Here is a 260,388-nt window from a genome sequence, read left to right on the forward strand (position 1 = left end):
AGGGAAAAGCAAGGTCAGCCCTATGCATGTGTCTACTGAGTCCCCATGATTGGCAGTGCAATCTGTGTTCAAATAAAAACAATTACAAAGGCTGTTTTTAAATAAAACACTTCAGGAATAGTAGCTACAGTTACAAAAAGAGAACGCTGTAGAAATGGTATTTTTAAAAGCCACAGTGTTCTCCTCTCTTGAGCAATCATTATAGAGCAGAATATCATCTATTCATGTTTAGAAATGTCCTGGGCTGCAGCTGTGAGCATTATGCCAAGGAGCATCAAAGCCCCATCTTCTTAGCTCTGGCAGCTGCTGGCCCAGAAATTTTTCAGTTTGTTGTTTCTTTTGTGGAAGGCCGTGCCCATAGCGTGGCATTTCCAAGCGAGCACAGAACACCAGGAGCTTTTTATTTGGCAGTGGACTCTTCAAATAACCTCTGTGTAGAGCGCAAGCCCCTGTGCAGCACCCAGAGTCACCGCTGCTGTCAGAGCTCAGGTAAAGCCCTTCACTGCATTTTTCTTCATCATGCCGTGACTTCAAACAGACCATTTATTCTGCAGCTATTTATAACCCCTGAGCTTCAAAGCAATCTCACCTCCGTTTCTGACTAAACTTTTAATGAGCAATGTTATCCAAAAGACCAGAGCAATCTTTGCAGGAACTGGCAGCATCTGGAAGTTGGAAACACAGTCTCGGTCACAGTCCAGTCACTGAAGGTCTCTGTATTCATGGCACAGGATCTCCACTTCGCAAGGCTGTAACAAGCCAAGCCAAGGTGGGAGTGTTCAATCTGGTGACAAGTGTTCTGTTTCAAGAACCTCATGGAACTTTGATTATTTATTGAAATGTAAAGGAGTGACAATACCGTACTCACCCATATGTTAGCACTTAACTGGAGACATGTCCGTCAACACTATACTTTATGATTTTCTTGTGTAAGCCTCTTTCATACCTGCAATGTAACCAGGATGCTGGTGGCAATTCTTTCTGCATTTGAACAGTCACACCAATCAGGGAAACAAAATCCTTGCAGATCCTGGGCTTACTCATGAAGATGATTGCATTTCGTTTTTTAGAAGGGGCCACCTCATGCTGGAAGGAATTATCTTTGGACCAGTGTTTCCTGAGCAGCTACTGTGGGGAAGACTGCAATGGCACAGAGCATCGCTTTGGTGCCAAACAAGCTGTTGCCGTGTGAACTCTTGAATAGCTGAGACAAAACTACAGAATCCTCTCTCCCAACTTGTGGCAAGCTTGTTCCCATAAAACTGCACTGTGTATTTCAAACAAAAAGATAGCAATTTCTTTCCTATACATGCTCAGGAACACCAGTGGCCATCCTGTTCCCCGCTAATGGCCTACGGTCTGTCTGCATCAATACACTCACTGTGAAGCCCACCATCTCCTCATGGTATTGAGGACCATCTGTGACACCACCATCTGTGACCATCTGCCCCCAAATTTACTGGTTACGCAAAAGCAAGTTTAACTTTTGACTGCATCATGAATCACAGGCCAACATTTATGTGGGAATACCCTAACTTCAATTCTCAAGATCTGATTCTTAAGAAAGAACAAATATTGAGGCTTCAGTCAGCCAGTAGACCGGCAGTTACCATCAGAAGATCTTACCTCTCTTAGTACTACTGTATGGCCTGTTATGCCAACCACAGCCAACCATCAGCCTCAGAGCCATCTGGCTGTTCTTTCCGCAGAGCTTGTTCTCTGGCAACTAGTGGCAGTAGCGATCCTTTGCAGAGCAGCTCCTTTCTTTGCAAGTGATGCTGGAACCAGCATGGAAGGTGTTCCTTGGGAGCACAGCACTGACATCACCTGAAAGCAGCGTGTAACGTCCCAAAAGTCCTTCCAGAAAAACTTAGTGGCCATTGCATTGTCCCTGCGACATGCTCCAGTGATCCAAGGATCTTGCTAGTACAGCAGCTTGCAAAACTCAGTTCACCATCTCACAAAGCTTCTCCTATAAGCCTTCTGGTGCCAGTTCAGTTGTCTTTATTCAGTATATTATTGAATGGCCATGTGTTTGCAAGCATTTGGTGGCTTTTTCCACTGGAAATAAACCATAGACCTAGGAGCCCTATGCCCAAAACACAACAATGCACACTGGAAGCTAAAGTTGAAAAAGGATTCTCAGACATACAAAATAACAATTAAGAGAGCTGGGGGAGAGGAAGGCGGAGAGGATAGATAAATGCAAGTATTGTAGATGTAACTCTGATATCATGCAGGTGTAAAACAGAAATCCATAACAGTAATGGAGTAATGACAAAGTAAATATGGCGTTACAAAAAAATCAGGCCCTACATGTGAAAGATCTACATACAATAGCCCTAAATCCTGGTACAAATAAAGGAGCACTGAGATTAATAGGGAGGAAGGTTTTATGCAGACACCTCTCCAATGTCTGTTTTCCCCATAAGACATTTAAACAGAACAGTAGCACTGGGAAAATCCCCTGCCATGACAACTCAGTTCTACACTGTTAAGATTTAGCACACAGGTATGTTATCAATACATATGACCGTAGCATAGCTTCAGACATTCAGTGTGCCCCAGCACATGAATCCACACCATAGACAGTTCAAAATGACAGGTGATTCATCCACCACCCCACATTAGGGTGTAGCATCTGCCCAGCCCATCTGCAAAATGGAAGAGGACTGACTCAAGAGGGTAAACCCTTAGATAAAAATCAAGTAAATTAGTCTATGAGAAGTTATAAGGTGATTTCTGAGAAGCATCACTGAAGACATGCATCTTTGTGCCATTCCCTCTCTGGTAACAGGGCTTATCTGCTCCACATTAACTGTTCAGAGCTTGGCTCAGACGCATCCCGGGTGCAGGACGGAATCCCTGTGTGCATAGGGTTCAAGGGCAACATGTCAGTGGTGCTGCTGGAGATAGGCTGCTGCTTCCAAAGGCAAAACTGCTCTTAAAATAAACCAAAAACTCAGTGACAAGGACATCAGCAAAAACACAGCCAAACAAAAAAATCCCAGCTGATAACAGTGTAAGTCAAAAAAAGGTGCCTAATTGCTACTGAGCATTCTTCTCCCCAAGATCACCAAAAGCAGCATATTATCCTATTTTCAAAACCTTTGTCTTTTATCACAGTTAGAAAGTCAGCAAAAAAAAAAGGAATCTGACACTGAATGCTGAATTTCAATTCTTATTTTTTTTGCAATATATTTCTACCCTTTTATACTTTCCAAAATTCCCTAGAATACTGTCCAGTCTTGATTTTGCTGCTAATTTACATCCTCTTTGCCAGGGAAGGTGCCAACCAGCTGTGTATTTGTAAAATATTTTAATTAAGTTAATGACTTTAAACTCAATGCAATTTTAGCACCATTATTTCCAGAGGTCGGTCTTCTCCACAGCTGGTGTATCAAAGGTAGGGAACAATGAAACCAGTAATGTTAAAAAAAAAATAAATGCAAGCAACCTACATACTGCAGAAAGTTAAGTATTGTTTCCACAATACGCAGACTCCATCTGTACATTCAGCTATACTGAACTCTGTACTCACCAGGTTTATACAACTTGACACAAACACAAAGGAAAAAAAAATCACAGCAAAGACTGAACTAATCCAGCTGGAGAACTGAATGTAAAGGAAACTGATTTCAGCATCACACATTTATTTAAGTTTTATATAATATACATATGAGGTGCATTACACATTTGTTTATGGCCTGTGCTAGAAAATGCAGAAAAAAAGATGCCCAACTAGGTTAAATTATCACAAGGAGAGAAGTATATTATTTGTCTCTCCTGTACATCGAGGCTAACAAGTAGCTTCCACTGTTGAAAATAAATTTCCCTCATCTTGATGCATGTAGCCAAGGACAGATTAAAATAAAAGGAAATCCCACAATAGTCCAGAAAAGGAAAATCAATGTGTACCAAAAGAGTTAAACTATACATCTTTATCTTAGAAAGGTAAATCTCCTAAGCTGCAAGAACTAATATACCAAAGTCTCAACCTAAAGCATTCATCTAAATAAGAGACTGATATGGAACTGCTGCAGAAAAAGTATTTTCCAAGGCAATGACATTTGAAATCAAGCCCTCTGTGAATAAAAACACACAGATGAAGAACATACATAAATCACACTCTTGCAAAAAATGTAGTCACCTCATTACCAACCCTGGACCTCACATCAGTTGTGCAGATTTATAAGTAATGTGTATTTCTGAAGTTCCGTTTCACTAGGAATGGTAAACAACTGTCCAGCACCCGCATTTTGTTTACAGAAATTGGCTCCAAAAAGGTCAGATGCTGAGAAGAAATGTCTGAAAGAAGAGAGAAATCTTGCAATACTCCTCGAGAAAGACATTCTCTATCAGATTGCTCAGCTGTTGAGGACACTGTTGAGGAACTCCTCTCCAAAATGACTGCACTGGATGCTGCTGCATCAGAGTATGTAGTGGAGAACAGCCTTTGAGAGAGAAATTCTCTGGACAACTGTGGCTTTTCAAATGAAATTCAAGACTATGATTTAGATGCAGAATCCAAGAAACTATCAAAGCAGAGTGCAAAGTGACAACATGGTATGATCAGCATTTTTGCACTTAGCAAAACATAAATCGTGCCAGTCTTAACTTCTAGATAGTCCTTTCCTTTAACGTAGCACATTGTAAATCTAGCTCAGGCACAAGAGGATGGAAATCCATGGGACTGAGAGAATCTTCTACAAGTCAGTACTGGACACAACTGACAAAGGAGATGATGGAGAAATATTTATCACTGAAGGTCACTGAAGGTTTCATCAGTTCCGCACACTGACCCAAAGCCAAACAGTCACTTCTGGTTTTACTGAGGTAAATCTAGCTTTTTAGTCAGATTCTTATTTTGCTCCAAGTTCATCTTCGAGTAGGAGGTACAGATGCGCACTGTTAGCACACTACCAGCAATGCAGCATACTCACCATGTTAGTGTCTCTCCCCAACAGATTTGTAGATAAATTGCTTTAAAGGGTATTGGAATAATTCTTCTCAAGCTACACCTGAAACATACGTACTGCAATGAGGCTGTAACAGACAGGCTTCTAAGTAAAAATGAGGAAGTTTATACCCCAGTTTACTTCAGGGCCATCCCTTCAGCCTTACAGCAGATTCTCTCTGCCTGCTGGGAGAAGGGAAAGGAGATACAAATCATTATATTCCTAATAAAGGAATATGTAGATTGTAAACTCCTTGGAAAAGGGTATTCACATTCCTCCTTAACTATAAAGTACCTACTGCAAAACATGCAGTAATCATATCATACATTCCGTAAACCTGTTCGAATCGTTCACATTAGAGCTTCAAGTACATTTCTTTGTAAGAGATCTCGGTAGTGTCTCTGATCAAGCTGAAGTTCTGAGATTTCTTTGCCAGAGTGGGTTCTTCTATCAGAAGTATCTTTAGTGTTTTGGTTTGGATATTTATCCTTATTTTTTATCATTCCAAGAGGAAAAAAAGTGAAAGATTCAATCAGAAACCTTGGAAGGTTTCAGAATTACTTCTTGCTACAATATATTTAAAGACTCTACAATCCAAAAGCAGCTTCTACCAAATTAAATCCCATTTTCCATTAGATGTCAGCAGTTGTCAAGCTTTTTAGGAGGATATAAAAAGACCATTTAATTTTGAAGCCTCTCCTTAAGGCAGAAGAAAGATCTTGTTCCATAATTATGCAGCACATAGGTTCAATGGAGCGCAAAATCTTGACTGTGGACTGCAAGTGATACTCCACACAATAGTGCAATGTTAATCCACTGAATTTTTTTCCACAGAAAAGTGGCGACTTTTTCTTTCATGAAGAAGTTAATGGTTTAAAACTGTATTGGGCAATATGAAACCACATAAGTTTAATTATAGTGGAAACAATTTCAAGCTTTTGGGTTTTTTTTCCTCCAATTTAATCTTAACATGAAATCAAAGCTTTAGTGCCACCTGGTTGTCATTACCTGAAAAATCTTGATTTCTGTGTGACTCTAACTGAAGAGTACAATAAGATCTGCTACAGACAAGTTAATCTGCCTACGGCTTCTTCAAAAGAAAAGGATTTGGCAACTTCAGTTCAAAGGAAATGGAAAAACAAACACCTCAAAAAATAGCCGTAAAGACTCATCGCTTGCACAAGAGTTCTGAGTATCCACAGATGAGTAAGTTGAAACAGTGTAAGTGTTTGTTGGTAAAGCTGTGTTTTCTGTGCTTCAAACAGTAATACAGTATTCTCAAAACCCAGAAGCTACATGTACAAAAGCTAGTACCTGGATCAGCAACAGTGGCCAAACAAAACTTTTATTACTATCTGCATCAGACTTAACAAAACAGAATAAAAAGGTAATTTTTAAAATGCTGCTTAAGATACCTTGTCATCCATGTATGGTGTAGTGCCAAATTAAAGTAATTGTCTGTATTACCTACCTGTCAAAACAAATATTTAGGTTTTTGCATTTTAAGGCAATTTACACTCTGAAGCAGGGAAGAACTGCAGCTCTGTTCCCTTTCTGCGCTAATCCCCAGAGAAGAAAAGTAACATCCTACAAGAGTTAAACAGAAGAAATCTTAGTTTTTGAAAGATGCTTCTATTTTCTGGGGGGCAATGTTTCAGCTTACATGTAAATCTGTTAATGGCTTGTGCTTTTAAAGAGAATGAAAAAGTACTTTCAAATCACCCTTAACAGGCTTTTTCAAGACAAACTGCTTTCTAAATCAGCTTGCTCAACTATACTTTTGACCTGCAGACAAAAAATTGTGGGAATTAATTTCAGATTCTCCTCCACAAATATATATGCAGCCAGTTGCTAAAGCAGACACCTCAGACAGTGGAGTTGCTAGCACATTCTATCCACACAAGACAGATTCCAGCTCAGATAATTACAGTATAACTAACTGTATTACCATTTTTCTTTTTTGTTTGTTTGTTTTTTTCTTCATTTAGATGGAGAATATTCACTTCTGTTTTGGGGTTGGCTTTTTTTGCAACGAGCACTGCAGTTATAGTTTCTCTCCAAAGACCAGCAACATCACAGGAATTGGTGAAGTGATAACAACCTTGCAGCCTTCCATGTATTCCCCTGAGATTACTAACTGTTCAAACACAGCAAATTCATGTATGAATATACTGGTCACAGCAGACAGTTCAGATGCCTTCCTAATAAAAAGCATCAGGAATTTCTTGTGTAAAGCTGAACATCCATTCATACATGTGTATCTTGATCAGTTAAGGAAACAAACTTTGTGCCTGTACACACATACAAGGGAAGCAGTATGGAGAAATATTTGAATGACTGACACTCCAGAGCACAAGTCCTAGGGAAAGGCCTCCCCTCCCAAAGAGATTCCATCTGAGAGTTTTGCAAGTCAGAAAAATATTAGAAAAAAAAAGAAACTGTGCCATTTCCACCCAGGCAGCTTTAAGGTTTTGCATATTCAAATCTTCAATCCTACAATTCAAAGAGACCAGAGCCTCCTGACTAGAAACCTAACACAGAATGGAAGACATGCCACTTCAAAACACTTTTTTCTTTCCATTTCCAGCAACTTGCTGTACTTTTTGTTTGGTAACAGTACTTGCGCTTACCTGGTTTAAGGAAAACCATGAATAAAAGAGCACATTCTGCTTCCAAACAGTATTTATCAGCTAGAAAGTGGTAATCCACTTGAATGAAACATTGTCATTACCAATTTTCCAATGCATAAGGAAGATTTAAGGCTTCAGATCCAGGGTGCAGATCCAGTACCATGCAAATTTGGAAGCGGTAGAAAGAGACATCGCAATTGCTGGAACACTCCACTGGTAAGAATGAAACAAAATAGTTTCACCGTGACAAGGAAACTGATTAATCTTGAGCAGAAATCAGAATAGTCACTCAGTGTTCCTTTAGTTTCTCAAAGGATTCTGACTCAAACCTGTAGGAATGGATGAGCAGGAGAAGAGAAAACAACTTTGATTCAAGTTTTATGAGAGAATAAAGAAGACTGCCCTAGACACTCAAAACAGAAAGATAATTAGGCCATTCATATTTAAAATTCTAGGAAATTGCCTTCTCTTCTCATTTCTACTATGGTAAGAAACCCAAGTAAAATCAGTCCTACACCACCATGCTGTAAGAACTTGAATTTCTTTTTACCCACTTATAGTTTATGCTGCAAATGTGCAGATCTCAACTGAGATGGCCACCTCTGCTCCTCAATACATTATCTCATAGTACGCAGGTTGTCCTGGTGCAGTTTGATCCCAAATGGTCAGTAAACCTCAAGTTCAGTATTGCGACCTCACTTCCCAGAAATAATCTGGGAAATGTTAAATAACGAAGAGAGGCATAATAAAAAGGAACCATGTACCCATCAGTATTTGGCTTCCTGAGGATGCAGACCATGTGAATGTTCCACAGGCAAAGAAAACTCTCAGTACTGCTTCCCCTTTCCAGTCCACATACGCTGAGTTACAATACTCCAAGGGAGTTCCTGGGTTTCAGGTCAGTCAATTCACAGTTAGCTAGCTGCATGCTAGCAGAGATATTAGGAACTTCATAGCAAAATGCACAATTTGCCTCCAACCCAGATCAACCACGTTTTCTTCAAGTCCCAAGGTCTGCCCAATATTGTGTGGGTTTCCAAAATTTCATGGCAGCAATGCTAATAATAAAATGGCACAATCTGCTGAGGGAAATTGTGTCTGAAGGGCATTAAACAATTCACCACGACAGCTGCATTAAATAAATGGGCAAAGAATATTTTTTTCTTCTGGTAACAATAAATTTGTTTAGGTGGCAACAAGCTGTCCCACAGGGTGAATTACTTCATTCCTTCGAAAAGGATTCTCAGAGTGTTCCAATGATGTTGAAATCTCAAATTGGGAAAAAACTGATCTTGGCCTGCGAGGTCATGTTCTTCCCTCTGATTTAAAAGCACACTAATGACAGACTATTCTTCTGCAGGAAGCATACTTTCTAATGTGACTTGCAAATCACAATTCTTCATAATTTTTAACTATTCAACTGGATTAGATGTGGGCTTTTTGGGGACAGGTTAATATATTTGTTTCAGTGTAATATTACAACTCTGCTTTTCCAATTAAATCCTTTCATAAGAGCCACTAGTGAAATCCTCCTCCGGATCGCCATGGGATCTAAATGGTTGTTCAGAGATTAAAAGGCTTCAGAAAATAGTTAAAACAATGCCTTACAGACAGACAATAACAGCAATGTATTTTGTTTACAAACAGACAGGCAAGGAACAATTAATGGACAGGGTTCGCAAAGATGATGGAAGCAAAGTCCAAAAAATACCAAACCCAACCTGATGGGTGAAAAGTGAAACTCTAACTTGTACCAACACCAGTTCTTCCCTTCTAAAGACTGGGAACTAATAATGCAAGGTAAGTTCTTTATCCATGTTGATGTAAACATTTAAGAAAACCACAACATTTCCAGAACTGATATAATACTCTAGACTATATTGTCACTCTTTCACACCATAGTTGTATCATGCTTAATGAGCAATCCTGCAGTAAACCACAAGGTGACTGAAGATGACAACTAAGCTCTATTCACACAGCAGCAGCATGTCTTAGGTTGCACATTCTCTTGCAAAAAGCTCATGTATTTCTACCGTAAGACAGGTAGTTTCAATATTCTTAAAGCAGACAGTCTTGAGAAAAACTGAAGTGCTGTAAGAAATTGTAATTCACAGAAAATACTGTCTTAACAATCAACTTTGCTCAAGGGGTAGCAGCTCCATTCTGCAGCAGCTGATTTTTTCAGTTGTATTTTTAAATGTGATGCACTGCACAGAAACAGTCCAACTTAGAGTTAGCACAACTGCATGCATGGTCAAAGATGGATCATTATGCGAGAGCGCTGGATGCCTATTTTCCTATTTGGCCATCAATGAAAGTGGGTATTCTTTCTGTTCAGTGCTGTGAAAGATGCTACTGTCAGTATCAGTGAGCAGATGATGAGTAAGAACTAAATCAGTATCAAAACTTACTGGATTCTGTAGCAAAGGATTTTCCAGACAAAAGCGAAATCACTAATCACCAACCTCTGACTACGAGTCAAGCACGAGACTACCTAGCTATTCTCAGTTCTGTCAGCAACAATAATGAATTTTTCCTATTTGCTTGATTTCTTCATTCACTGAAGGACTAGTGTATGTAGAATCTGTTACAGGTTGCAGAGTTCTGGCATAAGTTATTTTCTTTAACAGCCACTTCCCATCAAGCAGATGAAGACTGACCTGCTAAACATTCAAGCCAACTGAAACAAATGGCAACGATTATGGAATGGTATTTCTGTACTACAGAAACGGAAAAAGTTCTGAACTTCAGGGAACCAGGAAAACAACAGCAACAACCCCCCCCCCCCCCGCCAGCCCTTCAGCTTGTTCTGATCAAACAGTCTGACAAACAGTCTGCAACAGTATGTTTTCATAACTGATATTTTGCCCTAAACTTGAAGACTGATACATTTTCTTTCCATTCTGAGACCAAAGTAAAACTTTATGTGTATTCTCTGCTCATCTCTCTTTAATTCTACATGCACCACAGAATAAACAGTGTGACCCCCCTGGGTGTTACGTGCTAAAGTAATTTTCAAAATTTTTAAAAGTGGTAAACAATGATTGGTTCTGTCACATGCTATCCATTTGCATGCTCCAGAAGTATTATTTAGCCTGGAAAGGAAAACATTAGAAAAGGATCTGGTTCATGTGTATTATCAAAAATACAGACAAAAACCATTATCAGTTCTTAAAAGTCCAGAAACAGCATCAACTCCTAACAATGGTGTGCCACAAGAACTCCAGTTTCATTATGGACAACTGAGGATAGACTGAAACCCATTTTACACATACCTGAGAGAGTAACTTCTCCAAAGCGAAGCTTGCCTGATTTCCACAGCTATACACAATACTGATTTATTTTTAACTATTAGTTTCTGTTTGTCAACAATTCTCAGTCAGAATTCAAAGAGCACTTAGCAACATTTAAAAAAGATAGTATATATGCTACATAATAATATGTGTACACGGAAAATGCATACTTATTACCTTCCATTTTAAAAACATTGCATTCAGGGAGCTTGATTTTCTTGTATTAAACACATTCAGGGCATAACACAAGTTCAGCTACTCCCCTCATTTACCAAAGAGCTTTCAATCATGCACCGCAGACAAGTCTGAGAAACATCCCATAAACCAAAACATTAGAATTGCAACCAAACCCATCTATTAGCATCATGGCTCTCCTTTAACAGCATGAACTACCACCACACCAGAACTAGTTATTTACCAATCTAGATGCAAACTGCATTGTAATCACTCAGCAGAGCAACAAAGAATAGCAAAGAAGGAAATTCAGGACTTCATTTTCTTCCCTTAGAAAGATCAGAAGAAAGAAGTTCAATTCACCAATAAGAAGTTATTATTTTCAGATTTAAACACCTTGCCTGGTTACAACTTTGTCAACACAAGGCATTTGCTTCAAAACCTAAGGACAAAAGAAAGTTTTCATCAGTAAACCTGATGCTGTGCAGAAGCGATATACCAGCATCTATGAAGAATTTGTACCACTTTTAATAGTGCGGAATGGTATTCATTTATCTATTTTAGCAACCTAAACACACTTATTAAAGGAATAGAAGGGTGTAACTTCTGGTCTTTGTTGCTTCTTTTAATGATGTTTCTCTATGAGACAGTAGACTTATGAATGGAATGAAGTACCCTGATAGAGATCATTGTTGACTAAAAGACATAGTAAGACCAAAACGAAATTTTCTAGGCTGCCCTCCAGAGAACTCCGTAGTACCTGTTCTCAAGCTGAGCATTAAAGAAATGTTTTTCATACATTACTACCTTGAGTATTTCAGAGCCATCCAACCGAATTTATACTCACGTAGTAATGGAAATTTGACATAATGGAGAAACTAGGATCCAAAACATAACAATCATTCCTGCTCTCCAGGAAGAATGAGAAATGGTATGACTCCTAAAGGCCAGCAAAACCTGGGGCCTTAATGGCGCTGTCTATAAGAGCAGGTGATAAACCTAGAAGACAGGACACATTCCAGAATATGAGCACAGCACCTCTTCCAGGTAAGGACAGTTCTGAGCACTGTCAACATGTGAACACAGACCACATTTAAAATGTCAAACAAAAAACATGCTATATGGTTCACCAAGAACACCGAGTTTATAGTGAAATTTATTGTTCTGCTTCCTAATACAATAAGCTACAAGGTACATACAGTATAAAACGAGAACGGCCACAAAGCAAAAGTGATAAACATTCTGTGACAGTACAGTGAAGATAACGTCTGTCTAATCCTTCCACTTTATCCCACAAACAGCAGCTAAAACTACTGGCCCTCCCCCTCCCTCCCCTCCAAAAATATTAAAAAGTAAACTGTCTCTCTCACTTAGGAGCAGCGGGATTCGCTGGTTTTTTTGAGGGCACTGGTTATCTGCCAATATCTCAAGAAAATTGCTGAAACTAAAGTAACAAAGAAAAACTGTGAAGGTGGGAGTGACATGACCCATGCAAGATGCTCATGACACCTTGGTTCACTTCTCCTCAGAGCAAATGGCCTGTAAAGAAAGGAAAAGTTTGTTACATGAAGTAAAACAGCAATTAACACGGTCAGAGTTAAGATAGAGTAAGCAAATCTGAACTAGACAGGACTAGGCACACAGCTAAACTACGCTTTTAATGAAAACGTAATCTTCCTGTTAATAAGTTTTGGGAGATTGATAGCTGACAATCCTTCTCCTTTTATTTTTAGATGCTGTACAGCAGGGTGCAGATTGACATGGGCACAGCTGACATCTATTATACAAGGCTCCAAATCAAACAATGTTGCCTGGGAGAACTCTAACAGTGACATGAACTGCAACCTCAACTCTTAAAAAACCTAAAAAACCATCAAGGCTATAAACATGCAGGAAGACTGAATACTTACCTTAAAGGCACAAAATTCCATTTAACCACTTTTTCATATATACTTGGTGCGGTTGAGGGCTCTCTCAGCAAGATGACCACTTTCATCTGTTATCTTCTCCCAATCTGTTTGTCCAACAACAAAACCAATGGCCCTTTTCCTGTCTGCATCTTTTTTTTCTTCTAGATCCGCCCACCGCACCTACGGAGAACATACTATCAGTAGGACAATCTCTTAAGAAATCCTGAGACAAGTCTAGGCTTTCCACTGCAGATAAGAGTACAAGAATTCTAATTTGTACTTTTTCATTCAAACAGGTAAGTATTAATTTGTTTTCCAACGGTAAAAATGGAAACTACACCAGTTACATTCTTTTTAATTGAATATCCCAGGTGTTCCACAGAGTAGAAGAAAGGTATAGATGATTAGCCTTTTCCATTTCAATGCTATAACTCTGAGAGCTGAAGTGCAATTACTATAATTATTTCTCTGTTCAAAGCAATGCTTTCTGCAGGAAGAATTATCAAAAGATTCATTTAGTGTCTTCATTTTCTGTACAAGTTGTCTTTCAATTGCACAATGGAAACATATAGAAGACGACTGTGAAACTACAGAAAAAAGCATTAAAGAGTAACTCGGGAGCGAATGAGTGGAAGTTTTCTTCTCTATCTTCTGTGGTACATTTCTCTTTAAATCTTTCCACTATTTCTTTACATTAAGTAACTTCTTCATGCATTTATCTCCCATCTTTACAGCTGCAGCCATCTCCTCTGTGGCTCTTCATGGTCATCATGCAGATCACTTGCATTCATCCTGTTCAAACATACACAGTCACTCCCTCACCCACAAACCCAGACACCAATGGGAGGGAGTGCAGGGAGGTAGGAGTGAGGGAGGTGATGATGAAGGGCTACAGTCCAGAACTCAGCTGGAACACACCTTTGCAGGACAAGAAAAAACAGTAAGTGAAGGAGCTCTTCCTTGACATTCTAACTGGTTAGTTCCATTCAGGCTGGTTTGTTACTTGGGGACATAGCCTTATCACCTTTCTGCCAGCACCCCCCTATTCCACTTTCTACCTGGATTTCCCCACATATTTCTGCTGATAAGCAATGTCTGCTTTCTTCCACCATCACTTCCTCTGTCAGTGCCTTAGTATCTCCACTTCTCTCATGCACATTGTCCAGTACTACCCATGTTTTCTATTTGACATTATGGAACAAAAAAGCGCCCAAACACCAACAGTTAACTCAAATTACTTTTAGTGGCAAAAGCTGGTCTTTCTATGTAGGAAAAAAAAAAAAAGTATTACCTCTTCCTATTTCCTCTCTTTCATCTTCCTCTATGACTTTTTGTCCTTTTTTTCCACAATGGTATTTGAAGATGTAGCATTTTGTGTTCAGAACAGAACTACATATAAAGTGGCTGAAGCCAACTTCTTATACACCATCTCCCAAACTTTACGCAAGGTATATGCAGGAGGTAAAGTCTACAAGACTTGATATAAAACCTACACAGCTGACACTTTCCTCAGCTGAACCTTTTTGAACATAAGAACAGTGTACTGTTTCTCTGCCTACCTATTACAAAACCTAACAAAAAAAAAGCTTAATAAAATCATCATCTTGTCTTGGAATCTGCACTGTATATCGCACTATCTCATCACAAAACATAAAGCATAAGAAAAGGACTCTACAGGTTGCTCTGAAACAAAGTGCTCTCCCCCAGCAAGAAATGGGACATGATTCCATTCTCAATCTCAAAAGCCATGCCATGCATAGTTAATCTTTATTATCTACAATTCCTCACTTCATTATAATGAATCTGTTTACCACTGGAAGATCCTACTCTCAAGAATATTCTCTTACAGAATCTAAAGGAACAGCAAAATGAAAAGTGAGTCAGTGAAACTGCCATATTCATAGACACTGAATGATTTGATATGAACTCTTTTTTCACAGAAACCGTTAAATGGTCATATACAGACAGTAAGTCATTTGAAAATTTATTACCCTTTTCTTTCCCGGTTCAGAAGCACGTGTATCATAGTCATCTGGAAGCTGTAGATAATCTTCCATTCTGCTGGCAATTGCTTCCCAGTCACGTTTCCTTTTAGTGCCAGTCCGCAAACCATCCAGCTTGTCTGAGAACAAACACAGAGCCTCAGAGTTAAAGGAGAATTTTTTTCTATTATTCACACAAACAAGACGAGAGTGGAAAAATTTTCAAAAGCATGAGCAGCAGAACTTGTACATCCAGCTTGTCTTGACAGGTGGAACGATGAGAGTTGAAATAAACTAGAGAAGACTCAACACCATTTTGAAGTTTTATTGATCTTTCACATTAACTGTGTGGCAATAACACTCAGTCTTGTTATTTGTATGAGGGAGAAAAGCTTGCTCTTCTGGATGTTCACACTATATGGAGTCTGTCCTTACAGGTACAACATAGCCACCAATAGCTAGGAACCACAGATCCACCTTTCTGTATTTGAACACAATACTAAAGCTGTAGCGTTTTTCCCAAATTTGGGGTGTAATACTGTGTCAAACATGGCATACATGCAGTATCAGGGAACAAGTGACGATCATATAATTTAACGCATCAAAGACAAGTTTTTGAGATACTGTTTCTGCTAAACAAAAAGCTCCTTGGCAACCCTGATCCCCCTCTTTCTTTTTCTCTCCCCACAAGGAAAACACACTCAAAAAAATCCTCCAGGACTGGAAAAAAATATCTCAGAATCTTTTGTTTCATGGTATAAGAGGTCAGTCATGAATATTTGAGCAGTGCATTTGTCCAACAGTCATCATTTTCTTCTTTCTCTTATTGAACCAATAGGGCATGAGGAGAAACAATTCCGTTCCTAGGTACTAAAATTTTGTTCCTCTTGGACACTTATTTTCAGTGAAAAAACAACACCTTCTTGAAATTATGTGGCAAACTGCTTTTGGAAAGGAGATTAAGTATTCATTGTAAGATTACGAACAACAAAGCATGAAAATGAAAAACGGCTTTACAAGTCAAAGGAAATCCTAGTACTTCTGTTGATGTATGCTACCATTTTATAAGCCAACAATTCAAGCATATGCAGAAGGAATACTAAGCTTGGCAGTTATATTCTGTAAACCATTTCCAGTGATGTCAGTAACATTGTTTCAGAAGTCACTGATGTAATTAAATTCACCCACAAAAGGCCTCAGAAATCAACCAAATACCAGGCAGCATATTTTCTGGATAGCAGAAAAGGATGTTCAAAGGTATGTATTTAAAGAAGCTCAGTTCAGAGATGAGGGTTTTTTTACTTAATATGGGAGAGAAAAGAGCAACAACGGAGATAATGTGAGGCAATGGTGATGTAGACATGCTAGTATAATTTAAATGCCATAAAATAATGAAGTAATTTCTCCCTCATACAACTCTAAAATTTGTAGACTCCACCTTTGCCCCATTTCCCTGGAACAGATACAGAATTTCATCTAAGAAAACACTTTAATCCCCCTCTGCCTTTTAAAAAAGCCAACACTTAAGAAAACTGTGCAGAACATTTGTATCTGTTACATGATATCTTGTTACACGATTCAGTTAAGGTTCTTCTTTTGCTCTAAGTTAAATCTGCCAAATTTGAAGCTCAATCTCCACAGAAAGACGGCACTCCCTCTAGAAGACAAAATTGATTTATACAATATTCCTCTGTTACTCCAGCACATAACATACTTGCACTATTCCTCAGTATTACTCTCAGCATAGATCATTCATAGCACAAAGGTTTCCAGAAAAAAAATAACATTGAAAAGGAGAGCAACAAATGCATTGAGGAGCATTTAGGAACATGAAGAACTAAAAATTCAGGAGCTCTCTGTTGGCAAGTATCTGTACACAGACATATTCCTCTTGGAAGGCAACACGCTACGATGCAAGCTCATCTCATTACCAACGTGGAAGAAAGACTTCAGTCTCCCACTCCCTGCTGCACACAGACCAATTGAAAACATTGCCGAGAAATGTGTAACCCTCAAACATCAATAGAGGAGTTCAGGAAGTGTTCAGAGTATGAGGTTCCCCTCTGTCCCTTTTTGTTACTGCTACACAGAATTTATTTTAAAATGTTATCTCCTTCCATGTTTGAAGTTGGATTGCCTTTCTGCTTCCATCCATACTATTGTGGTTCAAGGTACATGTGCCATGGAGTAGACATACTAGAGAAATGTTGAAAGCCTACCACAAAGCATTATTTCAGAATATTCTTTAAAAGAAAATGAGACAAGGTGTCATTTTGTAATAATGGTCTTCATGAATATTTATGGCAGATGATTATTCAGTGTTAAACTATCAAACATAATTTTACCATTTCAATTTTAAAAACAATGAAGCAGCAGCATTTCTGAAAACCCGCAGAACTTAAAAACTCACCTTTAGAATTTTGATAATAAAGCATCTGAAAGTAACTGACTTAATTAGCTCCTTCAAAACCTAAATGAATCAATCAGCTAAATTTTTGCCTCTTATACAAAAGCCACAAAGTTTTATGTAAAATGTTATTTGCGTTCTAGAGCAAATTTTACAGCGGCGTCAAAACTTCAGCTATGCCAGAGCACATTTCTCCTTTCCTGAAAGTCTGTAGAACTCACCACTAAGCCACACTTTGAAACAGAGTATTGCACTAAACACTTCAACTATAGTCAAATTTTAAACATGTGAGTCCATTTCTGTAAATTTAAATACAAGAACCCAGGTGCACTACGCACTGAGACAGACCAGTGATTAGACTTTAGAATAAAAATATGGCTGTGCATGCAGAACACAAAGAAATTATATACCACACACATACCCAAGAGGAATGCATCATCCCTGCCAAAGCAAATCTGAACTAAAGCAAGAGTTCTGGGGTGTATGGTATGGTGATTGTCACAAGTCAATGTTGCAGCTAAAGAACTCAAACTTTTCAGAACTTTTCTGAGGCTTATTACAAACGGTAAGATCTTATTGTGCTTTCCTGTAACAACATCTACTCAGAAAGAAAACAAAAAAGCAAAACAAGACTTACAGTGTTGTTTTTGGATTCTGCACTTATATCACTTTTGCAAACGTGTGCCCTCTGGGACTAATGCAATAAACGTAATAGGCAGGCCAGCTCCCAGGAAATAACTTAACTTTGGAATAACAAAAGCATACCACAGTTTACATGCCTTTCAGGAAATAATTTTAATTGGTCATCTACAACGAAGTCTTATTGTGAATTAAATATAATAATTCTTACTCACAGACTGCAAGTGCTTATAACATATACCTTGAGCTGAAAGTTGTCTGCCCTTGCAGAGCAATTTTTCAAAGCAGCAGCATTCATTACATAGGAATGCCTGGCTTTTTAAAAATGTATGTTCTGTCAGAATTTACTTTTAATCCATAGTTCTATATATTTATAAAAATGAATCTAGAGGGTAGTTATAAAAGTAAAATCGTGAATACAGATTTAATAGAAAGACCTTCTCAGCACCTGTATCTGTGTCTTGCAGCATGCTAACATCCAGTTTGTTAATGGAGTTTGATTGTTAAAGGATTATTGCAACAGCCTTGCAAGTAACTTACTTTAGCACAAGATTGACTCTGCTGCTTTCTCCCCATTTTACATTTAAGTGGAGACCATATAAAAATCCTGCATTTTATATTATGGAGTTTTCATATGGAAAGAAATGCAACACAGTTCTTTGTTTCTGTTTGTTAGCAGTATTTGATCATGAGAGAGGTAAATTTTGAAAGCTATCTGTAAATTTCTGTTGCACAGTCTCCACATTGCTAGAAACTATACATAAAGCTTAAATATTCTTAGAACACACCCTTGGACTCCTGTTATATTTCTAAAATGCACAGGATGACTTAAGGTTCACCATATGCAGTGCAATACATCTGTTCTTACTACTCAGTATTCAGAGAAGTCTATGGTATTTGGAATACAACACAATGTATCAGAGCATTCTTCAACAATGCAGTTTTCCAGTACTATGATTTCATATGCTATTGGGAAAAAATCGTTATAAACTTAAGAAATAATGTTAAGATATTAAACAAATCGACTCTTATAACAAACATGCAGAGCAATCCTGAATTAATTCTGTCTAACTGCCTAGCTGTTTGATATGCCGGAATCATTGAGTACAAAGCTCCTCTAGGTTGTACTGCAGGTGCCACAACGTCAATATATTCCACAAATATTTAAATTACTTAAAAGAGAGCAGAGCAGCAGAAGAGATGGTGCAGCTAAGCAGTTAACAGCAAAAGATGAAAGGCTGCTTTATGTAAGTCAGAATTTCTAATGCTGTTTCTATGATGCAATTGTGATTTTGGTTATTGGAAAGTAATGATACACAGGGCTGTACCACCCATGCAGAAGCAAACCTCAAAATGTTAAGACATGCTGCATCCCATGTAGATATTTGTTACTTCTCATAGATGTGACAGAAAATAGCAGTTTTATGCAGACTGCATTGATAAAATCTTCACTTAAAACCATTACTGTTCAGTAAAAAACCCCCACAAAACTGATCATAATGACTAGGAACCCTTTTCCACGTGTACGCCTTCCACCATAGCTGTGGTGCATACCCTTCAGCCTGAAAGTTGCTTTTGACTTTGGCAGAGTCCCAATATTAGCACTTAACATCTAACACAACCAGCAGCATCAACCAGAACAAAAAGTGCAGCAAAAATAGTGTCCTTGTGCTCCTGGAAAATCCATTTTGCATCCTACCAAGAAAAATTCTAGTACTCTCCTGGACCTGAAAAGCATAACGAACTTTAACTTTTCAACACCTTAGTTGTTGAAAAGATACACCACAGCCTAATCATTCAGAACCAACTTCAAAGCAAGGCACTACTTTGTCCTCACACATGTTAATTTTGGAGAACAAGAAACATCTTTGATACAGTTAGCTACTAGGCACATCTCCAAGAAAGTAAGAAGCTATTGACAACATTTAGGCTTGAAAAAAAAGTATGCAGTATGAACAATAATGCAGTGCAATGTAAATTGACTCTTTGCTTTTTATAATATGGAAGAGATGAATAAAGAATAGACATACTGCTTTTTTAAAAATTTTAAGACGAAGTACTTTCCTTGAACAGATGAAAGAACAATTAATGAGAATATAAAACAGTGATGGTTATAAAATCATAACTCCCTTGCCTCTGGCAGAAGACAAATTCCTTTTCTGTATAGATGTTTTTGCAGTTTCAGACACATGTATAAGATCAATACATTTATTTGTCTTTGGTAAGGAGGCACAGTAAAAATGAAAATTCACGTTTTGCAAACATCATCAGATACCAACTATAAGAAACAGGAAAAAATAAATACCCACCTAGCTTTGCCTCAGAAGTGTCCATCTCCCATTTGCTTTTCGGAATGTAACCCTAAATCATACACAGAGAGAAGCTCGCAGGATTAGAGAGAGACACACATGCATATCACTTTTGAACTGGAAACAGCATTATAATGGGAGCTTAAGGTATTTCTTTTTGTAAGGCACAATTCTTGTTATCAGATGAAGGAAACAAATTACTCAGTATTTCAGAACTTCTGCATCCACTTCCCATTCAGTGATTTTAGCAACCCTTGCAAATCATTGCAAGAGTGCTGCCCTCTGCAAACACAGAACTCCAGAATGAGTCTAACAGACAGCAATGGCGCTGTGTACACAGTTACTATATTATATTATCCCAGGTGGCAAAGTTATTGCAACACAACTTATCAAGCATAAAGAATATTCAAAGCTTTACAAATACAAATGAAAAAGTTACCATAGTCATAAGCTTTTAAGAATATATTCTCAGATTTACTACACACAAACTTCACTTAATAATCCTTTCAAAGGGACATACTAAATTCTTGTACGAGTGGTTAGTCCACAACTAAACAACGTTCTTTTTTTTAAATGAGAGTATCTGCTGAATCACTAAGATTTAAGTATTATTTTTCATTTTAAAATAACCCTCTTAGTTCAATGATTCTCTTAAAACACTGTTTCCCTACAAATAATGTCATCATACGTTTTACATGTAATGATCTTTAGCCAGTTTATTCCTTGTAAATGAGCATAATGGTATTAAATTTGGCAAAAAGGTATTTATTTTTAGATATCTTCTTGTCATCTTTTCATTTTATACTCTTGGACAAGTAAATCCTTACTAAGCAACCCCTTATAACTCCTTTCAGCTGTTCACATTTGGTGTAAAACTACTTATGTTTCTCTGCAATCACATAAAAAGCTCTATGTAGTGAAATGGAACCCCTGTGAGAATGATTTTTAATAGAGAGGGAAAAGAACTACTCTAGAAGATTTCAACAAGAAAACAAACAATCCACAGACCAGTTTTATTACGCTAACTTCTTTCCTGCTCTATTTATAGGTTGCCTCCACTGTGGTAAACATACACGTGTATTTGTTAATGCTAAGGGTTACTAAATCAGAGTGTACTATTCCAGAGAGCTACACTGCTTTTGATTATGTTCAGCATTGCTCTTCCAAAATCCTTGAAAGACCTTTTTTCTATCAAGCATATATCAATGACTTGAGATTATCAGATCTCTGTATTTTATTGTTTTTAATCAAGTCTGTAATTAATACAAACTAAGACATTTGTGCTACAATATTTCCTTGTAACAAAAAACCAAACTTCATGTATATATGTATATTTATACTTTTAAACCAAGTTGCACATTAAAATTTGCTCAGAAAGTTTACACCACAGCTAGAAGCCTGTATTGAACAAAGTGATGTGTGATACACTGGCGAGAACACTAAGTTAAATGCATCAGTAATTCAAACCATCAAGCACAGAAAAGCAAGAATTGTCTGAATGCTACAAACAACCCTATGGGAGTTGATAATAGCAACAAAAGAGTGACTTTGATGGTATGAAATGGCCTACTGTGTGCTGAATCTGTACAATATCCTGGTCCTCAGAGAGGATAAGAAAAGATTCAAACTTCATCCTTTGGTACAAGACAGTTGGGTATTTCAAGGACATCTGCCAGATGGCAGGAGCTTCAGACCTCTCTTTTTCCACAGCATTAAATGCAGCAAAATGAATGGAAGAACCCTTACCAACTGCTCTCAAGAAGGTAACAGATACCAAATACAGCGTACTGTTGCACCTTTCTGTCTGACATACCTCTCTGAGATTAGCCATGTGACTGAATAGCAGAGATTATATACAGCAGATAATTCTTTACTTTTTTTCATCTCTTGTGAATCTGAATAGAAAACATCCTTGTATGTAGATTACTAGTAGTTATTAATAATTTGCATAGTTTTCACCACCAAGCTTTCTCCTTGTCTCATAAAGGCCTATTGTTATATGTGCTGTACATTAGGACACTCCCCAGAGCCCATAAACACACACATACACACACACATTTATGCACAGATGTCTCAAAAGCTAAAGACAACTTTCTTTACTAGATATAGCTCATTTCCAAGAAATGAGACTAGCAGCCATATTCTTGTAAACATGGATGCATCTTTGAAATGTTCTAACCACACTTTATGTAGTTTCATACTCTGTGCCAAAGAATAATTTAGTAAAGAGAATAAATGAGTCATGTTGCAAAAAACAGATGTTTATTAAAATCCACCCTTCCTAAGCTTTTTTTTTATTATTCTGTATTTCAACTGCTTTCTAAACTGCCACTCCTGAAGAATAGTAAATTTCCATCAAGAAAAAGGACTTTGCTCATCTCAGACATTTTCGGTTACTTCCTGTTTATTGGAGTTAACTGCTTGGTTGTGGGAACCAGGGTTTGACACATTCAACTCATCAAGCACTGACCAGTTGCAGCTCCAACACATACCAAGAAGTTATATTAGGAAGCCTTCTGTAGCCTTTTACATACATACCTAAAAACGCCAGCCCTCAGGGCAATTCTCTAACCTTCATTTATCCAAGAGACCTAATCCCTCATCTTGGAAATACTTCCTGACAAACAAAGTCAGCAAGCCTTGGCAGAGAAAGCATTCTTCTTCATTAACTGTTGTCATATACTGTGAGAGTCGAGAAGAGTTCTTTAGACACGTGAAAGGAAATAAGCTAAATTAACCTTTGCCCATTCTTCCCATCTCTCCACTTAATGTAATTCTTGGATAATCTGGAAGACAGTGCTACAGTGTACTGCAATTTATAAATGTCTGTAAGAGGCATGTTGCCACGCTCCACTGATAATGCTGTTTGTGGCATATACTCACAGATTCTTAAAAAAAATCAGTTAGGAATAATATGATTTAACATTAAATTTCTCCTAGAAATGTTTAAGGAACGAACGACTAGAAATGTGTATTAAGATTGCACTGCTAAGAATGGCAATGTATTGGCATTTATAAGACTGAGATTCTCCCTCAGACACATTAACAAACATTTTGTTAGAGATGGCTGATGTGTCTCCTACCAGTTCACTTTCCTCCTCCTCTGCTGTATCCTTCTTGACGTCTTCTTTCTGGTCTTCAATATTTGCATCAAAATCCTCCATCTCCACCTGTTCCAAAGTACAAGCACAGACTTACAAGGCACTGCTTGACTTCTAAAGTATTATCTTTTTAGCAGAGTAAGTAGAAGATTCCAAGTTCAAATAGAAAAGGAAAGAAAGGATTTATCTTGGAAAGTATGATGACGCAATACATATGAATACTGGCTCCATTTTGGCTTCCCTTAGAAGAAGGTTCCCTTCTAGCTACAGAGTGATAAACTGTGTGGGAAAGTAGCAATCGTTTATTCTCTTCCTTTATATGCATTATTTGTGCTACCAGTATCTGTAACAGTAACATACTTCTTCCCACACAATCACATTTCAAAACTTGAAATCTCAGAAAAAGATCTTAAACTTGCCATTTACACATCACTGGAACGGTGCGCTCTGCACAGAACATCTCTACCAAGCTTTTATCTTTTATATATTTAATAATCACAGTGAAGAATAACCACAGAGGTTAACATAATAAAGAAAATGAATGCTTTAAAACATACATCTAATTCTGCCCATCTAATGGATTACTTTCTGGGGTCCACATGTTTAATGGGGATTCAGGCATATACTGTGGAATACCTAAAACTCTCCAAGTATGTACAGTTCTTCATACTATTAGTAAAACCTCGGTACACACAGAATAAATCCTGAATTTGCCCTTCTTGGAGTCTACTTGAGAGCTGAGCCTTTTGCTGTCCTCTTAAAAGATTAATATTTTCCGATACAAAGCATATGGAGACTCAAAAATAACCTGCTGACCTCGTGACAAACTGCAAAGAGTAAACTCTCTTCCTACTTCAGCAGTTCACCAGTTTATACAGCCATGGCAAGAGCTGTTCTGACAGCAACATGCAGCTACATTCGCAATGACCATATGATTAACATACTAATTTATTCCCAGAGCTCCTGAAAAATCTGCCAAAGAAGAATGCAACAATACAGAAAGCTGACACACCAAAGATGCATGTCATGGCAAACTGCAAATGGAATAAAAAGGTAGCATACTTCTACAGCAAGTGTATTGCTGTAGACTGCTGTGTTTTATTTCTTTCTTCATTCTCTGCTACATTTCTGTATTTCTTAAAGCAGGGACTGAGAGAAGTTCAAATCTGGTGTTTTACTTATTTATTTTATTAAACTACTTCTCCAAATTATGATCCAATTAATCCAGTAACCTGAAAGAGTGCCGAGTTTCACCTGAGAGAGCAAAGATCCTATTTAATTGGTACTCAACAGTTGCTAAGAGCAAAGTGGCTTCAACTCTTGCTCAAAGATGCCTAAGTTTGGGCTCCAAGAAGGTGATAAAAAGCAACATGTATGTTCATGTTTGGGTAATTGATAAGAAAAATGGAATACATTTGTCTGACACAGTGATTCTGGCTTTCTACAGTGCCAAGTATACCTGCCCTGTTATGACTATACTTTTCTCTGCTTTGTATTTTCAGTATAGTCACATCTACATAATTTGTGATTTTAACAAGCACAGAGATTCTCACCTCTTCAATAGCAGCATCCTGCAATAGAGAACGAATGTCCAGGCGCATCATATGACGTGGTGCTGCCTCCCAGTGATCAGACATCTAACAAAAAACAAACAAAAATGAAGCACCTCTGAAAATGTAACAGATTCCACGGAAAATTGGGTTTCTGATCATGAACAAGATGTATCTGTACTTAAGAAAAGTAATTTCAATCAATCCCATGAAATAACTACAAGCTCTTCTTAGAGGAAAAGTGTAATCATTATGTAGTCTAAAAGAGGTCAATTGTTCTCCAACAACAGCAGGCCTGAAAGCACAATGGAACTTATAATTAATCCTATGACTCCAGATGTATACAGTTACCCTGCTGATTTCCTTTAGCTTGCGTCCATGAATATTCCTCTTGGAACATGTTTGGTTATCTGCACTCATTTCAGCTAAGTACACCTAGAAAGAGAAAGACAATATTAAATATTGTAAATCAACATTCAGAGCTCTTTTTCTACCTGGTGATACACTCTGCAGTTGTACATTCTAAGAAAAGTAAATTTATAACTGTAGCATTCTTCCCGAACGTGGGAGGGATTTTGTATTCAGAAGTTTAGAAATACCAGCATATGGGTGCTAGCAAGTTCAAATGCTTTTTAGGCTCCATTACCTCAAAACCCTTGGTTTTTGCAGCACTCCAAAACTGTTCAAAATGTCGCACTCTATCATTGATAGCATCAAGGATAATGAAGGGGAAGAAGCCATCATCCAAGGTCTTTTTGAAAGTTTTAAACATGCTGGTACGATAGGTCTCTTCCATATCAGCTTCATATTCATACTCCATCACCTTTATCAAGGACAAAAGCATTTAAGAAAGAGGACACCTATTAAATTGCTGATGTTCAACTGCTGAATGCTATGACCACAGAGTACAGTGTTATGAGAAAAACATCTTCCAGGTCAACTTTTAAGAATTTGCCCATTCTGCCCTTAAGTTACATTGACTTGTTTTGAAAAACAGCCCACAGACCTTTGCACTCTTCCAAAGTCACAGACTGAAATCTGATTGCCACTGTGTTGTTCCAGAATGTCTCGTTTCTTTGTCAAGATAAACAACTGAATTAAAAGTACCTTCTTTTTCACTTTTTTCCCTGTATCTGGGTCTCTCTCTTCTTTTTCCACTTCAGTGATAAAATAGTCATCCAGGCTGAGCACTCTTGGTGCAGGTCCTCCACACTCTACTTCCTTATCCTGGGAAGAAAGCAAAAAGAAAACATATAGTCTTGCTGTAAAAATTCCGTTCTGCTACAGAGGATCTTCAAAACACTTCTGGCAGACACAGACACCCTGCTCTATATTCAAAACAAGAAGAGAGCAGTATCCCTCATGCTTGCTAATAGCAGAGGGGATTTACATGCCATATGAAGACATGGAACATGAAATAACAACAGGCTGAAATTCCAGAAAAACAGAAAGAAAACAGCAGAGGAAGCACACGTAAAAGACAAACAGCACTACACAGGGAGCAGTTGTTTACATACCCTGATGAGTTTTGCTACATGTGTCTTTCCACTGCCGGGCAACCCTCTCATTATGATTACAATCTGAAACAAATATCATGTAAGAAGACAGGATACTGTACTACATTTAACAGAATCTCTTTTGCAAAAGTTTTCTTCTAGAAAATTATGTGCTCTGGGCTCACACTTTTGCATACCATCAAGCAAAGCCAGTACCATCCCTTACTGCCTATTTTACAAACCAGGTTGTGAGGAATGGTAGTAGTTCCACAGAATAAGAGCATATGATGCTAATCATCTCAGCAGCTTATACTGCATAAGATGTTACAAATCTGGTTCAGGCACAATTAACTGAATTAAACTTGTCTAAATGTTTTATAGCCTGTTCGTTCTTATTTTATATGGTGCGTTGCCCAATCTCTGACTCTGTGTAAAGCCAAGTCTCTCCTCTGATACATCGAAAACCCAAGTGAAGATCTCAGAAGTGTCTAAAATACATTAATGTTACCCACTAACAGGAATTTAATCTTAGCATTCCCAGGAAGTTTACATCTCCTGTGGACTCCTAATAGCTATACTACAACACTCTAGGCATGTGCAAAGAAACCAAGAGAAATTTCCAGAGCTTCCTCAAATGTAGGCTTGTTCCCAACATACTACACTCACGAGCATTTTATCTGAATACAGACCTCATAGAAACTGATTGTTGCTTTCAGAATGCATACTCACCCTCTCTGGCCTGCTATCCCGTCCTGGTGGCTTCAAAATATCATCTACATTTTTAGATTCTGGTTTTCTTTCCACTCGTGGAGCAGGTGGTGGCTGACGGGGCATTGACGGAGCAGAAATAGGAATCCTTTCCTCAGGGTAATTTCTACGATCACCTTCAAATTCCAGTGTTTGGACAGAAGAATTTTCTTAGTTCAGTAAAATAAAAAAATTAAGATGTTCATACTCAGCTGAGCTGATTTAAACAGACCTGCATTATTTTAGAATAAATTCACAGATTTGTCCCCCATATAATTCAAATTTCTAATCTTGAGCCTATTGCAAAGACATTTTTTAGCAGAGTATGTAACTGTTGCATTCCTAATCTCATCACCACTGAGAAACAAAACTACATGACACCACCCAAATAAATTTTCCTGAATTATATATTCTGAACAAAGAAATACTGCAAATCAATTAATCTTCACCCAATTAATCTTCACCTCTGCAAGGCTGTATTTCTTGTAATATTCTATCATGGCTTCAAGATTGAGAAACTGTACCTCCAAACATGGAAGGCCCATGATCATATGCTGGGCGATCTGTCTTTCGTTCATATGGTGGTCTTTCAAAACCACCCCGCCTGGAAGAGGGATGGTCCTTTTTATCACGGTAAGACTGAGTCCTTGAAGGTGTAGTAGGAAGAACCCTGTGAAAAGAGTATGTTGCATATTTCTAGAATTTCTACTATGGATTCCAGAAAGAAATGAACACGCACCTCACAGGCAAAATGGACAGCCTAATACTCAATACAGCCTGAATTGCATTGATTTCAATAGTCTTCCAAAACCACGTACCTATCATCTCGGGGATGCCGCTCTTTCTCAAATCTCTCTCGTTCATAGTCCACAGAACCACGGTCTCTGTGCAATTCCCGCTCTCTCTTGAAATCCCGATGATCTGTGTTGGAATTACCCTGACGCTCAAAATAAGGCTCACGATCTCTTTCTCTGTTGTAACGACCAGGGTGCTCTGAAAGGAGAAACCCATGGAAATCCAAACCACTAAAAGATACTCTGAATTTTTTATTATTTTTGAAGAAAAAGCAACAAACAAGAGTACAAGAAAAGTATACAGAAACATATGAGGTGAGGGCTAGAATGGATTTAATCAGCCACTGAATCTCTTTTCCAAACTGTAACAGACAACCGTACCATGCAATGCTACTTAAAGCTAGAAAACTGAATTTTTAAAGTGGCTAGGTCATTGACTGAATTACTTCTCTTGACAATATAAACTGTTATTCTTATGGGCCTCTGAAGAAAATAAAGTGGTTGTAGCTTAAACAAGAGTTACTTAGTTTAAAATACACTTTTAGTGCCTTAAAACTTTTCTTAAGGACTAACTAACTGTCTGAGAGCTAGCCAAGTGCTCCCTACCTTTTTGAAATGTTTGCCTCTCTGGTAGAGGTTCTGGACGCAGGGTTACTCTCTCCCCATATGGAATCTGTTCCACTTTACTGGTAGTTATATCTGGTTAAAAATAACAACAAAAAAATTAAGGTCTTAAAATACCCTTCCTCCATTTCCTTTCCTCTATCATGAAAAGCAATCAGTCAATGGCATTAAAAGTGTCTGGAATAACTTACCAAATTTCTTGTAATGGATAATGCAAAAAGAGATATACATAAATATGTAACACCATAGTTTTTAAAGTCTGAAGCTTTAGTGTGTGTGTGTGTGTAAGTACGCATACCACTTTATCTTAAGAATGGGAATTCTGCCTTTGCAGATGAGTTCAAGTAGCATGCACAGTCAGAAGATTATAAATGCTAAAATGTTCTGAAAGTTTCAATAACTCAGAGAACTACTGTAATGTCAAGTCTATTAACTGAAATGCTCACTTTAGATTCATAACAGTGAAAATTTTTCTAACAGCTTTTAGTAAAACATCTACTTAATGGAATTGATATGGCTTCAATTCATGTTATGGCACCTTAGAGAGAGAAAAAAATGCTCTTTAAGTGACAATGCACAATTGAAGAACTTCTTTACAACATGATTTCACTGTTAAAAACTAAGAATGAGGGAAATTAATTCTATTAAAAAACTAGTGTTGAATTTTAGCTTTGATAAGCTCAATACTAAATGTCAGAGCCCATCACTGTTTACGTATTAAATGACTGTTTAGGGTGCACACCCTTCAGACCTAGGACTTTGTCTCCCTCCCTATCTAGAGGGTACTTCACACCCATTAAGCAGTATATAAATAATGCAAACACCAGTCACATTCTGTTTTAAGTTAGTAAATCACACCTAAGAACTGTAACAATCCAAAGTACATTCTAGCACAGTTATTTCCATACTCAGCCACAAAGGGATTAAGGGAAGTATCAATATCAATCTAAACATATCACATTAATGTGATCACATCAGTTGGTGTTTATTAGAAGCAGACATGGCTATACACCATTCAGTTCACACAAAATAGCTCATAATCACAGCACTGAAGAAAACATTAAACTCAAGGCTGGAGGTTACAGACTCCTTAGAACTGAATTGCTTAGCATTAGATCGCAATGTAAGCAGCCTACAGGTCAGCTGCAGAACATCTACGGCATGCTTTGCATGGCACACTCCTTTAGAAAGAAGCTAGGAGGACTAATTAGCTCTCTGTTACAGACCAAAAAAATACACTGTAGTACCCACCTCGCCCGTGGCCATAATCCACAGTTTGCTGAATTACAGGTGCTTTAGGAACCGGAGGAATAACTGGAGGAAGGGACACTGGTACAGCTGACGGAACAGAGGTGTGAACGGCAGGTACTTTCACAGGTGAGGAGATGGTTGGAGGCATCATTGACTCCTGTTTACACAACTCGTACTCCATATTTGCTCCTTTATCCTCATTTGTGTCCCAGAGTCCATGGAAAGAATCCTCATCCCAGCGTTCCTGTTCCACAGTAGAAGGTGATGGTTTTAAAGACTGACCATGACTTGGGGTTGTAGTTGGAGTAGAAACTGGAGCATGTGGCCTTGTCATAGGTGTAGCAGGCCTTGTCAGTGGGGCACTTGGTCTTGTCACAGGGGTGGGCTGTCTGAACAACACGGGAGGCTTTATAATAACAGCAGGAGAAGCTTTAATAGCTTGGGCTTCTACTGGTGCCTCTGAAGATAGCTGAGAAGAGACCTAGATGCAGAAAGCACTTTTAATGTAGATCTGTAAACTAACCTTCTCTCATCCTCTGTAAGTCAGTAAGCACAATGGCAATCGGTAATCAAATCATAAGCATTTTCTAGTACCTCCATCAAGATGCTACAGGTAGGAGGACAATATTTCAAGAACTGGTGGCCTGAATTAATTTGGTGTTTGTTCACTATGTGAAGACTTAAATACTATTTATTTTCTGCTTCAAAATAACCTTACCAATTTAAGCTCCAGTAGGCCTATCTCAGTTCAAAAGTGTCTATGGTTTTATTCCCGAACACTCCTGCTGTCTGCAAAGATTCCTGCTGTCTGTGAGGAGGCTGAAAAAGTCTGAAAGTAGGGCAGCTTGGTGAGGCACAAAAGGATTGATAAGGCCAGCTTCTTTCTGGATGTCACTGGAAAAATTCCCAGAAAGCAGAAACACCTGGAAACCCCATAATGAAATCAACATGAGATAAACGTAAGAAATGGGGAGGTCTTGCCCAGTGGAAAAAAACAAAATAAAACAGAACCCCCTTCATGAACCAAACATCCCTATGGAACCTCAAGTGCTGTGTCTCAAGAGTATTTTCAGCATCACACCAGATGCCAAGTTACAGGCAGCCTTATTAGCAACATGCAACAAAACTTGCAGAATGGTTGTAGATACAGAGCTGAACTTTGTAATAGCGGTTCAAAGTCACAGCAGAAATCTGAAGGCAGGAATCCCAAGAAAGACAAGAGTTGTTTGAATACCTCTAGGCAGAGGGGTGTAGTCTGAGATACTTTGTATCAAAGTTGAGTAAAGTCACTTCCTAAAGGCATCAACATACCTGCAGCTCTGGGTGGCAAAACTGTTCCATTATTTTACTTTATAGACACTGTAAACAAGGAAGAGGTCACCTAGGCAAAAAGAAAACTTGAAGTGCCTTATTCACTGCATAACACTTCTCTGGAGGGTGGGACAAACAAAGCTTGGTCTGGCTAAATGTCAGACCCAGAAGTCATTAGGGCTAAATTTATTGGTACCAGTAACTTTTGGGTTAAAATGTGATGAAGAATAAAGACTGTGCATCCACTCAGGTATCTCCTCCAACATACATTTAACTAAACTGTTTATTCATTCTAGGAAGGATTTATAAACCTGAGTTAACATGACTGCAGAAGTTCAGTTGGTTTCTGACTGGGTACAAATTATAAAAAAACCCAAATATAAGCAGCTGAGAATTGTTTCCAGAACCAACCAGGAGATTAAGCAGCAGAGGAATGACTTGCATCACAACAGGAGATGAAGTCATGGAGGTACACAAATGTGAGTTTCCATATACCTTATGATATTCCAGAGGGTAATGAGAATTCCCAATAAAGACAGCAAACAGAAAGCCAATGCCCACTCTACACTGAAATATCTCAGTTTCTGATGGACCTATCCTCAAATTTCTCTAACTTCAAAGAGGAGAGAGCTCTTAAAGTAGGAAAAGCAGAGCAAGATGTCAGAACTTAGGCAAGGAACAGGAGCCTTATGCCCCTGTTTTGGAAGAGCTCACCTATTCTTGCACATCATCCCACAGCAATGTAGGCTGTTGAACTTCATGCACTACTGTCCCTAATGGGTCATGCTCAGAAAATATGGTGGACTGAATGAGTAGAAAAGGCTTTGAAAAATCTCAAGAAACTAAGAAGTTGCTTTGCCTCAACAGAGATTTGATGAAGTTGTAAGGGCTGCTGGGGAGGCATTCCACAGAGAAGTTTGACCATTAGAGTGTAGAACTGATCTGACATACACATTAATAGTAATTACTACCAGCATATTACTAAGTTAATACAAGATGAATTTACCTGAAAGGCACCCGGCCTTGTGCTTGTGTTCTGTGATCTCGGAGAGTCCTGTGTGGAAATGTCAGGTTTAAACTCTTTCAACTTCTGTAGCTGTTCCTTTTGCTCTCTGCACATGAATCACAAGAAAGTGTTATCAGTCTGTAGCTTAAATGAAAAATTAAAGGAATCAATACTCACAGTGAAAACCACGTATTACACTAACATCAGGGGCCGAGTCCAAAGAAAAGGACACAGCAGGCTTTATATAGTCAATGCTGCGATTCAGAAATCCATTTCACATCCACCTAACCATAGAGGTATTTAGTGCATTAGCTCTATCCTTTTTTGATCACAAGTTTCCCCTGAGACATGCAGTTATGCTTTTGTGCTTAGCCAGAGCCACTCCACTTTGACAGTAAAGAGCAAAGCTGGATTTTTAGCTTCTGCCAACACCTTCTGCCAACAAGAAGTCCATTGGAAATGAGTGCATAAGTGCTCTGGTTCACATGCTAACAGGATTAAGGCCAAAGCACAACAGAGATTCCAATACTTAAAAACCAAACAATGATTTTAACTTTTGTTTCCTTGTTTTTTGTATCAAAATGCTATTTAATATACAACCAGTACATAAGCTATGGGAGCAGAGACCAGGACTAGCAGTGAATACTACAACCACTGGATTACAAAGTTCTATTGAATATGATTTCCTTTCCTTTCAGTTTTTGTTAGCATTTTTTTAACTAGGTTTTTTTATTGCTAATAACTCTTTGTTCATATTAATTGTGTGTATTAAAGTAGTTCCCAAAGAAAAACTAAGAATGGGATTCCTCTGTACTAGACACAACAGAGACCATCCTGACTAACAATGCATCTGTCCAGTGTCCAGCACAAGGGGAACTTGGCTTACAGGAAGGGATCCCAAATGTTGCATTACTACAAAGAATAAACTGAGCAATTGCCAGCACTTATGTCTTCTTTACACCTGGCTTAGGAAAAATACAGCAGATGACAAATATAGAACAGCATGCAGCTCAGAGTATGCTGTTTTATACACAATAAAAGCAAAGCCAGATGAAGGCTTTACCTTTGAGATGAAAGCAGTTATGTACCACACTACTGGTATAACTCTTTGTTCAATGAAAGAAAAAAAAATCATAAGCAGTCTCCCTTAAAGTTGTTCCTACTGTTCAGACTGGGGTCATCTGCATATAAGAACCTGATGAGAAGTACCAGTGTAACTAATTTTAAAATTACCCCCATATTCAATTAAAAATCAGTATCAGCAGTATCATGTTTATATTTCCCCTTTCTACTGGATTAGAAAGAGGTATATGTATCTACTTTCTTACAAAAACCATTTTAGTTCCTATGTTTAAGTATTTCAGCCCTAATAAATTACTCACTTAAGTAGTGATTCACAAACTATGGTCCTTAGCTTAAGTCCACTGGCTTGCAGCTAGTCACATTAAACAGCAAAGCATATACCTGGCAACCTGAGGCAATGGGAAAGTCAGGAAGCTGAAAACGATCTGTTGCTCCAAACTCTTGGATTAATCTAATTGCAGTGAAAGATTAAATTATTCAGAAAAAAAGTTCTCCCTTTTTTAAAATCATTTTTCTTGCATTTTGGCATGCAACTAAGGCCGTCCATATGGGACAGATGCTTAGCAATCTTATGAGTCTGAAAACAAAACAGCTTCAAGAAAAGTTCAAAATGTCTCTGTTATCTTTCAGCATGGTTTAAAGTGTAATAATGATAACAAAACATTCATTTTAATTGCCCATTATTTTAGCATATGTATTAGGTTTGTGTGGCAACTTTTGGTACCTGGGGGGTTACGGGGTGGCTTCTGTGAGAAACTGCTAGAAGCTTTCCCTATGTCTGACAGAGCCAATGTCAGCCAGCTCCAAGACAGACCCACCACTGGCCAAGGCCGAGCCCATCAGCGATGGTGGCAGCGCCTGTGTGATAACGTATTTAAGAAGGGAAAAAAAGTTGCTGCACCACAGAAACTGCAGCTGGAGAGAGGAGTGAGAACATGTAAGAGAAACAGCCCTGCAGACACCAAGGTCAGTGAAGAAGGAGGGGGAGGAGGTGCTCCAGGTGCTGGAGCAGAGATTCCCCTGCTCCCATGGGGGAGAGCATGGTGAGGCAGGCTGTCCCCCTGCAGCCCAGGGAGGTCCACGGTGGAGCAGATATCCACCTGCAGCCCAGGGAGGACCCCACGCTGGAGCAGGTGGATACCCGAAGGAGGCTGTGACCCTGTGGGAAGCCCACGCTGAAGCAGGCTCCTGGCAGGACCCATGGATCTGTGGAGAGAGGAGCCCACGCTGGAGCAGGTTTCTGGCAGGACTTGTGACCCTACGGGGGACCCACACTGGAGCAGTCTGTGCCTGAAGGACTGCACCCCGTGGAAGGGACCCATGCCGGAGCAGTTCATGAAGAACGGCAGCCTGTGGAAGGACCCACGTTGGAGAAGTTTGTTGAGGACTGTCTCCCATGGGAGGGACCTCATGCTGGAGCAGGGAAAGAGTGTGAGGAGTCCTGCCCCCGAAGAGGAAGAAGCGGCAGAGACAGCCTGTGATGAACTGACTGTAACCCCCATTCCCTGTCCCCCTGCACTGCTCAGGGGGGTAGGTAGAGAATTCAGGAGTGAAGCGGTGCCCAGGAAGAAGGGAGGCATGGGAGGAAGGTGTTTTAAGATTTGGTTTTATTTCTCATTACTGTACTCTGGTTTGATTGGTAATAAATTAAGTTAATTTTCCCTAAGTTGAATCTGTTTTGCCCATGACAGTAACTGGTTGAGTGATCTCTCCCTGTCCTTATCTCGACCCATGAGCCTTTTGTTATATTTTCTCTTCCCTGTCCAGTTGAGGAGAGGGAGTAATAGAGCAGCTTTGGTGGGCACCTGGCATGCAGTCAGGGTCAACCCACCACAGTATAATATCTTGTTTATGAAATTAAACCCCTGTCTTTACTAGGCACCAATCCTTAGCTGTCTCTCAGAAACTCATGAATAGGATGAACCACATGAACCTCTGTCTCCAAGATGCTTCCTCTCTTCTCTACAATCTCCTCTGAAAAATCTCATTCACTGAAATAGTCAAAGAAACTCATCTTTCCTTTTTTTTTTAAAAAAAAAAAACAACAAAACATTTAATGCACCTAAACCCATGCACCAAATTGTAAAGATAGCATTTGGACAGATGATATGTGCTCCATTCATTCTACTATTACTAAATTTACTGAGCCCTAGGATGTTTCTGATGTTTAAGAGGATTATTACTTATTTCGAAATAAATACCTATTAAAGCCTTAGGGAGTCTAATAGTTGCTTTCTCAAATGTGGTCTTGGTGAACTCTTGCATTCATATCCTCCTGATTGTTATCACTGCTGTTATGCTGATCCTCAGAACTAAGATCAACCAAACTTGACAAAATTATTCACTGATGATGCTGGATTTCAAAGGAGGGAGCATTGTAAAAAGAAAAAAGAAAAAACCCACATATGCTTTAATTGAAAAGTAAGCCGTATCAAAAATCAAACAGGTCCCACTGTGTGAATTAAGAACCACATTAATGTAGATCTTGACATACAAGTATTAAAAAGCAGTTATCAACAAGCTCATTTGAGGATAACAAAAAGATTGGTCAGGTGATGTGGACAGATATCTTCCTGGAAAGTAACAAACAGGGGATACCATACCAATGGGGAAAGGGACAATCATCTGTTTAAGAAAAAAGTCAATCCACAAAAGCTGTGATGGAGGTACTCCAAATAACTTGTTCCACATGAGCTTCTACTATCATGCTGTGGTGAAAAGAAATGAAACCATTACTGCATAAATCAAGGAACGAATTAGGAAAGGAGCACCATCTCCACAGAATGGAATTCCCACCCAAAGTGACAGAACCAGGCAACTCACCTAAGCATTTTGAGCTCCTGGGCAGCCTTCAGAATTATCTCATGCTGTCTTTGGCTAAGGACCATCACTCCTCCCAAGGACTGGTCAGAGTCCAGGTTTGAATCCACTCCCAGCATATCAGAGGAATGTGAAGGTGGAGGAAGGGATGAATCTGAATGATCATCTAAAGACCGCAGTCTGTCTCCATCATCTGGATACCACCTATCTGACAACCGTTCCCTCTCCCAGTCAGTCCTTTCGGGAAGGTAGTCTTGCTTCTCCCGCCATGTGTCATATCTCTCTGGATACTCTCGAATCCTCAGCTCCCCCCTGTCTCGGAGGTCTCTGTCATAATGATCTCTGTTCCTGTCCTCCCTCCACCTATCTTCACGGTATCTGTCCAGAGGTGGAAGAGGTGGTAATGGTGGTAGAGGGGGGATATCCAGGTCACGATTCCCCATTTCTCTGTCATCCATAGGTCTCATATCCCAGTCTCTATCCCATTCTCTGTCTAAATCTTGATCATAAATATCTGAGGATCTTCCAGTCCTATCTAGATCTCTCTCGAGTTCCCTCTCTCTTGGTCTTTTCCAGTCATCCCACCATGAATCTCGTCTGTCGTGATCAGATGATAAAGGAGGTAGCGGTGGCAAGGGAGATAATGGAGGCAATGAATGGTGGGGTTGCAACCTGTCATCTCTGTCATAAGCATCTACAGAATCATCCTGATAATCAGAGTTGTGATCTCTCCAGTATCGTTCTCTTTCCCAGTCATCCAATCGCTCATGCTCCAAAGAAGGGTCATCTTGACTATCTAAAGGAAATTCCTCCTGCATTCTATCATCTTCGTGACCCCAAGAACCCCTGAGTGTCTCATCTCGATGGTATGGAGGCAATTTGTCAGTATCATCTCCTAGGTGAATGGGTTTATCTATATTGCCTGTTTCAGATCTTCCTGCTTCCCTCTCCCGGCTACCTGCCCTCCTGATGGGACCCCTCTCCCGGCTACCTGCCCGCCTGACTGGGCCCCTCTCGCGGCTACCTGCCCGCCTGACGGGAACCCTCTCCCGGCTACCTGCCCGCCTCATGGGGACCCTCTCCCGGCTACCTGCCCGCCGCATGGGTTCCCTCTCCCGGCTACCCGCCCGCCGCATGGGCTCCCTCTCCCGGCTACCCGCCCGCCTCACTGGGCCTCTCTCCCGGCTCCCTGCCCGTCCCCTGTCCCGGCTGCCTGTCCGCCCAGCTAGCTCTCTGTCTCGGCTAGAGAATACCCTCTCGTGGCTATCTGACCGTCCACCCAGTCCCCTCTCTCGGCTGCCAGACCGTCCATCTGGCATCCTCTCCCGGCTGCCTGACCGCCTATCTGGCATCCTCTCCCTGCTGCCTGCTCTCCTGAACATACCCCTGCCACGGATGGATGCCTGCCTAGCCTGCCCTCTGCCTCTGTAGACATATCCTCTGCCACGGCCATCATCCATCCTGCCCATTCCCCGGCCATGGCCATCGTCCATTCTGCCCATTCCCCAACCACCATCCATCCTTCCCATACCCCGACCACCATCCATCCTCCCCATCCCTCGGCCACCATCCATCCTTCCCATCCCTCGGCCACGGCCCATTCCCCAGCCACGGCCATCCCCCTGCCCTCTGCCACGGCCATCATCCAGTCTGCCCTGGCCCCTTCCTCTGCTTACTGGTCCCTTGCCTCTATCTTCATGCATAAATGACCCTTTCCCTCTGCTTTCTGGTCCAGGTAGGCCCTGGGTGCTATCTGAAGCAATCAACTGGCTGTCTGGTGAATCCAAATCCTGATTTCCTGTTACAGGGGTTACTGCACCACCTGTTCTTGCAATACCTGACTGCAAAGCTACAGGGTTACTAGAAAGGCATGTTGATTTCTGGTTCTGAATAGGCGGAGTAGGGGCTTTGGACTCTTCTACTTGCTGGTTAGGATCATGTGAACTCCACGTCCACTTTTTGGGAGGGTCTGAAATAGTTTCTTTGACTTCAGGTTTCGATGGTTCCTGTGGAGTGTTAGTCAGGTCCTCATTTGGCTCAACGGGACCTGCACTCTGTGCATCAGGAGTAGACTGTGTTCTGCTTACAGTCTGCTGATTGCCAGCTACGTCTGTAAAAGGTTCTTTGTTTTCTGACTGTGAATCTGTCTGTGACTGCTGCTGTCCCAAATGAGGCCTGGGCCCCCTCCACCGTGGACCACCAGGTCGGGAACCATGTCCATGTGATGCATTTGTCGAAGTATAAAATTGTGCTGCTGGTCCTCGTGGGATAGTCCCCCATCTACTTGAAGACTGTCCATCTGTATTCTGTCGGTCAAAACGTGACCTGTATCCTTCTGAGCGCTGGGAGTCAAAACGAGGCCCTCTCTGTCTCGAGCCTTCAAATTTGTCATATCCTCTTCCTCGAGGTCCATCAAATCTATAGATGACATAATGGCAATTTTATTCAAATGAACAAGTCAAGTTAAAATCCTCTAGGAGTTCCCCCCCACCCCCCAAAGTCACTTCTAACTGATGAATCCTAGTATGCCTTAGGATCAATCCCTACTGAACCAGTGCAGAAGCACAGACATGTTCTTCAATTCAATATTGTCCACGGAAGACCAGTTTAAGCCACTTGCAGGTTATGTAACCCTAAAAGGAAATTTGGCTTAAGTTTCTCAGGACTGAAACCTGACTGACACAGAAAGCTGGCATCTATTTGAAAAAAGCTTTCAACGTTTGTTAACAGAAGTTTTGTTGCAAACAACAACTCTTGCTGAACTTTTGTTTTGATAATATGCAACAAGCCTACTTAACTATGGTGATGAGTGCTATCTAGATAAATCTTGAAATACAGATCCTTTCAGAATGTGCAACAAACTGTGATACTGCCCAGTTCCACGCAAGATAATATGCCTAAAACAAATATATTTTTATTGCATCACTTTTTAAATTATTTTTGAGAGCAATTAGAACTATTATTGAACATGAGGAAATGGGTCAGGCAAACTAATTCATGCAATCATATTTATCTAGAACAAATTAAATTCATTTTACACAAAATAGAGAACTCATGTCTGAAGTTAAGCTGCTTGGATGGTTGGGATTCACAGTTGCGTCTCACTGGATGAGGTCAGGAAGGCCAAAGTGCAGCTGGAGCTGAACAGGGCAAGGGATGCAAAGAGTAACAAGAAGGGCTTCTATAGGTATGTCAGCCAGAAAAGGAAGATCAAAGAAAGCGTACCCCCCCAATGAACATGACTGGCAAACTGGTAACAGCGGACGAGGAGAAGGATGAGGTATTCAACAACTTTTTTGCCTCAGTCTTCACTGCCAACCTCTCTTTCCACACCTCTTGGGTGGATGGACTACAAGACAGGGACTGGGGGAGCAAAGTCCCTCACACCGTAAGAAAAGATCAGGTTCATGACCACCTGAGGAACCTGAACATACATAAGTCTATGGGACCTCACAAGATGCATTCCAGAGTCCTGAGGGAATTGGCTGATGTAGTTGCCAAGCCACTCTCCATAATATTTGAAAAGTCATGGCAGTCAGGTGAAGTCCCCAGTGACCGGGAAAAGGGAAACATTGCACCCATTTTTGAAAAGGGTAGAAAGGAAGACCCTGGGAACTACCAATCTGTCAGCCTCACCTCTGTGCCTGGGAAGATCATGGAACAGATCCTCCTAGAAGCTATGCTAAGGCACATAGAGGACAGGGAGGTGATTTGAGACAGCCAGCATGGCTTCACCAAGAGCAAGTCTTGCCTGACCAACCTAGTGGCCTTCTATCATGGAGTGACTACATCAGTGGACAAGGGAAGAGCTACAGATGTCATCTATCTGGACTTCTGTAAGACCTTTGACATGGTCCCCCAGAACATCCTTCTCTCTAAATTGGAGACATACGGATTTCACGGATGGGACTGTTCAGTGCATGAGGAATTGGCTGGATGGTTGCATCCAGAGGGTAGTGGTCAACAGATCAATGTCCAGATGTAGATCAGTGTCCCTCAGGGGTCCGTATTGGGACCAGTACTGTTTAATATCTTCAACAATGACATAGACAGTAGGATCAAGTGCACCCTCAGCAGGTTTGCAGACAACACCAAGCTGAGTGGTGCAGTTGACACACCTGAGGGATGGGACACCATCCAGAGGGACCTGGACAAGCTCGAGAAGTGGGCCCATGTGAACCTTGAGTATGCAAGGATAGACACAACTGAACAGAACAACATTGTTCTTTGATTCACATCACATCAACCCATCTTGAACTAATGACCAGACAGAACAGATATTGTTTTTGCAACTTGATACCATGTCAAGTATGAAAGAAAAATATTCCAAACCCAAGATCTTGGATTACGCCATTAGCAGGTATAAAACCACATAAAAGACACGGAACACTGACTTTTAGAGTAGCTTTACATTAAGGCAGCAGGTCATCCACCTGATAAAATGAAGTTTTAAATTTGAACAAAACTGTACCTTACCAAAAGATAAAGACAGCAACCTTCAAAACCAAGACCATCATGACGTAATGCAAAAGAAAAAGTGGCAAAGAATCCTAATGCTCAGATCCTAAGGCTCGAATCTTCATTTCTTTCCTTCTCTCTTGTTTATAACTGTTTGAATGCTAAGTAATGCTACACGTGTAGAAAACCATTGACGTGTACTTAAGACGAGCACTACCTCTCTCATCAAACTGCCATTTTGAAAAGTGCACTGAATAGGACAATCATATGGCTGCAGAACTCTCACACTAGAAGGTAAAGTACTGGTGAACAGCTTTGAATTCTCATATCTTTCTGTAATACATGTTGGATTACAAACTTTATTGTTTCTAAAAAATAAATAGCATCTAAATTGCCAGTAATTAGCTACGTTAGTATATTCAGCTGAATATCTGAATACTTTCCTCAATCCCTTTCAGAATGCCTACATTAAATTGCTACCACATAGAGCAACACCTGAAAAACAACCCTTCAACATTTTTGCTTTAGATTATCCTAAACCATGTTGCAAGTACCACAGACAAAATGCTGGGAATTTAAATCACTTTTCATATAGGATCACTCTTTCAAGTGTGAGTTATCATCTTCAAACTAAGGACAGCAAAGACATATCAAATATTTACAACAGCTTTCCTGTTTTCCCCAAAGGGAGATCATGTCTCCAGGAAAGAAAAGGGTGCAGTGTGGCCAAGCATTTTACTAGAAAAAAAAGTAAATTCTATTCTAGATAATGCTCAGGTGAAAGGCATCTATCTATTCTTGCTTTAATAAAATAAACACAGAGCACGGTGTACATACATCAAAAACAAAACCCCCACCAAACAAGCACACTTCACACGACCTCAGGAAGATTTAAGAATAAGATACATATTTCATTTCTTAATATATCACTGAAAGTCTTGTAGCCTGGAACACGTATAAATCAAAAACATGCTTACCTAGGGCCTCTGGGGCCTTCAAAACGTGCTGATCTGGGAGGATCGGGAAGCAATCCACCTGACCTCACTGGTTTATCCTGCATGGTAGGTGCATGAGTTGAAGACACTGCAGAAGTGGCTTTCAGTTCCCCACATCCTTGCTCAGATGAAATAGGGACAGTTTGTTTACTAAGATGACCTTGAGACTTTCCATGGTCTGAAGAGCCAAAGGATGAACTTACTTGAGAATGATAAGGTGAATAGACAGTTGAACTAGCTATTTTTGATGCATAGGTACCAGGGGTGGGAAGCAGAGCTGGCCTTGGTGTCTCAGTAGATTGACTGCTTTGAGAACTGGATCCTGAAGGGACAGAGGAATTAGATAACTGAGAAACAGAAGACAGAGGTGGGGGGACCAGTGGAGGCGTAGTTGAAGGTAAAGTTGGAGGCATAATAGGAATGCCACCTTGAGTGGTTTGAGAATATGGAACAAATGGAGGTGGCAGTGAAACATTTGCAGGGTACTGATTCTTCAGATTTTGGAGTGAGCTCACTTTCTCCTGCAGATGGGACTGAGTAACCTTCATCTGTTCATCCCATGCCTTCCACTGTTTCTCATACTCTTGAAGCTGGTCTTTGTGAGGGTAGGTTTGAAGCTGATGCTGCCACTGTTGGTTCATTGATCGCTCCCAATCCTTATGAAGCTGCTGGAACTGTTTTTGCTGTGCCTCATAATGTCGCAGCTGCATGTCCACTGACATTGTCTGCAATGAGAACACAAGAATAGCTTCAAAATACCGTCTTAGTTATTTTCAGAGCCACGTATTTCAGTATCACTCGTAACATCACAATTTCTGACTTGGGCAGAAGGTTGAGGAAAAACTACATTGAAACAAAAGCAAACATGAACTGTGATGTCTAAAGTCATTGTGACAACTTACACATTTTATAACTAGAGGACATTTACGTATAAAAGGGTTTTTTTTGTGTGTGTGTGTTCGTTTTTTTTTAAACAGGACAGCTGAAGAGAGCTATAATAAAAGGGCTCCAAGCTGTATTATTACTGGATGCTAACAACAGCTAAAGCCGAGATCAATCTTCATGCTTTCAATACATACAGTACATGGCTATTTCTCAAGGCTTCAGTTGCTGTTATTAACCTGCTCAGCGTTGCTTCAGCTGTCAGCACTTATTTTTCTCTAAGCCTGTGCAAATAAGAAGATCTGACAAAATGAGGCTTCTTTCAAGGCTGTCTTTCATTATGTGTAGATACAGGTCCTAATATCCACGGCTTGATCTTGTCTGAGATTTTCAGGGTTCACACTTAAGAGATTTTTTTTAAACAAGCAAACAGCCCAAGCTACAAAGAAATGCTTAATGTACAAACTCCACCAACCTAGAAAAAGCTGACTCACCTCTCTAATACAGTAATCAAATTCTACTTAAAAGCTTAAAGGTTGCAACTGATATAATTATCCAAAGTTGTTATTAAGACTTTTTATTTTATTTCACTGATCATTTGAGTAAAAAATAATGTGAGACTGATTTTCTTAATTACTTTAACTGTGTATTTTTGGCATCTATGTTTACTTCATCATTGTACATATTTATTTTTGTACTACACAACATTGTAAAAAAGAGCAGCTACCAAATTACTCCACGCAATCATCTGTTTACTTGACCTTTCTTCTGAACTGTTTCTCCAGCAGTAAAACATTCAAAGCCAAGTAAATTCAATATTGTGTTCAGCTTTGCTCCTGTATCACCCAAGTATGTCTGAAAAATCTTAAGACAAGTGTAAAGTCCTGTATTTCTCATCCTGCTGAAGCTTCATCACCATCTGTCAATTCTTTTTTCATTCTGAAGTTGAGTGACAGTAGGAAAAGGGGATATAGACTTCCACCCAAGCAGAAAAAGTAGCTATATGATCCAACCATGACAAATTATTCAACTACTTGTTTTTCAGCAGACCATGAGTGCTGGGTCACCCAGGAAGTATATCAAACACATCTCCTTAGTGTTTCACCTGTAAGTGTGGAGGCTGTTGCATGATCTGTTGATACTGCTGTACTATCTGCTGCAGCTGGGCATGCTTCTGCATTATTCTCTGATATTGAAATCCAACCCGGTGATGGGGATGCTGCTGCCATTGAGCTGCTGCTGCTTGCAACTGCTGCAATCTCAAATCTTCCTCGGGGTCATCAGGTGGTTCAATATTGAGCTAGAGACAAAGGCAAATGCTATAAATAAAGGAAAGCTCCTTCTGTCAGAAGAAAAACCACACTCGGTCACTAACCAGTCTACAGGAACTTTCTCAGTGTTCGCTATCTTATCACTCTATATTTCAGTGTTCTGGCCACCCACAGCTTCTGGAAGGCTGATTTTTATTTAATTTATTCTTAATGTGAACAGCCTGATCTAAAGGTTAGGCTGGTAGCAATTACAGTATTCATATATACAGAAACTACCTACAGGAAAGAGATTAATGTAGATCTCTTATCTGTTGCTCACAGCAAATATAATGAGACAACAGTGGTTTTTCACGGTGAGGTAAAGTAACTCAGAGTGCAATATTTTTGCCACTTGATAGGAATGCACACACTGTAAGCTGAAGCGGAGCACATGCTGCAGGGTAATCTACTACCCTACAGTAATCTGTTCAAACATCAATCATGACCTCCATCCATTATGTAGTAACTGTTACTAAGCATGCTGACAAAAATACTCTGTGCAAAGTTCCTGGCTTTCAGGCAAGCTATAACACACATAGAGAAGGGGAGCCAGAATTGGCAAACTGCCAGAAAGGAATAAAGAACTAGTGTCTTGAAGATAGCATTCCTCATCTATCGAGTACTTGGATTTTGCGCCAAGGTATCACAAAATGTTTCTGATAGACAAAGACGACAATGTTGGGGAAGGTGTGAGTCAAGCTTGGACTCGCTTGGTGCATGTGTGGGTGACCATTTAAGTCTATATACAAGGTGTGTATTCTTATTTTTTAAATTGGTGCAGCCTTAGCAAACGTTCTTTTAAGATTGCTTTACCATATTTAGTTATTGTTACACGGTATATACAAGAACTTGATGGCATTGTTTTCCTGTTTCTTTGTCCTATCTAGCACAACAAAAGGAGTGGCATCACTTTACAAAGCCTACCTGAGTTTCAGTGGATGGAAGAGAAGACTCATCTTCTTTGGAAGCTGGAGGCAGGGATTCATTAAGTGGAGGAGGTTCAGATTGCTGAGTTGAAGCACTCATTTTCCCTTCTTCAGACTTTGCTCTCTGCTCAGTTGCATCCTTCACTACTGGACCTTTCATTTGCTGCTGTCCCTGAGCATGGGCTTTTGCCCTTTGCTGGAGGCTAAGCAGGTGCTGCTGGTACCAGTATTGCTGCTGTTCCTACAACAGACAGAAATTTTCTAAGACACCTTTCATAGGAAAAAAAACATGAAAATGAATTCATGACAGTCACTAGAATCATACTGTGGAATTTGAGGGAAAACTCACTTCATCATCAACAGTATTGCAATGGATGTCAGAAAATTGAATCAAAATTCAGAAACCACTATGTGAGGCATAGTGCCTGCAGCAGAATTTATTTCCTACCTCAAAGACCTTACAACTAAAGAGCACAATAACAAAAAGCAAAAAGGTGGCCAATAAAAAGCCAAATTAGTACAGGCATGTGATAAGTACCACATTTATTTTTAGTGCTTTTTATTCCTAACAGCTATAATTATGAGACTAACTCAGGTAAAATGAAGGGAAAATGGAGGACTCGTATGAGTAAGGGACCAGTAAAGAGAAAAAGGAGGAAACGTACAAAAAAGATGAAGAGGACACACAGAGAACACAGACATCAAGCAGAGTGAAAATGACAGCTGAGAAATTGTGGTGGAGACATTTGAATAAAGGCTGTGGAAAGGAAAAAGAACAATCAGAACCAGCATATAGTGGGTATTATTTATCATCTGAATTCTCATTAATTCTGATTCATTCAACAGCTGAAGAGGTAAAGAGACATGGTTGCACCTAAAAAATTATCCATTTAAGAAGTGATCAACCTTTCAGCTTTAAACATTTCAGGCTAGAATTAGAGTACTCGGGACAGATGACTAGCTTCAAAGCACTGTAAGCTGACACCAACATAAAGAACAAAAGACTAAAGATAAGTATCTCAACACTTAAGTAGTGGTGCATCTTAAAGAGTCCTGAATAGGAACCCACAGTTCTGTACCTCCTCCAATACAAGAAGTATCAGGCATCAAATCAGACTAGCAGGACACAGATTTAAAACACATAAGAAGCAGCTCTTCACCTGACATGGCCTTGGGCTACTGAAGTCCCTGCCAGAGACCACTGCAAGGGCTAAAATTTTGTGGATTCAATACACAGCTCCATAAGCTCATAGAAGAAAAATCTACAGATTTTAAAGATAAAGACACCAGTTGCAGCTAAGGCGGGAGTATACTTAGGGAAGTATCGCTATACACTTGATTTTTAAGTTATTCTCTTAGCATTTGCTTTTAGTCATTGTCAAAGACAGAATGATAAAATACTGTACATTTGGTCTGACCTAGTGCAACCATTCTTGTGCTCTCATGTCAACTTCACACCACCTCTTAGAATCTGTGACTGCTCTACATCTTTCATATCCTCTGTTCTTCCCTTCCATCCCAGCACACACATTTAAGAAAAGACATGTATATAAAGCCCACTCAGAAACAGAAAAGAATCCAAAAGATGCAGGTATTTTAAAATATAACTGCGACAACAACAAAGCGGTAGGTGCTGTCTGATGAGATTTCTCAAAACTGAACCATTCTGCCTATCTTAAAACAGGTTTAAACGAAGTGCAAGCTTCCTCCAAAAGCCTACGTCACGCTCAGATCAGGAATGATGTTTTCTACTGGTAGCAATCTAGCAGACACAATTAAACATGGAGCTGTATTTTTTAAAAAACACTTCTGTAAAGCTGTAACTTGGAGATGCGGTCAATGAAAGGAGAGGCTATGCTTCTTGGATTTCATGTTGATCCTGCAATAACTCCTGCCAAGAATCTTTTTAACAAGAATATGACTCAGAAGAGCTGTTATGGCTTTGGGTGGAAGACGTGCATTTATGCTCCAGCATGGACTCTCTCAAAAACCTTCAACAACATGCTGTAGTAAGTGCAACTTTCAACACCAGGGAGGAGCATACATCCTCAGCTATACAAAAGCTGATTCAATTATCCCTCTCAAAAGGCATTACAAGGTGATTTACCATGATGGTGCTGGATGCTATGCTTGGTGAGCACATGTTCTACTGCCACAAAACGGTTGTTTCCATGGATCCATTTTGTTTCCTCCTCATTCTACCAATTGGACAAAGGGCTAAAACTCATAATATGACCAGGGGTTCACACAAAGAGCTACAATAATACCCTGTCACCTATTTTTTACAGCAGATGAAGTCAGTGACACACGTATTGCATGTTCTATCTGCAAAGCACGAGAAAAGCAGAAAGGTAGATTTCTACAGCTTAGTCTGAGTAAAACAGAAGTGCTAGCGTAGAAAATTCCTGATGGCAGAAAGTTCAGTTATTTGAGTGCTTATCTCCTCATGATGACTGTCATTATTCAAGTCCAGTTACAATCCTTAAGCCCAAGGAACACACCAGCATCAACATATGCCTTTTTCCATCTTTGGCTGACCAGCAGACTATGCCTGTTGCATTTTACAGGGAACACTGAAAGCGGCACTATCAGCTCCTGACCACAGGACATACCATCAAAAACATTAATGTAGAGCCCACGCCAAAAGACTACTTCAAAATGAATTTAGGCGACCGTAGGCCATAACACAATGCCTATTTTGGGGCACACTTGGTCCTTTTCTGGTAAGGATAGCAAAAGAATGGTTTAGCACCCTTTATAAAACAAAAGGGGGATTGTAAAGAGTGCAGCAATCTGCTGAAAGGTGACATGGTAAAGCTAAGGTAGCTTTAACAGATGTAGATAAATGCATATTTATGGGTACAGATGCACCCACAAATATTTGTTTACTACTGTAAATAAATAGCAGCATACAGTACCCAAATATCAGATGGACCATTAAAGAAATAGAACAGGTATTTTAACAGGACTTGACAAAAGATGCATCTAATTGTAAAGAAACACAAGAATCCAGTAATTTAATCCAACTGTATACTCATGTAATAAACTACTATAAACTCACAATATTGTCAAGGCAAAGAGCAGTATCTTGGTTTTAGACAGAAAAGGGAAATAAAACACTAAGTCATGGCAAATTGTGTATTTTCTATGTTAAGAGAAAAACGCTGATCTATTTGGCTGCAGCCACTGTTACTGTGGGATAAGAACAAAAAGAATTGTTTTCAATTACCAGTTTAAACAAAGGCTTAATAGGATCTTATAAATTACAAATTACAGCATTTCTCTACTTGGCTTTTAATATCATCAGGAAGAAAGCATCACCACACTTTGTCTTTCCTATTCCTGTTGTGTAAGGACTTGTTGCTCCAAATACTGTCTCATTTTACAGCCCAAGATAGCCAAAATCATATCAACCTGTTATAACAAATTTATGACCAGCAAAGTACCAGATTCCTTTTGAATTAACACTGAATTGTGCATGAGAGTAAACAAACTACTCAAGATAGAAGTTGTTTGTACAAACACTCATAAACCAGACAATGTAAACTTCAGCAGTATTCTGCCACTTCTATGTGTGCACCACAATAATGCACTACTTGCTACTCTTCCGGAAAGGACAGAGTAGTTGAGGAACAATTAAATAACATTAATGAAGTTTCAGGCTACATAAGGGGGGAGGAATTACAGTTTACTGTTCAATCTCAAGTTCAATAATTTAAGAAGTCATCAAGCAGCCTCAATACCGAATTAACATCACTTTTTACACCTGATTTTTCAAGGTTTTGGTTTTGTCATTAAAAAAATTTAATGAGTCCCATTGCTCTCACTGTAAAAGATCAACTAGTACTGTCCAAAACCTTTGTAAAATTAAATTCATGAACTGAAATCACCACTTTGCTAGGCAGTGATTAGTTATATGGTGCAAACTTAAAAAATGATACATTCCCAAACATATTCAGATATTGGTAGGAAATTAAAAAGGTGTCCCAACGATTAACAAATTTAAAGTGTCAGTGACTTCAATATGGCACAACAGGATTTTTGTGAACTTAAGTTCAAATCAGAATCCTAAGACCAATTTGCCAAAAATAGATAACTTTTAAAGATAAATAAAGTCAATTTAAAGCATGCACTTCAGCTTTGTCGTTACAGCTGGATCTCTACAAGCTGACCCTAAAACCATGCAAAAGCCTCAGCGAATCTGACTGACCTGTATACATAGTGGAGGACCTCAACATGCCTGTCTCTTTGTGCATGCTTAACCTTAAGCAACTGGATTGTCCCTAACTTAATGCATTTGAATGGTCACGCCGAGTTCACTGGAACTGCTCACATTTAGGAAGTGAAGCACGTGAACATTTTGCAGGCATTTCGGCCCTAACGTACGCATAAAAAGCACACAGCATTAACAACATTTTTCACCTCAAAAGCATTTCAGAGCATTTCCCTCCAACGCCCCACACAATCTTGTACTGGAAGATCAGGCACGTGTAGCACACAACACGCAAGTCAAAGCAAAGGGCAACTATGTACTACAACAGAAACACTTTTGCAGCTTTAACTATGTGCGGTAAGATTAAAATAGTCATAATTCTACACCAATCGGGCAGACAACTGAAACACGACCCCATGAGAAAACTAAATGAAGGAATCGCCAAAGACAAGAGGCACTCATCCTGCAACGTGCACTAAGCAAACAGTCTGTTGCATCTCAGAACATGCCGGACGAAGTCATCAGAGGTTCGCTGCAGGTCGCCCACACACTGTACTTCGGAAAACAATTCTCCAGAGACCAACAACCCCCCCCCCCCCAGGAAAATTAAATTCAGCCAGGAGTTAGACTTTTCCATAAACAACTCACTGGCTCCTGAAAAATGATGACTTGTTACGTCCCAACAAGCACCCCTGGATAAAGAAGCGATTACAGAGACTCGCCCGAGCCGCGCCATTGCCGGACTTCCACGGGTTGCGTCCAAACCCTTCAAGTATTATGCAAACACGGCGTGTTTACTAACTGCCCTCGCTCGCAGACCTATCCGCCAGCAGCGGTTAATCGCCACCGCTGCCCCGGCGGCTGCCCCTGCCAGCCGGGGCCGCGGGAGCGAGCGCGGAGGAGGCGGCGTTGCCTTACCTGGGGAGTCATGGTGGAGGGGTCCGGCTGCTCGGTGCCACCGGCCTCCTTGCTGGCACCCTGCGCGGCCTCCGGCTGGGCAGCGGCGGGCAGGGGCAAGGACGGCTGGGGCGGGGGGAAATGGGCCTGCGATGGCTTGGCCGGGGGAGGGATGGAGGGCGCCAGGCCGGGCTGCGCCGGCTGGGAAGGGGAGGCCTGGGAGGAGAGCAGGTAGGGCTGGGGGTGCGCCATGTAGCCCTGGGCGGGAGGCGGCAGGTAGGGCTGGGAGGCGGTGGCCGGCGGGGGCTCCAGGTAGGGGGGCGGTGGCTCGGAGAAGGAGGGGGGCGGCTGGGAGGCCTGCGCCCGCGGCAGGTAGGGCTGGAGCGGCGGGGACTGGGCCGGGGGCGGCTGGGCGGGGGGCAGGTAGGGCTCCGCCTGCGGGGGCGGCAGGTAGGCCTGGGCCGGGGGCAGGTAGGCCTGGGCGGCGGGCTGCGGGGACTGCGGCGGCGAGGACAGCTCCATGTCCATGGGCACCGGCGAGGAGGGCACCGGCTCGCCCCAGTCGCCGTGCCCGCCGGGCGGCTCCTGGCCGTCGCGCTCCCGGGCGGCGGCGGGCGGCTTGCGGGTCGGCGGCGGCGGCTCGCGGTGGGCGAACTGCTTCTGGTAGCTGCGGACCGGCGGCGGCACGGGCGGCGGCGGCTGCTGCTGCCAGTCGGTGAAGGAGCCGGGCAGCGGCGGCGGCGGCAGCCCCGGGGGGGGCGGCCCCGGCGGCGGCGGCGGCCCCAGCAGCACGGACTGCAGCTGCTTCTGGTGCATCTGCTGGAGCTGCTGCAGCTGCGCCAGGTGCTGCTCCTGCAGGCTCAGGAACCCCGAGGTACCGGCGGGAGGAGGCGGCGGCGGGGCGGCGGCGGCGGCGGCGGGGGGCGCGGGGCCCGGCGGCGGGTAGCTGGGCAGCGGCATCGGCGGGACGGCGGGAGGCGGCACGCTGGGGGGAGGGATGGGCAGCGGCGGGGGCGGGATGGAGGTGGGCGGCGGCGGGTAGTGCCCCGCCGCCCCGTACAAGCCCCAGGCCGGGTACATGGCGGGGCTGCTGCGGCGGCGGCGGGAGCGGAGCGCGGCCCCTTCCACAGGCCGCGGCGGCGGCGCGTGCGGCCCACGGCGCCTGCGCGGGCAGGCGCACCGCCCTCCCGGGCCGTAGAGCGCCAGCGGCGCGCTAGAGCGTCGAGCGGCGCCCCTCGTCGGGGGGGTGGCGCCGCCTAGCGGGCGGTCGCCGTCACTGCTGGAGGGAGGACGCTAAGGCCGCGGCAGGGCGCATAGAGAGGGGCGGAGGCGAGTCCAGAGCGCCGCTTCCCGCCCGCCGCCGGTCGGCCCGGGCAAGAGCGAGGCAGGCGACGGAAGGGAGCTAGAGGGGGCCGGGGCGCGGGGCGGGGGCTCCGTTTTGTGCAGGGGCGGGGGGCGACGAGCAGGCGGGTGCTGCCGCCGGCCCGCAAGCAAGGCTGTGTATGGCCGGCCCGGCCCCCGGCGGCCTCCCGCAGGCCGTGGCGCTACGGGGGCGGGGGCGCCGGTGACCTGGGTTACCCCGGGGCGGCGGCGGCGGCCATGTTTCCGCGTCTGCCCGCCGCTCCCGTCGGGGGCTGTGCCGCCACCGGCAACGGTTCTGGCGCGCCGCGGGCGGCACCGTGCTTCGGCCCCTACGCGGCTAGGGCAAACCCGGTGTCGGCGACCCGAGGTGCGATGGCAGAGATAATTAATGGCTGTAGCGGTTGAAGGGTGAAAGGAGCACGGCCAGCTGAGCTAGGCCTTGGGAAAGGGCAAACGCAAAGGGCTTCTGCGGCCTCGCGAATGACGGCCCAGAGCCCCCGCGTGGGGATGGGGGCCATGCCGGGTCCTCCCACCGCTAGAAACAACGTGAACGATTCGGGTTTTTTTCAGTCAAGATGCTGGTGATAAACCTGAGAGGCAAAAACGTGAACGGAGCAGCTGATGTGTGAAATTGCCTCATCCATTACAGAAGCAACTGCACTGAGGAGCAGGAAAGAATTTTTTTGTGTGTTTCTCGCTTCCCACGCTGAAGTATGAGTTAAACATACAAATACGTTCTGTAGCCAGTTAGCAAAGACCTAGGCAAAGTGCTGAACTCCCATTATTGAGAAAAGACACAAGGGCTTGCGCGTATGAATTCTACTAGCTGGGCAGTGAAGCCTAGTGGCTACTGTTTTGGTCACCAGTGCACTAGTGTTGTGGTGTCTCACTGCTTGCCCTCGTTCCCAAATACAGAAAACCTGAGCAATTTTTCTCATGTTCAGTCTCTAGTTCATGGCTGGCGAATCAAGGATCCCTGGCCAGTGGGAAAAGGCAGGTGTTGGAGGAAAAGTCCAAAGACCTTTCAGTCAAAAGAAAAATCAGGAAAACCAGATTGTTAGGCAGAGAAAAGCTTTGACCTCTCTGCTGGAAAAGCTGGTCTTTGTGTTCATCTGTTGTTAAATTCCAGGGAATCCACAGAGGTGATACTCCATGAATCTTCAAGAAAAGCTTCAGGTAGTGTGGACTCAAGTTATGAGATGCAAATCTTTAAGAAAACTATCTTAATTAATTTAATACACATAAAACTGTCTTTTCTATACTTTAGTATCCTTTCCTTTCACCTAGAGGTGATTATTGATCCTTTTCCATCTAGGGTGGTGCTCCTCTAAGATTTCTCTTGTAGTGAATATGACTTGTAGATAGCACTGGTACTTTTAGCCCTCACCTCCTCTGCATCGTACATGTAGTTAACATTTATATCCCTGAGCTCTTTGGGCCAGTTTACTCACTAACTAAGTCTGTCCTTTCAAAATAGGGAAATCCTGTTGCTAACATCCTTTGATCTATTCTCCCGATTGATTCACTCAAAGTAAGTTCTCTTTTGATCAGTTTACTCAAGGTTATTTCCTGCAGGCAGGTCCCTCCCAATATTTTTGCTGTTTGTTGTGGTTACTCAATATTGTGAAGAAACCTGTTAACTTCCCTTACGGAGAAATACATGTACTGAACCATTTTCAGTAGCAATTGTTTTCCAGCCTATGTTGAAGAGGCCAATGTTGAAGAGGCCAAAGTGTAACTTCCAAATAACTTGACAGGTGCTTTTGTCAATACCCAAATCTGGTTTGGGCAGCCATAGAGTTGACTCCTGCCACCCAAGATACATTTGCTTTACCCAACATTACCTTGTCCTAAAGCAACACTGTTAAGCCCACATTATGCCCTCTTTTACAGTCTGTAACATTAATGTATGTCATCATGCTGCTTTTAGTTCATTTTTTAAATAGCTCATGCTCTTCCTGCTTCTAAATGTTATTCTACCAGGTTTCAGTTATCCCTCAACTAACTGGTGTCACATCTTCGATCAGCAGCTTAAGTTTCTTCACTTCATCTGGTGGTAACGCTGCAGCAATCTTGGGCCTTCTGGCCTGAAAGGAGTAGAAATTATTTTCTCCCATTCTTTGCATAAATTAAGACCTTCTTCTTTTTGTGGCTTTTCTGATTATTCTCTGTCTTCTGAAGCTATGGAAACTGGCTACAGCAAAAGACAAGATGTTAGGGGGGAGGCCAGATTACCTAGAGTTACTTGAGAAACATTGCAGGCATCTGCTTGATATCTAACTTGTGTGCAGGTTTAAACCAACTGGGTCAGGAAGGAATTTCTCTTCTGGTTTGGACTGGCAGAGTTCTGCATTCATAGGAACATCAAAGCATTCTTGCTTACCAAACTCCTTCCTGTTACAATGATCTTTCCTCCTCTGACATACTCTAAGTTGGATCTGAGGTTGGGATGCCATGGTGTACATGGAATAAATATTTTCCTCTGAACCAAGTGTCTGGTACACAGGTTCCCTGGGACTGCAGGGGAAGCAGCTGATGACTCAGGCAGTCCTCTACTGTCCTGTTTCTCTTCTGACTAGGCTCTTTAAATTAATACTCAAGTTTTTTCTGTCTTGCCGATTATACTCAACTAATGAAAATTTCCTGATGGGTTCACTCACTGCTAATACTTTCTCCTTGCTGTTCATTCTCCAACCCTCTTAACGCTTCTTTAGCAATTACCTTATGCCTATTCTAGGTTCCTTCTCCTGTTACTAAAACAAAGTAGATCATAAGGAACATTAATTTAAGGAGTAAAAGACTGAAGTAAATGGGCACATTTGCTTTAATTCCTACCCACAGTTCATACTAAATACATGTATTTTCATGAAGTCCCTCCAATAGGCATTCTGCTGGCAGGCAGACATTCCCCAAATTCATCAGGTTGCTGTGCCTTTGACCTCTTCTCCAGCACCAGAAAGACTTCTATCAAATATTACCATGAGTGTCCATTCCTTTCTTCTGCAGTCTCCTTCCATTTTGGTTAATTCAAGTGAAGTTGTTTGTACAGGAACAATTCTAGTTAACTCTGTACTTGAAGAAGTCTGTCAAAACTAGAATTATTCTGAAAACCAAGTTACACAGATCTAATCCTACAACTGTTTCTCAGTTCTCATTTGACTAAACATGGTCTTCAAGTGTTCATGACAATACTTAAACATTTAGCTTAAAGAAACATGACTTGGATTGAGAGAACAAAACTAAGCATATTATTTTTGAAATGTACAATTATACACTGAGCGTAAAATCTCAGGGTTGTTGGCTATCCTCTTCCTGGCTGGAGGTGAAGATAAACTTCAATTGTGATAGCTTGGAAGGGGCTATGTTTTGAAAGTGTCAGTATGCTGTTATTTCAGGGATGAGTTTAGTAGCTGTCCTGGTTTCAGCTGAGATAGAGTTAATTGTCTTCCTAGTAGCTGGTATAGCATTATGTTTTGGGTTCAGTATGAGAAGAATGTTGATAACACACTGATGTTTTCAGTTATTGCTAAGTAATGTTTAGACTAAGCAAGGATTATTCAGCTTTTCATGCCCAGCCAGCAAGGAGGGGCACAAGAATTTGGGAGGGGACATAGCCAGGACAGCTGACCCAAACTGGCCAAAGGCATATTCCATACCATGTGATGTCATGTCTAGGATGTAAACTGGGGGGAGTGGGGCTGGGAGGAATCAACACTTGGGTACTAACTGGGTGTCAATTGGGGGTGGGGGGGAGCGAGAGAGCAGCTGCATGGTGCTTAGTTGCTGGCTGGGGTTAAACCACAACGGTAGGTGAGCCTGCAGCAAGCAAGAGATAATAGGAGGGGTAAGTCTGATGTGTTCCCAAAATTTCCTGCACTATCTGTAGAGGCAGGGTGCTAGCAAGAAAGTTATTAGCATGTCAGGGCATTTCCCAAGGACAGGAAATGATTAGCATATGAGAGGTACTATCTTCACTGTATGCTGTCCAACATACAGACAGCTGAGTTCAGCTATTCTCTGCAGCCAAACCAGTGTAAGGCACCACAGGATAAAAGCTCTATTAAAGTTTGGAAATTTTCCTAATTATACCAAGAATATAACTTTTCAGTCTCCCTCTTTACTATACCTCAACTATAGCATTTTGGCCAGGAAGCACACTTCGGCACATTGGCCCCTGGTGACCCTCATACTGTCTGTCATCTCGCAGTCTTAAGACAATTCTCAGAAGAGCAAATTATATTGCTAAAAATTAAAGAGTAATTGAGAAGATAGGAGTATACAAGGTTATGGCTTTGAAATATTTTTTCCGCTGCACTTCTCCATGTGGCTTAACCATCTCTTTTCCCTCCCTCCTCTGACCACTTCCTTCCCTGCAGCAAATGCTGCAGGTCTCTGTGAGACTCTTTTGATCTGCAGCCATTGCTCCGACTCCCCCCCACTGACTCTGCTCCCAGCCCACATTAATAGCTTACCCAGTTCGACACCTTCCTGCCACAGTTTGATACCTTCCTCCTCCTCCCTGACACCTAACGAAAGGGATAAGGCTTTGAGGTGCACAGATGCCAAGCACACAAGAGGGAGAGATCTGTCCTGACCCAGTCCTGCCCTCCCGCCACCACTCTGTATATAAGCAAAAGGACTAGGCTGCCAGCTAACCCAGTACAGACACAAGAATCTGAGCAGGACGCTTAACCAAACTTCATTCATTGTACAGTTGAATAAAAGCCCATCAATTCTGAATTAAAATCTTCCAGACCACTGGTCCAGAGAAGGCATGCCAACCGGTGCAGGTTTGACAGCTTTTCTCCAGAACGCAGGTTCCAATTTGCTCGTAGGACAGGTGTGAGGGATTTTCCAGAGGAATAGCTGTCCTGCTGCAGGTGCAGCAATAAGAAACTTCTAAAATTTCTGTGGCTTCTTTCTCAGCCAGAGTTGCATCACCAATATTTAATTTGGAATGCTGAAATCACTTTTTCCAATGATCCCAGTGAAGAGGGAGTTAGGCATGTTCCGGGCACTGCTGTCCCCTCTTTCCCATACGCTTCTCCCAGCTATAGGTAATCAGGCCAAGTCAGAACAAGGATGAATAAAAACAGACTCTTCCAAGTAGCTTTTTCTTAGAAGATCAAGGCTATGAAGTTAGTCCAATGTCACCCACAGTCCTACGAGCAGCGTCCCAGCAAAAAAGAAAGCAGGAGGGTTGGAACCAGAAGGACCCTTATCCTGGCTCAGAGTCCTGTCATTGATGGCTTGGCTGGACAGGTTAGAATCGAGGAGCTCCGTAATCATCTGGCATCCTCTCAATATTGTATCTGAGAAAGAAAGAGGGAAAACCTATGAGGACAACCTGCTCCACATTGCTCCCCTCCCCACGCAGCAACAGGCTTGCAGGCAGACTGAACAGCAAAAAGCTTTGTTGCATTTATATCTGCAGCTCAGATCCCCAGGAAGAAAAATATTACTCCTGAAAGTGAAAAGCCTTCATAAGGTTGCTGTTATCCTTCACCTCAAATTCAGAAATTGGGCAGCTCAAAAACTCACCATCACCAGAGAAGGAAAAAAATGGTGGTTTTGTAAGATCTGACTTGGGATTGAAGAGCAGACCACCACAAAGAATAAAACTTTGGCCATTCAACTTATGATTCATGGCCACAGTGAATAAGGGGAAAAGATGTTTTGAGAGAAAAATGTCCTGAGTCATGTTCTAATTACAGATCAGTTAAGACTTTACATATTTATAGCAATCAACCTTCTAATTTCTGATATATTGCTCTGTCTGCATGTTACTAGACTCATTGTCTCCACTGCTAGCACAATTGCCTCCTTCCCAGTATCTCTCCCATCCCATCTGATGACTTTGGCCCTTTTCTCTCCACATCCTGACTTCTCTCCTTACAATGCTACCAAACATATCTACCATACTGTGAAACAATTTGGCATAGGTTTGATGCAAGATAAATCTGGGCTGTACATTATGTATATATGACAAACAAAGGTGAGTAAAGTCTTCTTAGTCTAGGCTTTATGAGTACTTTGGAAGGAACAGGAAATGGTTTTAAGCAAATGTTTTTACAGTAGATCACTGGTCCTATTGAATATAAAAAAATAAATATATAACGTGAGCCAGTACTTGCAGATACTGGAAAAATCTGCTGCATTGAAATTGCTGCATAAGTGTCCGTCCGAGTTGGTTTGGTTTTTAGCTAAGAAGCAAATTCAATCTCTTAGCTGAGGTTACATAAAGCGACCAAACAGAATATGGAACAAGAATGGTTCTTTTCCTCAAGAACCTGTAGAATGCACTTGCCTGGTAGTCCTGCTGCTGCTGCTGGTAAGCAAAACCGATCTATGGTAACACTGGCCTCAAGGAAACTAGTTTTCTGGGTAAAAGCAAGTAAATATGTAGACTGCAGTAAAAGTGGGTCTGTGACCAGTCTCTTTCCAGCAGCAGCTGTACTTCTACTTTTGTGTGAACACTAGGCCCTTTACTGCAACCTGCACTATAGACAATGCAGGAGAGAAATACATGGTGATAGAGTCCCTGTCAGACAAGGATTGTACCAGGCAGTGTTCCTCCTTGTGGGAGGGTCCCTTACCTGTGCCTGGAAATATACATTATAGGCACTCCTGGGATTTTTCGTATTCTCCGCTTGAGCTCTTTATCCACTGTGGCCACAATGTAACATTTGTGCTGCAAAAAAAGAGGCTCAGATCAAACACCAGTGAACCCGCAGAAAAGAAACAAAGCTGAGCAAAAGCTTCTATTCTGTGAGCTCATTTAACACAAGAGGTCTACGAGTCATTAGCAAGGCATTACTACAACTTGTACAGAATTCCGCAGCAGTCTAGTAACATCATTCTGCTCATCAAAACAGACTCACAGAAATATCCAAAACCTGTCCAGCCTTCCCAGCTGACAGCTTTCTCATCCTAAGTGCTTCTTGATGCTGACCTACACGAGAAGAATGCTCAGGGAAGACTATACCTTGCTTCAAATAAAGTTGTGCTAGGGACTGAAACAGCCCCTTAGTGAGATTTTACAGTCACTTTGTGGGAAATGTAAGTCATCAGTAACTAGGAATGTTCAGGAATTTTTAGTATGTTAGCACAGTATTGAAAATTTCAGAAACAGAAATACCTGAGTGACCCTCTGTACCAAGCAGTCGTCTGCATAGGTTCCTTTGTGCATACATGGCAAGCGTTCAAAACGAGGGTCCTTGGCAATTCTGTGGGGACATAGAAGGCAGCATCACAGCAACCAGACCAGAGTGTACAGTAACACAGGACAGGGGAACAGGAATGCCCCTTTCTGTGATACACAGCACGTTATTCTCAAAACAAGGGCTGAATGGATGGAGTGAATGGTACACAACAGTCAATTGTAATGAGGAGCAAAAAAAGAATGCCATTTATCTGGCTAGTTATTATAGGTTAAGTATTTCTTAGTACTTGTTAGTTGGATTCAAGATCCCTACAATGTTAGGCTCTTGCCTAACAAAGTCATTTGAAACAAGTTATCTGTGGGAAGAACTAGAATTTCTGGTATCTGAATGTTCATACCATGCACATCGGAAAACTTCTCCTCCCTGAAGGGGAACATCAAAGCTGTTTAGGGGATGCACTCAGATACTTTACAACACAACAGGCCAAAATAAAGAGTAAAGAACAATACATCTGACGGTACACCTGCAGCAAAGTACATTGGACTAGTTTTGTACAGATCACAAAATAACCTGGCTCTAGATTATCAGCACATGCTACCTACTCCTACAGGAATAACATGAGGCAAGAGTGAAAGGTTCGATAAGACTTGGGTCACTTCTTTATTTATTTTCAGAAAATTCTGTAATTCTGTAATTTAAAAAGAAATCTACATATATTTTGAGAAACAGGAGGAACCATTATTTTGAAAGTCTTAGGGGAAAAAAAAGATTAACAGATCGATATTAGGCACTCATACCTACCATTTAGTTTTTAAAAAAATCATCTACAACTCGAGCCATCGTACTGATCTCATACAGCCAGAGAAATAAAACCCAGTTCAGGAATCTGCAACAACCTATCTACTCTCTAGTCCACAAGCACCATCATGGAAAGTGCTTTTCATTTATTTATATTAAAACGTTAAGTTCTAGAAACAGAGAAGAACACCCTGCACCTACCTTAACGCCACACGGTACTTCTGTCCTAACTTTTCAATTTCACCCATTACACAGTCTGTGATACATGGAATACCTACATGCAAAAAAAGCCTGTATTAAACCCAAGCAGTATTTCTTCACAGACCCCTACATATTGCCCACATGCCCAGGAACTATCATGGAACTCTACAACATATTACAGTTTTAAACTTATGAGAACTGATAAAGTTGCAAAGTGATGAAACGTAGAGCCACTGAATTTGACCATACCATGGTAATTTTAGATTTTTAAGTTACTAATCCTTTACCTTTGCTGAGATTAACATTTAAGACCATTGTTTGACTGAAACCAGAGACAGTTCCAGGGTTACCATAGCCACGAACAATGAGCTCGATGATTATAGCACACATCCTTTTTTCAAGATTTCTGTTATCCTCAGCTAGTGGTACGAGGCTGATAAAGCACATCACAAGCACACCGTGGCACTACATGGTCCAAAAGAAGATGCGAGTGATGCAGACACTCACACTTGGCATAGAGACAGTCCATCATTGACTGTACTAGGTCCAGCTTGGCCTTGATCGAGAAGTTGATGAAGTTAGTGTCAACCAGGATGTGATAAGGGGGGCCCAACTGTGTATTATACTGGAAGAACAAGCAAGAGGGATGCTGGGGGCTGCCAGGAAGACAAAGAATTCAAATCAGTTAATTGCAGTTAACAACATATCCAATCATACAACTTGCACAGAATGAAAGAAGGGTAATCATAGAATCATTTATGTTGGAAAAGACCTTTAAGATCATTGAGTGCAACCGTCAACCATGCCCACTAAACCGTGTCCTGAAGCGCCTTGTCTATGTGCTTTTTGAATACCTTCAGGGATGGTGACACCACCAGTTCCCTGGGCAGCCTGTTCCAATGCCCGACAACCCTTTCAGTAAAGAAGTTTTTCCGAACATCCTATCTAAAACTCCCCTGGCGCAACTTGAGGCCATTTCCTCTCATCCTACGCACAGAAACAACACAAGGCAGCACAGGATGGTGGCCTGCCAGGCCTCCCGCCGCCTCCTAAACCCAATCCCTTGGTTTGGGGCACCACTTACTACTCCGAAACGCCCTCAGTCGAAGCCTGCAGCGTGGCTGGCCGGCCCTCCCTCCCTCTCTCCCTCCCTCCTCAAAGCGCCGGCAGCACTTACACCTCCCGCTCCTTAATGGCACTCGGGTCCTCTTTCTTCTTCACGGGGGCTTTCACCCGGTCCTTCTCGTTACTGCAAGGAAACGCAGGCATCCTGGCGGGGTGGGGACGGGGAAGGGCGGCCAGCGGCGGAGAGGCCTGGGCCAGGATCCCCTCCCGCCCCTCCCGAGCAGGACGCGGGGACGGCCAGCCCCGCGCAGCCGGCTCCGGAGCCCCGCCTGGGCCCGGGCCCAGCCGCAGCCACACTCACATGCGCTGGTCCCGGAGGCTGATCATGCGCTTCATGACCGCGTACTTTCTCGCCTTCTTCTGCTTCCCCTGCAAGCAGAGGGACACACAGCCGCGATGAGCTGGGGAGAGACCACGGCACCGCACGGCCCCCCCGCCCGCGCCCCGCTCACCATCCTGCCGCCGCCGCTACTACTGCGGCTGCTGCCGCCGCCGCCGCTACTTCCGGTGCCGCCACGACGCGTCACCGCGTCCCGCCTCGCCGAGAAGGTCCGGGCGTGGCGTCATTTCCGGCCGCCGGCACGGGGCAGTGGGAGCCCGCGCCGGTCGCGCGCAGGAGCGGGCCCGACGCCGCGGCCGCCGCCGGAGCCCTCGGTAACGGCGCTCCCCGCCCCCTCCCGCGCCTGGGGGGAGGGGACGGGAGGGGAGGGCGGGCTCCGGCGGGGGGAGCGGGGCTCCCGGGGCGAGGGAGCTGCGACTCAGTCGCCCCGCCGTGCTCGGGCGTCCCGCCGGGGTGGTGGCCCGGCCGGGCCCGGCCCGGTCGCGGGTGGCGGCGGGAGGGGCGCGGGCGGCCCCGCTGCCGGCCCCGGGCGCCCGTGCTGGGGGCCGCCCCGCCGCTGCCCCTGGCAGGCCTGGAGCTACCGCGGCGGAGGTCCCCGCTCTGCCGGCGGCGGGGGCGGGCGGGAGCGGGGCTCCCGGTGAGCGGGAGGAGCTGGCTCCGCCTGCCCCGCGCCGGCCTCCGGCTTTCTCTTCAGGTTTAGCCGTGCCGTTTGCACGGCGCTGCCGGTGGCACGGGGGGTAGGTTGGGGGGGGCTGGCGCCTGTGGCAAGGCCGCGGGGTTTGGTGGCCCCGCCGAGCCACAGCTGGTGCGGGCTGGAGGGGGAACCGCAGCGCAGCCGTCGCCCTCCTTCCCCCCTTTGCGGAGCTGGGAGGGCACGGAGGTCTTCAGCCCGCTTCCTTAAGCTCGCCGGGCTGGCGCGTTTTGAAGACTTCAAGTCAAGCTGGCTGTGCTGCACTCTAGCTCGTGAACTTCTTCATGAAGAGCAGCAGGTTGTCAGGATCCGTAGATCCTGCCAACAGCTGTGACCTGAAATCCTGGCAAATGAGCATAATTGCAGCTGTGCTTTCTGCAGCCGTAATGGTGTAGTCTGACCTGAAGTATCTCTTCTGCACACATAAGGAAACGTTCTCCGTGTTCTCAGACTAGTCCCAGGCACTTGGTTTGTAGTGCCCTGTGCAGGGAAGGGTGAGAGAGGCCTCCTTGTTATTATCTTTCTCATGTAAGCTTTTGGGATTAGTGAGAACTGGCAGCTGTTGGTATCTTCCAAATGCAACCGGTTTTATCTGGTGTGCTGGTCAGAAAAAGCAGATATGCAGCCGGTGAGGTACTATGCAGGAGTTTTTTCCTGAAGCGCTGGCCTCAGTAGAACCATGACTGAGGCTCTGACAACGAGGAAGAAAATTAGGCTGAAAGGAGAACTCGGTTTGTTAGGGAAACCGTGGCTAAGCTTTCCACCTGGGTGATTGTACCAGACGAGACTGGCCTGGAAGTTGCCATCTGGCTGGCTTGCTGTGTTTGAGGAAGGCGGGAGGAGCTGACAGCCCTGGTGGTGGTTCAGTTGTGATGAAAAGTCTTTAGACTTAGGCAGTTGGCAAAAGTCTCCCATGTTATTTTTTTTTTTCCTGTTGTCACTATTTTATTTGGCTTGCGTGTAAACGTGTATGACAAATCCCAGCCCTGATGAGAGAATGACTGTTTTGTATGGACACTGGCCATTGATGTGGCTTTTGTCCTTGACAGCTGATACTGGAGCCTGCTCAGTGCCTTTTGCGCTGACTCTTCAGTCTTCTGTGGGTGTATTTTAAAGTTAGGTTCCCATGGGCATTCCTGTTTGTTAGTTTGTGCATGCTCTACTTAATGTGCGAAAATACTGTGCCTTTTTACTCAGAAGAGAATTGTCGTCTTGTGCGTGGCATGAGACACACGTGCCATTGGTGGTGGACATTTGTGCATATGTGGATCAAGAGGATGTTTTGCACAGAGATGAAGGGTTCTCTCTTCTTGGTTGGATGAGGTAGTATCAACCTGCAGAAAGGTTTTAAGTCCATCTTCTTAGTTTTGGAACTTGTCAAGGGAGACAAGAGAGGAAGTTAAATTTATCAGTGCACCAAAAAAAAATAAGAGGCACAACAGATTTCCTAGGACCTCAGTAAATCAGTTCTGTATAGCATGCCCCCAACTGGCATCATAGCAGTAGCCACACGAATGTGCCATTACTGTGTTACAGTTCTTTTTGTATGTGCAGCTACACTTGTGCTTTCTTCTGGAGCTTTGTTCTGTGTTCTTCTGGCTTCACAGCAGCAGTAATACAAACAAAATGTTTTCCCATTACTGACCTTCCTTTCCTTGCTGACTTAAGAGAAGCAATAGCACTAATGTGGTTTATTTTATGATTCCATACTGTCTATGCTGATTCTGCCAGTACTTCTCCTGGAGTCAAACCAAGGTGAAGCTTTCCAAATACCCATTTTCCCTGCAGATGGCAGGAGACCGTTGCTTGCTCTGTCCTTGGATCACTAAGACCTGTCGGACAATTCAGCATTTTTTTTCCAGCCTAGCTACGATGGCACCTTATATTGCTGATTTTCAGAGTTCATTTCCCAGATTGTTAGCTGGCAGTTCTTAGCACAGATACTATTTTAATTTAGACCTACATTCTGGTAAGTGAGTGGCAACATATCTTGGATACCAGATACTCACAACTTGGTTCTTTACCCCAATGTATCCTAGCTGCAAGAGCCTCCTTAAGGCTGATGGCAGTGTGTATGCTAGAGGGAAGTTGATTGTATGGCAGCCACTTCATCTCTGGTGGCCACCTGACTTGGTGTCTTGTTTACCACTTCATGTAGAGATAATAAAATGAGAAGTTGCTGCGCTGATTGAGGGAGATAATTAATTCCCTGTGTCCAGTGAGCTCTGAAATTCTGCAACCCAGATCAAGATACTCAGGCTTCAATTGACTTAAAAATCTTGTTGAAGTGATGGGTCTTTCTCTTTTTATGTTTTCAAGAGAGAGTCTGTGTCACTTGTGGTATGCTTTACAGAAGGGAAAGAGTTATGGACTGAGGCAGAAATGGCTTGGGTAGATGAACCCACAGGGCCAATTTTGTGTTGTTTTTTCAGTGACATGAAGAGAGTGGTTCTGTAAGATGCTGGAGGGAGATGTCATAGATTCCCAAATATTGATAAGTTTCTGTGGAATTCCTCAGCTGTGTGGGGAGGAACCACACACCTTCCACAGCCAGGCCAAGCTGGAGCAGAGTTTCAACCAGCCATTTGTAGCACATCTTGGATATGTACTGTGAAAGAACTCAAATACCAATGAAATTGCTAAGTCTGTGATTCTTAATACACAGAGATATGAGTTTAGAAACCTTCATCTAGGAAGAGAATGAGACCTTATGCCTTGGGGACTGCAACACTGTTTGCTCAAGCAGAGGAAAGAAGAAAATAGCTGAGTGGGTGGGATTTTCCTTGAGATGTGGGGGAGGAAAAGAGAGTGAGAGTCTGGCTGCTTCTGCAGCACAATCAAAGAGCTCTGCACAGACTTACCTGTCGGTTTTCATATGCATTACAAAGCTTAGTGGACGTATGCAAAGGCAGCCGGATCTGTATGATTATTGGGATGGAGGGAAATAAGAGACATCTGAAGAGGAAGGTAGATGAGGCGAGAGTAAGGAGGAAGTGGCAGCTGAGGCGGTGATATGGCAGGCAGAAGGAGTGCATCACTTATATCCCTGGAAGAGCTGACTCTCTTTACAGAGAGTTGCTGTGGTGAGTGTGGGTTTGTTCATTTCATTCTCACTCCTTTATATAATCTGTGTTCTGAATGAGTAGATACTGACTGTGTAGGTTCTGTGGCTTTTCTTCTGGCATATGTCCTGGGTTTTGTGGGCTGCATCAATCCTTGCTGTTAGATTTTTTTTTGATTTTTTTTTTTTTAATCTCAATCTTGACAGTAGACTGTAATTTAGTGGATAGTGCTGCTGAAACTGAAATGCCTTATGAGGATACTAGTTTCCTGAATACCTAAAACAAGAGCAACAAAAGAAATTATCTAGTTTGCTTTGAGATCCAAGAACTTTCAAAGATTTATTTATTTAATTATTTTTAGGCTTGTCTATAAATAGCCCTCTAGATTTGGGCAAAATCAGTCTGAGAATAGTACGTGACATTTTGTGGGTTGTGAAGGCTTGAAGTGGTACCTGCTCCTTAGCACTCCTCATAAATAGCATGCAGGTTCTTAGCTGCACCATCCTTTATAGCTCATCTCCTATGCATTTGACATCTAGTGATATTCTTGCATCTTACACCTCTCATGTGTTTCTACTTGCTAGATTTGCCCACAACAGTGGAGACATCTAACCTTTCTCTCTCGTTTTTTTTCTTTTCCAGGGAAGCTAGCAAACAGCAGGCTATAGGGAGCAATATTGCAGGACAACCCTTTTCCACAAAGAGGAGGAAATTGCTGTGCTCACCTTTCAGCGGTGATTCTGTGATGCAAGTTCCAGGAGTTTCTCCCTCTGTGATAATCTTCTCTATGGCCTCTTCTTGCTGACATTAGCCCCAGTGTTGGGCACAAAGAGGAAGGATGCTGAAGAATGGGTACCCCCCTTTTGGCTTTTAGAACATGGACACTTGTGTAAAGGTATGTGATTGCTCTTTGGTTGGAGGGTTGGAGTATCTGTGGAGGCCAGCAAACGGTATTTGCTAGGTTGGAAAGTCATGGCTATTGTTGGGAGGAAATACCTCATTTAAGCTTTCTGCATGCTGCTGTCCATTGCTGCTGCTGTTGAGGTGACTGATAAATAACTCCCCTTTTGTGTTTGTTTAAAAAAAAGAAATAGAAAAAGCAGCTTGAATGCACAATGTAGCTTCTCACTAACTGAATGGTGACATGGCGAGCTATATTGTATGCATTAGTGTATGCCAAATTGTTTGTCTACTTGTCGTGTTCCTTGCTGCTGCTCTTCCATCTGTCAGCTATGTCTTATCAACCAAACAGCATGTTGTTGTTCTGGGTGTGGTCTTTTTACTACATGTTTGTTTAGCAGTCCCCTCAGTGAGAAATTGATTCTAGATTGGTGTCTCTAAAAATTGCTGTAATCTTAATAGCGTACAAAACCAAGGTTTTAGCTTGTATGTTGATCAGTGAGAGTTTCAGCGGAGAGGCTCTGCTTTGCAGAAGTGAGCAGAAAAATACAGATGGACTGTTTTCCAGTTGCATTCGTACTTTCTGTAGTAGAGTTACAGGGCAAAAAATGGATTCAGCTCTGCCCTAGAAGGATTTTGTTTGTTCTGAACAAATGGGGATGGTCTTGTCTGCAACCCTTTTATTCCATAGCTTTTTCTTCTAAGGTTGCTGGTTGAGGGTCATCTTCTGTCCATTTTGGTGGCGGCTCTGTGATGTGCTTTCATGGCAGACTAGAAGTTAACTTTGTGACTTGCAGTAGCAAGCAGGTATGAGAGTTTGGATGAGTGGCTTTTGGCTGGTGCTGTCAAACTTAGTGATCCTGCAAAAAGTAGCTCCTTCTTGGAGCAGCCAGAGCCTGCTTTCACTGGTTTCTGAGGATAATATGTTGTCCTTATAGATCCCTGAATCTGAATGGGAATCTGTGATGGAGGGAGAACTGTTCATTGTAGCATGCTGTGCTGTTTGCATAAATCACAGTCTTACGGAATAATGCTTTAGGGATGTCCTTGGAGAGGAAGATAGATGATCGATAGGTATTTGTCTGAGGAATCATAGATTAAGTTTAGGCCAGTGTGTGTGAGGAAGAGTCATTGGATTGGACTTGGCCTATTTTGTGTTCTAGATGCAGCTGTGATCTTCGGCTGTGTGTCTCACCGAAGGGACCTGATGTTTTACATTATTGGTAAGTGAAGGAAAGGCTGCCACTGTCTTTGTTGACCTCTCCATAGGCTTTAGAAGGATTTCTTGAAAGCTTCTGCTTTCATGTTAGTTCAGAGTCTACCTAACAAACATGAAGTTACTGTCACCCCACACTGTGCCCTCCACCTGGCAGACTTGCCTCTCCACTATTCTTGCTTCTAAAGTCCTTCCATTGTCCTCATTCCTAAGCCACTCCCTTATTTTTTTCTTTCAGGAACTAGTGCAGGGTTGTTGCCTCCATGATGCTTCTTAATCCAGCCTTAATGTGATGTGCAGGGGTTGTGTGGTTATACAACTGTTTTCCTTAAAGGAATCTCTGTAGTTCTAATTTGCAGCTCAAAGGGAATTCCATGCTTCTGTTGGGATGTCTGCTAGCCATACCGGAGACTCTGTACCACCTTTACATATTTTTCTCTGTTTGCAGTCATTTGCAGAGTTTTAAGGGACTTGTTATTTTCTAACCTTACTTGTAGCATAACACAAACCATAAACGTTCACACAATAGCTTCTGCCTTAAACACCTAATTTGCAGTTGAGTAGAATGTCATTAATAAAAGGCATCTTGGGCTCACACAGAGGAGATTTTGGTGCCTGACTCAGCCATGCTGCTGCAACCACCCTCTCTTCTCTCCTTGCTGCAGGTGGGATCACAGTATCTGTGGTAGTTTTCTTCTTCACCATTAAGTTCCTCTTTGAGCTTGCCGCACGTATAGTCAGCTTCCTTCAGCATGAGGACCGGGAACGCCGAGGGGAGCGAACTATTTATGACTACGTGCGAGGCAACTACCTGGATCCCCGGTCCTGCAAAATCTCCTGGGATTGGAAGGACCCCTATGAGGTGGGCCATAGCATGGCCTTCCGAGTGCATGTAAGGGAATATTTCTGTTTCCATGCAGCTTTGGGGGCAGGAACAGAGGTCTGAGTTAGGGATGGGCTCTTCAAATGTTTTTTATTGGGGCCAAGGTGGATGTAACTTAGGAGTAGGAAAACTATCTGTTTATGTCTTCTGCCACCCATAATTGTGTTGCAGAACTCTGTAAGTGCATAGCTGAGGTTTGCGCTCCTTAAAATCTTATCTCCCTCTCTTTAGAATCCTCTGAAGAACCGGAGGAGACCAGGCTTGTCCTATCTACTGCTTCCTTTACTGGGAAGTGAGTGGGCTGAGCCTTGGCTTCAGCAGACTTGGTGCTATCTTTTGGTTGTGCAGCTGAAGTTGGGAGCATGGGAATGGGCGTTTTAACAACTCAAGAATTGTAAAGCTTCATGGCTGCTCCCCATTCCTCCAAAATTGAGTGTTATTCTGTCTGACCTGGAAAAGCCTGCCAAGGATTCTTTTTTCTCTCCAATACCAAAAGGCCAAGTCTAGGGGAATGAGACAAGTATACAAATAAGATAGGTGAGGGGCCTGAATACTGAGAGTTTGAAACTAAGTGGAGAAAGTTTGAACAGATTTGCTGGGCTCATGCCCACCTTTCTGCCCCACCTTCCCTACCAAGAAGGGTATTGAAATAAGAAGAAAGGTTCAGCTAGGTTGCCATACCCATACCTCCTGGTAAGGCAAGGAAAACCCTTCTGCTTGAAGGTGAATAAGGTGTTCTAACTCCAGGGCAGGCAGTGAAAAAGAGCTGAGGGGAAAGGGACTTGTTCTGTTCCTGCTGTTTAAATTTATTCCCTTCACCTTACTGACTCTCACTTATGGCAGCTCCAGCAATGTGCCCTTCCACTTCATGCTTGTCTCCCATTTGCTTAGCCCTTTATTCATCAACAGTAGCTGTTGCATGCACTGTTTTCTCTCACTGACAGTCAAGATACGTACTACTTCAGGCCCCACGACCTCCCTTATTTAGAAACGGAATAATAGTAACCTCTTGCTGATTGCAGGCTGATTGCAGATGGCAGGCAGGGTCTGGCCACAAGCTGCAGCTCTTGAAGAGCCATGCGCATAGGGTTTCAAGGTGTAATTCTTTCCTTGTAAGGAAGTACTGGTTGAGGTATGTTACCCTCTGAAATTGTCCAGCAGATCACTTCTGTGATTGAGCTGCCTGTGATTTTATCTAACACGTCGTTTTCAAGCTGATGCTTCTTATCAGCACAGACTGGGTCAGCTCCATAGGTCAGCATCTTCTCCAAACTGTTTTCTATAATAAATTGGTGAGAGCTTTTCCAGAGCTTAGCTGTACAAATGGACAAGATCTGCTTGTTTCTCTGAAAGGATGTGGCTTTGCTTTTTTCCTTTTGGTAGTGGGTTCTCTTGGCTTCTGCTCTGATATTGCACTAACAGTGCAGAGAAGAAATGCCTAGTGGCACGTTCTTTTCAGGGCACTCATTTGAACCCCAGCACAAAAGAGATGAGGCTGTTCAATGCCCACTTGTGCCCTGTTTGCTTTGGAGAACACAGCCTGTGTGACAGAGCTGGCTCTTAATTTTTTTTCCTTTGCTGAGCTGGGGTTCTTGCCCTTGTTTCCTCAAGGCGACTTGCTTTCTCTTCCTCTGTGCACTGCATATTTTTGCTGACCTGGACTTCTCCATTTCCCATGCAGTTATTCTATAAAAATGGGCAACCCTTCCCTGCTCACCGGCCTGTGGGGCTGCGAGTTCACATCTGCCATGTGGAGCTAGCAATTGATATTCCTGTAACCCAGGAAGTTCTTCAGGAGCCTAATTCCAATGTGGTGAAAGTGGCCTTCACTGTGCGCAGGGCTGGGAGATACGAGATCACTGTAAAACTCGGTGGCTTGAATGTGGCTTACAGCCCGTACTACAAGGTGTTCCAGCCAGGTAAGATCTAACTGGCCCTCTAATGATTCAAAGTGGATTTGGAGGTATTGGAGGCAGTTAGGTAAATGTGTTTCCAGCTAAAATAGGTAGGTGACAGGGAAAGGGTTACCCTTTACCATTTTCCTCTTGCCATGTGTAGATCCCAGCAATAGACCCATGACTAAAACATACTTGTGACTACCAGTATGTGGCAAAATAGAAACTGCCTTACAGAATAAGTCATTAGTGCTGCTTAAACTCCCTAACCACTTATGTCATGTTCTCCGTTTTGTAGTAACTTCTTCGTGATCCATCCAGTAGTCAGAGAATGCCTTTTGTAAAAGTACTGAGTTATTTGCATCTGAATTGGAAATGCTGTCATGATTTGACTCTTCCTCTTTTGAATACCCTACTCTATTCCTTTAAGCTCCTGGAGCAGTTGATACCTTTGATTATATGCTTCTTTAAAAACTTTTTTATCCATTTTAAATTGGTTTCCTTCTACTCTTGTTTTTTGACCCCAATCAGCATCTTTTATATTTCATGTACATGTTCATTGAAAGTACCTCTATTCCATTGCATTGTGAATAGATACAAAGCTTGCTAATGTACCTCGTCAAAAAGGGGAAGCTCAGGTTTAATTTGGATACCCTTCAGGCTAAAGTTTTTTTGGTAAGCTGAATTTGCATGTTTCCTTGGATGTCAGCTGACTTGTATTTTGTATGTGCAGTGGGAGCAAGTCTTGAGCTGAAGGTTAGAATGGTGGAAAAAACATTCTTTAGAAGGCTAGTAACTGGGTTTGCTATATCAGTATTAAGTTTCTGACCCAAGGCAAACTCTGTGCACCACATCATGTATTTCAGTGCTCAGATACTTTATTTTTTTAATGTAGGGTTGTAGAATGTGTTTAGATTTGATCCATTTTCAAGGGTATTGTGCCCCAGTTGCTTTTCCTTTGCTCTTGGTAGCTTCAGCTTGGAATTTGTTTGACTCTAAACTGATATTGTCTTCAGGGATGGTGGTTCCCTCCAAAACCAAAATCGTCTGCCATTTCTCCACTCTGGTGCTGACTTGTGGACAGCAGCACACTCTGCAGATAGTTCCCAGAGATGAGTATGACAATCCCACCAGCAATTCTGTGTCCCTGATAGATGAGCACAATTACAGCCTCTCCATCCATGAGGTGAGTGCAACCTCATCACTTGCTGCTTGACTTCAGGTGAGCCAGAGAGCCCCCTTCATTAATTTGTTTTCTGTTTAGCTGGGTCCTCAAGAAGAAGAGAGCTCTGACGTTGTGTTTGAGAAGTCTGTGGTGTCCAACCGGCAGACTTGCGAAGTGTTCTTCCGACTCACCTTGCACTGTAGGGGGTGTTTCCATGCCTGCATCTCCTACCAGAACCAGCCCATAAGCAATGGTGATTTTGACATCATTGTTCTAAGCGGTGAGTCGAGACCTACTCAGTATTCATTCTCCAGGTGTCCTCTTACAAGATGCTCTGCACACTTGTGTGGCAGAGCTAAATGTGGCTTCCCTGCAGGCTAGCCATGCTTAATTGCTCAAGGAATGCCTATTCATTTAAAAATGCTAAGGTAAATGAATTTGCTCCTGACAAGGGATGTCTCTGAAGGCTGATACTCTGTTTCATCAGCTGATAAAAGCACATGTATTTTTCCCCATCTCAGGAGGTTTACCTCTGAAATTAGGCAATTTTTATTGCTTGCTAGTACTTAGCATCTGGGCCATACTGGGAGTGAGCCAGTCATGTATTGTATGTTATGCTATATAGATGAATGACAGTGCATGTGACCTATGTGCTTTTTTACAATTTTATAATTCCTGGTTTCTTCATGAGTAAGCCAGTCTGCAATACGGCTGTCAAGTGGCTATGCCTTCAAGCTGGTGCTCTGAGATGGACGTTCTGTATGCCTTTTTCCTTTTTTCTTCAACCGGTCACTGAAGCCAGGACAGACAAACTGCTGTCTTGAAATCTTTTTTTATCCCACTCCTGGGTTCTCTTCATCAGTTTCACTTGACCGGATTTTCCTTTGGATGTGTAGCCTTTTCTTTAAAATCATAGCAACTAATTTGCTGGTGGTCTGTGGATTCTTTACTTTTTTATTCTGGTCTCCGTTAAGATTTACACAACTCTCTTATCTGTTTCACTCAGAGAATGAAAAGAACATTGTAGAACGCAATGTGTCCACCTCGGGTGTCAGTATTTACTTTGAAGCCTACCTTTATGATGCTCCTAGTTATACCAACACTCAGTGGCAACTTCCACCAACGCACCTGAGCTCCTCCCAGCGCCGTCCTTCTACTGCAACTGAGGATGAAGATGAAGATTCTCCCTCTGACAGCCAAACACCTGAGAAAGTGAAGAAACCTAAAAAAGTGTACTGCTATGTGTCACCTAAGGTAGATATCACAAGGTTACCACTCTTGAGTGCACGTTTAAAGTACACTGCGACTGACGAGCTTCCTTGTGCCCTGTATCTTCGCTCCAGATTTAGGTGCCTCAGATTTGGTTAAAAAAGGTTTGCCTAAGGCTAGGCGGTAAAATGTCTCAGTAGACTGAGAATAATGTTAAAATGCTCCTTGAAGTTTTAGGACTCCATGAGTCTTTCTAGGTCTGACCCAAAGCCTACTGGGAATTTTCTTACTGATTGTTCAATAGATAGTCTGTTTGCCTTGCCTTAGCTCTGTTCAAGTCAGACCTGCAATTCCCTTTGTCAGTTTCTGATACCTGTAGATTGGAACATAGAGGAAGAGACTTCTCAGATTTTATGTCTTTGTCCTGTTTCATGAATGTTTCAGGGCAAAGAAAAGGAAAAAAAAAATGGGCAGAGGACAAAAGGTAAATGTATAAACAGAAGAAACAGGATTCAAGCAAGTCAAGAGAAACAGGATTCTCTTATAGTAAGAATATGTTAACAGAAACTATTACCCCTTATTATTGCCTACAAGCATCAGGGAAACTAGAAAGAAAATTATGCTAAATCTACTAATAAACTTAAATTCACTTTGCTAATCTAGCGATCTGAATGCATTCTGAAAAATGCAGTGATAGACATCAAAGTGAAAGACTAATTAAGGTATCGCTTTCCTGACAAAGAGAGAAAGAGGGCTGTGAAACAGTTACAGGATAGAGAGTGTCACTAGAGAGTTCTAAATCTCTGCTGCGTGCAGCTCTAAGAACTGCTTTGGGAATGAGTGCTGGGTCCTTGTGAGCTCAGCATCCTTTCATCCTTGGGGTATCGTTCTGGACTTTTGTACTCTTTTTTCTATCATGTTACCTGGTAAAGGAGATCAACAGAAGTGGGTACCGTTGCAGGTTTCCTTTGGGTGCCAAAGTTGTTAATGCAATTCTGATGCCTGCGTAATTGTATCCCTGGATAAGTCTCTATATAATCTAGAGCATCTGTCCTGCACAGCAGATAACTTACTATGCTGTTATTTCTTTAACGGGTTGCTGTTCATATTTGCTTTGTTTCTGGAGAAATGCTGCTTGTCATTTTTTCCAGTCATTGCAGCTAGAACAGGCTTGTGCAGGAAATGGTTGTGTTTTCTTTAAAGATGCTAAAATTTCATCTTAGCTTGTGCTCCAGAAGATGACAGTTCCACAGTTAGTGATTTGTTCTGGCAGAAATACACTGAGAAGAAATTTCTGCAAACCTCCTGGACTCAGCAATTGCAAGTGCTTTTTAAAAGTTGTTTGAAATGTTTGTGAAAATTAGGGAGTAGTAGCAATAGTGCTGTTAGTGTGACTTTTTCCAAACCCTTTTTGTTAATGCATTACAGACTTGTCCTGAATTCAGCTTGTCAAGTGTACTTAACATTACCTTCCAATTAGACTGGTGATGTTCTACTGAACACAATGGCTTATTGCTGTAAAACATGTCATGCTGGGATCCCGCATCCATCGTAAATGCATGCAGTAAAATCTTACTGACAAGTTGCTTACAGTTCTGTACAGCTTTAAGGGGTTTTTTGTATTGTGCCAGAAGAAGATTTCACCAAATACTGCAGAAACCTGTCCTTGGGGTTGAAGGGAGGCCTGGCCTTATGGATTTGTCCTGTGCCTCATGTGTTTCAGGGACAGCCTTTAACAGATGAGTGACCTTTAACATTTTCTTTTCCTTGTGGTTGCTCAGCAATTCTCAGTGAAAGAATTTTACCTGAAGATTATTCCATGGCGCCTTTTCACCTTTAGAGTATGTCCTGGCACAAAGGTGAGTCTCTTTCCATGCAGCTGTCACTGCACCTCCGTGTTGTTATCTTGTGGTCCTTGTGATGAATCACAGTTTGATTTTTCCTTTTGGAGAGAAGGGCTTCCACCCACAACAACATTTTGTTGCATAAGATTCAACTGTGGAATTCCCTCTCATTGCCTGAATTCTGCTAATATTTATGAATAGGAGCCAGTTGTATCACTCCTTCCTGTCCTTTGTCCCAATGCTAGGCAAAAATCTTGATTCCTTTTGCATTTCCCATGTTTATTTTCCTCACAACCTTGCTAAAATGCTGTGGTGGTGTCTACTGAAGCCCCTAGGCTAGGGTGTGAAGTTTGAAGCAGCCTCCTAACTGGAGTCTGGATGCTTGAAATAGTGTTCCTGTTAACTGCATCTACATAAGAGAGCAGAGAAAGTTTTAGAGCACAGGTGGTGTTGCTCTGTCTACTGAACATACTGTGCCTTCTACATGATGGGTTTACCCGTTCTTGCATCTTTTTGCTGCTAGTTTTCATACCTTGGTCCTGACCCTGTGCACAAATTACTGACACTGGTGGTGGATGATGGGATCCAACCCCCTGTGGAGCTCAGCTGCAAGGAGAGGAACATCTTGGCAGCCACTTTCATTCGCTCTCTGCATAAAAACATAGGTAAAGGGGTGGTGAGGTGGGTACAATAGTCAGAAAGTTAGCACTTGAGTCTGCTGGTTTCCCCAGGGAATGAGGATTGCTAGCACTGAATGACCTCTAATGAGGACTCTGATTCCCAGAGTCTCATGTTCTGTTCCTGTTGGTGCTTCAAGTGAATGTATTTCATCATGCCAGCTGTTTCTTTTCAGTTTGGCTTTTCTGTCAGGCTCTTTGAAAGCACACCTGTGAGTATCTGAATGTCAGCAAGACTAACTGCAAACTGCCTTTAGAGTTCTGTCTCCAAACCTTGCTGTAAAAAAATCATCCTTGGGCTGTAAAGCTGACCTGTTGTCATGGTTTAACCACAGCCAGCAACTAAGCACCGTGCAGCTGCTCACTCACTCCCTGCCCCACAGTGGGATGGGGGAGAGAATCGGAAAGAAAAAGATAAAACTTATGGGTTGAGATAAGAACAGTTTAATAGAACAGAAAGGAAGAAACTAATGATGGTAGTAATAACAATAATAAAATGACAGTAATAATTAAAGGATTGGAATATAGAAAACAAGTGATGCACAATGCAATTGCTCACCACTTGCTGACCAATGCCATTAGTTTCTGAGCAGTGATCCCCCCAGGCCAACTCCCCCCAGTTCATATACTGGGCATGATGTCATGTGGTATGGAATACCCCGTTGGCCACTTTGGGTCAGCTGCCCTGGCTGTGTCCCCTCCCAACTTCTTGTGCCCCTCCAGCCTTCTTGCTGGCTGGGCATGAGAAGCTGAAAAATCATTGACTTGGTATAAACACCAGTTAACACACTGATGTTTTTCATTGTTGCTATCAACATTCTTCTCATACTGAACCCAAAACATAACACTATACCAGCTACTAGAAAGAAAGTTAACTCTTTCCCAGCCAAAAACAGGACACCTAGATGTTTGAGATGTTGACAGCTGAGGCCTGACCCAAATTGTCACTATTCTCAGGGGGCTCAGAGACCTTCCAGGACAAAGTGAACTTCTTTCAGCGAGAGCTACGTCAGGTGCATATGAAAAGACCTCATTCGAAGGTCACGCTGAAGGTCAGCCGTCACTGTCTGCTGGAGTCGGTGAGTGTATTGGTCACTTCACTTAAGTCCAGTGCTTCCTCCATTCTTTTTTTTTCTGCTCAGTGCCTAAAGAAATCCAAACTGGCATGTGCTGGGGCAACCACATTAAAATAATTAGTCCTTCTGTTTCAAGGCAGATGCCAGTAGACAGCTTGAGATGGAAAAAAGAAAAATAATCTCAAGGTAGCTCTTCTGTGTTCAGGTTTGGCATTGTCTGGGATGCTATGTTCCTTCTCTACAGCCAGTAAGATCAGATCAGTTTCTTAAGTAATGAGGAAACTTCAGCTCTGATAAATTTTTAAGGAACTCGTCGCAGAGTAAATCAAGCCCTGAGAGATGTCTAGGGTAAATGCATGCATAGCCTGGAAAAGCAGGAAATCTACTGGTGCTATTCTGTTCCCACTTTACATTGGAACCTGAGGCCCAGAGCGAGAATGTCTGCTTAGATCAGATTTGGGAGCAGAACCTAGAGCTCCTTAGTCTTCATCTACTGTTTTTCTGGTACAGAGCCATTCAGTGAGATAAGCTGTCAAGTCAGGTGTTACTGAGGTGCATGGATGAAACTCTTGCATCAACAGGCTTCTAGTAGTGGTTCAGTGTGATGATAAAATATTCTTTAGAGTCCTGGAGTTAAGTCTTCACTGATACTGACTTGACCTGATGTGCTTCTAAAATTGAATTTAAAAAAGCATCATTCATATAATACAGTTCTTAACTGACATTCTAAATACTGTGTCCACAGCGCAGGCAGCTATCCTGACTTATTGTTTCCACATGTGTCTCACAACAGTAATGTTACAAAGATGGAAAAGAACATTTCTGGGGAAAGCAGGAGTGGCTGGGATTTCCCTTGACTTACACGCAGTAAATCTGTGTTTTAGAATATTTTCTGCACGTACAAGCTTGCAGTGTTTATGAGATTATGTTTCGGTTAATAGCTTGCTACAAAATGACTTCACTTCTAAACAGCATTTCCATGACTATTTTTCCTGCTATTTTGGAAATTCCTGCGCTGTCATGAGCACTGGTGTTACAGCCTGGTAAGACAAAATAAATTAAGGGCCATAACAATAATAAATGTAAGCTTTAGTGTCCAAGGTTGACAGGCACAATGAATGTGACCAAGGTGTTTAACTCAGAGGTATGACTAGCATGATGCTCTAACCTATTTGAAGATAAGCTAAGCCAAAGCTACCTGTATGACTGAGGACTGCTGTGTAGCTTTTTAAATTTTCTTTAATTGGAATCCAGAATCGGGACACAGCAAGTTCTAGACACTGGAAATATTTTGCTACTTTTTTGCATCGTGACTTGCTTTGAGTATGCACTCAGTGAACCCTTGAAGCTGTTTTCTAATGCTCTCTGAAATGTTCCTTTTTTAATTCTAATTCGTGGGCTGAGAGTGCTTTACAGAAATTGCTCCTTCCCACAGGCATTTTAATACTTTAAACAATACCGTACTGCAGCCTTGAGAGGGATACATCTGTGCTGTGCTAAGACCTCACACTGGTTTTAAGACGAGCTGTATGTGGATAATGTACCTTATAATAGAAAATGAGGAATGGGCTTCTGTGGCTTTGGACAAATAAGAATTAGACCTTAGGAGTTCCTAATTCTCACTTTTATACTTTAGAGTACTAGACTGTTTCTTGGTTTTTGTGTTGCTTAAATTGCCTATCCACATGTGCAGGATTGCGTATTGGCTATGGGGTGCCAAGCAGTAATGGCTGCTGCTTTTTTTTTTTTTTTTTTGCAGTCTTTTAAAGCAACACGAAATTTTTCTGTTTCTGACTGGAGCAAAAACTTTGAAGTGATTTTTCAGGATGAAGAAGGTGAGTTATCTTGTGAATATGTTTAAGGAGGAAGTGAAAGGAATGATGGTGAAGTAGTTTTAGTCTGAAATTCTTGTTTCTTGTAATATGTCTATCCTTTGTGGCTTTCCAGTACTATCACTTTCTCACAGATGTTAGCAACTTATCCTGCCAGTGCTATTCTATCCCTACTTTACATAGGGACCTGAGGCCCAAATAAAAAATATCAGGACTAGGTTTGGGAGCAGAACCTAGAGTTCTAGAGTCCCTGTCTACTGCTTTTTTGCTATAGAGCTGTTCACGGTGATGAGCTGTCATGTCAGGTAATAGTGAGCAGCATTCATGAAACTCTTGAATTGATGACCCATGGATGACCAGGCTTGTTTTATCTTGTAGCTCTGGACTGGGGAGGTCCACGCAGAGAGTGGTTTGAGCTCATCTGTAAGGCGTTATTTGATACCACCAATCAACTCTTTACCCGCTTTAGTGATAACAACCAGGCCTTGGTGAGTGCAGTTTCTATGCTGAATGCACAGAAATGTGTGCATTGACATGCTGATGGTTAAGTAATGTTGCTGCTATTAAGTGGTGTGCAACCTTACCCATTCTTTAGCTTGCCTGCACAGTCACTTCCAGTGCCTTTCTCAAAGCTTTGCTTAATGATCTTAACCCATTGAAGTGTCAAAGAACTGGCTGGATGAACAGCAGAGGGTGGCCAGTCAGCAGGGAAGGCTGGATTTCTGAGCAAGAGGAGGTGGCATCAGAGTGTCTAGAGGTTTTGTTGGATCTGAATGTTTCAGAATACTTTTCTGCTCTTGTACAGCTTCTGGCCTGTGCATGTGAAACATTTTGTATTCTTCCTAGGCAGGCTCAGGCATTTTACTTCTATTGCTTGGCTTTGAGAATATTACACTAAAGCTTCTGGGGTAGCCTGAGAGATGCAGTGACTTGAACTAGTCCCATACTTGTTTTTTATTAGTCTTGTCTGGTACTTGGATATTTCATTTTGCTTCGTCTTCACAGGTGCATCCAAATCCAGGGCGTCCCACATATTTACGACTCAAAGTATATGAATTTGCAGGCCGCCTAGTAGGAAAGTGTCTTTATGAATCATCTCTGGGAGGTGCTTACAAACAACTGGTTCGAGCTCGCTTCACCAGATCATTCCTGGCTCAGATCATAGGACTTCGTATGCATTACAAGGTAAAGCTTCCCAGCCTTGTCTGAAGCCTGTATTGGTGTGGGGAGAGGTTGAGCATTGGTGTAGTAGAAGCAGATCCAGAGTCCTGGTTAACAATGTATGTTTTTCTTTCTTCCCTCCATGTCCCTGCCTTCTTTTTCTTTCACACAGTATTTTGAAACGGATGACCCAGAATTCTATAAATCCAAAGTTTGTTTCATACTGAACAATGATGTGAGCGAGATGGATCTGGTCTTTGCTGAAGAGAAGTATAGCAAAACAGGACAGCTGGAGAAGGTGAGGGAGGCAGTTCCTGAAGGTGAGACAGTTTAACCCCTTCTGCCTGTAGCAGGAGTGGCTGAGAACTCTGCTTTGTGCCCCAGAAAATTGAGCTTACTCTGGGCAGTAGCTCCTTGCTTGGCTTTATTCTGGTTGGGAGTTCAGGTTTGGGGAATGCTGCTGGTCACACTCAAGATCAAGTGTTCTCCTGTTTTCAGGTGGTGGAACTGGTGACAGGAGGGGCTCAAATACCAGTGACCAATGAAAACAAAATCTTGTATCTAAATCTGCTTGCGCAATACAGGCTGGCCAATCAGGTTAGAGAGGAAGTGGATCACTTCCTGAAAGGTAACAGGCTGTCTCCTCTCCGCTCCTTTCTGCCTTTATGTCCCAGAGGATAGCTCTTGCTGCATTTCTCTCCTCTTCTCTTCCAGGTCTTAACGAGTTAGTTCCTGAGAACCTCCTGGCTATTTTTGATGAGAATGAGCTTGAGGTAATTGCTGCCTCCATAAGCATCTCTACCCTTACTTCCCCTCCTCTCTGACAAATGGAAGTGCTTTCTGGATCTGGAATAAAGCCAAAATGTTTATTCTCTAAGCATTTTAAGTGTTTGTAATCGGCACAGTAACTGTTGCCTTGTTTCCTGAGCTCCTGACTTTCTGACTGCAGTCTCTTACCTTTCAGTTGCTTATGTGCGGTACTGGAGATATCAGTGTCTGTGACTTCAAGGCACATGCTGTAGTGGTAGGAGGGTCTTGGCACTTCCGTGAGAAGGTAAGTGAAAGGGTTTCTCCTTCCTCCTTGCTGAAACCAGTTATCCCAGCTACAGCAGAAGACAACTTAAAACTGGGAACAGATTTCTTTGTTGGAAATTAGCTTGCAGAAGGACGAACTGGAAGATTCGGGGGTCAGGAGTAGGACTGCACGCATTATGAAATAATGTTTCACCCTAGAGAAATCCTTCAGCCTGGCTGACTAGAGGTGATACTTAATTAGTTACCAGCAGGTAAAAATCAGCAGCAATGTTCTTTTTAAGAAAATCCAACAACACTAATTAAGAACAGTTCAGCAGGGAATTGGGAGGAATTGGTGGGAATTATTGCTACTGAAGATGTTCGTGGTGATACACTTATCTCTAAGGGATGCTTGAAGATCATGATTGCAGCCAACATGGAGTGTTTGGAATTCAGTGCTGTTGTAAAGACTACTGATGTAGTAGCCTAAATTTGTACCCTGTAATTGTTCCCATCCCTCCCTGCAATTCCCAGTGGGAGGGGTATGGGAATGGTAGCAGCTTCAGTTAGAAAAATAATGGAAGCTGCCAAAACACCCAAGATGAAAAGAGATTGGGACTATGAGCTTCTAGCTGTAAACACTGGGATGGTTCCACCTTCCTGCAAAATTACCGGAGGATGTGAAAAAGTAAAAGATGAGCATAGTGCAAGAAGCAAATGAGCTTCTGCATTGTAAGCCTACCTCATTGCCTATGCAGGTATTTCTAAAATTAAAATCTCTGTGGGGAGAGCATAAGCTTTCTCCTTTAAGGGAAAGGACTGGTGGGAGGTAGTAGCGTGGGACATCTCTTAACTGATAAGAAGAAACTATGTAATACTTGCCTCTATGTGTCACCCTGGTAAAACAAAAAAATTCTGACTATTAGTAGAGCACTCGCTTGCAAGGGCAGTTGACTGATCTTCTTGCAACTTGCTTATATGCCTACTTGATTTGCTTGGCTGAACTGGCTTTACCTTTCCTATTTCCTAACAGGTCATGAGGTGGTTTTGGACTGTGGTCTCTAGTTTCACGCAGGAAGAGCTGGCCAGGCTCTTGCAGTTCACAACTGGTTCCTCCCAGCTGCCCCCAGGAGGGTTTGCTGCACTCTGTCCATCTTTCCAGATCATTGCAGCTCCAACTCACAGTACTTTGCCGACAGCCCACACTTGGCAAGTATCCTGGGGTGGTAGGACTTTCTGCATTGTGCTTTTGGGAATGACACCAGCTAGTTGTGGTGAGCAAGCAGTGTATAACATGTAATGTGTGTGACGCTCGTGTCAACCCATCTAAAAGCAGTGATGGGGATGGTCCCCTGTCAGATCTAGTCTGAATGAAATTTTTCTTTTGTTTTGCAGTTTTAACCAGCTGTGCCTCCCTACTTATGACTCCTATGAAGAAGTGCACAAGATGCTGCAGCTAGCTATCAGCGAGGGTTGTGAGGGCTTTGGCATGCTGTGATTTCCCCTTTCCGGGAGACAACTTAGCCTCCTGGCTCTTCATGGCAAGACCCAGGTTCAGTCCTCTGCTTGTTCTCCTTCCCTTCACATGGGCAATGGACACAGAGCAAAGACTCCATGTAAAGGAACTTGTCATCCAGAAGATGTCACGTGGCCTTTCCGTATCCCAAATATGTCATCAAGAGTTCATCTTTTCCCTTTCCCTCATTTTCCCTTTTGGTTCAACATGAAACAGCAAAAGGACTGTGGTGCATTCATCAAGGAGATACTGCACTTGATTTCCCTGCACCCCCATCCTTCTGTGAGAAGATAAAGTTCATAAGCAAAAGTTAGTGATGTGCAGAACATCTGATGAGCTGCCTTTATTGTAGCTCTCTGGGAGGAAGGGGGAAGACCAGCATGGAGCTCTGCTGGAAAGCTGGCTCATGGGAAGCCTTAGTAACTTTCCATGTCTTGGCTCAACTCCCACAGTAATGCTACCCTGATAACTCATCTAACTATGACTCATGAAGAGTATAGGGTTGTCCATCCTTTCAGCACCTGACCCAGAAGGGTTTCTGATTCTCCTTCTCCATCTTGCTCTGGATGCTGCTGTCGCCTGTGCCACAGAGAAAAATAGGCAGTATCCACTGGAGGGAGTAACCCAAAGGGGAGAACAATCTCATCGGAGCACAAGTGCTGGCCCTGACAGTGATCCTGTACTACCTCCGCCAGGGTCCAGCAGCAGAAGCGTCCTTCTCCAGCAGTGGCTGGTAATGAGCCTCTGCAAATGAACTGGAAGAGGAGTTTCTCCTCCATTGAATGTTTCTGACAGTTGATGTTGCACAGGAAGCTGTCCCATGCCCTTGCCTTCTTTTCCCTTCCTCAGGAGAGAGAGTATGGGCATGAGTGTGATCCCTCAATGCTGAGCACCAATGCCTATCCCACATTCACGTTCAGGGTATGTATATTATGTAGTAACAGTGACAGGTCAGTAAGCAGCTACAGTGTGCACTGGGCTTGCATTTGTTGTTGGGGTGATGGTACTGGGCAGAGCGTGGTACCTCCATGCTGGCATCCCACAGGGTCTTGGCTTCTACCTCTATCATGCAGCAGCCTGAGGCTTCTTTTTCTCTACTGCATTTCAGGCAGAGTTTCCAGAGGGGTGCTGGTGCCTGGAGAGCAGCTGGCTTTCTGTCCTCCCAATCTTCCTACCTTCTTTCTTCAGCTCTGCTTTCCTCCTTTTCCATTCAGTGCTGCTGGCTTTCCAGCACAAAATGTAAACAAGAACTTCACTCAAGTGATCACTCAGCAGCCTGCACTCACAGTTGTCTGGCTTGTGGGGAGAGGACTGGGCAGACCAGCATGAGAAGTAAGCTTATGATTGTGGTGTGTTGTTGCTGGCAGTCCATTCAGCCCTTCCCAGGGAAATAAAGGGAAGGGGAATCTGGGAATCTTCATGAGTTCTTCAGTGAAGCAAAATTCAAGATCTTTAAGTTCTCAACACTCCCTTAAACAGTTCAGGTCAGGAGTCAAAGGCATGCAGGAGTCAAAGTGTGAGAAACCTGCATTGCTACTACCTGCAGTGTAAGCTTTCACTGGATTATGGAATTACTGGGTTTCTTCCAGAATGGAGTCTCAGACTGGCAACCCTGAGCTAATTTTAGAACACTGTATTAGATAAAAAGTCACATCATCCTCTTCAGTCCCTTTCTGCTGTCCTCAGGCTGATCAGGGCAGATTTCTGCACAGTATGGATATTCTAAGATAACTGTGTGTGCTTTTCCAGTATACCTTAGTTGAATTGGCTGGGAATTTGGGGGAAACATTCTACATCTAGAAAATGTTTTTAAGGCAGCATCTTAACCATTCTTGGGCTGAGTGTGTTACTTCTGTACAGAAAAAAAAAATAAGCCATTTTGGTGCCAAAAAGCAGCCAGCTGAACATTGAGACTACTCAGGGGGATTTCTTTGCCTTGTGAATTCATTCTCTCACTGGCACCACGGTGCTGGGAGGCTGCCAGCTTGAGAGTTGCCACTGTTGCGCTCTGACAGATCACTTTAGTAGTGGCTGTTCTCCCTTTTTTAGTGCAGGCTCCATTCTGCAAGGTCCTGACCTCCTTTGGGTGGAGAGTATGGTACCATTTTATTTACACTGCAGATGGCTTCCATGGTCAGTAGAGTTATAGCTCCTGTGTTCTCCATGCCACCACTTCACTGCTGTTTCCAGGGACCGAGAGGAGGTGGGTGACTGTTTGTTGGGAGCTGTTCCCATGTTGCAGCCTTGTCTTGCAGTCTCACCTGGTGAGGATGTTTCCAGCCTTGTAGCTATGGGCCAGCTCTACCAGTGACATCTTCCTCAGGAATCTTCTCCCTTCTTCTCTTGAGCTGGACTTTTTTATTCTGAGGACGAAGTAGCTGGACATTGGGCAGTCTTCCTCTGCTGGAAAGAACTCCTAAATTCTTTTTACTGCATTGCAGCCCACACCCCACACTTCCCAGCAGCTGTGCAGATGCCAAGGACTTTCTTAACACAAGTGCAAGTCAGAACTGTGATGGGTGCTCTTAGTCAACTAAACCCATCCCCATTGTTTCCACAGGCCCCTAGCTGGTCCCATGTTCCTGAGATACGTCACAATGTTTCTAAACTTGTCTCTAGCTTTATACTCTCCCAGTACAGTCACTTTTTATGCTGCCCTTAACACTGGCAATGGGGATGTGCTTTGGTCACCTATACTGTATGTTACTTCTGGCAGAGGCTCGTTACTTTTCTTTTTACCGTTTATTTATTCCCACTTAATAGAGGCCCTTCTGTAGAAATCCTTAGGATCCTGGTATCATCTCGGACAGGTTCTGTGTTTCCTGAAGCTGCTTTGAGGTGCATAGGGCCCGGCTTCAGGCTGCACCTGCAGGCCATGTTGCATGTTTTTAGAAACCAGGAGCTGTGGATGATACAAGTCAAATCCTAGTTCCCTCTGGTGAATTTCTGGCAGAGTTCAGCCAAAATTTGGAAGCCTGTGGTTGTAGTAGCTGATTTTGTAAATAGTTTGTATAATAAATAAAATATTTTAAAAATGCTGCCTTCTCAGCTCAGTGTTCTTTCGGGGCTGTACAGAGGGAGTCAAACTGGTTAGTGCTGTCCATGGGTGAGGGGCTTCTCCAGGTCTTTGGGTGTCTCGCTGAGGTGTGCTGCAGAGGGGAAAGGACAGTTCTCCACCTGTAGCCTTTCAGGATGCCTGACTGAACCTCTCTGGGAAGAGGCAGGGCTCGGCTGGGGCTCGCAGGCTACAGTGAGGCCTCTCTGCAGCGGGCTGGAAAATAGGCTGAAGCAGCTAGTAATGCCAGAAAGTATTTTAAAGACTCTTTTATGTAAATTAATAATGCAGTTGGTGCAATTACTTTTTCATCTCACTGTATTACCTAACTCTTTGAGCTGCAGGTATTTGTACTGCTTGTGCTTCACTGTACTTTCAAGAGGGTTAGATGAAGCCAGGAGAAGAGGGGGTATTTGAGACCTTTGCCCCTTTTAAAGTTGTACAAAATACTTTCAGATTGCAGGGTGGAAACAGTGTACCTGCAAGTGTCTGCTAAGGAACAACGGCATTACTAGTAAGTGGACAGCTTGTTGCCTTCAGGGGCAATACCCAATTTCTGTGATTCTCTGAGCTTGAGCTGTTCCCAGCTCTGACAAAAAGCATTCAATTTATCACTGGTTTTCATGGACTTTTTTTTTTTTTTGTAGCTTGAGGATTAAAATCATAACTTTAAAACTTGAGAAGATTCTGCAACATGATTCTGTACCCATTAACATTGCTGCCTGTATAACAATGAAAACAGTTTCCTGGGCTGTACAAAGATTTAGCCCATCTTCAGCCAGCATAGCATTGGCTGGCTGTGTGTTTTCCACCCTATAACTAGGCAGATGTTCTCATATATTACGAAACCAGCCTCTAGCCTTGATTCTGGCTTTTAAGCCATGAGTGCTGGCTAAAGAAGAGAGTGAGCAGTGCATGTGAGTCTCAGGGATTGCCTCTGTAGCATTGTGCGGGGTCATGGTATTATTTAGAAGCTACTTGTGGGAACAAAGTTGTCTTATGCTGGACTCAGAGAAGGCAGAGGTTAGATAAAGCAGTGGTGAGCATTATGAAGAATCCAGAAACAAGTTCCACTGTCCCCTGGAAATCACAGAGATTGTGAGTCGAGAGCTGTTGGCGTTGGGGTCAGGTGGGGTGACTTTGCAAACCTGGCATGAAAAAAATGATACATAGCAAACCATGTGGACATGTCTTTACATGCCATGACCAGTATTACTCATGGGAAGGGGGCCAAGTTGAGGCTGGAGTTTTCAGAAACTCTTATCTGTTTAGGTGTGAAGGAAAAGTGCTCAGCATGCTGGATTACTTTAGGACGAAGTAGGATCTAAAGTTTCTGCCTGTCTTTGCAGGATGTGTGATATCATCTGGCTGCCCACATTGTCCATCCTGATCACCAGTTTCTTGTGGTGTCTTAGAGAGGGAGTGGTGACAGTGACCTGTTGCTGACTCCACAATGTCCATTTATCCTGGCACCTGGCATGGACTTGGGGCTGGGAGAGAAATCATGCCTATGCACTTCATGCTGGAATTCTACACGCCCCAGCTTGTGTCTCCAGCAATAGCAAGGAGTTGGCCGATGTCTTAGGATCCTTGATTCTATACATGGCCACTTGACCTGAGGTGTGTCAGGATGTGCTTCTTGGGAAACTGGACTTTTGTGCATTCGGTTCCTCTGCTCAGCATTCTGTTTGCCTCAGTTGTAGAGGTACGGAGAAGGATACTTCAGATACCTGAATGAGAAAATGGGGAAATGATGCTTGATTTGGATAAGATCCCTTTTTGCTTTCAAAGTGTTATGGCTGAGTTGGTCAGTTGAACCAGGCTGTAACTCCTGGTTCCATAACTCCTGGTTCCTGTAGTGAATTACTATGTTTTATATGGTTTTGGCTACCATCTTGTGTCTGACTGACCTGGCATATGACAGCAAAAAGAGTTTGAACATGTGATTATAGGAACTATAGAAGGAAAACACTTACGGGAAACAGGAAAGTACACCAGAACCTCAGCCTGTCTCGGCATCAGCTGTATGGTGCAGAATCTGAGATTTTAGAATCTTCCTTTTAAACTCTTTCCTTGGTTTTGGGCAGGGTTTTTTGGTTTTTCTTTTGTTGTTTTTTTTTCATTGAATGCGTGAGAAACCCTAATCTTTGCTCTCCAGAGCATGAAACTTGATTGTAGGAGGGAGGTGTTACTGCATGAATGTGTTCATTTTTAGACATAATTTGCTATAACTTCTTTTGCAGTAAAACAAAACAGCTGTAGCTGAAGTTCACCCAAAATTCCCAATCAGTCTTTTCCAGCTACCCTTCTGCAGGGATGGTGTGCTACAAAGTATGCTGAGGCGTGGGCAATTGCACATGAGGTTGGAAGTGGGGAGTGAGGCTGAGAGCCAAGCCTCTCAGCCGTGGTATAAAGCTGCAACGAATACAGACAAAGGAAGCAGAGCTCTTGCACCACATGAGGGATGGAGAAACTGGAATTGGCCTAAGGCTGCTCCAGAGTTTTCTCTGAGGCATGTGAAGGCCAGAGTGAGTTTGGGTGTTTTTTGGGGGAGTGACTCTGTAGTAGCCAAAACCAAATTCTTCTCTCCCTCTTGAGGCAATTCTCTGATAAGCTGCGAGAAGTGTGTTGGCCCATACCCACCCCTTAATTTAGGGATTGAGGCTAACATAATTCTGAAAGCCTGTAAAGTCATGCAATTTTCTGAGTAATCTTAGCAATCTCATCTCTTACCAGAAGGCACAGCTGCTTGGGCCTCTCTTGTGCTTCAGTAGCTGAAGTGTGAGGTTGCCTCGAGATGAGATAGTGCTGCTTACGGCAGTGGGTGAAGAAATGCAGGGAAATACAATTCGCTGCAGTCCTCTTGGAGGATGATGAAACCAGCTCCAGGGGTTTCAGATTTGTCTGGAGAAGTGGTTTGCTGTGTAGAGACTAGGTCAGATTTGCAGAGGCCTTTATTGCTGGTGTGGAACAGACAGACTCCTACTCAGGGAAAACTGGCAGCCACTTCTTGTCTGTGACTAGAGCAGTCAGCAGCAGTATGGAGCCTTCCTTCTCCTAGGCCCTTTTATATCGGGAACAACATGCAATACACTGGTAGCAACTGTAGTCATTGTTGAAACTAAAAATTATAGTACAAAAATGTCGCCTTGGTGTCTTCTAGTCAGACATTGAACTGTTGTCTTTGTGCTGCATGTTCTCACCTATTGAGAGATCTCACTGACTACTATCTCTTGTGCTGACCGGTGTTGTCTTGTTTGCCTTCTGCTTGCTCTCATCCTGGTCTCTTTCTCATCTGTCCTTTCTATATCTCATTCCTCATCCTAAGCAGCAGACAGTCTCTCTGTGTCTGGATGTTGTATAGCTCCTTGCACAAGGGGGTCCTGTTTCAAGATGGGGGCTCCTAGTGCTAAACAGTATTGCTATTAAAAATCGAGGGCCTAGTTGTACATAGCCCTAAGGCTGTCAAACTGGAGGGACTGGGCAGATGCTGGCTGTTCTGGTAATGAATCTTTTTCTTCTTAGAAGACTTTCATGACATCTGTCCTGGTGCTGAGGTCTGCCACGCTCCTTGACTCAGCTCGATGCTCTGAAGTCGTGCTGCCGCTCCGAGCAGAGCCGCGCTGCCCCGGGCTCGGGGATGCTCCAGGTGCCTCGGTGCAGGGACAGGTAGCAATGTGGCAGCCCTATTCTGCCAACAGAAGGTGACTGCGGCTGGTTGGCCACCAGAGGGGGACCGATAGTCAACTTGAGCTGGTCAGGTTTAAGAGTGGCCAACTTCAGCTCTCTTGAAACCCTGCAGTTTGGATTACTGTTGTATCGGGTTTGGGTTTTTTTTTTTTTGTTCAGCACTACCTCTTAGTCTAGCAAACGAGTTGGCTGGCAGATTCTGTTGTTGTGCTTCTAATCCCCAAACTGAAGAGTATAAGAAGTGAGCATCTAGGAAGCATCCCCTGGTTCTACACAAGTCCCTGTTGCACAGCTTCCCCTTGCCCTTTTGTTTTCCAACAGGCAACACATTTAAAATGCATGAAAGGAAGTTGGATTTACATATGTATGATTAACCTGCAGCACTGTCTCTCAGGAGACTCAGGACAAATAGCTTAGTAAGAATAATGTGCTTAATATGAACAAACAGCAGTAACACTAACCAGATTAGATGTATTCCCTCAGGCTTTGAGACACAGATTAGTCATCGGTTTGCAAGGGGAGAGAGAGTTTTAACGCACGGACCAGGAAAGCAGAATTGAGCTGATATTGTCCTTTTAGGACTCATTATAACAAAATGGACTTTTTTTATTAACTGCAGGTACCACTAGCCTTTCCAGAGAGCCTGGGGGAGTGGAAGCTGACACGAGCTTGGATGAGATGCAGTAGGTGACTGGAGCAGTACAGCAGCTCCAGGGACAGGAGGGAAAAAGGACCCTGTTACCACCCTCAGGGGGCAACTGTCCTGAAGTGGTCTCTCTACAGGCAGTGCCTGCCTTGGATACTCTGCATCAGGTTGTTTTTGAGTAGAGGTGGCTTGGCCCAGCTAACCTCGCGCTTTGCAGTCAGCAGTGTCAGTAGCCTGTTGGAAGTTGCTTTGGAAGGTGCTCTGGGAATGTCTTTCTAGGAGTTGGCTCTGCTGTGCCTCAGCCCCTCTGGTTCCTCCTCCTGAGCAGGGCTGAGCTGCAATTCAAGTGTGAAGTGGCACGGTTTCAGAGGAGCCGCATACCAAACACATTAGTGAGGTGTAATGCACTTGGTGCTGCCGAGCCAGCTCAGGCCTGAGGCTCTGACCTTGACAGATCTGCTCCCCCACAGTGTAAGGAGCAGAGGGAAAGGCAGCAGATCAAACAGCAACAGCAGAGGGGAGGAAGGTGGTAAAGAGTCATGGGACCGGTGGTGTTGGACCCAAGAGGCATCTTTAGATTCTAGTGCAGAAATGCTCACGGATCAGAAGGCATCTGGCTGCATTTGTCAGCAGGATCCCTGCTCCTCAAGGGCTCAGTTCAGTACTGGAGGTTTAGGATTGCGTGAAGAGGTAGCCTATGGAGACGGATAGAGGACCAGAGTCTGATATGAGGTTGTGGTGTTGAAGTAGAAGTTTATAAAAGGCTGAAGAGTGCTGAGGAAACACACAGCTTCTCCTGATCCCTGTGTCTTGTCGAACAAGGTCAAAGAGCCAGCCAGCAGGGATTGAAAGGCAACAAGCATGTGGCTAATCAAAGCTGTCTGCTCCACAGATGGACTGAGGAAAGCAAGAGCTTTCCTCCCTGTCCTCCTAAGGGCGGATAAAAGAGCGTGACATGGATGTGGATAATGAAAACATCCATGGTTAAATAAGATTTAAAGCAAACAAATCTTCCTGCTTCAGGGCCAAAACCTGCCTCTGATGGACAGGAGTTAGAAAGGAGCTTGCTTTCTGTTTCTCTTGAAGCTAGCCACTGTCCTGTGCAGGATGCAGACCTGGAGGAGTGTTTGGCAGCTGGTGGCCCTAGGCAGGAAGAGGAAAGCAGAATCTGCTTTAATCCTGTCATAGATGTCATGCTAATTAGGGTTGAGCCAATTTAATACTTGACTAAAGAACAGGCAGATCCTTCACAGAACTGGGTGTTAATGGCTTTCCAGAAACCCTCTCCTGTCCAGATGAGGGCCACCCTCAGCATCCTGGTGTGTCTGTAAGAGGGGCTGCACAGAGAAGGGGCTCTCCTTCATGCCCTGTGGTCTCAGTGCAGCACCTACCATGTTCCCAGTGGGTGTATCAATGTCGAGCCCTGCCAAATATGGTGAGAAGTCTTTGACATGTTTCCAGAGCATCTAGGTGTCTGCTATTAGCCAAATTTCAGTAGTGTTGTTCTGTTCCCTGGATAGCTGATTTCATTTATACTCCTCTCTGAGCTGTTGGATGGATGTGAGGTGATGACAGCCTGAGCCTGGAAGGGAGCTGTGTTGCAGTGCTGGGTCAGGGAGCCCCACACCTGTGATCTTACATGTCCTAGAGCTGGCAGACTCATGGCAGGGACAGTGTGCACTGCTCTGCAAGGCCAACAGCTGCCTTGTACTCTTCTCGAGCCATGAACCCTGCTTGTAGATACAAGAGCACCTTTTTTCCTCTGTGGCCTCAGCCTAGCACAGGTTCGATGAGGAGCGTTGCCTCCTGAAGCCCATCTTTGGTGACCCCCATGGAGAGGTCAATGCAGCTGTGGTTTTTCCTCTGCCTCCTCATCTTCATGCCTCTCCCTGCATCCTATCCCCTGCCCTGTTGTCTTCCACTATTGCTCCTTCTCTGCTCTGTTTGCCAGTGTGGTAGTGTAGAAGACAAAGTGCCTTGATGCACTCTGGCTTGGCCTTTTCCCTTCTCCAGAAACCTGCACAGGGAGAGCTCCCTCCCCAGTTTTCTCTGGCTGCCTTTTGCCTTTCTAATCAGTCATGGTAATTTACCCTGGCACTGTTTGGCAGGGGCCATACCTTGGCATCATGAGCAGCCAGGGTCAGCTGTCAGCCTCTGAGCCATGAGCCTAATGCAACAGAACAGATGTAGGTATTTTTTCCAAGTTTTCCCTGGGCAGCAGGATTAAAGTCTCTGTTCTCAGCTGGGGTCCCCGGTGTAGTCACTTCCCTCTGTGTTACACAACACCCTATTAAGAAGAACAGCACAAACATGTTCGTTGGGATCCCTTCCCCCAACACTAGAAGGCCAAGGAACAAAGGCAAGGGAGGTTTCCAAAGGCTGAGGAGCTGCCTGTTTGGTCCAGGAGCCCTGGGATAATCCTCCAGATATTCCCCTGCGAAAGGGCCCTGCCACTCTCTGCTGTTCTCCATGCTTGTGGTGTCAGGGGTAAGAGGGAACACGGGGGGGGGGGGCGGTGGGTAAAAGAGCAGTGGGGTTGTGTTCTTCATCCATCCATCCGGCTGCATGCAAACCAACGGGGGGAGAAACTAGTGTGGCAGCATCACTGCCAGGCCTGGTGTCTGTGCCTGCCTGCTGAGCTGGAGGCTTCTGGGCGTGCATGTGTGCATGAGCAAACACGCAAACAAAAGGGAGTGACGAGAAACCCCGAGGGGTGTCTCTGTGCTAGCGAGGCAGATGGGGCTAGGGTGCGGTCCGCGGTCCAGACAAACTTCTTCTTGAATTCGAAGGTGTCATGCCCTGAGAAGACTTTGGTGTCTTCTGATGGCCGCAAAGGTGCGGAGGGAGCTGGCTGGAAACAGGGAGGCGGTGTGCTCTCTGTGGGTGATCCTGAAGCGGCTGGCTGCGGAGAGGGACTGCGGGACCCTTGGTGAGCAGGAAAGGGCTTCCCCAGCGGACCGAAGGGAGCAGTCAGGTCCATGTGAGCACACACAAGGATCTGCTGCTTCTGTGCACCAATTACTTGCTTTAGTAACAAAAGACCATAAATGAACAAGGGAGTTAATTAGGTCTGCAGCAGGCCAGGTTTGGAGGCCTGCAGGGCTGAGAAGTCTGGAGCGGGTTCAAAGGTGCAGGGGGAGGAGAAGGCCCTGGAGCTCTGTGTAGCAAACAAAGGTGCTGCTGGTTCTCCCCCTTGGGGAGCACTGTGAAAAACCGTCTCTGACCAGAAGGACGGTCCCCAGGAGGGGGAGAGACCAGCTCCTGGCAGCATCTGTTTGTTCAGGCCTCCAATGAAGGACTTAAACAGCTTGTTAATTCACTCCTTTGTCCAGCTGCAAACCCTTCCTCATGGCAAGCGAGCCTCCAGGGCGGCGTGTGCAGTTGTGGGCCAGCCCCTTTCGCTCTGGTACTCTCTGCGTGCTGGATGATCCAGTGAGCCGTCGGCGGTGCTGAGGGGCGTGTTGCAGCTGTCTGGCCCATCTCTAGTAAAATGGTTGCAGCAGGTCCTTTCCATCTGCTTTGGCCCAAGAGTGACCCTTGCAAACCTCCTCTCCCTTGCAGTCGCCTCAGCAGATGGTGGGAAGGCAGATGGAAAGAGGGAAATCTCCGAAGCTGTAGCAATAGAAAAATCTGACCCCACGGTACCTCTCACCCCAACACCCACAGGTACTGGGTTCTTACAATGCCACATACCCCCTGAGCCTTGGCCTCCATGTCCCTTCTACCCCTCAGAGCACCTTGTGCTCCCTTCTCTGGACCTTGGTGGAGGCTCTGGATGGCATACAGTTGGAAGCGAGCCTGCCCCAGCTCTGCAAGCAGAGTAGTAAAGGGCACCTGTGTTATGAGGGGACCTCATGGCATGGTGAGAGCTGAGGAACACTTGTGCTCTAGATGACATGTTGTTGGGGTCTTGGGACCTATGAGTTTGGAGGGGGGGGGGGGGTTCAGTTGTGGTGAATCACTGCAAACCACTTTTGACAGCTGCTCTTTTGACTCCACTCCCCCCTTGCACCTGAGATGCATTAAGTCTGCTTTGGGGGGGGGGCAGAGGATCCTCTCCTTACCTGTAATTTTACCAGACTGCAGGAGTTCAAGGAGGTGGAACGGTGTGCTTGGCCCACGCTGGAGGAAGTTTCAGCTCAGCAAGGGTGTTTGGGACAGCTGAGTTGTGTATCGCCTGCCAGGCTGCGCCAGCTGCTCTCGAGTCAGGACTCAAACCGCGACCAGACTTGGTCCCTGTTCCAGACTTTTCCTTCACCTCATTTGTTAGCGGCTTCGGATGCAAATTCTGTGGCCGGTATGTGGAGGCCTGGCTGGCTTGCAGGGCTCCTGTCCAGCTGCCCTCATTCAATTCTCCTCCCCAGCGGGCCTGGCTGGATGTGAGTGCTGCAAAGGTCTCGGAGGGAATGTGCAGGGTATCCAGGTTACAGCGCTGTCACCCTTCCTCTCCAGGTGGCAGCAGTGGCTGACTTGGATAGAGTACAGGCCCTTCCCATAACACAAGCGAGACAGATGCATCCAAGTACAACACAGAGGAGCAAGGTTTGCCTTGCAGAGGCAGTTTACCCCACCTTGCATTAGGTACGATGCAGACAGCTCACGAGAGATGACTCTCCCTCCTGCAAAATAGCTTGTGCAGACAGTGTGGACAAGGAGCAAGAAACAGCCTGAAAAGAAATAGAAGGATGGTGGAGAGAAGCTTGGAAAGGTCGCCAGGCCTGCAAATGCAAAGATGTCTAGGGGCCATGTAGAGGGGCTCCATTGTAATGTTTGGTACCATGCCCAGCCTGAAGCTCTAGCACCATTTAGTAGGCTGGACCAGCCTTGGCCTCGGTCTTGTTTGGCTGGATGGAAGCAGTTGTCATCGTGTCCGGAGTACAGTATCATTGTCGCTCTTTAATTCCTCCAATGAGGTGTCGCAAACAGATATACATGTGTTGTGGCTGTACTTTGGATTTGGATTTGCTTCTGGGGACAGGCAGTGATAAGTGTTAAGAGCTGTTTAGATCCCGAACTGTTGTGTTTCTGAACTGGTTTTTAACAAGAGCAGAAGACACAAGGCTGGAGAAAAGGCTGCTTTCCCCTCCAGAAGCATCCCACTGGACTGGGGAGGGACTCTGAGTTGGTGATGCCCTCCAAGCAGCTGGGGTTAATGACCAGGCTAAGGTTATTGGTAGCATTACCCGATGACTGCTAATTGCGTTTGCCCTTGTTCAGTGCCTGCCCCTGGGACTTCCCCTGGCAGCTGCAGGGGCAGGTCTGGGTCTGTGGAGGCAGGTCCCCTGTGGAAAGAGGCTGCTGTGATTAATGACCAGCCATGAATGAGAGGGAAAGGGATAGGAGGAGAAAGCTGCCAAGGCTTTAACTCCGGTGGGTGCAGAGGTTCAGCCTGGTTCAGATCTGCTGGCGGGAGGGGAAGGGTCCTTGGCCAGCCAGCATGTTAACAAGCCAGAGGTGAGCGTGGGTGATCAGGACAGCCATGGCTGCATTGCATAAATCAGACTTAAAGCGCCAGAAAAAGCCTCCACGGAGATGAAATGTCTAAGTGTCATCAGCTCTGCGGAGATAATGAGAACCAGAAAAGCACCAGGAGGTAAAATGGCACAGATCCGTGAAAACAGGCTTGTGGGCCTGGGATCCTCGTGGATCCGTGCTGACTGTGGGGCCAGTTGGGGGGATGGCCATGGAGGAGTCTGGTGTTTATGGAGGGGCTGTAGGGTTAATCCTCCTCGATCTCGGAGTCAATCGACTCTGAAAGAAGAAAGTCTTCCTGCCAAATGATGTGTCCTGTCCTGTGTCTGTCCCCGTCCCCCCTGCTTCTTCAGTTGCCTTGAACAGAAAGGAAGAAATGGAGGGAAACAGCAAGGGCTGGATCCACTAGTGCTGTGTTTGCATGGTCAGTGCAATTGAGAGGGACACCCCCATTTCACTCTGGGCTTAGCCTCCTGAACACAGCCCTGTTGTAACTTGGGAGCTGAGGGAGCCCCTTGGGGACTGGAGCCAGGAGGTGCAGCCAAGAGCGTTTTCTGGGTCCATTGATGTCATGTCTCCAAGAGAGGCATCCCCAGCTCCTCTGGTGGTGACCAAACCCATTGCAGCAAAGGTGGCCGATGGCCACCTGTGTTAGAGGTCAGATCAGAGTGAACAATGCTGAAGCAGGCTGCCCAGGGAGGCTGTGGAGCCTCCATCCTCAGAGGGGTTCAGAAACACGGCCATGAGCATCCTGGCCTGAGCAGGGGGCTGGACGGGACCATCTCCAGAGGTCCCATCCCACCTCAACCAGTCTGCGATCGTGTGGGAGAGCACCAGGGGATGCTCTCCACTGCCAGGACCACCTGCTTGCTTGGCCGTGGCTGGGAGCTCGTGCCTGGCTGAGGCGAGGACAGTAGGAACGTGTTTTCTCCTCACCTCCACTGCGAAACCAGAGTGATGGGGTCCTTCATTGCTCCCTTGCCCACACTGCTCCTTGCAGGGCTGTGGCTGAGCCCTGCAGAGTAGGAGTGTTCCTGGGCACAGCAGAGTGCTGCTGGAAGCCATCTGAGCTGCTGCCTCCAGGCACTGGCTTGCCCAGGGTTAAGCTGGGCTTGCTTCCACTCCTCCTTAAAGGAGGCAGGGCTGTAAAGCAATGTGGAAGTTAGGCACCAACAGCCATTTGGCCATCTTTGGCGTTAGGCCTGAACTGGTGGGGGCAAGGGCAAGGTTATATCACAAAATAGCAATGAAGTATCTGGTGAGGGTTTGTTTTTCTAGCTGCCTCCTTGCTGGTGCCCTGAAGGCTTGTGGTGAAGGGCAGATGTTCGGTCTCTCCCCTTGTACCTGTGCCCCAGGCACACTCCTTCCTCTGCCCGCAAAGGCTGTGTTCCCAGCCTTGGGAGGAGCTCTGTGCCGGCTGCGAGATCTCAGCCTGGATTAGGTGGCAAAGGCAAATCCTCAGCTTTGGGAAGAGCACACTTGACCTTTGCCTCTGCAGAGTTGGGCTCTCCTTTGGGAGGAAGTATTGGCTCAGCTGCTGAACAAAGCGCTGGCTGTCATGAGCAGGACCTGCCTGCCTCGGGGAGAGAGGGCCTGGGGTGGGGGTCAGATTTATGCTCCAGGGAGGGAGGAAGAGACAGCAGACCCAGTGACCTGGAAGCTTAGAGGTGACCAGCTCAATTTACTGAGAAATGCAAAGCTACATTGCCTCCTCTATCGGTAAAAATACACCATCTGGGATGGTCTGGGCAGATGAGCCTACTGGCACATCCAGATGCAAGAGGGGAATTTGGTTGGTAAGATCCAAATGATGTTTTGAATCCCTTTTCCTTATTTTCCAACCTGTTCTCCTCTGTCATGTCTTGCAGTGACTTTCACCCTCAATTGCTGCTAGCATCTTTGGAGGTTCTCCAGGTCGCATGGAAGAAGTATCCAGTAGTGAACTTGGCCCTAGCATGGACTTCAGACAACGTTATACGTGCCCAGTGGTAGGTGCAGTTAAACATGCTTGTTTTCCTTAAGCAGTGGCAAGTGTACAGCCCTCATGTTAATTCAGACTTTTTTCCTACAATATGCCCTTTGTTCTGTGTAACGTGGCTCACTCTAGTGCCAGAGGGCCCAGCAAGGCATATGGGCAAACACAGAGTGGGTGTGTGGGGTGATCTCTTTTCCACTTTGTACCTGAGGGCTGAAGCTAGATGGTTCACCTGAGATGACAGAAGAAAGCCTGTGTCAGAGCCAGGACTGAACTCGAGTCCCAGCATCAGCACTGTGGGGCAGTGCCCCGCACCCGTTGTCATGGGCTCTGTTTAGAAGTTGTCAGGTTTCTCTATGCTGATGCTCTTCCATGTGTTCACCTAAGTCAGGTTGCTTTTAATTCCAGGATTTTGGGGGAGCTTTGCAGCCCCATTACCAGGCTTTTGAAATGGATACATAAGGTCGAAGAATCTGGCTGAGTGCAAAGCGCTATAGAAATGCATTTGTGTTTCCATCGCTGCAGGTACAGTGTTTGAAGGTTTGGTGTTACCCCAGACCTTCACACCCTTGTCTCTCCCCAGCCTCCTCCACTGAAGTGCTCTGAGCTTGGAACCAGTTTGGATTGGTGCCTCTAAAGAGGCAGTTCAATATTACTGAGAGCACATGGGTTAGAGAGGGAAGAGATTCACTCAGATGGAGCTGATGAAAGCATCCAGGTCTGCCCAAGCCTCCAAAGGGCTGTAAAAGAGGTATAAATACATTTATCATCTACCAGGTCTGCCCAAGCCTCCAAAGGGCTGTAAAAGAGGTATAAATACATTTATCATCTACCAGGTCTGCCCAAGCCTCCAAAGGGCTGTAAAAGAGGTATAAATACATTTATCATCTACTGCATTGCAGAGGAGTGAAGAGACCGATCTAGCTTGAAAGAATTGTCTCCTTTTGTGCCACCTTTGCCAGTTCCTGTAGATATTTGTGCAGTGCTCAGCCACTGGGTTAGCAGAGTGGCCTCTCCTTCAGAGGTGATGAGAGCATAGTGTGGCAGTCAGTACTGCAGGACAGGAATGTTGCCTTCACCTGCAGGTGGACTGGCAAAATGGAAGGACATGAGAGGAGACCTTGCCAGCTGCCAGCCAGGGTATTGCGGGGTGAGAATGAGCGGAGCAGTTTTGGAGAGCACATCTGTATCTAGCATTGTTTTGCTTTACTGTCAGGAGGATTCTCCATCAGCTGCTCTGACCTTAGCCTAGGCCATCTGAACATCTTGTGGGAAGCAACTACCACCATCTTACCAAAGCTGTCCTGCATGCTGGGGGCAGAGCTACCTCCTGCTCCATCAGCTTTACAGGTCTTCTGCATCTCTTGCCCCTGTGTCACTCACACCCCGAAGTAACAGCTGTGTTTCTGTTGGCGAGGGATGGCTGGGAAGAGACCAAAATCAGAGTATGTTACTGAACGCTTGCGTGGGAGGTCTGTTGTTAGCACGAGTGTGAGAGCTGCACATCTGAGAAACTAATACAATGAGAGGAGCCATGCACGTGAAACAACTCAGGGCAGTGGGCCATGTTCCTCCTTTAGATCTGCTTGGTGCTGACAAACTCATTAGTGGCAGCTTGATGCTGCTGCTGATCAGGACTTTGCTGAGAGCAAAAGCTCTGGAGACTGTTGGTGGCTGAGCTTTGCACAGGACCAAACTGATGGAGTCAGTTTCCGCCCCCCAGCGCATATGGTGCAGATTCTCAACCAATTTTCTGAGCAGGCGGTGTTTCTGGGAGATGTTTGGCTGAAGTCTAGGCTCGGTGCAGCTGTGTCAGCAGGTTCTGGGGTGGGAAGGGCACTGGATTTCACTTCCCCGTTTCCCTCCTAGAGTCTTGCTGACACGGCTTCCTGGACCACTAGTGTCAGGAAGAGGCAGTTTGGTTTCTGGGGTGTGTGGGGCTTGGCCTAGCCTGCACGGGGCGTGAGAAGGGCACCGAACCATCCTTCCAGCCCAGCTGCTTCCTCCACTAAAGCATCGAGACAGAGCCTCTGCCATACCCAGACTGTTTGGAAACATGTTGATAAACTTCCAAATGTCTATTTTACAATCCAGATGTGCTAGCCTTGGCTGTAAACCCTCATCTGAAGAACAGGTGTGCTATAATGTTTCTAGCAGTGGCCCCAAAGCCAGCTGGAGGCTTGAGCTGAGCAGGGGCCAAGGGGCTGGTGCCATATAGGATATGGATACTGGGGCAGGGACAGGTGAGGCAGAGAGCTGTAGGTCAGCCGTAGTTCATGGCAACCCAGAGTCAGACTGTAAGAGAAGAAATGGGCAAGCCAGAATATCCCTCAACCTGCAGCCTCTGCTTAGCAGCACTGGAGCTGTCTCAGAAGAGGCTGCCCTGGTTGTATGGGCAACATGGGTGCATCAGCCTTGGTCAGATCTGTCCTGGTGAGGAAGCACAGGGCTAGAGCTGGCCACCAGCCTCTGTGGTATTTTCTGTGGTTTGCCTCGACCTCTCCAGCAGCTTTGTGGTCTGGGAGGCACTGCAGGTCACAGCAGCTCCCTGTCAGCATTGCCAGGGGAACTGAAATGGGGCAGCTGCATCCTTGGGCAAAACTTCACGTGTGCCTTTGGCCTGAAAAGCGGGCATCCCCCCTGGGCTGGGGAAGGTGTCCTGCTGCTGGGCCCGGATCTGGCTCCTGAAAGCTGTGCTGGGGAGAAGCGCAGTCCCAGTGGGAGGACCGGTGGCAGCGGTGTGCTGCCAGAGGGGGAGGCACCAGCTCTCTGGTGTAGGGAGGGCAGCCAGCCCCGGGTGCAGGCTCCAGGAAGCCTGTGGGGATGAGGCAGGGCACAAGGTGCTGATACCACACTGCCTTAGCTACACATGGTGCCTGCAGGCTCAGAGATGAGAGCCACACTGATGGTCTATTCCCTTACCCCCCAAACCCCCAAACTTGCTCTCACATAGGATTTTAGCTCCGCTGGTACGGCTAGGTGATTTTTGTAGCCTAAAGGCTTTGTCAGTGATGTTCATACGCTCCAGAGCCCATACAGAGCTGGCCAGGCTTGCAGGGAAGCAGAGCTTGACTGAGAGCAACAAGGTAGGCAGCATGTGCCATAGGGGCAGCTGCCTTTGCTGAAAGTAGACAGCAAGGCAGGGGTAACTCAGGCCAGGGGCAGCGCTGAGGAAAGTGAAGGCCGTATCAGTCCCATCCCCTTGCAGAACAAGAGACCAAAGTGGCATTGAGAGCGGTCCTCACAGACGGCACTTTCTCCTGCACCTGGGGTGGCCCTGGCCATGCCCTGTGCCCAGCCAGGAGCCTTCAGCATCCCCTTGTCCCTTCTGGTGGGCATAAGGCAAGCTGGTGCTGTTGCTTCATTTTCATCTGCTCCCAAATTGCACTCCTGGCTTGGGCAAGTACCTTTTCTGCTCCATAGCCCTGCCTGCCTGCCTGCCTTCCTGCTGCTCATCTGTGGCAGGAGCTGCCTGTAGACCAGCCTAGCTTGCACAGCCTCGGAGCAGGCAGTTCTGGCCTGATGCTGCTGCTGTGGGGATGTTCCCCAGGCACATCAGGAGCTCCCCACCTCCTTCAGCCCTGCCACCCTCCAGGACGTGCTTCCCTTGGCTCAGGGACGCACAGGGCCAGCCTCCGGGAGGGAGGAAGGAGAGGGTCTCTCCCACCTCCACAGTGCCAGCTGCCTTCTCAGGTACCACCCCTGTTGTCAGGGCTCTCCAGCCTTGAGGGAGTGCAGGTGACCGCCTGGGCTGTTGGCACTGCTGCACGCTTGAGCTGTGCGAGGCTGCCTTGCCTGCTCAGCCAGGCTGAGAGAGGGGAAGGGGAGAGGGAAGGAGGCAGAGGCATGGCCTGAAAGTGCATGCCAGAGCTTGGCGCAGAGGCAATCATCGGCAGAGAGGGCAGGCCCTGCTTCTGCCCTGAGCTCCAAACCCAGTTCTGGGAGAAGCAGGAAAATCATGAGTGCCATCTCTGTAATCCTGTAATGGATTTTTGTTCTGTACCTGGCGTGGCCCCCGTCTGGCTGGGAAGTGGATGCTTCCCCATCCCAAGCTCCTTGCTCTTCTCAGAAGATGATGACCTGATGTGGTGTGGCATGGAAAGGGGCTTTGCTCATCTTCTCTGCAGTTGCCCTGCATTTATTTCCTTGTTAAACTCTCATTGCTCATTATTCGTATGTCCTGTAAGAGTCTGGGCCCTTTCTTAAGGCTGTGTGTCACACCTATGTGTAGAGTGGGTGACAGCAGAGTCAGTGTGGCAAGTGGTGAGGGAGACTTCTGGAGCTGTGATGTCACTGGAGAGCTGGATTCCCAGCCTATGAAGTCATAGCTGAGAAACTGGGTACTCAGCCTAATCCTAATCATTACCCAATGGGACTGTAAAGTGTCAATGAACTAGTCTATTTCTTGATGACTGACTACTTTAACTCTAACACATACCACCTAATAATTGCCACTTTTTGCAGTTTCCTAAGATTCACTTACTAATAAGCTATTAAACATCCACTTGAAATCACTGCATTGTAATGAGCTGAGATCACTGCTCACGCAGCTATTCCAGCGCCCAAATTGGTAGGAAAGCACCTAAAATCCTCTGATGGGGAGCGGGCCTGCAATTTCAGGATGGCAGAGTAAACAAACTAAAACACAGATACAACATCAGCACCACCGATCATTCCCATTTCAGGATCTATGTGGCCATTATCAGTTTTCCTCTGATATGCAAAGCTGATGGGCTGAAGGACTTGCAGTCCAAGTTCACCATGCCCTGGGCAGCCAAGGTGAGGGTCTTAAGGAAGGAATAGCAACTTGAAGGAAATGAGAGTCGTTGCTTTTTAGGAAGATTGTTTTGGAATCAGAAGCAGGAATGAAACGACTTTAATCCCAAATGCTCAGTAGAACTCAAAATTTGATTCAGGTTTGTTTCTTCTGGTCTTTTTGTTTAAGGTAATGCAAAGGCAATGTGGTGCTTTTGAGAGAAATTCAGTGTGGGAGGAATTTCTCAGGAAAAGCTTCTTCAGCACAGTCTGGGGATTGCCTGGTTTCTTCTGTCTTTGCTGTTGGGTCATCTTGCTTGGATCTCTATCTTTTCTCTTCTCCAGGTTTTGGGCTCCTTGGGAAGCACTGCCTGTGAAGTGGTACCAGATACCAGAAAGGGTGACTTTCCCCTCAGGAGAGCACCCCACACTCCCTGGGTATCCTCAAGCTGCTTCCCTCAACGTTTCCCTGTTCCCTTCCAGTCTGTGACAAGCTGATGTTCGATGCCTCCTGGCATTAAGACCCCAGTGAAAAGGGGAAGAGAAGGTTATGGAAATTCACACTATCAGGGCCCTTTCCACACTCCTCTCAATAGTGCCCTGACCATGTGGGGAGCATTCCCTCTTTGTGGGTCACAGCCCTTAAAAATAGCAAGAGGTTCTGCTTCCCTCTTTCCTTTCCTCCCTTCATGAGGACAGCTGACTAATGAGTGCTCTGGTTGAAGCCCCCCATCAGGCTGATGTCCTGAGCAGGCTTGCTCCTGCAGGGAATGCATGATGGAATGGGTTTCCTGGTTAGGGCAGCCTCCATGCTCCTCGGGGATGCTCAGGCTTTCCTGGTTTCCAGGCCCCTCTCCCCGCCACATGCAGTTCCAGCCACAGGTATCAGAGAAGCAGAGAGGCCAGACCAGCCTCCTGGGGAGAGGGGAGATTGCAGTCGTATCATTGCAAACAGGACTTCATTAATTATAAACGGACAGGTCCCCCTGAGCTGCTGTAGTTCTGCATGAGTCACATTCTAGCTGAGGGTTTTTTTCTCCTGAAGAGTTGCTGAAGGGGCTTGAAATAGTGTGATGGATAAATAAGGAACCAGCTGTGCTCTGCAACCAGCCCCACCAGAGCCTTTCTGCAGCAGTAGCCCACAGCAACCTCCTCTCTGCCTCACTCTGCACTCCCATCCCTTGGGTTCTGCCATCTGGTCCTGCTCTCCAGGTTTCTTCTTCCTAGCGGCATGTTTTTGTCTCCTCTTGTAACCTCTTTTCCAGCGTGTGGTCTCAGCCCTTGGTAATGCACGGACATATGTTTAGACAACAGCACGACCAAGGACTCCAGTTGTGGGACACCCACTTGGCTGGTCTGTGCCTCCCTCCTCCATCTCAGAGATGGTCCTGGTTAAATGAAAGCAGAAGGAACAATAAAACCAGCAAACCTTGGCTTTCGACTAGGAGCTGCTGGACAGTTTCTCTTCTGTTTTCTGACAACAAACCGTCGCTTACACGGCTCTCAGCTGCTGGCAGCCTTCTCACAGGGAGAGGCCGAGATGTACCCCAAGGCTCTGAGGGATGCACCAAGAGTGGGTGGAGGTAGCTGGAGGGCCAGGCTGTGTGTCTGGCTGGAATGGCTCGTCTGTCCAGTGGGAATGTCTCCTTCCCTGGGTGCTGTAAGCATGAGTGTGATGAGCTGTGTGTATCTTATGGCAAAGGCGAGGGGTGGGAATGCTGTTCATGGAGGATTTGCTGGCTGTGTTCACAAATTCAGAAGCTGCTTTTCCTGCCTCTCTGATGCCCATGGTTACAGACATCTGCTCCAGAGGTCTCTCTGCACTGCTGCCTCTAAGTTGTTTCTCCATCCAGCTCCCCAGGGCTGCTGTGTCCTCCCTCCTAGTGTAAGATGGCTCTTTTCAGAGAAGCTGTGACTTGTACCTCTAAGAGGCTGGCTCCACACCCTGATTTTTAAGCCCGTGGGGCTGGCCAACCTTCCCCTGCCCTTCAGGCCTGAGCGGGGGGAGCTCTCCTTCTTCCTCTGCGGGAGCTGCAGGCAGCTCCTGAATCCGTGGAATGTGTCCCATCTGCAGCGCGTTAGGGGTCTGCTCACAGTGGAGGAAGAAGCACATGTGGGGTTGTGAACCGTTCTGAAGAGGAAGAAAAGGGGCTAATTAATCTAAGGGATACAGTGCCAGGAGCCACATCTGGGGGCCAACTGGCCCTGGAAGCATGGCTCCCAGGTGCTACCCCCCCAAGGGGGTCATGTAGAGCTGGTGTGGACCCAACAGGTAAGGGAATGAGGGTGTGAGGGGTCCTGGCGCAGAGGGATCCGCATCAGCGCACTCCTGAAGAGCCCCTTCTCCCTATCCTTTGAGAGGGCGCAAGGAGATGTGACTCATGCTCATGTGTCCAGGCACAGCCCACCTTGACCCCCCTGCCTCTGGCCCTGTGGCTTCAACCTTCAGCTGCCCAAGCACCCCTCCTTCCCTGCTGTAGCAGTGGCAGGCGAGAAGGACCATGCCAACAGCACAGTCCTCCCTTGCTCCTCTTCTCTGCAGGGTCTGATGAGCCCCTTGCATTCTGTGCTGGCTTCCAGGTCTGTCTCATTCACCTTGGCACCCTAGCCCTGGAAAGCGTGGACTTGGAGAGGTGCTGCAGCTGTGTCTGCCCTCGACCTCTCCTCTGATGCCATCACTGCTGCCTAGAAGTTCACGTGGTGAATTAAGGGGAATTGGAGGCAGCAAAGAGTACTTTGAGCTGCCCACCTGCAGCTCACCCCCTCCAGAGAGCCCTGTGCTCCCTGCTGATGGGGGCCGGGCTGTCGAACTCTGCTCGCCGGCTTGCTGCCCCATCCTCTCTCTGCTGCTGCTCTCTCTTCCCAGGCGCGGGTTTGATCTCGGCAGCAAGCAGCCCAACCGTCTGCGCTCTGCCTGTGCGAGTTCCTGAGAAATGAGGTATTTCATGTTTGCCTGCTGAGCCCCCACTGAGCTGCATGCTGAAGCCCAACCTGCGTTATAAGTCCCCACGCACCCCGCGCTTCCCCTTTTCTGATGGGTTTGTTTTCGGGGATAGCCAAATACAAAATGAGCCACAGGGCTGGGAGGCAGCGAGCCCGTGCCTGAGCACCTGCGCATCACCCACCTGCCCCGGGGATGCAGTCGCTCCCCTCCCCAGGCACCTGAGCCTGTGTCTGCAGCCCCTTGTGCCAGGCAGCCCCAGGGCAGCCGGGCTGCCCTCGGCCGGCCTCTGCTCTGCTGCAGCGCCTAAGTGGGATCAAATGGTGCCTGCACGTCCCTGCAAAAGCAAAGGGCTGTTTGCACGTGTGAGGCTGGAAGGAGCTCGGTGTCCAGCTCCAGGGGGGTTACTGTAAACATGGAGTGAAACTCATTTGAGAAGGGATGCCAGCTCCCTGGGGTGGGCTCCGCTGCAGCCAGGGGTGGCTGCAAGAGGTACTAGAGGGCCGTCGACAGCTTTGTTGGGTTTGCACATCTCATTCCCTGGCTCCGTTTAGGGAGGCACAGGCTCCTGCAGTCCCACCACCGTCAGGGCCCCAAGTGCAGGCTCCTTTGGAGGTGCGGTCCCCTGGGGATGCCGTGAGTCTCCTTCTTCCCTGGGGTGACCCACCAGCTCCAGGGAAGAGGAATCCACTTGTGCCCTGAGCCATCCTGCTCCAGGGTTGCCTGCTGTAGCTTTGAGCACTGCCTGGGCTCTCGGCTGCTTTGTTTATGGCGTTGATAATTTTCTTGTGTCAGGTTTAGGCACAAGCATTCTTTCCACTGCTGCATAAGAAAGTAATTAGGTGAGGACAGAAAGGACATTCCTCTTCCTCAGAACAAAGAAATGAGCCATGGCTGTTATCGGGCACTGCTCGCGGCATCCAGGGTCATGCAAGCTCCTGCCCAAGCGGTGGCTCTGCTCCAGCAGGGCAAGCGGGCGAGCAAACCGATGGCATTCCAGGAAGTGCCAGAGCACCCACTGGTATTTCCTCTGATGCCACTGCCCCGTAAGCCAGCTGCCAGGGCCAAGGTCAAAGCCCGAACCCCCTCAGCCCCGTCGCACTTGCTCACCTGCCAAGTTACCTCCTCCCTTCTCCCTCGCTTGCAGGACCCCAGCCGGAGGGGATGTGCTGGGGTCCTGCTCTGCTCCAGACCCAGCATCCTTTTGGGGGATTCATTCCCTGTGCTTCTGCTCCTTTCCTGTCTCCTCTGGACCCCAGAGGGCAGGCAGCAGTACTCCCATGCCAAGGAGAGGATGGCTGTGGTCCAAGAGGGCCTAAAAGTCAAGGGGCAACACAAAGAAGGGAGCTGGAGCCAATGGTTTCAAATGGGAGAAGCTTTAGGAGTGCAACTGCTGAAAGCCAGAGAGGAGGCACTGGGGGAGCTGGATCCCTCTGCTGTGAAGCTTTTGGGAAGCAGATGGCTTGGTGAGGGCCAGGGGAGGAGGCACCTGTAGTGGGAGATTCTGGGGGAGAGGAGCATCAGTGGGACAGGGAGCTGTAAGGGGCTGGGGGACCAGCGGGGCACGGTAGGAGAGCCAGTGCTCTCCAGGGACAAAAGAAATTAGATGAATTCACGGGCTGATACTACAATTCGCCTTTTAAACCCAGTGGCTGAGCTGCAGCATCTGGCTGAAGGAGTCCCTACCCTGCAGGCTGCTGGAAGACGTGAGGGTACAGCCAAAGGATCGCTCCGTGTGCATGCAGAGCTCCTCGTGTTCTCCCGCAGGCATCCAGACGCAGCGCTCAGGGTCGGGTTGTCAAGTGGGGTGAACCTTTCATCTGCCTGAACTTGGCATGATGAAAACAGCTTGGTAAGTGTTACTGGCCACAGGACCCACTGCAGGGACCCACGCCAGCGAGCATCTCCTTCCTGTGAGCACCTGCACTGTCCTCCTCTGCCTCCTTGTGTGCAGATGCAGTGAGAGGTCTCTAGCCACCCACCAAGCTCACAGATCCTGCTGTGGGCCAGAATAAGCCCACCCCAAATACACTGTATTGCTGGACTGGGACAGAGCCTGAACTCATCCAGGAGGATTTGCTCCCTGCTCGAGATGGCCAAGGGCAGCAGAAAGCAGCAGAGATGTGGCAGAGGACAAGGCCAAGCTGATGTGCGTGGCTGAAATGGGATTTCTGTGTGTTGTCATCGTTCCTCGCCCCCCCCCCCCCGCCCTTCCCTCAATCTTTCTCAGAGCTTATAAAGTAGTCATTTCAAGCCATCCCTTGACCTCCAGGTGCCCATACACAGACAGACGCGGGGAGGGAAGGACACCTACTGTAAGCTGGCATCTCCTGAAAGATCTCTCTTAGGTGAAGGACCTGGAGCTTTTAGGTGGTTCCTTTTCTAGCCTGGACCTATACAAGGAAGAATATAAAGCCCTGAATTGGATTTGAGGGGATCTGAGAGCTCTGTAGCCAGGGTGGGATGGCAAATAAGGCTCTTCCCATTGCCATGCCTGTCTCCTGCGAGATGCGATCATAGAGCAGCAAGAGGGCTAGCGGTGCTGATGCAGCTCCCGGAGTCCCCAGATGCTGGGGGGCGGCGGCGTATTCCTCCGCATCCGTGCCTCCTGCTCCGTGCACCCCGCACCCGGGGCTGCTCCACCTTGCCCGAGCGCTTCCAGCTGCGGCGGGAGCCGGCGGCTCGCTGCGGGCCGGGCGGCAGGGAGGGCTCCGGGGGCTGCACGCCGGCTGCCGGGCAGGCGGCGGACGGGTCTCCCCGGCCAGGCAGGGGTTAAGGCTTCTCTGTTGTAGTTTGTTTCCCTTTGCCAAAGTGGGTGTTGCTGGAATGTCTCCTCTCCTAAGGAGGGGGGCCGAGCCGTGTCCTCTGGAGAGGGGGGATGTCAGCATCAAAAAGACACAAAAGGGGGAGGTTTCCAAAAATAAAACCCTCCATCCCCTCCAGGCGCTGCCAGTGCCAGAGGCAGGCGCGAAGGTGCTCGGAGCTGCCTGCGGAGCGCGGGAGCTCGCCGGCGAGCGGGGCCGGCCGCCTTCCTCCTCCTCCTCCTCTTCCTCCTCCCGCGGCGGCCGCTCAGCAGCCCGCGCCCCTGCCTCCGCCTCGCTCTCTGCGCCCCCGGCCCCGGTGGGCGGCAGGTCCCGGCGGAGCCCCGGAGCGGGATGGGGCGGTGAGCGGAGGGCGGAGAGCCGGCGGTCCCCGCTGCCCCGCGCCCGCCGGAGGATGCCCGCCGGACGCTGAGCGCTCCGCGCCGCCCGTCTCCCCCCCCGCCACCGGCTGACACCATGCGGGGCGCCGCCGCCAGCCTCCTCCCGCTCACCTTCGCCGTCCTCCTGGGCTTCGCCGACGCTCGGCCGGACTCCGCGTCCAGGCCGGAGCCGGGGAGCGGCGGGGCGGCGCGGCCGCGGGGCCGGGGGGCTGCCCTGGGGGCGGCGGGCACGGCGCACAGCTTGTCCCCGGCGCCCGGAGCCCCCCCGCCGGCACGGCCCCTCCCCGCCGCCCTCCACGTGGACCGCGGCTCCGCGGCCGCCGCGGGGAGCCCGAGCGGCGGCGACGGCCGGAGGCAGCGTCCCGACCGCGGGCTGCCCGCGCCCCGGGGCCAGGCGGGCGACGCCGGGCTCGCTCCCGGCCCGGGGCGGAGGAACAGGCTGGACCCCTCCCGCCAGCGGCAGGGCAGCGGGCAGAACCCCCGGGTCGCGCCCCGGGCGAAGGAGCCGAGCGGCAGAGGGCGGATGGCGGGGTAAGTGCCGCGGCCGGGGGCGACCCTGCCGGGGGTGCGTCGCGCGTCAGCCCCGGTGGTCCCGGCGCCGGGGAGCCCCGGGCGGAGGGGCCGGCTGCCGTCCCGAGCCCCCGCGCCGCATCCCGGTGCGTGCATTCCCCCCCCTTCCGTCCCCGCGGGCGCTGCCCCGTGCCCTGCGGGACGCCCCGCGCTGCCTGTGCCGGGGCAGTCACGGGGGGGTGATGTGCGGGGGGCGGGGGAGGCTGGGCCGTGGCGTGGCCCGTCCTGTCCCGTCCCGTCCCGGGCTGTCTCTGGCCCCGGGCCCCGGAGCAGAGCAGGAGCGCGCTGGGTGATGGCGCTGCTCTCGCCCACGCGACCCCCCGGCGTGCGTGCGTACCCACCCGTGTGCACGCACGTGTGCGCGAGCGTGAGGCGGGCGGGACGCCGTGCGGCCGGCCGCCTGCCGCGCGGGGACGTGTGGTTTATCGAGCGTGCTGGATGCGCTGCCCTTCTGCGACACGTCGGGGCTCCGCCGGGTCGGACAGCTGCGGGGCGCGGCGCGGCGGGCGGGGGGGGCTACTCTGCTCCTCCCCGGGGCTGCCTCGGGCCGTCCCGGAAAGCGTGCGGGGTGGGGGGCTGCCGCCGGGCGGGGCGGCCACGGAACGTGGGTGGCGGGAGAGGCCGGAGGGTCTCGCCCGGCTCTGCGGGACGGAGCCTGGGTGCTGGCGCTCTTGCTGCGGGTACCTGGCCTCTTGGCTCCGTCCTCCCATAACGGGCCCCTTGCAAGCGCTCCGCGCGGCAGCTTCCCGTGGCTGCGGCTGGCTCCGCCGGGGGAGGCTGCCTACCGCTTGCCCGGCAGGGCCGCTTGCAGCTCCGGTCTGCGGCTGCGGCCCCGTGGAGGTGGAGGGGAGCTCGCACGGCGAGACCAGCTGCTCCGCTGCGAGGGGAGCCTGCGAGCGGCACGTCTGGCGCAGCGCTGACGTGCCCTTCGGCCCCGGGCCCCCTCCTCTGCGGTTCCCGTTCTGCTCCCCCGTGGCTGATGCCCCTCGTGACGAGCTCCTCCGCCAGCCGGGAAGGGCTGCCGAAGCCATCGGGCCGGCAGTTTGACCGACCCGTCTGGCAGCGCGCGTCCGCTCTCCGTGTGAGCCCTGCCAGGGGCGATGCTGAGGGCAGGCTCTGGGCTTGCTGCCCTCTGACACGGGCAGAGGTGTCCTGCTAACACCGGGTGGGGAGCTTCGCTAGAGCACAAAAGGCAGCCCAGTCTCTGAGGTTTCTCTCTCCCATACTCACCTACTTGCAAAATTTCAAGGCAGAGATGTTCCCTTTGCCACTCCGTGCGCTCTCCTTCAACAAATCCACAGAAGCACTAAACTTGCTCTTCTTCCATCATGTTTGATACGTGAAGTATTTAGCACTAACAGCTAATCAATGACAGGTAGGTCCTGAGAAGATTTTGGCTTACCCAGCGCATTAGCCTTGGTTTGTCAGCCACCTAGAGCGAGAGTCTTGATAAGATCCAGTCCTGCTCAGTCAGGTTTGGGCTTTTTGGGGCTCAGAAGGATTTTACCCTTTCTGCAGTCGGCATGTTGTCAGCATTGCTTTCGAATCACGTGGCGATTCAATTGGATTTGAGTCATCTGAGATGTAGCCCGTTTCTTTTAAATGACTACCCTGAATAGTCTCCACCAGGGCTTCAGGCTGCAGCTGCCTCTGATGACAACAGCCGGGCCACACTGCTACCAGGAGCAGGCGGGCAGCCCCAAGGTTCGCACTGTGCTCAGAAGAGCGCTGAACCTCTTTGCAAGTCGCTTTCTCTCATCCCTTAATCAAGGGTGTAAATGGGGGTGGTTGGTCCAGTGCTTACACACTGTTGACCTGTTATCAGCTAGATTTGGCTTCCTGCGGTATTAGAGAGTGCCGTTGCCTCCAAGCTTAGAGGAAGGAAGAGCTGTGCCTTGGTGCTGTGTTCCCCACACAGGCTGTGCTGGGCTCTCTGTCTCTGCTCTGCCCTGGAAGATGAGGGCTGGGGATACGGGGCTTGCTCTGATCCCCAAGAACTTGAACTCTGGCAAGTGCATATAATGGCTTGTCATCAGTAGCTTTCCATCTCTTCTGGAGTCCAGATTGGCACTTTTTAAACTTCTCTATGACCTACTGTCTTTGGAGCTTATGAAAAAGCCTAGCTGAAATAATTGTTCATGAGTAACCACAGGCGTTACTCCTCATGGAAAGCTAGCTGCTGCTGCCTCCAGCCATTTGGTGAGACTCTGTCCTTCCACCTCATCCATCTTCTTACGCCCCTTGCTGCACCAGACACGTTTCCATCCAGGAAACTCAGGGCCCCTAAAAAACTTCATTTCATGATGTTTCATTTTTTTGCCAGGTGGGATATTTTCTGTTCTTCTATTTACCCTTCACTCCTACTTCTCTGTAGTATGACAACCTTCATTTTCCCTTACTCAGGTAGCTTTGCAGGCTGCACTAAACCCCAGCGCTATTTATTTATACAGTTACTTTGGCTTAAAATCTCAACCGCTGCGTGGGTTGCCTTTCCTGATTCCCCAGAGTTCTCTGCTGGTACCTCCAGGGGCCTCGCACAGTCCTGTGATTGAAAAACACGCTTATTAGCACTTTATTATTTTCTGGATAATTATTTTCTCACTTTGTTTGATAGTGGCGTACCCCAAATTAAGTTTCTTTCCTGGGTTGTGTCTGCCACCCCGCTCATGTCTGACCTTGTTGCAGGTGGGACCTGCTCACACCCTTCCATGAGTCCGTCCAACTGCAAGTCTTGCAAGACCAGGGGTTTAGTATTTTCTCCTGGAGGCTCATTGTGAGGTGACTTTTGACACCACAGCAAATACCGCAGAAAATTACTGTCTTCTAACACTGAGTGAGGAAAACAATCCAGCCCCGAAAGCATCTCTGCTTTGCTGTGCTCTGTTTAACCTGCCTGTTTCCCCAGCCCCACCAACTGGAAAGATTTTCCTCCCAAGTGTCGTGGGGTAGGGAGCCCCCAAGACCTGACCCATGCCAGGTATGGCTGTACTCATGTGCTGGATGCATCTCTAATTTGGGCTGGCCAGTCCTGCTGGGAGGACACTGTAGGCATCACCCTCCACCTCTGTGTCTCCCAGGATGTGATGGCCATCATTCTTCTGCCCTGTGGCTGGGATGATGGCTCCCGGTGATGATCCTCAGGTGATGTACACAAAATTAGAAGAAGGTGGGTAACGGGAGAGTAGTCTGGGGAAGTACCTCTACTTCTGGTATCCACCTGGACAATTTTCAGGGGCATGTGAGGCGCCCCAGGTAACAGGCTGGGCGTGCCACACTCTCTCCTTCTCCCTCCCACTTTCTTTTTGTGCATTCTGCACCCCAGTTCTTGTGCAATTGCTGTTGTAGGCACCATCTGTGGCTATATAGTCCTGCTTTACCCAGGCTTTGTGGGGTATATTTTCTCGCTACAGTGTGTGTATAGGACTGCTCTGGAGCAGAGGCAGTTAATGCTGATGTGGACTTGGCAGAGGATTTTCAGTGGTTCATCGATGCCAGCAGCCTTTTGCTCATGTTCTTCATTGGGTCTGACTGCAAATATTTCATATGCAGTTGGATGAAGTTCACTGTCCTGCAGTAGAAAGGCAGACCTGATGATCTAATGGTCCCCCTGGCCTTCTGTGAGGATGCTGTTAAATGACCTGAATGGAGTCAGCATATCTGGCAGCAGAGTGCTGCATGAAGTTGAAAGATGATGCATAGATTGCTGTTAAAATAAATGGTGAAAAAAATGGTTCTACTGAATGCTTCAGAAACAGTATGTGATCATCACTGAGGCTGTGCACATGCTGAAACTATGTGAAGCCATGATCTTACTACTGTTTTCCTTCACCCTAGTGCTTTGTTACAGTTGCTTGCCTCTGGTTTCAGATAACACTGCAAGATCTTGCAGGCTTTTCTCATCCTGGGTACCACTTTGCACAGCAGGGGCCTGATCCTGACGGTGGCCTCTGGCTGCTGCAGCAAAGCAGGTGATGAAGGACTGGCTTGCTGCAGATCCTTTGCCCAAGTTACAGGTTGTGCTGGTGCATTCAGTCAGGACCGTGAACGGTACTTCTGGATGTAGGGAGGCTTCATGGCACTGGCTTCAGCTCTGTGAGGGGTGTCAGGGAGATGTCTGTCCCAGAAAAAGAGCAGGCCAGTGAGTAGCGCCTGACACCTCCTGTGCATCAAGCTCTTGCAACGTGCCGGGAACTATACCTGGGCACGGATGGTGCATGCTAGCTGCGGAGCGAGGAGCAAGCTTGGTTTGCAGTTGGTTACTGCTGCTTGTGCTGTTTGGAGACCTCAGGGCGTACCTGGCACTTCAGGCAGGGGCTGAGATGTGGATCCAGTGCCTCACCCTGCATATTGCCAGAAAGGTAGACCTGAAGGCCCACATCTGCACTAGTGAGTTATGCCTTAGGGCTAGAACTGGCACTGTGGCTATTCAGCTGTCTGAGCTATTCAACCCGGTTTCTCTCCAAAAAGGGGAAACTGGCTATTGGAAATGGTCTCTGTCTGCTCTGGTCTGAGCTGGGCTGGGAGCTATTTTGGAAGGTGCTAAGTGGCCCAGGAGCCCTGTAGCAGTCCAGTGTTACAGGCAATCAAGTCCCAGCATCTGGGAACATCCCCAGCAATGTTTGATTTCCTAGGAAAGACGTGTGCTAGCTGACCTGGCTCTTGGGAAGGTAAATATGTTAATTAACTTATTCCACTGGTAAGGACACAGAGATAGAAAAGACGGATGGTTTGCCCAAGGCTTGTTTTAGCATCAGTGGCAGGGCTGGGAATAGGGCATCCCCATGCAGCGTGACCTAGTGTGAGTATTCAGTGTGACTTCAGCTTGGGAGACCTGTGTGAGGACATGTCTTCTGTTCTGCTCTGATCTAGGGCTGTGTTGATCTTCTTTCCATCTGGGAGAGCTGCTGACCCCTCCATGTGCCCACCCATCCTCTGGTCTCTCTGCACCCCAGGCTGCCCAGGCTGAGGGCGAGAGTCCTGCTCCCCTCTCCCTGCTGCCGTGCTGCCAGTTTCAAGGAGTGGGTAAGCAGGAGGCAGCCTGGGTGCTCAACCTTGCGTGGCTGCTGAGTGCTTCAGAGTTATGAGCGTGGCTTTGGCTCACATCATTGTTAGGTCTGCCGGGGGCTTGGTGTATCACGGCACCCAGCACTTCCCCTTGCCGGGCAGCTCTGCCTGCTGCCTTGGAGGCCCCTGTCCCCTGTGCTATGTGGGGGTGATCAGGGGCTGCTCAGTGTGTACAGGTAGCTAGCTCCCCAGCAGCCACCCCCGGGACAGTGACACCAGACCTGGAGGGACCCTGCCACTTGTTTTTTTCTCCAGAAGCAGGGCTGGATGGAGAGGCCCAGGACTGGATGTGCCCTGCAGGTGGCTCACGCCTGAGCCATGTCTTTGCACAAAGCGTTGGCGATGGCACGTGCAGCAGGACAAACGCAGCTGGGGGCTGCCACTCTCTCGAACACCGTCCATGCTGTAAACATGCCATGCTCCTTAAATGTCCTGGGATTAATTCTGAATTCTTTGTAAGGCAGTGAAAACCACATGGTGTTTAAGCCATGCAAATGTCAACTGAAGGCTTTAAGTAGAACCAGACGTGCTCAGGACTGAGTCCCATGCGGCAGAGGCCCCATAGCTATTTTCCCACTGCTGATGCTCTTGCTTACCTGGGGCCCCATGCTCTGTGAGGTCCTGCTCACTGGGCTTTTATCAGGAAAGAGTTGTGGTCCTTCTCTGTCCTCCAGTACTACCTACACGTTGCTCCTCCCAAGTGCTCACTTCCAGTCCTGGAGGTCCTCCCTGCCTCCATCTCTGCCCATCCTCTCATCCAGGAGGTTATGGAAAGAAGGGACATTCCCCTCCAGGTACTTCCTTTGCCCCTGCCTCTGAGGGCATCCCTGCCAGGCCGCTCCCCTCTGCACATGCTGGGCTGTCCTCCCTCGAGGAGCATCGCACTGGTGCTAGCATCTCCCTTCACCTGGGGGTTGTCAACTCATGCCTGGAGCTGGCAGTGACATAGTTTGTGCTGAACCCAACAGGGGTTTCATGCCTTCAAGAGTGATCTGCTCAGGCTTGGGCCCCTGTCTGTTTTAGTCTCATACCTTTCTCCCTACAACCTCTGGCTCGCTGTTGGCATTGAGAGATTAGCTAGCAGCATGCTCCCTCCAGCATGTGTGTGAGAGACGTAGATAAAACTTGAACTTAAATCCTTTGAAGAACTAATAGTGTGATTCAAGGCCAAAACAGCTTCTCTGGAGAAGGTAGATATTTTGCCTACAAGAAGCAATCTCTGATTATGTGAGTAAGTTGAGGTGGGAAAGGGCAAGGCTTTGCTCTTTGAACAGACCAGCTGAATATGCCTTGCAAGGTGTGTTTCAGCCATGCCGAGGGAAGAATGGGAGCTGTGACAGTCTAAGATAAGCAAAGATGCTTATGCTGCTGCTTGGAGTGGAGTCCCTCAGCGGATCTTAATTACCTAGAGACCTGCTCCAGCTCAGTGGTTTTCTCTCTTTGCTGATCTGGACATCTTTAAATAGTTTAAGGCCTTTTGTGGGCTTTTATGCCATAAGTAAAGGCAAGTTTGCTTTCCTTGAATACTTTCTGGGGCTGTCTTAAAGACGAGACCCATAGATGTCTTTGAGTTTACAGACAAAAAGCTGGAAATCAGTGCTCTAGCCCAGCCAGAGCAGATGTGAGTGGATGCAAGAATTCCTTTGGCTTGTTCTGTTTGCAGGAAGTCACACCAAGGGAATTTAAGTGCTTTCTCCCTATAAAAATCTACTCAGGTTAATAAAATGTTGATCCTGAAGGGCTGGATAATGCTTTACAAATGATGTGGCTTCTCAGGCCACTTCTCCTTCCCACGTGGAGCGATTGTATCTCTACAGGCAGCTTCATTCATGAACACCAGAACAATCCTTGGCACACCTGCTACCCACCGTTGTTGGCTCTCCTAAAATGTGAACCCCACAGCTTGAGCTCTGGCACTTCTGGAGTCTCATCTCATGCCATGTGGATGTAGGAGTCACGAGGATGCCGGTTTGAAGCAGGATCATCTTCTGACCCTGCTGTGTTCATGTTAAAGTCAATCCAGAAGACAAATGTGCATGTTTCCATGGTTCCTGCAAATTCTGTCAACAGCTCTGACTGCCTTGTCCAGCATTAGAAATAAACCATACTCCCCACTTCATTTCCAGAGGCTTTCCAGAGCTTTCAGGCTGCCTATTTCTAACTTTTAATCTTTTAATGACTGTACTCTCCCATCTACCTAGACATGCAAAAGTTACGTATTCCCAAAATACCTTCCCTCCACGATGAGTAAATATGCTTGGACAGCAACCTGCAACTTGTTATTCCTTCTCATTATAGACGTGTAAATACAAGATGTGACCAGAGGAAGCAGGATTAGCTGCCTGCTTGGGTGTTGCAGAGCACCTCTGGGAGGCACCGCACTGTCCCTGATAGCTGTATGTTGGCTGTGATTGCTACCTGAAAACATATAATAAAGGAGAGGTGGGGAGGATGTCGTTTATGTAAAGGCAGTCAAAAAGTTGCTGCAGCAAAGTGCTGGAATTAACAACCATGGAAATTATTTGAGCATCCTGGAATTAGTGTGGCAACGTGCATGTCAGGTAGACACAAATTTTGTAGCAACGGAGAGTCCCCAGGCCCCGGGGTTGCTGCGCCAGAGGCAGATAACAAGTGCAGGTCTGGGGTGCTCGCAAAGGGAGAGCAAGCTGGGGAGCGGCCGACGCGGCTGCTGGCGTGTCGTCCCACCCAGGGTAGGGTTGAGCAATGAAAGCAAACAGGCGGCAGCAGTTAGGTGGAGAATGAAGCGTTGTCTTCGGCCGAAGCAGCTCGGGACACTTGCGGAGGCGAGATGCTATGACCAAAGTTGGAATCAGGCCTGATTTACACCCCAATACCATGAAGAGCTGTGAGATCTTTAATGATCACAGGCTGCCAGCCTCCAATTGCTCTCAGGAGGAAAATGGTTCCTCTGAGCGTTGTGCCAGGAACCCAGCATAATGCCAGTTCAAAAGGGAGATACTCCCTGAGGGATCGCTCACGCTGCAGCATTCACATAGTCCTTGGGGGTTTCTTTTCCAAGCACTTAAACAACTCAGCCCTTGTCCCATTGGTTTTGATCTCAGCTGCTGGTCCATCTGGAAGGAAATATCACATGCTGCAGGAAATAATTTTACGGGTGACTCAGAGGTGCTGGCTGCAGAGAGACCTCGGCTTTCCCTTCTCCTAACCACACTGCTTTGTCTCTCTGCTTAGGCCAAATGTCTGCGGCAGACAGTGTTGCCCAGGATGGACCACGGCTCCCGGCACAAACCGCTGCATCAAACGTGAGTATGACAGTCTCAGCCGGTGCAGGTCTCGTGATGCACCCCTAAAAAGTGCAGGAGTACTGCTGTGACCCCACACATGTCCCCTGTGCTGTGCCAGGGCAGGAGATGGACCGTGGGGTCCCCAGAGCCAGCGCCGCAACCTCCCCGTGGGCCTGCTGGGCTGTGGGTTGGCTCCCTCTGCCTCCTGGCAAAGTCTGAGCATGCTGAATAGTTATGGCTCTACTTTATTATTGTTATTAGTGTCCATCCCAAGCAAGGTACTGCTGGGGCAGGGCATTGCAATGGCACATTTATGGGTGAGTTTTGAGCCCTGGACTCTCACCGTCCTGCTTGGAGCAAAAGGCAGGTCTGTGAAAGTCCCAGCAGGTGGGAACCAGCAGAGTGGGGCTGTGCTCGTGTGGGCGAGTGTTGCTGATGCTGAGGGGGCAATCAGGGCTGCAAATTATCTGAGTGCTGTTAAGGAAAGCAATTAATGGAGTTGGCACAATGGCTGGGACCGGTGGGGCTGGAGTGTGGTGCAGCATGTGGGATGTGTAAAATGGCAAGGGGCTGCTGTGGTGTGGAAACTCCCCAGCCGGGGCCCTCCTGCCTGCTCACAGAGGGGTTAATAAGGGCTCTGCTCCTCCAGAAGGCCCTGCAACAACCCTGGGGGCTGAGATCATTTCAGGCTCCCCAACACAGCACTGGAAGGGAAGGGGTTTGGGCAGGCACCGGTGCGACGCATGCCAGAGGCAGCTGCACTGTCGTCTCCATCGCCAATAGCTCTGTAACCACAGCCCAGCCACTGCTGTGACCCCTGTCCCTAAACAACGGGGTTACACCACCCAGCCCACCCGTGGGCCTTCCCAGGGGACTGCCTGCCCCGTGCACCTGCCCGGTCCCAGGGAGGCGAGGGGCTGCCTGCAGCGCCCAGGCAGCTCGGAGGGCAGGGAGCACACGGGCACCAGGCAGGCTTTCTGGGTGGGAGCGCCCTGCCCAGAATCGCCGAGAGCGTCTGCCTTCACTCGAATGGCAGCAGCTGCCCAGATGTTCAGCGGAGAAAGAGGCTCAGCTTTGTTTGCTGCGGGATCTCACGGCGCTTTGGCCGCTCTGGGATAATTGCATTAGCGATTGCTGTTTGGGAGCAAGGGGCCAAGGGCTGACTCACCTCCCTTCTCCCTCTCCCCCCTGCCGACAGAAGCCAAACGGTAGAGAGCGTGCTGTGCTGCCAGACAGCGTCTGTAAACAGAGCGCGGGGCCAGCGATGGCAGCATCTTTCTCTCATTAGGGATTTTCCTAGGAGCAGTAGATTTGGGCTCGCAGCCACGCGGGCTGTCTAGCGGTTGCTCAGGTGCTGGGCCCTTGTTCCCAAGGATTCATTAAAAGGACACTGTCAACATGATCAGGCCTGACAGTGTCCTCCCGACAGGGGATGGTAAATCTCAGGCAGGACTTAGGTGGAGACTAGTGATGTGTAAACATCATTTCGTTCCCAGCTACCTCCCTCACCGGGCTTTTCTGCTGCAGTCCAAGCTGCTGCAGATGTTCGGCTGTTTTTAAAGTTACCACGGCAAGCTGGACAGCCTGTCCCAGTTAGTTTCTGCACCACAGTTCTGTTTAATGTCTGATCCCATGGTCTTTGATATGGGGCATCGGGAAGTTAGTGGGATAGAAATGCAGCCAGAGGGAACCTCTTAGCATGATGAAGCAGGGAAGAAGTTGTCATTCAGGTCTTGGGCAGGACCTTGGTTTTCGTGGGTTTGAGCCTGGGTACAGGAGAGATGATAGGTCAAATTGTTGCTGCAGTCTACTTCCTATCACCTACCGAGCATGGTGATTTCTTCCTTCTCCACCCATGCTTTTCCAGGCACTTTCCTCTTGCAACTTCTCTGCATATGACTGAACTCAAGCCGTGGGCAGGTGTCTCTAGCCTTTTGGTTTTTTCCAGCTTTGAGGACCAAAGTGCAGTGAGGACTTGGGGAGTTTTCTGAGAGTCAATGACTGGGAAGATGAAAAGAGAAATCTCTCTCTTTGGGACACCGACATTTCCTGGGAAAGTGGAAGTGAGCTAAGGGGGTTTAGGAGCAAGGGCTCGCTCGCTTGCAATGGGCTTGGTTTCTACCCACGCGCTGCCAGGTCATCACACCAAACTGCATACAGGGCATCTTGTGGGGCTGCAGAGGTCATCCTGCAGGAGGGGATATCAGGGATAATGAGCTACATCTGAACTTGGGCCTGAGGAGTTCATCCAACCACCTGCCTGTTTAAAGTCATCCTGGGGCGAGACTTGGGCCTTATGTCCTGGGTTTGGTGGAGAAGAAACCTGTACACACAAGCTGGCCAGAAGTCCCCTTGCACTGCCCATATTTCAGGAGCTGCGGGGTCTGCGGTGTACACTTTTCAATAACTTAGCTGCTGCCTATTAGCTCATCAACCTTCCCCTCTGCTTAAGAGCAAGGGAATCCTCTTGCTCAGCCTCCTGACTAAGTTCATCAACCTCTGCTTTCATCAGCATTATTCACTATGTTTCTTTGCTGCTTCCCAAGATAGCAGCCTGGACTGGGCTGGTAATGCGAGGCGAGCTTTTTTTCTGACATGGACATTTTAAAGCTTAAAAGAAACATTTTTAATCAGCATGTTGGGAAGGACTAAATAAATTCATGCACTTTCTAATCTCGTATAGACGGTCTTGCAGTTAAGATACTGGATGAAGGCGCAGGGATTCCAGAATGAGTCGCTGGCTCTGCTGTTGTCTCACAGCATGTCTTCAGACAGTCACATTAGCACCTGGGGCTTTTCCACATCTGCAAAAGGAAGATGAGATTCACATGCTCTTTCTTTTTGTCTGTCTTCTGTACGGTGACTGTAGGGTTTTTTGAGCCCAGACTGTTTTTCATTGAAGTTCTGTTTTCCTGCTCTGTTATTCCTGCATTGCTGTTGCTCTCTCTGCCTGTCAGCCAGCACAGATCTGTCACTTGTGTTAAATTGTCCATACCTTCTGGGTTCACTAACACAGTCAGAGTTTTAAGTTAAAACTGAGATTACATATTGGTCTGCATCAATAAGCAAACTTTTCCATGAGAAGGTGGACTAAATCACCCCAGTGGTACAAGTCCTTCAGCATCTTCCCAGTCTTCCTGTGAATGCCTAGCTAGATAGACAGGTTCCCCTGCATTTGAATGTGACTGAGCAGGAGCTGCTTACAGTGAAGATCTACACCACTCTCCTAGACCTAAAGCATGTGCAGAGGAGCAGGGACACAGTAATTGAATGTCACCTTGCAATGTCATTGCTCAATCCTGGGCCAGGTGTGCCTGCCAGGTGATGGGAGGTTGGACTCGGTGGCCCTCCCCTCTGATGGTCCTGCCTGCTTGGCCTAGGTGGGTGGTCAGTCATGCCACAGTCATCCCTGCAGTGTGACCTTGCAGGGAGGACTTACCTCATGCACCGAAGACTAGACAGTGCCAGACTTGATCTGTGAGGGCACTGCTAGGTGCTCTTGAACAAACTAGCATTGCTACTAATAATACTTCAGCAGTGCTCCAAATCTCATCCTTTTATTAAGAATTTTGAGATGACTCTTTTTGCTTTCCCTAAAGCCCCAGCTCCTGAAGCGGGTGATTACATGAGACTACAGTAAGAAGAAATGAGTGTCTCTCATCTTAACAGAAACTGCTTGTAGCCCCCACAGATGGGGAGAGACATCTCAGAATAACCCATGGGCTCAGAAAGCAAAGAGAAAGATTCCAAATATATTTATGTATTTTTAACCATCTTGTTTCTTCTGTCAATGTTATGGTTTTGAAGGCCTGACTCGTGATTTCACACACTTGGCATTGGCAGTACTTCCACTGAATGATCTGCTCTCCCTACATCTCATAGCTGGACTGAGTGAAAACCAGTGACTTTTTAAAGCTCTTGCAAGTTCTTCCTGCGTCTACAAAGGCAACTGGGAAGGGGATTAATCCTAGAGCTGGAATATTTCAGCTAGGGCAACTCCCCACCCATCCTGCTTGAAGGGACCAGTAGACTAATCCCATTCCCTTCTTCCTCTTCTTTGTATCAGCTGCCTTAGGGGCTTTTTTTTAGAGTGCCTCGTCACTTACCGCTGCTTTCCTGCTGAAGGGGATGCTCTAACGTGACTATGAACATTGTTAGTGGGAGAGGTTGTGAGAACTGCTGTGATCCCAGGTCCTGCTGTCGTGGCTCTGCAGTATTTCGGCATGTGAAGGGGTTGTTTTCAATGGCAGGCTTCCTGGTCTGGTGGCGTCTGTTAAAACAGGCATTTATTGGGAGATAACAGTAGTGACTGGCAGCCTATTAAAATCACGGCTGAGTTTTATATTATAAATTACATAAACTTTTGGAGTGCCAGACTTCCCAGAGATGGTTAATTCCTGCCTGACTAGGAACCTGTCTCTGTTCCAGAGTCTGCAGTGGTGGCTGATTTATTTTACTGGGGGATTTCATCAAAACCTCTGGCTTTAACCTATACAGCCCTACGTGACTTGGGTTCTCCCTTTCCTTGAGGTCTCCCTCTCTTCTGAGTGTTAACATGGTTCATGGTTCATGATTCAAATGAAGCATTCCAGCCAACATATCCCTGATGTTGGAAAAGCTGATGGCAGTCCAGTTTTGGGGTGAAGGAAGGGTCGTGGGGGCTATGCTGCTTTGAAAGGATCTTAGGGTCTGCACAAGGACTTCCCTTGCTTGGTGACAGGGTGATGAAGTGTGGATGGCACATGAGGCTAGAGCAATCTGTATGTTTGTTGCCCAGAAGCAGCCTTTCTTGCAGGTGTGCTTGGATCTCACAGGGGATGGAGAGGACAGCCAGACAGGGAGGGATGTTCTCGTGAAAGCCCAGCAGCTGCGTGTGAAGGTGGTGGGGTGCCAGATGCTCCTGCAGCCTCCCTGGGGCAGTCCCGGGGAAGGGGCCCTCAGCAGAAGCGGTGGCTGCATGTTTCAGCCCATCCACAGGGCTCCCACGTGGCTGGAGGTTAATTTCCACCTTGTGTTGTCCAACGAGGTTTCACTACCCTTCGGCCAGCCAGCCCTTTCCTTCTTTGAAGGACAACACTGTTTTCCAGTGCCTTTTCAATTACTCTTGCTCAGAACAATGAGCCTGGTCCTACCTGAGCAAGCTGTGGTTTCCTGGCTCTCGCTGGCTGGGCTATAAACCCAATTTGGCATCTGTTGACTTGGGAAGTGTTAGGGTCTGGCATATAATTAATAGCACTTTCCTCCCGGGGTGCAAACTGAAGCTGATGTGCTGTAATTAGGAACACACACAGGCTCAGAGCGTGATTTGGGCATGAAGTTAATGAACTGTAAGTCCCGGTATCTGCGGAGGAATTTAAGCACAGTGACTCCAAAATCAGCTGCGGAGGGAAAGCTGGAAAGCTCTGGAGGGGACAGGCAGTGGAGGACCGTGCAAATCAGACCCCAAAATGGACTAAAGGTAACAGGCAATCCCTTGTTTTGGGATTGAGGTGCTACTCCTGCCTGGAGCGCTATGGGCCATGCTAGAGGCCGTATGCTCTCTGCAGACCATGCTGCTCATTTCTGAGTTTTCTGAAATGAGTATTGTTGGAAAAGAGCTCTGCAGAGACCAGCGGGGAGAAGTGGGAACAGAAACAAGTCTCTGATGGAGGTGACCTTGCGTTAGGGACCCACTGCAGCAGTAACACCGAGACTTTGAAGGTCACCTGCCTGCACAGAAGAGATGGGACCACCCCAGTTGTGCTGCCCCAACTGGGTGCCACCGGCATGGGGCTGAGCCCCGTGTTCACTAACCGCCTTTCTGTGTCTCCTCAGCTGTCTGCGACCCACCGTGCCAGAACAAGGGCTCCTGCAGCCGTCCCCAGGTCTGTACCTGTCGCTCGGGCTTCCAGGGCTCCCGGTGTGAAGAAGTCGTTCCCGAGCAGGAGTACCACCCGCCTGGTGCCGCTGCCTTCCAGCCCCCCGCAAGCTCCCTCCGGAGAAGGATCGGCACAGCAGGGCGGGATGCCTCCCTGCGAGAGGCTCAGCCACCCGTCCCAAGGCACGTCCCAGCTGTGTAAGTCAAACCCCGTTCCCAGCAGGATGCTCCCCCAAATCCACAGGTTCAGTCAGGTCACAGCCTCTGCTTCATGAGACTGGGCACCTCGGCTCCCAGTGGAGGCTCCTTCCTGGGCTGTGGGAGCTGATGTAAGGGGGTTGGGTCCTGCTGTCCCTCCAAGGTACATGGTTTGTCCACAGCACTGTGTCACAGTCCCCAGGCACACACAGGAATGGGACAGGCTAGGGATGGTCCCGTGCAGGAGGAGGACTGTGAAGCTCAGCAGGTTGCCCTTGTCCAGTTGGGGAACAGCCTTTGTGGTAGCAGCAGGGTGGACAGAGGAGTGGGGGTTAAATCTCTTTCCCAAGAGGATGTGTTTAGAGCAGTATGTCCAGGTAGTACCCACAGAAGAGCACATAGATCTGAGGTGTGCTATTAAGTGCTGGTATGAGCAAAGTGATGATACTGAGAGATCCTGGCAGACTCTAGCAGTTATTGAGTCATTTGTTCCATATCCGTGTGCCACTTTGCTGTGGTGTGGGTCATTTTGGTACTCGGGCAGGTGCCTGCATATTGGGTATGGAAGCAAAGATGCAGCTGTTGGAGCTCACAGAGGTCCATGCAGGAGAGACTCTGCGAGGAGCATGTTAAGCTCAGGATGACAACTGTGGCATCATCCAGTCCTTTTGGGTGAGGAAGAGCTTATGGCTTCAGCCCACGTGCCTCAGCTCGGTGCTGAGGTGCTCCTGTACACGAGCTGTGACTCCTCCACACTTTGTGTTTTCTGAAGTCCCACTGGAGCTGTGGGGTTTCTGCTGAAGGAGGCAGTAAATGTGGGAAACGTGCCTTTCCCTGACAAGCACCGCTGCTGTGCTGGCAGCTCAGTGGGGATGGAGAGGTGGGAATGGTGCCTGCTGCTATACAACAATCCACACGTTGGGGTTTTTTTTTAAATCACCTCTGCTTTTCTCTAAGACTCCATGGACATGGGAGCAAAGAGTTAGGCTGTACCACCTGTAAAGGCCCATGTCTTCCTTGCTGCTATTCACTCAGCTGCTGGGCCAGAAAGACTGGTTTTGTTGGTAGCCACCACAGCAGACAATTTGCACATGGCTTCCAGCAGAAGTCCCTCAGTCATAGTCAAGAAGACTTTACAGCAAATTACAGGTGCCTAACCAGGAGGCAACTTCAGTTTCTCCTTTTCTTCTCTGAGATGTTCTGACTCTCTGAGGAGAGGGCAATTCAGCCTTTGTTTTTCTGTATTCCTGCACGTTGTTTTTAATGTGCCTGTTGCACCTAAAGTAGCTGTTGCCTTTCTGTCTCTTCTGAAGCAGAGGCAATGCATGGGCTGGAGACATTTCTAGACACTCTCAGCCATCTACAATTTTGGACGGGTTCAAATGACTGATGAGGAATTGGCTGACCCCAAGTAGTTCACTGAAGCTGGCATATCTTGGTGCCTGAATGAAAGACTATCTGATGGGAACCAAATTCAGGCAAGGCAGAGGTAATGCTGGCAGGGAGAGGTGGCCAAGCCCCTGTCATCGCTGCCCCAAGAGAGGCTTGGTGCCCGAGCGAGCATGCAGCCCTTGCACGTGCCTGCAATCCTGGTCATTGCTGACGAGTTTCCCCGCAGGAATGACCTCCTCCTACCCCTCCATGCCACTGCTCTGTGTGGAGAGACTGGAGGCGGGGGAGAGCAGTGCCCTTGGAGATACAGCACCTGTTGAAGGCTTTCCCAGTAAGGAACATGACCTCAGGCTCTGCACAGAGGACGAGGGGCTGTGCAGGCACTGGCAGAGCATTCCTGTCCCGACAGTCAGACACAGCGTCTAGCAATCGCTGAGCTGGGATTGCTGAATGCCCAGCTGCCTGCCGTACCTTAAATCCTCTGGCACTGTCCCAAGGAAATAGGACTCCATTAAGGACCATGCTGTGCCTTTCCTCCTCCCCTCCCCATGGAGGCCATAGGACATCGCCTTATCCCACGCTTCAGTGAGAGCATTTGACGTTTGTTTTTTGTGATGGCCACAGGTAGGACCCTGGGACATGTCCAGCACTGACTCTCTTCTGGAGCTGTCCTCCAAGATTTGCCGAGGCCACTGTGCATGTCTCCGAGAGGGAGCTCTCACCACCCCTCTGGGTGCTGTGCCGCAGGCTGCTGCCTTTCCTGCCCGGGCAATGTGTAGCAGCCCTGCTTTGCAGGCAGGTGTGGGGCTGCCTGCACCCTGGCACTGGTCTGTTTTGAAACGCCTCACTTCAGCCCCTGGGAATTTCCCAAACAATTCAGTCGCTTGGGTTTTGTCTGTGGACCATATAACATATGGTGTGCAACTAGCACGACTTAAAAGTCTTGCTGCTCTTAGGTGGGTTATTTCCCAAATATTTCTGAGTGTCCCCTTCAGCCTGCCAACTTCTGGGCTAGCTGTGGAGCCTGTAAGAGTGAGCATCTGCAGCTGAAGGCATGCTTTTGCAGCAAGAAGCATATTGGCCTTCCCAGAGCTGGGTAGATCTTGCTCATATTCGCAAGTAGGATGATTGGTTCTTAGGCACTGCAAACTCAGGGTCACCTTCACTGGAGTTCAGTTCACTGTCAAGTCTGAGAGGAACAGTTTGGGTTTTCCAGTCCTTGGTCTCCTCCTGGATAAAGATGGGTTGTGCTGGTGGGACACTGACTTTTTCTAGTCAGGCCACCATGATCCCACAGCAGCTGGCTTGCTTGTCTGATTTGTCGATAAGGTAGAGGTAGAAGAAGCTCTTGGGTGGCTCGGTGGACGGAGGACACTGGTGGTTCCAGGTCAGTGGTTGTGAGAAGACTATGAGATCATCCAGGACAAACAACCAGTCCTCAAAACCCCTGCACATTCACGTTGCTAACAAGGAGTCGCACGAGGGTGGGAGCTTATAGACCTCTAAGCTTCATCTTGCTGTGCCAAGTCAGGAAATCAATCCTCACATGAGTGAATTTGCTTTCTCCTTTTGTTTATTTGTGTGTATATTGGCTTTGTTTGTGTTTGTTTGTACGGAGGTAGCAATCAGAAGCTCTGAAGTCATGCGCTAGAACAGTGCTGTATTAGATGCCATATAAACATGTGAAAAAATGATGAATCCTCCCCAGAGACCTGCTCTCTAAGCAGAGATGGGGTTGCTTTTGGTTTCAATGTGTTCTGAAGCAAGTCTGCAGAGAGAGTTAGGAGAGCAGCCTCCTGGGTTATTCAGGAACTGCCTGGACCAAAGTATTCCCCACTTGTGTGAGTGGTGGGTCTGCTTTAAAATGATTTCTTATCCTCAGCTAGTTGGACTTGTTGCTTATGATGACTACTCCTTCACTGTGGAAAGTAGCCTGGTCTGGAGGTAGGAAGTCTCTGGAGGTAGGAAGTCTCTGGGAGTCTGGAAGAGCCTATAAAGCCTTGGTGAAGAGCATGACCAGGCAGCTGCCTGTTTTCATGGCCCTGTTTCTGGTACCTATGCTCAGGCTGTCCACAGCTCATGCCTGGAAGCAGAAGCTACAATGCCTTCTGCAGCTTCCCTGCCAGGAGAACCCAGGAAGCATGACTGTGACAGCAGGAGATAAGTTACTGTCAGTCTTCTGCCCTCAGCCTTGGTGAGAAGTAGCAGCTCGTTGACGAACAGGGTTTTACTGGTCATATACAGCTGGCTGTACTGGTTGGTTTGTATTTGCACCTGGCAGACGTGAAGGTTAGCAAATGGGTCTGTGGGCATTCCCAGTGTAGCTGTCATAGATCCTTTTCTGGGCATGCTGGGAGTCCTGGGAAGATGTGGACGTGGGTGTCAGCCTGAGCCTTGTGCTGAGCACAGGTGTCAGTGCTGCAGTATTACACACAGTCATCAGTGCCTCTGTTTGGAGAAGTACCGGGGAAGAATCACTGCATCCTTGGCTTGCCCATACGGTGCCCATTATCTCTTCTTCCTGGCACTAAAGAAGATGACATACTCAGCCATATCTGAGCTCAGCACTTGCCCAGGGAAAGACATGGCTAGGAGAAGGGCAGCTCTGGGTTTACTTTGCTGACACCAGAGGTGATGATGCTCAAGCTTTCATTCCTTAAAATACAGGCTGAGCAATGAGTACCACTTTCCAAGTCCCTCCAGCAGGCCACGGCTCAGCAGAGGTTTAGAGTCGGGCATCTGAGGGAGCCTGTGGGGACTTGTTAGCTGCTGCAGAAGCTGGGAGGCCCCTGCATCATGCTGCTTGGAACAGGGAGTGCTCTGGAGAGCAAAATCCTGGGGGTGTTAGAGGCCCTTCCGGCACGGACTAGCTGCAAATCCTCCTCTTCTTGATCTCAGCCTGAATCTCTGCCCGGAGAAGCAAAGCCCCGACGGATGATTGTGCGGGTGGAGCTGCACCTCAGCCCAGAAGCCGAGCTAAATGGAAACAGCTTTGTTTTCCTAAGGCTAGAGTATCAGCAGAATTCCTGTTTATTTAGCAGGGAGTAGAAAGGGCTTGCGCCCCGGCCCCTCACCGTCAGGATGGACGGCCAGCTGCCTCTGACTCCGGGCAGTGTGCGAGGAGGGTCCTGCTGCTGCCACCTGAGAAGGTCCCTCCTGCAGGAGTGCCGTGTATAAATCTGTAACCAGCATCTGCACAAGGGAGCTGTGCTGCCCAGAAGGGATGTGTGTGCTGGATGAGGGCTGCCTGGGAAGCAAGGCATCCTTCCTCTTCACAGAAGAGATGACTGGGACCTGCAAAACATTTTCCCAGCAACCCAGGCAAGGGAAAAGGACATAGCTGTGGTATAGGGTGCTGAGACACTGTGCAGACAGCTTAATGCAGCTAAGCTCTTGAGGGCAGGGAGCTTCCTCTGAGAGGACTCTGCTTAGGCAAGGCAGTTGCTGGGAGTTGCCTGGTGTTTTCAGGATGGAAGAGGAAGAAGGCTGAGTTGAGACATGCCTGCCCCACTGACTCCTGATCTCAGAGCCTCCTTGCCAGCACCCTGGAGGAGATATCTCCTCCCTTCCTGATGAGAGGAAGGGCTATATGCAGCCCCTGGGGAGAAGTGGCAAGAGCTCCTGCGCTGGGGACACTGGGAACCTCATGCCAGCAGGGAGACTCTGCCAAAAACTCTATTCTCTTTCCTGAAAGTGAAGGATGAGAACAGCAGGGAGCAAGCAGAAGGCAGGATCTTGGGTGTGCAGCAGAGGTTGCTGGATGGAGAAAGTGTATTTCTCTCCTTTTGAAAATTGGCTGAAACCAGATCCCATTCTGGTGGCAGTCAAATGTCTAGCATGGTCCTTTGCAAAGGAGAGTGGAGCCCGTGGGTGGATGTAAAGCTTGGCAAAATCAGCTTGGTTAGCTTGTTGTCATTGAGGACTTAAAGATAAAACGAAAGTTCATTGCGAGATGACTTGCTTTTTAAAGATGCTGCTCCAAACAGAGACAGATTTGTCTTAATTGTTAAAGCAGGATCTGGAGCCTCCTGTCTTGCCAGCTTTGAACTTTCCACCTTTACGAGAAAAAGGGGAGCTTTCTTACTGCCTTACTTGGGTTGCTGCTAAGTATCCAGGACTGTTTGTCCATGATACGTATAGTACTAGGAGGAGGTCTATACTAGCCACATACCTACTGAACACACCTACTGCTCTTCTTCTCACTTATGACTGTCACTTACTTTACATTTATGAGGATTACAATTTATTAATACCCAAATAGCAGAGAAAATAAAGCTGACCCTGGCTGAGTAGCACCCCCTGTGTAAGTGCATTCCCATGGCACGGGCTGTGGCACATTTCCTACTTTGCTTGGTATGGGACCAGGCCAGGAGATCCATAGCATGTGATGTTGAATTCTTGGGGTAAAACACTGGTGCCAGCCTTGCCTTCTGCCACTGCAGCGTCATTATGCTTGTTACTTGAATGGCATATTTTCCCAATGCAGATAAGTCCTAATTGCATCTTTCTAAGGTGCTTCCCTTTGGCAATATAGTTTTCACAAGGTGGCCAAGCATTTATGTTCTTTGATCCAGAGCCAACTTTGAGTAGATATCTGAGACCTTGTTAAAAAATTGAAACTAAAAAGCTGGTGCCAGTCTGTGTGAGAATATGTGAAAAGAGATTCCACTCAGGGCAATGAGATCTCCATAAGCTCCAGATCTCAGGCCCTCTCCTGCTTTGACATAGTTGAAAGCCCTTGGCAAGCTGGCTGGGAAGCCTAAAGGAAAAACTCAAGCTACCCAAGAGGAGTGTAAATGTCATTTTTCTTATATAAAAATACTTCTGTTTTTAAATTACATGATATACCTTCTCTAGCCTGGCACCAGATACAGTTGCTTTACTTCCTAGTGTTTTAAAGCTGTCAGCACCATTCTGGTTTATGTGTTTTATGTATTTACTTTCTAGGGGGTTTCATATGCTTCAGAGCAGCAGGAGGATAGCTGGCTTTTCAGGCTCCTTTTAAACTCCAAATATGGTCTTTACATTAGGCCTCGTTCTTCTGCACCTCCTTGGGAGCCATTCCTGTAGCTTAATTCACCCTCTAGGCTTTGGGAGAAAATGTTGAAATGCACTTTTCCTTCTAACTGAAAGAAAAGTGCTGCTACTGTCAGCTTAGTCTAAGACTACATGCAAGAGAGCAGGGTGCAGGACAAATGCATTGTACATGTGGTAGGTGAAGTAGTACAGAAAATCCAGTTTATAGCCTGTTTTATATACTATACATATATCATTTGGGACATTTATGACAATACAATTTATATAGCTGTATAAAAAAGTATAGTTGTAGAAAAAAGAAAGATGTTAGAAGAGCACTAAGGCCACATGATCAAACGCTGGAGAGTTTTTCCCTAATGCCTGAATTAGGATTGTCGTCCAGCCTGCTTTCAGCTCCCTTGTGCATATGGATTACGCTGCAGTGTCTCATACCTGACTGTATGCTGCCTTATTTGGTTTAAGCTGGTATTTAAGCAAAATCAAAGCTGTTCTCTTTGGTTTCAAGTGTTTTCCATAAATCACCAAGTGCTGGCAGCACACGAGGGATGAATTGAAGCTGATTTGGTACAAGGAGTGTTGAAATGGAGATGCAGAAGTCTCCATATAAAATATGCTCATTCTCCACTCCTTTCTTCAGAAGCATCCTGAGAAATGCTTCCCTGAGTGCTTGGTACTGGGTGGGATTTGTACCCAGCCCTTTGCACCACCTCATTTTTGTCTCACTTGTGCGGAGACTCTCTTCAGGGTCATGTAGAAACTAAACTTATAGGCAGGAATTAAGAAGAGATTCAGGCTGGAAAAATGTTATCTGTTAGAGCTGAAGGAAAAAAATCCTCCATGGGAGGAAGAAATCTGGAAGAAGGAGAGGCTGAGATTTTCCAGAGTAGGAGTGAACAGCAAATCAGACAGCAGAGAGTAATGCGGTGTGGCTGCATACAAGAAATCAGTGGTGCTTAGGACTTTGGAGGCAAAAGACCTGAGTCGCATGGGTTTTTTTTCCTGTGCACCCCGGGGTCCTGCACTGAGTCAAGGTATTCTTTATTGCCAGAAAAGGTCTTGACAAATTGGAAGGAATTCTGAGAACTACAAAAGGAGGGAGGGAGGGAGCTGAGGGGAATGGTTAACAGACCCACATTTGCAAAACTGAGCCAAATTCTGGCCTTGGAGGATGGGGAGCATACTTGGAGGCTGAGGCTATCTGGAGGGGGCAGACAGGGTGTATTAGGTTGCCTGTAGCCTTGACAGGGTGGCCATGCTAATTTTTCAGCTACAAGGCTTTCTACAACAGCAAAGTGCCAAACTCTTCCAAGGATGTAATGACAGGTTGATAATGACACTGGAGCTCTGCCTTCTCCATCGCTTTGGAGCTGCGCTGTTGAGGAGCTGAAGCCCAGGTGGTACCAAGGCAGGCGCAGCCTTTCTGCCTGCTCCGGATCCCTTCCCACTGGAGATGCCATGAAACCTGCTCCTCCCTGCTGGTCCTTGGTGTGGATACTGAAAGCCATGTGGGAGAGGTGTGAGAGCAGATTTGTGGTCATGGTACCCCTGGAAGCACTGGCTTTGCCACCAGGCATCATGCATATGCGGCCAGGAGTGCTCCTGGTCCCCAGCCAGGCTCTAGTCTTCTGGCTAGTGAGCAACTGGAGGGATGGAGCCAGTGCAGAACAGTACAGAATGAAAATCACTGGGATGCTCATTCCCTGTTCCCTGGCAGGTGTGAGACTTCAAGAGTGGGGAGAAAAGTATCACATCCCAACACAGCTTTCATGGCTTGAATGCTGCGGGTGAGGGAATCCTATGTGTGGCTGGGGATGGAGAGATGTGAGGAGACCTAACTACATTGAGCTAATAGATCCAAAGGCCAGGGCATCCTGCTGGGTGTTCAACCATTATTTTAGCTTCAAATATGTCTTAGATCCACAGTGTTCCCAGTGTGAGTGGGAGACTTCCCAGCACCTCCTGCTGTAGATGAAAAGCGTCCCTTTCTCCAGATGAGAGGACTACACACATCTCCACCCTCTTGCTCTCATGCCCTCTGTGTGTGTATGCAGCCGCAAGCTCTTCACCCCACTCACATGCCTGGGATCAGAGAGGCTTTGCCTTCCTTCTCCACGTCCCATGTAAAGCGAGGGGCAGGCAGCTGGCTCCCCCCACTCCCCGGGGTACATGTGGGCGCGAGGATGAATAGGCTAAAGTGTTTTTTCAGGGCTTTGAAGTTGGCAGCCTGTTGGAGGGGGTGAGTGTTGCTAGTCAACAAGATGGAAATGAAACTCGAGTGCTTGTTTTCTCCCTGCTGTACAGGGAAGACGACTGGCCTCCCTGCGGCTGGCGGTGAGCTTTTCTCTGGCTGACATGTCTGCAGCAGGTTTCATTAGGTGGGAGCTGGGTCCTCAGCTCACAGTTGTTGTGTCTCATGGTGGCAGAGGGCCCTTTGGCCTGGAGGTCTTGCTGTGCTTGTGGGTACACGGGCAGGTTGATATGTTGTGCTCTCCTCTTGCGTGCCTCTACCCTAAATACAGGTCCTTCCCCTGCCAGGTGGGACCCTGCTGCTCACTGTACTGGGGAGCACAGGGAGGAGAAGAGGGGCAGTGGAGACATTGCTGTGGCCAGTGGTGGTGGCTGAACCCTCTGTGGGATGGTCATGTTGCCCGGCGGACAACCCAGCTCTCCAACTGTGCCAGCATCTTATGCCCAGTTCTGTAATGGTGAAAAGCTGTGGCCATGGGGTGATGTCTGCAGCAAGATGGTGGCACTGATGGAGACCTTCATGTGATGGCAGCTGTTAGGACACTTCTGGATGGGTCTTTTCTCACCATGGCATGAGACTGGCTGTGTGACTGCATCTGGCAGCAGTGCCGTGCCCGTTGATCGTGCTGCTGAACACCAGCCCCTGCATGCAGGCAGGGGAGCCAACTGGAGCAGGTTTCTCACCGCTTCAGCCGAAGAAGCATGCGGCTGAGCTGGGGAGAGGAGGGCTGCACAGCTGCCCATCTCACCTACCACTCACCACACACGCCACAGGCCAGCCTGGACCGTTCTGCCAGAGGGGTGGTAGCTCGCCTGGCCTCCCTCTCCCTCTAAATCACTGTTTTAGTCTATGGAGTGTGCAAGGTTTGGCCCAGATGTGGCATTTGTAATTGAGTAGCCTGGCCTGGTTCCTCTGCTGGCTCCACTTGAAGCTCAGAGCAGTTGCAGGCTGCATTTTGATTTTTCTGGGAGGCATTGGCCCGCACTTCAGTTCCAGAGACAGACAGATTGCAAACAGCTCTTTACCACGCTTGGCATTTGGAAATCACAGTTCTGGCCATTTTATGGGTCAGCACTAAGGTCTGATGGATCCAACCAGGGGCGTGATCTGCTGCTCCTGGTGACAGCCCGGTGCCGTGCCCTTGTGCAGGGCATGTTTCTGCAGCCTCGCTAGGCCAGGCAGGTGCTGTTCCCATGCTTGGAGAGCTGGACTTCTTCCAGGGCGTCAGTTGCTCTCTCCCTAACACATGAGAGCAAAGAAGAGCGCTCACAGAGTGGCAGGTGGCGTGTGTGGTGTGTGTGGCAAGGGAAGGGCATTTAATGTCAGCAGAGAACTGTGTAGACGTGTGAGCAGCCACTTTGGCTAAGGAGCAAATTGGACCCCCAGAGACTGGTTAAAAAGAACCTGTTAGCTGTCTGTGTGCTTACAGAGGTTCACTTATGTGGTGTCTGGCAACTCCTGAGCAGATAAAAATAGAGTTCACAGCCCATCGCCTTCTCCCTCTTTGTTCTCACGCACTACCATGGCATGCTGGGAGCCAGCTCGAGTGGCCCTACAGCACCGGCACTGCCTTGGGGGCCAGAGGAAAGAAGATGCCCGTGTGACAGCCCCTTGCTAGCCGTGGTGAGGAATAGTGGTGGCATCTGGGTGCTGGACTGACGTGGCTCCTGGGTATGTGCCAGCAGCATTGAGTGTGCATGTGGGGCAGGGAGCCTGACGTGTTCCTGCCCCTGCAGCCCTGCTTTGGCAGCGCTCTTTGTGCCCAAGGCAAAGGGTGTTGTCAGTGACACCTCTGCCCACAGGACCACTCGAGGTCTCGCAGGGGAGGGAGGATTTGGATAACTCCCTTCCTGCTTGCCTGATGACCTGACTGTGTGTGAGGTGTGCCTGTGGCACTACGAGGTGTCAGGTGAACATGCGAGGAGACACCTTCACAGCTGAGATCTGTTGTGGTAAGAAATAGGGTTGCCGCTCACCTTGATGTCCCTGAGATGGTCCAGGTGCCTGTGTCTGGTGTCCCATCTGGCATGAGATCTGGCTGCAGGTGACTGTGAATCGGGCGTGAAGGCACCCTGATGGTCATTCCTGTGGCCTCCATGGTACACAGGTCCTGCTTGGCTCAGCGGGGAAGGTCTCCTGCCTGGGGGAGGCTGGTGGCTGCTTCTCCTGGGCAGGAGAACTTCCCTTGCCTTCCACCAAACCCTGGGGAGCAGGGGGCTTTGGACTTTGGTGTGTCCTTTACTTGCACGAGGGGTACCAGGGCTGAAGGCAGCCACAGGAGGGACAGTGGGAAGCCTGAAGCTTTCAGGCAGGTTTCAGAGCTATCTCTGCTGCTCGTGGGGATAATAAACTGAGCCAGGATTTATGGATATAATGTGGGTGGGCTTGAAGTCAGGTGCCTTGTATGGTGTGGTTTCCCTCCTCCTCCCTGAGTCCTAACAGAGCTGTCTTCCTTGTCAGCATGTTTGTGAGCTAATTGATAATAAGCTTGAGTGCTCTCTAAGCAATGCTTCTCCTGTGCTCCGGGGCCCGCAGACTGAGCCATGAATCCTGTCTGCCTGCTGAGGAACCTGTTCTGAGTCCAAGAAAGGGGAAGTTTCTGGTCTGCGGTCAATTTGCTGCTTTCCAAGGCTGGCTGCTTCTCTCTCCCCCTGTAGACACAGACGCTGGTGTTGAGGCTGCCCATTCTTTTGTGATGCTTTAGTGGAAAATCAGTAACTGCCGAGCATTACAAAGGGGGAAGTGAATCACTGATTTTGGTCCCCATGGCCCCAAGCAGGGAGGGCATCTAGCCAAAGGGACAGGCGGATGGACAAGACAGACACCAAGAATATTGTTCAGCATTTAAAAACCAGGGGAGAACCCGCCTGTTGTCCTGGCAGGTTATCAGGGGCTGAGCATGACTCAGCCCCCGTCCTGGCTGAGCCTTCTCACCTTGGAGCCGCGCGCACGGGCTGCGGGCTGGAGGAGCTGGGCTGGACTCACCAGTTCTGCAGTGGCTTCCTTCCGTGGGACCCTGCTCCCAGCCCCGCGGGCAGCACGCTGCCTCTCCGGCTGGCTGGAGGCAGCAGTTGCGTCCCAGGCAGCAGGCTGGTTGTATTTGGAGAGATGGAGATGTTGAGCTCAGGCCCTGGGATGGGGGTCTCTGGACCCTGGGAAGATGGTGCCTTCTCTGACGGCAGCTTATATTCAGCTTTGTTTTGGCCAGTGCTATCCCACTCTGTTGTTGTCCTCCTGGAAATTGCTCCTTAGGTGTCTGTGGTCTCTATCGTTTCTCCCTGATGCTCAGCAGGGCGCAGATGTGTTTCCAGCGGGAAGAGTGACTTTCCAATCCTCATCTGGCCAGCCCTTGCCTCGTCTGGGCTTAGCACCCCTCCCCGCTGACTGCACTGTCCAGGATTCACTCTCTCCACAGTGTCTTGGGCCATCCACCCTGCTATGGTCAGTCAGACTTTGGCTGGGGAGAAGGCGAGGCAGGCTGGATGAAAAACCAGTAATACTCCTGTGGCACTTGGCTCTGCATTTCCTTTACGCAAACATAAAAAACACCATTTCCCAGCTCACTAACTATCTGGCCAAAGTCAACAGTTGGACGAAGAGTAGCCGATAGAAGCTAAATCCAGGAAAGACTGAGGTGTTGCTGCTGGGGAGAGGGAAGTGCTTTGAAGAGTTTGCCACCTTTGCCTCCAGCCCCAAGGAGGATGCCTGGCCTCAGGTCACTAAAAGAAGCCACAGCTGTATACCCACCTGGATTCTCTGTGGCTTTTGCTTATCCAGAGAACCATGATCATCAAAAGTGATCAGAGATTTGAAAAATGCTTTCTATATACAGTGGGTTAGAAAACCAGTATTGTTTTCTGGACCCCATGGTCTCAGTGATTTAGACTTGGTTATTGTGATTCTGTGAACCTAGTCTCAAAATTGCAGCCTTTTTAAAAAAACTGTGGTTGATTCAGAAAACAGCGGTCCTCATGTTCATCTGTGTGGTTGCCGGGAGCCTGCCAGCTCAGTCTTCTGCTTGCTGTCCTCAGTGGGGCGAGGGATAGTGCTCACCTCCAGACAGGGAACAGGCACCTTGCAGGTTCATCAGGGACTGGGCAGGAGAGCCATCGTATCCAAGGAATACAACATTTTCGTACCTCCTCTAGCCTGCTGTCTCTAAAGTAAATATACAGCAGAGTGTAACTGGTAACAAAACCTATTTAAAATAAAGCATTTATACACAGACAAAGGTGCAGTGGCAGGTGTGCAGGTCCCTTGCTGGATGTCATACAGGTGTAATTTGAACCCTGCAGGGATGTGTAGCACTAGAATGTAATGGACCAGGTCTCCCTGGGTTCTCCTGACTCCTGGCATGTGTCCTCGGAGGCTTATGGGGAGTCCAGGTCCTTGGCCTGCACCTCAGAAGAGGGTAGCTACAAGTGCTTATTGGGTAATTTCGAACTGTTGCAGGTGCGGGTCAGTCTGTCTGCACAGCTCCCTCCCATCCCAAATCTCTTTTAATTTTGATTAGCACCTGATACCTATGGGACTGAAACTTGCCATGTGCCTGTGACTGAGGTCTCTCAGCCAGTGACTTTTCAGCCGTCAGCCTGGTAGAGATCAGCAGGAGCACACACATCCTTGCTTCTGGAAGGAGAACATTGCTCCCTGTACCTTCCCTCCTTGACCCGTGTTTTCCCCTGGACTGCAGCTGCTGTTATCCGGCCACCGCAGAGGCGGGCGCCCCAGGACAGCCCAGAAGGAGAGGTGTCCTAGGAGTCTGCATGCTGTTTCTGCCCCACAGGCTGTGCCTGACACGGAGAAAGCTATCAGCAGCTCTGACGGATGAAGAGCAGGGAAACCAGCTGCTTGGCAGGCGGTCGCCTATAAAGGAAGAGACCACTGCCTCTTTGCAGAGATCTTGCTGGCCATGTGCCTGGCTGGAAGAGTGGAAGTGAGTAATACCATGCTGAGGGAAGCTGCAAGACTGCATGAATGTGAAGCCCTGGGACTTCAAGTGTCCCGGAATAGAGTGCTTGAGGTGTCAACCTCCACCTCTTCCGTGCCTCTTCCTCAAGCAGGTGGCGGCTTGGAGAGTGGTAGCACAAGCTCCCCACTCTTCTGATTTGGAGCTTCCCCATCTGTTTTCCATCCTCGCTGTTACCCCTAGGACAGCCACACCAGCGAGAGCACTTGTGGCAATGCAGATCCCTGGGAACTGGACAAGCTCTGGCCATATATTAAGATCCACCAAATGGTTAGGGGTTGCTAATGCCTTCTGGCCAGGTCTGTACTGATGTGGTGAGCTCAAGTTCATTCCCCAAGACCCTTCAACCAAGCCAGTCCCCATCTGCCCAGCATGGACTGACTCTGAAGGTTTGGAGGGGAAAAGCTCTGTTTCGTATTCCCTGACTATGAGCCAGCCACTTGGTGTGACTTGGGGATGGATTGGGACTGACAAACTGAGATGGAAAGATGCCTTTTGCCATTGATTTCTGTGGCCTGGGGTAGGATGGCGTTACTCAACTCGGTCCACAAATCCCAGAGCTCATCCGCCTAGAATAGAACCAAATAAACAAATTAATTCAAAGCAAATCTGCCTCACCCTGCTGCGACACACACTGGAGTGCTTTGCCAACAGGATCCCAGTAGGATGGCTATTCCTGAAGTGTTGCAAGCCATGGAGTAATGTTCCTCCTCTGTTTTTCCTCTGTGAAGTTGGCACTGCCCCTCACAGTAAGTGCGTATAATCCCTTTTCTTTGTAACCAAAATGCTAATGATTATTTTATTTAAAGCCCTTCATATGTTGGTTTTTTGAGGTTTTTGTTTTACAAAATCTCATGATCCTGGGAATGACAGGAGTTGTCCCTAAAGCCAACGGGTGGAATTCCTTCAGGCAGGCAATGGGTAGTGCCCAGCCAAGCCCTGCTACTTGCACATAACATGCTGCCTTCCTCAAGGAAGATCTGATGTGAGTAGTTTCAAGTACAAGAGCTGATATTTCCCTGTCTTATGCCACCGGTCACCTTCACCCAACGACTCTTCAGAACTTAGGGCTGAAGTTGCCCTCAAGTGACCAGCACTAGTACAGTGAGCATTGCTGGGCTGGGGAACTCTCCTTTTCCTTGCGGTGCTACCATCTATGCAGTAAAAGACCTTGGAACCCCAGCCACATTCACCCATAGGACTATGCTTGGGGTCTCTTACCAGAGATCAGAGAATAAATGTGCCTGAGCTTCCAGGGCTTGGTAGCTCTCACCTAGACTCCCTAGAGCTCCATACAGCTTTTCCTTTGTCGCTAACAAAACCAGCAATAGCACACCAGGTAATAAAGCAGTAGATAACAAGCACCAGAAGTTCCTTCGCTGGTAGCAGGGCTCAATTAGTAGCTCAGAAATGTGTGGGCAGGTCATGCCTGGGCCCCATGGCCATCAGGAGTAGAGGGTACTCTGCAGAATCTCAGGAGAGCTTCTGAAAGAGGCTGGTAGGGACTGAGGTAGGACTGAAATAAAGTTCACTTCTCTGCAATTATTATGGTTAGCCTTGCTGATTACTGAAAAACAAGCAGTGTTTGCTGTCCTCATCTCAGTTTAGATCTTGATTTTAACAAGACAACAAATATTTTATCAGAAGGTAATAATTTCATTATCTATCATTATCCATCTCTCTTTGACCAATCCCACTTGCTCTGTCTCCATCCCTGAATGACCTCTAGCCAGACTCCACTCCAAACAGTGTATGAACCTTCAGCCTGCAAAGCTGAGCATCTGCCCAGCAGCACAGGTTACCTGTGCTGCTTTTTCTCAGGACTCCCATTCATGCCTCCTCCCAGCAGCTCAGCCACTCATTTTCAAGGTTTTCCTGTGTTAGAAACAGTTAGGTAATGAGTATCCAGACTTGGGACTTCTGTCTCTGGGATAAACCCATTCATTCTTGGATTCCTACAGATCAAGGCCAGAAATGATCAATAGATATTCTAAAATCACCTCCAGGACAGCACAGATCATGCATCTTTAGTTATTTATATTTGCATTGTTCCAGTGATGCCTCATCTCCCAGTAGCACACTTTCCTCTCCTGAAGCTATGGTATTGGGATTTGGGGAATCCACTACTGGGGTGTTTTTTTTTCAGAAGGAAAACAGCTATACTGCTGCGTATGAGCATGATTTCTAGTAGGGAATCATTTGGCTTTGGTGTGCAGATGTTGTTGTTTCATAGTTTGCCTTTCTCGGTTAGATTACAAGGCTCTTTACACCTGGCGTCTTGTTCCTGTGGAGAAACCTGTGCCCTGTAATCAGAGCACCTCTTCGTCTTCTTTTTGCTAAATTGAAGAGATTGAATACTTTAGGTTTCTTACAGAAAGGCATTTTCACCAGCTCTCAAATTATTTTTGTCATGTTTTTTCCCATATCCTCTCCAGTTTTTCAACATCCCTTAGAAGATGTGACATACTTCACATCAGAGGTAGATGTGGTATTTTAGCATATATACACCCTGCTATGATGAGGATGTGTAGGGAGGCAAAAATACCTCCATGTTCCTGCAGTGTTTCACTGCCCTGGTGTCAGGGCATTGAACTGACAGTTCATATTTAATTGCTTGTCATTACCCCCAAAATCTTTTCAGAATTGCTGTCTTCCAGGATCGTCTCCTTCTATCTGCAGCTGCTGCCTGCATTCTTTCTTCCTAGAAGTGTAATTCTGCATTTGGCTCTATTAAAATCCCATATTGCTTGGATGGATTTGCCCTCCGCAGTGATCCAAACTGCTCTGTGTGATTGCTCTGTTCTCATCACGATACACCACATTGCAAATTTTTGTGTCAGCAGCACACATTATCAATGTCGATCGTATGTTTATTTCGAAATAAAAATATTTATTTCCAGCTGAAATCCTTAAATCGTGCCAGGCCTCGTACTGATCACCCTGGAACCCATCTAATTCCCTCCCCAGTGACAACTGCTTCTTGTGTTCTGTCACACAGCCAGTTTGTTATTCATTTCACATGTGCCTGACTGACATTGTACTGCCCTGTTTATTTTTTTATCAAAATAGCATGGGCTCTCAGCCTGTTGGTGTGCATGTATGTAATTCTATTGAATTATGAAAACAGACTCCTTTGACAAGAGTGGTTCTCCATAGACCCCATTGACTTGACCTCGCTTCTATATTCCTTTCCTTTAGTTCCCAATTAATTGACCTGTGCGTCATCTTTTCCATTCTGTTGTTCAGGGCTGATTTCAGGCTCACTGGCTGACAGTTACCTTGTGTACCACGCTTGACCCCTTTGAATACCAGCATAGCATTAGCTCCCTTTCCATCTCCCCAGATCTTACCATTATTCCAAGCTGTCCAAGCCAGGAATGTCAGTGAGCCAGAGCTACTGTTAGCCAACTCTCTTTGGATTTATCCAGTCCTGTTGGGTTTAGAAATGTGTGTTCCCTGTAGACACTGTAACACCTCCCCTGCGCTGGCTGTGACAGGGAAGATGGTAAAAACCGTAAGATGGGGTGGACCTCTCTGGGCACTTCGGTGGGACAGAGCTAGCCTCTTTGCCCCAGCCATTCGGTCAGAGATGGAAGTGTTGGACAGGGTATGCAGAAGACCTGTCAGTGCTTAAATTCGGTTGCAGAGGAATCCAAGGCTGGAACTTTCAAAGAATCTCAAGGGGCATATGGGCAGCCAAGCTATTTTGGCCCTGGTGTACTAAAGCCTTTTTCCATGCAGGTGGTGCAGGCAAGAGTGAGGGAGACATTTGCTGATAAGCACAGAGCACCCTCTTGGAAGCTTAGTGCTGCCAGTCAGTGAAAGGGAATGGGAGCAAGTGCAGTAGAGCAAGATGTGCTGTTTTGCTAGTTTAATGCAAAGAGCTCTGCCTAGCCGTCTACATGGCTTGATAAAAGAGTATAAGAAGTGTGACCTTGTGAGCTAGATGGCTTCTGCATGCTTAGTCCCCAGAAAACACCAAAAGCCATAAATGCAGTTACTTCAGAAGGTTGTAACTGCACTTACAGGCTTGAGGTTTTGGTCATTCTCTCCTTTTTTGTGACTCTCATGGGCCAAGTTTTGTTTATTTGCTTGGCCTGGCTTCTCTTCTGACTGCCTCGCTGGTTTTTCAGTGCTCATTTGGGGCTGGCAAGGCAGGTCCTGAGAAAGTTCCCACAATAAGAACAAGCGTATTTGGAGCTGCTTGTGTTTGCTGGGGAAGGGATGTGGTGGGGCAAGGTGCAGCCCTTGAGCTTGATGGGCAGGCAGAGGTTCTTCAAGGCAGCTGGGGCATCCCTGTGGTGGGGCAACCTGATGTGACAGTACAGGAGGGGTATCTTGGTGAATACTATGCCCTGCCAGGCTCAGGGCATGGGGCATCGTTCCTAGAGTGAAATAGTGCCATTGTAATGACTGAAAGCAGGTGAGGAGTGGGACTCTGCTCAGGTAGGCAGAGCTCTGTGTCCAGGTGGTGGCTCAGGCAGCTCAGGCAGCTCATCAGTGAAGGTTACCGCAGGGTATCCTGGTGGACAGCACAGTTACTCATGAGGAGTATCAGTTCATTTTTTCTCTTTCACAGGACTCAGAGCAGAATTGGCTCTCCTGTCTCCCCCCAGCACATAGGGCCATCACGGACTGTCCGGCGCTACCCAGCCAGCAATGGCCAGCTCACCTCTAATGCACTCCCCAATGGGAATGGACATGAGCAGAGCAGCTCTGGGCCACACACGGTTTCCCAGGAGCACACCTTGTCTGCAAGGGGTAAGGCCTCCAGGGTTGTCACTCTTTTGGGGCTTCTTGTTGGGGTGTTGTGGGGAAGGGCAATGGTGTGACTGAGTATCCCCAAGAAACCCTGGACTCCAAGGAGTGTGTTGCTGGGTGGGATGGAAGGGGAACGTGAGCATGGGCATTGCTGGGCTTGGCAAAGAAAGAGACCCTACTGAAGGAGGACAGGTCAGGGGAGCAAAATGCTGATGGCAGGGGAGAGGAGCCAGGGGGGATGTGACAGATGCCTCCCAGAGGTGTTGAACATCACCCCAGCACGCTGCTGTGAAGGTGATTGCCTCAGTCTATAGGAACGGTGTCTCCCAGCTTCGTCCTCGGCCTGAGCAGCCCTCAAGGTCAGATTGTGCAACTAGCATCTAGTTCTTCCCTTTGGCTGCCCCCTTGGTGCATTCTGACATGAGCAGGGCTCAGGCCAGGCTGCTGGGACGTGCAGTTGCTGAGCCTCAGCGCCTCCCCAGCTAGGACAGATGCAAGTTGTCTTCTGCAGCTTGGCTCCCCCTGAAGCCGTGATTCCCCAAGGAGGCACCATGTGGCATCTCAGCCCTTATGAGCAGGGCTGTGAGCCTGACTGAAGCTGTAATCTGAAAGCGGCGATTGCAATGGGGAGAGTGAGGGTTGAGCACAGCAAGGGGAACACTCACAGAAATGGCTGTCATGGTGGGCAGGGGTGGAGGACTCTGATGTCGAGCCAGCTGGTTCATAGTTACACAACTGTTCTGCCTGTTGTCCATTTTCCACAAGCCCCCAAGAGCTCTGAGTGTGATTTCCCCCTGTATCAAATGTGAGGATGGTGAGGGAGCAGGAGGGGACCGCAGGTAACTGCAGGAGGTCAGGGGATGCTTGTAGGGAGACATTGGTTTTCTCAAGCCCTAAGGCTCTCTTTGATGGATACCAGTGTGGCTGTTCATGTGGGAAGCCTTCCAGTGGTTTAAGGGCAGCCAGTCTCACAGCTACTGACGTAGCTGGAGAAGGAATATTGTCTAAAGCAGAAAAACACCCTTTGTACTGGAGTTAGTGTGTGTGTGTCCCTTCACAGAGAGTTATGCCACTCCAACTGGGCAGGCAGAGCATGCTGCTCGCCATTTTTCACGTGTTGATAGACCTTTACTGATGCTGGAGCAGAGGACAGGCTGGAGTGAGCAAGGGGCAAGGAGACACGCTGCCCTGGGGAGGGACACAGACCCCTCCTTGCTCTGGGAATGCTTTGGAGCTTGAGCTGCAAATTACCGGCCCCCTGGCCTGGAGATGTTGTTTCCACTTAGCACTATCCTCTTCTTTCATAGGGGCCAACCTGACAGAGAAGATTAGGAAGATAAAAATCGTCTTCACACCCACCATCTGCAAACAGACATGCCGGAGCGGGCGCTGCTACAACAGCTGCGAGAAAGGAGACACCACTACTCTCTACAGCCAAGGGGGGCACGACCACGATCCCAAGTCTGGCTTCCGCATCTGTGAGCACCCTGAGGCCCCCAGCCCACCTTCTTGCCTGCTCCCCCACTCTCCTCCTGCTGCCTTTCCTGCCTCTGCAGACTGAGGGCTTGGGCTGCTATAGAGATGGGAGGAGATGACCTCTCTCAGTGCCTTGGAAAATATCTCCTGGGGTCTTTGGGGCTTACTCCGTCTGTGTCTCTGGGGGAGGAAGACAGACCTTGCCTCATTGCTCTCCTTCCTGGGCAAGCAACTTCTGTTTCCATCCCACCCCAGGTAGAGGGGACGCGTGTGTTTGAGTCAGGCCTGCAGCCAAGCCTCCCCACCCCCTCCTTCTCAGAGCCAGCTCACTGCTTTCGTTGGCATCCAGTCTTGGGGCTGACTTTCATCACCTAATTTCCTCCTGTTCTCTCCTTTCACTCACGTGGCAGCCAAGGGAGCTGGCTGCAGGTTGCGAGCTGTTCTTATAAACAGGGCTGCTGAAACCTCTGCTCGCCTTTCAGAGCTGCTGGGATTGCTCATCAGGTCACTGGGATACCCAGCTGTGGGTCGGGCACAGCCTCTTGGAGCAGGACCTGGTGGGAGTTGTCCTCTAAAAGCCTCTGTAACTCTCAAATTCTTCTAACACTGAGAGAATGCAAAGTCTGGCTGTTGTGGACACCAACTGATACGGGGTTCACAGGAGTTTTTGCCTAGATGACAGTCCAAAGATGTGTCTCCTCCCCCCAAAACTGGTTGCTGGTCTTGAGCAAATGAACTTGGAGCAGATGGGAGCTCATCCCCTGGGGTGAACCTGACAAGCCATCCAGGGATGTGCAGCAGCAGTATCTCATCTCACGCTGAAATGAGTCAGTATGATCTGTCAGGGAATCCCGTGCCTTGCCTGAGTGTTGCTCACACTGAGAGATGCTCTGGGTTGCTCCTAGCATCTGATGAAGCCAGAAAAGATGTGACTTCAGTTTCATCTGTGGATGCTTTTTTCCGAGCCTGTGCAGATGAATTGCTCCTGGTTCTTTTGTCCCACTCCACACTTATCCCACTTGAGCTGCTGGCAGGGCCAGGGCTGGCCAGGAGACAGGCTCTGAGGATGTGGCTCTCTGCCCGTTCTCTCTGCCTCTCCCGTCCCCACTGAGTTCCCTTCTGGACTGGGATAAAAACTCTGCCAAGTGAGGAGGGGGCAATGCAGAAGAGAAGGAATTGTGCTGACTTGGCTGCATGCAGCTGCCGGAGCTCCTGCCCCACTCCAAGGGATTCTGCTGTGCCAGCAACACCACCTTGGCCTTGGGGGGCTGCCCCACAGGGCATGGGTGCCCCAGGCTGGCCGTGGTCCCTGGGCCCAAGGGAGGGCTCATCATCTTCAACCCATGACTCCAGTTGTGAGCAGAGCTTGGGGAAGATGGTGGTGCACAGCAGGGACCCCAGGCTGCCTCCAGGCTGCAAGTGCTGACTCCAGCCCAATGCTGGGCCTGGTCCTTGGGTACCATGGGGCTAATGGTGGCCCACATCCAGCTGCCTGGCCTCCCCCAGCTGCCCCTTGGCTACAGGCAGTGTCTCAGTTTCTCTGCTAAGCAGACCTCTCTTTGCCTTGCAGACTTCTGCCAGATCCCCTGCCTGAACGGAGGGCGCTGTGTGGGCCGGGACGAGTGCTGGTGCCCCTCCAACTCCACGGGGAAGTTTTGCCATCTGCCAGCTCCGTCTGTGGAAAAGAAGCAAGGAGGGAGAGACCCAAAGACCCTGGCCAGCAGCTCCGTGAAGCACTCCACCTACACCCTGCCCTTGTCCAACCAGCTGGGTGAGCGTGGCTGGCGGCTCCAAACCCTGCATTCTGCTCTTACTTGGGTGCTCCTCAGATCTTCATTAACAGGCCCGAGGAGGGCACTACCTCCTTATGCTTACCTTTTCAGGCCAGGTTATGAGAAATGTGGTTTCCCTAGTTTCTGAAGGGCTCAGGTTGCTGGGAAAAGTTTTTGGTAGACTTGTCCTGGTTTTGGGCCAGAGAAGTATTTTCTCTTAGATGCAGTCTTCCTCTAGATTTCCTGGTGGGCTCAGTCTACCTCTCCTCCCTTATGATTTTGTTGATGACAAGATGCTCTTCAGGTGCCAAATTGTTGCCAGATTGTCACAACTGTGGTATAAACTCATCTTCCAGCTTCCCTAAACCCTTCCCTGGTGAATGTCCACATCAACCACCCTCCAGAAGCCACTGTGCAGATTCACCAGGTGGCCAGGGTGCGGGGTGACGCAGAGGTGTCGGAGGAGAACAGCGTGGAGGCAGTCCTGGTGCCTCAGCTGGCCGCCATGCCCTGGTACACCTATACCCACGGGAACGGCAACAGCATTGCCACAGAGAGCAGCCGGCAGCAGCAGAGACCCCCGGGGCTGCTGGGGAGGTGCTTTCGGGAGGCTCTCCATGGGCAGGTAAGGGGACACCCGTCGAGCTTTGGAGCGTGTGTAGATACATTTCTTGTTGTGGGGTATGGGTGCATTGGGTTATGGGGCAGGGAGGGTGGCCTTTCATTGCATGAAGCTGTTGAGCATCAGCGTGGACATCACCCAGGTGCCGTGGGCATGGGCAGCAGTGTGTTGGTACTTGGGAAGAAAATCCCTTGTTTTGGCCCAACAGGGAGACCTTGCTGCCTTGTCCTGACCAGGCTGTGCCCTGGGGCAGCACAGCCCAGACTTGATGGCTTTCACACACAGTCTCATTTAAAAAGGGTGCCCTATTTATAGCAACATTTACAGCCATGCTCTGCGATTATTGTAGGAAACGTATAAAACATAGGAAAATTCCTTTCTCTCTCAGACGATAAATGAAAGTCTGATTTCCATGGAACGACGCCTTCCTGGGCAGCTCGGTCGGGGCTTGGGAAGCAAATGCACGTGAGGAGCTTTCTCACCCCTGTCCCGCAGTCATCGTAATTTCTTATTTTGTCTTTCCCCATATGTTTCTCTTGCATCATTGGAAAAGCATCGGACATTTTTGGCACCCACAGGAACACCTGTGAGCTCCCCGGAGCAGCTCATGCTGAGCGAGACCCCCCAGCTGGGCAGCCTGGGACTTGGCCCCCTCCCCAGTGCTCCCCAGCCCTTTCTGGGGGGCTGCTCCCAGATCCCATCCCGTCCTTCAGTCGCTCCCATCCAAGCCATTTCTAGCGGGATACATTCTCAGCCATTCCCTAGTGCAAAAATAAATGAGATCAGACCCTCGGGCTGGAAAAGCCCTGCTCCTCTGTGGGGAGACGACAGCTCTTGGACCCTGGGAGCAGATGATGATGCATGGAGATGCTTGTGGATGCCTGGAGAGGCTGTAGGAGATGCTCTGGGGAGGGCAAGGGGTCTAGCAGGGGGTACCCTTGCTGTGCTCACACCTCACCCAGCCGGGGTGATGCCGTGCCTGGGAGAGGGCGAGGAGCCTGGCAGGGAGCGCTTGCCTCTCTCCGCTCAGCCACAGCCGAGCCGATCGGTATGCGAGCACTGGGCAGGCGGCCACGCGCGCCTGGACAGGGGCCAGCTCCGGCCTGTGGGCTGCGGCGGCTCTGCTCTAATGGGGAAGCCTGTAATCCAGAGGGCCTTGCGGGAGGGCTGGGGGCGGCAGGAAAGAGAGACTCATTAAGCAGAGGAAGGTGCCTGACCACAAGCTCCCCGCTGGGCTGGAGTGGTGCACCCATTTCGCTGGCTAATCAGCCAGGCACGGGGCTGATCCCAGGGCTTTGCCAGGTGATATCATCTCTGGTTCATCTCCTGCTCTGTTTGATGTCCCCTTCCCCTCCAAAGGGTGCAGTCGAAGGAGTCTTGTGTTTTTCTCTCTGCTACTGTCTTAAACCGCATCCCTGGTCCCACCACGTCCTGGTGCGGAGCTGTGCTGGGAGGGCCGTGCCAGCCTCTGACCCCAAACCATAGTCCCCCATGCTGGCTCTGCCACCGCCGCACCAGCCAGCCGCAGCGGACGGGCGTGCGTCCCCTCCCTGTCCCACAGAAGCCTGATCCTCTGGTCCTCTCTCCACAGTGCACAAACCCCCTGCCAGGGCTGACCAAGCTGGAGGACTGCTGCGGCAGCGTGGGGCTCTTCTGGGGTGCGGACTGGTGCCTGGCCTGCCCCCCCCGGCCAGGTGAGTACTGCCACTGCCTGGGACGGTGCGAGGGATGGCCTGCACCCTTGGCAAGCAAAAATGGTCAGGCTGCCTCCTGTAGCTTGGGAGGCATGGACCAGACCCGCGGGTCCCCTGCCGTGTGGCTCTCCCTTGCCCAAGGCCCTTGGGGATGGGCGGCATGTTCGAGGTGGTATGGAGGGCCATGCTGGCTGCTGCCCCAGCCCATGCACCAGGGAGGAGCACTCTGGTTTGGCTGCTGGCCCCGGGCTCGGTGCTTTCTCCCTAAATTGCCCCTGCGAAACCCCGGTGCAGCTGGCGGTTCCCGCTGTGCTAGCCTCGCTCAGAGGGAGAAAAGGGAAAAGAGTGGCCATGGTTTTAGGAGGTGCAGTTCTAGATCGGTGGAGGAGGCTGCAGACTCGGCCCTATAGAGTTACGGGCTTGCTCTGGGCCCAACATGGGCTTGGCAGGGGCTCTGGAAATAACACTACATCAAACAATTGGCAGGAGCGCACCCGGGGTCCGTTCCAGGGGCACAGGCGTCCAGCTCCGTTTCTGCTGCGCTTGGGAGCCGGACAGACTGATCCAGCAGGAGACGGGGATTCCTCAGCTGCTTCGCTTGGGGTGCTCTGTAACAGGCACAGCCCCTCGCGCCATGGCCCCATCCCATGTTGTGGTGGAGAGGCCGTGCTGAAGAACTCCTGGCTCGGGGGAGGCAGCCCCACAGGCACAGTGGCTCCGGCAGCCAGTGCTGAGCGGGTCTGGTGCAGGGCAAGGTGCACATGTCCAATGCAACGCAGGCAGGGAGCTGCTCACCTCCTTCCTCCCTGCCTGCCACCTGTCATCACTGCCTGGCTGCTCATTCACATGCCTTCACTGGATCGAAGGACTAAAGTCAACAGACCCCATGGTCCAGGAGACTTTGACCCCTGAGGAGAGCGGAGGTGTCCAAGGTAGCAGGTTTTGTGCAAGTGTGGTGTTGACACCTTCTAGCTCTGCCCAGAGACTGTCCTGCTCACACGCATGCTCCCAAGAGCTGTTTGCATCTTGTCCTCCCTTGATTCAGTTCCTCCTCAGCCAGGGGTAGGGCCAGCTGGAGCCAAATTCCTTGCAATCACAGATGAGGTTGTCAGCATCCTGGAACCCAGCGCAGATCTGGGGAGCTCTGATTGCTGTCATCTTCCTGCCCTGCATGGCTCTGCTGTGGCCCTGGGCCACGCTGCTACCTGCCTGCCTTTGTCCATGTGCCAGCCCCAAGGGAGCCTTGGGCACATGTGGTATGGGGGTGACCACAAGGTCTCCAGGCTCAGCACAAACAAGGAAATGCCCCACACAGGCCTCAGCCCCCTCCTCTTTGTCCCTGACCTTCACATCCCATGTCACGGCTTTCTCCTCCCCATCCCACAGCAGTCTCCCCGTTTCTCACCTTGTCTCTCTGTGATCCCCCATTAGGAAGCAGGAGGGCTGCTTAACACTTCAGTTAGGCTGCAGATGGCTGCAAAATTGCTGCAACTCCTTTCTCTTTCTCCGTGCCAGGATGCTAGGTATTGCTCGGTGGCCAGAGCTGCAGCAGTGATTTAGATCTTCAGGCTTCAAAACGTGTCTGTAATCACAGGCTTCCAAGACATGAAAACAGGCACAAAATACCCCCATGTGCTCCTTGCAGTCAGCCAGCCAGTAGAGCAAATGCACTTAAGAAATGCCTCCTAGCTGCCAGCAGGTCCCACTTCCACAGCTCAGCGCAAGCCCTGTGTCCCAGCAGCAGATGAAACTCAAGGGAGGTTGTCACTGCTGGTCTTCATTGAGTGGACAGATGCTTGTCTGGCTTTTTTTTCAGATTAATTCTATGGGGATATGAAAAATGTATCCCCGTGGGTCTTCTGTTTTCCTGTGCCACAAGAAAATCCCATTCTCAGTCCTTCTGGCTTTGGGCAATAAAGTTCCCCTTTGGAGACCAAATGGCTCTTGTTGATTTTGGCAGGAGTTCAGGCTAGTTGAAGGAGCCGTTTTCATCCTCTTTAATCATGTGCAAGTATCTCCCTCCTTTGGCGACCTCTGATTAACTGCCCCATAACCAGCCCCACATGCAGGAGACCACACAGTGCAAGTGAAGGGAGGTGTAAGGCAGGCACTTGATGGAGGCAGCCTAAGAGAGCCCGGCTGTTTTGAAGTGAGAAGCCCATGTGGCTGGCATGGTTTTTCTCTGGTATGCTGTCTTCACACGCGAGAGATCTTGCCCTAGAGTGGAGCCAGGGAAACAGTCTTTTCTCCATGATCTTGCTACTCTAACAGAGCCATCGAGCACTGTGACCTCTCATTGCCCCGTGCCTCCTCCGCCAGAGCTCCCAGGTCCACGCCTGTCCAGTGTGAAGGCATCGCTCTGCATTGTTCCTGCCTGTTGACCACATCCCACACTCACATTCCTTCTGTCTCCTGGTCTTGCTGGCCTGTGTTGTGCTCACTCAAAGTCACTGGGCTGTAGTTCAGTGACCTGGTGTCTCATGCACAGAGATAACATGTCCTGTGGGTCTTTCCAGCTTTCTTCTTGGCACCATGGTCTTCACAGAGAACTTCTCCTTGCACTTGTGTGTCCCGGGGAGGCGTGCACCAGAGCAGACTTGACAGCACTGGGAATTTAATTCCAGCAACCAGAGACAGAAATGGCAGAAGCTAGTTCAGTGTAAACACTTACAAATGTACAGAAGTGCAGCCAGGCAAGAGCTAGACAAATGGAGAACTTGTTTGGATTGACTGTCTGCCCGAGACACTGATTGTTAGTAGAGTCTGGATACGTCCGGATGTCTCCGTTGACTGCAGCTTTCATGTTTGCTACGTGTTTGTGTGCGGAAAGACATCAGAGAAGAAGAATCGGAGGCAGGCATCCGTCCGAGTGAACCTGCCATGACCAGTCCCTGCTATTTTTTGTGTTTTGCCCAGCATCAGAAAAGCCAAAGTACTTGAATGCTTTGCCTGCATCCTAAAGAGAGCATGTTAAAAGCTGAGTTCAGAATTAAGGTAGGGGTGGGGTTGACCTGGCCAGGACTCTGTGAAGTGGGTGTTACATTAGTTTCAGAGGTTTCCTTAGGCTCTGCTCAGGCTTTTGGCTGTCTGGTTTGCTTCTGGGAGGGTGTATCTTCTTAGGTCCCTTCAGAGAATTGGGCACAGAGATGGGTATTCAAGCAGGCTGTAGTAGAAGCCACTGGGAGTTTGCTGAAGATGGGACCCCCAGGATATGTCAGAGGCAGCCCTGGGAGAAAAAGGGAGAGCCAAGAGCTTGCTCCGTGAGCTGTTGGGGCAAAGGCTGTCGCCCAACCCATGAAGGACAGAGATGAGCCACGGGCAGGGGCCTGGAGAGTGGCAGGACACCTGCATGCTGTTGTGCGGCTGCAGTCCTTCAGCTCCGTCTGGAGATGGCTGGATGAAATGTACTGCACTGCAAGATAGGATAAATCAGATGGAGACATCCAATGACCCTCCTGGGTCTTTAGTACTCGGAGGAGGCAGTGGAGCACACACTGAAAGGCTAGAACAGGGAGGTAGGAGCATATGGGAGCTAGAAGGTAAAATGTGGAGAAGACTGACAGTGGGGAAAGGGATTCGGAGGCTGAGGAGGCAGCTGAAGTAGAGGCACTTGGTCATGGCTGGGACGAAGCCTAAGGACCAGCAGGGTATTTGAGCAGTACTGGTGAGGAAGCTGTGCTGAAGCAATGTCCTGTCCCGTGGCAAGCTCAGGATGTGGGGTTAGTAGCAGGCGCACTGCTGGTCAGAGCTACTCCTGCTTGCCTGCCAGACCATATACTATTTTGGGGTATACAGTGGTCTGTGGAGAAGAATATGCTGGAATGAAGTCAAGAGATGGTCCACGTAAACTAAAACCAACAAGATCCAAGCTGCAGGTCGACACATACCCCAGGGCAGGTGTGGATTTGGACACTGGTTTCCCTGAAGCCTTGGCCCTCCTCAGCCCTGTGGGGATAAAGGAAACTGGTAGCAGAGAGTTCTGCCCAGAGGGGGTCACAGCCCTCCTCTTCCACCTCCTCCCTGTCCCTGAGACCACACACCTCTGCGACCAGCAGTGCTCCAGGAGAAGCCCATACTAGTGATGGGCACTGTCTCCGGTACTGCCCAGGAGCTACAAGTCTCACCTTTCTGTGTGGGTTTGGGGGACTTTTGGGGTGCAGCAGTAAAACTGCATCTTCCAGGTCCTGATTTTTCAGTGCCCCCTGTCCCTTATTTCAGGCTGCAGTCAGCACCCACTGGTTGTGCTTACTGCAGATCTTTCTGGTCTGCTTTCGCTCCTCCTGCCTATGGGTTTTAACAGCATTAAGAAACAAGTCTTTGAAGGCTATTGTTTTGGTTTTATTCCCACTCCCCGTGTTTTTTCAAGTTTTTTGTCCTAGAGAAAAGTCTGAATTTCACTGGAAAGTTGGATCTTGTAATGTCTGGCTTGGCGTCTGCAGCACTCCCCAAACAGACCTCCCACTGCGAGAGGGGTGGCAGCTCACCCATGGAGCTGTAGTCATCAGAAACGCCAAGCAGCTCTGCAAGCCACGCGCTCCCCTGCACTGTGCCTGCAGGCATTGAAACAGCCACAGGAAACCCCTTGAAAATCATCCCCCTGCTCTGCTCTTGTTGTGATCAGATTGGGGAGGATACAGGAAAAGAACCCTGGAAATATGGGAAGGAGCCTATGGAGGGGGCCGGTTCTGCCACTGCTACACCCATGTGCCACAGGGAGTCTGTCCAGGACAGTAAAGAAGGGCTAGATGTGGGGAAAGAAGCTGAAACCTCTGCAAGGATGTGGCAGTACTGCAGACAGCAATGCTTAACCTGGGGAAGCGCAACATTTTCCGGTCTGCCTTGTTCTGTAGAGTGCTTGTTTTGCCCATCATTCATCTGCAGCATCATGGTCTTGGCACACAAGAGCACAGTGTTGCAAAAGTGGGGTTTTTTAGGTACAGAGGTATTTTGTCCTAGCTGGAAGACAATGTGGGAGCAGAATGAGGACTCTCTGTTGAAACGACCCCAAAGGCCGACAGTAATTACCGGAGTCTTTTTTTCCTTCAAGCATCTTTTTCACCTTGAAGTTCTTTATTGACCATGAGTAGAGCAGAGGGCTTAGTTTCATATTGCACATCACTGGTGCATGCCCTCCCCTCCCCTGCTACCCTAGCCTTTGTTGGGGCATTGGAGAAAGTCTTGCTGGAACCTGCCTACCACAGACTACCCAGAGGAGAGGAGAGCAGTTGTGACAGATCTGGACTGAAGGATTTGTGTCCTCTCCCTCTTGTCCATTCTGCCCAGGAAGTCAGCTTATCCCCACAGCCACAGCCCTGTGTACTTCTTGGCCTGACATCTCCAATACATTTGCTCTCAGGAGACTGCTGTGGGGTCTGAGCTGCTCTGTTCTTCTGCCAGCGAGTTCAACAGCTGAGGTCCTCTCTGCAGTGGAGGCTGATCTTCTCTGCTTCACACTAAACCAGGCTGAGGTTTGACTGGGTCCACCACCCCCACCACTCCAGATGCTACGACACCACGCACTCTGGCTCCTTGTCATCTCCCACGTGCTAGAAAACGCAGGGCAAGCAGAGACACCACAGCCACCCTCCTGATTGCATGCTCTGTGCCCACTGCGGGCATGGGGAGATGCCTGGGGTCCAGCCCGGATGCGGGTTCTTCTGTGGAGCTGATCTGGGGTCTCCAGAAATCTCTGTAAGTCCTGAAAGTGGCAAAGGAGTTCAGCAAGGCAAGGTTTTTCAGAGAGATAATGCCTTTTGTATGATATATGGAAAGAGTTGAAAGAAATGGGCTAGCTTTCAGCAGCCAAGCATTTCCTCACTTCTCATCTGACCGCAGGCTTGCCTCTTCCCCTTTTAACAGAGTAATATTGGCTGGCCTAATGCAGTGTATTATCTCACCCTATAAACCTTGCCTTGCTCAGGCCTTTGTGGCTACCACCACTAAAAGTGGTTTATTTCCACTTCACCATCAGCCTGAGCTTCTTCGTCCCATCTTCAGAGAGTGTTTGGGGAGCCAGGGCCTTTGGGTAAAGCCTGTTCCCCTGGGAAGTGATGGAGAACTAGCCCAGCTGCTTAAAGATCATCCTGCTAGGCTGCAAAATCCCTCTGCCTGATTTCCATGCATTCATTTCCCTTCTTACTCTGCTCTGTTCAAGTATTGTTCTAGCTGGGGACAAAGGTGCTGGTGGGAGTCCTGGGCTGTGGCTGCTTTGTGCTCACCTCCAGCCTGGGTCTGTGAGGTCCTTTGTGCGCACCCGGCGCCACTGGGGATGCCTGGTGCCTGCAGACCTTGTAGAAAGCAGCACCGTGCGGTGGGATGAAGCAGAGCTGGACAGAGTGATGAGGAGAGTCAAGGGAGAGTCCTGGTGTGCAGGTACCAGCTGAGCACATTGCTTTGGCACAGTGCCTGCAGGCCTGAAGTGCCCAGGAGGCAAGGCTCTGAAATCACACCTTTGAATCAGGAGCCAGAGCTCCCTGCCCTCAGCAAGACTGAAATCCCTCTGTCTGACAGATGCAGCTCAACTGCTCCATCCCCAGCCTCAGGCTCTGGGAGAACCCCTTTCTGGAGGGAGTATAGATAGACAGACAGGCAGACAGACACAGGAGACTGGGACCCCTCCAGCTGTGGATGCTGACAGATTTCTGCCCTGTCTGATCATCAGATTGGCTTTTTCCCTTTGCTGGGTTCCAGAGGAATAGCCTCCAAAGCCAGTCTCCACACTCCTACCAGCTACATGGGAGAGGGGTGGCTGCTAATCCCCTTTGCAGGAAGCTCAGGTGTCCTAGGCTGGTTTTTCAGGGGTCTTTGGCCATCTCTGCTGTAGTTCGGCAACATCAGAGCTCATGGAAGGAAATGGTCTTCTGCTCGAGTAACTAAGTACAAAGCTGAGAGTTAATAGCTTACATCCTCCTGCAGCCACACGCTGTCTTCCCTTGTGGCCAGGTCCTGGCAGAAAGAAAGCAGCCTCCATCCAGTACTTCAGAAAGTGTCTTGGTTCCCCTTGGTACAGAGAGATCTGCTCACATTACATTAGTTATTCTTTCCAGGGAACATGGGTTTCGTTGCAAAATTAAGACATTTGTCTGCAGCCTCACAAGTCGTTTGCTGCAGTAATGGGCTGCATATTTCTGCAGACTGGAGTCACAGGAGTGCTGAGGTGAGATGAGACCTGCACGGTCACCCCCCATCACTAGTATTTTCTGCCTTGCCCTCTCCCCAGCAGCATCTGGCAGAGGGATGCTGCAGGATCTGTTTCTCCACAAAGGCTTTTCAGAGAGTGAGTGGGCTCTGACACATCATCACTGTTTGATCTCCAGCATGCTTGGCTCCCCATCGGAGGGCTCGCATACAATGATGCTGCTTCATTTGACCGTCTGTTATCACATCGTGCAGAGGCTGACAGATGCTTCCAAGCATCGTTAATGCCTGTCGGGAGCCCCAAGCCCACAGGCTGTGGTGTGGGAGGACCTGGAATCCCACCGGCGTGCTGAGCCTGGAGCCCATGAGCCAGAGGTTTCTTTTCCCTCCCCAGAAGGTTGGAAATGTACCCAGAGATTTGCAGTATCACCAGTAACCCCCTTGCCCCTAACATCCAGATATTCGTAAGCACCTCCTGCTCACAGTTCATGATGGGCCTGTTGAAGGGGGTGAATAGATTTTTTGTCTTAGTCATTCATCCAGCTGCTGAGGATCTCTCTGCACCCAGAAAACCTTGTAACTTCATTTAATATACCTGGGGAAAACAGGCTTTCTATTCTCCTTCCTGGGACAAGCTGGTGAACAACTTGTTCTCCCGTCTTTTATTTCCCAAGTGCCTTTATCCTAGGAAGCTGCTCCCTAACTTTTGCCTTTCAAGAAATGTCCTAGAATGGCTTCAAACTGCTTTATAGGGTCAAAGTGTCCAGGACAAAGAGTTATGGACATGCCTGTTCCGTGCCCCCAGTGCACTGTTTGTGTTCTTAACCTTTGCAGGGTCTTTCTGACCATCTCCTGCTGCAAGGATGGTCTCAGTTTGTCCCTGGTTCTCAAAAGCTGCAATGCTTTAGGAATCTGTCAGATCCTCAATATAGCTATTGCCATGGAGGGCTTTCCATGTATGACACTAGGGTGTGAGCTACTGATGCCAGGCAGGAGGAATTCAAGTGGTAGGAATATGGCTGGACAGTCACTTAGCTGTTACACACACTTCTTGTTTCCAAGTGTATGATCCAGAAAATTAAAAAGAAACCTCACCCTGGAAAAATCCCATCCAAAGCACCCTTCCTCCTACCCCACCCTGTGCTTACTCACTTCCCAACCCATCACCTCCTGATTCCCTTCCCCTTGCTCCAAAATACTGTGCCTAAATTTGACATCCTTGGAATTTATGGGCCACATTTTACTTGCCTTTAAAAAATTTGGAGATTTAATTGTGCGGGTTATAGGCCATTTTGAAAGCCACAAAACTATTTTAAGCAGCAATTTGAAATTTTCTTTGATGAGGGTGATTGGGGCAGGAAATCACATGCAGTAAAAAAAGGGGAAAATGTATTAAACAGGCCCCAGGCTGTTATTTCAGCATTTTGTCAAGGACCTCTGTCATTACTTTAACTCTGATCCCTCTTGTCATGTGTCACCTGGCTATCCAAGCTGGCCTGGGAGGAGCCAAGGTGACACAGTGATAGATATGAAGCACAGGCAGCACCTCTGGGTCACCAGGTTGGCACCTGCCAAGCAGCCAAAACCCTGCTTGGGAAATATGGCTGTTCCCACCTTTTCCTCTGCCATGGGAGTCATTGGAGGCCCATCCGAGGCAGGCCTAGGGACCCTTTCCCCTCCACAAGGAGGACAGAAAGAAGGTAGGATGCTGGTGGCTGCCTCTACTGCCGACGTCCCACACTGTTTACTTTCTTCCCAGCACATCCTGTGATTGAGAACGGGCGGGTGGAGTGTCCCCAAGGATACAAGAGGCTGAACCGGAGCCACTGCCAAGGTAAGGATGCTGCTTTCATATCTCTCTCTCCTTCCCACATCCGCTGTCAGAGCTGTAACTACCTACACAAGTAAAATACAATTATCTAACTCCCTGATATAGATCTGCAAAGAATGCAACTTCTAAAAATCTCTGTGCTTTCATCAAGAATGAAAGAAAAAAAGGTAACAGTGGACTACATGACTCAGCTGATAAGCATAGTCAGCGCATAGTTGGGCCAGCGCAAGAAAACTCACCTGTTAAATCCTGCTGACCCAATAAGGACCTATGTTGCTGCTGTGCTAAGTGTGAGTGTAAAAACATTTCTCCCGTAGTCTGAAGCAACAGAAGTTCTGTTGCCTGAAAACATTTGGGAAGGTTCTCAGCTTGATCAGTTCTTCATTTACAAGCGGGAGAGTGCCGTAAAAGTGATTCCTTCTGTTCCGAGTGTGTCACTTGTCCATGCTGCCAGACTGCCCTGCCTGCCCCATGCTGCTGGGGTCTATCCACTTCTCATTCCTGCGGTTCCTCAGCTCCATATGAGGAAGGCGCCATCTCTCCTCTTTTTTCTCTGGTTCATGTTTATTTGGCATCTCTTGGACCCACAGTGCTTGTGTTTTTCCGTGTTCTGACTGAAGTGGAATTTTACGGTTTCCTTCTCGTGATTCATGATAAGCTGAGAGGTGTCATCTCGAAGATACAGCAGGGAGCCTGGGCCCAGGCCCAGGGCTGGCAATCCAATGACTCATCTCTTTTAGCTGGGACTTTCCACCATGCTTACTTAATTAATGATTCAACCTCCCAACATTGTCCTGGGGGAGAACTTTCAACAACGCAATGGCTCCTATTCTCCTTGTCCTCAGATCTCATCCCTTATGCAGCCACAGACAGTGCTATGGGTATGAGGAGCTACCCAGAGACAATGAATAGGAGTTGGAGGAGCAGAGCAGCTGGAGGGACTCATGTCAGCGAGCAGAGACCTGTAGTGCTTGCTCGGGATTTGCATTCCCTCTGGAGCAGGGAGAGGCTCAGAGGAGCAGAGGGAGATGGCAATGTGGAGTTGGCCAGGAAGATGTTTTTCGACAGGAAAAAGCATGAACCGGAGATTTGTGCCTCTGCGTGCTCCTTCATAAGTTGGGCTGGAGGAATACTCTTCTGCAGACACTCTGCTTCCTCAAGGTGCTTTTCCCATGTCTGCTGTTGCAGTGGGACTTGTGTCAGGAAGCCCAGCACTTCACTTCAGGGTCCAGAGTGAGCAATTTGGCTGATAGACTATGGGAGAGGTTACATGGGACCTTCTCTTGTCAGCCCAGGTAGGAGGGGGGCCGAGGGGCTGGACAAGGGCTGATGGTTCCTGAGGCTATTGGTTGTAAGAGAGGAGCTGAGCTGGGAAGCAGCTGAGCTCTGGTTTTGTGGGCTGTCGTCAAAGCACAGATGGTGACTAGAGGAGGGCCCTCGCAGAAGCCCACTTTCCTCTGTTCTGTATGGACAGAAAGGGTTGTCTCTGGTGCCTGCCAGCAGAGGAACAAATGTCTCATCTCTGCAAGATCTTCTTTCCTTTCCTTGCTGCACCCCATTGAGCAGGAACAAGGCTGCATGAGTTGAGAGTGTCTGGCAGACCCAGCCAGGGAACCTCCTGGTGCTGCTGGGACCAGCAGGAAGGATGGCACTGGAAGGGATAATGTGGTTGCTAGACATGAGACAAACCTTCTCTTGGAGGCTCGGTGGTGGGGAGGTGTGCATGCACAGAAGTCACTGCACAGGACACACGCCAGCACCTTGGTGTCCATATATCCCTGGTGTCCGTACATACTTGGTGTCTGTTGCTGATTCAGGTCCTTCCTGCTCACTAAGCGCCAGGCTAAACCAGCCTGCACCTTTTTACCACAGGCTGCCTGACCCAGCATGGCTGTTTCTAAGGACCATTGGCAGGCTTCTGTGGGGTGGGAAGAAGCAACTGAGACAGCTTACAGATCTCAGTTTGTGGTCCCTGAGGCCTCTTCTTGTGGGCTAGCCCCATCCCTGGCATGCTGCAGGGGGTAGGAGTGCGTGGCCCCAAGCGCGCCTGCCTGCTTCTCTTCCCCGTGGGGATTTCCACTGCGGGTGGGTCCTCTGCTGCCAGTGGAATAGAGGGGGTTGGACTGAGGCCGGGATGTGGCCCTGTTTTAAATTAAGCTCATAAAGCCTAGCCCTTGGTGCTTGTTTGTTTTGTGCTCTCATTACTCTAATCCCTTCAATCCCTTTGGTTATGTGAAGGCCAAACACTTCAACCAGTTGGTGTGTCAGAGCAACACAGCGTTCCAACCGTGCCTGGGAGTGACAGGGATGAGCCCCGAGGCTCCTCCGGAGAGCCCAAGCCTCTCCTCTGAGTGGGTTTCCCAGTACATTTGGGTTGTTCTCATGAAGTCTGTCCTGTGCTTGCTATGGAGCAGGAAACCATTACGTTATGCAGCCAAATCCTATTCCCTGGCCTGCTGCACAACCCTGTAGCGTTGGTACTTCCAATTCACTGAACATCATGGTCTGGTCTTGATGGCCGCTGTGTGTCTCAACCATGTATGGGGCAGCTGGTGTGGTGAGCGGGGTAGTTTAAGAGCACAGGACTGGGGAGGACCTCTCGGATCCTTAAGTCTGAACTCCAGCTGTCATAGCTGGCTGTGTGACACCCCCACTTCCACCAAGCAGTGATGCTTCAGCTCTGAGGAATAAGGTAGTGCTGTGAAAGCCATTCCTGAGCCTAGCTGTTATCAGTCAAGCTCTTCCAGTATCTGCATTTTTCCAAGTGTCCCAGCAGCCGACCTCTGCGCCCCTTCCACCTTGAGAGTCTCTAGAGCACCACTGGGTGCTCTCAGGGCACGTGAGGTCTTACCAGGGCCTTGTACATTGGCATTGGGACTGCCCTATGTGTGTTTGTGGAAAAGTGTGATGCTGCCTAGCATCATGTTGGCATTTCTTGGTCTTGGCAGCTTGCAGCTGTCCTGTGAGCAGCGAGTGTGCCCAGGTCCCTCTCACTGCCTGCTCCCACCTCTTAGCTTGTAGTATATGTTCCTGTGATTTGTCCTGAGGTTGTGCTGAGGTTCATCCTGCTCCTGCCACTCCGTGCTCCCATCCAGCTCTTCCTGCACAGCTTGTGCCTCCTGACACAGCACATTTCGTCAGCACGCTGACTTTTCTGGGCCAAGCTCTTTAGTGAACATATAAAACTACATCAATCCATAAGGAGGGCTTCCTCCTCATTCTCCACCATGAAAGTTGCCCTCAGTTCCCCTTTATGCACCTTTTGCCAATCCCTGTCTTCTCCGGCTTAGCTCATACATTCCCACATGGTGCTGCTGTAGGAAAGGCTTTACTGCAGGCCAAATGGGTGAGCCTGACAGTGTTTCCCTGGGATAAGCCCAACCTCCCTTCCTGAAGACTGTGTCTGATGCGTGCTGAGTCAGGGGCAGAGGCAGAGCTTGAGGCAGGGCTTGAGCTTGGCAAAGTCCCACTTGCTCAACCTGTTCCTGGAAGAAGACACCAGCGCAGCCTGGCCCACCATCCCTCCACCTCCGGAGGAGATCAGTCACTGTCATCCCCGTGTGCTGGCACTGAGTTTCTTAGCAAGGATACTCCGTGGATGACAGCTCCATACGAGCAGGACCAGGGATCAGGTGAAAGGACAGGACTCACCAGTCCAGGCTTGCAAACAACAACCATGATGGCCGTAAGAGTGAGCCTGCTGGGATGGCTCACCGTAGGGCCCACATCTGTTTTCCATGAGGACCATGAAGCAGAGCAGTCATTCACAAGCCATCCCTCCAGCTGAAGCGAGCGAGCTCTGCACTGCAGATGTGGGACTGCTGTCACTGTGGAGGTCCCCACCGCACTGCTTAGTGCGGAGGCTGCCTCAGACACCAGCCTGGCTGAGACCCCCTTGGTCCGCGGCACCTGAATGGGAGGTACGGAGTAGGGGGTTCAGTTCACCCTCAGCTTCCTCACATCTCACCAGGCTCTCTCCTGTTCACAGATATCAACGAGTGCTTGATGCAGGGCCTGTGCAAAGATGCCGAGTGTGTGAACACCCGCGGCAGCTTCCGCTGCACCTGCAAGCCTGGCACCATGCTGGACCCGTCCCGTAGCCATTGTATCTGTAAGTGCTCCAGGGAACCCCTCAGTTTGGGAAGGGCCCTGAGAAGGACCCCACGGCTGAATGAAGGCTGCAGCGTGCTTCGTGTCTCTTGCAAGTGCGGTTGAGTTACTCTATCCTGTGCTTGTGTGCAGGATAGGTCCCCATGCCTCGGGCCCGCTTCATTCATTGTTCTTCTCCAGGGACATCTCATGGCCCCTCTGGAGGGGACATGCCTGCGGTGCGGCAGCACAGGACAGAGCCTTCTGGGTTGAGAGCTCCCACAGGAGCTGGATTTGCTTGGGGCTGGCACTGCTGGGGGGATGGCCTGATGGCTGAAGGCCAGGGGCTGTTCTGGCAAGAGGATGGGGCAGCCCTTGGGACAGGCTGGGAGGCATGGGCAGAGAAGGGCCCGAGGGGGAGAGACTGAGTGTCTCCCATTCTCTCTTTGGAGAGCGTAGAGCTTGACCTCTGGCACTAACCCTGCCATTGTGTTTCAGCGGACAAAGCAGTGTCAATGGAGCAGGGGCTGTGCTACCGCTCTGCAGCCGGAGGCGTGTGCTCCTTTCCTCTCTCCCACCGCATCACCCAGCAGATCTGCTGCTGCAGCCGCGTCGGAAAGGGCTGGGGGAAGAACTGCGAGGAGTGCCCTGTGCCTGGCTCAGGTGAGATGTGCCTGCTTCGGCTTTGCCTGCTCTGGCTAGACTGGGGTTTTGGCTTGCCTGAACTTGCTGCCATGCAGATGGCTGCAGGACCCAGAGCTGAACGGTGCAAATGCTGGCCTGTGAGATGGGTACAGCAGCCCAGGAAGCAGACCTGGGTAATAACTGGGAAGACGTAGAAATCCCTGATGGGAAACCACTCTGTACCAGAGGGGAAGCACAGCCATGTCTGTGCCTGGCTTTGCTCGACAGCCTTTTTGTCTCTCCTACATCTTCTGCTGGGATGAAAGTCAGGTGAGGGTGAGTTTGGCATATCTCAGTATGGGGTAGGGTGGAGGGGAAAGTACTGAAATCCTCAGGGCTGGGAAAAATTTTCAGGTGGTTTGTGCAGAGCATCTTGAGCGATGTGCAAAGTGCTCAGTGGCGAGGTTCTAGGAGTTCACTTTTATCTGCTCCCTTGCTCATCTTTGACCTTCCTGTGGCATGATCCCTTCCTAGCAGTACTGACCCAGGGGAGGGATTTCAGTTTTGGTGTCTAGGAGTACCAGCCAGTGCCTGTTAGAAACCCACCCTGCCCTGTAAGCAGATTCCTTCTGCTTGAAGCATCCACCCACTGCAGCCCAGATGTGTTTTCGTAAGGATTTAACCCTTAGAAATCTCCAGAAAATGATAGGATGGGAGAAACTGATACCTGCATTCACATATATGCCTGTCCATCTTCACTCCTTTCTTCTACTTGTCCCACTATCATGTCTGGGGGTAGTAAGCCAGGTGATCCCTGCACCAGCCTCTTCTCTCCAACCTCTGCCTTCTAAAGCTTCGATTTGATTTTCCCTCGCAGAAGCCTTCAAGGAGATTTGCCCAGCAGGACATGGCTATACCTACTCCAGCTCTGATATCCGCCTGTTGATGAGGAAGGCAGAGGCAGAAGAGCTGCCCCTCAGCTTGGAAGAGCAAGGGGAGAGCAGCAACTGGACTTTGGACTGGGCAGCAAGGAGACAGCAACTGCAGGACAGCCTGCGTGGGAGCGTCCTTGAGGCATTCCCCCACCCTGGCACCTCGGCAGGAGAGGGTAGTGTGGGGTCTACTGCTTAAAGCTGCTCCATCTGGGCCCCTAGCAAGGGTGGGAAAATTCCCAGGTCCTGCCATGCCCCCATGGATGGACTTCTAGCTGATAAGAACTTTCTTTATCTTCATGAATACGCAAGGTGTTCTTCAGCCCTACTAGTGTTCCTGGGGCATGAGACACCGTGTCTTCAAGCCTTTGGAGAAGAGGTTGAGAGTTTCAGGCTCCTGCGACCGCATCTTTGCAGTTGGTGCTGGCTGGCCAGGCTGCCTCCACTGGGACCTCAGGTCTGCGTGGCAGCCCTGGCACTGCAGTCCTTGGGCTTTTGTCCAGCCCAGCTGGAGGGAAGTGTGACCAGCTGCTTGTGCCAGCACCTGCTGGAGTGGAAGCTCCTGGGGTCTGCACATTGCCAGGAGAGGAGTCTGGATGTGTTGGCTTTGGGAACAAGCTCTTGCGGAGGAGCATGAGGGACTGAGTGGCAGTGTCTTAGAGGTGGGGTGAAGTTAGGGCAGCTAGGGCTTTAAGGAGGATGCCTGCCTGCCTTGTCTCTACTCACCATGCACTGTTTCACTTTCCAGGTGAAGTTTCTCCTGCTGCGCAGGTGAGTAAGGTTTGTCTTGCTATATCTGGGTGCATCCATGCTAGGGGATGTCATACAAATAGGTGACAGGGAGGTGTGAAATGTGGTCAGAGAGATCACTAAGGAAAGCAAGTAGCTGCTACCAGAGGGAACAGAGTGTGAACTGCAAACTCTATCACCCTGGCTTAGTTGCCATGGCTGAAGGCACTGTGCCACATTTCTGCTCGGCCCTTGCTAAGAGGCCATTAGCTCAAACCAACAGGTGCTGAGGGCTCTGCTGCAGTAGTTCATGGTCAGCATTGACTCCAGCTGGCGTTTGCTGGGGCTGGGCTAGCAGCCCAGGCTGAGGCCGGAGCTGGCTGAGGTGTGGGTGCTCACTCCCTGCTGTCAGCCTGGCCTGGCTGTAGAGCTAATGAGCGGCAGGGGAAGGGCAACTGCTGCAGTCAGCTTGGGGTCTGCTCCTCTCATGAAGCCCAGTGTCATGGCCAAGCCCAGCTCACAGGCAGGTCTCCCCGTGCTCATGTGGGTGCAGCAGAAACTCCACTGGAGCAGTTGGCGTGGGTGTCTCCCACACTGGCTGTGTGAATTCACCCTGTCTGATGGGAGCAGCCTGGGGACTGATTCTCTGGCAGGCTTTCCTGGGGCTGGGTTTCTTTATTGAGTCTCACTTGAAAAATGTGTGTCTCTTGATCCCTGCTGTCAGTAGAATTTGGGCCATATCTCTCCTGAGCATCTCTGTGCCCCCTTGCTATAGCAGCCCAGCCCTCAGGGCGTACTTGCAACCTCTCTGAGAGAGGGGACAGCACTGCCATCGTCACTGCTTCATAGACATGAAGTGACTTGCCCAAGGACACATGAGAAAGCTCAAGACAGGGCAGAAATTTGAACCAGAGCTTCCAAATCTGAAGCAGAGCTAGTCTGGGATGTATATTGCTCAGCCATCTGTTTTCTTCATCCATTGTGGAAAGATCCTTGGAGCAGAAACCCAGGTTGTACTCCAACACCTCCTTTGGCAGCCATGGGTTTGCCAGGAGGGGATGTTGAGAAAGAGTGTCTAGCACCAAGCACCCTTCTAGTAGGTAGTGCTCTTGAGGCAGGTTGGAGCAGTGGCTGTCCGCAGCCCTCCAGAGCTGCCAGTGACAGTGGCAGTATTTATCGTGCCTGGATGCCCTTCCTGGCCATCTTGTGGAGGTGCCTGCCCAGTAGCAGTGCCCTGGGTCTCACCTGCACAGCATGCTGGCACGGCCCCTCTGTGGGCAGCCCCCCGGGCATGGCCAGGAGCTGTTTTGCTCAGGATGATGTGCTCAGGACAGAGAGGCCCTGCCAGCTGCACCCAGATGTGGCAGCTTCTCCTCCCAGGATGGTGTCTTGGGGAGCAAGAGGAGCCAGGAGGTGGGTGGGAAAATGTCTCAGGGATGCTGCATCCCAGCTACATGCACAGGAATAGAGGCAGTCCTATGTGTCTGTCCCTCAGGGCGCTGCTGATGCCACCGCAGAGCCCGCCACGCGCAGAGGTGAGCGCCCGGCTGGCGGGAGGGCAGGGCGGTCATGGGGAAGAGGACGGGGCAGCGAGGAGGGAGGAGAGTGGGAAGGCTGGGAGCTGCCTCGTCTGCACCGCAGCCCCTGGTGCTGGGCAGGACGGGCTCCTGGCTGGGCTGGCTGCGGGACAGTGTGGGGGACCAACGCCACACTGGGGTGGCTGACATGGGGCCATAGGGATGCGGGGAGGTGGAGCAGGCTGTGTTAAATAACAAGATGATGAGGTTGCTGCAGCCACCCTGTGGCCCCTTTCCATATGCTCTCTCGGGGCTGTGGATGTGGGGACACCCAGCACGGGTAAGCCTTGGGTGGGCACCTCTGCCTGGGATCGGGGTCTGGACCTCACCTCTCTTCTTCCTCAGCAGAGGAAGATGAGTCCTGGCGCAGTCGTCCCCAGCCTGGCTCCACCACCACCTGGGATGCTGCTGCTCCAACACAGATGCCAGCACAGGGCTCAGGTGTGTGTCCACCGCTCTCAGAGATTTCCCTTCTCTCTCTGCCTAGCACTATGGGGAAATTATGCCCTAAGCTCAGCCCAGGGGCTCTCTCCCTTCCCCAGCCTGCTTGTCATCCCACATGCTTCCCTTGACTTCCCAAAGAAAAGTCCCTGCCCTACCACCTTGGGGTGTTGTCCCAGCCTGGTCCCCGGTGCTGCCAGCCAGGGAAAGCTGGCTGGCCGTGGGGAGGCACGAGGGTGATCCTGTACGGGGAGCAAAATGTTTGGCTTTCTGGGTCCTTCCCCACCTGCAGCTGACTTGCCCGGCACAGCAGCGGCTGCCAGGCGAGGGGATCACGCGCCTGCTCCGGTGGCTTTGGCCCCGTTCCCCCGCAGCGCAAGCTGACTCATCGGGAAGGGGGAGCGCAAGGGGAGGCATGTGGCTCCCGGGGCGGCTTGTTTACAGCGCTGGAAACAAGGGCACTGTTGTTCCAGGGTTGCTTAAGTGTCTGGGAGCGAGGCCCCTGCCCTCCGCTGGGGGCTGGAGCACCTTGGGGAGCAGGCCTGGCGGAGGCACCTTGCTGAGGAATGCATCTTCCTCAATAGCCTTTTGTTTGGGGTTGGGTTGGCCCCCCTGGCTGGCTCAGTGCCGAGGGGTGTGCCGTGCCCCGCTGCCCCCCCACTGCCGCCTGCGCCCTGCTTAGCAGGGTGGCGGTGGGGGGAGCCCTGCTGTCACCCCTGAAGGAGCCCCCTTACAGGTGCCAGGCTCTGCTGCCAGTCCTCCAAGGCATGGGGCTGGCAGGCTTCCTCACCACCCTTTTGTGGGGCCGGGGCGCAGGTGAGCAGTGCAGGGGACTGCGGCATCCCAGCTGGGCTCAGGCCGGAGGAGGTGGCAGGGTCTGCTGTGTCCTCCCTGCAGCCCTGTGGGTGCAGGCTGCCTGAAGACATAGAGCTCAGCATCGCTCTCCAAGAAGAGGAGAAGCAGCCTCCCTCCCAGTGGTGCTGGGGAAACAAGGCAGATGCCAGACTCAGTGCACCCTTTCGGTGCTGCCCCCAACCCCATGCTCTCCCCTCCCAGGGGTCAGCAGCTGTGCCTCTTCACCCCTCTCCTGCGGAGCCGGCGCTTGCGTGCTTACCCCAGAGGGATACAGATGCTTGTGCCACCCCGGCTATACGTTGGACCCCAGCCACCTCCACTGCATTGGTAGGTTGGCACCTCCTCTGCTTGCCGGGCTTCGATGGACCATTTGGTCCTTCAGGGTCCTGGGGGAAGGTTTTCTGGCAGCTCTGCTGAGCCCCTGCCCACTTGCTGCACCGCGGGGCTGGCAGGGGTTTGGCAGGGGTCTGGCAGGCAGGTGGTGACTGCCTGTCTTCCTTCCTTGCCTGCGCACAGATGAAGATGAGTGCCTGAAAGATCCTTGTGCTGGAAAAGGTCGCTGCATCAATAGCGTGGGCTCTTATTTTTGCCTCTGCTACTCTGGGTACATCCTGGCTGTTTCAGAAGGCAAGCAGAGCTGTGAGGGTAAGTAGTGTCCGCCTGGCACAGGGCTGCCACCTCCTCGGGGTGCCTGCCACCCTCATGCTCTCTCGTGCCTGTGCACACACACAAGCACTCATGTACACAGTGCACACACACATGCACACCTGTGCACCCTCCCTCCCCGCAGGCCTGCCCACAGACAGCCTGATCCATGGGGATCACCCTCTCCTGCTCGCTCAGGGACAGGACCTTGCCCATGACAATCTGGGCGGGAGCTTGCGATGACAGCCCTGATCGCTGCTTCATGGCAAAGGGGGTGCTAAGACAGATGGGGGATGGAGGAGAGCCTGGGCATGGGTCCCCTAGGCAGAGCGCTGCAGGTGGAGCAGCTCCTCTCCCGCACCCAGCCTTCCACATGCTGGAGGGGGAAGACTTAAGGACTGTCTCCCTGTCTGTTGCCAGATCGAGATGAGTGTGAGCAGCCCTCTACCTGCCGGGGACAGCGATGCATCAACACCCCTGGCTCCTACCGCTGCGAGTGCAAGGAGGGCTTTGCCATGGGTCTCAGAGGACAGTGTGAAGGTGAAGCTTGCTGCTCCCTGTTCCCCTGCCCCTCCTACGCACCCTGTGCACGGCTGAACACCTTCTTTCCTCACCATTCCATGTCTCCTGGAAGGGAGGAAGGACCTCCCCACGTCTGTCTGCCCTGTACTCTCCCTGAGGGCTGTCTGTCCTCTTCTCTGCCTGCGGGAGGGACAGGCTTTCCTGGGCAGAGAGGGGAGTTCTCCCAAGATCCTCTCCCACCTCCCCAAGGAGATCCCCCACGACCAGTCCATGCCAGGTTCCCATTCTGGGAGGAGCTGCCCATCCATTTTCCTGCCACTTTTCCTCTGTCACCAGACCCTCATGCTGGCAAGTGGACTGCAGGGAGAGCAGGCTGCAGAGACTCAGGCCACCTGTGCCCACAGCATCCCACTCACATGGCATGACCTGGGCCCTTGAGAGCATTCGACCTTGTGAACATACAATGTGCCTGATCAAAGATCCCACTTTCTCAGTAGGTCATCTCCAACAGAGAGTGGGAGACTATTTTAGGAGGCAGTATGAGAAATGGGGCATGCACAGAATGCTGCTCCCCCCACATGGCCTCCAGAAAGCACTTGCCTTAAGGACTTGCTGAGCTGGAGGCTGCATCCTAATCACAGTTATGAAGGTCCCAGGTGAAACAGCCCTGCACAGATGTTCTCTGATCCCTTTCTCTGCCCATGCACATTCCTGGCCTTGGCAACACCCTGCAGCAGTAACTTTTGCTGCTGGATTATGTCAGCCCTCAGGTGTGGGTGTAGGATCCTGAGTGGTAAGTGGGACTATAAGAAGTGTTGCCCAAGACCTGGCAAACTTGTCTCACTTCCTTTTGGGCATCGCTGTCCCCCTGAGGGGGAATCTGAGGATCCAGCTGGCAGGGACATCCTGGAGAAGGCTGCACTTTTCACCTTTGGGAGCCTGAAAGGAGTGTGTTTCTTGGCAGATGTCAACGAGTGCGTGGATCCCAGCCCCTGCCGCAGTGGGAAGTGTGTCAATACGCTGGGATCCTACAAGTGTGTCAGCTGTGGGGATGGCTACCGGCCCAGGAATGGGAGATGTATTGGTGAGGAGCTTGGGCTGTCTCTGGGCAGCACCCTCACCCCCCACAGAAGTGCTCCCTGCAACTCTCAGAAGGAGCAGGGGCACAGGCAGCACCCTTCTTCTGCGGGCAGCCAGCCTGCATGGCCAGGGCACAGCACCCTCGTGGCCTGGGTGGTGGGGATGGCCCTGAGCATCCTCCCATGCCATGTTGGCCTCTGCTGTGTCACGCAGACGTGGACGAGTGCCTTGCGGAGGGGACTTGTGCTCATGGACGGTGTGTCAACCTGGACGGCTCCTTCCGCTGTTCCTGCTACCAGGGCTATGAGGTGGCAACTGATGGGAAGAGCTGCCAAGGTACCGGGGGGCTGTGGGTCCAGACCCTCTGAAGTGTCATGCACCCAATCCAGAGGTTTCCCTAGGCTCTTCCTGAGCGCTTGGCTCTGCCTAAGTCTTGGCCACCATGTTGGCTAGTTCTCTCAACACATCTGCCCCGGTCATGGTTACTCCGTGTCCTTCCCACTCATCCTGCTCTCCCTCATGTGCTTATGCAGACATTGATGAGTGCACGGCCCAGGCTGCCTGTCCCTCTGGACTCTGCCTCAACACGGAGGGCTCCTACTCCTGCATGGCTTGTGACGCTGGCTACACCGTCTCCAGAGATGGCAGCATGTGTGAAGGTATCCCTTTCCCAGGGACAGAGGAGCGGGTGCTGGAGGGAATGAGGGAAGAGACATTGCAATAGCTGGGTTACTGGTGGGGCCTGGGGACTTCCTTTAGCCTTGGGATCCTTCTCCAGCTCTTTAGCTCTGATCAGCAGAGAGCATGGGGGGCTGCAAGCAGATGTCACCTAGAGCAGCAGGAAGGTGGTCTTCCTCACGCAGGAAGGGGATGGGAGGGGAAAGATTCACTGATGAGACTCCTGGACTAATGATGACCTGGGGGATGCTGACAAAAGCCAGTGGAGTACAGGAGGCCTGGAAACATGGGCAGAGGAGTTGTGTGTGGTTCAGTTCAGAACCATGTGCCTGGGAGCACATGCCCCAAATGTAGGTCCTCAACAGAGGGAGAAACCTTGGGTCCACAGCCAGTGGAGTGACTGTGGGCGCCCACGTTTCATCATTTTTCCCCAGCCCCTAATGTAACTTGGACATGTTTAAAGAGGAAAGCTTAGTTCAAGGGCTCTGCTGTGCCAGGTATGCATGGCAGTTAACACCAGCATCGATCTATGTTGGTTGCATTGCTGAGACATGAGAGCACTCCATCCCAGCCTTATAGCCTGACTTCCCCAGCGCAGGCATGGAAATTCCCTCCCTGGTGGTTGCCCCCAGGGGACATCCTGGGCTTGAGATGGCTTGAGGCAAATTCCCTCTTTGGGGCAAGGGAATGAAGGGGGCAGAGCTGGCAAAGGTATTTGTTTAAAGATTGGCCATGTGCTGTAAATTTCTCTCTGGAGCACTGCAGAGCTCTACAGCCTCCACATAGCTGGCAAACAGAAGATCTTGCCTTTGATATGACTCTCAGAACACCCCCCTGCATGGGGGCCTCCAATGGGGAAGGAGAGGGAGGCTCTCCTCCTTCTGTTCTCCTCTGTTTTAGTGTCTGAAAAAGCCAGTGTGAAATGAGCTTATTTTCCAACTGATTTTTGGGTGCAATGGAAGAACCATGGTTTGATCACTTCCATCTGCTCTCCCCCTTTCCCAAGACTCCATGTGAGCCCCTTCTCAGCCACCTTGCCCCAGCCCTGTCACGAGGGCACCTTATCAGGGTTCGATACTGTTTGGGTCACACTGACCAGATGGCAGGATGGCATGTTCTTCCCTGCCTTGGCTGGTGGCCTTGTCTGTGGATCTGGGTTTCATATTTGAAAAATGATAAGGGTTTCATGATAGTTTTGTGATAAATAAACTAGGTTATGGTTCATCTCCAGAAAGGTTCAAGAATATTGCTACTTGCAACCCTTTGAGACTGAACAGCTGGGAATCGTGCCCTGAGGCAGTAGGGAGCGATGTTCATTTATGCCTCTGGCACGCTCAGTGCTCTGCGAAGGGGAAGAGGAGGTCCCTGCCCTGTGCCAGTCTCAGGACTTTAGCTCCTGGCAGGGGAGAAAAGTAGAGCAGGACCTTCTCTACTAGCAAGTCTTCTGCTGCCAGCACACCAACCCATCCTTCTGATTAGCAGTGCCCTCCAGTGCTTCCCCCTACCTCATGGGCCTGCAGGCAACAGCAGTCTCCTGGCATCTCGCAGCCCTCTGTCAGAGGGAAGCTACCCCTCTCTCCTCTGCTGTGAGCAAAATCCTCAGAGTGCCAGCAGGCTCTGTCCAAGGCCTGTGGAACTTGGGTGGGAGAGGGTTTGTGGAGCTCTGCAGCTGGGTGAGAGCTGATGTAGGCCCCCGGCCAGCTTTGCCAGGAGGACATTGTAGGCAAGTCTGGCAGGCAGGAAAGCATTGCCGCATAAGGTATGGCTGGTGCTGGCTTACTTTCCTGATGTTTGCTCTTTGTGCGTTTGGCTGGAGAGAGGGTTTGTCAGCAACTGTGGCTCTGCAATGGCCTCTCGGTGGTTGTGGTACCCAGTGCAGAGCTCTGCTGGAGGTGGACACTGGGGTTAGCAGTATCCCTGTCCTCACAGCATCACAGAACGGCTGAGGTTGGAAGGGAGCTCTGGAGATCATCTTGTCCAATCCCCCTGCTCAAGCAGGGCCACCTAGACCCAGTTGCCCAGGACCACATCCAGATGGCTTTTGAATATCTCCAAGGGGGGAGACTCCACGACCTCTTTGGGCAACCTGTGCCAGTGCTCAGCAACCCTCACAGTGAAAAAGTGTTTCCTGATGTTCAGACAGGACCTCCAGTGTTTCAGTTTGTGCTCATTGCCTCTGGTCCTGTCACTGGGCACCACTGACTTGGTGCTGGGATCCAGTTTGTCTTGGTCTCCATGATGGAGGGGAGTAAAGGGTCTGAGCTGACTCCTCACGCCCCAGCAACAGGGAGTCTCTGCCCTCATCTCAGTGTGACGGCGTGGTCTGGGAGGGCAGCTCAAACCCACCTTGCAGGCCAACAGCTGCGTGATGGCTTCCCTGGGTGGGGATCTTCTCCAGTGGCAGCAAGAGCTGAGGCCTCACCCTGTGATGTGCCCTTCTGCTTGGCAGATACCGATGAGTGTGAGGACCCTGCTGTTCAGTGCCTGGGGGGAGAGTGCAGGAACACCCCAGGCTCCTACGAGTGCCACTGCCAGACTGGCTTCGAGCTCATTAACGGCACCATGTGCGAAGGTACAAACCCCATCCCTGCAGTCCTCTGGGTCCAGGACATACAGCCTCCCTATGGATCCCCCTTCTTTCTCGGCAGGGAGAAAGGGCAGGTGATGCCACCATGCCTGGCACATCCATAAGGTTGTAGCCAAATGCAGGATTACCATGGACAGGGAAGATCTCTGTCTCCATGGCAAGAAAAGCAAGGGGCCCTGAGCACTGCAAGAGCTGCCTATAAGAGACTGGGGAGAGGGAATCCATGTGGCTTTGGTGAAGGGTGTCCCCCAGGGCCGGGTGCGTGGCCCTGACTCTGCTCCCTCTGCAGATGTGAATGAGTGCCTGAACAGCGAGATCTGCAGCCCCAGTGGCGAGTGTCTCAACAGTCATGGATCCTACTTCTGCAGTTGTGCTCCTGGCTTCTCAAACACGGCTGGCGGAGTCAGCTGCCAAGGTGAGCTGGAGGATGGCAGCGACATACCTTTGGTCCTGCCCTCTGTTCCCTCCCCTGCTGTGAGGTCCGGGTTGATGATTTTGGCCTGATTTTGCAGATGTGGATGAATGCACAGACAAGTCCCGGTGCTCGCAGGGCCAGTGCCTGAACACAGAAGGCTCCTACAGGTGTCTGTGTGAAAATGGGTTCAAACACTCACAGGAGACTGATGACTGCGTGGGTGAGAGCTCGGCGTTGGGGAGATTAGCCCCCTGGGACTTGGGGGGATAGATGCAGCCAGTGCAGGGGGGAGGGCAGTTCTGCTCCCAGCACCCAAAGTTGCTGGTGACTTGTAAGGAGGACTAGCAATGGCTCAGGGCCTCCGGCCAGCTGAACTTGACCCATGTGCTGCAGTGAGCAAGCAGGGTCCCCGTCTGTCCATCCTCATCCCCTTGCCCTTCTTCCTGCAGACGTGGATGAGTGTAAAGAATACGGGGATGCCATCTGCGGCACGTGGCGGTGCCAGAACAGCCTGGGCTCCTACCGTTGTATTATGGGCTGCCAGCCTGGCTTCCACTGGACCCCCTTGGGTGACTGCATTGGTGAGTATGGCCCTGGGTGTCCCTGTGCCTCCTCCTGGCAGTGACAGGGTGGCTGTGGGACATCTCTGCCAGGGGCGTGGGGGAGAAGGAGGAGGAGGAGGAAACGTGTGGCTGGTGGAGAGGCAGATAATGCTGAGAGTTTGTTTTCTTGGCTGAGCTGCCTGCTTGTGTCTAGACTTCTCTCTTCCTGGCATCTGGAACAGACACTGCATTGTGCTGCTTTCCGCTCGGGGAGAGTCCTGGGCAGGTTACAGCCATTCCAGGCTTGGGGCTGGACCACAGCTCACTGTAGGCTGTGCTTGCTGGGGCTGCTGCCTGTGCCAGTCACCTGCCTGGCAGGGCTGGGTGAGGGCAAAGGCTGCTGGTACCACTATGTGCTAGGCTGGGGACTCTGGGTTTGGAGTTTAGGCTCCAGCAAAGAGGAAAGAGCAAAGGGCTTTCTACAGTTTTTGAGGCTCCCCCCCGGCTCAGGGAAGGCTGCAGCAAGGAGGAGCTGCTGCCAGCCTCTGGGCTGCTCCAAGACTCAGATTTAGCATGTGGAGCTACTCCTGGCCTTGGGAGCAGCAGGCTGGGTGCACGCAGCTGCTCTGGCTGCTCCAGGGAAACCTCTCCCATCCAGCAGTAGGAGGGGAGCAGGATGCAGCCAGCAGGGCTGTAAACCTGCCCTCTGTAGGCAGAGGACCCAGTTGTGACTGTCCAACCCCACCAGGCTGGGGCAAGGCAGAGATTACTCCCTGGCACTATAGCAGTTGGAGAAAGACCAGGTCAAGAAGGATGGGGCAGGAGGGCATCATACTAGATCTTTCTGCTCTTGCCCCATACACTTCAGTTGCACCCTTGTATATCTCCTGCTGATGTGAGCCTGTAGGCTCTTTGTCCCTTTATGCCTCTGCAGGGACCTGTGCTACCCTCAGTCACCCCTGCCAGCCACCGCCCACGCTTCACATCCATTTCCCATTCCCACTTTGCTCCTGTTACTCTATCCACGTGGCCTCTTTGCAGCTCTGTATGTTGCAGGAAGCATCTCTTAACATGTGCACTCATAGCAGGGGAGTGAGTGGGGCAGCCAGACACAGTCCCTCACATCAAGGGAATGCCTGCCCCATCCCCAGGTCTTGGGGTCAGAGCAGAAGGGCCTGGACACGGGGGGGTCCATTGGGAGAGGTGGGGTCTGGGGCAATTCCTGCTCTCCGCTCTGCTGCAGATATAGATGAGTGTGCCAACGAGACGCTGTGCGGGAGCCATGGCTTCTGTGAGAACTCAGATGGCTCCTTCCGCTGCCTCTGCGACCGTGGCTATGAGAGCTCGCCCTCTGGGCACTACTGTGTTGGTGAGTGTCCCATGATCGCTCTGCCAGTCAGTGAGGGAGAGCCATCAGCGGATGCCAGGCTGGTGTCCCCACTGTGTGACAGCTCCCAGAGCATGGGCAGGGACTGCATCCGCACGTGGAGAATCCCAGACATGAACAGGGCAGCTCCTGGAGGCAAAAATCCTCCCCTTAGCACAGCAGATCCTTGGGACTGCAAAGGAGCAGGGCTCTATGAAAAATTGAGCGGCTCCCAGTGAACATGGAGCCCTTCTCTGTGCAGGTGGAAAGGAGGTGCTCGGGGGCTGGAGGCACTGAAGGTGCTAGAGAGGTACTTTAATGGGTGCCTGGAGAGAACAGGCAGGGTGTAATATAAGAAAAAATGTTTTCACCATGAAGACAGCCGGCAGTGGAACAGATGCCTAAGATGGCTGTGCAGTTGCCTGCCTTAGAGGTTTTTAAGACCCAACAAGACAAAGCCCTGAGCAGCCTGGTGGGATCCCATAACTGACCCTGCTTTGAGCAGGGGTTGTGCTACATACCTCCACCGGTCCCTTCAAACCTGGATGATCCTGTGATCCAGTGACTAACTGCAAGCTGGAGTTCAGGCTCCTTGAATCCACTGAGAGCAGGGCAGGAAGCTCTTGCCAGACTTGTGCTGAGCCATGGTGTGAACAGAGCTCTCAGCTTGTCCCTAGCAGCTTCCATCTCCCTGCTGAAGGGTGACCCCATGCTGCAGACCGTGTACAGGCTGCCCATGCAGAGGCAGGGCTTCCGCTGCCCACCACTGCCACTTGCTTTGCAGATGTGAACGAATGTGAGCTGATGGTCGCTGTGTGCGGGACTGCGCTTTGCGAGAACGTGGAGGGATCCTTCCTGTGCCTCTGCCCCAGCGACCACGAGGAGTATGACACAGAGGCAGGGCAGTGCCAGCCCCGAGCAGCCATGGGTGAGTAGGCAGCTAGGACAGAAGCGTGGATGGCAGCTAGAGCAGGAGCGTGGTAGCCCTGGCTGGGGTGAGATAAAGCTGAGGGGCTGCCAGGGCTGTACAAGCCCACGCAGGCATGGGCAAGCTTTTGTCTGGGGAGAGCTGAGGAGCCTGAAAGTGGGGACCTGGGAAGGCCATGCTGCCAGTGATGGGTGTGCTCTGGGACCTCCTAGGTGTGGGATGCTGCGTTGGGGTGCCAAGGACCCCATCCCGTCCCTGCTCTGCTGTCTTCTAGAGGGCCCCGAGACACACGCAGCCCACCTCTCTGACAGTGCAGAGCGCAAGCAGTGCTACTACCACATCAGTGATGTTCGCCTGTGTGACAGTGTCCTGGCCAAGAACATCACCAAGGAAGAGTGCTGCTGTACTGTGGGGGCAGCCTGGGGTGACAACTGTGAGACTTACCCCTGCCCCATCCCAGGCACAGGTAGGACTCTGGCCCCTCAACACAAGGCAAGGCCAGTGCTCTGCCTGCCAGCTCCACCTTGGTTGCACTAACAAGCTGTTTCTTTTCTTTCCATCTCCCCTTGGCATCTGCTTCCTTGCCAGTGGAGTACCAAGAGATCTGCCCTCTCGGGAAGGGCTATGTTCCCCAGGAAGATCTGCTCTCAGGAAAAGTCTCTTTCACAGGTACTAGCACCGTTTTCTCTCATTTCTCCCAGGGGGAAGAGGGAGGGTGCTGTGCAAAGCCCTGCATGGAGATGCATCCACAGAAATATCTCCCTGGGGCTGTGGTGGGGGATGCTAACACCCTGCTGCTGCTTTCCTCCATCCAGAGAAATTCTAGATTGCCAGTATCACCGAGCTGGAAGTGGCCCTTCTTCTAGTCCTGCCTCACTGCTGGCAGTGATTCTTTCTTCGTACAATTCTCCCATGCCCATTTTGAACCAGGGATGGGGTCTAGTAAGACACAACCCTTCCAGTTACTGCTCAGATCTCCCAGTGGCTGGCTGGCTCAGTCTTTGGCACTTCAACTCCAGGGGCTTGTGTTCTCAACCTTCCAGAAACACACATGAATTTCCTATTTGTGAAAGTATTCTGTTCCCCACCATCCCTCGCCCTGCTCTGCCTGTGTGTGCTTCCCCCTCTGCTCTCAGGCATGGGGCTGGTGGGAGAGGCGGGGGGGGCTCACTTGGGGACCTGCCAGTGATCCAGGCCAAGGTGCCGTGCCGGCTTTCTGCAGGTACAACACCCAGCCCACCTTGCTTCCACGGCTCTGCTCCCTGAGATGCTCTCTCCCTCCCTCCATCCCTCCCTCAGACATGGACGAGTGTGAGATATTTGGCTCCGAGTTCTGCCGCAACGGACAGTGTTTGAACACGGTGCCGGGCTACAAGTGCTTCTGCCGTACGGGCTACTTCTATGACTCCAGCAGGCTTGAGTGTGTTGGTAAGATGGTCTCAAAGTGCAGCAGGCACCCCACTGCACACAGAGGGACAGACGTGCTGCTGCATCCAGAGTTGTCGCTGCTGCCTAGGCTACAGGGCCAGGTCTGGACAACAGGCTTCCTGGGACCCTCCCAGGGAACAAGAGAGGAGGTGGCAGGAGCCCCTGAGGTCCCCATTTGGGGAAAGGGAAGGGTCACATTGCTCATGTCTGCCAGCCTGAAACATTGCTCTGTCCTTTTGTATGGGTAGACCAGGACGAGTGTCAGAACGAAGTGTACTGCATCAATGGCGAGTGTCTGAACACGGACGGCTCCTACCACTGCTTCTGCAGCCTCCCTCTTGTGCTGGATGCCACTGGCAATCGGTGTGTGAACCTCTCCAGCAGGGCAGGTGAGCCCGAGCCCCCACTGGAGCACACCTTCGCCCTGCACATCCTGCCCCACAGCTGGGTCTCCCGGCAGGGAGCAGCAGGTGGGGGCTCGGTGTCAGGCTGAGGTGTACCAGCAGCAGCACAGTGTGCAGCCAGGACAGATGGGGCAGGAGCTGGAGCACATGCTCATCCCTCTCAGGACAAGGTAGGGTAGCACTCTTCTGGATGATCTTCATGGCATCCTTTGCTTATGTCACTGACAGATGCCTTGGAGGAGTATGAAATCCACCTGGATGTCTGCTGGCAGACCGTTGCCGACTACATCTGCCAAGACCTACTGCATGGCGAGCAGACCACGTACACCGAGTGCTGCTGCCGGCTTGGTGAAGCCTGGGGCCAGAACTGTGCGCTCTGCCCGCACAGGTCCTCCGGTGAGCGGGGCGGCGTGGGCAAGCATCCCCTGGCAGAAGTGGGGACGGGCTGGGCTGCCAGTGGTCATGTCATGCAGGGTCAGCCACGTATGACTGCAGCAAGGGTTCCTCTTGTTGTCTACATTGCCAAAGCCAGCGCAAGGAGTGGGTGAACCCACCACTTCTCCAGGGCTGAGCTGCACCAGTGGGTAGGTTGTACCTGAAACTGGTTTGCAATGAGTCCAAGGTGTTCGAGGGGAGAGCTGCTCTGTGCATCCCGCTGCTCCTGCTTAGCTTAGGAGAGGTGAGGCAGTGGCAGCTGGGGATGGGAGCACATTGGGAACTAGGCTTCTTGCTGCTCAAGGACTTGGTGGTCCCAGACAGGAGCTGGTCTTCTCGAAGACAGGATCCCATCAGCAAACTACAGAGCTGCAGCTTTGGAGCCCACTGAGCCCAGCAGGCCTGGCTCTGCTGGCCTGGTGTGGATCTACCCTCTCTGGCCATAGTGGACCTATCTCTCTCGAGCCAGGCTGCTGACCCTTTTCTCTCACTGCTTGCAGCTGATTTTGCTTTCCTGTGTAATGGGGCCAGTGAGGACAGTGAGAGAGGGGCTGAGCTCCGAGAAAGACCTAGGTATGAGTACGCACCAGGCTTGGAAGACCCCCACTATGGCCTTCCCAGCCCCAATATGGGCCCCTACTACAACTACCTGGAGTCCGAGTATGGAAACCCCGATGCTGGTTTCCCTCGGAGGGAGCCCAACAGCGAGTATCACGGCAGACCTCTCCACCACAGCCCAGGGCGGTCCCCGCCCCGCTACCTGCCCAGCCAAACTGGTGAGTACTGGGAGACACAGAGAGGTGCCTTCCCTCCCAGCCTGCGTCCATGGGGACCGCCTGGCAGCTCCCACCCCGGCCAGGGGGCTCCAGGCTTGGAGCAAGCTCTGCTCCTGGCAGCTCGGAGTCGGTCCTGGCCCCGCCGGCACCGTCTCGCTGCGTGCCCCCCACGTCCCCTCCACCGCTGGGCGGAGGGTCACCCTGGTCTGACACCACCTTGCCGCCCTCCAGGTCTCTACGAGGGCTTTGAGGGGCTGCAGGCTGAGGAGTGCGGGATCCTCAACGGCTGCGAGAACGGGCGCTGCGTGCGCGTCCGGGAGGGATACACCTGCGACTGCTTTGACGGCTTCCAGCTGGACATGACCCGCATGGCCTGCGTGGGTGAGTGGCGGCCGGGGCCGGCCGCGGGGCTGCCGGGCGGGGCAGCCGGGGCTGTGCGGGGAGCCGGGGCTGTGCGGGGAGCCGGGCTGTGCGAGCAGTCGGGGCTGTGCGGGCAGCCGGGGCTGTGCGGGGAGCCGGGCTGTGCGGGGAGCCGGGCTGTGCGAGCAGTCGGGGCTGTGCGGGCAGCCGGGGCTGTGCGGGGAGCCGGGCTGTGCGGGCAGCCGGGGCTGTGCGGGGAGCCGGGGCTGTGCGGGCAGTCGGGGCTGTGCGGGCAGCCGGGCCGCCGCATTCCTTGCCGGCTGCCGCTCTCTGGCGGTGCTGGCCGGGACAGCTGGCGGAGGAGTCCCGGCTCTTCCTAGCGCCTCCTTCTCGGAGACCCGGGACGACCTTCCTGGAGGTTCAGCCGGCCACTTTCTGCTGGCAGCTAGGGCACCGCTGGGCATCACGGGGAGCCCCTGATGGCTCCCTTTGCATAACGCTCTTGTATTATCACCAGCCACTGTTACTCTATCCCTGATTAATTTCCTCTACGTTCGCCACTGCCCTGATGAAATTCCTCACTTTCCACCCTGCCCTATGAGGCACGGTCTCTAAAGCTTCTCTCTGCATTTCCTCTACATCCCTACGCCATGTCTCCATCCTTCTCACAGTGCAGCTTCCCCAAGCCAGCTGAGGCCCCAGGCGCTCAACAGAGCAGATGCAGAGTCTCCTTTTCCTTAGGCACGGCACTTACTGCAGCTCCCAGCATCTTTATTGCATGACACAATCATGCAGCTTCATACAGAACCTGTGGTCTCTCTCTCTCCCCAAATGCTGCTGGGCAGAACGCCTGCCTGAGCTTTTACTCCCCGTTCTGCATTTGTGCACTGTTTCCCCTTTCTTTGGCCACAGTGCCTTTTCCTTCAGTGAATTTTGTCTGGTTGATTTTGGACCGCTTGATCAGAATGAGTCTGAACACTGCAAAGTGCTTGCAGTGTGGCATCACACAGATACATTTTATAAGCATGGGGATTCTTCCTTCGTCCACCTTAATGACAACATCTGGATGGATTAGGAGTCAGGACAGATCCCTGCTTAAATGGCTTTTATTGTAACAGCCAGGTATTGCTAATTACCTTTGGAGTGCAGCTTTGCAGCACATTGTGCAATTGCCGCATTTTTACCTAGCCTGTATTTTCTCTGTCTGCTTGAGTGTCATGTGAGAGTGTGTTGAAATCTTCACTGTGGCCAAGGCACATCATATCCACCACTTCTCCCTTATCTGACAGACCAGTTATCAGGTCAGCGAAGGGAACCAGATTGGATTAACGTAATCAGGCCTTAACAGATCTGCATCAGCTATTTAATGACCCTGATATCCTTTGGAGGGTTGTGACCTAATCACTCACAAACCTGGGCTGCTTAAGGGAATGGGGGTGACCAGTCTGTAATTCTGGATTCTCCCTTCTCTGTTTTTGAAGGTAGTTACCAAATTTACCCTTTCTTGGGTCTCTGAGACCTCTTTTACCCTCCATCTCAGAGAGAACTGCCAACTTTTCAGGGACTGCAGGAGCATTAAGCATGTGAAGATGAGTTGCAGCAAGCCTTTAGCAATATGAATGTAACTGCTTTATCTAGCCAATTGTCGAACCTCTCCATCACAGTGTGGCCTTTCCCTCCCTGTACTCCTGCACCCTCGTTTAAACACTTCAAACATGGTCTGCACCCTGTCTGGTCACCACAAGCATTTTTATGATGACTGGAACAAAGCCCGCATTAGCTGCTCCAGCCAGCTTGGCTAGCTTTTGTTTCCTCTGCCGATAAGGACCAGACCAACATTCCCCATTGTTTCCTGCTAACATATTTATGGAGCCTTTGCTTGTTGCTTTTCCTGTCCTGGACTAATTAGCACTCATTTTACACTGGAGCCTGTCCTGTCCCATTCCCCCCCCCCCTTCAGTTCTCCTACGTGGTGCTTAGTGATCCCCATGTTTTTACCTTGCTGACTTCAGGCCTTTGGAGTACTCCTGTAGCAGCTGCAGTGCTTCCCCTCTTGCCTCCCTATGGGGCTAGCTTGCCCTTGTCCTGCAAGGTGGGCTGCCTGCCCCCAGCCCTGCTTGGGTGGGCAGGCTCCAGGGCTTGGTGCACACTGCTGGCACTACTCTGCTACTTCTGGCTTTCAGGTGCCTCTGGGCTAAAGTAGCCTTGTTTTACTTCTCTCAATTTAGTGATCCACAGCCAGACCAGCCTGCCTGCTTTTCTCCCTTTTACCTTTCCCTGGAGCCCCCAGCAAGGCTGCCTCCCCCCACTTCCCAGGCTGCAGAGCACGTCTCCCCTGATGTGCTGCCTAACATCTCCTCCTTGGGCTTCTGAGCAAGCCCATCCCATCCATGGCGATGTTCCGGTCCTGAGATTTAGCCTGTTCAGCCATTGCTTTGGATGCATATGAAGGCTGCCTTGTTCCCCAGGCTCTCTCATCTCACAGGTCCCCTCTCTTCCTCCTCCCTCCCATGACTGCTGTGCTTCCTCCCACGGTGCCTGGAGGTTTTGCTTCCAGCCTCCCTCCCAGGGGTTGCACTTCCCTTTCTTTGCCAGATGGCCCCCTCCACCTGTGCTACAGATAACCCGAGGTCCCCAGGGTGGCAGAGCTCTTCAGTCTTCCTGGGGGTCTGTTGGTCACTGCTGGGGGCCTTCACTCTCCTTTGGGTGGGCAGCTGAACCCATCAGCTGCTCCTCACTCCTCCCTGCTGATCTGGGGGGGGGGGGAGGCTGGAGTTTGTGGTCAGAGGGCTTGGACCTGCCTTGGCAGGTGAGGATTTGGGCTCTGGCGGTCCTGTGGATGCAAACAAGGACTCTGGGGTGCACAGGGATGCTCTGCCTAGCTGGTGGCCCCACCACAAGTTGGGGTAGCTTGGGCAGACTTGTCCAGGGAAGTGCATTTAGCAGAGCAGACTCGTCGCAGTGGGGCAGCTGCTGTAGGGCTCGCGTACACGCTCTAGCCCAGTGGCGAGCCGGCTAAGTGAGCCCTTTGGCACAGTTTGCAGGTTAATAAAACAAGCCCTTGTTTGTGCAGCATGAGGTCCCTCTGTGTTCTGGTCCTGGAGGTGATAATCAGCCTCTCAGGGCCACCATCATCTGCCTTCTTGGCCTTGTCAGATCAGGAAAGGGTGTTTTCCAAGGCTGAAGGTGGCCTTTCTCCCAGATCTTACGCTAGCACAATTTATTAGCAGGAAACTGCTAACCCGAGGGTGTCACCAGCTGCAGAGCATGGGGGGGCCCTTATCTGGTGTGCATTGCTGGGGGGTGGCGTGTGTGCTCCTTCCTGTGCTGGGCGATGCCAAATGCTGGGGGTGTCACCCTTGGGGACTGAGGGGGCTCTGTGGATGTGCTGAGGGGTGTGGGAGGCTGGTGGGGTCATGGTGGGCATCCTGGAGGTGTTGGGGAGGGGCATAGGGCACCTGTGCGGGAGGGCTGGGAGGGAATGGCAGGGGCACAAGATCTTGGCTGCAGGCTGGGGCTGCTCACTCTGCCACTGGCTCACCCCCATCCTTCTCCTCCTTGCAGACATCAACGAGTGCGAGGAGGTGGGTGGCCCTGAGCCCCTGTGCCGGGGTGGCACCTGTGAGAACACTGAGGGCTCCTACCGCTGCCACTGCTCACCGGGCTATGTGGCCCTCGCCCAGCCCCACCACTGCGTGCCCCAAACAGCCCAGCGCCCAGCGGCAGCGTAGCTCTAGGGGAGCGGCAGTGAGGGTGTCCCCGTCCAGTGCGTGGCTCTGGCACCCAGGACCTGGGAGCACGGAGAAAGGCCCCCCGGGGCTGCGGGTGCTTCGAGGCTCTTCGCTTCTTCTCCTCCGAAGCGCACAACTTCCCCACCACCTCGCTGTACAGGGCAGGGCTGAGCTCCCAGCCTCTGCACCCCCCTCCACCCTGCCAGCCCCTGCTGCAGCAGAGCCCACCCTGGACCACAGCACCCGGCACATCGCCCCATGCTGTGGAGGCTCACAGGACACCTTCCCCTGCCACACAGCCCCAGCCTCCCCGTCTTGCCCTGCCAAGAAAGGGGCTTCATCTCCCCACCACTGCTGCACTGACCTAGCGACAAGCCTCACCCACATCACGGGTGCTGGCCCCGCTTCTTGTGAAGCATCCAGCCCCTAGGCCAGAGCTTTGAGGGGGGGTCAACCCCAGCTTTCTAAAGCTACTGCCTAACCTTGGGGTGCAGGGGAGAGGCCGGAGGGGCTCCAGGGCCAGCTCTCCCTGCAGCCAGCCCAGGCGCATTCCTCAGCCCCGCACTTTGCCTTCATGCCCCACACCAGCTGGGCAGCGGGAGGGGAAGGCAGGTCCAGCTTCCTTTCTGTAAAGCTGTTGGTGACCTTTTTTTTTAACCAAGTCTGCTGGAAACTTCTCTCATGTTGTTAAATAAAACATTTATTTTGGGCCTCTGTGGCTCAAGACACTGGGGCTGATCAGAACTGTGCTAGTTTTGCCTCTGCCAAGGGGCATGAGCCACATCCTCCCTGTGGGTCCAGCCTGGCAAGGCCACTCAACTCTCGTAAGCCAATTCTTACCTCTCTCACACTGGCACCCAGCCTCCTCCTGCTCCTAAGCAGAGACCCTTGCCAGGCCAAATACTTGCTTATCTCCCCAGCCCAGTGCCTGTCCCAGGAGCCAACTCCAGCCCCCACAGACAGCACCACAGTTGTAGCTGTTCACACACAAGGGGGCTGCAGTTTATGCATAAGAGCATGTAGGTTTCTGCAGTTGGTTCTTGGGCAGATCTGGGAGCTGCTTTTCCAGCCCCAGAGCCCTCACTAGAAATGTCTTTACCTATGCTGCAGCAAGCAAGGCCATGTTATACACCACCACCTCCTCAGGGAGCCTTTGCACAATTTCAGGCCAGTACAGGACCAGCAAGGCAGGAGCACAGCCAGACATCACCAACTGGAAACCCTGGCAGCCAGGAGCAGATATGCCTGGCTGCTTGCAGGTCACCTACACTCAGGCCAGCATACCACCTCCATCCATGCCTTCAGCTGAGAAATAAGACCAGCCCACCCCCAACTAGATGCCCACCACTCTGCTTTTCCTCCTGCTCCTCTCCACTCACAGAAGACAACACAAGCAGATTTTGTCTAGCCTTTATTAAAAGGAAAGTTATAAAAAGAGGTTCAGGAGCTCCCAGCAGCTCCGAATTAGTAGTAGTGCAAACCATTGGTTAGAGAAAGAATCATCCCTGCAGAGACATCGAATGCCATTTGGCTTTGCATCCACAAAAAGGAAGTTTTCCCAGCTGCAGTCCTACCAGCTTGAGTAGGGGCCCAGGACAGAGCAGGCTGCCAGCTCAGGGAGTCTCCACCTCTTTCCCTCTCCTTCAGCTGCATGGATGGCAAATGCAAGTCCCAGGGGCATCCTGATTGCGACAGAGCAGAAGTGCAGGAGGGTGGATGCAGCCAGCATTCTACAAGAGGCACTGAAGGGGTTACCAGTTAGCAGCTCAGACACTAGCCAGGTTCATCGAAGAGAAATTCCTTTGTGAGGACAGAGGGCTCCATTTCAATCAACTAAAGCACCTCCAAGAGCAGGTGGAGGGTGATGCTCAGTCACTCCTACCCCTTGAGCTGCTGTGAGAACACCCCAGGGGACTCTAAACAGAGTAAGAGCCCTCTGCCCGTGGCTGACCGTGCAGGAACACGGTAGTGGCTGCTCAGAGGCTGCAGAGCTCTGAAGGAAGCAGTAAGAAATGCTTATTATATAAAATAATTTGGCCTGTGTTGTCTTCTGTTTTTCCCCTCCCCAAGCCCTACTAATGGCAGGGCTCCTCAGCCGGTGATCTGCACTGGTATCTTCCAGCAGAACAACATCTGGTCCTGGTCATCGACCAGCTCCCACTTCACAATCAGTTTAATCTGAAAAAGAGAGAAGAGCAGAGGGAAATAGAGTGTTCAGGAGACTTTAAGGCAAGGACACAGGGAGGGGAGTTGTCACTTGTGTGGAGCAAGGAGGTCCTGGGAGTTCTGCACAAAGAGGATAGCGCTAGGGCATTGCCCCCACGGCATGCAGTGACTCCTGGAGTATCTTACATGGATGGAGAGTTCTGTTGCATGACACAGGAGACCTCCACACACTGCACTTGGATCTCCACTCTGAATAAGTGGAGTGGAAACACCCTGCAGCCTCCCAACTGAACTGCACCCTGGAATCGAGCACCCCCAGTTTGGGAGCATTTGGCTGAATGCAGCAGGCTCTGTAAGGAGACATACTTGGACAGCTGAAGCCACTTCTCAGCAGCTGGAGCCGGGCTGCTTCCTCTGCTGGGTCTGTCCCAAAGTGGGAAGTTGAGACAGGGTCATACTCACAGCAGAAGTGCTACCAGATAGTCTGAGGAGTCTTCTAACCTCTTCCCTCCCCTCCACAGGACAAGGTGTCCTTCCTTAAAGGCAGGTGGTGGGACTGTCCCAGGAATGATGGTAGCTCTGAGGAGCAGACCAGCTGCCTGCTTACTTACACTGGGGTACTCGCTCTTCACAGGGAGTTTATTCAGGTAGCTGTAGGAATGGCCCTTCTGAATGGGGCACTGGATCCCGGACTTGCATCCATCAGGCTCAGGAATGGGAAAGGGTATGTCCACGTGCAGCATCTCACCGTACACCCTTGCTTTGCTGCCCTGGCTCTCGATCTCTGCAGAACACGGAGAAGCGTGAGCACGGCACCGGAGCAGGGAACACATTTCTACCTTACACCCCCCCCCTCCACATACCCTGAAGGCTGCAACAACACGACTAAGGGACACTCTTCCTCCCCGGCCACTTCTTCCCACCCAGACCCCTCTCCGGCCACCCTTCGCCACTCCTCTCCAAGCAGTGGGACAGAGGCGATCGCCGCCCCCCTGGCACCCCAGCTGGGGAAGCGATACTTACTGCTGGCGAAGGTGACGTTGATGCTGTAGGATGTCCCCTTGTGGAGCAGGCAGGGCTGCGTGGGGCAGGGGCTCACGTTCACCTCTTGGATGCTGCCGTCTTTGGAACCTGCAAGGAAGAGCCGGGCTTACCGGGCCTTCTCCGCCTGCTGACCGCCCCCTCGCCCCGCGGCCGGCCGGAGCCACTCACCGCAGTCGACGAAGCGGAGGGGCTCAGCCAGGGCGGTGGCGGCGGCGCCCAGCGCCAGCAGCAGGGCGAGCGGGGACGGCACCATGGCGGCGGCGGCGGCGCGAACGGCGGCGGCGGCGGCTCCTCCGCGGGGTCACATGAGCGCGGCGGCCCCGCCCGCCGGTCAGCTGGGGCGCGCCCCGCCCGCGGGGCCGGGCCGGGGGCGGGGGGTCGGCCGGGGCCACCGCGCCTCCCCCCGGGAGGTTTCCGTGGAGCCGGGTGAGGATGGACCGCGCTCCCCTGCCGCCCCCGGTGCGGTGGCCGAGGCTGCAGCCTGGAAAAGGGCAGCGGGTACACCGCCGTGGCTCCTCCGGTACAGGAGAGGAGAGGACAGCGGCGGGGGGGGGGGGGGGGGGTGTTACTGTGATGGAACTCCAGCGCTTGGACAGACAGACAGCCTGGAAATCCCCACTCCTGGGCTGTACTGGCGCATTCAGCGCTAAAGGGCAGCGGCTGGAGGACACGCTCGCGTACAGCCACTGCCATGGGCTGGGAAGCTCTTTCACTGCCTCTGCTGAGAGGGGAAAAATAAACATGAAGAAGCTAGCGTAGTAGACCGGCCTGCGGCCTTACTTGTTACTTACTCCATACCTCATGTTCTGCAGGTTCAAAGCTGCCCGTGCAACGCGAGTGCCGAGAGTTACTTCTACTAAGTAATTGGCGTGGCTGCTGCCGTGCAGAGAGTGCGTACAAGTTAGTCCTGCTTCTTAAACTTGTGAAACGCCAGAGACTCCCAGCTTTATGCTGTGGATGCTGAGACAAACCAGGGGACAATTAAAACACTTCAGAAAGCATTTGACCCAAGCTAAAGTTTACAGCTTTTCACCAATTTCACATGGTAGCAAGTGTTACCCTTAATGGGGTCATGTCAGGAACACAATGGAGAGAAAGGCACGCGAGTGCTGATTTGGTAGGAACAGAGCTGACACAGCTTCCCCCCTCTGGACCTCTGTCCCAGTGAGGTGTCTGCCTACTCAGCTTCAGCTGCGCTGCCAAGTGACTCAGAGGTGAAACCCCCACGCTTTGCTCAGGCTCTCCACAAAGGGTGTCACACCAGAAACCCCAGAGGTGTTAGCAGGACTGAGCGGGACTTGCTCTCATGTGTCTCTGCTGAGCAGTTTAGCTCTTCAGAAGAAAAGGGATCCCTTCCTTCAGAAAGGGGTGTGGGGTGGTTTGGTTTTTTTTTTAAAAGGATTCTGAGTAAGCATTCGGTTTGTAGAGGCCTCAAAAAACCCCAAAGACCCTGCTGAGACTAAACCATATATTTAAGTCCACCTAGCACACTTCATAACCGACCCAGATAAAGTCTTTTCCTTGCGCCTGGGAACTCATGCCCTTAGAAAGGCTTTTCTTCTCCCCATCCTTCAAGTCTTATAGATGGTAAGCAAAGCCGCCTATCTGACTGCAGGGAACAGAAGTGCAGTAGGGTCAGACCAACACCATAAACTGCCGTCACACATTCACAGGATAAGCACTGTCATGCTTGGGAGCAAATTCCACAATGCATTAAATCAGGAAGCCTCCCTGTGAAACGGCTCAACAGATATCTTCTCTTCACAGATGCTTTTGCACAGCGGCAGTGACTATGCACATACAACTCTACACGTATTTCAAAGGCTTTGAACTAAAAATCATTGAATCTAGGATCAAAATTAACAAATCTATTCCCCCCCAGACCTGGATTAATAAAAAGCCTAAGAAGTGTAAGTTTGTAAAATTACAGCCAAGGCCTTTACACAAGAAAGAAGCAGAAACCTTCTACCCAAGGTTTTTAGCTGGTATCACATATTACCATCATGCCAGTTTTGCAATAACAGCACTAAAGCTTAGATTGCCCAGGGCAGCATAAGCATTATAGGCCAAACAGACCTTGCTTTTAGGCACATGCCCCTTTCAACATCTGATACAGGACATGGGCCTCCAGGTCACCTTAGAGCCCCAAATACTTCAGAAAGACTCAATTCAGCTTTAGGCTGGTCTCATTATTTTGCAGACAGGGCTCCTCCCAGATTACCAACATCTCAGGGAGCTTGTGCTAACGTGCAGAAACACCAGGAGAAAAGGATAAGAAAGCCAACAGATAAATTCTTTCCAGCAAGACTGATACTCAAGTTCTTCATTTCTGTAATCCAACCAACTCTATTACATGAGGAAAAAGTCTAAGGTTCTACTTTATGAGCTACCTACACCCAATGAATCCAAATCCCTCTAACAGCATTGCACTTGCAGCCCAGTAAACAGATGCACCTGCAGGCACTACAGCAGCAGTGAATACAGAAGTCAGGTTCTCAAGAAAATCCACATACAGAGACTAATCAATTTTACCATTCTTTCAGCCAGAACATGCTTCTTTTGCTACAGACCGTCAGAATTCACATCAAAATGCATCACAATCCGCTCTTGGATTCAACACCACACCGGAGGTTTTATTATCACCGGTTTCTGAAGCACTGAAAAAAGTTCAGCTTTCCACCAAAACAGATAAAAGATGATTTAAGCATACACATTGCAGAGAAGAGAAAAATACCTAGAGAATTCAACTCACAGACAAATCTTTTCAATACAGTGTGCTTAAAGAGAGCTAAAGGAACTCCCCAAACCCAGATACCACAGACCAGAATAAGAAGGGGAAAACAAAACACAACCAAACCTAAAACCAGGTTACACTAAGCTGTCAGGAACAAGATGACCAACAAAATCACAGCCCAGGAAGGAAGAAAACCTAAACTGTAACTCTGGGTGAGAGAAAAACACCACCATAATACACAGCTAGCAGAAGCAAAAAACAACCCAACAATAAGAAAGAGGTACAAAGAAGTAGCTGTTCTCCTTAGTTACACCCACCTCTCCTAGCTGCTCAAAAAATTTGCCCCCAGCACCTGAGTCACTCATCAGCATAATGGATTATTAATTAGATTAAATTAACTCTGAGTAAGGCCAGATGGCTTCTTTCTCATTCTTTCAGTCTGCAGTAATGATCTGAGCAACATCCCGAAGTGCCTTGAAGGTACTTGTCACACTTCGGACGCTTAACACTGGTAAAAACGAAGGCAATTAGAAAGTAAGAGTGTCTGTTTTCTGGGGCTATATCCATTCTCCAAAAGGTGCTGACAGTGACTACAGTCACAACACAAGGAAATGCAGTAGGATCGGTCTAATACACCCTGCAGGAGAGAGAAGGAAAGCTGGTGCTGTATGGAAAGCAGGCACAATCCCCCGCCTTTTCTCCCAGAGTTCTTGACTTGCTCCTTCGGATTTGTCTGCTTTTGGGATGCCACATTGATAATAACTGGAGAAACACCCCAATATGTTTTTTAAAAACATTAAGTGTTCTGATGGGGATTCATCAGCCACCGCAGGTACCTACATTAATACCAGCCCCCCGCGAGACTCTGCCTGTGATACTTTCCTGGCTTTATCCTAATGTTGTCAGAGTTCACCCAAGAGCAAGCAAGAGTAAACAGCTCAGACCAGTCTTTATTCACATGCTCAGGGTGGGACAAATAAGCAAAAGCATGTGGTTGCAAAAGCACCGCCTTGCTTGGAGCGGGACGGGTGAGAAAGCAAACCGTCACAGGGTCCCCTGACGTTCAGTCACCCTCTCCCGCTGGGATGACTGGTTTCCCTCCGCCATCCCACTGTGTGACTCTCCACAGGCCTGGCCGGGGGCGAGGAACAGGATTCCTCCCCCAGAAGCACATGAGGAAGAAAGAGATTAAGACCCTTAACCGTGGGCGCATCCGTGAGCGACCGGCCAGACCGCTGTCACACGGCAGATGATGGGGAGGAGGTGAAACCGCCGAAGGAAACGTCCCTCAGGCGGCTACAGGGCAGGGCCGGCCGGGCTGCCGGGGGCCCGGCTCCGGCAGGGGGGAAGCCAGGAGCGGAGGGGACGGGAGGGACGGCGGGGGAGTGCGGGGGGCTGAACACTAATCCCCTCCGCGGGGTGTCTGAGCGAAGCCCCTGCCTGGTAAAGGACAGCAAACCAGAAGAGCCAGGACCCGGGAAAACCCCTAAAACCCCTTCAGTCGGGCCCCGCGTTGGCTCCCCTGCTCGCCTAACTCCCCCCGCGGAGGCTCCTTGATCCCCCTCGGGGTCTCTGGGTTCTGCTCGGGGTAAACAACCCTCACGGCTAGTTCCAGGGCAAACACGCTCTGCTAGAGGGCGCTGCCTTATTTATTGCATTGCTCCTTACTGGCTTGTTACTGTTTATTTCCCTCCGTGATCACCGCCTGTGAAAGCAGACACCCCCAAGGCCTGACGGCGGCTCGGTGCCTTCGCCGGGGACGCACCGCGGCGGCCGGGCCCGCCCGCCGGGGCGAGCAGCGCGTTGCCTAGCAACCCTCACCGGCTCAGCACTTCCGCCTCGGCGGGCGCCATGGCGGCCCTCGCCGGAAGCGGCGGCGGCGGGCAGCCAATGGGCGGGCGGGGGCGGGGCGCTGAGGCGGGCGGCGGGGGCAGTATGGCGGCGCCGGGGGCTCTGAGGGGCTGGTGGAGGTTGGCGTTGGGCGGCCGGATGAGGAGGTACCGCTCCGCGGCGGGCCCGCTCGGTCCCCTCGGGTAGGGCGCCGAGTCTCCCCGCTGTGCGGCAGGGGGTGGCGGGGGCCGGGGCCGGGCGCGCCGCCCGGTGGCGGGGACCCCTCTGAGGCTGCTCCTTTCCTCCCCTCTCCCTGAGGCAGCTGGTGTCCCGCTCCGCTGCGCCGAGGACGAGCGCTGCCGAGGCCCCCGCCGCGCCCTGCCTGTGCGGTTGGCCGCCCGCTGCGGTGGGCATCGTCCTTCTCCCAGCCGGGCCCGACGGAGAGCGACCCCAGCGAGGGACAGGTCTTCCTCAGCGAGAGCTGCGTGAAGGTAGGGACCCCGGGAGGCAGCTCGGGTGCCTCTCGGAGGGATTTCCAAGCTGCCTGCTCTGCTGTGGACACATAGGGGAGGCGTTGGAGTGTTTGCCGGTTTGTTCAGCAGGTCTTTTAATTCTCTCCTCCTTTGCAGAGGCTGCTGGAGATTACAGAAGGCTCAGAGTTTCTCAGGCTGCAGGTGGAAGGAGGAGGCTGCTCTGGATTCCAGTACAAGTTTTCCCTGGACACAGTTATCAATCCTGATGACAGGCAAGGGCAAAGGGGTGTAGTGGTGGTCAGGTGTGACTGTTCTTTGCAAAGGTGATGAGAAGGGGGTGTGTGATGTGACAGTACCTTGCATTGAAGGGAGGAAGCCTGTGAGATAAGGAAAGTGCTCACGCAGTGCTTCTCTGTTGGGTCTGCAGCACAGTTAATGGTTAAATATGCTGCTTTTCTGCAGGGTGTTTGAACAAGGTGGTGCCCGTGTGGTCGTGGATGTGGACAGCCTGGCCTTTGTCAAAGGTTCCATGGTGGACTTCAGCCAGGAGCTGATTCGCAGCTCCTTCCAGGTGGTGAGCAACCCCCAGGCAGAGAAGGGTTGCTCATGTGGGACTTCCTTCTCTGTCAAATTCTGACTGGACTTCCCATGGATGGACACTGTCTGCAGAGACTTCCTGGCAGTCTTCAGAGGGTTTTTGCTTGTTGTTTTCCCAGCTGCTCCCTCTCATCTCCCTTATCCTGTAACACAGCTGTTACATATGACTCCAGCTGTGTGTGTGTCTGCACTGAGCCTATCTGAAAGACTTGTTGGCCTTCCCTTCAGAAACATGAAGTAGCTGTGAGCACGCACATAGGAGCATCTTCAGCGCCTTGTGAACCACTGGCCAGGTGGTGCTGACTTGCCTACCCTGTCCTGAATGTGGAACCACTTAACTGCTTGTCTCTGCAAGAGAAGGCTGTATATATGTGTGTGTGTTTGTTGAAAGTTCCTACTAAAAGAAAGTCTTTGATTGGTATTGCTCATGCATTCTCACACGGGTAGAATCTGGGTTCTTTCAGGCTACTGTTGCTTATTCCTTGTCTTCCAGCTGAATGGGACTCGGACTCTTTCTCCTATACACCTCCCAGTGTTGCTGACTCTCCACTTCCCAACTCACAGTGGGCTTTTCCAGATATTTCACTGTTCTCTTACCCAGCAGGCTTCTCTTGGTCCCAGGAACCTACAGTGGTTTTGCTGTCAGTCCCTGGGATGAAAGTTTTTACTTGTTTAGAGTAAGTGAAACTAAAAAAATGGAGGTAGGAAGAATTAGTAGCTTTTTTCTTTTCTTAAAAAAAAAAAAGCTTGTGTGTATATATATAAAAATAAAATACACAGCCATCCATCCCCCAGTGCCATTTTAGGCTGTTCCTAAACCTGGCTTGGAATTTTAGGTCATACAAACTCTCGGGTTTCATAGTGTGTCAACTGCCTTCCCGTGCCAGCAGGAAGGGAAGTTCAGGTGACACAGGCAGAGGAGGATCTGAAGTACTGCTTAAGGGTCCTCAAGTCCTTTTGACTTAGTTGTCTGAGAATCTTTTCCATAACTTGCTTCACTGTTTAATCTCTGTCTAGCTTTTGCCTGGTTTGATGAAAGAATGAAATCGCTCCTTTCCTTTCTGAAACTCCCATAGAATGGGAAATCTCGAAGTTTCCAGAACAACATCCTTTTGATTAGTTGTTTTCTGTAGTTTTTTATCTACCACTAGATGTCTTTTAAATCAAAGTGATTCACCTGCTTCTGGGTGAAAGGAGAGATGGGGAAGCTATTTTTGTTCCCTCTCATGTTTTATCTGATCATAACCAAATTGTCTAAGACTCGAGTCTTTCACGTGAGTGTGGGAACACTGCATGACTTTGGTCTCAAGGAAACTGCTTATGGCAAACCATGAGCTTTTTAAGACTCTGTGCCACAGGCACTTTTGTTGTTAAGCTTCCCAAATGCCTTTCTAAACTAATCAGCAGTGCATATGTACAGCACTGATTTGCCTATTGATTTCTAGCATTCAGAGGGTTGATAACTAGTTTCAGTTTCATCCATAGAAGTTACGGGAGTTTGTATGTGATCTGCTCTGACTGTCACATGGGGAATATGGATGGGATTTGGAGCAGCAGCTCTTTTCGTTTAGCCCTTTGCATTTCCGTTTCCTGCAGTCAACAAGTTCTACCTAGTTATGTTGCTATCAGAGGGAGCTGAATGTAGCACTGTCCCATTTTTTAAAAGGGAGCAAAAGGATGTGATTAAAAGACTTGTCTAAACCCCTGCAGGATGTTTTGGCCTGACCCTTATGCTCCCAGGTCTTGAATGTGATGTCATCCAGAACTGCCTTTGAAAAGTGTAAGACCTACAAGCTTGTGTCGGTAGAAAACATTAGATAAACTCCTTTTCTTTCAGCTGGGATAACTGAGCAATGAAAGTTGGTGGGAGGAATTGCTTTCTGAACCAGGAAGTACAGATCCGTTCTTGATCCATTTCACACAGTCTGACCTTGGTTAAGTCTCTTTCAGGATCTTTCATGGGAAATAAAAGTGCAGGAGTAGTGCTGGGGAGGTAGCAAACCAGTAGCTACCAAGACATTTTTTTCCCTAAACTAAAGCCTGCCTTCAGCCCCTGTAGGCATGCAGCCTTCATATTGAATTACTGTTCTTAGTAAATGTAAATACGCTGTCTCTGTTCAAACTAGCCAGGTTCCACCTGCCCTCACTCACACTACACTGATGAAGTAAATCAAGCAAGTGCTGGAGTGGAGTGCCACCCCTTTCAGAGAATCTGCCTCTCCCTCCCAGGGACTATACAGAGGATGAGGATTAGGGTCCCCACCAGTGCCACCAGCAGCATTGCTGGGCTGATGGGGAAGCTTGCATGTGTGGCTTGCTCTGCCTGCGGTTCTGGCAGTACTGCTCTAACTGCGCTAGGTGGACCCCTTACTACTTGGGTGTTGCTGTGCTGAACAAACACGGGCATTTCTTCTGTTTGGGGTGAGGTTGGATCTGCTCCATGCAGGGCCTAGGCAAGAGCGAAAGTTTCTTTGCAGCTGCCTGTTTTGGAGGCAAGCTGGAGCTGAGTTCATCTGGTATTGCAGCAGTGTGGTCTCTAGATCAGAGAAACTGCTAGGAGCTGGAGAGGTTCCAGCTGTACATGTTGCTCTTGGCCTCCTAGTCCTGCTTCCTGGGAGCAGCTGTGATCTACTGGCCAAAGCTATTAGTCTTCCAGTTCCCAGGAGGGAATGGGTGCAAAAGGCTGTCTGTCACCTCCAGAGTCCTCCTGACTCTTAAAAAAGTCTGTCATTACATCAGAAATTGAACACTTCTATCCACATTAGCAAGTCAGCAAAGGGGGTCCTGTTAGCAGAGGGGGGTGAAGGTGACCTTGGTGAATTTTGGCTGTGTAGGCAGAAAAGGCTAGATCCTGGCTCCTATGGAAGGAAAAAAACCCCACCTGTCAAGGTTTGTACACTGAATAGCCTTAGGGGGCAAAAATGGCACCACACTGTAGGCTGTGGAGTAAGACCAGCAGTGCCAAGGGAAGGGTGCAGAAGATTAGACAGCAGATGTGGTTCTGCCTGGCCTGTGAGGGACTGGCAAGGCACGCCTGTGAGGGGCCCGTAGTGTGGGGATAGGTGGGAGCCCTTGCACTGAACCACTGAGAAAAAGCAGGAGTACGGAGCTGGAGGTGCCGCCTTCGCTTCATGGCAAATGAGAAACTGCAGTGGAAATTCTTTCTCTGCTCCCACATGAAGAAGGAGGATTCTCTCAGTTCACCCACCTGACAAGGAATCAAGGATCAAGAAAGATATTTATGGCAACCTATGTTAAGATGAAACTTCAAGGGAAAAGGGCGCAATCATCGGTGTCACTGACAGGTGGGTAGAAGAGGATGAAATAGAAATCCTTACTTTCGCGAGGGCTTGTTGGAGCTCTGCAGGGACTTGTTAGTAGACAACCAGCACATCCTCAGCCTGTGACTGGCTCTGTTCTTCAAATTAGGTATCTACCATCGCCTGTTAACTATGGGTCCCTCTTCCAGGCTTCAAGCCAGGCAGTGGTAGAGAAATGGCAGATTTTTGTCATGTCCCTTTTCTCATGGTTTAGGGATATGTATGAGAATGCCGTGCTTGCCTTGGTGGGCTTCTGTGTGGTACTACTTGCTACAAAGAGTGTTTGGGGGTGAGTGGCTCTTATAAGACTGAGGGCCAGCCTGGGGTAGATGTTAGGGGAACAACTGGCCCTCTGACCTGCAAATTTTTATCTGCAAAATTTCACTAAGCTCAGTCCTTTCCCTTGTGAAATAGTACGTCTGTACAGAGCTGTTGGGTGAATCAGGAAGACAGCTAGGGCTGAGGAGCCAGTACCCCCTGGATGACACCCACCAGGGCTTCTGCTCCCCTACCCCCCCCCCGTAGTGTAATTTCCTGCCACCTTAGGGCTTGCCTGAATCCAGCACCTGGGAGAGGAATCACTGAATGGTTGAATGGTGGAGGAGGCAGTTACAGGAAGGCAAAAGTGCATGAAAGAAGGTTTCTCTTGTCTGTGTCCCACACTGTGAAGGCGAATGCTTTTGTATCAGTAAAAAAACCAGAGCAGTATAAACCCCACTACTCACACAGTTAGCTGGGACTGGCCAGAGGACTTTATTGAGTTCAGAGCAAGTGTGCTGCATTTGCAGGATGAGCTGCTACAGCACATGCTTGAGGACCGAACCACACACCTTCTCCACTAGCAAACACAGCAGTCGGGTTCATTAGCAGAGGGTGTGATAGGATGTTGACCTTTTTGACTTTGCCACACCAGCTGAAGCTCTTGTCCAGCGTTCGCCATGCTCCTCTGGAATGGGCTGTAGCTGCTGGAGAGACTGGCAGCAGAGAAATGGATAATGTTCCGTAATGGTGTGTTTGATATGACTGTCAGGCAGCCTAGAAAAAGAACCACAATTCAAGGAGACTGAGCATTGGTGAGAATAAACTGCAGCTGCCTATATTTTATCAAATTCTTCCATTTGGGTAATCTTTTTATTGCCCCCCCCCCTTTTTTTTTAAAAGGTTGAATCCTTGAACCAAACGCCCTTAGGGGCTAGGTATAGGATTGATGGTGCAGTTTGGATCTTGCTGGGTTCTGAGGAATATGTTTGCTCTGCATGGTTTCCAGGATTAGGATGCAACTGGCTTTGATCTGTGCAGATACCTGCTTAGGAAACAGCTCAGTAGATCATGGACTTGGGGTGGGTTTAGCATCCAGCTGTGGATAGAAACGCTGTGGTGAGGCAGCTGAATGACAGCAAGATGGGCCATTACTCCAAGGCTGTGATTCCTCACCCTGTGGGGAGCAGTTTGTGCACAGTGCTTCCTGCCTCTGGCCTTCCCAGCATTTGTACGGCTCTTAGTATTTCCTGCTTGAGCAATAAGAGTTTATGGCCCTAGTCTTTGTGGTTGATTAGAGCCCAAGTTTGTGCCCCTGTTTTAATCAGTGCTCATTTACCTTTGGCATCCTTCAGAGGAACAGAATGGTATGTCTTTCAGTTGCCATGGAAACAGTGAGACTAAATGCACATTTCCATGGCAACCTGCCATTATCTTCAGCTCTATCTGTGGGTCTCATTTTCTGACCATGGGGGTGGGGTGGTGAAAATGGAACTTCATCTCTTAAAAAAATAAAAAAAAAAAAAAGGAAGAGAAAGATGCTACCACCATCATCATCACCACCCCCTTTCCTCCTCTGACTCAGGCTTCGGGCTGAGAGAGGCCTGTGACTACTGCCACCATCCCGTGTGCTGGGGCTCCAAGGTATTGTCTTCAGCTCCTCTCTTTCACCCTTCTAAAAATAGAGACATTCAGAACAATTTGATGACAATGTTCCAGCTCTTCTCTGAGCTCTTTGTTTCCTCAACTAATGCTCCCAGAAAAGGCCCTTGAAGTTAACTGAACTTTCCAACAGGTTCTGAAAGTCAATGTGTCCCAGCTCCTTTTGGTCCAAAGGGACAAGGGTTAATTATGGGGTCTAAGACTCTCAGGAGCAGCCTTTGTCTGCTTCGACTGGAGGCACCAGGGCACATCACATTAACCTCAGGAGCAAGGGACCTTATTGCAAGGGGGGCAGCATGGACTGCTCCAGGAGGTCACACCCATCAGAGAGAGGGATCAAAGGTGATGCTTGTCTGTTTTATGTGTGACTCAGGGGGTGCAGGGCAGAGAAACCAGGTGTTTGCTGTATGATGGGTCTTGCAGTCCCCCGGCCAGAATTGCTCTTGGCCACTGCTAACATCTCTGCCTCCCCCAGCCACTGAGTCAAAAAAAGGATAGAATTTGCTGTACTTTGAGCAATTGCACACAGCTGTTCTTTAAGCCTGTGTTCATTATTCTTGTTCTAGCTGACTTGACCTTTAGCTAATTCCTCTTATTCATGGTCTAATCTTGGTTACTGAGGGGAGAAAGCTTGTCTTGCACTGTTCTAGCCTGATGCAATAGAGTCATCCATGGAGAGGATGTGGTAGAGCTCTCCTGCCACATCTGCCCCACTAGCCTTTCATAGGTGCTGAAGCAGAGGATGATAAAGCTCTGCCTGCTCAGGAGTTACATGGAGGCAGATGCAGTCTTCAGAACAGGTCAGCCAGGTGAGGCAGGTGCTGCTCAAGCACAACTCTTCCTTGCTGTAGTCTACCACAGTGCTGATTGCACATGACAAAGAGCTGTCACAATCAGCCTGGGTTCTCATCAAGGGGAGAGCAAAGACCAGAGAGCCCCATACATGGCTGAACTTGCAGGATTTCACCCTGGAAGAATTACTGCCTGGACACGCTGCCAGGGTTTTGTTGGGAACTATTCCTTGGAAGACACTGAGAATGGTCTCTGAAATGTGGGGACGTCCCCCCTGAGCTGAGGTGCTGAGCAGTGGGACAAACTGTGAGTTTGCATGGGCAGAAGTTTGCTGGCGGATGTGCTGCTGGTGCTGGACCTGGCTGGCTTGGCTCCATGAGGTGCTGTAGCAGAGGGTATGGAGGAAGGTTTGCTGTATGTGCTCGTGTGTGAAGTGGTGACTACCCTCCGGCTGCTGTGGCGAGCTGTCCTGCTGCATGGCAGTGTGAGAGCAGGGACAGCCTGAGCTCTTCCTGCTGAGGACCACTGTGGGCTGGCAGGCTTGTGCCGTGGGCTAGAACCATAAGGAGGTTTGCCTGTGGGCTTGGTCATATCCCTGCTCCTGTGGCTTGCAAAGCTGCACAGCCACAGGGTGGCTTTAGGCTCTTCCCTTCATGTCCATAGCAGCTGAGCAGACACTGACTGAGGGAGTGACACAGCCCCTTGTTCAGCTTCTTGGCACACAGGGTCAATTCTCTTTGCCAGCATCCTGTGCTGTGTCCAGGCGAGGGTAGCCATGCTCTGGCCAGCACATCCCGCAGGCTGTGTGACAGGCTTCCCTTTGCTTCCTTGCCTACCCACACACGCCTGCTACAAACTTCAGACCGGGAAGATTCGTGTTAAATATAGAAACTTTTCAGGGAAGAGCTAATAGCGTTTGGAAAAAAGAATTCAGTAGCTGCCTTTGGTGACAAGGGCAGAAATAAAGGGGCGATGCTATTGTTAGCAGAACTTATCTACCAGCGCCTGCAAAAGCTTAGTGGGGAGCAGGGAAGCAATGGGACTGTGTGGCAGATCCCTTGGCCTCTTAATAAAATGCTTCCCCCTGCTGCCACTGTCCTATGTTCCCAGATAACAAGCATAGGCCAGAAATAGGACTGCTGTGGTGAAAGAAGTTACTTAATCTTCTTCGAGCTAAGCAAAAATGTATCAGTGAAGAGCCAATTCACAGGGCAGAGCTGAATTACATGGGAGAGAATTGTGTCTGCAAATCAAATGAAGCTCTGTGAGAGAGTGAAGACAAAACAGGCTGGTATGGGAGAAGAGGGAATAGCCCAGACAGATGCTCAGGGGTGGAAGGCAACAGGAGGTATTTGCTGAGCCTCCCCCAGCTCTGCTGCAGAAGCACGGGTTTGTGGATGGATGTGGCTGTCAGAAGGTGGGAGGGCAGTTACAGCTGTCCACGTATAGTAAGAGGCAAAAGAACCTGGTGAGACCTGCGAGCCTCTGAGAAGACAAGAACTGGTGAAGGGATGGGGTGTAGTTCATGTAAAAAAAAGTGAATGGGATGGAGGAACAAAAGTAGGCAGCTAGACCAAGGGGATGCAGGAGCTGAGCAGAGTATGTGCACGTGCCCACTGGGCAGCTGTCCCCCTGAGATACAGCCGTGGGGATGCCAGATCCATGAAGCCACTGACCCGCTCTGCTTTGCACTGGCTGAACTTTGGATGGCAACAGCCTGTGGGGCAAGACCTTCAGCACACAAAGTGCTAAAGTTTCAGAGATGAAAACCAGACCTGACAAAGGACTGGAAAACTACCTGCTTTTCAAGGGCTGAGCCCTGCTGGCCTAGAGAAAAGGCACCAGATCCATAAAGCAAGGGTGCACAGAGAGCCTTGGTCAATGTGTTATGTGCTTAGGAGCATGGGCTAATTGTCCGAATGAGTAAAGGCTCCTGTTGTAAGGAGTTGAGGACCAGACTTCTGCTGCTTGAGGATGTATGCTTCTACAATATGCTGGGCGTTGCAGGTTGATGTCCTCTCGATCCATGCTGGATGCGATAATTTTACAAGGCAGATGAGACTGCTAGAAGTGTCAGGTTGGGAGGGCTTCTTAAAGAATGGGGCTTGGAGGGGAAAGGGGAGTCCTAGGTCCCCTGGGGCTGGTCCAACCACAAAGTAGTTCAGCAGGACAACTTATTGAGAGAGTTGTTTATCTCAAGACAGAATGAGGGCACACCTTGTATAGCGTATGGATGCTATGCTGGGCACAGAGAGGTCTCACTCACTGCCTGAGCTCCTCACCTACTGCTCAGGTATGAAGGGCTTGCTACACATGACCCTGCAAGCTTCTTTGGCCCAGGGGAACCTGACTGCATCCTCACAGGGATGGTGAGTTGTGTCGCTTCCTTTGGAGTCTGTGCTCCCTTTGCCCCCTCCCCTCCTGCTCATGTTTTCCAGATGCATTTGATTTATACATACTCATTCCCTTCCTCAAAGGAATGAGTTTTGGTGCGTGTCGGTTGCATGAGAGAAAAATTGATAGAGCAGGCTGCAGAGCAAAGCATCTGGGATCTTTCTTAGGAGAGCCACAGTCGTTAATTATAGGAGTCTAACTAAACCCTGGCTCAGGCACGAAGCATTTTCTAGATCTCCCTCCTCTCTTTTGTACCTCCCTGTGCAGGTTGTCACATCAAAGCCAGGATTCAGGGACGAGTCAAAACGATACCCACCTTTTTGAATAAAAATGGGATGCAGAGTGCCAGGGAGCAGCTCCCTTTCTGGCTTCCTCCTCTCCCAAACTGGTGTGAGGGGCATTGCACCTCTCCCCAGAGAGACCTGCAGACAGCACTTGTCTGTCCCTTGGGCTTGTGCCGGCTTCTTCCCTGCCTCAGGCAGCACGGTGAGTCAGCTGCTGCCTTACTAAAGCCTCTCAGGTCTGATCTGAGCACCAGCCTCCTCATCCCATCTCAGGTCTGTGCAGCCCAGCCAGTACCTCGGGATGGCAGGTTCCCCAGGGGTCCATTTTATTAGCAGAGTCACTGCAGAGCTGGGTGTTTTGGTCCCAAGCAGCTTCATGTGTGCATCACAGGCAGAGCCAGCAGCACTGGAAAGGATATTCTCTGTATGAATTTACCCCAGGGGAAAGACAGTGGGGGAAGAGAGGAAGGAAACATAACCTGGACGTCCTTAAAAGCCTAATACTCCCTATGCGTGTGCCTCTCCGATATGTTTCTGGCTGATGATCCCAGTACAGGCCGTGCTATTGCCCTGTTTCAGAGACTGCCTACACAGATAACCTCATCTTAACATCGCCGGCTTGCTCACAACCTTTGCTCGTGTCACCTCATGATCTGTAATACCAAGATAAGAGCGCTTGCCGCAGCAGGAGTCTGCCTGCATTAACAACTAAGAGATACTAAGAGGAAAGAGGGTTACAAACATACCTAGGGTAGATAAAGCCGATTTGGTGTCTTTGCAGAAGAAAGTTGTTAATGTGTTTTTCTCAAAGTTTCATGTGGCTGCCAGGAGATGTATGTGCCTAGCCAAGGGAGGTACTGTCATCAGAAGCTGATTTTGTGCCCCAGATGGATACTCGTGGCCTTTTGCTGGGGCTTGGGCAGGGAGAGAAAGGAAGGGGGACACTGGCTTGCTAATTAAGAGACTTTCTCTCTCTGCTGCCTTTCTGCTGCTCAGAGGGGGAGGCAGAACCTGTGCCTGATGAGAGCCTCTTGCCTGTGCTGGGACCCCTCTTAAAAGCTGCTAAACATAAAAAAAAAAGAAAAAATAAAAAAAAGTCTGCGAGCACTTTGATAGTCCTCACAAGAAAGTGAAACAGAAAAGCCTTTGAGGTGCATGTATAAGAAAAACCTCTGTACATTGCTGGGGGAAAAAAGGCTGGTGGAGCCAAAATCTGGCAACAGTCCCCAGCTGGCGAGGGAGGTGCTTTTCTGCTGCAAGCTCCTGTCATGACTGATGCAGAGAGGAAAAGCGCAGGATCCTCTGTAGGCAATAACTAGCACCTCGAACCCAGTGGGTTGTCAGTGGGATAGGGAGGGTGAGCCAGTGCTTGTCCTCTGCCTCCGTGCAGGGGCTTGGTCCTGGGCTCACCCCAGCAGAGGTGCCCAGCCTCACCACATCACACCTCCTCCTGCAGGACCCCTTCCTGCTGCGGGAGCCCCCCAGCCTGGCAGCATCCCCCTGCTCTGCATCCCCCCAGGTTTCCATAGCAATCGGTGGTGTCAGCTGCAGCGGGGAAGCCAATGGAGGGAAATGAAGGTTTCTCCCTATCCTGGGCCAGCGGTGGGGTGGGACGAGAAAAGGAACATCCTGATGCTCCTGATGGAGGTAGCAGCACCCGGGCTGTCCCAGTTCACCCCCAGCCACGCCAGGGCATGAGGGTGCAATGGGAGTGTGTGGCCCCCAGGGTCTCTGCAAGGCAGGTTTTGGGGGTCTGTGTGCACCCCAGAGCCAGCCCCACACACCCCCTGCCCTGGCAGGGGTTACTGATACCGAACAGATGCCACCCCTGATTTTGTGTCCTCTCCTCCCACAGACTGCTCCATTTTTTCCCCCTTGGTGCACTGTCAGTCAATTAAATCGTCAGAAATTAATCTTTGGCTTTAATGGAAAGCATGTTATGGGGGCCAGAGAGACAGAGGCAGCCTTGAAAGCAGCATGGTTGATGGTTGGACTCGATGATCTTGAAGGTCTTTTCCAACCTAAATGATTCTATGATTCTATGAATTTTATTCCCAGGATGGGGGAATGGAGCACTGGAGTAAAACCCCAGGGTGGGAGATGGGTGTCAGGCGATGGAGGGGAGTATGGGTATCCAAGGCAGTGCCCCAGCACGAAGAGAGTCATGGGAGAGTTCCCTATAGCCTCGGTACCACGGTGAGAGTGAATTTCATCATCTGCTAACCATCCTCACCCCTCCCCACACAGACAGGAGGAAGGGGGACACCTGCTCCTTCAAACCAAATGGAAAACCTGGGGGGGACTTTAAGAAAATAAAATAAAAATGTCAATTTGAATCCCAAATGTTTCACATTATTTAGCATTTTTTAAAAAAAAAAATTAAAAGATAGGTCAGCTTTGAGATGGAACTGTCAAGTTGAAAGAAAGCCAAGCTACCTTATTTAGAAAATGTCTAAACAAAATGTTTTGACATTTTCAGGAAAAAAATCATCCCATACATTTTCAGACAAAACTTGCTAACAAATGTGGCTGAAAAGTTTGGCGTCCTGAAAACTGCATTTTGAGGCAAGCTTGGCACATGCCAAACATGTTTCATACCCTCCTGGGCACAACACAGGCATCCGAGGTGCAGCAGTGCTGAGCAGGGCCCAGAAAGTTGCCTGGGGAGTCAAGCTGCCTGGGTATGCTTGGCACAGGCTGGGCAGGTCCTGGCCGTGCCCAGGGCAGCTCTGCGTGGCTGCCTTAGGGTCTCACCGCAACCCGGCTCCTGCCAGCAGCTCTCTGCCCACGGTGGGAAGGATGGCACGGGTACCCACAGGTCGATGTGCCTGCTCCTGCCTTTGGCTCAAGCCACGGCTCTGCTGCAGGGGTGAAAACTGGGGCCCTGATAATTTTTAGTGTGTGATGGTGGGGAAAGGAACTATAAATAAGCCAGAGCCATCCTTCAGTGGCTCGTGCAGCATGGGAAAGAGAAACATGGAGGGTTTTGGCATAACGATGTTCCCAAAAGGGGATTCTTGGAGAGCATGAGTGCATGATTTCCTGATCGGAGGGAGAGGAGCACGGCCAGTCACAGAATACTGTATCCCTGCCTGGCCTATTGAGAAGTGTACATGCTTTTCAGCAGCGAGATTAGATGTCAAGAGGAAATTGCCATTTACAACGCAGTGTACCACTGTACGCTGAGACCTCTGGTCTCACGCAGCACCTCTGTGCCAGGCACCAGCTGCGGTAGGGCTTCGGCCGCCTACACCCCTTTCCCCAATTCCCACCCCAGGTGCCCGGCAGGTTAGAGAGGCTAAGGGCATGTGTTGGGGGTGGATGTCACAATTGCCCATGCTAGGCAGGACTGGGCTGTCTGGGCTTGTTTCAAGCTCAATAAAGCAGACGTTGACAAGGTACACCCTTGAGGCGGGAGGGTGACCAAAGCCAGTGCCAGGCAAGACCCTCTGTATCTTTTCATGGCTTAAACAGTTTAATGCTTGCCCATCTTAATAACCTGTTCTGGCACACCAGGAGACCTGAGAGTCTCTGACCTATTTCCATGAATTCAGCATTTTCCCATCTTCACCACTTCTGCTCCCACAGCCTGGAGGAGGGAAGGAGGGGCTCAGCGGAGGAAGTGTGAGGAAAATGCATCTGCAAAGGTAAGAGAGAAAAAAGCAAGCAGCAGATGTGACTCGAGCTGTCTGCAAATCCCCAGAGGGACCAGAGGACTGCTGAAAGCATCTCCTCTGAAGCAGCTCGCTCCCGGGAATGCCTCGTCTCACTGCAACAGGCTTGACACCAGTGCTCCCAAACCAGTGGCTGCAGCAAGGCAGTGGGAGCACAACCTGAGCCCTGAGGACCTCTCAGCCCTGACACCTGCCAGGGACTTCATCCTTAATTCAAAGCAGGCTTCGGGATTAACATCCTCCCCTTCTTGGGGGCTGAACCGTCCCCCAGGGCCTGGCTGCTCCAAACTAAGCCATATGTAGCAGCAAGAAATAACAATAAAGCTTCACCCTGGGGCACAGGTCTTCTCTTTGTAGTTATTCCTGCTTTAATAGAAAATAGCCCAAGAAATAAAGCTGGCTCCTGCCTGCAGCCTGGGCCAAGGCTTCTTGCAACAGCCGAGGACCATGGATCGGTACGAGGTGGGTGCCGTGGCAGCTGTGTAACCTGGAGCAGAGGGATGGAGATGCAGAGCAGCTGTACTCAGTGCCCGTCTGGCTCCCAGCACTGCTGCCTGCAAAGCCTTTTGGAAGAAAACGCTGTTTGTTCTGACATTTAGAATAGATTAAAAATCGTTACAGGCTCTTCTGGAACATTTTAGAAGGTGAAGCTATTGATTTAAAAACTTAACATCAGTTTTGTAAGGGAGGTGAAATCTCCCTGGCTTCCTCCCATGAACACCAGTGCCTGGTCCTGGCTGATGGCAGGAGGACATTTATCACCACACGACCCTCCATCCCAGGTTAATCTCTGCCCTATGCCTTGCACAGGGTTGTGTGAAGGGGCACTTAACTCCCCAAAAGCCTCTCAGTATGTGAAGGATGCTCAATCCCTTCCATTTTGTGGATCCATTAGGGACTAATGGTGTTTTTAGGCATTTCACGAGCCTAGAAACAGCACCACGTGAACCTGCTGCTCTTCGCCACCTGCTGCTGGCCTCGTTGCAGATGCTCCCAGATCCTAAGGACTCACCACCTTAGCCAAACTGCTGCCCTTTCCTTCATGAGGATTGCCCATGATGAAGGATGCAGCACTACCAATGCCCCTCAGTTGCACAGTCCCAGCTTATGCTCCGACAGGCTAAAAATTATTTTTATTTTGAAAATACTGAAAAATATATTAAAATATATGAAAAATATTTTTACTTGCAGCTCATGGAAACATGCCTGTAGACACTGAGCCCCAAGGAGGGGTGTCAACCACCATGAGCTTAGGAATGAAGTTGTGAGGGCTGACAGCACTGTCTGTGTGCCAAGTGTTCGTGCCATCAGTTCATGGCCAGTCCTCAGTGCCCCACATGTCTCCTCCTACCCTGTCCCCTGGCTTTTTGCACACTGAGGACCCTGTGTTCAAGGAGCAACTTCATACCGGCTGTTATTTATATCTTCTGACACGGCCGCCTCAACCTCAGATGGCATTTCTCTCAGCACAGTGTAGCATCCCACTCTGGCTCATCACGCTGATAGCAATTAATAACTTTACTGGTTTCAGTCTAAGCACAGGCAAAGGTCCTCCTCTTCATGCCTCTTCTTCACACCTGCACGCTTATCTGCTCCAGCTTTGGTTGCAGAGTTGGAGAGCTGCCCAAATTTTCCCCATTTGAGCTTTGCCCTGTCAGCTGCCAGGACTCTTCTTTCCTCGCCAGCTGGCCTCTTTGGGAAGTGGGGGACATCCTGGCTACCTTGGTGAGTACACGGACTTACTGGGTACCTCCAACCACTGCTGAGGACAGAGATGCTCAAGCACATGTGTCTCTGCAGTGACATGGGTTTGTGTCCTGGCCCATCTACAAGAGCTGGCTGTGCTGTGACACAGCCCATTTCACATGGCCCTGTGATGGCAAGACAGCCGGAAAGCAGGGGTGGACCAGTGGGGACCTCGGTCCTGAGAGATTTAGACAATACGTCTAGTGAAGACCTTTTGTCACGCCAAGATGAGGCACCGAAGACATCACAGCTGTGCTACACCCGACACAAGGTGACAGCCAAGCTGTTGCCAGTTTAAACAGACCCATGTGCCATCATGGCTTCAGCTTGACTCTGATTTTCTTTACCAGTCTGGGTGTTTTGCACCTGCGATGAAGGAGCAGAGGCGGTGAGGTGCCAGGTACCACTGGCATAGGCAGCAAGGGCTCAGGACCCCCCTGCCCTCAAGGGACTGAGTGGGAAGATGAGCATCCTATGCTGCCCTGAGCCCCCACACTGTGCTCGATGCCAGCCAGCTGTGCTCAGGCAATGGATGGGGCTCTCTGGGGGCATGACACCTCCCTGGCCGAGCTCCTCACAGCATCCCCGTGCCTGTTAGGAGCAGGCAGGTCCCCCCTTGCAGTGACATTAATGCAGCAAACCGCAGCAGTGCTCAGCCCCTCAAACTTCTTCCCCTGTCAGCAGAAGTGAAGTGAAATTGCCTCCGTTGCTGGCTCCGGAGTGAGCTCATATCTTTTGGCCCCTAATCAGGGCAGATATGAAATTTCTTATCTGTTAAGTAAAACGGTACTGCACTTCAATCCATCCAATTATTTTTTCCAATAAGCGCGAGTGAGGGGGCTGGCCAGGCCAGCTGCAGGAACTCGTACAGTCAGCAGTGTGCTGGCAGTGGCGGGGCCCTGCTCTGGTGGGCACCTTCAACCCAGCACCCCGCACAGGACCAGCCAAGAACATGCCAAAGCACATGTTCTCCCTGCCAGCATGACCCAGAAGGGTTGCTTGGGTTGGGGTGCTGTGGGGGTCAGGCTGGTAGGTAGGACCTTTGCAGCTTGCTGCCCACCAAGGTCATGTCCAGGAACCCCCCACTTCGTGGCCGCAGAGTGGTCCCCCACTTTGGTCCGGAGTGGGGGCACTGCAAGCTGCAGGCACTCTGCTCTGCACTTGCAAAGTGGAGATAACAGGTTCTCTGTCCAACATTGGTCTGTCTTTAAGGCCAGCAGAGCTGTCCTTGAAGACGTGTCCAGAGGAGACCCATCCACCTCCAAGGGGAAGCCTGTGCCCAGCCTCAGAGCCTGGGGACCACCTCGAGCAAGTACTCAGCTGAGACCATGGGAGCCAACCCAACAGAGACAGCAAAAACAGTGGCAATGAAGCAGCTTTCCCATCCTGGGTCAGAACTGAGCCCTGTCCAACAGCATCTGATGCCTGGATCACCCAGCTCCAGATTTTCTCCATTCCCAGCAAGGCAGCTATCCACCTCTCCTCTTCCTTGTCCCTTCAAAGTCAGCAATAGTGTGGTTAAGTGCGAGGGAAGATCAGAAAAGTTAGCCTGGCCACATGTGGCATTGATATGTGGGCATCTGGGAGCTCCAGATGGGGACAGGGGCACAGAGGCAAGGGAGGTGGCAGAGGAGGAGGAAGAAAGATGGGACCAGAAGGTGGGAGAAGAGACAAAGGAGTCCTGTAGAAAGGAAAAAAGGGAGATGAGCCAGAGGAAGAGCTCTTGGAGAAGAAGCGACAAAGCAAGGTAGCAAAAGAGGGATAAAAATGAGACAAACAGTCATCCCAGAAGAGTCCTCCCTGCATCATCCTGCTTGCAGCCACGCTGAGGACCCGTCCTCGCATCGATTTACTGGGTGCTGCAATGGCTGCAGCCCCCTGCCATTACCCCTGTAGCTGTCCCTGCACCCCAAGGCACTGGCCGGGAGGGAGTAAGGACTCCTTTCTTTGGACTCCTCTGCAGGCTGAGCAAGCTCCCCGGGAGGGTTACCCAGAACTCAGGCTCCCACAGCAGTGGGGCTAAAGACAGAGTCGGGGACAGTGCCATCATCCACCAGGGACTTGGGTGCTCCTTTGCTGCTCAGAGCAGCCCCAATCATGTTTTGCTTCCCTTCCCCTCGCACCTTGTTGCTCACTCGCTGCCGCGCTTCCCTGGAACCCCCCATTCCCCCAAATCCCCTGCCTTGCTCCCCACTCTCCCAGCCAGGGCTCCCCTGTCGCAGTGGCTCTGCCAAAGCCACTCCTGGGCCCTGCTCCCCAGCTTATCTAGCCCTTACGGGGTCAGCTCCTGGGGCTGGTGTGCCGTGCAGTGCCACGCATGTCCCGGGCAGCAGGTGAAGGGTGCCAGTCCTCCCTGAGTCTCCTGGATCCTTCCCAGCACCCCACTGGACCCAAATGGTTCAAACGGCAACCGAAGCCCCTCTGTTGGGTGGGGGGGAGCAGGCACCAGCCTCAGCTTTTACTGGCAAACTCTGTGTTTCCAAGCACATGATGGTGGAGGCTGTAGCAGGCTGGAAACCAGGGACATCCCTTGCGACAGCAGCTCCTATGGCAAGCACCTCCACAGACCACCACAGCAGTGGCAGAAAAAGGAGGTTCAGATGAAGTGAGGGAAACAGCCCCTGCTAGTTCTGCTATCCTTTCCGAACCGTCGGACTCTGTGCTGCCATCCCCAGGTCTGTGCAGTTGCCTGAGAAGTTGAGCAACTAAAACAATGGGAATGTAAAAGTCAAGCCTTGGCTTCATGAGATGACAGCTAAATTTTTCCCCAACCTTTTAATAATGACAATAAAAAATGCAAAATAATTCAATGCAATGCAGCAGTTAACACGCATACAGTCACCAGTTATGGGAAACCATTTTCAGATAGGAATTTGCAGGCTTCTGCATTAGCAGGGGAAGAAAGAGAAGCCTGTTCATTTAGGGCAGAAAAAGTTGATCTCTGTCTAATTGATAGAAATAGCAATTGACTATTTTTTTCTCTAATCTTCTGAATTCCTGACTTTGAATGAAATGTGGAGTCTTTCCTTTCCGACTGAGGTTGCATGAACGGTTTTGGGGGAAAATCCAGCATCTTTGCTCTCTTGAAATAAGGCAGGAGGGTAGGAACTCTGCCCCGGACTAGCAGCTCCGGCAGGATGCTCGGCAATGACCTGCAGGATGCTCAGCAGTGACCTGGAGCTGGCCCCAGCAGAGAAACCTCAATTTAATACCCATCACACTCAGGGACCAGGAGAGCGAACACCAGCAGACCACCTTCGAAAGGCAGCCTTGTTTCTGGGAAAAGCAAAGCTGGGCGATGCAGACTTTTGCTGTGGTGATACCGGTTCCCACCATTTTCTAAAAGGTTTTCTCTATTTAAATGTTAGCTGCAAAGTGGATTTGCTCTTGAATCCTCTGACTGAGCAGCGGGGAAATTAATACAATAAAAATGTAACTATGTAGAACAGTTCTTCGCTGACCTCTCAGCCTTCCTCTGACAGTAGGCTTTGAGTTTGAAGGGGATTAATTTGGTTTCCTTCCCCATTAAAGAGGCAGGCTTCTGCTCACCCCCTGCCTGCCTACAGCAGAGCTGAGCTTATGCGGTGTCCTGCCTAACACTGATGACACTGCCTGGATGGAAACGACGGGCTGTAGAAAATCTAATTTTGGGGAATAGGTGGCTTCTGATTTTATCTGATGAAATTTCAACAAGGGGTGCTCATTTGGACCCAGGGTCATGCATCATCCTTGTCCTTTAATACCTCTGGGCACTTCACCAAAACACCTCACAGGGATGAAGGATTTTCTGGGAGGAGGGAATAAGGTGCTAAAACCTGTCTTTAACATCTGGCCATAGCTAAGTCACGAGATGGATTTCAGCATTTTTTTTCTCCTCCTTTTTTTTCTTTTTTCATTGCTTCATGATACATTATTAGAGTAAAAACACCTGTGAACGAAAGGGAGTGATTCAATACCTTGAAACCTTAGGCCAGTTCCCCTGGTGGAAAAGCACTTTAAATGCAAAGGGAAACATCCCGTGCACTGGCTTCATTTCAGACAGAAACCCCATATACATTATCAAAAGTAACCAAACAGCTGTGAACTGGCTTGGCCCGTGGAAAACAGACAAAAAGTGGTGGAGACAGCCTGCTCCCCTGAGACACCAGCCCCTAAAAAGAGCTAAACCACATACATGCTTCCAAAATGTCTCTTTTTTGCACACAGCGCTTGCTGGTAAAGGTCCTTCTGACACGACATTTCAAACAATTGCATTTTAGACCAGCCCGGCTCAAGAGCACACAAGGGAGGCGTCACTCTGGGTTTTGCTCTAAATAATGCATGTGGGTTGCTTCACAAAATAACTGCGGGCGACCTCCCGTTTGTCAGCCTGGCAGCGCCGCGTGTGGGATGGCCTCTCGGCTGCCGCTGGCAGGGGCATCCTCATCCGAAGGAATCGAGGCCACAGTGTAAGAGCGTCCACATCATCAGGGAAAACGGCATGCCGAGAATTGTGGTCCTAAATTTCAAAGAAGGAGGTTTAATGAGAAAAAATTTGCTTTAATAAAAAAAAAAAAAAAAGGTTGTGACCTCTGGGTAGTAGCCGCTCCCGGGTAATGCCCAGATTAGGGAGCCCATGGGCCTGATGCTCCATACCAAGTCCTCTCTGCCATGCTTAGAGGTTATTCAAACCTAATACACGTTCTTCCAAAAAATAGGGTGCAGAGGTGGTGGACAGCCACACCACACTGACTATCTTTACCCCTCACCAAACAGAGAAGTCTTTGGTGAGGCAGCCAGGGCTTCCTCCCACCTGCGGCAGTGCACAGCAGCCATCTCAGAAACTGCCCGTCCTCCAGCAGTGATGCTGCAGGGCTGGGACCCGGGTCCTGTCCTGGGCAGGGGGTGTGGGAATGATTCCCCCTCAGGCCCTGGAGAGCCTGTTTTCATGACTGGGAGTTGCACTCCTCCTGCTGTTTACACAAAAACAGGGGTTTGGGGAGATGCTAACCACTGGTTTGTCACTTTGACAGCAGTGTTTTCTTGATGGCCTGTCAACTGCTGATAACAGCAACGTCCTCACGCTTAGGAGCACAAGTCCCAGCATAATAACTCCCACACTCTTGTCTAAGGTTGAGTGGCAGAGAGAAACAAAATTGGGTCATTGCTGCTGCAGATTTGTCAGCGAAGTTGGGGGCGCATTCAGCAGAAAGCTGGTGGCTTGTGAAGGCCCTAATCCCACGGCTTTGATGGGCCTCACAAACGTATCATGGCATTGATGAGTTGCTGGGCTGGGGCAGTGAGGTGTGCAAGTCTCTGACGGGAACAAGCAGAGAGGAAACAACAAACATCAATGTCCTCTAACGGGAGTGCAGGGGAGGCACTGCTTCTTCAGTGACCGTGATGGCTGGTCACGAAGCACTGGGTTTGGTGCAAATCGTGCATCAGAAAGCAGATTCAGGTAATGCTTCTGCTTGCCCCAAGGAAGTGGTCTCAGGAAAGGATGGCTCCTGCACTGAGGGTAGAGACAGAATCAGAAAAGCAGGTGAAGAAAGCACCCCCTGCCTCCTGCACCGCTGAGCCGGGGGGGAATCGGTGCAGTAAGAGCAACCTGGTGTCATATATTTTCACAGCATCAGGGGGTTCCCAAGGATTCAGGGTGGTTCTGCTTTTGGAAGGGCAATGGCTTTGATCAGAAACGACTTTCAGAGTATGTTGTGTCCTACCTGATTGAACCCCTTTGCGTATTAAGGCTGTTTCACCAGTGTACAAGGGAAATCAGTAAGTGAGAAGATGCCTATGGACACAGAACTTAATTTTCTGAAAATGGCTGAGGATGCGTTTTCAGGGCTGAGAGACAATTAGTCCAATCAGCCCTGGAGCTCCATCACCAATCCTAATCAAGTCAACTGTTGCTGCTGCAGAATCCAGATGTAAAAATTTCTGGGCTACTGTGCCCTGCTTTAACCCAGCCCCAGCTGCAGGCACCCCTCTTTCTACTACACTGGTCCACCCCAGGCTGGCAAGGGTTAAATAAATTGTATTATATGACAGACATATCTTTTTCTACTTGACAAGGCATGTTTCAGAGGAAACCCAGAGACCACACAGTCTCTGATGGTCTATACGGACTTTGAATCTTCCAGGCTCTGATCTATAATAAGGGCTCTGAATCAGAGAGCTGTTCCCGCTGTGTATGTAGGCTATTTCTGCTCCTTATAATTGTTTCCTGCGCCCCATGATGCCCATCACTGAGTTCACACCCAAATCTGTTTTGATAGTCAGAAGACAACCAGGAATAAATACAGCACCCCAGGAAGACAAGTGCGGCTGAATAACTAGAGCTTTGGGTGTGCAACCTTGAAGGAGAAGAATGGGTTGGGTTATAGGTTCATACATTCTGCATGCTTGTACAAAAAAAAAAAAAAAAAGATTGCATAAGAGCTGTAGAGATTTTGGAGAGACTGCAAATCCAGGAGAATAACCTCTTTTTTATACATTGGTGTGCTCTACTTCTCTGCAAGTGGCCAGAATTTCAGCAGCACGCAGCTGTGCTGAGCCTAGGAATGAGAGCCCAGGGAGCCAGCAGCATGGGTCTGTGCTGTGGTGGTGTCGCCCTTGATGTATAAAGCTTTGAGCAAGAGACTGGACGAGAGTAAATGTGTTAATAAACCGCTAGAACCTGCCAGATATAAAATAAGGGTCCTGAGAGCCTGGGTGCAGCCAGACCCCATGTGAAGAGCTGTAGCTTTTGGATTGACAAACACAAGTATCATTTTATCAACTTTTTATAGAGAATTTGATCCTTATGAATGAAGCCACTGAGCCACCAAACTCCAGTGTTTGCTCTCATTCCAGAAAAGCAAGTCGTTTTGGAATACCGTCTTTTTTCACAGGGATTCCTGAAATACAAAAAAAAGTCTTGGAAGTTTTCCACTATTTCATTCCTCCCTACAAAGACCAGGACAAGGCTGACTGAAACCATACCGCATGGTAGAGCCAGCGGTGACCTGCTTTTTTGAATTGCCCCTCTTGAGAAGACACTGAATTGCTCACTCCATTACTGGAGATAGCCAGAGATGTTGGGTCTAGGTGTCCGTCCTTGATAGGGTCTCCACACCCTTGGGCCACTGCCATGAAGATGACCCACTGTATGCATGTCACACTGCAGCCTTGCAGAGAGCTGCATGTGCTTTCCAGAGAGGAAGGAAAACAGGAATGGCCTATGTGCTCCTCAGAGCCAACACAACAGCGACCACTGGCTTTGTGGGTCGTGCACGCAGTGGCCAGATGGTGTTGCAGGAGGAGTGGTGGGAAGGCATTGAAACGAGGAATGTGGTGGCCTCCTGGACCAGCTCAAGAAGTTTCCTTTCCAACCACTGAAGGCACTCACTGGGAGGTGCGTCTGACTCAGCCAAAACAGTGCATGGGTGACGGCTACCTCAGTTTGTAGAGCCCGACTTGGAAACTGTTATGAAGATGAATGGTAAGCGTCACATCAAATCAGCACCTTAGCAGCTAGCAGCGGCTTAGTAGAAAGATTTGTTCAAACAATGAAGTGAGCTCTGTGTTCTTCAGAAGGAAGAGCATCTGTTCGTGAACGCTTGACTAATTTCTCATTATCTTATCGAAACAGCTTATACCACTGGAAAAGCATCTCCAGCACGGCTAATGTTCAGCCAACAGTTGGCTACCTGCTTTGATTTACTGAGATCATCAAGAATGACACATGCAATGTAGGAACAGGCACAGGTATTTCAAGAGGAGAGACAGGTAAAAACCATTTGAAAGGAGAGACAAGTAAAAACCACTCCTTTAAAGCGAGGACAAACAGAATGAGCAGGAGCAAGGCTGGTGGCTCTGTGGGGCCTGACCTGTAGCCATGGCCAAGGTGAGATGCTGGGCTGGGTTTGTCCAGGGGCTGCTTGGATCAACTTCCAATAAATGTACCTGTTCCCTGGGGTCTGGGTAAGGTGAAGGTGGGAGTTCCTGTGTGGGGCTATGTGGGCTATGCCTGTCTCTCATGGTCTTTGCCATGCCATGGTCATATCCACCACCGTGTTTGTCTGCTCTGTTGGCTTCCCCGCTAAAGGGCTGCTCCCCTCAGCCTTCCCTGGCATGCTGCGTGCTGCGGCCGAGGTCCAGCCTCTGCACGTGCTCCCTGCGACTCAGTCCCCTGCCGCCTCAACAGCAGGCTGGAGGCGGAGGAGCGTCAAACTTTGGGCTGAATTTTACACCGCAGACTCCAGATCCGCAGCGAAAAGATGTTACTGCTCCCACCAGGAGAGTCAAGCTCAGCTATGGTTGGTGCCTGAGGCCAGTCCCCTTCAGTGATATTTTCCTTCGAAGCGTAAAGGGGGGGCACTCTGCTTGTGTCCCTCTCACTCATTACAGAGCCCAGCGATTTGTTTCAGCTTCTCCATCTGTGTCACAGAGATAAAGCGATTTGCCTATCACTGCAGAGCACTTGGCGATGGCTGGGTGGAAAGCACTCTGAGAGCCAGCCCTCACCTTGCTCCAGCTGTAACATCACGGCTCCCCGAAGGAGCTTAGCCGGGGGAGCTGGCCCTTTCTGCCATCCTTCATCACTTTTGTATCTGCTGGCATGATGCGGATGCTCCCCCGGCAGGCTGGAGCTCCGCTGCTCTGGCTGCAGGAGAGCTGGAAAAATGAAACATGCCTAGGGTGTGAGGGGAGGAGGAAAGGGGCAGGGAGGGAACCGGCGCCTGCTATTTCCACATCTTGGGTCTTTCATCATCATTACAGTTGTAAATGACAGTATACAATTTACCAAGAGATAGAAGTAAGGAGGAAGCAGAGGGGAGAGGCTGGAAGAAGAAAGTGAGAAAAGGTAGAGAGCAAGAAGTAGGAGAAATATGGGCGCAGTTTAGGGAAATAGAACAAGGACAAGGAAGAACAGTGCCAGACTTTGGAAACAACAGAGGGACAAGGGAGGGCTGGAGAGAAAAAGGATCTGGCAGGGCAGCAGGGGAGACAGGAGAACAGTTCTCTGGGAATTAGCTGGAAGAGGCGGAAGCTGGCTGCTTCCCTGGTGCTCAGGAGTACTGATGGATTATTGATCAAGGGAACCTAATGTATTTCATCCAGCAATATTTCATGGCTGGGAAAGGCAGCTGATGTTTGGGAGGAGAGGGAGCGGGGACTGTTGGCAGCCTGCCTTCTGGCTTCAGGCAGCAGTGGTGCTTGTAGGGTTAAATCTGGGTTGCAGAATGCAGAGAGAGGACAGGGATTTAGGAGTCATCCAGCCTGATGGGACAGTTTTAGAAATAAAAATAAAGGAATTAACAGATGCAGAGAAACACAAGGGACAGAGAAAAATTGTTTGTCTAACATGGTAGAGCAGGGCTTCTCACAGAGGTCGAGCAACCACCTAAAGCTGCAGCCTGTGAAAAATGCACTGATACTTATTTGATAAAGAATATTTTTTATTTATATAAGCCTCATGAAAACGCATACACAATCACAGCATCTGCAAATACAGGCAGAGAATCTTAGATGCCTGCACTGAAATTAAAGTGACCTAAAGGACAGACCCAAGGCACTTTGGTTCGCATTTGAGGGTCAGAAAATACTATGGTATCTGGGGTTCAGCTCCCCAGCTGAGGTGATTCATTAGCTTTTTGGCCAAGTGTCTCTAATCCTGTGAATTGATCCCAGCCTTCAGCCTGCAGAAGCGCCCACCTCACCTGCTGCGGTGTGGCGTGGTCCTCGCAGAGTTCACCTGGCCAGCTTCTTCCATTTCATTTCTCTCTCTTCCAGCCTCTGAGCCATTTTCTCCTTTCAGCAACCCGCAGGTTTTTTATCCCAGCTGCTAACGTCAGGGCTGCGAGCACAGCTCTCCCTGCCAGCTGCCTGCTCGCTGCCAGAAGGGGCTGCATCTCCAGGCAGGTAACTGCAACCCCTTGGGCGACTTCTTAGGGTGTTCTCTCAATGGCTCGGTGAGAGTGGGTTTTGAAGCCCATCAGATGCAGCCCGTGGGGCTTTGCACAAGTGTGCAGTGAAGCGCAGGTTGGGGTGGGGAGGAACGGTCTCATTGGCTGAAACGCAGAATTGGGGCTGGTTTTCCTCAGGAATATGGTGGCCTCTGGGTGACTTGGGGCATCTTGGGTGCCCTCCCGCACACAAGCAGAGGCCAAAGTGCCGTGAAGGGGAAGGAGTTGCACGTGGCTGCTTAGCACACTGTCTGAAGCCAGGCAGCGTGCTGGAGGAAGGTGGGCAGCCGCTGCCCAGGATGGCTCCCATGTTTACCTCCTGCCCTCATCCTCCTTTCACACAGGCAGTGAGGTCCACTGGCAACCTGCAAGCTGAATCCAGTCTTTGGGGTGCTTCCAGCCTGGAGGGGTCTCGGGAAGCTGAGCACCAGCTCAGCTCCCCAGGCAGATGCTGTGATATCCCGGTGTCAGGGATGCAGCTGAGGTCCTCGGGAGGGACACCTGTGACAGCCCCCACAGCTGGTAAGGAGCTGGGGTAGCTCCTCACATGCACAGAGCATTTTCTCCTTTGCACCCCCAGCCTCCAAAAGCAGCGAAGGGTGGATGATCACCACCGGACCCCGAGCTGATCGGAGTTGTGGGCTTCTCCCCCCGTGCAGGACAGGCGGCAGCTACTCCCCACTGATGGCTGAGCTCCTCAGACTCTTTTCTGGGGAGACGCTTCAGGGGATGGTGGATGGACACAAGATAGGCTGGGATGGCAAGGAACATCCTGCAGGGTCACGGGGACCAGACTGCCCGGTGACTGCAGCATGGTTGTGGGCTGAGCTGCTGGGGACGGCAGGCGCGGGAAGCACTTGCAGACAAGAGCGAGGCCATGTCTGGGTGGGTACGTGAAGGAGGCTGAGGAAGGAGAGAGGGTGAAGCAAGGGCATTAGCTAGGCACTTCACAGCAGCTGTAGCTCCATGCTGCCTCCACCTGCCCTTCTCTGCCTCAGCACTGGGACCCTTCGAAAAGGTGAGGAGCTATGGGAGCGAAGCCTCGGGGAGCTGGAGGGCGGCCCACCAGCTCCACAGCCCCTCACACCCTGGGAGCTTGTGTTCCCAGTGGGCTCCAGCACCAGGTTGTCCCACTCCTCAGGCCTGGCCTTAAATTGGTGGCATTCCTCAGCCTCTGCAATGAGGCACTTTTCCTGACTGTGGTCCTTCGTGCTGGCTTTTTATACAACTCTTAATGAATTTCAGGGTTTGCCCCTTGTAGAGCCTGGATTAAACAGAATTTTAATGAATATTAAGAGTAATACCTTTAATTGAAAGATAGCCTCCATCTGAGGTGAAATCTTGGCTCTGCAGGAGTCAGTGAGAAGCTTGCCAATAATGCGGTTGAGCCAGGATTGTACCCATTAGTGTTCAGGGCAATTTCAGGGCTCTAGCTTTTTCACAGGTTTAAAGAGAAAATGCCACAATTTGTTGTCATAACCCAGCTCCCTTTAATGAGCAAATTAAAGGAAGTTGGTGCAGAGCAGGAGGGAAAAAAGGAATGGCGAGGAGAATGCTAAAAACCTACCGTACCAGCAGAGAGACATTGTTCCTGTGATGCTCCTTTCCCTGTGACCCAAGCTTGAAGCTCGTATGGGCACCTTCATCCAGCCTCCATCCCTTGCCCTGCACACCCAGCCCATGTCCAAGACTGCTCGATCTGTCATGCCTGGCTTCCCTAGGGTCTGGCTTGCTCCACTGTATGGACAACGCTAGTTCTAACCCAACCCAGGCGCTGGTCAAAGTCATGTCCTTTATCCCTGCCTCCTTCAGCCCATGCCCAAGGGCACCTGCTTCTGTCACCATGATGTGGCATCGATGTCTTTCTCTCTGTTGGCTTCTTCTTGAATCAGGTTTAATCTTCTCATCCTCATCTCCCTAACTTTATCCTTCCTCTCTTTTCTACTTAGCTTCTGATTGATCTTCCTGATCTCCCAACCACTTTAGCTCCGAGGTCTCCTGAAGGCACTGCTCCTGCGGCTGGCTTTGTGCCACTATGTGCAGCATCCTAGGTATGCACCCCACCTTTCCCTCTTTCATGTCCACGCAATACCTGCTGCCAGCGTTTTGCCTGTCACTGGCATGTCCGCTGTTAGAAAATGGTATTTACTGAAGTCCACATTGCAGCCAGGTGAGAAACAAGAATACTACTAATGGTGCAGCACCTTCCAGGCCCAGACCTTTTTGCTCCATAGTAGCACTGCTGAAGGAACAGAGTAGGCTAAGGTGAGGACAGAGGTTTGACAAGAAGATTTGACAGGCAGTTCCTGTGTCAATGGAGAACAGGACTTTAGGACATCCACAATAAACATTGGTGAAGGCTTTAAGCACTGGTGAGGCGAAGTCGGTCAATTCAGTGCTTTAAAGGCAGCTGAAGTGAAGATACACGATAAATGCAGCTCCAACCAGCAAGTCAGCGTGTTGCTGGTTCCAGAACAACCTGCAAGGCACGATGGAGAAGCCCTGTGGAGAGGGAATTACAATAATTGAACCAAATGGCCATGTGGGTGTTTACTGCTCTTGCAAGGTCATCAGAGGGTGCAGTAAATCAGGGTAAAGCCTGGGCAAATTGTGCAACTGGGGGAAAACAAACAGAATGCTCTTTGGTACCCACCTCCCCGGTTTCCAGGGCTGGCAGAGCTGCTGCAGCACCCCCACGCTTCGAAAGCACGCTGCTGTGGCATGCAGTGCAGGGGAGTGATATCTGGCTGTGAAGAGCCTGGTGAGAGCAACTTCGCAAAGTTGTCGCATCAGTCTGGAGCAGTAGCTTGTTTTTAAAAATACGGGACCTTCATACAGCTGAGAGATGCTGCAGTCGGGAACAATGTCCAACCACATGTCCTGGACGTGCTGCTATGAGGTGACCCTGGCTGGGACACCTCAATCCAGAAGCTACGTGGGAAGCTACGTGGTCATTTTGGTCTTCAGGCCTTACCTGTTCAGGCCCAGAGCTGTGGCCCTGAGCCCACAGGGCTGCATGTGCAGGTCCCTCCTGGCAGGTGCAAGGAGTTGGAGGAAAAGGGCAGGCAGGCAGGCCCTTTCAGGAAAGCCATGATGCTATTTGTGCTGATGGGTTTGACATGCTGTGTTAGAAACACATTGATGGCTTTTGGAGAGCCAGAGGGTCTTGTAAAACATTTTTTATTTTGCTTTTAGAAATTTGCTTTTGAGTTTGGATCTTTAACTGTCTCACAGATAACAGTGTCTTAAGTCAATTGATTATGGCACAGTCCCTCCAAACTATTACCATTTATGTCATAGCCTGGCACACTCAACACTTGAAATACTTTCCTGTTTATAAATATCTCCAGTCTGAGGTTGAGGCAGTTAATGGTACAGCTAAATCTATAACCCTGAGAAGGGACCCAAATAAAAAACAAGCAGCTGCACAGACTTCATGCACGGTTGGTTGTTACAGCCAAGCATCCACAAAAAAACCCAAATATATTGGCTACTTCTCCTTACATTAAAGCTCCCCACCATGGCCCACCTGCTTGTGAAAGTACCTCGGAGCTAGTCTGAGTCAGTGGGTACCAAAATGGTTGCAGATGCTGTCCTTGTCACAGGTCCAGCTCAGGGGTTGTCCTGGGGTTAGAAAGGCAAAGCTGAATGGGCAATTTATACGACTGCTGTTTTCCCTCTGAACCCCACTGCTATTGTATTTTTATCTGTATCTCCAGGCAGTCTCACCTCCCAAGGTTTGCAAGACTCTTCCTCCTGTTAATCTAGCCGCTATAAGGTATTTCAGCAGCTGATGTGAATGATTATTGGCCTGCTATGGATTTCAGATGCTGCATCAGTGCCACCCATGATAGGGCTTGCTCTTCAGCGGGGAGAGCACTGTCCTTGTCCTGCTGCAATGATCAACAGGGAGCTTCAATTATAAGCACTTATTTTTGGTAGTTCATCACTTTCTGTACAAATACTACCCTTTGAGATGCATTTTTCTCGTGCTTCCTTCAGCCCATAGGTGGTATATTTTGCAAAGTTTGATAAAAATCTGTTTGGCTGGTCTGTATTATTCAGATAGGAGGGGGGTAAAGTGGTTTTAGCACCACAGATATCTTCCAGATTGTGTTTTTTCTCTTCCTGCAGCTTGATAGGGTAACTCCAGCATATCCCTCAGCTACTCTGCTCGCACCCAGGTCTAAGGCTGTCATTATGCTGAAGGATAATTTGGTTATGAAGACCGGCTTTAAGGTGATGGCACAAGCTTTAGCAGGGCCCAGAGCCTGGAGGAGCCATTGCCCTGAGAACATGAGACTCCACAGATGTCTGTAGGAAGTCGCTCTTGCTATAAGCACATCTGCCGCTGCTCCGCACCAGGGCTTCCCACCCATCTCATGGACCAAGCTCTCCAGACCCTTATCACAAGGCAGGTCTGAACAGGAGGGGTGTTTCCCAGCCACGCAGCGGTGTTTGTACAACCTCTCGTGGTACCCAGCCTGTGACCTTCTGCAGGCTCCAGCAGTCGCTTTAGGGACTGCTCATTGCAATCCCCCACGGAGTGCTCTAGCCCCAAATGCGTGCAGTAGCTCTACCAGCACCGAAACAAGGCAACCATGGCCAACAAGTAACATCAATTGTGCCCCAAAGCCTGCAGTGTTCCTCTGGGAAGTGGAGTTATGCTACCACCAGAACATAGCTGTGGCGTAGGAGCCTGAAACCATCCCCCTGGCAGCTCAGGACATCCTTGGCTGGCATCCCAGAGCCGCGTCTCTCCTATTTTTCCCTATGACAGGTTGTTCCTGGGGGTCTCCTCACCTTCACTTCCCATTTCCTGGCAATTTCCTCCTGCCACTCATCAATTTTTTATATAATCTGAGCATTTTGTCATCGGAGCAGAGGCAATAGTGCATGAGCACTGCCTTGGGTGGGCGCACTGCCTTGGGTGGGTTCACTGCCCTCCATCCCCCACCAGCAGACTGAAAGCAAACCCCAGAATAGCCTGACCAAGCTTACGAGGCAGCAGCAAGGCTTAGATGCTGGTGAAGGCTGGCCTGACCAGGGCAGGTGGCATCATCACAGAGCCTTGCCACCTCCCCTGGCCAGGTACAATGTTCTGAGCCCACAAAAGCTGCAGCTGCTGCCCTCAAAAAAATTGAGGTTGTCCTCAATCAGTTGCTGCTAATTCATTCCCCGACTCCCCCTGCATTTCTCCCTCCCTGACACATCCATCCTTGTATCGCATCTCTTGCCCACCATTACCCCTCCACCTCCGTCACCCCAAACTCCTCCAGCCTCCAGCCCCCTGTTTTGCAGGGTGAAGTGTCAGTGCCAGCCCTGGTCCCTGACAAGTATGGGCAAACCAAGAGGCTTGGTGGGACACAGGCTGGCCTGGGTGATGCTGATTGAGTGACTCGGGCTGCAGGAGCTGACATCCGTGGCTTGCTAGCAGGGATTTACACAGATCAAAAGATATGTTGGGAGGATGCTGAGGGGGCCATCGGGTTACTGAAAAGGAATCCAAGGTCTTTCTGTGGAGAGACAAAAATGGAAATTTTGACCTTGTCTGAAGATCAGAAATGGACTGCAGAGCCTAGTTTGACATTAATGAGCTGAGAGCAGAAGAAGGGCCTCTCTGGAGGTGCCTGCCCTCAATTTATCCATTTTCTCCCTATTAAAACCACGGCACTCTCTGGGGACGGCAGCTCCAAAACCCATCTCATTTTGTCATTTGAATGAACTGTTTGATCTGAGAATTATTATTATTATTATTATTTAATATTTGACAGCTGATAATGCCTTTGGCACTCAGCCAGAGCATATGGGCGAGACAAGTCCCTGGCCCAAGGCTTTAGGACCACAATTCCAGCTTTCAGTTAGTCACAGGACACCAGAATGCTGCTCCTAATGAAAAACGATGTGACGCATATGTGGTATGAGTCATTATAATGTTAACTACTGTTACTTCAAGCCCAGACATCGCTAGGATCGCTTTCCTCCCCGAAGATGATTCATGTGCCTCATGCATGACAGTTCAGCCATTTTTTTGCTTATTCAAGTGAATTTCAATATTTTTTAAGTGTTTGGGGGGCAAAGCCCTTCTGTTCCTGTTTGCCAAGCTGAATTTCTTTAAAATGCTCACAACCAGTTTCCCAGAGGCTTAATACCAGGAAGGAGGAAAAAAGGAAAAGCCCCAAGGTCTGTGTGCACAGGGGTTTGCAACGGGAGGCTCCCCCAGTGCAAGGTCCACTCCCCATCCCAGCTGTGAAGTGGAGGTTGCCCCACGGACACAGCTGCCCCTCGGGAGAGGGCAAGGGGATGCTGGAGGGTCTGCAGGAGGCTGCAGGATCCTGCAGACAGGGATGCAACCCAGCGCTGCCCCTCCTCTCAGCCAGCAAGGGGCCGAGCACAAATGGGGAAGGTCCCTGTGGTGCTCACACAGATGAGCCTTGATATCTTCTTCTTAACCCTGCCACCCACCTTTCATCTCGGGCTTCGGCAGCCTTGTAAAGCTTTGTTTCCAGAGACTTTGCCTCCTGCCAATAGCTGAGTGAGGAGGTCCCCAGGGCTCAGTCCGCCAGCCTCTAAAGATGCTTTATTCAGCAATTAGTCAGTGGGGCACCTGCTTTCAAGCAGGTGACTGCCACTGCAGGTAGTCGCTGTCTTTGCTGGGGTTGGACTTAAACCCTTCGCAGCCACATCACGGCATGGTGGCAGCCTGAGAGCCCCCAGCCACTGTGGCTGCCCATGTCCCCATGTGCACAGGCTGCGACACATCCTCGCTCGACACGGTCTTTTCGGGCAGAGTAGGACAACCCTGAAAAATGAGAGGGAAGAGGAAAGAAAGCAGATGAACCTTTGAGGAAGTCAAGCATCGCAGATCAGGCCCTTGTGGGATTACAGGATTGAACCCTGTTGGCTCAAAGCCAGCTGTGGGACATGGGGAATTCACTCTCTGTCATCTCCTCTCAAAACATGGCTCAATCCTTGCCCTCCAAGGCCCTGGGGACTAGTGGCTGCAGTCTGTACCAGCAGCAGAACCAGTGCTGGTAGCAGGAAGGCTGAATCACGTCCATCAGCCATTGACCTCACTTCCATCCTGATTGGAGCTGGGCAAGGTTTGCCAGGCAAGCACGTGTCACAGACTTCTATTCCTGGGAAGACTTATGTCACAGTGAAGTCTTCAGTTTATGCCCTAAATTCAACATAATAGGATGCAGAAGTGCACAGACAGGTCTCAAGCATTCTGCCCTGGCCCAAATACATCTACATTTTTTACAGCTGAAGTTCACTGAGCTTTTTTTAGTACAGACTACATGGGAGTATAGGTTTGGGGTTGTGTGGCTTTTCCCCCTTGATTTTCTTCATAACTCGGAGTTTTACCTTCAACACCAATCTCAGCTCTGACATTCAGTGACACCATCCAAATACTACATGGTTGCAGAATCACAGCACATCAGGCTGGAAGGACCATACCAAGGTTATCCATGGTAGACAGGTAGTCCCACCAGCTCAGCTTTGTTTTTTTAAGAGGCTGTTGTGTTTCATAGCCAGATTTACCACAAGGCTCTGGCTGCGGGAGAAAGCAGCCAAAGCATATGGACCAGCTATTCTGGGTTTAGAGCTGCTTTGCTTTGCCAGAGCGATGCAAAGCAGCTAGACAGCACACAGGGTTCCCTTTCCTATCCCGCTCGTCCTCCAGATGTCAGCTATTTGCCTGAACACATCCCCTACGTGATGTGCATGCACCCATACACACCACCCCCTTCTCCCTCCTTGCCCCCCTTCACATCCTTGTACATCCCACACCGCTTGGCCATTCACTCCGCCTACACCTCAGCTGGTTCTGGTCCAGGAGCCACAGCCCTGAAGGGGACATTTGGAATTCATGGAGGACTCTTGCTCTCATGAGGACTTGCCCTTTTCCATAATGACCTCCATGTCCTCTCATCCCAAGTGGGATGGGCATCCAAGAGACTGGAGTTTACTACGCTGTGAGGAGCTGGAGATGCTGCCACATACTTCAGGCAACCAACAAGGCTCCCTAGCTGAACCAAGAAAAAGGTCCCACTGAATGGGTCTTCACAGCACATCAACTGAGAGCTTAATTACCGCAGAATTCAGATGCTCTGAATAGCTTTCCAAAGGCACCTGCCTTCCCCCATTCATCGTCTGCCGAAGAAAAGTGCCCGGCACCGGGCAGCCTGAATACTGCTCCAGCACTGCTGACAAGGGCTAGGAAGAAGAGGGATCTGCTTCGGCATGGCCGCACAAGACACTCTCAGGGTCGTGGGCGATGCGGAGCAAGGCGGGGCTAAGAAGGGATTTCCCTCTGGATTTTTCTGCACTGAAGCGTTTTAGTGTTCAGCCTCCTCAGAAGCCAACATTTACTGAGAGGGAAGAAAATGACACTAATCCCAGAAGGATGCTATTCAAATATATCACAGACACAGGCTTCTCAGGAGCTTTAACTACACAGGAAGTTGAAGACATCTGTGTTATGAGGTGCTAATCATATCAAACGCATGACAAAATCTGATGCTGGGTGCTATGTTTTGTAAGGGACCTGCAGCTTACACCTTGCTTATTGCTGCCTCCTAAACAGGCAGATTTCCTCCTAAATGCTTAAAAAGTTCATGCTGCGCTCCAGGGCTTGGCACTTCACTTTTACAGAAGACTTCTTTTTTTTAACTGTATTTTTCACAACAAATGATCTGAATCTGTCTTTTAATTGAAAAACCTCAACTTATCCGTAACAGCTGAGTCACTACCAACACGGTACTGTAATATTTTTATTATTTTCTGTATCCCTCTATGAAAGCAATCTGACAGCATGTGGGGGCTTTTTTTTCCTCACCACTGTACATTAACCAGATGGTTTTCACTCTATTGTCCACAGATACACCCACATCTTTTTTTTCCCTTCATGCTTCTAGTTAATTTAGAAATCACTAGTGATTATGAAGCGTTGAAGTTGTTCCTTCCAATATGCTTTACCTTCTCCTTGTCCATGCTTAATTTCCTCTCCCATCACGCTGCCCAATTAATTAGCTTTGGCTGATCCCTCTGAAGCTTCTCTCTCATCTCTAGATTTCACTAATCTGATCATTTTTAATAGCTGCAAATATAACTTTAATCTGTTCAGTGGTCCCTCCAGTCATCATAAATAGGTACTTCAAATCCCCCCACTTATTTTGCCGGCACAAGGGGCACCGAGTACCCCTGATGAGCAGGTCCTGCCTAATGTCCTCTAGTCCCACTGATGCAGCCGCCTGAGCGGCAATGTCCCGTCGTCTCAAGTGTGATTTTTTCCCCTTACATCATGTCTCTGCCTTCTGTTTCTGCTTCTTTGAGGATGCTCTGCAGCTGAGTCCTCACCTTCGTGGAGGCCTTCCAGTTATTGGGAGTTTCAGTAGTTTCTGTCCCTTTCTGGTACGAAATCTTTCATCTCAGCTCTCTGCTTGCAACTGTTTGGCAGGAGTTCAGGCTTTCAGTCTCGAGTGATCTGGGGTTTTTTTGGCTGTCAATAAAGTAATGTTACCAAATTTGTCGTGGCATATTTATCTGTTGCTATGTCTGTAGTTAGATGAAGCATGTGAAGCTCAGGACATATTGGCAGGGTGGTTTTAATGTTTGTGAGAACATAATGAAAAACAAAACCCCACCTTCCCGTGCGAGGCAGCCCTGAAACACAGGCACAGCCTTTTCCTCGCGTATTTTATGTCTGTGGCAACATTTTTTTCTAATTATTTTTTGAAGAGGGGCATCATTTAGCTGGTATAACAAGTCCAATGTGATAGTGCCTCAGCTAATATTTAATGTAATGAGATCTCATTTCCTTCTGCTGGATGGGCTCTTGCCAGAGGTCTCTCTTCCAGCTGAGAGCAAAGGGCCATTTCAATATCCATTTTCCTTTCATTCATCCCAGCAGATGCATAAATACAACAAGAAGTTTCAGTGGAGCGGGAGGCTCTGTGCATTTTGCTGCACTCCCTTCGGAGCCTGTCCCTTTTCCTTCTCTGGGCAGGAAAGTTTCCGACCGGCAGCTTATCCTCAGTGCCCCGGAGGTAGTTCATCTCTGACTGACTCTTCTAGGTCACACAGCCCTTTTGCCTCGTGTCACCTCCCAGAGACACTGCCCCTCTCTAATCTGGACTGAATGGCTGCAGTTATAGAAACAAAGCCCCAAACCAAATTGCTTAGGCTGGTTTTCGCCATACCTCCATAAGCACTAGCATGTACATATAATATCTGTGCACGCATACATTTCTCTCAGAGCCGCCTGAGGTTGGAGAGACTTTGATTTGGGATGCTAATATCGCCTTATCTTCGTTAAAGCAGGAGAAACAGTGCTGCAGCTCTGCCGCTAAGCAGTGTATTTATAAAAGTTGGTAAGGGCTAATCCCCCACCCCGCTGGGCAATCGCAGTGCCTGCGTGTTAATCCAGTGATGTGTGTGGCCCTGGTGAAGGATGGAGCAGCCGCCCCAGGCTGACAAAAGCAGCGGATGGGGACTGTGCAGGAGCAGCTGTGGCCGAGGTGGCCACGCATACCGCAGTGGCAGTGCTGCCTCTGTCAGCCATCCTCCCTGCTTGCCCACTCACCTTCTGCCCGGTGCCTCTGGCACCTTGGCATGGCGTAAAGCCGAGGCAGCTCTCTGGGCCTTGGCAAGCCATGGATGAAGATGCTTCATCCAGCGACCGAGTTTTAATTTCAGGTTTCACCACGGCACAGAGAGAAGGGGTTTCAAGCCCACATCTCGCTTCCCTTCACCTCCACAGTCCCTCCAGCCTTGCCAAAAGGCTGTCCGTGTGTGATGAGGCTCTCTTTGTTTGCCTTTAATTAGCGCATGCTGGCTGGACAGGGCTGCACAGCATCTGATAACTGAGGCAAACAACAGGACCAGGGAAGTGGGCAGCCAGTGGCAGGCTGCACTCCAGCTGACCACATCCCCATGGGCTCCCAGGGACACGAACAGGACCCTTACGGGGACTTTCACCCGGGGAAGGCAATTGCCATGAAACCTCCTTGTTCCCAGCCAGGCAACAGTAAGTCCCACTGCATCCCCTGCTTCCTCACAGGGCTGCAGCTCACCCCACACCTGCACAGGACTGGGGACCTGGGCCCTGCTCGCAAACACCCCAAAGTCCTGGGCTGTGCATGGCCAGGGCTTTGCTCCACACCTGCTGGGAGTTTGGCTGAGTTGGAGTCGCTGGAGTGGAAGGAGCCACTACAAGTTGTCTACTCCGACCCTCTGCCCCAAGGCAGAGTGTCACGTGCTGAGGTCATTTCCAAAGGATGCCTCTAACCTGGACCGAGAGACCTCAGATGAAGGAGATGCCAAACATCCTTTGCTGCATCGCAAGCCCTTTCCTGTCTGTCCCACTCCCTAGGGACATGGGGATGGACTATTGCCTTCTCAGACCCCCTCTTAAGCTATGCTGGCTGGGTCTGGCCAACAGGGACACCTTTTCCCTGGGGATCACTCTGTTCATAGCAGCAGCTCTGTGCTCCGGCTGACATCCTGGAAGACAGCCTCCCAGCTGAGGCCTCCAGCTGGGCTCACATCCTTCCCAGACCTACTGGGGGATGCCACCAGCGGGACACGTGGATCCCCCCCAGGGAGGGAAAGCTGGCCAGCTGTCACTGTTCTTTGCGGAAGGCAGGTGCTTTGGTCTGTCATTAGCCCACATAATCCAGCCCCTTTGGTTTTGCAAAAGGATCTCACTGCTGCTACTGGAAAGATGTGCACCCCTCTGGGAGCCAGAGCAGAGGGGAGGCTGCCCTGCCATCTCCTCTCCTAGCCAGACCCCCAGCCCCTCTGGGAATGGGACCTCAGGACTGGCCTGCCCCGGCACATAACCCGTCACCCATCAGTTCAGCACCTGGAAGAAGCTGGGAGGTGTTGGAGACCAGCCTGGACCTCCAGAAATGTGTGCTGTGCTGAGAAGCCACAGTGTGGTCCTGAGGGCTGCGGGCTGCGAGGGGTGACTGCTGGGTAGTGTGGATGGTGGCCACGGGTGGCTGTGGGTCACACCTGGGTCTGCCCGGCAAGGTCTGCTCCTGGAAGAGCAGCACTGGGGATGGGCGAAGGCAAGCAGCTCTCTGCCCGCGCTCCAGCAGGTCCCCCTGGCTGGACCAGGCTTCAGCTGTGTGTGTATCTGCTCGCAGCCGTCCCCGTACTGGGTGCTCCTGAACTGGGGGAGCTGCTGGGGGGTACTTGGGGAGGTTAGGAGCAAGCGGGGAGACAGTGCAGGACCTGGGGAGCTGCCGGAGTGTGGGGGAGCAGCACAGGCTCCCCGGGGCATTACCTGGGCCGGGGGGGTGTGCAGGAAGGATGGACTGCGGGGGTTGCGGTGTCGCCTCCCGCTGCGCTGGTGCAAATCCGGATTAACTCCACTAACGGGAGCGATGCCCAGGTGTGTGTGAGGCAAACCAACATCGCACCCGCGTCCTCCCGGAGCAGGGCAGAAAAATACCTGGCTGAGCCAGCGAGCGAGCTGCCTGCCCCCGGGATGCGGCACCCAGGCCGGGTTGCCTGACCGCTCCGCACGGGCGCCGGCGGGAAGAAATCTCCCTGACCCTTTTCCTTCAAACTCCGCTTGCCGGCACCGGGTCCTTCCCTGGCTGGGGGAGCGGGAAGGGCTGCGCCCCGGGCAGCGGAGGGAGCAGAAGAGAAAGGAGAGAGTTTCCGCCGTGTTACCCAAACCGGCGGGGGAAGAAATCACGTCGGGCGCCGGGGAGCGGCGGCGGCGCGCAGCTCTCGTTAGCGAGCCTTAGGAGCCGGCGGCAGCAGAGCCGGCGTGCCAGAGCGAGGGGAGGCAGCGAGCGGGCGCGGGGTCTCCGGGCGCGAACGTGAAGTACGGCTTCGCTGCAGCTAGAGGGCTTCGCCGCTGCTGCACAGCCCCGTGCGGAGCCTGGTGCGCTGCCGCACACCCCGGCACCGGCTGGGGCTCCGCCGCGCCGCTCCCCGCCGCTCCCCGGCAGCTCCGCGGCCGGGCCCGCCGCAGGGCCCGCCGGACGCCCACCCGGGCGGCGGGCCGCGGCGTGCCCCGCCGCCGAGAGCCGCCGCCGGCCACGGCCATGCCCGCCGCCGCCGCTCCGCTTCTGCCGCCGCCGCTCCAAGTTGGCGGGTGAGCCCTTCCTCGACACGCAGGTAAGGACCCGCGCTCCGCTCCGGGATGGGGGCAGCCCCGCTCGGAGGCGGGCGGGCGGCTCTGCCGGGGGGTCCGGGCGCTCGTCCCCGGGCTGTGCCCGCGGGGTGGCAGCAGGTCCCCGGGGGAAGCCAGCCCGGCGCCGAGCTGGGGTTGGCCCCGGGGCGGGGGGGCAGAAAACGTGTCGGGGGCTGTAAAGACGAAAGGCTGCAGCCTGGAGAAAGCGGGACAGAATTACCTGATCGGAGGCTCTGGGGTGGGCCAAATGTAAGCGTTTCGGCAAAAGTTTCGGAGGCCGGATATGTCAGAGCAACTGCAATGGCTCCTTGGACCCAGGCGGCCATCGGGGCTCCCTCCCCGGGAGGCACCGCAGCCGCCGGCTGAAGTTTGGGGGTTGTTTTCCTTCTGCTGAGGAGCTTCAGCAGCCGGCGGGAGCCACCCCGCCGCCGGCCACCCCAGGTGCGCATCCTTGGGATGTACCCGGGCAGGGGAACGGTCCGGCGACTTCGGTCGAGAGGGCTATTGCCAGCGCCGTGAATTGTGCCAAGGAACCGACTGCCCTGAACAGCACCGTCTCCCTATAGTCCTGCGGACGCCCTCCCGGCTTGTGTCTGGGGGGAGAGCCGAACGTTCAGGAGTTTCAAAGGGCAGCGCTTTCTGTCTCTGCCCAGTGCCTGTTTATAATTCCTTCTCCGAAGCTGCTGCGGGTTTCACAAGAGCTGTGCTGCTCTCCCCAAACCCACTTTACTGGGCTGCCTGCTTTGCTTCTGAAAAAAAAAAATTCCCTTTTCATGAGCTCGGGGTCTGCCACCAGTAGAAACCTTTTCCCAGGAGGAAGGTAGCACTATGTAAACACCAGGGATAACCAGAGGAGCGGGGTCTGAGCCTGCCTGCAACGCGCTAGGAAAAAAAAGCCTTGGTCTCTGGGGGATAATCGCTGGTTACTTTTTAGGCTGTCAGGAGAAGGAATTACCCAAGCCAAAATGTAGTGACTGCATTTCTCCAGCAAAAGTTTCTTGTGTCATGAAAATGGCTGGCAGAGCTAAAGCTTTGGGGAGCTGAATCCACTTCACTTCGGCTCCCTCAACCACCATCAGAGGCAGGTAATAAACACCATTATTAAAGAATGAGTAATTTGCTGCAGCTCCAGCACAGTGAATTTGTGCAGCAGATCCCTGCTTTTGCATGGTACCCAACCCCTCCCTGCCCTCGGCCCAGCCTGCAGACATCACCATCACTTGTGGAGAGGTGACCAAGTGCTTGGCAAAAACTTGCCCATTAAAATCCCCCTCTGCCACCTGCAAGCTGGCTGGAGCAAGCCCCAAAGGGGCCAGTCCTGCCCGGCCCAGCAGCCTGCGGCACAGCAGCCTGCGGGCTGTAGGGAATGGCCCCCCGACACGGACGTGGGCACTTCAGCCCCTTGTGGTTTGGCTGCCCCTTTCACGGCCCCTCTGCATGGGATGGGATGTGCTTGCAGCTTCCCAGGAGCATCCTTGATCTCAACGGGCAGCCTGAAGCTCTGCCATTCCTGCCCCCCCGCTCTCCCTGCTGGGTGCCCCTGGTGCCACCCTGTCCCCATCAGTGTTAGACCCCGGGCACTGATACACTGTGTCCCTTCCCCAAGTCTCTCTTAAACCTTCATCACCCTCCCTCCATTTAATATCCATGCTTGGCATTGTTTTCCGGCTCCCATGGTCTCTGAATCAGGCAAATTTTGGCTCTTTTCTGCCTATTTTCTAAAGCCCTGTACCCAAGCCGGACACTGGCAGGCACCACTTGCAGGATGCAGCTCTTCTGCTGCTTTCAGGGGGTAATTTCAGACAAGGTCTTCAGCCAGTATTTCTCTATCTGTAGAATTAGAGATGGGCAAATAATTGACTTTTCCAGCTGGAGGGCCAAACCACAGCATTAGAGAGGGGGAAAAAAAACCTCCGTTATAGATTTCCTCCAAATTGTCTTTCTGTTGCTGCTTCTCTGTCAAGTGAAAAAGGCAGCAAACCAGCCCAAATGCTTTGCTCAGCCTGGAAGGGAAGGCTCCACTTGTCCCCAGTGGTTTTTGGGTGCCTCACTTAAACGAACACTTCAGGTATCATTTGAAAACCAGGGTCGGTCACAGGATTTGTCCCCAAGCTCTATATCTGGAAACTCAACTGTTGGCATGAAAAATTGGCCTGGGGCGTGTGTGTGCTGGCTCAGAGACACGATGCCACTCGTGGCAGCCATGCTGGCGCTGCTCCTGAGCTGGGTGAAGGTTTCTCTGCAAATCCTCCCATCTCCCTGTGACCTCCAAGGTGGCAGGGCAGGGTGAGACGGAGGGTGCTGGGGCTCATCCCCATGCAGTACGGACACACTGGGAGGGAAGCACTGTGAGTGGGATGTCCTCGCTCAGCCTGCGTGGGACCACCGGTGCTGCTCACCCAAAGCAGAGCCACCTCCTGCCATGTGCTACGCCTCTGGATGGGTGCAAGCTGCAGCCTGAGCCCTGTCCCAGGAAGGGCTGATCTGGGTCCAGTGGTGACGTGGGCAGGAAAGAGAAACGGGCCAGGAAGAGAGGGAAAGCATCCATACAGCAAAGGCAGGAGCAACCCAAAGGGTCCCTCAGCAAGGCATGGTTGGGACTTGACAGGGCCATGGAAAAGAAAATGTGACATTGTTTTGTAGCATCTCTTTCCATACAATATGTAAGAAAATATAGCACCATCCTCTGCACACTCCTGTCCCCCTGGGACTGAGGGCACATCTCCACCTGAGGATTCAGTTTCTTTGGCAATAACAAATATGAAAGAGGGGCTCAGCACTTGTTTTGGATTGCACCTATTGACCTGGGTAGTAATTTAACACCTTGAAGTTTGTCTGAGTCTGCAGACATTGGCCAGAGTGGGAAGAGAGCGATCCACTTACTTGCTGGACCAGGAGATCAGCTTACTGCTGATACATAAAGGCTATGTTTGGAAACTTAGGCTTTGGAAAAGTAAGCTAGAAAGGTGTCATCTTCACAGAATAACTTCATTTTTAAAGAGAGAACAGATCATTGGCAAATGAATTAAACATCTGAACTGTAGAAGAGCCCAGTGAACCCCCAGGAGAATCAGGCCACAGTAAGCAATGTGGAAATAGCCCTGAGCTGCAGGCAGGCAGACGGTGGATAAAATAAACAGGACGGTGGGGAAAGGAGGGTGCCAGCATGCGCTAGCCTTCAGGGTGGTTATGAATCATTTGAGTACGGATATGTTTTAAACAGAGACAAATGAGCAGTCCTTAACAGCCGCTTTACATTGCCAGCTTCGATTGATAGGAGGGTGATTTGCAGAGAGATGTGAGGATGGAGATAGGTGCTGTGGCTAAGCTGCTCTATCAGCAAGCCACAGCTGCGAAGGGGAGGACATCTCTCTGTCCCCCCGACGCCTGCTGCCAACCATGTGCTATGTCCCTGTCCCCATCTTGGGTCTCGGCCAGTGCAGGTCTCCCACCTGGCAAAAAGCCAGGTCCTATCTGCCAGATCACTTTCGTGGTGGGTGACAGGCTGTGGCAGGGAGGGCATCCTTGGGGTGCGGACCCCAGGTGTGGCCCTAGGGCAGGGTGGGCTGGAGGGCTGAGAGGCGCAGGGCTGGTCCTGGAGGGGAGCTCCAGCACAGGGTATCGCTGCTCCCTGAGGGCGATGCTCACCCTGTGACACAGGACCAGGCAGCAGAGTGGTCTGTGGGGAGGGAGCAGTGGGGAGGATGGGGTATGGGGTCCCGGGGCAGCAGCAGCCATGAAGGGGCAATGGTCTGTGAGACTTCGCAGGCAGGAGAAGAGCCTTGAAGTGGAGACGATGGGACTGGAGCAAGGAGTATGGATGAAATAGGGCAAGCTGGGAGAAGAGCGTGGACCCATCTAGGATACCCACCATGATCAGTTCAATACCGGGTATAAATAGCAATGGAGAAAACCTGATGTGAAATTGAAGACTAACCATTAGTATAGGAAAATCAGCCATGAGCAAAATTATAATCCGCAAGCACGAGCTTCTGTGCATCTTCCAGCAGCAGTGAGAACATCCTGGCAATAAACACATCTTGGGAGACCTCTGTGAGCTCTCCTGTGTGATGCTTGGTGTCCCTTTGGGCACCCTGGGCAAGGAGCCTGGTCTCGGCAAGGGTCAGGGCTGCCTCTGTGCTGGAAACATTTGTGCTTCCTGGAGCCCAGGGGGTCAGTGAATTTGGCTCCCAATAGCTCTACAGGCACGGACGTTTCTAAGTAGGCTTTCTACATTGAGGGTAGGGTGCCAATGCCCTTATCTCCAGACAGCAGCCTTAGGGTATTTCCTTAGGGTGATTCTGAGCTGAGGAAGAGGAGGCTGAAGCCTGGACCCAGGCTGAGCTCATGTTTTCCCAGGCCAGTGATTTGGATGCTGCAGCAGGCGGGGGAAGTCACTCTCCCCTGACCCTGGGCTGGCATTTTGTGGCTGAGATGAGCAGTCGGAGCCCGACAGCCTCCCAAGGTGTCCTCGTTGGCTGATGCCTCAAAGGGCTGGAGACGCTGAGCAACAGCCCCAGCAGCCTCCCCTCGTGGGAGTCATTGCCCTGACCTCCGCTGCGTCCAAGCAACCCTGCTGGGTCCCCAAACAAGCATGTGAAGAAGCCTCGGTGAGAGCTATCAATCAGTTTTGGTTGGCATCATGTGCCCCTTTAAATTCTGCACTGGGGCTTGTTGAGGGCGCTTGCAGGGCTGCAGGTTGTTTGGGTGCAAATCCAGCAGGAGCACCCCGAGGCCGAGAGGACTGCCCCAGCGTGGCCCTTGGCACCTCCAGAACTTGTCCATCCCTGATCCCGCCCCGGCCCACTTCCCCGGCACAACGCTGCCGGCCGGTCACCTGCGCTGCTCCGCCTCAGCTGGCCGCCCCACAGCCGCCCCACGGCCGCCCCACAGCCGCCCCACGGCCGCCCTGCTGCCCTCCAGCACCGGGGCAGCCCCGCTGTGGCCCCCTCTCCTCCCTGATCCCACACACCCGGGAGACCCACACCCAGGACAGCCTGCAGAGACTCCTGACAGCTGCCTTATTTACTTGTTTGTGTCTCCGGCTAAAAAAAAAAGGGCGCCGAGAGAGTCCAAACCTGCTAATTATACACCTAGCCGCCCACACGACCATGTGCTTTATCACCATCGCGCTCCGTGCGTCCTCCTTCCCCCCTCGCCAGCTCGGTGAGCCCTTTCCCGCTCCCCCTTGCCCGAGGGGCACGGAGGGGTGCATCCCAGCGGGACACCTCCCGCGGCCGCGGCCGAGCCCGTGAGCTCCGACTGCGGGCGGGCGCTGGGGCTCACCCCAGCGAGGCCGACGCCAGCCGCGGGGTGCTGAGGCGGCCTAGCAGCGCCCAGCGAGTTGGACGGACGGGCGCTAGGCCCAGGCTTCGCATGCAGGCGCCGTCCCGGCCCCGCGGTGCTGTGGGATGCTCGGCCGGGACAGGCAGGCGGGGGCCGGGGGTGGTGGGCGAGCGGCCGGGTCTGTGCGGCCGTCCCCCCCCCCGCCCCGCTCTCCGCGGCCCCGGGGCGGTGCGGCGGCCGGAGCGGCAGCCCGCGCTGCGTGGAGTGCCTGGGACATCTAGCGGCCGCCTCTCCAAGTGCCGGGCCCTGCCGGGGGCGGCTGCCGGGCTGGGGGTCCCCGGCCGGGGGTGGGGAGCACGGTGGCGGCGGGCCACGGGCGCCCTGCCGGCCCCGCAGCCCCGCGGTGCCGCAGCGGCGGGGCGCAGCCGGTTTGCGGGCGCTCCCGGTTTGAGGTCGAGCGTTACGAGCGCGTCTTCCCCGTGGTTGGAGGCGACCGAGCTCACGCTGTTCGCTGCTGATGCTCACGGGCAGGGTGTCGGGCTCGCTGGCACCGGGGCTGGGGACGGGGCGGTGGGAGAGCCCCCAGCCCTGCAGAGCCCCTGCTATGGCTCCTCCGGAAAGCAGCCCGGCTCTCCCCTGCCAGCCCCGGGGATGGATTTGCTGTTTCTTACCATTAGGAGCAACGCCTTAGCTCTGAGCACAGCTGGGTCGAAACACTGCTGCAGAGAAACGTTTTTACCAGGGAGAATAAAGACTCGATTTCCACCTGGAAATTGCCCAATTTGACTTGCGAACCTTGAAAAGCAGCCCATCGCATCCCAATTCTCAGAGCAATTTAGTCTCTGTTGGAGCCAGGAGCCCATTGCCGAGGCACTGGCTATACCTGTCAGGAGATCAGAACAAGCACTTTATTCACTCCTTTCCAGCTCTGTCAAACCAGCTGCAGCAAAGTTGTGAATTAGATGAATCACGAACACCTCAGCTATTCTCCCTCTAATCCACGTCCACGGACTCTGTCACCTCCTTCCTTCCCTCCTGGTCCTCACCAACTCTTTCCCCTCCAGCAGCTCCACAATCCCTTTCTTCTCCATCCCGGTGGCCGGGGCCCACCTCTCCGCCTGGCTCAGACGTCACTTTGCTTCCCCTGCCCCGTGCCTCTTGCCCACCATTTCCCTTCCCACTGCTGTCCCTACCGTACCCCTTTGCTTCTCTGGGTACCACCTCTGCCGGCCCCACCAGGGCTGTCATGCCCCACCACCCTCCTCTCCTGCCCCACACCAAGAGCTGCCTCCCCCACACCACCCCCCTGCCCCTTCCCCCCCCGGCCACCTCCTCCTGCCGCAGCAACATTTCCCAGGACTGGTGAAGGCTTCGTTACACCCCAGGGATGAACAGCCCCCGTTCTGCACACTGCTGCTACACCCGAGGCAGGAGCAGTGGTGTGGAGACAAGCACCCGCAGGAGGGCTTGAATGTTGGCTGGAGCGTGACCGCTTTCAGCAGCCATGTCTGCGGGGATGATGAAAGCGCTTCCTTCTCCCCTTGAGCTGTGCTTCACCCTGCAGGGCTCAGGGCTGGGATGCGGCAGGTATCCACGCTGCTGTGCGGCCTCCTAGGGCTGAGGGAGGGCTTGGTCCGCCCCTGCCATTGTCCACAAGTCCTCACAGCCCTTCCTTCATTCCCATATTCCCTCTCCAAAATGCCAACTTGCCTCCCTGTGATGCTCTGCCCTTGCTTCTCAGCAGCCTTTGTGAGGTGGTTTTCTCTTGGGCAGAATCGCAAGCTTGGATGCCCAGAGGTGGAGGTACTGTGCCCTGGCAGGACTTAAGCCTCTGCCTAGAAGCCCCAAAGCACCTCCTGAGAGCTTCCAGGAGGGCCTGGGCTCTGGGAAGGGTGCTAGCCACATCTCCTGTGCTTTTCTGCTCCATCACGAGCTGGCCCACCTCTGTCCCGGGGTTATGGCAGCTGTACCTGGCTGTGATGCTGCTTCCATCAGCCAGGTCAGAAACAGGCATTTGCACTGTCCCCTGCCCTCGGACCAGCCAGGGCACAGCAGGGCACCGCTCCCCAAGGGCACAGGCTTCCCTGGGTGCTGTCCTGAACTGGAAAGCCTTTGGCCAGGATAGGCTAACCTTCTCACTCAGGAGTCTGGGGACATGCAACGCAGTCGCAACCTGCTAATGAGCCTGGGAAGCAAGGCAGAGTGTTTGCTTGACAGGGCAATTAAATGATGATTGATTCCTGGAACAGCTACTTAATTCATCATTAACTGGGCTTATCATAGCCAGCATCTGTGCTGAGGGTCTCTCTGAGGGCTGTGCTGCTGCTGGCAGGGGTGGCCAGTGACCTCAGCACCTCTCACGTGGGCTGAAAACACTCAGGATGGTCCCGAGGGGGACCTGAACTGCCCCAGGGGATGTGGTGTGGAGGTGAGATCCATGAAGCACAAAGCTAAATTTGCTACCTCTTTATTTTCATGCCTTCTTTTGTCTCCTTTTAGCCAGTACTCGCCTTGAGAAGCTGAGAGTACACAACATAGTTGTGCATTTCTCACTCTGCTGGGGACCGCTGCAAGCAGCTTGGGGACCGTGGGGGGCCCTGCCCCACCGGGTGGTTACAGGAGCAGCCGTGCAGTGGGGGAGGCAGTTTGTTAGGGAGGCAGCAGCTGTTAGTCTTGGCAGTAGGGCTGCAGCAATAGTCCAGCTCAATCAGGGCACTGGAGTCTGCCTCCTCCCAGGTGTGCCCTCCCCCGGGCTCACGTTGTGCATGTACACTTGTATGTGTGCATCCTCCCTGTGCACTTAACAGCATCTCGCCGTCATTACCTGCTGCCAGTACTGCCCAGACTAGCCCCGTGGAGCTGATGGATATGCGTGCTATCCATTCATGCTGGTAACGAGGACAGAGAATGGGCACTCTTTGCCAATTTTGTCTTTTACAGCTTCCTTGCTTTTACCTGCTGGTTTCATTCTTCTTCCCCGAAGCCTGGTTATTACCAGGCTTACTTTATTACCAGGCTTACTTTATTACCAGGCTTACTTTATTACCAGGCTTACTTTATTAAGTCCCTGTGTGACTAAATTCACTATAGGATCCAGATAATGCAAATGGGGTTTGGGGACGATGGCAGGGCTGGTTTGGCTCTGTCCTTCCCTGCACGTATGCGCGTGGGGCTGGTCTTCACCCTCCCTGCCATTCCCTCTCTAATATCATCTCTAGAGGTTTGACGGCCCTCGTCTCCACCTGCAAACCCAGACCATTTGGCGCACACAAGCACGCATGCTTGTGCACACAGGTGCGGTCTCTATGTGATGCAGTGATCTTGGTGACTAAGGAGTGGGAAGCACCTCTAACACCTCCAGCGCTGGGACTCTTCACATCAGCTCTCAGGGAGGGAGGTTCCAGCCTGGCTGCTTTCCAGCAGGGCTGAGCACACTGCCATAGGCACCCTGTGATGCTGGCCCCTGGCATCCCCTCCCTGCTGCTGAAAAATGCTCAGACCTGGTGCTAGGGCTGCACTTGGTGGTCCCTTTGCCTATTTATGAGAAGCACAGTGAGATCTCCTTCTGCACTTTTCCCCTCATCCCTGCAGCCCTGATATTGCCCTATCCTGCTCCCAGGGAGAGCATCCTCCCCAACTCCTGAGAGTGGGAGGCAGCAGGAAAACAGAGTTTAGTACAGGTAAAGCTTTTATAATCCCAGAGAGTACAAGACTAGCATGGACTAAAATCTTCTAGCTGTAGCCCTGCCCTGTCCACACTTTGTGCAGTGCAGCAGCCTCCATGGTCCTGGCCCTGCTCTAAGGACAGCTCCAGGGCAGTCTGAGGGACCAGAGAGGTTTGGGCTCTCCCTGCTCCCCTGGGGCAAAGCCTTCAGCCCTGCCCAGCTCACATTCGCAGAGACTTCCCCATGTTTCAGCAGTATTTTCCTGCTGCTTCTTTTGCTGACCACACTGTTACTCTTCCAAGGTGTGTTCACCCTGGGATATATGCTACCTGCAAGCCCTCCTTGCCTCTTCCCCCCAGCCCAGGTCAGCCAGCCATCTCCTGCCAGCCGGCCCCTTTAGCATCCTTCGGGATGCCCAAAGTCAGCAGAGTCCATGTCCAGCAGCAGTTCAGCTGCATCAACACGCTCTTCCCACCCTGGTCTGTTACACCTGCTGCCTCCCAAGCTGCCTTTTAGGTTTCCAGTTCCTCCAATCTCCTTTCCCTTCTTCCTCTCCCTATGCTCTCAGTGTTTCCCAGTGCTTGCTGCTGTGAAACATGGCTTTGCCACACAGCTCTCCCGCTCCTCTAACCCACTGCTGAAGACCTGAAGTGAGCAGAGCAGCAACCTCCACGCCGGCAGCACCCGCTGCCTGATGGCCAGCAGCCTGCCCACAGCCTGTCTGCTGGCATTTCTCAGCGCATTTGGAGCCTGCTCCCTCCGGCAGCTCCCCGCAATATCCCATTCTTCCCTACCCTAGCTTGCTGCCAGAAGCTTTTCTTGAGATGAGGTGTGGATGCCCTACCAAAACTGTCAACTTTCTCTTGCTAGAGCTGGGCTTCTGCTCCTGCTTGGGCTGCTGCTCTCAAATGACACTCAGTGACTGGTCTTTCCTTACTGTTTCATTAAAAAGCAAGACATTTTATTGGAAATCTAATTTGCATGTTGAGGTCAGCAAAGAAAAGGTTCATGCTTTCCTTGCCTGAAAACTGGGATGAAGCTTTGAGCTTCTCTGGGTCTGTGCGGGAAATAAAACCGTCTGTGCTACAAATATGCATCTCGCTTAAATATTTTGAAAATACTTAATAGCCATCTGCCGCATAAGCCATTACAGGCTTTATTAGTAAAGTGGGAGACTGCAGAAAGCAGAGAATGGTTTTGGGGAGGGAGAAGTGGAGGGCATTCACCAAAACGTGCAGAGTTTTAGCAGCACGAGAATGCTTTTGAATGGCTCCATTTTCCTGAGCAGCTTTCCAAAATGTGATGACTGCTGCCAAAACAAAGCCCATCGACAGGGCTGTTTAAAACCAGGTACAACACTCAGACCTGTGCAGTATGGTAGAATTTGGCCAAGGGGATGGGACCACTTGGGCTTTTCACTCTCTGGAGTCTTCAACTCCAACTTCTTTATTTATATTTTCTTCTTGAGGACAGTTTAAAGCCAAGGTGATGTGCCTTCTATCAGAAAGCCTAGCACACCTTGGGGAACCCTATAGCAGGCGGAAGCGTGTCTCTGCTACACAGCGTCCTGCAGAGGAGTCAGTGATGGAGGTCTCTAAGGAAGACAGGAACATTTGGGGTTGCAAGGCAATAAGGTGGCACAGACTAGGAGCTGGGAACGTGCTAGAGAGCGGCTGTAAAACACAGGGCTCAGGTATTGAGGAGCACAAAGTAATTGTTTCTCTCTCCTGGGGAATGCTGATATTTCACTACACATTTTCTTTGTGCCAAGGTGGGTTGGGAAGCCAAAATAGCAAATGCTCCTCTGAAGAAAAGGGGTTGAAGTATTTCATCTCAGAAATTTTCATGCAAAAAAAAAAGCAGCACAAGGTTTCAGCACACTGAAATGGAGGAAGGGAGGGGGGTGAATTTCCCTGAGGAAGAAACCCGTGTTGGCATTTGTAGCTGAGGATCCTATTTGGACTTGGCATTTTCTGAAGCCGGTGGCCCGGAGCCAGGGCTGCACAGCTGTCCTGTACCCAGGGGTGCAGCTGGTTTAAACAGAGCTCTGATGTGATGGGTCATTTACTTAAATTGTAATTTCAATGTGGACCAAACCCCATGGGGTCTCCTCTTTAACCTCTATATCCCTCCGTTCCTCATTCCTCCGCGTGGCTGGCTGAGCATCCAACACTCCGAATCCTAGCCTAAACACCACCTCTATGTCCTCACAGCAGCCTCCTGGCTTCCCTCGATGGCTCACTGCTTTTGCTCCAGCCCCCAGCTCAGTCTTGGAGGAGCCCTAGAAAACCTCCCATGTACCTGAAAGCCAGTTAGGTGCATGTGTAATGCCTGGAGGGCTGTAATTCACCATGCAGCTCTCCGCTTTGGGAAGTCAGGGAGGCCCCTCAAGTGGCTGTCAGCCTCTTATCTACTTCTGTGCTGTCTGTTAGGCTTTGTTGCAGCACACATTATGAGCCAGCAGAAAAGATGCAGTAGGTCCTTTCCTGTCAGGCTGCACGTGGCCATCTCAAGATGCATTATAGATACAGCAAATCCTCATCTTAATCCAGCCTGAATCAGATCATCTTGTTGCAGGGCTGCATCCTTATCTTACTAGCAGCTGGGGAGAGATGAAGAGATGCTCAGTTTGTCGAGATAGCATTCAAGCTGTGGAGAGGTGGGGAGGGCTCTTGCTTCTCCAGCATTGCCACATCTTTCTGTTCCCACTAGCCTCATCTTGACATCAGCTCTGCATGGGAGAGAGGCTTTCCTGCTCCCTCGCCTTGCTGAAATAACATCCTCCTCCCTCCCACTCTCTGCTCCCGCAGGATCGCTCCCCCCCGCTGCCGGCAGCATGGAGAGTGTGCGTGAGCTCCAAAACCCGCTCTTGGCCAAGGCCAACGGGCACCTTCACAGCAGCTATTCTTACCACCAGCATCACAGCCAGGACTACCCCAGTCATCGCTGCCAAGGGAAACTGTATTCCTACATCTTCCAAAACACTGGCGGTGCCAGGACTCACCAGCTGCTGGATGCCAGTTCCCTGCAGCTGGCTGTTGAAGCCTTGTACGGCCCCAATTTCATCCTTGTGAAGGATGAGACTGCTCTCAAGGCCAAGGACAGCAAGACAGAAAGCTGCGAGACCACTTTTATGGAAAGCAAAGAGGCTCCATCCGAAGGTGCCGATGGACATGAGGCGCAAGGGTCCTGCCTGGTAGAGAGCGACATCCGCATCCAAACTGTGTCCTACGAGGTGGAGGAAGAGGAGCTCCAGGAGTACGAGGTGAGCTTTGCCAGGTGGGATGGCACCAAACTCCTCCCCTGGTAACTCTGGCCATCAGCCCAAATCCTTGGTCATTTATTCTCCCTTCCTTCCCCAGAGCTTCCCCCCAGACCCTACGATCTCCTGCCTCTCCCTGTGCACCCAAAATTTCTTCTTCCTCCTTATCATTTCTGCTCCCTTTTCCTCACTGCAGACCTCAGAAGGAGGTCAGCTTCCCTGAGGGCAGCCTGGCTGCATGGAGCGAAGGTGAGGTGGGGCCATCTCGGCAGGACCCTTGGGATATGGGGACCCTTTGACAAGGGCAGCCTGCCGCCGCTGTGGCACTCGAGCTAAGGGGAAACAGCAATCTTTGTATAACAGCAAAATTCACAGGCCTGATGGCAGCAGCCGAGAGAAAGCTTTATATATACAGACAGGACGAATCCTGCAGAGGAAGAATGAGAGCTGGCAAAGCAGGCTCATGCTGCACTCTGTGCCCCACCACAGCTCGAGTGGCAGCACAGAGGCTGGGAACACCACCCAGGACCTTAAGAAGTGGGAGCGAGTCCCCGGAGCCTGCTGGAGCTGATGTCTGATGACCCAGCACAGCTCTGCTGCTTTCGGTGCCGGTGGTGTGGCCTTTTCAGATGGCAGCAGGGGCATCTCCACCTCTGCGTGCCTTCCCCACCGAGACACATCATTTCCAGGCCAGTCTGCGGCTGGCCAAGAGGTGCCCAAAGGCAGGAGGGCTGACCGCAGCTGCTCTGAGCAATGCGCTCGCTAAGGGGACAGGACACGTCGCCCCTGTGATGGAGGCTCCAATTCAACCGCTTTCCCTCACTTGCTAAATTAGTTTAGCAGGATATCGATCTCCTAGTCCCTAATGGGGATAAGGCACTTTGTTTAAGTTTGTTTAAGCTGACAAACAGCCAGTTCTGCCAAAGCTGAAGATATTTCAGTTTAAGACTATCTATCTCCCAGGGAAATCCCAGACCCCCAGCAAGCGAGCTCAGCATTTGCTCTGGCAGGGAGCCGAGAATCCACTCCGCTCCTGAATTTGCTGAGCTACATTTTTTCTGATCAAACCGGGCTGAGGAGGCTAAAATATTTTTGAAACTCATTCCTTGAATTTGCAGGTGTGAAACATATGAGAATATGTGACGGAGCCAGGAGAGAGCAGGAGCTGGGAGGAGAGGGGCTGGGATGCAGCCTGCAGGGCGGCACGGGGAGGTGGGCATGTGCTGAATCCATCTGGTTTTGCAGAGCGACTCCTCCAGTGACAGCGAAAGTGAGGATCATTTCCTGATGCTTCCCCCCCGGGACCACCTGGGCTTAGCCCTTTTCTCCATGCTGTGCTGCTTCTGGCCCCTGGGGATTGCTGCCTTCTACTTCTCCCAAGGGGTAAGAAATCCCTTTGCTTGCCTGCATGCATTGAGTGCTGGAGCAAGGGTCCTGCAAGCCACAGCAGCCCTGGAGGGGACCGGGTACCTTTCTGGCTCTAAGGCTCATCTCTGTGCCATGCCCAGACCCCTGAGGGCTGAGGCAAAGGGTGCTCCTGGCTTCTGGATGTGTCCACAACTGCTGTGGGGTTGCAAGTCCTCCAGCGTTTTGTGTGGGTTACTGGAGGTCAGGCTTTTCCTTTGGGTCTTTTGGGTGTTATTTAGGGAACTGGGGCTCCACTTGGCCCCTTGCCCAGGTTCTCACCCTCCAGCCAGGCTCAGGAAAATGGCATTTTCCCACCTGCCCTCCCATTCTCCAGTAGGGCGGAGGTCCTACACCATGACCCTGTCTGAGGCAGCTTGCGCCCCGGGAGTCAGGTTGCTCTGGAGCCTGGGCGCAAAGAGGAGCCTGGTCTCCATATCACACTAGAGCTCCTCTATTGCACTTGTTCCTGCCATGCATTGGCTAAGCTGTGTGAGCCAACGCCAGGCTGGCAGACGCTGGAGAGGGTGGTGGCCCTCGGACTGCACCAGCTCAGAGGAGCTGCTGCCTTCTTGAGGGCTTAGCCCAGAGCCTGGGCTCACTTCCATTACTGTTGACCCAGAATAATGCATGCAGAGCCAGGGGATTTACTCTACATTTGCACAGATGCTGCTGTACCAAGAATAGATAGGGGGGAGGCATTAAGAAGTTAAATCAAGAAGATAGAAACAGAAATGGAAAAGTATATAATATAAGTACCTGGCACAGAGGCGGTGAGAGGCAGGGGAAGCTTCAACTGATTAGGACCCTGAGGAGGGGCTGATGTCACATTTTTCCACATGGTGCAGGGTAGCATGGTGCACTCTCCACATGATGATATACTTCGTGCAATTTATATTTAGATCCATTTGCTATAACTACCACTTCCGTTCACTCACTGAGGCAAGGACCATCTTTTTATTCAGTGTCTGTGCACAGTGAGTGCCCTGATCTCCACATGGCAACTCGAACACAAATAGTAGGTAATACCAAGAGTAGCTCTGAATGCACCCTGAGCACTCAGGGAAGCTGGAAGTTGCCAGCCCGGAGAGCCAACACCCACATCTGTCTCCATCGCTGGCTCCATCAGCACTTCTATAGCAAATAGGCTTCACCTGAAAAACCCATGCAGGCAAAATCAAGTGGCACAGAGCCAGACCAACAGGCCATGCTGTCTGGATTCAGCTCCCTGAGACTAAGCAGTACTCATTATATGTCTGTATAGGGTATATTGGTATCTAGTCAGTACCACACAGCCGTCATCCCATGCGCTGATCGTTTGCCTGGTCATACGAGGGTCCAGCGGACTGATGGACGCCTTGCTGTCTGTCCCCAGCCTTCATGAGATGCACCCGCCAGGGAAGGGGGGCTGTCTCAGTAGTGAAATGACTGCACACAGGCTAAAAGGCCAGGCTGTGACCAATGAGCATTTCTTCTCCTTCCAGACCAGCAAGGCTGTCTCCAAAGGAGATTTCCATCTGGCCAGTTCAGCTTCTCGCCGAGCTCTCTTCCTCGCCGCGCTCTCCATAACCATCGGCACAGGAGTGTACGTCGGGGTGGTGGTAGCGCTGATCGCTTATCTCTCCAAAGGGGGCCACGTATAGCTGCCACCCACATATCAGTGCCGCCCTGGCCGTGGCCCTCCTGGGACTGAGCTTTCCTGCGGAGCACAGGGCGCCAGTGCCTGCAAGGGCTGCTTGCACGGCGTGACCCCGGCTTGGATGCCCTGCGCAGGCTCTTTCCCCTTTCAGACAAACAGTAGACCCCCATTTTCCCCGAGGCTGTGGAGTGCCACCATCCGACAGCAGGGAACTGGGCACCGGCTTGGCTGCTAGGACCAGGAGGAGCACATTTGCCTGCTGGACGACGTGCAGGAGAGATGCTGCGTGCTGCTGCTGGGCTGGTGCCACCACCCCTGCTCCACGGCCACTGTTTTCCCTCCCAGCCCCACAGCCGGGAGATGCACCGCTGGTGCCCAGGCTTGGCCCATGAAGGGGGCACGCAGGGATAAGAGGGGATATGGCAGCGGGGAATGGCCCCGGGAGGCTGGGGTCCTACTGAGGTCTCCAGACTCCCATGATGGGGACAACATTCTCATTTCAGTGTCATGGGGTGGCACCTGGCCCCTCAGCTGCAGCAAAGTAGGAGGACAACTGCAGCATGGACATGACCGAAGGGCATGATCTCCACATCCCTCTGCAGACAGACCCCTGATCCAGGGGACATCCCAGTCGCTGGCCCATCCCAGGCAAGAAACAAGGAGGAAGACCGGCTGGTGGTTGCACACCATCACTCCCATCGTTAGAGCAAGCTGGCAAAGACAACAAGGTGTTCTCTGTGTTAATAATGACTGTCGTGATAATTGCAAGTAGGAGTCCCCGTAAGGTTGGTCTCCCACAGTGCTGGGCCCTGAAAATACTTGTAATGGCAATTTCTACCCAAGAAGTGACCTGGGAGCGGTGGGGTCCTGAAGGACTCCACTCTTGGCACTAGGTCAGGGCCTTGCACACAAAAAGGGATGGAAAGAAAAGGCTGACGTGAAACACAGAGCCTGGGGTGGGAGTGCTGTTTGCCAGGGGATGAGATCCAGAGAGGGGGAAGACTTGGAGGGTGCCTGAGACACAGGGGTGACCCCAACACACTTCTTCCCATGCCTTGGAGAGGGGTATCTCCATCCATCCACAGGCCCTGCTGACAAGGAAATCCCATGCATCCCCACTCACACCTTGCCTTTGCTAATTCGTATATTGTCAGAGGTGGGTGTGAAGGCAATGACTGCCCCAAAGGGCTGGCGTTAAAAGGCCCTGCTTCACCCCCCTCCCCAGCAACCACCTTGACCGTCCCTTGCCCTGGCCATGGCTCCCCTGCCGCCTCCTTCCCCCATGTGCAGGGGGCTGCAGGCAGACTCTGGGCGTCCATCACCCCCTCACCAGGGGTTCTGGGCGGGCTGCAGCCAGCTCTCCGAGAGGCACAGCATGTTCCTTGAGCTGGGTGCTATTCAAATGTACATTTCATTCTAGAGAAGCATGTTAATGTCTGCGATTGATGTTGTACTTGAACCATGAAAGAGAGAAGCACATCAGAGACCTGTTCAGAAGCTGGTCTGAAAGTTCCCATTACGTTTTATAACATGGAAGAGCTAATAAATAAAAAAAGCAGGAAAAAAGACTGTTTATAAGGACATGGAGCTGGCTAGGGAAGAGGTGAGCTTTGCAGGAGTGCTGAGCTCACTTAAACCTGGAGGGATTTATGCAGTTCCCGAAAGAAGTTATAATCCAGCTGGTGTCTGGGCAACTCAAGAGGGAGATGTACTGCAATGTAGATCACAGCGAGCAGCTAGTGCTGGGAGCGGGATGGTGATGTATGCTTTTTGCCATGTGTGGATGGACAAGTATTAGGGGGAGAGAGAGAGACTGGAGCATCGTTTATGTTCACGCTGCTCTGTGTGTAGTAGAAGCATAAAATAAAATGTGCTTGAGGAGGGGCAGAAGAATATGAGCATCAGGAGGGAATAAGCAGGTCTTGCTTCTGATGGTGGACAGAGAGAGACCGAATTTGCAGGGAAGGACTGGGGTGTCCAGAAGGCATGAGGTGGCTTAGAGAGGAAAGATGAGGTTCACCCTCGCCCAGCAGCTGAGGGATGGTTTTCGTTCCCCTCTCCTCCGCGTGCTCAGCCTTCTTGGGCATCCATCCCTCCAAATAACTGAGCAGGACAGGAGCCCAATTTCAGGAGAGGGGACGTCCATGGATGCCCATGCAGCAGGGGTGAGCAGACCCACTGCCCCCCCAGCTCAGTGCCATCCCAGCTAAACACCTCCCCACCTCTCCCCCTCAAGAATCCTCAGCTGGGGGCAGGGATGGGGGGGGGCTACCTGCTGATTCTGGTCCAGACAAAACCATCGGGGCTGCTGGACCAGAATCGGTAATGAGAAACTGTGTTTGCTGTGAATTTGTAATTCTGCCAGTTGGTTCCCTCCAGGGGCTGCCCTGGGTGGGGGGCCAGCAGTCCCTAGCCCACTCCCCATGGGCACCTCGGCCTCCTGCACCCCAACCCACCTCTTTGTCTTTTTTTAATTGGAGACACACGGGGAAGGACCGGGCTAAAGGGCCAACAGAATTAAAGTGTTTTCCGCTAATAGCCTGAATCTCTGATGATCTTGTCAAAGGAGGGGGGAAGGGGCTGTGCCAGAGCATCCCTAAGGGGGGAATTATGCAAATGGAGAAATTAGTTGGAAACAGCCTGAAGGGAAACATGTGGAAATTGAAATCCGAGGACCATCATGTAGACTGCTGCTGAATAACTTATTATAGACTCACAACGTCTGCTGCAGCCGCCTGAGCAGAAGGGAAGGAAGCAAAAAGGCAACAAGGCACAGCAGCCAGTGAAGATGCAAGCTCCAGAAATTTGATTGAGCTTAAAAAAAAAAAAAAAAGTTAAACTAAACCCTACCAGTGGGTGTGGAAGAGGTGACTCTTTGCCCCCTCCCTCCTGTCCTCCCAGGGGAGGGGTTGCTCTTCCACCTGGGACACCCAGACCCATGGCAGAGCTCTGTAATGGTCCTGATCCCACAGGGGATACTCAGAAATCTGGGACAAAGGAGGAATAGCCTCGAACTCTGGCAACATGTCTATCCCAGAAAGGAGAACGGGGGGCAGGGCACGTCGCAGCTGTCGGAGGTGATGCGAAGGGGAGGGAGTGCAGAGATGGTCTGCGCCCATGCAGAGGGTCACTGGTGGAGCAGGACTCCTGCTGGCTGGCAAGGGAGGATTTGGGGTTCCCTGAGCTGGGGCGGGCAGAGTGGTGGTTAAATAGTGATGTCTTACAAGGGTGTACACAGCAACCTGCTGTCTTTCCCCAGACCCCAGAGTTTTCTAAAAAATAAGCACAAGAGGTGCTTAAGGGTCTTATGATATATCAGAACAAGCCCCCGTTCTCCATTCATGAATAAGTAATTATCCATAAATTAGGACAACTATTTGCAACTGAGCTCCCCGCCAGTGGGCTGCAGGTGCCTGTCCCTGTAAATGCAGGTGCTGTCAGGCATCCGCAGCACAGGCACGGTCCCACAAGTCCCTGGCCCCAGCAACCCTGTCGCATTGCCCTCCTGCCCACTGCTCCCCAAATGCCCTTGCCCCGGCCCCGTGGCCCCACCAGCACCCCCAGCCCTCGCTCTAAGCCAGTGACACCAAGAAACAGACACAGAAAGTCACCAGAAAGCACATCCCCTGCCCTCTCTCCCCAGGCCCATGCCTGGATACCCCTCTCTCGTCTCACATGCTGGGTGGCTTTTGGATCTCGAGAAGTGCCATCACCAGGTGTCACAGATGCCCTCCCACTGTGAGGAGAAGACCTTGGGGACAGAGCCAGCCCTGCTCCCTGCAGCTGGCTGAACATCCCCTCCATCCCTCCCCTGCCCTGGAGATGCTCCTCGCTCAGCTGGGAGCTCAGGGCAGTGCTGTCTGAGGTGCACTGGGCTTCGGTTTCTTTTCGCAGCAGTGGAAAACATGTCAGCTTCCAGTTTGGGCTCCTTTTGTAATGTCCGCAACACCAAGATAAGCACTTCCCAGCAGGCATTTCTCTTCAGAAGCAGCTAAGGATGGGGCAGACGGAGCCCGTGACGAGGGCAGGGCTGCCCTTTGAATATTGCCCCCTTCTGGGACACAGCCAGGGAGAAAGCTGCCAAGGAAAAAAGCACTGGCACCTTGGCCGCTGATCTGAGCAACCAGTGCATCTGAGCCTCCACCTGCTTCCCCTAGCTCTGCTTGCACCGCTCACCCCTCATCGAGTGCTGTGACATGCCAAAACGGGGCTGCGGGCTGCAGACAGAGTCTTCACGGGCTGGAGAGTCGTGACGAGGGATGCAGGAATCGGGCCATGCTGGATCTTGCTCCTCTTCCCACAGGGATGAGGCGAGAGGACAGAGAAGGGAAAAGAAGCTGATGGGGTTTATGGGGGACACAGGGCCCCTGCAGGACTCTGTCATGGGCTGAAGGGATCTACTGGGGCACTGGTCCTCCCACATCGTCCCAGCCAACCTGCCTCTCCTCAGGGTCATCCCCAAGGTGGGTGATATGAAAACGACTGGTGCAGGTTGCAGCGTGTCCTTCCTGCTGTGCTCCTTCATCTACCTGGGAGGACGCAGCCCCTTGCAGAGGCAAAGCCACTGCCTGCTCTCTGAGCAGTGCCCATTAGCGGGGTAGGATTGTAACCAGTCCTGGTGGGGCAGAAATACCTCGATTCTCCCCCCATCTGTCATAGAATGGTTTGGGTTCAAAGGGACCATCTAGTTCCAACCCCTCTGCCTGAAGGCAGGAACACCTTCCACTTGACCAGGTTGCTCAAAGCCCCATCCAACCTGGTCTTGAACACTTCCAGGGATGGGGCATCCACAGCTTCTCTGGGCAACCTGGGCAAGCCTCAGCACCCTCATAGTGTCCTCCAGAAGCTGGCAAGAAAAGAGACATGGAAATAAAAGCGGAGTAAGTCCTTCACCTCACTTAATGGTACAGTCAATGTTTCCCCTTCACAGTAATCCAGTAAGAAAATAGCTAATTATCTAAGACAGGGCAAATTTTCTATTCCTGCCCAAAAAAATTTTTAAAAAGCACTTAGCAGTGCATCTCTTCACCTGGCTTATCCTTTCCCCTTTGCTCCCCAAAACCAGCCTGCAGCAGAGAGAGTGCGGGAAGGCACAGCCTGTGGCAATGCCATCTCTCCTGGGGCTGGCGGGAGAGAATTTCTGCAGAGAGAAGCCAATTAAGAGCCATCACTTAGGCATCAGCTGCTGTGAAATCAGGAGGCTCATTACCTCTCCTCTCCCTGCAGACGCAGGCACCAGCTCCCTCTTCCACAGCCTCCGGTAGCCACACGTGCAGGAACGTACTGGGGGGACTGAGCTGTCCCCATGGGGCAGGAGGACAAGTGGTGCTGGGAGGGGACAGAACGCTAGGTGGGGACAAGGCAGATGCTGTCCCCATGGCCCACCGCGAGCCATGGAGCTTGCTGTGACACATGGGAGAGGTTGGGTTAGTGAGGGTGATGCACTGGAGAGTTAGCCTCACCCTCCACTGCCCATCTGGCCCCCTCATGGCCCCCTCCCCACCGTCTCCCTCCATGTCCCCGTGGTGTCCAGGTGCAGGGATGTTTGAGGATGTGCTGCTCCTTTAAGCTGACCTCGGTTTTGCTGTAGCTGGCGCCTGGGCTGCCCTTTAGAAGGTGTATCTTAAAGATGCAATTTAAATATCCTCACAAGTGATACTTTGGCAGCTTTGGACACTCAAGACTAACAAGTGCCAGAAGCACCTGACTTGTTAGCTCCTAGGCCAGGCGGGGTCTGTGCTCCCCCACCCCAAATGTGCAGAAGCTCCCCTCTGGCCAAGCTCCCCCGAGCAGGGGAGCTGGTGCTGCCTCTCCATCCGTGCCAGAGAGCGGGAGGAGATGGGGGCAGCCGTGGAAGAGCCTCTCTTCTTGCCCACCCCACCACACTCCGCATGGGCAGGATTTTTCCACCTCCTTTTCCCAGCAAGCAAAAGAAGAATCCACCCCTGGACCTTCGGGAAGCGGTTCACATGGCTGACTTCCACTGATGCTGAAAACACGGTGCTTCAGCCCTACATGCGCAGCGCTCCTTTCTGCTGCCAGCCGTCCACCCTGCTGCCACCAGGGTCTGCCCAGCTCCCCTTCCACGCAGTGTCATCTCTGTGGCCTTGAAGAGGCTGACCTGCTGGGCTCTCTTCCCATATGGCTCATCTTCCCCACTGCTGCTCTTCTCTGGAGCTCCCTGGTTCATCCGAGCTTTTCCACATTACTCACTTCCAAAAATGCCATCGTGTCCTGCAGCGGCCGCTCCAGCGCTGGACACGGACAACACAACCCTCCTGCCCCCGTTTCTGCTCAGGAGCTTTTCTGGCTGCGCTCAGCTCGCTCCAATCCTTGGGAGCCTTTTGGAGGCTTCCCAGCAGAAATACCCCTGCTCCACAGGGAGTCTCTCTTTACTTTTGGAGACACAGCGCTTAACTGGATTTTAATCTGTTCAGTGTTTGCTGGCTTAATTTTTAAACCAATCTTGTTGCTTAATCAAAAGGTCAGGCAGGACCAAACCCAGTGTCTCGCAAAGTTGGCGTTCGTTACAGCAACACCATCGCCTCTGGCAACCAAACTCTCAGCCTCATCTGTGAAGCTGGACTGGCAGCTTTGTGGTTCACAGTCAAAGGATGCTTCACCTGCGCTACACCTTCATGCATGCTGGTGTCGGCCGCAGCAGCACAGCTCTGTCTGCACACCAGGAAAAGGCTGCCTGCAACATCTCCGTGTCTTCACAGATGGGTGGACAAGTGTTACAGAGCTCCACAGGCCAACAAATGGCCAACAAAATCTGTGGTTTTAACTATGCCCCTGCCTGAAGCATGGTGCTTAATGTCACCTGTATCATCTGTGATTCAAGTGTGTAACGGGCTTGTGAAATCTGGTTATCAGGGGTTAACCCCTCACCAGCTGTAATGGCATGGAAAGGAAGAAGGGCACCCTGCCTCTGGGGTCACTCAGCTCTGCAAGTGCCCCACAAAGGGGTGGCTGCCTTGTCCTGGCATGGAGAGCTGAGGCAAAGCCCCACGGGAAAGGGATCCAGAGCCAGCACCATCCTTCCTGCTGTACAAGCAGGCTGCCTGCCTGCCCCCTGCCCAGACTCATGCTGAGGGAGAAGTGCTAGGAAGATGTAACTTTATTCTCAAGCGTCTGAGTTTGGCAGGAGGTGTCTGTCGGGCCACAGCTCTCCCACCTTCCCCCAGTGCTGTGGTTACTGAAGTAATGGAGCAGGGATGGGGAGAGGGGCAAAGGAGGAAGCCAAGGAAGGAGAAATGAAATGCAAATAAATGCAATATCTGCCAAAATGCTACCCTCAAAGTAATATATCAAAGTCCAGGCGCAGGCAGTAAACTCTTGACAGTATTAGGCTAGAAAGATATAATTTTTTCCTTCCTGAATTGCTTTCATATCTGAGTATTTTCTTCAAAACTCTGGCATTTTCCAGATGTTGACTAATGCTAAATTAGCATTACACATCAGCTCACTTGTTTTCTAGAAGAGGAAAGGCAGGGAATGCTGCTTCTGGACCTTGGCCAAACCACTGGGATGATGCCACATCAACAGTTGTCAGGTGGGGGATCGTTCAAGAAAGCTAAGACGTGTATTAACAGGTTATTAATATTTTAGGAGATCTGTTGGGCTGGAGGGCAAAATCCTTGAGGATCCCTATGAGGATTGATCTTCCATATTTTCACTAGCAAGTTGGCATAGGAAGGAGGGCTGCCTTGCTGCCATTTGCTAACAAAACAAGATCAGGAGGGTTTGGAAATACAGAAGAAGAGTGAAGGAACTGGGTTACCTTGAAGGCAGGATGGGTGGAGATGGGATGAAATGCAGGGAGATGCAATACGGGATTGCCAGAAGGAATTGCTGCAGCAGGCAGGGAGCTCCTTGGCCAGCAGGGAAAGGCCTGAGCCATCGCTGCAGCATGAAAAAGGCGAATCTGACCTAAAGATCTACAGGGCAAATTGGTTCAGCAAAAATATGCATTAAGGACAACGGCAGGGCAGCGGTGGGCCACAGCTGGACTCCGGGAGACATTTTCAGCCACAGCACGTGACAGATGGGTTTTAATGGGAAGGAGGCAGAGAGCATGGTAGGAGAATGGGGAACGGGGACCTGGCCGTGGCTGGTGGAACCTGCCAGGACAGAGGCAGATGGTTCCCCACAAATACCCTGGGGGCACAGGAAGAAAAAGACTCTCGTCTCAACAGCTGGGTTGGCTCAGCAGCTCTAGTTGCTTGTAGCCCAGACCTATGGAGGCAATTATGCAGGGGACTGATCCAAAAGATCCCTTTTTTCCTTTTTCTCCTAATCTTCTTTCCTTCCCTCCCCACATAGATATTCTTGATAATGAATTGCTTTTGGGCTTGTCAGCTCAGGAGCAGTTTTGAATGGTGGCACTGACTTTTTTGTCCTCCTGCTGCTGCTACATCTCCACTCTGATGATCCCAGCAAAGCACAGGAGCCATCTTGCAAATTCCAGCCCTTTCACGACCTTGAGATGCTTTTAAGACCAACACTATTGCTCTTTGCACCCACAAACCAGATGCCTGTGCAAAATCTGGAAGCAAAGCGGTGCTTGAGCTAACACATACCAGCTAAGTGCCCCAAAGCTTTGCTTCAGCATAGTCAACTACTCCCACGGCACAGTGACCAGGCAGGCTCCGCTGCGCTGCATTGCCTACCTCCTGCACCTGCAAACCCCCTCCCGCAGATGCAAATAGGGTGCATTAGTGGTGGAGCAGAGCCCTAAATTGCAGGTAAGCAGGGAGCTGCTCCCCATGGGCTTTGCAGCCCCCTAGCCTCTGTGTTTCACTTACCTTTTAATTTCCATCTTTGCCGGGGTCAGTGCTTTTAAGCACTCACGTCTGAGGGAGTTCGGGTGACCCCTGAGCTAAACATCACTCCATGCATGCAAAGGGAGAGATGTATCGGCTGGTGCCTGGCAGTGCAGCGTGGAGCAGCTGAGGCCACCTCAAATTCATCTCCCACCACCAGCTCAACGTGAGAGCAGCATGACAGGTACGAATCAAGTGCTGCATTTCCCCCCACACACTTAAAGTCTGCTCAGCCACAAACTGCATCAGTAAATAACAAGCACCCACCACTTAGGTGGTGCCAACTGGCAGAGACCCACCATGATCCTGCTGCCATCAAGGCACAGGGAGGGAGAAACTTAAGGGCACTTGTAAAACCCATCAGAGGGATGAGTACTATTTTCCCACCATGCCCCACCCAGGCATACAGCTAAGGGCAGAAAAACCATCACACCTGGATCTCTTCACCCAGGTTCCTCAACAATGTCTTGCACGGGGGTGGTGGAGGATGGGGGAAGAGAGCCCAAGGCCAGCACCCAGGAGAGATTCATCCTGCAACCACACCTCACTGTGAGGCACACAACACTCACAGTTCAGGGAGAGTTAGGCGATGGGAAGCGGGAGAAGCCATCCCTCCACCCTGCAGAGCACCAGGTCCCTCCCACCACAGAGGGTCCCCCAGGCTCTCCTGATGCCCATCTACCCCCAGCAGCAGCTGGCAGCCACCCACCGTGCTGTGCCATGCCAACGGATGCCCCAGCCACTGCCCTGCGGCTGGGCACGGTCTGCCCCAGGCCCAGGGCCACCCAAATGGGGCCTGTGTTAGCACCCACGGTCAGGAAACACACCCTCCCTGATCCTTCCCTCCGCTCAGCTGAGGAAGGGCACGCTTTGGGGTTCTCGCATCCACCTTCACGGCCACTGCTGCAGCCACCGCTGCTGCCAAAAGCGACTATCTCCAGCCTCTGGCAGTTTGGAGACACGGGTAATCATTCTGGAGTAATTACCAGCTTACTCCCTCGGAGGAGTTCACTGGTAAGAAGTCGCTGGCAGCTAATTACTCCAATTACTTCCTGACACACAGAGCCTGGGTGCCCAGGGCTCTCTGCAGCAGCACACAGCACTGCTCGGCAGCTCCTGGCTCCCCACGTGCCTCCCTCCCCAGGGCATCCGCTGCCCCAGATCCCCTCCTCTGGGACCACGCAGGGTACACTGGTGAGCATGGGTGGTGGTGAAAACCCACTGGCACCAAGGACATGGAGCTGTGATACCTGAAGAGATGCCCCACTGGCTGAGCACCACTCCTCCAGGGCTGCCCCACCACATAGCTCAAGCTCAAGGATGCCACAGGATGACCTTGAGCCCCCCTTTCTTGAGCAGGTTGATGCCCAGGAAAGCTCAGCAGGGCTTTCTAGCACAGGTTCCCCCCCCCTCCAAGAGGTTGGTGATCAAGGAAGCTAGACGGCATCTGGAGCAGGACTGGGCTACAGTAAGGACTGAGAGGTCCCAGTCACATCGAAGAAAGAAAAATAAGTTATTTGCAAGCAAGGCTGGGCAGGGTGTGATTGTATCTCCTAACAAGGTCACTAAAGTTCCCTATCCCCCTACAAAGGCCTGAGGGTAAAAAAGGCAGGACTCAGCCCTGCTGTTAGACCCAGCCTCAGGGGCTGATATTGTAGGTGCAGGGCTGAAGAGGCTCTCCCCTCACAGTTGCAGGGTGCTCTGACACCCAGCAGCTTTGTGGGAAATAAGAGCAGGTATTGCAGTAGTAGCAGCCAGCCCCAGATGCCCTACAGCTCAGTCCTGCACAGCCATGCTGGCAGACACCACAGGGGAGCTCACACACTGAAGGAGACAAGTATTTTTTGAGACCCCAGCAAAGCCTGGGCAGGCAGGGACCCTCACAGCCCTGTACCCCAAGATGCTGGCAGAGCAGAGGTACAAACAGCTGGTTTCAGCCTCCCAGTACAGCACCACCACTTCAGGGCAGGACCACTTGCTGACATCTCAGACATCGCTACCACGTCCCTGCCGACACACAGAGCTATGCCCACTGCAGTGTCCCCAGCCTTGCGTCCATCTTGGAGGCGAGTCCTGGCCTCTTGCCAGGGAGCGCACAGCTCCTGCCAGGCCTCCAGAGCACCACTGAGCAGATGGTCCCCACCAGGTCCCAGGAAGCAGAAAAGGACCTTCACAGGCGCAGGGATTGATGTGGGCAGGGAGAGCCTGCACACACAAGCCAGTTTTAGAAGCAGACATGGAAGGGAAAGCCTTGCCCAGAAATCACACAAGCAAGAGTAAGAAACTGCACAGGACTAGAAGTGGAAGAGTCTTTATTGCTTTGGTTTCTTACAAGTGAGATACAGGCATCTAGGCTTGCTGCAAGGAGACATCCACATTGCATTCAGCTTGCAGCACAGCACAGGGGACACAGAGACACTGGGCACACAAGGTTCGGTCTCTCTGCCTTCTCCCAAGCACCAGGAAAGAGAGACCCTAGGAAAGTAAGGCAGCTGCCAGCTGTGAGAGAGTAAAGGACTGTGTGAAAGGTTATGGCTACAAGACCAGAAAGGTCAGGGACAGCTTCTCCAGAGCCTGCAAAGGACACCGGCTCCGAGCTTAGCATTCCCAGCAGACAGACTACAATGGGGACACAAACACGTCCCCTCCTCCACCAGCCTCTGCTCCCTCTAGGGAAGATCAGGGCAGCCAGAGGCAGGTATTAAGAGCCAGAAAGCCAAGATGGCATCAGTGCTGACCCCAAGCAAAGCTTGTGTTCTCCTTAGCTGGGCAGAACCCAGATCAAAGATGCTCCTTCCTCCCATAAAGCTGAGCACTCCCCAAGCCCCTCCTCACCCACAGCTGAGCCAGCACTGCTCTGCTCACCAAGGGGATGCTGGGCACCTCCGTGCCCATCCTGCACCTCCACATTACTCATTCAAGCAAGTGCCTGGGGCAGAGAGACCTTCACATCCTCCATCCCAAGAGGCCCAGCAGCATCCAGTGACACTGGCATGGCACTCCCTCACTTGCTCACCCTCCGAGCACAGAGGACAACCCCCTGGCTTATCCCCTTTGGGGCAGCTCAGTGCCTTCTCCTTCCACTCCTCCCGTCTCTGGGAACAGGCACTGCGCAGACGTTCCCACACCTGACTGAACCAGACCAAAAAGAAAACCAGAGACTAGGAACAAAACAAAACCAAACCGGAACAAATGTTAGAGCGGGGCCCCAGCCCAGGCACCCCACCAGAGAGCCAAAGGGCACGTCAGCAGAGGAGCTGTGGCCAAGCCAGCTGGCAACCGGTGCTCAGGCATCCACAAGCGTCAGCCCATCGTGCAGAGCACGCTTCCACATGTAGTAAGTGGAACGTGCCGTGAGCGGGAAGCGGGCACTGAACTCCTTGTAGGTAGGGAAGGTCTTCGACTCGAAGCGCTGCTGCAGGAACAGCTTGGCCTGTGCCTTGAACTGGGCAGTGGCAATCACATCCATCACAAACATCCGGCTGTTGGCTCTCTCTGACATGGCATAGCCCGAAATGGTGGCATTGTACGGTGTAGCTGGCACCAGCTTGTTTAGCTGCTTGGTGGCTACCTCCGCGTGGCACTGAGGCTTGACGCCTGGCTCCACCCTCAGAGGTGCCAGGGAAGGTACCCGGTTCAACGGCCGGCTGGAGCTGGTCCAGGGCAGGCGATGCTGCCCGAGGGCCCGGCCACTGCCCTTCCAAAACCAGTAGGCTGTGGAGGAGAGAGACAGGTAGCGCACACGGTACTTGCAGAACGGCAGTCGCCATTGCTGGACCTGCCTCTTGGCCATGTCTCGCAGCTGCTTTCTCCAGCACAGAGAGGGCTTGAGCTGCAGGAGACTCCTGGGTGCTGGCCGGTCTCCATTCAGCCTCTTCCTAACAGGCATGCTGCTTGGCTTCAACTGCAGGAACGGCTTGCTTATCGCTAGAGGTTTCTGGCTATCCAAGGGAGACTGGGGGGGTTTGAAGTTGGGGTTCTCCTTGATGGCTTTTCTTCGCCAGTTGTAGTAAGTGGACCTGGAGATGCCAGGGAAGCTGCGCTTGAAGCACCTGTAAGGCACTAGAGTGTTCATGGAAATGCATTTCTCCAGGTAGGATTTGGCTCCTTGCATGAAGATTCCTGCTTGGATGGGGTCTAGGGAAGGACTTAGGGATCTTAAGCTCCCCCCTGAATTTGCTGGCCCATTCACATCAGCCTTTTTTGGGACATCCCTGTGAAGCTCCTGCAACCTGTGGGCCTCAGCCAGAGCAGAGGCATCACCATTGACCATGCTCTGCATCTCATGCTTCCAGGCATAGTATGTGGATCGGGAGATTTCTGGAAACATTTGTCGGAAGTGCTGGAGGGGGATTATATTGCCCTCCTGAAAGCAGGACTGGAGGAAGTGTTTAGCTGCAAACCTGGCAGCTGCTTTCTGCCGGTGTTCACGAGACTGGCGCTTCCAACGGTAGAAGGTGCTCTTGGTAATGCTGTACCGGTCACGCAGGTTGGAGTAGGTCAGCTGGGGGTCACTGTTCAGCAGCTCAAGGGTCTTCATGGGCTGGACAGGAGGCTCTGGCAAAGGCATTGTGGGTTCTAGCTCCTCCAGGCCAACCACGGCCACAAAGTACTGCGCTTTGAAGACCTGCCGGGAGAGCTGCTGCCCTGACCACATGATGTGGAGCGTGGAGGTTCGCGGGCCACACTTCCTGGGCCGGATGAGCCGATTGAAATAGGGCCGGATCTTCAAGTTGCTCATGGGGTAGATGGAGTAGATGTTACACTGCAGTACTGAGGCAAGAGCATAGACGTGCCACATGTTGGCAAAGGTGCCAGGAAAACAGGTAGCTTTGATATCAGCGTCGAAGATGGCCTCCAGGATAGCCATGGGGAGGCTTGTCATCTCAGGGGTCTCCTCAGTGCAGAGGGAATAGCGGGCAGCCTGCAGCATCACCTTGGAGTCGATCATGCCATTCAAGTAGTATTGCTTGTGCAGCAGCATCTCCACAACTGTACGCACCTGCAGCTCCAGGCTGAGGCTGGGGTTGCCCCAGAGCAGCACGCTGGCAGCCTCAAAGAGGCGGTTCCCCTCACCTTTGCAAACCAGAGGCAGCATGTTACTTGGGGCATCCTCAGGATAGAGGCTCCTGGCTACCCGGTCAACTTCCAGCTCCTCTTGGAACTGTCTCCCACAATAGCCAGGCAGGGAGAAAGATGACAGGGTCCTCTCTGCCTCCAGTGCGGCACTGGTGAGGCCCTCCAGACCAAAGCATTCGGTGGCCTCCTGCAGCTCCTGCAGCACAGACTGAACCAGCTGGTGCCGCTGAATCATCCTGAAGGATGGCAAAAAGAAAGAAGTCACTGGAGATGAAGACTGTGTGTGCTCCAGACTGCCAGGGGCCAGACATCCAGGTCCAGCTCTTCCCCAAAGGACAGGATGGGGGAAAAGGGTACAGGAAAGGCCACTGCTCACCCCTCCACCCACACTCTCAAGGACAAAGGAGGAAGCCTGGATCCCCACAGGCAGACCTGGGACAGGGACATGGGCTCAGCTTGCTCTCCAGTGACCTCCTGTGGGCAGCACACATGGCACACAGGCTCCAGAGACACTTGTCTAGGTGAAACTAAGGAGTGATTACATCCATCCGAGTGGGAGGCCAGGTCATCTCCACCCCCTGCGTGCCTGGCTTTGCACCCAGCCTCGCCCCTACACCCGTCTCTCCCACCAGTAACTCCATCCCTTTCATTTACCACCCCACTACCAGCACCCAGAGAGAACAGTGCCTCAAAGGGGAAACGCTTGTCATCTCTGCAAGAAGGGACCTGTGACAGAGCAACACTGCGTGGGGGTGTGGAGGGACCTGGCTCAAGGTGTTCAAGCCCAACAGAAGAAGGGGCAAGGAGCTTGCCCCCTCCCTCAGAGCAGGGCACTGCAGCTGCACCCATTGCATGCACCGAAAGCTGCGGTCACAAAACGTGGGATGGGAAGCAGAGCCAGAGCCAGCCCAAACCACGGTTACTGCTTCCTGAGCTGACACTAGATGTCACTTGCTGCTCAGCAGACACATACCACCAGCCAAGGAGAAGCCGCAAAAGGAGGGCTTCTCCTAGATCAGGCAAAAGGCAACCCAAAAGTGCAGCTGGAGCATGAGCGCTGGGTGGGTCGTTCAGAGGCTGTATGGAGCCCTCTTCCCTGCCTGAACCGATCCCAGTCCTGTCCTCCCTCCCTCCCTTCACATGCCAGTTCCCACTCAGGCAACCCAAAGGGTCAGACCTGCATCCCCTGCTTTGTCAGCTTTTTGACACCTCTGTGACTCTGCCTCCACAACTCCAGGAGCTTTGCTGACGATTGCATGGTCCTTACCCCATGATCCAGTTCCATCAGTGCAACCCTCTTCCACACCTTTTTGCTACCAGCCAGCTCAGGCCCCTCACCCCAGACAGCCCAGTCTCTCCCCTCCTGAGCTAGTTTTCTTCCAGAGACCACAACACTTCACTCAACTAGGGAACCCAATCTCCTCCATTTTCTCTTAAGGCTCATTCGCATGCCGCCCCCAACACGTAGGGCATCACTTTGCAATCTACTCAATTCACATCCCAGCCAGAGCCCACCTTCTCACAACACTTCACAGGTATCACTCCCGGCTCTGTAGGGAGATGGGGAAACAGCAGAGCCCGGCAGGAAAAGCAGCAGCTCTGCAGTAAAGCAGATGTCCTGCCTGACCTCTCCTAATTCTCAGCCCTGCGCACTGCTGCAGATAACCTTATTATTGCTGCAGCATCTATGGCCCCTGGCCATGACCAAACAGCAAACGAAATGAGGTGCCACAGAATCACACAGCTGCATCCCAGCTACTTCACTGCAGGGAGCCTCCACGCTGCTGCTGCTGCCCCTTGCCTTTAATCAGGCCACAGCTAGTCACCAAATCGACTTGACTCGACTCCCCTCCCCTGCTCCAAGCTCCTCCACGGTCTCCTGCAGGTCAGGGGCCAGGGCCCTCTCTTACAGCTGCTCCCACAGCTGTGGATCATCAGGTATCAGAGACAATGCAGGAGAATGCACACAGCTGTGAAGCAGGGGAGATAAACTTGTCCTAAAATCCTGGCCCGAGCAAGTATGGGGTTGTCACTTTGGGTCAGGTCTGTATTGTTTTTCTCCTGGAAGTTTGTAGAAATTTATAGAAGTTTAGAGAAATTTTGACTAAGCCTGTGGTGAACAACATACACTTAAGGAGCTGAAGCAAAGGCATCCCTCAGGAGAGCTGCAGAGCTGGCAAAGCCCAAGTCCTCCTTCTCCATGGCCTGCCAAACCATTGCAGCAGCAACCTCCTGGACAGCAGAGCCAGGAAAGGCAAGACAAGCTTTTCCCCTTGAGGGGGTAAGGAGCTGACACAGGCTAGGGAACTTCAGCAACCATCCTGGTCTTTATGGCCTGGTCGGCAGTTCCCATCCCCTTACAGCCTGTGGGGAGAGGGAGGGCGAGAAGGAGAGCTGAAGGGCACAGGATTTAATCCTTTCCTTCAGTGTTAACCCCACAGCTTCAATGTCACTGCCAGCTCCTGCTGCCCAGAGCAACAGGACCTCAAAAGCAATCCTAAGGCAAAACCCACAGCTAAAGCGGCACAGATGAGCTCCCAGGGCAGGGTGGAGAGGGGCTCAGGTAAGCCAAAAGCAGAACTCAGCCAGATCAAACCTAGCAGTTCTCCACACAGAGGACCTACTGCAAAGGGAACATTTTTCCACACACACCCCCAGCAAAGCCAGCTGAACACGACAGGCAAGTGCTCCCTAAACCGTCTCAGCACCGAGTCGACCAAGGGAGCTTTTCACCACTGATAAAGGAGGCTTTACCTAACCTGGCTGCTTTTGCATTGTAACAGATAAGCAAGCACTTGCAGATCACGTTCCTTCACCTAAACTGATGGGCTGGTGGCATCCAGTAGTGCAAGTTCCCCGAGCCAGCCCCAAAAACACTCCCGCCAGCAGGAATCCAGGAGACCGCAGCCCCTGCCGCCCTGGCTGCCCGGGACCGCCAGTGCCTTGCAGGGGCAGGGGTGTCCAGGCACCCCAGCCCAGCCGGGCTAGGTGGCTCACTTCCCAGCCCCAGCTGCGGGCTCAGGCCATCCCAGCAGTAAAGGCTCTCGTTTGAGAGGAGGAGGTCTGAACCACCGTAACCGCACAACAGAGATGGTAACCTCAAGGAGCTATCTACGCTAGAAATACCACCACACTAGAAATCCCAGGGAGTGGGGTTCTGGTGGGTGAGCAGCGCTAGCAACGGGAGAAGCCTGCTCCGTCTGTCAACACCCACACCTCCACACCGAAGCCCGGAACCGGGGCAACGCTCGCCTGGAGAGAGAAAAGCCACGGACCCGCCTTAACCTAGGCCAAAGCGCGGCAGCTAAGCCTGGTTTCAGCCGTCTCCTCGGGCAGGGGCACTGACTGCTCGAGCGCCAGCCGCGCCTGACAGCCGCCTCCAGCCCCGTCCACCCGTGAGCGCGCACCCGCGGCCGCCCCCACGGCCGCTCCCGCCTCTCCCGAGCGCGGCGGAGGCGGCTCCGTGCGCCCCGGGTGGGAGCACGGGCGGCCGCTCCCCTCGCCCGGGAGACAAAGGGACGAACAGCCCCGGGGCGGGGGAGAGGTCGCCGGTGCCCGGGCAGCCGCCGAGCCGGGTCCGAGGGCAGGGCGCCCGCCCGCCGGGTGAAGGTGCCCGCCGCGGCGGGGCAAGCCCGCGGGGTCGGCGTTAGGAGGGACGGCGGAGAGCCGCAGCCCCGACGGCGCCCGGCCCGGCGACCGCACTCACCTGGCTCCGCGGGTCGGGTCGCGCCCCGCCCGCGCCCTGGGCCGCCCCGCACCTTTAAGGGCGGCGGCAGGAAGCGGCGCGGACCCGCCGCCGCCGCCGCCCCGGTGCCAGCCCCGCAGTGACCCTCGGGAGCGGGCGGCCGCGTGCGGCGCCGGGCCGAGCCGGGCCGGGCCGGGCCGCCCCTCCCCGCCTGCCCCCTCCCTCCCCTCCCCCGGCAGGAAGCGGGCCATCCCCGCGGCCCCGGCCCAGATGAAAGCGGAGCGGGCCGGGGGTCACTTCCAAAGCTAAAGTGATAATGGCCATTGTCCCGCCGCCGCCGCGCTTAAAGGGCCCGCCGCCGCCGCCCTGCCCCGGTGCTCCCCGGCACCCTGCCGCCCCGCAGCATCCTCCTGCCCCGTACCCTGCCCGGGCCTGCAGCCCCGCGGTAGACCGCGGAGCCCGCTGGGGCTGCCGGGTGGGAGCTGGGTGCCTGCGCGGGGAGCGGGCAGGTCCCGAGCGGGTGTCGCTGCAGCCCCCGGGCTTGGCACAGCCCGGGCCTGCGTCTCTGCCCCCTCTCCCCGCCAGCGCCTGCCGAGGCCGTGGTCCTCCCTCCGTGCCGCTGGCTAGGAGGTAGTTACCCTTTCCTCTCCCCTCCCCAAGCGGTGCCCGTCCTTCCCCCGGCAACGCAAGGCTGGTGGGACCCCTGCGCTCGCGGGGCTGACGAAGCTCAGCGGTGCTGCCCTTCAGAACCTTCCCTGCCCTTCAAAACCTTCCAGTTTATCTGTGGGAGGCACCCAAACGACGGCAGCCTTTTCCCTGCCCTCGGCTCTGGGAAGCCTCCTGGACAGGCTTGCGTCTGCCTGCCCATGCCTGGGCCCTCGCTGGAGCAGCCTTCCTCCCCACTATCGCTGCCCCGCTGCCTCCCCAGCCTAATCTCAGGGCCGAGGTCCCCCTCCTTAATTCCCGCTCACACAATGGGTTCATCCCGTCCCTCGGGCATCACGTGAGGCTGTGCAAACAGCCCGCGCGCCAGGCACCTCACTCCGGCATCGGCATCGCTAAATTGCCAACGCCAGCTCCACCCTGCGTCCTCTTCGCAAGTCCAGAACCCCTAGAGCTTCCTCCAGGACCTGCCTCGTCCCAAGCTACACCACCCCAAAGCGGGGCCCTGAGGAGCCCATCTGCCCTTGGGCGTGAGGGCTGGGTACTTTTTAATGACAGGGGGCACAGCTTGGTCAACGGCAGAGTTGGGCTCTTCACCAACTGGTCTCAGTGCTTCATGTCCCCTGTGTTGTGTAGCTCCGGTTGCAAGCAGCGTCTGGTTTCCTCTCCCCAGCCTACCCTCGGGGATCAGCCCGAGACTGGCCGCAACCCCCCCACCCAGTGAGGGGCACAAAGTAACTCCTGATGTCAGAAACAGCAAGGGCTTCCTTCCCTGCATGCCACCACCCGTGGAGAACCCCACTGTAGCGCTCGTTTCTGCTGCAGCGTTTGGCAACGAGAGGGCGGAAGGGCTCGTGGAAACACCACGTACGGGATTCTTGTGCAATTTGGGAAGAAAACTAAACACGGACCTTTCAAACAGGGGAAGTGTGCCCAGCTCCCTCTCCTGCTGCCCTCCCTTCCACATTAGTCCGGGAGCAAGCATCGCAGCACGCATCAAGGCACACCTTTGCTGCCGTGTGTCCTACCTCCCCCAAGAAGCACATACCCCAGAGCATTTTTTCTTACTTCTCTTGTCTCACATCTGAGCCCAGAAGTGCAGGGGGAGGCTGGGCAAGGAGTGTTTGACAGGAGGAATGGGGTCCCTG

At 50.2% G+C, this 260,388-nt stretch overlaps 8 protein-coding genes across 34 annotated transcripts; 4 read left to right on the forward strand and 4 right to left on the reverse strand.

The window, feature by feature from the left end:
- Positions 1-11,953: 11,953 nt before the first annotated feature.
- YLPM1 (YLP motif containing 1) lies at positions 11,954-50,905 on the reverse strand. Of its 7 annotated transcripts, none has more exons than XM_075030169.1 (21): positions 49,788-50,905; positions 44,655-44,897; positions 43,526-43,720; positions 41,521-42,263; positions 36,089-38,503; positions 32,183-32,288; positions 29,866-30,346; positions 28,597-28,689; positions 28,015-28,189; positions 27,721-27,866; positions 27,179-27,366; positions 26,471-26,533; positions 26,061-26,180; positions 25,600-25,776; positions 25,305-25,388; positions 24,957-25,040; positions 23,386-23,472; positions 20,303-20,354; positions 14,957-15,087; positions 12,966-13,145; positions 11,955-12,594 (listed from the first exon to the last, which is right to left on the reverse strand). In XM_075030169.1, the coding sequence occupies exons 1-20, from the start codon at positions 50,844-50,846 to the stop codon at positions 12,999-13,001; spliced, it is 6,789 nt and encodes a 2,262-aa protein (XP_074886270.1). In that variant the 5' UTR covers positions 50,847-50,905; the 3' UTR covers positions 11,955-12,594; positions 12,966-12,998. The 7 variants fall into 7 exon arrangements, 6 of the variants coding, with proteins under 6 accessions (XP_074886270.1, XP_074886275.1, XP_074886271.1 ...); XM_075030174.1 differs by having other exon boundaries at positions 11,956-12,594; positions 29,866-30,109; XM_075030170.1 differs by having other exon boundaries at positions 11,956-12,594; positions 27,179-27,333.
- Positions 50,906-55,811: 4,906 nt separating this feature from the next.
- Positions 55,812-60,927, reverse strand: FCF1 (FCF1 rRNA-processing protein). Its single transcript, XM_075030175.1, has 8 exons — positions 60,868-60,927; positions 60,717-60,784; positions 60,468-60,539; positions 59,798-59,946; positions 59,291-59,363; positions 58,267-58,354; positions 57,725-57,819; positions 55,812-56,440 (listed from the first exon to the last, which is right to left on the reverse strand). The coding sequence occupies exons 1-8, from the start codon at positions 60,868-60,870 to the stop codon at positions 56,392-56,394; spliced, it is 597 nt and encodes a 198-aa protein (XP_074886276.1). The 5' UTR covers positions 60,871-60,927; the 3' UTR covers positions 55,812-56,391.
- A 48-nt stretch (positions 60,928-60,975) lies between these two features.
- Positions 60,976-83,934, forward strand: AREL1 (apoptosis resistant E3 ubiquitin protein ligase 1). 11 transcript variants are annotated; one of them, XM_075030190.1, is made up of 21 exons: positions 61,445-64,529; positions 65,151-65,403; positions 66,100-66,215; positions 66,572-66,631; positions 67,290-67,516; positions 69,189-69,426; positions 70,419-70,588; positions 70,667-70,847; positions 71,574-71,821; positions 73,558-73,635; positions 74,144-74,285; positions 75,255-75,376; positions 77,133-77,208; positions 77,584-77,693; positions 78,211-78,390; positions 78,539-78,664; positions 78,865-78,994; positions 79,081-79,139; positions 79,331-79,420; positions 80,414-80,654; positions 80,776-83,934. In XM_075030190.1, the coding sequence occupies exons 4-21, from the start codon at positions 66,616-66,618 to the stop codon at positions 80,838-80,840; spliced, it is 2,499 nt and encodes an 832-aa protein (XP_074886291.1). In that variant the 5' UTR covers positions 61,445-64,529; positions 65,151-65,403; positions 66,100-66,215; positions 66,572-66,615; the 3' UTR covers positions 80,841-83,934. The 11 variants fall into 11 exon arrangements, with proteins under 11 accessions (XP_074886289.1, XP_074886293.1, XP_074886299.1 ...); XM_075030189.1 differs by having other exon boundaries at positions 66,114-66,215; XM_075030188.1 differs by lacking the exons at positions 61,445-64,529; positions 66,100-66,215 and adding an exon at positions 60,976-61,069.
- Positions 81,683-180,403, forward strand: LTBP2 (latent transforming growth factor beta binding protein 2). 10 transcript variants are annotated; one of them, XM_075030184.1, is made up of 38 exons: positions 81,727-81,817; positions 87,477-87,600; positions 95,628-95,747; positions 105,080-105,282; positions 115,480-115,550; positions 121,347-121,587; positions 139,813-139,994; positions 141,302-141,472; positions 143,041-143,241; positions 143,599-143,867; positions 145,456-145,558; positions 154,455-154,529; positions 158,515-158,637; positions 159,114-159,278; positions 160,117-160,347; positions 160,920-160,942; positions 162,396-162,435; positions 162,823-162,918; positions 163,975-164,100; positions 164,290-164,418; positions 164,839-164,958; positions 165,905-166,024; positions 166,234-166,356; positions 166,554-166,679; positions 169,148-169,270; positions 169,575-169,700; positions 169,798-169,920; positions 170,150-170,281; positions 171,486-171,611; positions 172,393-172,536; positions 172,811-173,002; positions 173,125-173,205; positions 173,836-173,964; positions 174,213-174,353; positions 174,597-174,764; positions 175,304-175,579; positions 175,811-175,960; positions 179,504-180,403. In XM_075030184.1, the coding sequence occupies exons 4-38, from the start codon at positions 105,266-105,268 to the stop codon at positions 179,668-179,670; spliced, it is 4,830 nt and encodes a 1,609-aa protein (XP_074886285.1). In that variant the 5' UTR covers positions 81,727-81,817; positions 87,477-87,600; positions 95,628-95,747; positions 105,080-105,265; the 3' UTR covers positions 179,671-180,403. The 10 variants fall into 10 exon arrangements, with proteins under 10 accessions (XP_074886284.1, XP_074886280.1, XP_074886282.1 ...); XM_075030179.1 differs by lacking the exon at positions 105,080-105,282 and having other exon boundaries at positions 81,695-81,817; positions 87,477-87,655; XM_075030181.1 differs by lacking the exon at positions 105,080-105,282 and having other exon boundaries at positions 81,695-81,817; positions 87,480-87,655.
- A 661-nt stretch (positions 180,404-181,064) lies between these two features.
- On the reverse strand, positions 181,065-183,202 carry NPC2 (NPC intracellular cholesterol transporter 2). Its single transcript, XM_075030199.1, has 4 exons — positions 183,049-183,202; positions 182,860-182,967; positions 182,448-182,620; positions 181,065-181,848 (listed from the first exon to the last, which is right to left on the reverse strand). The coding sequence occupies exons 1-4, from the start codon at positions 183,131-183,133 to the stop codon at positions 181,762-181,764; spliced, it is 453 nt and encodes a 150-aa protein (XP_074886300.1). The 5' UTR covers positions 183,134-183,202; the 3' UTR covers positions 181,065-181,761.
- Positions 183,203-187,009: 3,807 nt separating this feature from the next.
- Positions 187,010-193,660, forward strand: ISCA2 (iron-sulfur cluster assembly 2). 2 transcript variants are annotated; one of them, XM_075030200.1, is made up of 4 exons: positions 187,010-187,647; positions 187,767-187,935; positions 188,074-188,189; positions 188,380-193,660. In XM_075030200.1, exons 1-4 carry the CDS (start codon positions 187,466-187,468, stop codon positions 188,552-188,554), a joined length of 642 nt encoding a protein of 213 aa, XP_074886301.1. In that variant the 5' UTR covers positions 187,010-187,465; the 3' UTR covers positions 188,555-193,660. The 2 variants fall into 2 exon arrangements, with proteins under 2 accessions (XP_074886301.1, XP_074886302.1); XM_075030201.1 differs by having other exon boundaries at positions 187,014-187,611; positions 188,380-193,658.
- Positions 193,661-237,519: 43,859 nt separating this feature from the next.
- On the forward strand, positions 237,520-243,482 carry SYNDIG1L (synapse differentiation inducing 1 like). The gene is made up of 3 exons (XM_075031090.1): positions 237,520-237,948; positions 239,191-239,328; positions 240,834-243,482. Exons 1-3 carry the CDS (start codon positions 237,520-237,522, stop codon positions 240,990-240,992), a joined length of 726 nt encoding a protein of 241 aa, XP_074887191.1. The 3' UTR covers positions 240,993-243,482.
- Positions 243,483-253,099: 9,617 nt separating this feature from the next.
- On the reverse strand, positions 253,100-259,060 carry VRTN (vertebrae development associated). The gene is made up of 2 exons (XM_075031092.1): positions 258,604-259,060; positions 253,100-255,128 (listed from the first exon to the last, which is right to left on the reverse strand). Exon 2 carries the CDS (start codon positions 255,125-255,127, stop codon positions 253,100-253,102), a length of 2,028 nt encoding a protein of 675 aa, XP_074887193.1. The 5' UTR covers position 255,128; positions 258,604-259,060.
- Positions 259,061-260,388: the final 1,328 nt, after the last annotated feature.

Source organism: Buteo buteo, chromosome 6, assembly GCF_964188355.1.
Source record: "Buteo buteo chromosome 6, bButBut1.hap1.1, whole genome shotgun sequence".
Taxonomy (NCBI): domain Eukaryota; kingdom Metazoa; phylum Chordata; class Aves; order Accipitriformes; family Accipitridae; genus Buteo; species Buteo buteo.

What these genes read in the sequence shown, in the direction of transcription:
- YLPM1 (XM_075030169.1), bottom strand. Translation starts at nt 50,846, where the DNA reads ATGTACCCGGCCTGGGGCTTGTACGGGGCGGCGGGGCACTACCCGCCG. An exon ending in CAGGAGCTCAAAATGCTTAG is followed by an intron (nt 32,289 to 36,088) that starts GTGAGTTGCCTG and finishes ATTCATGTGCAG; the next exon opens with AGAGCAAAAGGAACAGCTAC. An exon ending in AGGAGGAGGAAAGTGAACTG is followed by an intron (nt 20,355 to 23,385) that starts GTAGGAGACACA and finishes TGTATGATTTAG; the next exon opens with GGTTACATTCCGAAAAGCAA.
- LTBP2 (XM_075030176.1), top strand. Translation starts at nt 106,709, where the DNA reads ATGCGGGGCGCCGCCGCCAGCCTCCTCCCGCTCACCTTCGCCGTCCTC. An exon ending in TGATGGGAAGAGCTGCCAAG is followed by an intron (nt 166,357 to 166,553) that starts GTACCGGGGGGC and finishes GTGCTTATGCAG; the next exon opens with ACATTGATGAGTGCACGGCC. An exon ending in AGGAAAAGTCTCTTTCACAG is followed by an intron (nt 173,206 to 173,835) that starts GTACTAGCACCG and finishes TCCCTCCCTCAG; the next exon opens with ACATGGACGAGTGTGAGATA.
- ISCA2 (XM_075030200.1), top strand. Translation starts at nt 187,466, where the DNA reads ATGGCGGCCCTCGCCGGAAGCGGCGGCGGCGGGCAGCCAATGGGCGGG. An exon ending in GGCCCGCTCGGTCCCCTCGG is followed by an intron (nt 187,648 to 187,766) that starts GTAGGGCGCCGA and finishes TCCCTGAGGCAG; the next exon opens with CTGGTGTCCCGCTCCGCTGC. An exon ending in TCAGCGAGAGCTGCGTGAAG is followed by an intron (nt 187,936 to 188,073) that starts GTAGGGACCCCG and finishes CCTCCTTTGCAG; the next exon opens with AGGCTGCTGGAGATTACAGA.
- NPC2 (XM_075030199.1), bottom strand. Translation starts at nt 183,133, where the DNA reads ATGGTGCCGTCCCCGCTCGCCCTGCTGCTGGCGCTGGGCGCCGCCGCC. An exon ending in CAACGTCACCTTCGCCAGCA is followed by an intron (nt 182,621 to 182,859) that starts GTAAGTATCGCT and finishes CGTGTTCTGCAG; the next exon opens with AGATCGAGAGCCAGGGCAGC. An exon ending in TGAAGAGCGAGTACCCCAGT is followed by an intron (nt 181,849 to 182,447) that starts GTAAGTAAGCAG and finishes TCTCTTTTTCAG; the next exon opens with ATTAAACTGATTGTGAAGTG.
- VRTN (XM_075031092.1), bottom strand. Translation starts at nt 255,127, where the DNA reads ATGATTCAGCGGCACCAGCTGGTTCAGTCTGTGCTGCAGGAGCTGCAG.
- FCF1 (XM_075030175.1), bottom strand. An exon ending in AAGTACCGTGTGGCGTTAAG is followed by an intron (nt 58,355 to 59,290) that starts GTAGGTGCAGGG and finishes ATGTCCCCACAG; the next exon opens with AATTGCCAAGGACCCTCGTT. An exon ending in ATGTATATTTCCAGGCACAG is followed by an intron (nt 56,441 to 57,724) that starts GTAAGGGACCCT and finishes TTTCTTTCTCAG; the next exon opens with ATACAATATTGAGAGGATGC.
- SYNDIG1L (XM_075031090.1), top strand. Translation starts at nt 237,520, where the DNA reads ATGGAGAGTGTGCGTGAGCTCCAAAACCCGCTCTTGGCCAAGGCCAAC. An exon ending in AGGAGCTCCAGGAGTACGAG is followed by an intron (nt 237,949 to 239,190) that starts GTGAGCTTTGCC and finishes CTGGTTTTGCAG; the next exon opens with AGCGACTCCTCCAGTGACAG. An exon ending in CCTTCTACTTCTCCCAAGGG is followed by an intron (nt 239,329 to 240,833) that starts GTAAGAAATCCC and finishes TTCTCCTTCCAG; the next exon opens with ACCAGCAAGGCTGTCTCCAA.
- AREL1 (XM_075030188.1), top strand. An exon ending in GCATGGCCTTCCGAGTGCAT is followed by an intron (nt 67,517 to 69,188) that starts GTAAGGGAATAT and finishes TTTCCCATGCAG; the next exon opens with TTATTCTATAAAAATGGGCA. An exon ending in CTACAAGGTGTTCCAGCCAG is followed by an intron (nt 69,427 to 70,418) that starts GTAAGATCTAAC and finishes TATTGTCTTCAG; the next exon opens with GGATGGTGGTTCCCTCCAAA.